This window comes from Schistocerca nitens, chromosome 1, assembly GCF_023898315.1.
Source record: "Schistocerca nitens isolate TAMUIC-IGC-003100 chromosome 1, iqSchNite1.1, whole genome shotgun sequence".
Taxonomy (NCBI): Eukaryota; Metazoa; Arthropoda; class Insecta; order Orthoptera; family Acrididae; genus Schistocerca; species Schistocerca nitens.
In genome coordinates, this window is record NC_064614.1 from 1040582696 (window position 1) to 1040871053 (window position 288358).

Consider the following 288358-nt stretch of genomic DNA (forward strand, 5'->3'; position numbering starts at 1 on the left):
TGAACTGAATTGATTGACGTCATTCGGTGCCGTTCAACAAATTTCGATGCGTCAGTGGGCTATGCCATTAGTGATTGTAAAAAGGCCGCTGGGTCAGTTTCTACTTTGCGGCAGCTTTAAAGTTACCATAAATGCACACTCTGTTACTGACACGTACCCTTGCCTCATCCTGATGATTTACTTGTGAAATAGCCTTAGTTGAGGCCTACCTGCAGGTTCCATGGATGACATCTCGAAACAGTTTGTTTTTGTAACACACCTTTGATGTTTAATATTTGGGATGACTAGTTCCCTGGCTGTACTTAAACACTTTTTGGAACAACTTAAGGCTAATATTCTTTGTTTAATCAACTATACTCATGATATTGTTGTCACTAGTACTATGATAGGAGAATGTTTACGTAACCTCTGTTCTCTCTTTCCTGTCTTGCGCACCACATGCCTTAAGTGTAATCTTAATTAACTCTCAATATTTTCAACCCCCTACTGAGTGTCTTGGTCATGAACTTCCTGGCAGGGTGTTCCACCCCTGGAACCGCATGTCACCAATACCATGGCTTTGCCTCAACTGTCCAATTTGTGGGAACTTCAGATATTTATGGGTAAGTTAGCCTGCTGTCACAGGTTTCTTCAGCTGCTGCTGCTCTGGCTGACTTCTGCACCAGCTGCTTAGTAAATTAGTAGTAATTAATTAGTAGTAGTTAGTAGAAAGCATTTGGGCAACTCTAAAACAAGTTACGTTCCGTGTCTTGCCTTGTGGTCTTTCAACTTATTAAACATTTAGTCTTGGCCATAGACGTAGCCCATAATAGGGTGGGGGTGGTTCAGGCCATCATCATGTGGATGGCTCTGAGCAACCTATCACTTTGGCATCCAAATTGATCAATGCACTCCAGCAGCACTATTTACAGGTTGAAAAAGTAGTCGCTGTGACTGTTTATGCTGTCACAAAATTTCACGTTTTCTTAAGTAGTACAAAATTTCACTTTACCACAGATCACAAACCCTTAGTTTTCGTGTTTTGCCCTTCACCTGCTTTACTTGACAAAACCACTCATCGCCTTCAGTGTTGGACGTTATTTTTGTTGAGGTATAATTACAAGACCCATTTCCAACTTACATCACAGGATGTATTGTCTCAGCCTGATACGTCATTTGATCAGGAATAACTGTTATGTTTCAATTTGACACAGAAGTATGACAGACTGTTGATGGTTTCTCCATTACCAGTTCCAGGCCAGCAGCTGCAAACCCAGTGCTTTATCATGAAGTGCACATGATACAACATGGGTGGCCTGACCCACCAGGCTGGTCATCTAACGTGTTACAGAACTTCTACAATTTCTATCATCAGTTTTCTCTGTTGGATGGTGACATGCTCTTGTCAATGGAAGGATGTCCTCCCCAGCTTGCAATTCCTGTGCCACTTTGCAGGGAAGTTCTCATGTTGTTATATCAAATTTAGAGATGGAGTGCCAAGTTGTGGCCTGCCGTCAATGTTTGAATCAATGGGCAGGACCACATGCTGTTTTTCTCCTTGGCCAGTGTCCTCGCTACCTTGGGAACAAATCCATATAGATTTTGCAGGACTTTTTTGGACACTTTTTGTCAGTTGGTTACTGATACCTTTTCCAAGTTTCCTTTTGTTGTTAGTTGTCCATCTGCCAAGACAGAAGCGATGGTCAAGGTGCTGTAAGTGATTTTTATTTATTTATTATTATTATTATTATTTTTTTTACTTGCCTTGTACAGTGGCTTCAGACAATGGACTGCAGTTTGAGGCTCAATCCTTTAAATATTTTTACTCCCTCAATGTCATCTTCCATATCATGGTGCCACATTTTCATCTGCAATCCAGTAGGCAGAACGCTCTTGCGGACCTTCAAAATGCAAATGCACAAGTATGTCATTGAATTCCCAGTGAAAGAAGCCCTTAAGTTCTTCTGCAGTTCTTACAGGATGACTCTCGTTGGGGACAAGAGCCTGGCTGAACTCTTACAAGTCAGGCAGCTGTAGACACTGCTTCATCTCCTACTTTCGAACAGTAATCCTGCAGTGGCACCAACATCATGGTGTGCATCTGGCCCTGTGGGACAATACCCTTGTGGTCTTCCAGGCATCATACATAGCCAGCAAGAGTGCCATGTATTCATGGTATGCATTGATGAGCGCCTTGTGGTACGCCGCTCCAACAGTGGCTTCCTCAGGTGGGCACTGATACCACATGGCAGCTACCAAGCTGACGCCTCAACCACCAGCATTGCTGTTCACTTTGGGCAGCAAATTTTGCAAGCACCTGCTGCCCCCCTATCAGCCCCTCCTGTGTTGTTTCTGGACCCCACAACTCCACAGGATGCCTGCCCACCCTACTGACATAGTCTCTCAGCACTGCTCCAGTGATCTGGACACACAAAGGCAACATGCCTTGGCCTCCCGCTGCCATTGCAGTGCCAGCTCTTGTGGGGCAGATGCTAGGGCTTTATCAGCACACTCATAGGTCCTCCTGCACTGCTGTGGGCGCCTCCTCCACTGTGGTTGGCACTGCCTTCCCTGCCACCAGCACCTGCTGTCCCCTGTCAGCCCTTCCTGTGTTGTTTCTGGACACCACAACTCCACATTACCCTTGATGCTGCTTCTGGCGTTGACATGTCTGGTGCTTACAAAGAGCTGGAGTCCTCTGCCTGCTCTCTGGGAGGGAGAGGAAGATGTCCATGTCTGCACTTGTGGCACTTCTGATCCTAAGTGCGCGTTCACATGGACCAGGACCAGTGTGAACCTAGGATGACTGCGTCCAACACCATGGACGTGTCAACCATCAGTGTGCCGTGTTGTAGAGCCAACATCTGGGTGCTCCTCCTCCCTCCCCCAAGGATGGGGGAATGTAGTAAAATACGTTACTGCACCTCTGCCCCCTGTGGACACAGAATACGTCTCATTCAAGTAGCATGCTGTTCAGCAGATCCAGGCAGTTACACCAGAGCCTGCCAAACACAGACTGCATCTGTCTCCTGCAGCAGGAATCTAGCAGCCACTGGCAGGTGAATACTCTTTATAATGTCTTGCACTGGGTCTGGCCGGTCTCTCTTGTACATGTTACTAAACAATTACATTTGTCGTCATGTCATTACTCAAATAAATGCTATTGATTTCTTATAACTGTATTGCTTAATTCTGTCTGGTGTTAGAAAACTAGACACTGTTCCACGTCATTTAGTCATGACTGGTATTGTGGGCTAAGAATTATTTTATAGGGCTGCCAGATTCAGACACATTACTCATAGTCATTCAAATATACGCTAAGTTCAACAGCATGGGAATGTGTTAACACCAATGCGTCTGGAGCTGGTGACTTTAAATTTGCTTAGTATCAAGTCGAAAAACAACACATGTGACAAACTGTCTTGTGAGGTAATACTGAACACATTATGCCTCAAACATATATACTTCAACCTCCTGCTCATGAAATAAATGTCCTATCCTGAGTCTTTTCAGGAGTGTCATCATTGAGGCATAAAAAATACTGATGCTGTTATAGCAACAATGGTCACCAACAGTAGAAGGTTTATCAATAAAGCCATATTTATGTTTTACACAAGTGATAGCCAATAAAAACATTCTTAGAAGATGAATTGAAGACATTTACTTCAAATCTGACAATTGTAGAAAAACTGTGGTTAAAATTCAGAGACAATGTGGTCGTGTGTGTGTGTGTGTGTGTGTGTGTGTGTGTGTGTGTGTCAGTCATCCATTTTTGACAAAGGCCTTATTGGCTGAAAGCTTATTTTGTGACAAGTCTTTTGTTGTACATATCTGCAATTCAGCATCTCCACTACATGGTGAGTAGCAACTATCGTTTTCATAATATTGTTACATTCCATCCTGGTTTTTCCATTGTTTGTAATCTAGGTAAATACATATAAAGTACTAAAAGACAGCAAAGATCTTCCTTAACTTAACTGTAATATTTTGCAAATGTTACAAAAAAGAAGACTGTTGCAGAAGAGAAAGTAGGATAGTGATAGAAATAAAAACTTAATGATAAATTGCACATCCATTGAAACCATGTTTGTGTGGTGTACAACTACTTCCAAAGTCAGATTCCAGTGAAGCACCTGTCAGAAAATTCTTACAGATTCGAGGACCATGTTGAGCAAATGAGGTTCGAACTTTTTTGTCTGAACTACAGTGTGTTCCAAAATAATGTATACACTCTTTGAAACAGAATGTCTCTTTAATTAAACGAGACAGGAGTACAATTTGTATGGGTAATAATTTAGAAGGCAGTGAAAAACATAAAATGCTCTCTTTTGTTTCAGGATTGTCAGAAAACATGGCATTATTGTTACTGGAAAACAGAGAATGTGAGTGCGAATGCCGACATTGGAGAGTTGAATTTGGAACACCACCACCAACTAGAGTAACAATTGCAAGACTCAGAGATTAGTTTGAAGTCGAAGTAATGGTACACAACATGATGAAGGAACATATCGGATGAAAGACAAGCTCAACAGACAATGAGAGTGTTGGTGCAGTAATCCAGGCAAACACACAATCCCAGAAGAAATCTGTGAGGCAATACTCTCTTGAGACTGGGATCTGCAGAAGCAGTGTTCAGAACTTTAAGTCTTACATTCCAAGACTTCTCCATGCTCTTAATGAGGATGACCCTGATAGGTGAAGCGAATTTTGGGAGCGGTTTATTAACAGATGTGAAGAAGAGCAACATTTCCAAGATTGAATTCTTTGGTCAGATGAAACAACTTTTAAACTTGATGGAACAATTAACTGCCATAATTGTATGTACTGGGCCAGGGAGAATCCATATGTAACCAAGCAAAGGCATGTTAAACTGCTAGGAGTAACAGTCTGGTGTGGTCTGTCTTCTAGAGGGTTAATTGTGCTGTACTTCTTTTACAACACTGTCACTAGTGACTTGTAGTTGTAAATGATAATTTCTGGTCTTAGCGTTGTGTTTGGAAATGAAGATTATTACTTTCAACAGCATGGGGCACCACCTCACTTTCACCTGGATGTGAGTGCATTTCTTAATTGCACATTCCCTGTCACATGGATAGGATGAAGAGGGAGTGTGGAGTATCCCGCTCGATCTCCAGATTTAACTCCTCTAGACTTCTTTCTGTAGGGGACTCTCACAAACACAGTTTACACTGCGAGACCACAGACACAGGATGACCTTAGAGAGAAAATTGTAGAGAGCAAATCGAGCAAGCCTGTGGTGCTATTCCATTGGAAACAATGAAGTTGGCATGTTGCTCAGTCGCAAGTCACCGTCGACAGTGTATTACAATCGATGGACACCAGTTTGAACATTTACCACCTTAAGTCAGACCATGAGGCACCTAACACCACTAAAATTGTATTTCTAGCCCCGTTCATTAAAGAGATGTTCAGTTTCAAAGAGTGTATACATTATTTTGGGACACACTGTATTGTAAATCAGTGTCATGTTAAAACTGAGCACAACAGACAGTAAGCCAAAATGTTATATATCACATTTAAAATGCACTCACACATCAGGTTTCTTCTACGATGTCACTGTTTGACTTCTGTATGACCTCACTAATAGAGATAAGAAAACAATGAATTGAAAAACATTTAAAAACACTTAAAGCAAACAAGCCATCAGACCTTGATAGAATTCCTATTAGATGTCACATTTAACATTTATTGAGCTAGTTAGTTAGCTTCATGTACCATGGATCATTTTCAGGGCAAATTGTAATTTACATTCACATTGCACATCAATTTGCAAATGTGGCTACATGCTAACCATTTAAAAAAAAAAATACAGATGTGAATTAGTAATCCATACCAGCCATCTTTTACACATTACAATAATAGAAATTCTCCTACAGAATAGGAGGAGTTGTCAAGGAAAACTACGTTCAGTTTGTTTTCAAATTTTACTTGCAGCATTGTGCACTACTTTCTCAAGAAGAACTATTTTCTATTTGTTTTCAATTTTACTTTGCTGTCTCTCAGACTTTTACTTGCAGCATTGTGCAATCTTAATGTGGAGTTATGTATGTCATTTCTCCTTCTAATATTGTAATTATGTGCATCATTGTCCCTTTTGAACTGCAGTGGATTATTTACAATAGACTTCATGAGGGAATGAATATACTGTAAAGCAGTAGTTAGAATGCCCAACTCCTTGAACAAATGTCTACAAGATGACTAAAGAGGAACACAGCATATTATTCTGACAAGATGTTTTTGACCAGAGAAGACTTTCTTTCTTAAAGATGAGTTATCCCAGGCCATTATTCCATATGACATTATTGAATGAAAATATACTAAATAAGTGAACGTATTGATTTATCTCTCCAAAGATTTGCAATTACTCTAAAAGTGCTAATGTGGCTGAAATAAGTTGTTTTAGGAGTTCTAAAATGTGCTTTCTCCAGTGTAAATTCTCAGCAATATGGACATCTAAAAGTTTTGAAGTTTCCATCCTACTTATTACTTTGTCACCATGTGTCACATTTCCCACTGGTGCAGTACCCCAAGAGAATTGCTCATATAGTTAACAGTCTTTTGTGACTGGCAGAGTTCACATCATTTGTGTTTTCAAAAAGCATACAAGAATTGATGTACAAAATTACAGACCAAACTTACAAATGATCTGTTGGCAGTATCCTAAAAATATTCTAAGTTCAAACATTACTAACTCCTGGAAGAAATGAAGCTTCTTTAAAAAAAAAATCAGCATTGCTCGATGAAATATTAATGGTGAGAAATGAAGTTTGCTTTAAACACACAATATATTTTAGAAAATTAAAAACTGATGAACAGGTAGTTCCCTCTTCCTAGATTTTCGAGAGACTTTTGACATCATATCAATATATATATAATGAATATAGGATCTTACAGATTATTTTCAAAAGTACATGATTAACATAAACAGTTGAGAGGAAATGCAGATGCCAACAAACTGTGAGTAATTACTTATTTACATTAAAAAAACATGGTGTGAACTGTTTGATAATCTAAAAATAACAAAACAGTATCATTCTAGATCCCACTGAAGATGCCTTAGAGTAAGAAAAAGGAGAATTGCACCTGGGAAAAATAAGTTACGTTGCAGCAAGAAAAGACAGTTTTATTTACAAAACAAGTAAAACACACAGAATGATTTATGAGACAGGATCAGCACCACTGTCTGACAGTTTGCTAATGATGCTATTGTCTACAAGAAAGTATGATCAGAAGGAAATGCACAATAACTTGGACAAATTTTCCATTCTATGAAATAGATGTCACTGCAGTTTTAATTGTGGATAAATGCAAGATAATGCCCATAACAAGATAATGCCCATAACAAAGAAAAAGAATCTAGTACTACCTGGTTACAAGGCTGCTGGTAAATTTCCAGAGACAGTCATATAACTAAAATATTTAGGGACAAAGTGATATAAAAAGAGGTCAAATATGTGAAATTACTAGCATAGAATTTGGATTTAAGATAGATTTGTTGGGAGTCTTTTGGGAAAATGTGCTGCCTGTAACAAAATTCACATATATGATGTTAGTGCTCCAGCACTGTTAAAGACACCAAATGAATTCAAAGACATGCTGTTAGACAGGGCTGACAACAGGTGGGACCCTCTCATCCTTAGGTATAAGTAACAGGTCCTGGCTCTTTAACCTTTCCCAATCTATTACTCACCTCCTCAAGCAAAGAACTATTCGTTCAACAAGCTGGGATAGTGTATATATTTTTATATATGTCTACTGGCAGTACCGACATTTTTCGTGAACTTAAGCACAGACAAGCAATTCTGTCTTCTAATTTTATAGTTTTCTGGAAGTTAATGTATGTGAAAAATTTTCAGCAATAGAATATCTGAATTAATTATAACTAGCGAATTTTTCGTACTGCATGTAACTCGAATTTTACCTCATTCTAGCCAGAATTCTTCATTTTTACACCCTAGAACTTAAAAGCGTCCTGCTGCATTGTCACCACATTCAGTTGTCTGGTAACATGCTCCCTACCACAATTTCAGTGGTCTATGCACTTCTGATTTCCTACAATCCTTCAATGATTTCATGTCGTGACATAGAATTATAGAAGATGGACAACTTTGCTTCCGCCGTTTTTTCCCCAGCATTTGAAGCTTTAATGAAACAAATTGGTTACACATGTATCATTCAAAGTTCTTTCCATCGCTGGCCACTACTTTCTCCCATCTTTCGGGCAGTGCACGAATCCTGCATCGAAAAAACTGTTCGTCTTTTCAAGTGATCCACGAATCGATTCAATTTGTGACTTCTTCATGAGATCGGAAGTATTGGTCAGCCAGGCCATGCACCATTGATCTAAACAGGTGATAGTCAGAGGGAGCAATGTCTGGAGAATACGGCAGGTGGGGTAGGACTTCCCATTTTAACGTTTCCAAGTATGTTTTGACCTCTTTTTGCAACTTGGTTTCGAGCATTGTCGTGCTGCAAAATCACTTTATCATGCCTCTCGCTGTATTGCGGCCATTTGTCTTCTAATGCTCTACTCAAACGCATTAATTGCATTCGTTAATGAGCACCTGTGATTGTTTCACTTGGTTTTAACACCTCACAGTACATGACACCGAGCTGATCCCACCAAATGAAGAGCATGATCTTGGAGCCATGAATATTCGGTTTGGCCATCGTTGACATGGAAGCATGGCTGGGATATCCCCATGAGTTTTTGTATTTAGGGTTATTGTAATGACAGGGTGTATACAGGGACAAGGAAAAAAAATCCCGGATTTCCCAATTAAAAGTACACTTTCTCCCGGGTGAAAATACACATTTTCCCCATTTAAGTGACAGTAAACTTTCCCTCGGAACTATAAAACTTATCAATCTTTGAATGGTTTAGGTTTTACAGACTGGTGTAGAACTTCCGGGTACTTTAGAAAATGAACACACACCAAAAAATAAAAAACCACACCAGCATGTTTTAGATTAGATTAGATTAGTACTTGTTCCACAGATCATGAATACGACACTTCGTAATGATGTGGAACGTGTCAGGTTAATAAAAGGTGTCTATACAAGATATTACATTCCACAAAATATTACATGACACTTAATACCTTTTTTTGTGGTGGTTGGAGAAATTACTCACTTATTATATCCAAAATTTCATCTAATGAGTAGAAGGAGTTGCCATTAAGAAATTCTCTTAATTTCCTTTTAAATGCTATATGGCTATCTGTCAGACTTTTGATGCTAGTAGGTAAGTCACCAAAGACTTCTGTGGCAGCCTAATTTACCCCCTTCTGAGCCAAAGTTAGATTTAACCTTCAGTAGTGAAGATCATCCTTTCTCCTAGTGTTGTAGCCATGTACACTGCTAGTACTTTTGAATTCGTTCAGATTGTTAATAACAAATTTCATAAGTGAATATATATAGTGTGAGGCTACAATGAAGATCTCTAGCTCTTTAAATAAGTGTCAGCAGGATGATCTTGGATGAGCTCCAGCAATTACTCTGATTACATGCTTTTGTGCAATGAACACTCTTTTACTCATTGATGAGTTACCCCAGAATATGATGCCATATGAAAGCAGAGAATGAAAATAGGCGTGGTAAGCTAATTTACTGAGATGTATATCGCCAAAATTTGCAATGACCCTAATAGTATAAGTAGCTGAACTCAAACGTTTCAGCAGATCTTCAGTGTGTTTTTTCCAGTTCAACCCCTCATCAGTGCATACACCTAGAAATTTTGAATATTCTACCTTAGCTACCGATTTCGGATCCAGATATATATTTATTAATGGTGCCATTCCATTTACTGTGTGGAACTGTACGTATTGTGTTTTGTCAAAGTTAAATGAAAGCCCATTTGCAGAGAACCACTTAATGATTTTCTGAAAAACATAGTTTACAATTTCACCAGTTAATTCTTGTATGTTGGGTGTGATAGCTATACTTGTATCATCGGCAAAAATTACCAGCTTTGCATCTCCGTGAATATAGAATGGCAAGTCATAAATATATATTAAGAACAGCAGAGGACCCAAGACCGAACCTTGCGGCACCCCATTCTTGATTGTTCCCCAGTTTGAGAAATCACCTGTTTTTTGCATATTATGTGAACTGCTTATTTCAACTTTCTGCACTCTTCCAGTTAGGTATGATTTAAACAATTTGAGCACTATCCCATTCATACCACAGTACTTGAGCTTATCTAGAAGTATTCCATGATTTATACAATCAAAAGCCTTTGATAATCACAAAAAATCCGAACGGGTGACTTCCAGTTACTCAGAGCATTTAATATTTCATTATTGAAAGTATATATAGCATTTTCCATTGAAAAACCCTTCTGGAAACCAAACTGACATTTTGTTAAAGCTTTACTTTTACAAAGGTGTGAAGCTACTCTACAATACATTACTTTTTCAAGAATTTTGGATAAGGCAGTCAGAAGAGAGATTGGGCGGTAGTTGTTGACATCAGACGTATCCTCTTTTTTATGCAGTGGTTTAACAATGGCATACTTCAGTCTATCTGGGAAAATACCCTGCTTCAGAGAGCTATTACGTATGTGGCTAAGAATCCCACTTATTTCTTGGGAACAAGCTTTTATTATCCCCATGGAAATGCTATCAATTCTATGTGAGCTTTTATTCTTGAGAGAGTTTATTATCTTCCTAATTTCAGAAGGAGAGGTGGGTGGAATTTCAATTGTATCAAATGGTGTGGGTAAGGCCTCTTCCATTAACTGCCTTGCTTCTTCTAATGAACATTTGGATCCTATTTTCTCTACAACATTTAAAAAATGATTATTCAAAATGTTTTCAACTTCCGGCTTGTTGTTTATCAAGTTCCCATTCACTTTGATGGTGATGCTGTCATCCTGTACTCTTGGTTGCCCTGTCTCCCTTGTAATAATATTCCAAATTGTTTTGATTTTGTTATCAGAGGTATTAATCTCAGACATGATGCACATGCTTCTGGACTTTTTAATAACCTTTCTTAATGTAGCACAGTAGTTTTTATAATATTTGGCTGTTTCTGGGTCATTACTCTTTCTTGTTGTTGGATACAGTTCCCTTTTGTGGTTACAAGATATTTTTATTCCTTTAGCAAGCCAAGGTTTTCTGCATGGTTTCTTATAATTAGATTTAACCTATTTCTTGGGGGAAACAGTTTTCAAATTCTCTTGCAAGTGTATCATGAAATAAGTTATATTTTAAATTAGCATCGGGTTCATTGTACACCTCATCCCAGTGTAACTGCTGAAGATTTTCTCTGGAATTTCTAATTGTTGAGTCATTAATTGAACACACAACTTGGGAGGGTAGTTTTGAATTACTGAATGGAGTTATGCCATATACTAGCTGAGCATCATGATCAGAAAGGCCATTCTCAATGGGACAAGAATTTACGTTTTTAAACCTATCTTGGTCTATAAAAGTGTTATCTATCAATGTGCTGCTGTCCTTTACTACACGAGTAGGAAAATTAATGACAGATGTCAAATTGAAAGAACCGAGCAAGACTTCCAGGTCATTCTTCCTATTACACTCTTAGAGTGAATCAACATTGAAGTCCCCACAAATAATAATTTGCTTTCCCCTATCTGACAGATAGCACAACAAGGCATCCAAGTTTTCCAGGAATAAATGAAAGTTTCCTGAAGGGGACCTATATACTGTTATAATTATAAAAGAGCCCTCCTTCAGTTTAAATTGACAGGCACATGCTTCTATATGTTGCTCTAGACAAAACTTTTTTGTATCTAAGCTTTCTACACAGTGATAACTTTTGACATATATGGCAACTCCTCCTTTCACCTTATTCTCTCTACTCATATGTGCTGCTAGTTTATAACCACTGATATTTTGCCTTTTCCATATCAGACACAATGTGATGCTCAGACAGGCATTGTATATCTATTACATTAAAAGATTCAATGTCATCTAAACAAACCAAGAGCTCATCTACTTTATTCTTCAATCCAGGGATATTTTGGTGCAAATAATTACATTATTTTAACTTTACTTCTGTGAGAATCTGCTTTTTTCTTTAATCCACCAATATTTTGGTTAAATATGGTTACATTATTATTTAATTTCCTGTTGTGACAGTTTTTTGAGTTTTGGACCTCTTTAGCACCTGCCTGCCTGCCTGAACTTCTCATTGGACACTGACATTAGTCTAAAAAAGAGGTACATCCATGAGTACTAGTGTCCCCCCCTTATGGATTTCGCTAACAACCCTGCCAGTTTACCCTTCCCTTTCCTATTGAGATGTAGGTCATGCCTTGTGAAATCCCCCCTATCAATAGCCTCGACAGGAACCAATCCAATGTCTGACAGAGTGGCCGCCCTACGCAACTGATCCAACTCCATATTTACCCCCCTGACAGAGCGGTTCAACTGGGGCTGATCATGCCACACGAAAGCAGGCACCAGCCCAACACTGGTATGGGTCGTTGCCGAGGCTGATTTCACCAGGTCACACTCAATACTGCAGCCCCGATCCCTATCAATACTGTTTTGGGACAAGTTCTATGTGCAGCAACATGTACGCTGCCTATTTTCGTATTACGAAAGTACATATTCGAGTTCAACCAATCACAGCACTTTAGTGAAATCGAGATAGCGATGCTTTTGTACGCCAGTCACAGCCCATAACACGTCATCTCGCTGCCGGTAACAGCAGATCTTCAGAGGAGAGGGCACGTGTTGTAGTCAGCCAATAGCAACATCACTATTATGAAGCGTTAACACACAAATAGGAAACATTAATGCAGGCTGTTCCAGCTCGTCGGCTCCGTTGTGAGCCGCGGAGCTCTCCCTGCTCCAGGGAGCCGCGTCGCTCGCTGTGACCAGTCAAGTGGGCCGGCACGCCGGCACGTGGCACGGCTGGCTGAGGCAGGCGGCAGGCAAGCGTTTTGAGGTGCCGGCTGCGTCTTACAATATCGACTACCTCATACTCTTAGCTGCTAAGATGTGGTGACATGCTACACCAGGAAATACCATGTTCAGGAAACAAATAAGAAGCAACTGTTTTACAAGAAATTGCTTACTAAACTTATTGGGCCTCTGTAGCTTGACACTTTCTTTTCATTACAAGATCGGAAATATCAGGCGTCAAAGTGTTCCCAGCGGAGATGGCATTCATTGTTGCATCCTGAAGAAACGATCGTTCCTTACAACGCATTTCTTCCCCTTTCATTTCGAGAAAAAGGGATATTTCCTCACGAATGGCAAAGAAAACATCAAGAACTTTTCGCCGACTCAGCCAACGAACTGTACTGTGGTAAGGTATATCCCCATACTCCGTTTCCATATCTTTCAGGAATCCTTTGAATTGGCGATGATTCATACCGTGACGCCGCACAAAATTCACTCACTTCACGACATCTTTCATTACGCCACCTAGCTCTACTGTTTCAGCACACAGTGCCTCTTGGTGAATAAAACAATGAAGAGTCAAAATGTCTTTCCCGAATTCGTCCCTGAGTTTATTTTTCAAACGAGAAGCAAAACCTTGGTGACGCCCGATCGTTTGTGGTGCACCGTCTGTCGCTACAGAATGGAGCTTATCCACTGATTCACAAACAGCTTCAAAAATGTCACGTCCTGTTGCGGACGTCTCCTGGTATGTCGTTCTTAAGCCTGGCTACCAGATCTCTGCGTGCAACGCCTTCTACCTGATAGTGCGCTGCGTGAAGACATGTATAATGTCGTTGTATATTGTACCTCTCCGCAGAATTAAATACTTTATGACATACAAGACACTGCGGACGACCATCCCTCTCAACGAATAGAAAGGTATCCTCCAGTAGAGGTACAGGGCTCCGGCGGCTAGTCATAGCTGTCATTGAATACGGATTATTGCGTCAGTTGCGGCTGCATGCGGCCAGGGGGCAGTGAGTTCGTTTCCCCCCTCCACGCTGGCTCCGAGCTGCCACACTGAGCGCTCCGGCTCCCTGGGGCTCGGTTGGAACAGCCTGCATTAATGGTTTAAATTAATGTACATAGTGTAGCTACAAGAAAAGCTAAGCTTTCACATCTAGTATTTGTCTACTTTGCGTTTTACACTTTAAGATACATCAGTCAAATGTGCCAGTAAGATTTTAAATAATGACGTAAATGTTAAATTCAAAGTGTTAAGCTTTAAACGAGAGTCAAACGCTCTGCGATTTAAGAAATTAAAGACATTCTCGTACCGTACGTAACATAATTCACCTTGCATAAAATTAAATTTACTTAGAAAGTAATACTTTTCAAACCACCATTCACAATATCTTCCCACGACCTGTTAGGATTCGTTTCACCAATTATCAGACAACATCAGAGAACAGGTGTTACTGCTCAAGCGCAACTACGATGACGTAGGAAGACCGTATGTTCATATGTATAAAGCATTTACAGATCTTGCATAGCACTAAGAGATCTTTCATTACGTCATAAACGAAACAGGACATCATATAATACTCCGAAAACATCGGGATTTCGTAAATAATACTATCTATCTATCTATATCCAGGTCCCGCTCCAGCTACTGCCGGGTCTAGGTGCTGACGAGTCCCCGTTTGGCTCGGTCCTCCCGTAAATAATACTAAAATACATAATTCTGCTTCAAGTGTGTCCTGATTCACAAAGATGTAGGCCCCAACCTGATTTAAAGTTTTCGCGATGCAAATTTTCTTGGAGTACCGGGACTGTCTTATCTCATGTTTGGTTCTTTATTATGGCGCTATGCTATACGTGCCGGAAGATGAGTACGTGCATTTGGAATTTAGCAAATAGTTTAAACTAGCCAGCGGTGTGGAATGAAACACGTTACAAATAAATTTACTGCCTCTGCGAAAAAGACTACTATAAGGTAAATTTCTTTAGCAGATCGACAAAAATATATTCATTGTTCTGCAAGGCGATTAATGCTTGACTGCCAAAAACGTGGAAATAAAATAAAATCAGAAAACTGAAACTAATAACATATTTTAGCCTTCCGTAATTATGTGAATTATTTTAATTCACTTGATAGCTCCCGGCCACAGAATCGTATTTTGTTTTCATTTAACATGAGAGCCGTAAATAAAGAGTAAAATAGCAAAATCACTAAAAGTGGAGACTACTCCTCCTCCCCACTACAACTCAGACTGCTCTGCGCACGTGCTCCGTGCACAGCTTGGGTTCGCCATAAAAAATTTTTCCGGGTAGCATCTGGCTGCTTGTTGGTACTGCTGATACAGCGAACACTCCTAACAGTCCTTCAAGCAGGCAGAAGCGGTAGAAGGTACTGCTCATACGCGACTTAACAGCGCACGCGCAAGAGCCCGCTAGCAACTCTTCAAACGAACCTAATGTGGACAGTTGTGACGTCACGGTCATCGGAAGCAGTTTTTTGTTATGAAGAATTGTGTAGTCTTCGTCCTATAGCCTTTGACACGTTTCGCTGTTGGCCATGGAGGTTATACCTCCATGCTGTTGGCGGACGCTTGTGTGTGGCCTGTGTTTCATTTTTGTAAATGGCGCATTTCCTTCGCAACTTAAGTTTTATTTTAATTTTTTTGTCTCGTTTATGTTTTATGGCAGCAGTATTGTTCTTCACTGGCGGGATACAATAAAATTCTTTGTCAGCGTGTCAGTTCTTACCTGTTAAACCCTGACGGGGGTGTATATGCGGACAAGGAAAAAAATTCCCGGATTTCCCGGTTAAAAATACACTTTCTCCAGGGTGAAAACACACTTTTTCCGTGTTAAGTGACAGTATATTTTCTCGCTGAACCGCAAAACTTATCAATCCTTTTAATTGTTATGGTTTTAAACACGGGCGTAGAATTACCCGGCACTTTAGAAAACGAAACTCGGGGAAAAAAGACAAGTTTTGGAAATATCTTTGATGTGCAGCAACATGTACGCTGCGTATTTTCGTATCACTAAAGTATACATTGGAATTCCACCGAACACAGCATGTTACTCTCCGAATCATTGAAATCGAGATTCCGGTGCGCTTTAGTAAGCCAGTCATAGCTCATGTCAAGTGATCTCGCCAGCCGATGACAGCGGATATTCAGAGCATAGGACACGTGATGTAGTCAGCCAACAGCAACACCACTCTTAAGTGGCACGAACACACAAACACGGAAAGTTAATAGTTAAAATTAATATACATAGTGTTGCTACAAGAAAAGCAAAACTTTCACATATAATATTGGTCTCTAAGGTTAATAAGCTGCAAGAGATGCTAAGCTTTCGCATATAATGTTGATCTTTTTTGCGCGTGTTACACTTTAAGATATATCACACAAATGTGCCAGTAAAATTTTTAATCATGACATAAATGTCGGATCTTCAGGGTTCGAAATTCTTCTAAATGGCTCGTCATCAAAGAGTTGATTTTTAAATGAGAGTCAAACCCTCTGTGATTTAAGGAATTCATGGTACATTCTCGCATATAGTTCAACTTACGTAAAAGGATATTTACTTTGAAAGTAACGCTTTTCAAACTACCATTCGCAATATTTTCCCGTGGCCTGTTAGAAATAGCTTTGTTTCAGCAGTCGCCAGAAAGCGCAGACAAAACCGGCGACACCGCGCTTCCGCAGCTATCATGACGTAGGAAGTCCGTATGCACGTACGTGTGAAACACTGGAAGATCATACATTGTGTCATAAAATAAACAAGACATCAGAGGATACTCCAAGAGCGTCGGAATTTCGTGAACCATACTACAATGTTCACATTTAAAGTGCATACTTAAAGTTCACATTCGTATGTCCAGATTCCCAATGAAGTAGACCTCGACCTGATGTTAAGGCTTTCAGTGTGGTTTTTGGGATGTAAATTTTCTTGGAGCACCAGTACTGTATTATATCATGTTTGGTTCTTTATTGTGGCATAACGCCATACGTCCTAGAAGATGAAAACGTGCACTTGAAGTGCAGTGAACAGTTGAAACTAGCCAATAGTGTGGAATTAAACAGTTCGTTTGAAACAAACTGGCTGGCTCACCGGAAAAGATAAATAAAAGTCAAATTTCTTTAGCAAACAGACAAAAATAACTTCATTGTTCTGCAAGGCGATTAATGTTTGACTGTCAGAAAGATGGAAGTAAAATAAAATCTGAAACTAGTAACATATTTTAGCCTTCCGTAATTATGTGAATGTATTTTAATTTACTTGATAGCTCCCGGCCACAGATATCCGTTTTGTTTTCATTTGACGTGAGAGTAAACGAAAGGGAAACAGCAAAATCACTAAATGTAAACAAGGATCACGTGGAGACTACACACTTCCCCACTATAACTCAGACTGCTCTGCGCATCAGCCCCGGATCTACGATATTTGCTTATCAGGTCGAATTTTCAAAAATATGTTCATGTTGTAGCGCACATCTTTCTGAAAAGCCTGAAACAGAAACATATGTGTTCGAAGAAATATAAGACATGTTATTTGGTCGTTAGTGTGACAAAGTGCAGTGCCACCCCTCTTCATACAGCATTCCTCCATTGCAAGACACTGTACTTCGCTCTGTGGAATTGAAACATGTATATTTTGTAATGGATGCTATCAAACTATATTCAGTGGAAACTGAAATGACCTGTGGTGACTCTCCTGCTCCCAGTCGGTCGATTTGACAGCTTGCCTCTCTTTTTAAAAAAATCTCGCAATTAATAGCGAATGGGATTATTTGTAATCGGGAGAACAAGAACTCTTCAGAAAATTTGCACTCTTTATTGCCTGTTAGCTAATAACTTGCTGTTTTTGTGACATAAAATTACATATAGGATACATTAAACCAATAAATACAAGAGACAAGGAAAAAAGTACACATTTCATCAATCCTTAGCTCATAGCTTTTTTTTCTCTCTAATCTTACTACAGCTTTACATGGTGTGCTTTCTTTTCTGTGAAAGAATCTATTACCGCATCAAAGTTCATCAAACGTTTTGCTACATGAAAAATCGAAATGTCGTTATCTAATACTGAAAAAGCTGTTAATAAAAATAATACCCAAGACTGGTGTGGTTTCTCGGTCTGATTACGTCTTTTTTGTCACTGCTAGATAAAACAAAATAGGCCTTTCTAATACTGTACCAATTTTGTAACACACACCAAATAAACGAGACTGTTTTGGCACAAATGGTCATTTTTATAACACGACAGAATATAATTCACGAAATACCCATAGCAAATGCCTATAAGGCCTACTACAAGCAAAAAGCTTTTTTAGTAAATAGTTTCACATTTCATTCATACACACCAGTTTCTCAAGCATGAGATCGAAAAGTAGTCTTATGAAATTTTTATATAAATTTGGAATCGTCTTACTCTTCCATAATTTGTGTGATGTCCCGTTTTTTCTCCTTCTCGTTCTAACAAACAATCTTGTCATGACCAATTCTCTAGCTATTCCTGCCATTGTCAAAATTTGTTCACTAACCCTGCCAGAATCACAGGTTTAGTTATCCCGCGATTATTTTCCGGTTAGGCGTTGTTACATGCAAGACGTTTTCCGCGTTACTTCCAGAATAGAACTTAAGCGGCTGCTAGCCGAGGACTGTACAACTGGTCCTTTCATTTTCGTGGATTTACCGGTACTGAGAAGATAATACGTAATATTTATCACCTGTTATTCCTGTTAGTCGTTTATTTCCATTCAGGTAGTCTGAATCTATGGATTTCGCTAGTAATTATAACAACGCTGATCATTCGCTAACCCAATCAACCACTTAATCAGACAGCGATTGGCATTCATCCGTCCGGCTTTACTCCGCTCAGCTCGTATAGCCCCGACCCCTTTTTTTCTGCGGAAAGTTTATTTCTAGATGCGACGAGGTTTCACCCGATAGAGACATCACAACAAAAAATCAACTTTTGATTCATTCGGAAATCAGCTTAAAATGAGTTCAAAAATCAACAGGGATGCGTTTCAAAATAATGTGAACAATCGATAGACCACGTGCGTTGGATGCTAGGCGCTTTGCAAAACAAGGTTTTTTTTTTCCCCCTCAAGAATATGAATTTGGCGCCCCCCCTTTTCCCGGTAGCATCTTGCTGCTTGCTGCGACTGCTTGCACAGCCAACAGCCACATTCCTGTAGACAGAAACGGGAGAATCTACTACTCAAACGCGACTCAACAGCGCATGCGCATCAGCCCGCTCGTAACTGCTAAAACGAATCTAATGTTAACAGTTGTGACTTCACGCAAATCGGAGGCAATTTGTTATTAAGCATTGCGTAGTCTTCCTAAAGCCTTTGACACATTTTGCTGTAGGCAGATGCTTGCATGAGCACTGTTTGTCGTCGTCGTATACGGCGCATTTCCTTTGCAATGTAGGTTATTGTCATTTTTTTTTCTCTCGTTTATGTTTTATTGTTGAAGTATTATTCTGCAATAGCGGGATACAAAAATATCCTTTGTTAGAGCATCGGTTCGTAGCAGTCAAAATTACAAAATTTAACAGAAAACTAAAACAATGAAAAATACCCGGGTTTTTTCCGGATGAAAGAACTCCCGATCTCCCGGTTCGTATACACCCTGATATATTTATATAAAAAATGAGATTTGTAATATGTCTTAAGTTAATATTAAACTTCGTATGTCTACTTATTTTTATAAGTAAAAAGAGTCTTAAGAGATTCCTTTACCTAGCAGCATACTCAGAAGTAGTGAAAGAGTGTTTGCAGCAGCAGGCTAGTCAGCAAGGAAGGTCGGCCGAGCTTCTCAAGTAAGTCATCTCGTAAAAGAAGTGGAAGTTTGGGTATCTACTTTACATTTAAGTCGTCGTCCAAAGCCGTTAGAGTACTGTGTATCTTTATTGCATCACCACAGTTGGTGCCTGGATCTCTTATAATGATGACAAATATTATGTGCTAATGTTTGTTCTCAGAGCTCCCACAAATGACTACATCCACCAGGATGATGTATGATATACCAGGTCTCATCTGAAAAAAACACCACCATCGGCACTGGACTCACCACTGTCAGTGACCCCACCTCTGCTGCCACATCAAGAGATTCCACAACAATGGTTGCCTTGCTGTGATTATGTGGTGCTCCACACAGCACACTTTCTGTGAGGATTCTTTCATTGCTGTAAACAAGCACATTTCCTGATTCGAAACTTGATATTTCTGTACAATGCTACATGGCTGAGAAAGATGGGCCCTCATTGTGTGGAGTCATTGAGATTCTGATTATGGCCCTGCTGAATCCATTTGTTACATATTCCCATGACAATGTGGGAACTCAACTGACAAGAACAGTGAATTCAGTGGACAATAAACCACATTCTTAATAGGCCATGATTCTGCTGTGGTAATTTTCTCCTACTTACTTGAAGTGTAACAAGATCTCTTCATGGACAAGCAACATTCAAATACAATTTCTACACAAGAAACCTGCTCATAAGCTTTCATTATATACACTGGGGTGCAAAACTTTCACATGATGTGTCATGGCTAAATATCACAGGTTCATGGAACTTGGACCTTACACAGAAAGAACTGCTAGAGTTTAGTACAGAAGGTAACTGATACAGATAGGAAGAGAAACGACACTTTTATTCACAGACACTGAAGTCGCTGCAACTTATGATAGTCCCCTGGATATGAAAAAAGACGGAACTGGGTTCTTAACAGGGTGTGTGAGCCTCACAGATGATAATGCAACATGCTCCCCTGTTGGCCATAAGGTTGGGAAGGAGTGATTGTGGTATGGTGTTTCACTCCACCAGTGTGGTTGACGACTGCTAGATGGCCATGGGAGCATGTGGACATGCTTACTACACATCTTCCTAATGCTTCCCACACATACTCGATGGGACTTGCAGGAGTAGGGGGGGGGGGGGGCAGTTAGGCCAGTCCATTCATCAAATATCCTCTCATTCCAAAAGCTCCTTGATCTGCACAGTTCGATGTGGTCATGCAAGTTAAGGTACCACTATCATGTGCAACCTACATAGAAATTAAGTTGGGGCCAAATGTACTCCTGAAGAGACACAAATGGGAAAGGAGTACAGAGTCACAATAATGTTGACAAGTGAGTGTACCGTGTTCAGAAATATGGAGGTCAGTATGTCCATGCAACATTATGCCTCACCGCATTGTAATACCTGCACCACCAAAACGATCTTGTTCAACAGCCTGGATGCATTACATGTTCCAATCTCTCATCTTATGAGGGTACAAAATGCAGCAGGAACATTGTCGAACATGATCCTTTTGGTGGTCCTAATGTTAATGGTGTGGGGAGGCATAATGTTGAGTGGGTGAACTGCCCTCAAGTATTTGAACACTTTACACTGACTGGTCAACATTATTGTTACACCGTATTCCTTCCAAATGTGTTCCTTTTCAGGGGTGCATTCAACCCTGACTCCATTTTTACAGATGACAATACAATACCACATCGAGCTGTGCAGCAGGAGGAGCTCTTGAAATGAGAGATAGTCATTAAAATTTACTGGCCTGCCCATTTCTCCTGACTTAAATCCCACCCAGTAGGTGTGGGATAAATTAGGGAGACTTATCCCAACATGTCCAGATGCACCAACGACTGTCCATCTGTTGTCAAAGGTGGTGGAGGAATCAAACGTTCTGCCACAAGAAGTGCTCACCAATCTTGTGGCCTGCAAAGGAGCACACTGCAGAACACACACTGCCATCCACAGTGACATACACTCTGTTAAGAACCATGTCCCATCTTTTTGTAATGTCTAGGGGACCATCACAAATCACAGTGGCTTCACCGTAATTACTATCTTTGACAAAAGTGTCATTTGTGTTCGTCTCACTGCATATTTCTTTAAGTTACCTTCATACTTAAGTTTTGCACACCAGTGCATACATTGTTGGTGATCTTACTGCTAACTTCTTTGTGCAACTCCACTGAAATAAAAATCATTTGTACATCCAAATATGCAGTAAATTTCTTACCAGTTGCATACCGTCTTCATACTGTTGCGAATTAATGACCAGAGTTGTATTTGTATGGAGACCATCTGAATTCCTTATTTGTATAATTTTCTTAATGATTTGAGGATAAAATATTGTGGGTTATGAAAACTTTCACACCACAGATTGAGCACTTTGTAACGAGAGAGATACTGTCAGAAGGGGTTATTTGCAAGAGATTTCAAGTATGTTTTTACATGAGATTGTCAGGTTGGGAGACCGAGAGGGGAGGGGAACAGAAAGAGTGGGAGGGGGAAAGGGAAGGAGGGAGGGGGGGGGGAGAGATGGTACAGAGCTGTTGCAAAATGATTGATGCAGCCTTCCTCAACCTAATGGCATCCTCATCTCCATACTTACTGTGCAAACCACCAAATGGTGCATGACTGAGTGTGCCTTGTACCAGTGCTAGTCTTTTCGTTTCCTGTTCCATTCACAAATACAGCAAGAGAAAACAACTGTCTATATGCCTCTGTAAATGCCCTAAATTCCCTATCTTCATGGTCCTTATGCAAACCATACATTGGCGAGAGTATAACTGTTCTGCAGTCAGCTTCAAGTGCCAGTTCTCTACATTTTGTCAACAGCATTTCATAAAAAGACATCTTCTCTCCAGAGATTCCCATTTGGTTTCAGAAGCATCACCATAATACTTGTCTGTTGATTGAACCTACCAGTAACAGATCTACCAACATACTCTGAATTACTTTGATGAAATATGTACTGTACAAACCAAACTCTTTAACAATTGCAGAAAAATTTAGAAAAAAAAAAAAAAAAAAAATGTCACATTGTTGTCCTTCCAGGTGTGATTTACTTTGTGAGAACTGTGCTTGAGCAAAAACTATTTTCACAAAGTTAACAGGAAGGAAATAATACATAGAAGCTTTGAATTCTGTTATTTTCAATACAGGATCCTTTTCTCCCATTTCTATCACAATTCAGTGGCACCTTAAACTAAGTATGACTTCAGTATATCATTGTTTGCCCTGTTCTGAGAGTTAACAACACACGAAACTTCATCTGCTGAGTATACAGAATGCTCTTCAACACTCATCATGTAGCCCTCATTTTTGACAGTGGTCACCTTTCTGGGTAATAGCTTTCAAAGTAGCCTCCCATGACGTATCCCCTTCTTAAAGTCTGTGGCTGCCTAATCTGACCATGTTACTGGTATTTGGGAGCATATTCTACTCCTGATAAAACCAAGCCCTCTTTGAAGCATTTCATGCAATCTTTGCATTCATAATGAGATACTGCTGTTGCTAACTTGTTCATCTGTCACTTCCATGAACAAATACTTCTTCCACAAGGATGTTGAGATTTTGTTTTACTAGGCAATTTTTTTCCCTCATCAGGAGCTTTTGTCTTTTCTGCAAAATAACTCTGTTAATCATCAATATTCTGCTTAATTTTTTGTGTCATGGCATGGGTTATATTTCTCTATGGGACAACTGATGTACTAACAATGCAAAATAGTTACACCTGTATGCTGGATCTTTTGAGGTGGAAGGTTGCAGCAGACGAAGGATCCAGAAATTAACGTAACAGTTCAAGACAACATTTTAACACACCACTAGCCAACAATTACAAATGGGGTGCAGTAAGTTTGCGAGGCAGCTGCTAGAAGAAAACACAGGGCAACAATTCAGGCAAGCTGTGGGTGCCCCTTTTTGCCTATACAGCTTCATGGATGTAAAAAAGAGGCGAAGGAAGGTAGGTAGGTTAAGTGTCACTTAGTAACCTCATGTAAAGGTATGGCTGTATTACGTAACCTTTTAATGCTGGAGTGGAGAGAACTGTTGAGAAAATTATTTTCATCTGAAATATATGTGCCACCATTTCAACCAGCAAATTTTATAAATGGGTGAATACACAAAAGTTATGGAAAGAAAAAGAACAAGTATTAATCTTTAATTTCTTCCTTTTATTAAAAAATGTTTTCAAAAGCTTGAGTACACAGATTTTAGTAAAAAAAAATTAAAAAAGTTCATTGCCTCCTCTTATAATTACTTGAGCAACAACAATACACTGTGCAACAACAGTAACAACAAATCTTTTCACAGAATGATAACAGTGAAAAACACACTTCACTTCAAACTGCTGGCAAAATCTTTAGCAAAAGGTTTTTATCCATATGGTTTATTGGTAACATTTGGGAATGAAAACTAGACGTGCAAAGAAGAACACTCATGAGATATATTCAGATTTGGAGATAAAGGGATATCATGTAAACTGCTGCTAATGTCGGTCAGTTTGAGCAACAACTGTGTTCTTTATCCAGTCATTTGATTTTAAGGATAGTTTGTTTGTTATTTTTTTTTTTTTGACATAAGGTCAGTACAGTAAACATCAACTGAGATTCCTTTTGTTGCAGAAATGAATCATTATTTACAGCCTTGTGCATAGCATTAAAAAGAAAATGGACTCCAAATAAGCACCGAGGGATCACAAATCATGTTTTCCCTAAGTGAAATAAAACTTGTTATCATCTTCAGTTTCCACTTACTGGTATACACACTTCAAATGACAGTGCTGCGGTTGTGGCCTCTGTGGAAGTACCTCTCTATAGCTAGCAGTACTGAACTGATAGTATCAAACACTCCACCACGCATTGCTAAACGTTCCAGAAAGGGTCGACAGAATAATCTGTTCGCCTCCTTCTTTTCGTGAATCGTCACGTATCGATCATCCAGGTGAATCAGGTGAGGAAACCAGGATATTACAAACAATCTGTCAAGAGAGTAACAAACAATTCATTAAGACTCAACATTTCAACTTTCTCCACAAACTATGCAAGAAAATGTCTAGCACTTTGGAGGCCGATAATCACAGATGATGTTCCAGACATTTATAACAAATGCTGCAATAGGTATTAAAGCAAGCATGCAAACATATCCTACATAAAATGACACAGCATCATGCAGCAATAAACAAATGTAAATAACGAATATGCACTGTGCTGTTGCATTACTAATAAAAGCGAAAGATTAATTATGAAAAGTACTTCTGCCATTAAAAATTTAGTGCATGTATAAATGCTGCATTAACAACTTTACACACTATTAGGTTTTATCTCTGAAAGAGGAAAGAACATATGCTCCACTTTTGGAAAAAGCTGACTTACAGCCATCTGCAAAGAAGTCTGCAGTAACGGAGTCTGTTTTGTCTCTAGTTAAAATCAAATGTCACATCACTGAAACAGGCTCCTTTTATTCAGAGAAGTGACCTATGAAAGGGCTATCATATTCTGCAATGGTAAGCCTCATCCAGTCTTAACTACAACTGTCATGATTAACTGCAACTGTGAACAATATGAAGATGACAGCTGCTACCGTCCACAGCAAACAGGACACAGTGCAGGGTTATCATTTGTCATTTCAACAATGGATCACAATGGCAAACTACATACAATAATGAATTATTTCCAAATTATAAGATACACAACCCACTGTCCCATATGGATACTTCTGTGGACTGTGAGGTGGGGTTAATAAAGATGGGCATGGACATTTGTGTGTGTGTACGTGCGCATGCCATGGGTGTTTCAAAAAGCACAATACGCAGGTGCCATGTTCACCTCCATCTCGCTTGAGAGCTGTGCATCATACCAAGTCTGCCAGATTGTGTTGAGAGCGGTTTAACATTCCACAGACCTGAGAGTAAAGATGTAGATTTTACCACTAATAGGGATGGAGTAGGAACTGCCCAAATTTTTCTTTGCCAGTTGGCTCCCTAGTCCTTCACTGAAAAGACTCTAGATCCGAAGAAGAGTACATGCATTTGCAACTGCCAATACCAAAACACTGTTTTTAATTATACAATGTCTGGGGTAATTGAGCATCATGCGTTTGGTGTGGAGGAGGTACACTCGTAACAGTGGTTCTGTGATTAGTACTGAGGGAGCATTTCATATTCAGTTCAAACTTTGCTCACATGATTTCTGTTCCTTATATAAAAACTACTGGAGTTTGGGTATCAAACTTCAGAGCATAAGGTTCTGCGATGAAAAGAAAATCTACTGGCCAATCCTGGAGTGTAACAATGCTAGAAAATGTGTCACATGCGAGAGGGACTGTTCAGCTATCTCCAAAGCATTCAGCATTTAAACATGTAGCTGCCCTATGACTCGCTGACAGGATTGTACGAAAAATACTGCACAGAGATCTTCACACACATCCATACAAAATTATGGTTAACCAAGAGTTACATGAGAGAGATTCTGAAACTTGTAGAGCTGTGTGCGAGGCAAATCTTCAGAATATTCCCCCTGCTGTTGTTTTGGTTTCTTCTGGCGATGCCCAGTTCCACTAGCCAGGTATTGTAAATAAACAAACTTCCCACTTCTTGGCATCAGAAAACCTTGAGGAAGTTCACCAATGACCATCTCACAGCCATCGTGTGACAGTTTCACGCACTGAAACTTCCTGGCAGATTAAAACTGTGTGCCCGACCGAGACTCGAACTCGGGACCTTTGCCTTTTGCGGGCAAGTGCTCTACCAACTGAGCTACCGAAGCACGACTCACGCCCGATACTCACAGCTTTACTTCTGCCAGTATCTCGTCTCCTACCTTCCAAACTTTACAGAAGCTCTGGAAGGTAGGAGACGAGATACTGGCAGAAGTAAAGCTGTGAGTACCGGGCGTGAGTCGTGCTTCGGTAGCTCAGTTGGTAGAGCACTTGCCTGCGAAAGGCAAAGGTCCCGAGTTCGAGTCTCGGTCGGGCACACAGTTTTAATCTGCCAGGAAGTTTCATATCAGCGTACACTCCGCTGCAGAGTGAAAATCTCATTCTAGTTTCACGCACTGTTGCTGAATCTGATGTGTGAGGTCCATATTTTTTCGAAGAAGATGGTGTAAAGGCACAGCTGCCAACCTCGAGAAGAGGACGTCAGTAATCATGTGGAGAAGGGTCCAGTTACAGCCCCCTCCCCTCCCTCCAACAACTTTAAAAATTAGAAGCCTGATTCATGCCTTTAAACACTACATATCACACATTTTCTGACCCTAAATAAATAAGATACATTTAATTGATCATAGCTTTATTTTCGTATTAAAATTAATCCCAATTATCATTTTTTGATGCTGTTGCAGCAGTATTGAGGTAATGAGAGACTTATTTTTTTATCTACATCAGTACTGCTGGTGCAAAGTAACACAACATTTTTTTTTGTAAGGAGTCTTACAATTGTTTAGTATTTTTATAACTATGACTTCGAACATTCCAGAGGCACTCCTCTGCCTCATAGAATGTGACAAGTTAGTACATTTTGCTTCTTGTCAACTCCATTTTGTAAAGGAACATGTGTAAAGTCTACAAGCAACACCACAGACAGGGCAAAAAGAAACACAAGCACAACATAGCAGCATTTAGTGATAGCAGGACAGGAACAATGTTCCTCTGATCTGCACCAACACATCCAAGGAACACTGGTTTTGTGTTCTTTACACAGTCCAATCTAGCCATGGTCATTAATGCCCCTCTCCTGTGCTTGCCATTAAAACCCATTCCAGAAACCTGTCTCTCCAATTCAACAGTGAGTAATACATGAAAGACCCCGTATGTTGGAACTATAGTTGGAGTCATGAATGGCGGTGGTCAAGTTTAGGCTTGTTCTGCACACCTACGTCACACATTCTCCGAAAGCCACTGAGCATTCAGTAACATTGTGAATGTTCTGCAGTTAATGCCGTACCAATGCAATCACTGAATGTGATCGTAGCAAGTTGTTTGGAGAATTTCTATTCCATTTTTTGCAACTTGACACCGCTGATGGTGGTGCTATGTGATATATTCTGCAGAAGCAAGTGAGAGAGACAATTTTCAGGATACGTGCTTTCTCCAAGTGGAAATCACGTGCATGTGCATACTGCAACTCTCATTTGGAATCGTCAACAATACAGTTCTCAACTGTGCCTCGACATGCGCGAACTGCCATCATTCTTGGCTCAGACTATAGCAGTTTGATGCGCAGAAGAATACTGTTCGTTGTTGTTGTTGTTGTTGTGGTCTTCAGTCCTGAGACTGGTTTGATGCAGCTCTCCATGCTACTCTATCCTGTGCAAGCTTCTTCATCTCCCAGTACCTACTGCAACCTACATCCTTCTCAATCTGCTTAGTGTATTCATCTCTTGGTCTCCCTCTACGATTTTTACCCTCCACGCTGCCCTCCAATGCTAAATTTGTGATCCCTTGATGCCACAGAACATGTCCTACCAACTGATCCCTTCTTCTGGTCAAGTTGTGCCGCAAACTTCTCTTCTCCCCAATCCTATTCAATACTTCCTCATTAGTTATGTGATCTACCCATCTAATCTTCAACATTCTTCTGTAGCACCACATTTCGAAAGCTTCTATTCTCTTCTTGTCCAAACTATTTATCGTCCATGTTTCACTTCCATACACTCCATACAAATACTTTCAGAAATGACTTCCTGACACTTAAATCTATACTCGATGTAAACAAATTTCTCTTCTTCAGAACACTTTCCTTGGCATTGCCAGTCTACATTTTATATCCTCTCTACTTCGACCATCATCAGTTATTTTGCTCCCCAAATAGCAAAACTCCTTTACTACTTTAAGTGTCTCATTTCCTAATCTAATTCCCTCAGCATCACCCGACTAAATTAGACTACATTCCATTATTCTCGTTTTGCTTTTATTGATGTTCATACTATGGTATATCCTCCTTTCAAGGCACTGTCCATTCCATTCCATTCAACTGCTCTTCCAGGTCCTTTGCTGTCTCTGACAGAATTACAATGTCGTCAGCGAACCTCAAAGTTTTTATTTCTTCTCCATGGATTTTAATACCTACTTCGAATTTTTCTTTTGTTTTCTTTACTGCTTGCTCAATATACAGATTGAATAACATCGGGGAGAGGCTACAACCCTGTCTCACTCCCTTCCCAACCACTGCTTCCCTTTCGTGCCCCTCAACTCTTATAACTGACATCAGGTTTCTGTACAAATTGTAAATAGCCTTTCGCTCCCTGTATTTTACCCCTGCCACCTTTAGAATTTGAAAGAGAGTATTCCAATCAACATTGTCAAAAGCTTTCTCCAAGTCTACAAATGCTAGAAATGTAGGTTTGCCTTTCCTTAATCTTTCTTCTAAGATAAGTCGTAAGGTCAGTATTGCCTCACGTGTTCCAGTATTTCTACGGAATCCAAACTGATCTTCCCCGAGGTTGGCTTCTACTAGTTTTTCCTTTCGTCTGTAAAGAATTCGTGTTAGTATTTTGCAGCTGTGGCTTATTAAACTGATTGTTCGGTAATTTTCACATCTGTCAACACCTGCTTTACTGTTTAAGTTGATAAAATACTAGTTCTATTTGATGTTACAATGTAACATACATTTCACACATATGTTTAAGTTGAGTGTAAAAGCTTATGCTCTAATTTTGAGTCTATCAATGTACTGAAAGCACAATACAAAACTAAAAAACACATTACTCACCTGTATTGAATATGTTCATACACTGTTCCACCATTCAAGTAACTTGGAGCAGCAGGATTTCCCATCATACTAAGAAATCTCAGATTAGGGCAGCTTCTCTGTAGATTTCGTATGAATGGGAATAATTCATCTACCTAAAAAGTACCAACTAGTCCTTATTGCTTGTACATATTATGTCAGATAGACCCTATTTTATTAAATTCAACAACACTAGCTTCACAGGATTTAAGTTTTTAAAATAAATATTTTTCCTCTTCATGATATGATGGCTGTACTAAGGTCCATCTTAAATGGAATGTGCCATACATTATAGAACTGTGCCAGGCATATTCAGTTATTATTATTACACAAGCAACAAAAGTTCGGGATAAAAAGGAATGAATGCAACAGAGCTATAAAGAAGATCACAGACATAAAGAAATGGCCTTTGAGGCACACCCTGGACTACAGTAGCTATTTCCTAGAAAGGAAGGAGTCAAAGCAAACAACCACATGCACTTGTCTTGGAACAGCTCGATTCACAGCATCATGGCAAATATGGGAAAAAGACAACAGCATATTCACACTATTGATCATCAATGTTTAGTGAAAACGCACATTTCAAACTTAAGATGGCATACTGAGAAAACAAATGTTGAACATACAGCATTTGCAAAGTATTCTTTCATGTGAGAACACGAAAAGGGTCACTGGGGTAATAATTTCTCCTTGTTATTGGAAACTATAACGTTGCACAATGCTGCTCGAAGTATCACCCAAGAAACCAATGCAACATCTTGCACAAAAGCAGTTATGTTAAAGCAGGCCTGACCAAATAGCACTCCGTGAGTGAGACTGCTCTGTCGATGCTCCAGCCTAGTGCTCAGAGCACAGCAGCGAGTGAAAAAGGGTGGGGGAAATGAAGGCTGCAGCCAGACACCGCTTGAGCAAATCAGTTTGCTGACAATACTACTTCTGTTATATCAGATTTACGTTCTGCATTAGGAATACTCTGGTGTATATGCACTTGTCCCAAAAAAGAAAACGTCGGAAAGCCAAATCGTTCAATGTAATGCCAAACGAGAATTGCATTGCTTTTCGTATTGTTTAAAGACCACGCAAAGCACTTAATATGCCATCGCACTATTATGAGCTGGAAAAACACTTATTGGAACATCATTTCACCACCAGCCAAAAAGACAATATCAATAGAACAAAAAACCAGACTAAGTTGCAAAATATTTTATTTTTCATTCGATGACTTTTCAAATCAACCTATAGGACAGAAAACCAAATTTACACTCATACATAATACAGTTACTACCAAATTATTAAGCACATGTCAAAGATACACAAGATATCGTTTTAAACTTATGTAACAAAGCTGAAAATGGCAATTCCAAAGACGTCAAAAAATGTGTAATGTACATTTACAGTGCACACAGATAACTGGCAGTTTACTCCTCCTTCTGTCGTAAGGAAACCTCAGGAAAGGCGGTGCCCTATCAAAATGTAGGAAATCTTTTTATTTATTAAAATGTTCTCCAATCATCAACAATAGAACAATTCTTACAATAACCGTACAAGCAATAATCGTACAACATCGCAATAAAATTAATACTTTCAAAAATCTTTACCAAAAAGAGTCAAATACTTAAAACCACTGACCAGTAATACACAGCAGCACTATATACGACGCATATTACAAAATTGTATGCCATATCGACATATAAAAATCGTAAGTGTGAACAGCAATTAATTATTAAAGAAGTATTAAAAGAAACCAAAACAATAGGACGACTTTTTAAAATCTTTGTCAAAAAGAGTCTCACACGTAAAATTAGTGACCAGTAATACACAGCAGTGCCGCATACGGCACATGTTATGAAGATGTATGCCATGTTGGCACATAAAAATCATTTAAGTGTGAAACTGTGCAAGTCAACAACAAAATTATTACTTTTTAAATCAATTACCAAAAACTGTAAAAAAACTTTACTTAAAACCACTGAATAATAAAACAAAACAGCACCATTTATGGCATCTATTACAAAGTTGTATGCCAAATAGGAACATAAAAATCCCTAAAACTGAACAGTAATGTTAGTATTAAAAGGAAACAATAGGAGATTAAAATCCTCATCGCTTTCTACCATTTACAAGCATAACAATTTTTATCACACCAAACTTTACAAATTTAATTTTATGCACATTTTGCAGCTTGACAAATTCCATGCAGATAAAACAACCTTTTCATAATATGTCCCACATAAAAAAATGAACATTAAACCACAAGCAGTCTTTTCAAGGCACCAAAAATGCACTTGCCATCCAGAGGAAGACATAACATAACCATACTCGAGGGCATGTAAGGTGGGAGTGCAGTTGTAGGGGGAGGATGGGGAGGGGGGAGACGACAGGGGGAAGATGGACGGCTGGGGAACAGGGAAGAGCAAGAAGATGAAGCAGCCAAAAAACGAGGTGGTTAAATGGACAGCACGACATGAACGTAAATATATTATCAGGAGAAATAATGCCTACTTGGCACACAACTTTGTAATACATGCCGTAGATGGTGCTATTTTGTTTCACTGTTCAGTGGTTTTAAATAGTTGATAGTTGTTGGTAATAAAGGAATAATTTTATTACTGACTTGTACAGTTGCACACTTAATGATTTTTACATGCCAACATGACATACAATTTTGTAATATGTACCATATGTGGTGCTGCTGTGTACTACCGGTCAGTGATTTGAAGTATTTGATTATTTTTGGTAAAGATTTTAAAAAAATTATTAATTTGATTGTGAACTTGTACAGTTATTCAAACAATGGAAAATCCAGGAATGTACTGCAGGTGTGTGTGTGTGTGTGTGTGTGTGTGTGTGTGTGTGTGTGTGTGTGTGTGTGTGTGTACTGCTGATGAAGGCCTTAATGGTTGAAAGCTTTAATCGTAAGTCTTTTTGTTGCTGCTATCTGCGACTCAGCATCTTCGCTACACGATGTGTAGCAACTTTGCTTCTTGTAGAATTATTGTATTGTTGATGACTGGAGAATGTTTTAATAAATAAAAAGGTTTCTTATAGTCCGACAGAGTGCCCTATCCCATTCCCGAGGTTTCCTTACGACAGAGAAAGGAGTAAACTGCCAGTTATCTGTATGCACTGTAAATGTACATTACACACGGTTTGACATCTTTGGAAATGCCATTTTCGACTTTGTTATGTAAGTTTGAAATGACATGTTCTGTACCTTTGGCATATGCTCAGGAATTTGGTAATAACTGTATTATGCATGAGTGTAAATTTGGTTTTCAGACCTGTAGGCGGATTTGAAAATGGATCTTGGTCTGAAACTTGTCATCAAATGAAAAATAAGATATTTGGAACTTGAACTGGTTTTTCGTTCTATTGATTAACAGAAGTTGCTGACCCAGGCTACTCCAGCAAGCTGGAAGTTCACAAAGACAATGTGATAAACTCACTTTATGACGAACGACAGTGAATGCTGGCTGCGCTGAAGGTGGCCATTAGCAAAAAAGTTTATGGCACATCACCAATTATTTGAATTAATTAAGTAGCTTATGGTATGGGGATAATCATTTGGTGACAGCTATGGCAGATAAGACTGATGCTATCAAACACAAAGTAAACCTACAGAAAATCACCCGAAAAATACTCTTACAGAAAATCTCCTTCCAGTTCATGATGTGGAACATTTCCCATAACTCCAAGCAGTCATTTGTGGCCCAGACACGACTGACTGACTACGTTTTAGTAATTGAAACATTTCATTACAAGTTCTCAAAGAGATTCCAAGACATTGCATGACTGATGACAGATGTCGATTTACTTGTCAAACCATTCTCCCTTTTGGCTGATAATGTATCTCATTACTTCCTACATGAGCTGACAAACTTACAGTGAAAATCCCAGCTCAATGACCAATTTGTCCAATCCAGAAATTTACAAGACTTTTATAAAATATTACTCTAAGAGCAATACCCCCAACTGCACAGAGAAGCCACAAAAGTTATTTCAGTGTTTGTTTCAACATTTGTACAAACATTTCATTTTGTTACAAAATTGATGAAGTCACGCAAATGTTCAGGTTTAACTCATTTTAATCGCATAACTCTATGTGTGTGACTGTATCACGATGTTCCAGATGTATTACATATTCCAAAATCAAAATGTATATAAATTTACAAACATCACAACTTAATGTTAAATGCCCATATGTAAAGCTTTTGTAATTTTGCTCACTGGATTAGCACTATCTAATGTATTTATTTAAAAAAGTAATAAAATTATTGTGTTGGTAAAAAATAAGGAGCTGAAATTAAACACATGAGATAAACTGCACCTTTTAAAAGTACACCGTAACATTTGTCCCTTAGAAGTAGTTGCACTGTGTTGCTAACACTTCTTCCCAGGCTTATTTCGTGTGCAGCTTTCAGCATATAGCCATCTCATTCATACACTTGCTCGTAATAGCGTGGTTGTAGGGGAAGCAAGAGTGCTGAGCAGACTTGGCTGGTTTTGAAGTATTTATTATTGGCTGACTGGACCACAAGCTGCAGACTAGTTAGGAATGAGCTGTGGTAGATGTGCAGTGTTTCACAAGATATGAGCTTGAATGTAACAGCAGTTGCAAATGAACAAAGAAGCAAACATATTTCCTTACTTGTACTAAGTCCTCCCTCCCCCCTCTTGGCATCAGCAGTGGGAATCTGGCATCAGACAGTAGATTCAAACAAAGAATACTTACACACAAAAGAATACAAGGTAATAGAGGGATTATCTACTGTATACAGAGAAAGAGGTACTGTGATAATATAATAAATTCATGTTCAGAATAAACAGAACACCTTGAATGAACAGAGATAGGAAGTTCATATCTACAGGACATGTATATTAGAATGTTCTGCAGAACTGATTAGCATTCCAGTCACCTCAGTTCAGCATTTGTACTGCTGCCCAGTACGCACAGGATCCACCATGGGCCCTGATAAGTTGTTCCTTTGATGCGTATAAGGCTTGAATGGCATCCTTGTGGTATGGCCATCCAGGCTGCAGTCACCTGGTTCCAAAGTTCATCTGTGGTGGTTGGCATTGGGTCACAGTGCTGTGCCCGTCGTTTCAACACATCCCACACATTTTCAACTGGCGATAAGTCTGGTAATTTGGCGAGCCAGAGCAAAAGACTTGACATCTTGTGACACCAAGAAGGCAAGTGTTTGTGCTGCAACATGTGGCCATACATTGTCTTGCTGAAAAGTGCCGTCTGGGGTGTTGTGCAGAAAGGGTATGGCTATGGGTTGAAGGATATCATTCACAAAGGTCACAGCATCCTGGACACACACTAAGTGTGATTTGTGGTTGTATCAAAGAGCACCCCACAGCCTTGAGCTGGCACTGTACGTCTTGCATGAATCCAATCAGTGTGATGCTGCTCCCCCCTGTCTGCAGTGAACCAAACAGAATCTGATTCATCCGAAAAACACTATATCTGATGCAACTCCTGTCCCCAGTGATGTCTTTCCATACACCATTGTCATCTAGTATGTTTCTGCACATTTGTCAAAGGTAGACAGGGAAGTGTATGATGCGCAAGTAACCCATGTCGTAATAAATGGCAACAGACTGTCACCCCTGATAGTGTAAGATGTGTTCCACTGTTGAGCCAGAACTGAAGGGGACGCAAATCTGTCCCACAATGCCATTCGCATGAGGTGACGAGCTTCTTGTGGTGGGTGGTCTGGGTGGTGCAACCTGACCCATCGTCTTGTGTTCTATGACCTTCCATGAACCACTCTGCACGTGCCCGTTGCACTACCGAAATACTTTGTCCCACACGAGCAACAATTTCCCAGATTGATGCATCACATTCTCTCACGCAAATAATGCACCCTCTTTCACACTCACAAATTTCACGGTATGGGTCTTGCATACATCTGCGAGGCAACTGTACATCAGCTCAAGTCGCACTGATCCATTATCTTCAGTTTACAGTGACAATGGGAGCCACAGATACATTTTACCAGCAGTAGTGTTGTGCCACAATATTGATGTTGAACTTGGACCCACAGGGCCAACATGGCGCAAATGCTAATCATTTCTGCAGAACATGCTAATGTACATGTCCTGTGATTATGAACGTCCTATCTCTAGTCATTCAAGATGTTCTGGTTTTTTCCCCCCTGAATATGAGTTTATCAGTAACAGCAAAACCACTCTTATATATGAGGTTAATTGAACATTATCAACTGAATCTGGATAGCTGTAATCAAATTTTCAAAATTACCTTATTATAATTCAGCCAAAGAAGCTGGAGATTTGGCAGATGTGGAAGTATAGTTTCTGAATCCAGCTCATTACGGTCCAAGATCAAAGAGGTAAGGTTAGGGAATTCTGACAAGAAGTCCAGATTCCTGTTGATAACACAGATCCATTTCATTAAATGCACTAATTTATTTAAAGTAAGATAAAGTAGGTAGCAAATTCACATTTAAAATGACACACAAATCAGTTTTCACACAACTAATGAGGGATGTACTGAAGAACACAATACAGCCCATCGGCTTTGACAATTGGTGGGAAGGAATGCATTTTCAATTAAAAGTATGAGGCTTTTCTTTGGGACACAAATATACCTATGGCATGTGTAATGCATACACAAAAAGACTTATGATATGTGTGTTGGCTTCACCAATACTCAACTGAAATATGATCTTGTAACCTAAAGTAGACCTCAGGATACATTACAAATCAGTCTTGTCACCACAACCTTTTATATATGCTGACAGTGATGTAACTGTTCAAAAACACAGAAGTAGTATTGTGATTTTCAATAGTCTCACTAATTTGTATGCACAAATTCTGTCATTCTATTTTGAGTATATTTTGTATGCACTCTGATACATAATGTACCGTACTTACACAACTATACATTGTTTGGTGGCCTGTGGACTAAAGATGTACACAATGAACACATTTCATCCGTCATTAGGTCAAATTATGGTTGTACGTGGACTTTTCAGTCATCTGGTCCTCTGACAACCTGCAGAAGCAATTTAGTGTTGGTGTGTCAGAAAACCTGCAGAAGAAAAATGCTACAAATATTTATTCTTACTTTCCTTTGCAAACAATATGCTGCTGAATAATTGGCCATGTCTTGAAATAAATAAAGGAGAAACAAAGAATGCACAAATGTGCAGGATGCACATACTGAGCAATAATGTTGGCTCTGTTCACTGTTTAACTGACTGCAAAACAACACTGGCACAAAAGTTGATAAAAAAAATCTTTTGATGTAGCAACACACTGATCCCCAGTGTAGCCCAGTGTATGGGTTGGACTGAAAGGTGACAGTCCGGTGGTGAATTGGCAAAGTGTTACTGAACGCTTCAGTTAATCCCAAAAGTCAGTGAGTAACCCCAACACGGAGCACAACCAACATTCTTGCTAACCATCCAGATTTAAGGTAACCTAGCAGTTTGTCATAATAACGTGCAAACTGAAACCCACATGACTGGCAGCCTCAAAAAGTGTGCATTTTGTATCATAATAGGAAAACTTGGAAAAATAATATAGGTTTTCCTTTTAATAAATTGAATGGCATCTGACTATTTTCTTGGGAAAATGTTAACTTTACCCAGGCATACAGTTTCACTATTCTTAATTTTCAATATGATTCATGACAAAGTATATTCTCATATTAAAATTACAGGCACAATTTGATAAAATGTATATTTTTGAGTTGGGTTTACCTGTAATAACATGTGACAAAATAAAGATTTTGGATGAAGTTTTCTGCACTGGCTGCAGAATACTTTTTATTAAAAGTCGCAACAGGCTTTCCTTCAACTGAAGATGCATCTTCAAGTGATAAAGAATCTTTTTAAAATGTCATTGCCGAAAGGTATCTGCAGTCGGTACTACCTTGCCTGCTGCCACTCAACTACCTTCCTGCTTGTGGCATGATTTTGCTATATCCTTCCTTTTAAATATGGACTACTGTTTTTAGTGCAGTATTTCTTTACAACTTTTTGTGGAAGATAATGAGTGGCTCTAAGACAGTTACGTTTCAGTGATACTTTTCAAAAGATTCTTTATCGCCTGAGGACACGTCTTCAATTGATGCAAAATCAACAATGACTGAGTAAAAAGCATGTGGATCATTTCATTCAAAATTGGAAATTTAGCTAGGGTTGCCAGCAATTTAAAATAATCTGCTCAAAATTAAGATTATTCATTTGTTTTGCTTTACTCAGTCTGAAATAGGAAGATGTATTTTGTAATCCACACTTAGATCAGCAAAATGCACACCTACACCCATCCACCTGCCCCCCCCCCCCCCCCCCCCACACACACACACACACACAGAGAGAGAGAGAGAGAGAGAGAGAGAGAGAGAGAGAGAGAGAGAGAGAGAGGCAGGCATTCTCAGAATTCATATTCTTAGAAGTCTCCTACCACAGTATACCTGTTTGATTTCCTCTGAGAGCAAGATTAATGGTTCAGTAATAACCTTCGCTCAAGAAATAAACAATTAAGCTACTATCTCGATTTTGAGGTGCAGAAGGGAGAGCAATTGACCATTTACTCCCAGGTATTTCCTACACTCAGCTACATAGGAATACACATTACCTACAGAGGCACATAAGGTGTTTTCCTGTTGTCGTGGTTAAAACAGCACCTCTCCATGGGTCAGGAAGTAGCCCTGTCACACAGACAGCAAAAATCTGAGGGATATTCTTGGCATTGCCTGTCAGATCATCAACATTCTGTAATGGACCCTGTCATGAGCTACAGGAAGACACTGCTAGGGGCATGCTACACATAACAGGATAAGAAGAGTGATAATCTAAAGCAAGGACCTCTCACTCACACCTTTGCCTAGGTTTTCCAGGAAAATACTTGTTCCGTGTAATAATTAACCTTTCTCTGGATCAAAAGTTTGCATCCAATCACTTATTCAGTCTGATTCCAAGATGCCACAACAAAAGTAAGGCAGAAATATCACATTCTGTGCATCTACACGGGATGATTGATCTGTGTGAAGTAGTCCAAGATGGTACCACACACATAAATGGAAAATATGCATATACGCACACCTTGCATTTAAATGCAGTGTAAGTTACTGAAACTAAATTAGGTGCCAATCATTGAAGTTGCATTTCATACTACATACACTACAGAATCAGTATTTTTAATACATTACATTTATCGTGAGGCACACGTGCAACAAATAGTCCTAAAATTAGGGGAGAGTATAAGGCATTCCTTTGTAAGTACACAGGAATAAAGTTCTGAAATGTATTCCAAGTTTGAATGACACGTCCATGAAAAGAAAATCTTCTTTAAACAGTCATCTTGCATTTAGAAAGGATCACAGGTGTAAAACATCTTCCTCTTTTCATACATGGTGGCCTGTGAAGCAGGAGCATATGTGGACTGTGAGCAGATGGATTCTGTCTTCTTGGCTTTTTAAAACTATTTAAGATTCTCATACAAATTAAGTTTAAGAACACAGAAGACAAACATTCAATGGCATAACAACCTTAATCATTATAACCTCACATTCATTTTATCTACTATTTCCTCCGAGTCTTTACTTTAACACAAAATTAATTTGATTAATGCTAGAAAACTGTAACAGGTGCAAGCTGAAAACATTAACTTTAGTCCTTTAAAAATGGAGTTCAGTTGCAAAATATGAATAACTTAGTAGAAAAAACACTATAAAGTGACTGAAGCTGATTTATCACCCACATCAAAGACTCTTTCCTAAGAGTTAAGAGTCATATAGGCCCATGAACAAAAGTTTTGGTAAGAGTGGAAGACTGGAATCTAACCACACATGTTAAACCCATCGATAACAGATGTCAGCTTTGATCCATGACTTTTTTTTGCTTCCAATTATTTTCTGGAAAGTAGGTTGCAGTGACATATCAATCTATAGTGTAGCGTATGGTCAAGTTAAGGATAAAAGTGAGACAGAGTTGGCAAACCCAGAGAATATGAAATCTTAGTTGTTGTGAACGTAGATTTTGATGAGTGGTCTATGTTTTGCACTTTGAGACTCTCATGGGTCAAAGCAGGTAATGGTATAAACAGATTTAAATACTTTCCTATTAACTTTACTCATTTTATAACAAAAAGAACAAAAATATTTTTCAATGAAGTTCATTAACTATTTTATTACCTTGTATCTGGTACAAATATTACACTTAGGCTTCAATACTCACTTGAATTTATTTCGAGTAAGATCAAGAATCTTCAAAAGTATTCCATAACTGTCAACCACATTATAGGGCATATGTGACAGGTTTTCATCAACAAGTGACAACCGTTCATTCTCATATGGTGTTATATCAGCATTATCTCGCTGATCCACATAAACATGGCTTGTTAACGATGTCATATCTTACTGAAACAGAAAACTAAGGTTAGACAATATGGTAAATAATATGCCAAAGTTATTCAAATCATACAAGTTGTAAAATTAACAATGTCTCAAGGGTCACCCATTAATTTCTGCCTATAATTGTTGTAGAGAGAATCTGGACTGAGGTAAGAAATGAATTATTGATTCTATGTGACAAGGAAGCTTTGTGCCAGACTGGTATTCAAACATGGATCCTTGCTTTTTGCAGGCAGTGGGATACCAATTAATGTCATCTCAGCATAACTTATTAACTTTCACAGAACTTTAACTTGCTACTTGTTTCTCCTCTTTCCATTCAAACTCTGCACATAGTCTCCTATGGTGCTGAGACTAGTGACTCTGACAGAAAGGATGGAGAGAGCTTAGTTTATCTACAGCAGCAGGGAAGAGTCAGTGACAAGCATTGCATCAATCTGTGAGGTTTGATCCAATGGCATAGTTAATGTCCCACAGCTGGGTAAAGGCAGGACTACAGGTTTGAAATCCAGTCCATCACATTGTTTTGTGACTACCACCTCATTTCTTTTGGCATTTGCACTGTTTAGTCAATTTAGCTCCCTCAGAGTTATTGCATTTACTAAAAAAGACAATGAACTACACAGTGATTTATTGTTGTGGTAGCAGTGCTTTCTCAACGTTGCCCTCTCAGAGTCAGTGGCATTTGCAAAGAAATCATTAGCCTGTGCAGAGCCCACTGGATTTCTTGCCGGATGGTGTAATGTGCGCCAAAAAAATTGTTACATAAAATAATCAAAGCAAATACTTTTCTTAAGAGTATTTGTCAGCAACTTGCTGAAATCTGTTTAAATATTTTGCACCTGGACAAATCACAAGTATTAAAATTTTATATGCTGACTGTAATTGTACAGTAGCATGCCTCTGATATAATGAATATTTCTCAGTTCATCATAAAAGAGGCTTCACACATTCTTTTAACATAAGACAGTAGTCTTCAGTGATGGGCAAAAATCAATGGAGAGTGCATGGAATTTGAAGCTACATATTAAATTACAGGAGAGGCTTCACTAGTTCAGCCGTCAGAGTACAGTATAAATGAGAAAGAGAGCACGAAACACTCAACTACAGAAAGACGACGAACACAACAACTGAATTTTACACTATACATGTGCATAACAACACTTACAAATAGTCAGGGAATTCTGAGTAAGCAAGGCAGCAGCACTATTTAATAACACATATGCCAATGACACAGATAAAGAAACTCATTTATTACTTTTGCAGCGGATTATTCTGGAACAAATCTGTCGAATTCAATTACAAATGTGAAGTCACATTATGTCAATATTCGCAAAAATTGCTGTACAAATGTGCGCTGATGATCAGAGCTAAACTTGGGGAACTACAAACTAACTGTATCATAGCCACGATACATTTTTATTGTAGCTCATTCGGCTTAGACCGAATAAGAACAACTCAAACACAGAAATATGTAACACTGGTGTCATACTTTACAATCCACTGTCAACACATACCTGGTAGCAGGTGTACTAACATTCAAACAAATTTCAGGCTTGCAGCCGATCATGGTCTAATTCATAGCACAATATTTCAACTGGGCACCTGCCAGTCATCTTCAGGTGAGACATCAGAAGCTGATGAAGACTTGCTCTGTTCCACAATATATAGCACACTGTGAGTATTCCTCGCAGGCATCAAAGTCAGGTTGACAGATGGACCACAGTTCATGGTGGTAGCGCCCTTGCTGGTGGAACAGCGGAATTCAGCTGTACTCTGCATTACTGTTTGCCATGACTGTGGGTGCACTCTGTTGTCTTTGATCACAACACACTGCAGAGACTATGAGGTCCCACGTACCGTCCAGCTGGTAGCCAACTTTTCCACCAGGGATGGATTCTTTAATAATGGAGTTTCAGAAAATGTTGCTGTTGTCACGATCATAGTTCTATCATACGCCACTGAACATGCCATGGAAATAGAGCTTTCAGCAGTAGTGGACTTACCTGGTTGCAAAGGCGAGTGCAACATTTACGTTCAGTGCGATGTTCTTTCACAGTGCGTGTGGTGTGTCCTACGTAAACCATTCGACTTTAACAACCATATTAACAGCAAATTCCAGCCATCTGCAATAACAAATTGTCCTTCACCGATTCCAGAAGGTCTACGATCTTAGATGGTGGACAGAAAATCACTTTCACCGGAAATTTACAGAGGGTTCTTGCTATTTTAAACAAAATGTTGCCCACAAAGGGAAGAAAAGCTAACGATTTTGCTGGCTTGTTCTCTTTTTTTATCCGCTTCCTGATACTCGATTTTAACTGACAGTGCCCTGTTAATCTGCCGGATAGAATATCCTTTTTTTTTTTCTGAACACTATCTTTAAGTGAGCTCTTTAGGCAGGCTCTGTAGCTGAGACAGTGTGAGCTCTATGTGTGAGTGTTTTAAGCATGCTCGTAGTTTGCTAGGACTCGAACCTCCGGCGGGAGGGGCCACGCAATCCGTCACATGGTGCCTCAAATCTCACAGCCACTCCGCGCAGCGTCAAAGAATCTGTGTGAGGGGCCTCTGTTAAAAGGGATGACATCAGAGCTAACCAAATGGTCAGAACTGTAGAATCTTGGGCACTAATTGAAAAAAGTTTCAGGTGGACTTCATTGCTTTGTTTTGGCATGCTCCATGCTCAACCCACTTTGTGTCCAACCTTTTTATGGAGGAATTCACAGAGCGGGCGGTTGAATCAGCTGCCCTTAAACCAACTATATTTTGGAGGTATGTGGATGATCTTTCATAGTGTGGCCACATGGAGGAGATAAATTGACAGAGTTTTTTCACCACCTCAACTCCGTTCACATCATCATTCAGTTCACTATGGAAATAGGGAAAGCTGTCTTGGTTTGATGAGAGAATGAAATAGCTCTCTGGGGCATTCAGTTTATCATAGGCCCCCTCACACAGATCACTATTTGCAAGTGTAAAGTTATCATCACTCGTTGCAAACTATGTATGTGCTTAAAATGCTCATACACTCTCATATCTGGATAGTCTGCCTGAAGAGTTCACCAACCTAAAGACAGTGTCTGGAAACGAAGAATCAGGAAGTGGATAAAGAGGTGAAGATGCTATCAAAATCGTTAGCTTTTCTTCCTTTTGTGGGCAATATTTCATTTAAAATAGCAAGAATCCTCCGTAAATTTCAGGGAAGGAAAGGAAGATTGGGTTTAATGTCCCACTGACATCGAGGTCAATAGAGATGGAGCACAAGCTTGATTGTGTCAGGTACGGGGAAGGAAATCGGCCATCCCCTTTTAATGGAACCATGTCGGCATTTGCCTGGAGCGATTTTGGGAAATCACAAAAACCCACTACACCACCTTACTCAGTAAATTTCAGGTGAAAGTGACTTTCCACCCATCCTCTACAATTGTAGACTTTTTGGGATCAGTGAAGGACAACTTGTTATTACAGAAGGCTGGAATTTACAAAATACCTTGTCAGTGTGGTATGGCATATACAGGACACACCACACATTGTTAAAGAATGCTGCACTGAACACCAATATTACACTTGCGTTTAGCAACCAAGCAAGACTACTACTGCCGAAAACTGTATTTCCACTAAACATTCAGTGGAGCACGATAGAATTATGATTCTGACCACAGCAACATCTTTTTGGGATCCCATTATTAAAGAATCCATGGAGGTACACCTGGTGGAAAAGCTGGTGAACTGAGATAGAGGCTACAAGTTTGACAGTGCATGGAACCCTGTCATCTCCACAGTTTGTTCTAATCGAAGATGACAGAATGCGCCAACAGTTGTGGCAAGCAGTAATGCAGAGGACAGCTGACATCCACATTTCCACCAGTGACAGTGTGGTCCATTTGCAAACTTGATTTTGACACATGCACAGAGTACTTGCATTGCACTTTATATAGCAAAATGGAGCAAGTCTTCCTCAGTCTTTGATGGCTCACCTGGAGATGATTGGCAGGTACCTAGTCAAAATACTGTGTATGAATTAGATGACGACCGGAAGCGCAAGATTTTTTTTTGGTTGAATATAAATTCACTGAAAAAATTTTAAAATTCACACCAGGTGTACTATCTTTAGTATGTGTGTTTTTGCACCAGAATGTTTCCGCTGTTTATCTGATTTTGCTGTTTCTGATGCAATTCCAAAGCACCACCACACAAAGGCACTCAATCCAAGAATAGTTAAGCAGGAAATAGTTTTTGCTGGTGCTCGTGTATTAATATTTCTCAAATGTGTAATGCAACTAAGCTTTGTGTTTCAGTAACATTACTGTCTGTGGTTCTTGTACATGCTCTAGGTCCATGTGGTTTGATTGCTAGTTTCCTTTTCACATGAATTCCACTTGAGGTGGCACGATATTAAGGAAATTAAGTAAGAGTGCATTTGAACCCCCATCCAGCCATCCTGATTTGAATTTTGTACGGTTTCTTCAAGTTGCTGAGATGAACGCTGGAATGGTTTCATTGAAAAGACCATGGCCAATTTCCTGCACCATACTCCTCAAAATCCAATCCAAGCTTGTGTACATTTTATATACGTCAATTATATCTGTAATGCATCTTAAATGTTCTGTTGTGCTGAATTCTTAAATGACAAACAAATGGAAATTGAAATGAAGTCCCATGCTGCTTGACAGAGCCTAGGGGAATGATGCGGGAGACCCGCAATGCCGTACTAGGCAATGTCCTAATGGAGGTGGTTTGCCGTTACCTTCCTATGACCGTACTGGGGAGTGATGATGATGATGATGATGAAGGCGACACAACAACAAAAAAAATGGTTCAAATGGCTCTGAGCACTATGGGACTCAACTGCTGTGGTCATCAGTCCCCTACAACTTAGAACTACTTAGACCTAACTAACCTAAGAACATCACACACACCCATGCCCGAGGCAGGATTCGAACCTGCGACCGTAGCAGCAGCGCGGCTCCGGACTGGAGCGCCTAGAACCGCACGGCCACCACGGCCGGCTACACAACAACACCCAGTCAACTAAGGGCAGGTGAAAATCCTTGACCCCACTGGGAATTGAACCTGGGACCCATTGCTTGGGAAGCAAGAATGCTACCATGAGATCATGAGCGGCGGATGCCAAACAAATAAATATAGAAACTATTTATACAATTACACAGCTTTATGAAAGCTTTGGCTTTGTTTTGGATAAATTTTTCTGATTAGGCACACAGTCTCGCAGTTGATATAAATTCAAAATTTTAACAAAATTTGGATAAAAATTTCAGATTACTAGACAGTAGTGGAACAGCATAAATGCTGGATTTTTGAACGATACAAGTTATCACTTGGAATTATAGCTAGTGGTAGGGAGAACATCTCTCTCTATGAACTACTTTGCTACTTGATGCCTGAATGACAAAAACCAGCGAAGCTCTAAAATAATTTTTATATGACCTTTTTGGCAATAATTAGGTAGTGGCCACACATGCATTTTCCACAGATGGTGTACGATTTCAATGCGACTGTATCACAAGAAACAAAATTAGCAATGTTTTACATGCTGTTGCACACAGCCTTCACTGGCCATCTGAAACGTCGGTAGAGTATTGTACATGACAATGACACACACAAGAGAATTGTATTGAGATGGACTCCAATCATGGACATCTACACTCTTCTGCTAATGTATGATGAATGCACATAAAATGAGCAAAAACACTTTTTTAAAATTTTTTATGATGATGGTGTTATATGAACACACAAATTTGGATATACTACAGTACAACCTACTAAAATATTTATCTCGAATTCATATCCTTAAGCTTTGCCACTTTGTAACCAAATTATAATGTTCCAATTTAACCTAGACCTCAGGCTATCAGGCCATGTTATGGGTGGGATTTAAGTCTACCAGTAGCTATCAGACCATGTTATGGGGAGCATTTAAGTCTATCAGTACCACCAAGGGTGGTTTTCTTTTTATTTATTTATTTATTTTTTTTTTTGGGGGGGGGGGGGAGGGGGGGTGTTACAACGCTCTAGTCAAACTTCTGACAGGCCTTTGATTCAGACAGTCTGTTGAGTAATGTCTGCCGGATAACTAGATAACTAAAGTGCTGTACTGTATGATACCCTTAGATTATTATGGACTGTTAATAAGTAGCTTATCTATCAGTTTATTTAGCTTGTGAATTTCTTATTAAGTGTTGTTGTAAACCCAATTATAAACTGCAACAGTGTCTACTTCCCCATTTTTTAATTTGTCATATAAATCTCTTTTTCAGTACATATAGGCTACTGTACACGAGATTTTGGATATAAAACCTTTTTAGCTGTTGGTTTTTCAATCATCAAACACGCTTCATTAAAATTTTTTACAACAAATTGGATGAATATGGTGAGTAATTACAAAGCTGACTGAAATAGTATATACTTACAATTTTTTTACAATTGAAAGTGTCGATTACCCTTTTTTATGCATAAGATATTGTGGGATTCAATTGTAGCAGCTTTGCAGTAGGTAGGCAGTCACAGACTTTTTAAAGTTTTGTAGTTCAGAAAGAGATTTTACATCTTGGTAATCTGTTGTACAGTTTCATTCATACATGATATACACTGTTTTTGCATAGTGTGATGTTGCAGTGACTCACATGTACATTACTGTTTCAAGTTCCGGTACAGTAAACATGGCCAATTTAGTTTTCAGGAAATAGGTTTCAAATCTCAGTATACGTTTTTTCTGGCATAGGCTAACTACTTCCAACAGATAAATGCAGGGATGGGGTAACATATTTCATACCTTCAAGGATCGGTTTACCTGATTTTCTGCCGCTTGTTTGTTTCATTATTTCTTATAACTGCCTTCTGTTTTCTGGAAACTGTTTTGGTCTGGTGTACATTTCCCCAGCAGACAGAATTAAGGCTAGAATCAACTGACAAGTTTCACACCTGGATAACTAAATTACAAATAATTACTAGTTCACACACCAATCATAATTTAAAGTCGTGTTATGAATATAGAGTTATTTTCTCTTTACATATTTTCTGTGTGTTTTTCGTTCTGAATTTTCCTCCTGAAAATGTCTTTGAATTTTTGTATTAATTCTTGTCCATAATGAGCATACATTGCTAATACAGTTGTTTCAACTAATTACACACATAGGCTCTCTTTTGTCTGGATCACAATCCACGAAACAGTGTTACATGCAAAACATAAGAGCACTTAAAAGGGGACCTGTTACGGGTAACAATAATAAACAACTTAAAAGCTTCTTCTAGTCAGTCATAATTTGTTTTCTTACAAGTTTACGTTATACGAGTCATTTAGGGGACGACAGACTTTTACCAAATGCGGATATTCCATGTTTTTATCGTATTAACGAAATTTCTGTACATACTTTTTAACTCCGAGCCACACCATTCTATGAAAAAAAACGTCATTTATTTTCGACGGTAAGTCAAACTGGTAACTACGAAAATGTGGTGAGCCTGTTTAAAAAATTGTTGTCCAATGCAGTTGACGTAGTTGATGCATTCGTTTTCATTGGCACTCAGTGCTCACCCCGTCTGTCACATTCCTATAAATTAGTTCATTAGTACAGTATCGAATGTTCCCCTCTAGCGCAAAAGCTTTTCCATAATATTAATTTACAGTATGATACTTTGTTACTATTTAATCACTCAGATACAAAATTTTTGAGAACAATGGAAAGCAGACGTTCATGTGTAATTCGCTCAGACGTTTTCAGCAAATGTCAAATATTTGCGATTATGGCGGGATCTGTTATCTAATTATATTTCATTTGTGAACTGTAACAATATTAGTTACCTCTTATCGTTTCACCTACTGTCTTTGTTTCAGAACAATGTCACGTCGAAATGTAGTTGCTGCAAAGTTGTGCAAATTACCTAAAAACTATTTATCTGGCTAGGTACATACAACTCCTACGAAACCTTCAATCCTTCATGTGACATTTTGCCATCTACATAACAGGCAGCAAAGTTTCTCCCTCCCAGACGGTGGAATGGGTGGAGGGGAAACAGGCACTTGAATCGCTGCAGACAGGAGGGGGTACTAACCTACACAGTACACACACAACAATAGCAGACTGTTCCGTGAGCAATTTCTGCCCTAGTCCATCCACGCCAGCTGCGACGTCACGTCGTCTACCTCGTTGCTCCACACGCACTTGTAGCCGTGCGCCACCGGTTCCGCGGGACCACTTCCGCCGCGCACGGTAAGAACACAGCTCTAATACGATTTCCTACACATGCTACTAAATCCAGTACTCCAAATAGCCTGTAGTGTACGGTATTACGACGTAAGCGTAGATGCCTGCGTCAGTGTTTTGTTTTTGTTGTGACGCTAGCTAGAGGTGACAAATAACGTAACTGTTAGAAATAACCGGTTATTGAGAAGTAGCAGTTACTGTGATAACCTCTCATTTGATACTAACTGTTATTTCAATAACAGGCGACAGTCCCTCGCGGCATCTGTTTACCGAAGATTATACTACGCTTTCGCGTCAACTCATCTGAGATCTCAGATCTGGCTACGATGGAGAGGGATAGACCACCAGGAATGTTGATAGAACTGTCTCGTGCGCTCTCTCTACTTTCAGCACTAACAAATAAAGTTAATGTCAGAGCGGTGGCTGATAGAGGCGACCGTAAAGACTAAAGACATTGCATTAACGGGCTACCACTACGGGTAATCTGGAAGCTGGTATCTGTGTTCCCGACTCCAGTTAAAGGTCGTGGAACCTAGTGATATTTCCAGAGAGAATGGTTACTGGAGTGAACAAAATATTTTCGTACCGCTACGGAAATAACCGCTGGCCATCGGGGGTTCCAGAGTGTTGACAAGTAACGGGACTATGCTCTCTCCATTTCTTGTGGTTCCGGAACAGGTGTCACACTCTTTCTGTCTTTGTTTGCGTTAGGCCGATATTACACTATCATATTTCTTCGTCAAAGAAATTTGATGGTGTAATAGAGAAATTTGTCAAACATCACCTATCAGCTACTCAATATGATCAAATTTGATGACAGTGTAAAGGCCCGTCCACACGCAACGATCTGTCTGTGCAAATGTCTGCGCACATAACTTCTGCGCAGACAGATCGTTACGTGTGGACAGAAGATTTGCACCAACCTGAGGTGTGTGCAAACCTGGAAGTTGGAGTTGGAGGTTTGAGCGAAACCTCTCAAATCTGTGGGTTCAAACCACATCTGCGCAGACAAGTTGGAGCGTGTGGACAGGAGATCGCCGTAAATCTGGCGCGAAACAGATGTTTGCTCAGTCTGTGTTTGTATTTGTGCGCACAGGGCATTAAAATGGCTGTTACTCGTCAGTGTTCTCGAGAGTTTGTTAGTGAATTCATCGAAATATATAGAAACCACCCATGTATATGGAAGATTAAAAGTAAAGATTATAGTGACCGAGATAAAAAGACAGCACTATACAATGCTCTAATTGAAAAATTGCGGGCAGTTGACGCCTCGGCAAACAGTGAAACAGTAATAAAAAAATAATAACATTCGCTGCGAACTGTTTACCGAAAAGTTTCGCCCTGCAAATCTCGCAGTAAATTTACGTGATAAAACTGCTTTCGCTTTAGCAGCCACTGTCTACACCATTTTGACTGCTTTCTGTTTCCTGTGGTTGGTCTGAACGTTTTTTGCAACACACGTTGTGAACACAGACCACAACAGAACTTCCTCCATTTCTATATTTCAAAATAACTGAATTAAATTTTTGACGTTTACGGCGAGCGTAGTCGCTTGCCACTGACATTTCTTTTCTACACCGACAGATGGCGGGCGAGTAGTAGATTGGGGTTTGTGTCGTGTGAACACACCACATTTGCAGCGATCTTTTGCATGTACAGACATCTGCGCCAATGTCTGCGCAGACAGATCGTTGCGTGTGGACCGGTCTTAATACCCCTTCTAGCGCTACGTCAAAGATCTTTGTCAAAAATACTTGACGGAATATTTGATCACATCTTTGATCAAATCTTTGACAAAGAAATTTGATAGTGTAATACCGGCCTAACCACATGGAGCGCTGGCGTCGATACAGCTATTTGACGTCTCTGTAAGTCTGTAGTATGTTTGGAAACATGGCTTCAAATTTCTCGTGTTCCTTCGACTTTTTTAAATTTGCTTCGACTGGGGTGGAGAGATTGGGCGTGGAGCATGCTATTAATTGTGTGATAATAGGCAGGTGAAATATGCTGCAGGCAGAATCACAGCTATAGCCATCCACCTCTACATCTGGAAACATCCAGTCAGCTTTTCAGCAAGCCAGAATAGAAGATGTGGCCACACTCTAAATTAAAAATTCTTTCCTAGCTTTCCATTCTACTTTGCCTGTTTTTGAACTCTGGCTGCCACAAGTTAAAAAACACTTCATCTGTTTCGTACTTTTTATTAATTTTGTAGCTGTTGGAACATTGCATTATTTAAATTATTGAAAAGTAAAAATAGTTGTTATTGTCCACATAGTGTACTAAACATTTATGTACTTTCATATATTCCTCCTTTAGAACCTTAAAAATCGCTTCACACGTTTCTGGAATTATTTTGGTTAATATGCAATGTGATATCCGAATGCTGTGTTGTAAACTAGAATAGGTCTGTCCTGTTTTACTAAGAGAAAAATGAGTTTTCTCTATTTGTACACAACCATTGCAAATGGACTTTTTTATTTAATTAGTTTCTGGCTTTCAAATATTTTCTGCATAGCATTGAGCACATCAATTTTATACAGGAAAATTGTATAATGGAATATTTACACTTCAGCCACATGTGTGGTAAATTAACCATTTGATGGAGGCATATTTGAAATGAATACAGGTATGCTTACAACAACAATCATGTTGGATAGTTTGTCAGAGGCATTTAAATAAAAGTATGGATTTTCTTATATCAGGGCCTGCTAGTATGTATGCATACTACATGATTGTTTTTAAATAACATATGCATTTTTTATTTTTCAAAGAGCTCAAGTCAGTTCATTTTCTATTACATTAAGCAACACTAAAAAACTGTCAGATGCACTGATTGCTATGTTAAGTTTCTGTTACATGCAAAACTTAACCCTTCATTTTGAGTACTCATCTGTCTCGTTTATGAATTAATCTGTTAGATAGTCAGACAGTTAACTGCCATGATATTAAATTGTAAGAAGAAAAAAACCCGTCAAAATAGGCAGGTGGCATTGATAGATGAAGTGTTTATTATTGCCTAATATGTGTGACAGAAAGGGGGGGGGGCGGCAAAACATGGGATGGATACTTAAAATATTCCTCAGGACAGGAAATTTTGTTATTGAGAAATTTCTGAAAACTTACGCAAATTTGTATGCCCAACATCAATACTATTATTTCAGACATACATAATCTGGATATTCAAAGAAGAATTAGATCAACAGAATAAACAAGGTACTGTAATGACTTGTGAGGCATTTAAATCTGTAATTCCAATCCCAAAGAAAGCAGGTGTTGGCAGATGTGAAAATTACCGAACTATCTGTTTAATAAGTCACAGCTGCAAAATACAAACACGAATTCTTTACAGACGATTGGAAAAACTGGTAGAAGCCAACCTCGGGGAAGATCAGTTTGGATTCCATAAAAATACTGGAACACGTATGGCAATACTGACCCTACATCTTATCTTAGAAAATAGATTAAGGCAAGGCAAACCTACATTTCTAGCATTTGTAGACTTAGAGAAAGCTTTTGGCAATGTTGAATGGAATACTCTCTTTCAAATTGTGAAGATGGCAGGGGTAAAATACAGGGAGTGAAAGACTATTTACAATTTGTACAGAAACCAGAGGGCAGTCATGAGAGTCGAGGGACATGAAAGGGAAGTAGTGGTTCGGAAGGGAGTGAGACATGGTTGTAGCCTCTCCCCGATGTTATTCAATCTGTATATTGGGCAAGCAGTGAAGGAAAACAAAGAAAAATTCGGAGTAGGTATTAAAATCCAAGGAGAAGAAATAAAAACTTTGAGGTTCGCCGATGACATTGTAATTTTGTCAGAGACAGCAAAGGACATGGAAGTGCAGTTGAACGGATTGGACAGTGTCTTGCAAGGAGGATATAAGATGAACACCAACAAAAGCAAAACGAGGATAATGGAATGTAGTCGAATTAAGTCGGGTGATGCTGAGGGAATTAGATTAGGAAATGAGACACTTACAGTGGTAAAGGAGTTTTGCTATTTGGGGACTGATGATGTTCAAAGTAGAGAGGATATAAAATGTAGACTGGCAATGGCAAGGAAGCGTTTCTGAAGAAGAGAAATTTGTTAGGACCGAGTATAGATTTAAGTGTCAGGAAGTCGTTTCTGAAAGTATTTGTATGGAGTGTAGCCATGTATGGAAGTGAAACATGGACGATAAATAGTTTGGACAAGAAGAGTATATAAGCTTTTGAAATGCGGTGCTACAGAAGAATGCTGAAGTTTAGTTGGGTAGATCACATAACTAATGAGGAGCTATTGGGGAGGAGAGGAGTTTGTGGCACAACTTGACTAGAAGAAGGGATCGGTTGGTAGGACATGTTGGTCTGAGGCATCACGGGATCACCAATTTAGTATTGGAGGGCAGTGTGGAGGGTAAAAATCATAGAGGGAGACCAAGAGATTAATACACTAAGCAGATTCAGAAGGATGTAGGTTGCGGTAGGTATTGGGAATGAAGAAGCTTGCACAGGATAGAGTAGCATGGAGAGCTGTATCAAACAAGTCTCAGGACTGAAGACAACAACAAAGTGAAGGCTAGGAGAAATGTAATTATTCATTCTCCCATCCAAAAAGTTAAGACCCTCATAGTAGCTGAAGAAACCGAGCATTTTTCCAAATATCACATAAAACTTGACTTAGTGTACTCACACTTTCCTCAAATGCACTCTCTCGTACATGTGAAAAAGAATCTTGCGTGATACGTATACTTCTGTCTTGTATTACAACTTACTCTATTAAGCAAACAGCTCAAGAAATTAAGCTTCGAATTTTACCTATAATATTCAGCTTACGTATTAGTTCATACTTTAAAAAGCACGTTTTTAACATTACATTTACACAGTGCTGTGGCGAAGTTCTGCATACTTTCTGTTGCAGCTGCATGGATAATATTTCTAATAGCGACCGATAATCTACATACATATAATATGAAACACCAATAACTGTCCAAACATAAACTGAAATGTATGGGACATTTAATTAGCTAAGGTTATGACATGATTCATAAGATGTTCCTGCCACTTTGCTCTACTCACAGTTATACCACAGTATTATGTTAGATTGTGGTTATGCTGATAACTAAACTGATGGATTGAACCTACTTTGTTATTTAACTGTAAACCAATCTGGAGTATTTGGTCGTGAAAAATGACTGACATTTATTTATAACCATTAAAAATAACTGTAACTGTGACAACGGTTACTCCAAAATAACCGACTGGCCCACCTCTATCGCTAGCACCGTCTATCACAAACTGTCCGAACAGGTGCTACTTAAGAAAAATATGAACGAAGAGGGTGATGTATCCAGTGTAGTTCCTGTAGCAATATAAAATTTCCAGATATGTCTAGAGTTCCTAACAGTTTTGTGCCCTGGAATATTTAATTTAAACACTTCTTAATACTGGTAGGCATCAGCAAAAGGAAATAACAGAAATCCAAGCAACTATCGGCTTTAAGTCAAGTTGATCAAAATATATAAATCTATCAATAATATTTCGTATATTAAATAAACTTTGGAAGGAAAAAAGAAATAAACTTAATTGTACGGAAAATGCAATAACCTCTAAACTGTAATAATACACCATTATGGTTAATCTGCCAGAAGTGCCTCAGTAGAGGTTTTGGAAGTCAAAGATGAAGTAAAATTATTGACATCTCTACTGAAAAAGTCTGAAATTATGAAAATGTAATATAAAAACAGTAAGACACAAAAGTGAATAATAAAGAATGTATAAAGCATTAGGAAAACCATAAAAATTAAACAGAAATAATAAAGGAAAGATGGAAACCAAAATTTATAATGTTAACTTTGTTATAGATGAAGGCTACATAATTTAGAAAACTTAATAGATGTATTGTATACAGGTTCCCATAAATAATGGCAATAATTTCATAAATAATGTCATTCTCTTGAACAGTTACATGTCTACTTCAATTAAATGTAGCTAAATAAGCGACACACAAGATAGTGTGAAATCTACAGGGACAACACTAGTCTTAACGATTGTGCTTGGACTTAAGACATGCTACAGATAAATATGTAAAATGCCTGTATTAGTTTGATATACCAGCTATACGAACTATAGTTAAATCAAGCAACAATACAGTGTTACATTCAGTGATGTGTAATGTGCTTATTGAGGATGTCTGTGAGCTCCACACTAAATTAATGACATTTATTTTCATTTTTTCTTTCATCTCTACAGGATTTATTGTGGGAGCCCTATCTGGCTACTCGTTAAGAATAACATATTATAGGACGAGCCCTGTGAGATCGAGTATTCTCATAGCATGTTTCAACGACTTGAGGACATTCATGAAATGTCATTCCTACAGACCTGTGCCTTTAAGCCGTGTACAGATGAGGACACATCTTGTGCCACTAATGGTGCAATAAGATGGTACAACTTCCTGTTCCAAGCGCTTGCATGCCATCTGGTAGCTGTGTTTGTTCATATAATGACTGCAGATGGCGTAACATTATTTTATAAAATAGATGATGATGAACTGAGAGTGGCAGCTGCTGCTTTTGCAGTCGTTATTGCAGTTATATCTTGGGGACATTGACGAAGAAATTTACGTTGGCGTGATAGAAGGTGTTGGTTGGTTGGTTGTTTTTTTTTTTTTTTTTTTTTTTGGGAAGGAGACCAGACAGCGAGGTCGTCGGTCTCATCGGGTTAGGGAAGGACGGGTAAGAAAGTCGGCCGTACCCTTTCAAAGGAACCATCCTGGCATTTGCCTGGAGCAATTTAGGGAAATCACGGAAAACCTAAATCAGGATGGCCGGACGCAGGATTGAGCTGTCGTCCTGCCGAATGTGAGTCTAGTGTCTAACCACTGCACCACCTCGTTCATAGAAGCTGTTGCAGTCATTAATGCAGTAATTTCGCAATGACGACAAAGAAAGATAGAAGATGGTGGAGTAGGCCTCGGATTTTAAGATGTGACAGTGGCGTTCGGGAATTGCTCTGCCTATTACATAATCAACTGAGCTTGGAGGGCAGGGAATCATATAAAAATTTTCTGAGAATGCATGAGACAGAATTCTTCGAACTGCTTCGTTCATTAAGTCCAAGAATAACGAAGCAAAACACAGTTATGCGAGAATGTATCTCAGCTTCAAAGATGTCAGTAGGTACCTTTATATAAGTCTAGTATTACTAGGCTGCTCTACATACTGTGCATACTTGCAAGCTGTAACTAATTCCTTGATTTTCATTAGGTTAATTCTAACACTGAGATTTCTAGCTACTGGATAAAGCTACAGAAGCCTTACGTTTTCATTCAGAATACTAGTAAGAATTATATCCCCATTATTCCTGAATCTTGAGACACAATTTACCAGTGCTTGAAGGGTTTATATATGGAGGTACGTTGATTTTGTTAAATTTCATAAGAACATGTGCAAAGTAAGCTAATGTAATAACACACTTAAATGATCTAAGAAGTATAATTAGGGAACAATTTTTGTTCAGTTGTCTTCTCTCAACAAGAATCATATTTCAGGGTTGGTGTATATTCTGAGTGCCTCTGCCACAACTTTTTGATGCAGTTTTATTTCTTATGTTTAGTTAGTTGGCAAACCCCTAGCATTTTCTTTATTCTTTAAAGTGGAATTCTTAACAATTTCAAATTTTGGGGGAAGGATGTATCTCTGATCCAAGCTTTACCTGTGCCTGTGTCCAGGCATTATCACATACCTTTATAGTTTGGCAATTACATTCAAAATATAGCCTTCATTGTAAAAGTTTATGTCTAGAATTGAACCTTACAGTCTCTAGGCCAAAACTACCTGAGGAATTTTTCAGACAAAATCAGTTCACTTCGTAATTCATCATTTTCATTTGCTAGGGGAAAATGTGCTTCCAGACTTATTTCTCAGTTCATGTGTAAGAAAATCACACTGACATATTCACATCCCATTTTCTGTCTTTCAGATGCCATTGTCTTAGTGCTTTAGACAGGAAGCGTGTGGAATTCCGACCACCAAGATGAATGGGATCATACTACCACAATTACAAAGGAGGTAACAGCATTGTGTTACTGGCACTTGTTGATGCACAGTATAAATTTACATGTAGATTGTAGTGGGAAGATTAGTGATGGAGGAATGTTCCAGAACAGTCCACTCTGTGAAACTCTTACTGGTGCTGAAAATTTAATTAACATTCCTACACCAGAGATATTATCAGGAACTCAAACTGCAGTGCCTTCAATAGTTGTAGCTGACGATGCTTTTCCTTTACCAGAGCATATAATGAAACCATCTCGCACAGCAACAGAAAATATTTAATTACTCTTTGAGCAGGCATGAAGAACTAATGAAAATGTGTTTGGAATATGGAGCAATAGGTTCAGAATCTTCCTTAAGAAAATGGAGCTACCTGTTGAAGCTGTAGAGAAAATCACACTGTCTACTTGTGTGCTACATAATTTTTCACTGGGCACTTGTGGGAAGAGTTATGTTGGACAACTGGAAAAGAAAGAGGACGCAAATCACTGTGTTATCATTCTGGAAGAATGGCAGCAAAATAATCTGAGGAGCATAGGAAGATTAGGTCAACACAAGTCAGTTAAAGAAGCTAGGACAGTGAGGGACACTCTTCAGGAATATTTCAACACTACCAGTACTGGGTATGTACAGTGGCAGTGGGAACCTGCAAAAATATTTCAGTACTGCCACAATGCCAAATCTTGAAAATAAGTAATGTAAATTATGACTAAAAAGTGAATATGGTAAACAGGAGAGTGTATGATATTCATAAATTAATTTAGTTGGTATTATCAATACATTTTGTAATTTGAATTTGCTATAATTACAATCCGCATTCAAGGTAAAGCACTGCATTCAACCTTTTTTTATATTTATTTTATAGGTATTAAGCAATTAAATTGTAATGAAAATAAATAAATAAATAAACTTGTTACTCAAAGAAATAAACAGTCGTGTTACTTCAAATAAACAAATAAGAAGTCTTGTTATACAAAATAAACAAGTAAACGGTCTTGTCACTCAAAATAAACAGTCATGTTGCTCAAAATAAACACATAAACAGTCTTGTTACTCATTATTGCCCAAGTCTTCCTCTTATACAGTACAAAGTATGTAAAATATCTCTCTCTTAGCTTCCATCACCAGAGCTTTACTTTTAATTTGCTGTAGAGAAGCAGTTACATATGAAACAAATGCCTCAACATTAGTCGGAGCAGTTCTTGGTTTATTTAAGCTGGTCACTATATTGTCAGTTCTTTTCAGAATAGCTCTTTCTTCTTTGCTGTAAGCCTTCTCCCTATTTCACTTGGACTGCTGTAAGATGATGACGATGATAATGTTTGAAATGGCTGGCCATGTGCAGCTTCACATTTCTCTAAAACTATGGAATACTCATTAACATCAATGAGAGAGACTGGAATTTCACTGACAAGGCAGCCATCCTGGAAAATAATGATAACAATTGTACACTGCTTGCACTTTGTTCTTTATACTTTCTGTGATTGGATATTTATGGCCAGCACGAGACACTGTGCATGATCATGGGCCATGAACTCAGCTTCACAATGTATTTAAGTTACAAAGGAAAAAAGAATAAGGGCACTAGTGTGACTTGAAACCACAATCTTCGAATAGTAAACTAAATGCATCAGTCAACTGAGCTATTCATTCACAACACAAATTCATTAGTATAATGTGTCTTGTGATGTTGCCAAGACAAACCAGTTATCAGCTTAGTTTTTTCACTTACTGTACAAACTGCAGAGGAAACTGAAGGGTAAAAAAAGTACTTACTGTGATGTTACTGTATCTAGCGTAGTCCATGCTTTCTTGTGCAAATTCTGTGCTGCAAGTTCCTTTCCTTTGCCTGAACGTGGTCTCGCAAAACTAAAGTTTCTTAAAATACCACACTGCGGGATCATAAACGTCAGCAGATCCCCTACCACTCTTTGTTGAAGCTTTTATTTTATAAGTTCTGACACAAACATTGTGCGTTAACTTTTCAACTTCACTATAATTTCAGCGTGAGATGAACACCTAACCTCCTTCAATGAATCAACTGTTTTGTCGAGTGAATATTTCCTGGTGTGTTTGTTATGATATGTGAGGGATTTTGTGACTTAAAGAAATGTTTCGTGTCTGTATGCCTCAATAAGAATTTCTATAGCTTCCTTATACCACTCAATTATCACACAGTGCACTATTGATTGTAAAAGCAAACAGATGTATGTACTCAAATGGCAGCCATAGGGCACAGAATATAGCTTTCTTTGGCTGCATGCCATTTATTAGCAATGCGACATCAGGCCACTAATTGGCACGCTAGGTAGCTGTTCACATGAAACAATTTATTCGTTATGCAAGTCATGGCGCAAGAGATATCTCCATCTGTACTGGGGCTTTAGAGTTCCACGTAGTTCTGTTCACCTACAGTGCCCGTATTGCTTTCATGGATGTCTGATATATGATAATGGTTTTGGCTTCTGCCAGATCTGCTCTCATTTTGCTAACTAAACCAGGGCACATACATGAAAATCACTGACTCCAACAATTATGCAAACAGAATTCAAAGCACTGCCCTACAGAAGAGAAAAATAGCTGGAATTTTCGGTCTCCTACAGCTGCTGGACTGGAGATGTGCTAATGCCACAATGGCGGATGATGGACATGCCACAATGGCGGATGATGGACAGCATCCTGCCAGAGAGGGATTGTCTGCCTCAACTTGTCTTTGAACCTTTGAACAAAGAAAACATCTTGTTACTCTCAGAACTTTCCGTTGATACCTTGCCCCTATCTTGTTCGAACCAGTCTGTACAGGTTCCTATGCCTCATCACAAAGGATATCTTGTGAATGAATGGAGCGTTTTGATAGGCTCTTACTGAATTTACCCATCAAACTGCTGCTGCTGCTGCCAGAGTGGAAGCCCTGTCTGCCATTTTTTTTTTTTTGTGCAGGCGAGACTTTCAGTGGCAAAATTATTTTGTGCAGACCGCCTTATTGCAGTAACAGTTAAACCCTGCAAAAGTGATCTACACATCATGAAATATGGGAAGACACTTCCTCAATTACACTGTTCTGCAATTTATGAGCAAAGCTTGAATTTTTCCATATGAAACCTGCCAAACTATTGCTGCTGATTTGGAAGCACTGTGCATCATTTTCTGCAGATGAGTTTTCAGTGACAAAACTGTTTTGCTCAGATCAGCATATTGCACTGAAAGTTAAACCCAGAAAAAGTCATCTACAGATCATGAAATACAAAAAGGCACTTTCTCAATTACATTGCTCTACAACTGTCAAGATAAGTTTGAATTTATCAGTGTGTAGCTGGTCTCCAATCCGGCTGTATCACCACATTACATATCAATGTGGTAAACACACAGTTCGTATCCAGCACCATACAAAATCACCACTCCTGCATTCTGCATGTAGCTGTCAACCACCAGACACTTGTACATGTACCACAAAGACAGACAGCATAAGCACATTCACCTCATGAACTCCTTGCAGCATAGATATTTTCCATGATGTCGTGCAGTCATCCACTACAGCCAACAGCCACAAGTCATCTGCCCCTGTACTGGCGCGATGTGTGACCAGAGAACCCTCAGTGGACCGAGGTGTCACTCTCCAGACTATTGTACAAAGGCGTTACTGTTTTTAACCTCGACCTGCTTGCTTGCTAGCTTTCTACACCCACCTCCGGACTCTTGGGATTACAACAACATATCTCTTTCAACATGATTTACCAGAATATCGTACCATTTACGTGATACTTGTCGATATCAAGCTCATAGTAATATCGACTGCATAGCAGTATTGCTTGCACAGTATATTTCCGAAGATATAGACTGGAAATTATTTCTCCAGCAACCCAAAACTCTGGGGGTGGAACATGCTGTAAACCATGGAAAACCAGAAACTTATCGTGTCTGCAAAGACTTTCACATGGAAACTCGAAAAAGTAGAGGAAACTGATAATTCCACTCGCTAATACCGATGTCAGTGATGTAACAGATTCCAAATCATCCTTATGATTTACATAGTCGACTAAGGTGTTTCTCATGTCTAGAGAAACAGAAAACGTGTCTTCCACCCGTCTTTCACCAGCTAGATGCACACAACACAATCGATGTTCTCCCAAACAAATAACGACTGGAAATCCACAGAAGCACTCAACTTTACAATTTACATGGGAGGGAATAACGCTCCAGTCAAACATACGTCCATAATGATACTCTAAAATTTCCATGGAGGACACAAGCGTTCATGAAGGCTTCATGACACATACTGAGTATTAATTCGCTATTCATTCGTCTAGAGGGAGACATGGATAGGTCAGCTACATTCCTGTCCTGTTTGGATGGCTGCTGCTGTAAGCCAGAAACATTTATCGTCCCTGTCACAGGCCAACACCTCTGCGCGCCATGCACCCACAGACAGAATCGTCCTACGAAACCGGCAGTCTCAATCGCACGACATTCGACGATGATCGAAGTATCGGAAGTACACCCTCCTGATGACTGTGGTTCTGGAAATATAAATATCTGTACCATTCTTACGTCTTGACATAATTTTCTAAGTAAAAAAAAAAAAAATTTCTCATTCGCTCTGCGGCTATCGCAATATTCCATGTCAAATCCATACCTTCTGTTATAATGGGAGATATCCACATTTTTTTGCACGTGTCAGAACACACACACACACTCATACCTTATAAGCCTGATGCTCAAGGCTAATCCATCATGCATCCCCTACTACTAAGTATAATACTTCGCCCATAACTGGATCCTGGCGATACGAAACAATACTGAGCCAAAATCAGCAATGGGTGGACATGTCTCGTTAAGTTTCTCTTGCACGTGACACGACTGTCATAGAAAGAGAGGAATAATCGTCTTACAAGCGGTCATATGTTAAAAACACGATGCTACTCACAAGTATCGCTAACGATATCCATGTTAACAACCATAAAAGCCTTATAAATCGAAGTTTGACATTACCTCCGAATGAAGTTGGTTTTCCACACAAATACGGCAACACTGAATATTGACAGTGATCGCCAGAGTGTATATTAACATACCACCAGTGCAGTTACACGTTGACAATGGTGTAAGCTCGTAGTAAAATCACCGAATTCAGAAAATGCTGTGGCTAAGGAACTTGGTATGAAGCTGGTATTTGCAACTCCATGATGCCGCCTCTAGATATTTCTCCAGTGTTTGTTACACAGTCTGTCTCGATGCCAGGTCAGAAGTTCTGTAATATATCCACTGGGTTATAGGCAATGGCTGATTGAGAATGATCAGATACAGTAGATGGTGTGCTGATTGAGGTCATAAGAAACGTACACTGGCTTTTCAGATCTCTAGAGTTACACATCCCAGTAGAAATGCTGTCTGTGATTTGAAATCAAGTCTTCCCTTTCAACCACATACCTGCATTGGATCCTATGGAGAAGTCTTTTAATGATTACAGCCACTAGTGAAACATATTTGTGGCACTCTCATATCATGAAACGAGTCACCTTTTTCGAACCTGTCTGTTACAGTAAAATTCCAACGTGTTTTTAAATAGTCCTTGTGCATCTTGTAACTGTTCCTCAGACTCTGCCCTGCCATCCCTGTGCATCTTTGTGCATGTGATCATTCCAATTTAAGTCAGAACTGAGCGGAAGTCGGAGAGAGCTATATCTACCACATTCTGCTACCCGTGTAGAATAAGGCTAGGCTGGGTTACTGACACAAGACCGTGTTTTGACCATTCGGTGGAAATGGGAACATGTTTTAGTGATTCTGCCAACTGTGTATGATGTGTAAGGACAGTGCCAAACGAGCCAACTTCTACAACATGAAGTAGTATATAAGACAGTAAGGGAACAGGGAAAAGGATGAGGATTTTGCTACTACGTTGCGGTGCGTCTCGAAACTACATACAGGTACTGCAGTCCGAAACAGATCCGTGTCCCTCAGGGTCCATTCACGTCTATCACTCCAACGTTATATTATCGTTATTTTGTACCATGCAACAGAGAAAAATTACGAACTATAAAAGCTCCGCTAACGTCATCTGACAGAGAACTCGATAAGATTTTTGCTGCATCTCTCTCTTCCGATATATCAAAAACAAATACCGAAAACAAATAACATATATAACCAGACAGTGATCTACATATTTCTAGCACTTCAAGCGTAGTGCGTAATTTATGATCATTCTCTATGTGGATGGAATTCACGGGGGATTCTTGTATTCTTAGGATAAAAATCTCCTTGCATTGTCTTTGACCAACCCGCCCTGCAGCACTATCACCCATTTCATCTGCAACTGACCAAAAGTAGACCATCACGTCGCACATCTCGTAAAGGAATGGAGCATGATAAAGCCATAGCTTTGCAACAACCGTTCGAAATTAACGTACTCCTAAAATAGCGTCAACACCTCGAACTAATTTATGAGCATAACATGATGTCATAGGAGCATAATCTGTTACCAAAAAATCATCATCCATAAAATACTTGAAAATGACCTAAGACCGAAATTGTACAATCGTACAGAAAATGGCAGCTGAAGCCTTCAAGAAATCATTCAAAAAATTCATCACAGCTGCGGACCCTAACGCATTGAAAATCAACTATGCTATCAATTCTGAAGTACTGTTCTACTCTCGGTGATCAGTACCAAGAAGGTATTGGTAAGAGAGAACATAAACATATCCCCTCCTAAGGCTACACAATTCTGCGCTTAAAACAGGCTATAATGTTAGAGAGTTGCAGTTTCTGACCTATTAGTCATATGGAATGCAATACTGTTTATATTCCTATGTAAGAAATATATTTCCGGCGCATGACATACATCGTTTTTGCAGATTTCTGTGCGATAAACTATGGTGACAAACTATAAAATGAAAAAAAACTGCTTCCTTAAAACATCGATTCTGTGTGATACATGATCAATATAGCTTTCCAGAGGTTCACTGTTCACATCCGCACATGGTACGGAAATTATACTATGCTTGCCTCAGTCTTATAGAAAATGATCGTTAGTAACGGAGAATACCTCTTATACAAGGAAACAGATAAACACATAGCAGTAGCGTTTGACATGTGAAATTACATGTCATGCCACCACTAAGTCTGCAAACAGGACATCTGTCAAGCAGACGTATAAACGGGGATTGCAGTGCCTCACAAACACATGTCACAAACTTAGAATCACCTTATTTATGAGACTGAAGTCTCGTTTTTATGTTCAAGATGCGACAGGGGAATCGACTACGTCGCATAAATCTTCGATTGTTGAGAGGAATGTGTCGAAACATGATGGTCACGTTTCATCACACATGAGGTGGAAGTCGTCTGATGACCGAGTGGTTTGCTGTTAACGATCACAAGTAGACTGTGCACTAAGTCACACACAGAACACTCGGCTGTGTATGAGTCGAATGCAAGCTACGTCACACAACTGATGCATACTCACAGAACAATGAAAAAATAAGGTGAAATAAGCTACAGCAGCATCTCCCTCTCTCTCTGGAATGCATCATCAGTCTACCATTAAATGGTACCTCATTAAACTCCATCACAACGGATCACTCCATCCAGTCTCTGCCATCCTTTAACGCAGATGCAATAAGTTTAGAGTCAAATGGTTCTTTGTTTTTCCAAGAAAGCATCGAAGACAGTAGTCAGCTTTTCTGTATCACTAATACCTCAATAGACATACAGTAGAATGCTGCCTCGACGAACAAAAATGACTGTTTCCCTGGTTCCTGGTGCTTCCATGTCAACATTTTTTCGTTTTCCTCTTGCTGTCGCATACTCGTTCCCATGTACAAGAATTGTTCTACGTCAAGCAGAAGACACACAAGTACTTCCTCGATTTCACCGCATTTCGATGTATTTTCCCTCAATTTATACGTATTTTTCGTCATTTTTTGCAATTTTATCGATTTTATGTCGAGATCTCTTGCAACAAGTCACAGAAAAAATCAGCAAAACTCTAGCCTGTGTTTATAGTCCGCCACAGGGTTTAGGTCTTGGACAGGGTGGAAACTAAATACATGCTGGCCGTCATCCCTCAGAACCTCCCAGACTAACCGATGAGTGACCCCCATGTCATGTCCACCCGCTCAAGAACTTGTCATAGGTGTTCCTCGAACAGTCTCTTCAAATGCAGCTTCCCGTCATGTTCGAGGTCTTTGAGCGTCACCATGATATCCCGCTAACAAGCCTGTTTCGCCAAGTCACCAGCGAATTGCTGTAATCCTTTGCGGGTGTGGGTGGCACCTTGCTGGGTGCCGTTCCTCACACAACCGTCGAGCTTCATGCACATTACCGTCAGCTGGTCCATGAAAAAAAGTTGTACTGTACTGTATGACTAAATTGCAGGTGATGTGTGTCTGCTCTGAAGCAAAGCTTACGTGTGACTGCTTCTGACATGAGGTAGTGACAAAAAGCAAGACCTATTCGACATGTGTGCATATCACATTGGGATAGCGATGGGGCGAGGGACGTTTCTTTGTGTGAACCAACAACCATAGCACTGCCCGTCAACAGGGCAATCCCATGGCCAATCTAAGTGTGTGGCGCCAAGTTTCCATAGTTTAGGCTTTGTAGATTGTCCACCTACATAACATTAGTAATTTTGGTTCCTACTGGCATCAGCTATCCAGGGTTAAAATTTCGTGACACAATTTTTCTCGATCATGTGTATATAGCTGGTTTCCTAGGACGATTCTGTCTGGGGGTGTGTGGCGGGAATGATTCACATTCCCAGTTAATGGCAGGAGCCGTCCAAATGGAGAGACTGGTTGGGGCACAGGAATATAGCTGATTTAACTGTCGACCTCTAGACAGCTGAGTAGAGAACTAATACTCAGTATGTGTAGGGCAGCCTATGTGATCACGTGTGTTCTCCGTGGAAATTTGAGAAGATTCAATTGGACGTTTGTTTACGCTGGAACATTTACTCCCATGTAAACTGTCTGGTTGAGCGCTTCTGTGCATTGGGAAATGGTTGACAGAATATCGGTTATGGTGTGTGTTGTGTGCGTCTAGCAGGTGAAAGATGGGTGGAAGAAATGTTTACTGTTTCTGTAGACATGAGAAACACCTTAGTTGACTTTGTAAATTATGAGGATGATTTGGAATCGGTTATATCACCCATATCGGTATTGGCGAGTGAAATTATCAGTTTCCTCTACTTTTTCGAGTTTTCTCATAAAAGTCCTTGCCGACAAGATAAGTTTCTTTGCCGGCCGTAGTGGCCGAGCGGTTCTAGGCGCTACAGTCTGGAACCGCGCGACCGCTACGGTCGCAGGTTCGAATCCTGCCTCGGGCATGGATATGTGTGATGTCTTATGTTAGTTAGCTTTAAGTAGTTCTAAGTTCTATGGGACTGATGACCTCAGAAGTTAAGTCCCATAGTGCTCAGAGCCATTTGAACCATTTTTTTAAGTTCTTGTTCTCCATGGTTTACAGCATGTTCCACCTCGTTGCACCCCCCGAAAGATTCGGGATGTAGAGAAATAATTTCCAGTCTATATCTTCGGAATTATACTGTGCAAGCGATACTGCTATGCAGTCGATATTGTTATGTGCTTGACATTGACAAGTATTGCGTAAATGGTATGATATTCTGGTAAATCATGTGAAAATACATATGTTGTTGTAATATCAGAGTTTGGAGGTAGGTGTAGAAAACTAGCAAACAAGCAGGTTGGGGCCAGAAACAGTAACGGCTTTGTGCCAAGGGCAATCGACCGAGCCTTTGTACAATAGTTTGCAGAGTGACCTCGGTCCACTAAGCCTGCTCTGGTCATGCATGGGGTCAGGGTGTGCCATCGGGCAGATGACGTGTGACTGTCGGCTGCGGTGGATGACTGCCTGACCTTGAGAAAAATGTCTACTGCTCTGAGGAGTATATACGGTCCATGTGCTTATGCTGCCTGTCTTCACAGTATATGTACGAGTGTCTGATGGTCGATAGGTATATGCAGGATGCAGAAGTGATGGTTTTGTATGGTGCAGGATACAAATTGTGTGTTCATTACATCGATACAGTATGTGGTGATATAGCCAGGTTGGAGAGTGGTTTCATCCTGAAATATTCAAGCTTTCGTTGACAGTAGCAGAGCAATATAATTGAGGACGTGTCTTCCTGTATTTCACGATCTTAAGATCACGTGTTCAGGGTCTAACTGTCAGTGTGATATGGCGATCTGTAGAAAATACTTTTGTTGCTGAAAGTCTTGTCTGCAGAGAAAAATCGTAGACAGTGCTCCCACACTGGCAGCATCACTAATTTGGCAGGTGAATTCAGTAAGAGCCTATCAAATCACTCCATTCACTCACAAGACATTATTTATGATGGGGCATAGGAACCTATACAGACTGGTTCAAACAATATGGGGACGAGGTATCTATGAAAAGTTCTGAGAGTAACAGGATGTCTTCTTTGTTCAAGTGTTCAAAGACAAGTTGAGGCAGACTATCCATCTCTGGCAGGATGCTGTGCATCATCTGCCATTGTGGCATTAGCACATCTCCAGACCAACAGCTGTAGGAGACTGAAAATTTCAGCTATTTTTCTCTTCTGTAGGGCAGTGCTTTGAATTCTGTTTGCATAATTGTTCTGATTTTCTTGTCTGTACTTAGACAGTCCTCTCTTTCGAGACAACAAGAATGCCTTTATGATTAATGGTATTTTCGCAAGCATGCACATACATGAAGAAGGCTGTTAGCAGTGAGAACGTTTACCATTTCTGAGACGTGTGTTGAAAGCAGGACTTTACGATTTCTGGGAAGGATAACACATCATGGGTGGGGTGCATCGTTAGGACCAACAGGGAGAATGCTATCGCTGTTATTCTGAGTTATTTTCGTAAACAGGTCCTGTTAGGACAAGAATTTCCATGCAGACAAGCTGAGACGTCACGAAAACTCCTACAACAACAAAAGCGACCATTAACTATTTCTGTGATACTTTACGATTTCTGGGAAGGGTCAATATGTAATGGACCGGCCGTTCCGTTAGGATTGATAGGTAGAATGGATCATGTGTTATTCGGGGATATAGTTGTATACAGTTTCTGAAAGCATTTCAATAGATTTCTATAGTGCGTCGAGAGGGAGACTTCGCTGTTATTTACATAGACATGTGACATTGGTATAACACAGACAACCTTTTAGCTGCGCTTGCACAGTGGAGCCGCTATGCAAACATCTCACTACACCTGCAGGTACAAAGGCTATGCTTAAGCCACTGTGGGTAGGTAAACACGTGTTTCGACAGGAATTTCTCAGGTGTCAAGTATGAAAGCGATGCCAATACCTCATGTTTGCATGATCCAAATAGACACCTGCACATGGCATGGGAGCTGACGACCACGTCGTCGCTTTGCGGGGCAGGCCGCACCGGCATGTGCATGCATTGGACCTCTGGAGGGAGCAATCTGCTAATATGTTGCGGTCAAATTTCTTAACGATTGTTTGAAAGCTTTTTATGTGCATTGAGTGTTTGTGTATTACATTATTTTCCTCTGTTTAAGCGTCGTGAGCGGGTTTTGCAATTGACAATTTACGAGTTGCTTGCGTGTCTCTACATTAGTGTACTGCATTAATTCAGTAGTTTGCGAATAGTTTGCAGGTCTGTCGGCTATGTATTGTGATCCCAAGCACATCAGGATGAGTGTTTTATATCAGCATAATAAATAAACTACGTGAATTCCATCCCTAAATAAGTTGTTCCAACTTCCAACTGAAAATAAAGTAGACTTCTTCCTCTCCAGCAGCCCAGCACAGACTGAGTCCTTTTCCCGCAAATTCCAGCGAAGAGGTGGTGGTTGGATGACTTAGATTAGTAGAGGTAGCCCAAGTGACCTAGTTTCCTGCCAAAATTTTCCCATCATTTTCTTAGATTAATGGAGGAAGTCCAATTGACCTTTCTTCCCGCCATTTTCTGGTGGAGGGTGAGAGGGGGGAGGGTTTTAGGTTAGTGGGGGAAGTCCAGTTGACCTGTTTTCCCACCAAAATTTCAACTCCGCGCCATGATGACAGTGAAATGCTGCTACATCTATCGCCGACATATTGGATCCGCCATCTCGAATAAATTTGACAACAATGCAATGTGGAGCTGTGCTCTCTTTGTTCTATTACTCCAGTCATCATTCCACCTTGGACCTCCGTAGGGAACAGATCACTGATACATCACTGTCAAATTTCTTGACAATGGTTCGAAAGTGTTTTATATGCAGTGAGTGTTCGTGCACTGCATTATTTCGGCTGTTTAAGCGTCGTGAGCGAGTTTTCAGAGCGTTTCACATGCATTATTTTGACAATTTTACGCATAGTGAAAGTGTCTGTACATCAGTGTACTGCGTTATTTTGTGAACATGTCTGTAGGCTGTGAAATGCATTATTTAGACAGTTTACAATTAGTGAGCGTGTTTGCAGAGCGTTTTACTTGCATTATTTAGACAATTTAAGAGTTGTTTGCATGTCTGTACATCAGTGTACTGCATTATTTCGGTAATTTACGAGAAGTTTGCAGGTCTGTAGGCTATTTATTGTGACCCCAAACATGTCAGGGCGTGTGTTTTGTATCAACGTAATAAATAAACTACATAAAATCCATCCCTAAATAAATTGTTCCAACTTCCCACTGAAAATAAATAAAGTACACTCCTTCCTCTCCAGCAGCTGGACACAGACTCAGTCCTTTTCCCACCATTTTTCCCCAAATCGCCATTCTGGGTTACATCACGGGAGGGATGACGGTGCCCTCTGGTAGCAGTACTGTGTACTAGGTCAGTTGGACTTCAGACCTTATGGTGAACGCACTGGATGGAGCTACTGCGTATGACAACTCAAATTGTTTAAATAAACAATGCATGCAAAATAAGAAGTTACATCCATCCTATCCAGCAACCTAGCACAGACTGAGTCCTTTTCCCGCCAATTCCAAGGAAGAGGTGGTGGCTAGATGACTTAGGTTAGTGGAGGTAGCCTGATTGATCCATTTTCTCGCCATGACGTCATTGTGACATTTCCACATCTGTGGTCATCATCTTGGATCCGCCATCTTGAATAAACCTGGCAACACTGCAGAGTTGGGTGACACTCTCTTCGTCCCACTCCTCCTGGTAGCGGCGTATAAATACGATATTACAGTGCCTGTGTTATTCTGAATTACGATGCAAAGGTCCTTTGCACATGCATCCATATCTGTAGGAACTGGCAAGGCAGCGACTACAGATGTTGTGAAATACATTAAATGCATTTACAGTTGCAAATATGGCCTACCATCAGGTGTACAATGGAATGAAGACAATGAACATTTGTGCTGGACCAGGACTCGAACTCGGATTTCCCGCTTATCACGAGCGGTCGCCTTACAATTATGCTATACGAGCATGATTCACGGCCAGAGCCAAATTTCCATATGTTGTCCTCCATATGTGTACAACCTGTACTTGTACATCCATTATGTATATTCCCGTACAGGGGAGATATTTTACTTGAACGTCACTTGCGACTTTGCATCGTAATTCTGAATACTACAGGCACTACATTATCACAAATGTATTTTAATCTGAAATCAAGACATAAACATTAACCTGGGAAGCTGACATTAAAATATATAGAAATCTTTCAAAAAAAAAAAAAAATGGCTCTGAGCACTATGGGACTTAACATCTGAGGGCATCAGTCCCCTAGAACTACTTAAACCTAGCTAACCTAAGGACATCACACACATCCATGCCCGAGGCAGGATTCGAACCTGCGACCGTAGTGGTCGCGCGGTTCCAGACTGAAGCGCCTAGAACCGCTCGGCCACACCGGCCGGCTAGAAATCTTTCTGTCCAGACATTATTCGAAAAAGTCATCATTAGAGACCGGATTATATGCATCATAAAAACCATAAAATATACACGAAAAATGCTTAAGATGCTTGAAAAGTGTCGAAATACGCAAGATCAAATATTAAAAAGCGTGGTAGTTACTGCGTGGCTATGCATATCAATTACGAGGATGAGTGCCAGCCACATGAAAAATCTGTACATTTAGAACGCTGATATTTTCTGAATACTTTCTGGTAAAGGTTAGAAAGGGGGCCTTTCTGGGATTGTTTTCTAATAATTTGCAAAATTTTTACGCATACAGTGTTTCAAGAATTGTTCCTTCTTTGCTAGTGTTCTCAGTTACAAACGGATGCGAAGCGAGTGAGTCACAGCAATACATCGATTGTAAATGATGCTTTGGTCCAATATTATTTTTTGCGCGTGCCCGTTTCCGTGAGATCTATCTCGAAGTTGGTGCTGTATATATCGATTATATACAGCACCAACTTCGAGATAAATCTCACGGAAAGGGGCACGCGCAAAAAACAATATTGGACCAAAGCATCATTTACAATTTACTTTACATTTTTCTACTATTGTAAACATAAAAGACAAAATGTTCGATAGTAAGATTATGTCTTCGATCACTCAAAACATTTTTATAAGCAGGAAAGGACCGTTCTACATCAACTGAGGTAACTAGGCAATATTTGAATTTCTGTACTTTGTTGACACTTATTATTTCCGGTAAAAGTTCCCCCGTCCCATAAATAAAACTATCAATTTGGCACAGGGGTTGTTTTCAAACATTTCTTTAAGTTTTCTTGGGTATATCTCCGGCAATGAGGAATTCACTAGAATAATTGTGTTCAATAACTTAATAGACACATTCAAGGCCTGAGTTTCAAGCTTTTTAGTATTTGCAGGTATATGGGAAAAATGAGTACTAATCACAGCGGCGTCTTTTTTAATAAGGAATCATTAAAAGCTGCCTTGCACTGGCAAACTGCCAAACCCTCTGCACTATCGAAGTCGTTTACCTCGCTTCTAATGGCCTCGAAATGTTCATTGTAAAACAATATAGCTTCGACTGCTGTACCTCAATGAGTTACCTTTGGTTCGAGAGGTAAAGCCACATTCCAAAGTTTTTCTTTGTAGGTCTTGATGCGAGCAGAAGCCTTTAGAAACACTGTCTTTGTGGGTGAAATCAGTTTATTTACATTCACAAACATGGAATGCACTTCTTCAGAAAATCACGTCACATGAATCAAATTGGGATAAAATACTCGGAGGGCTTTTCCTGTTTTTTTTTCTTTTATTTATTTATTTATTAACATTACAGCATAACATCTTTACAACGATACATGAACAGAAATGTAATTGTGAGTAGCAGGTCAATATTATACGGACTCGAAATCCTTTAAAGAAAACAGAATGAAGACAAAAACAACTGAAACGTGTGAAAAGTTATCACAGAGTGCTTTCGGTAACAATCCTAAAATACATGTGTATGAATTGTGAAATTTAAACAAATTGAAATAAGCGTATCACGTAATAACGTAAAAAAAATGGAAAACTAATGAAAAATGGGGAACAAATGGATACTTCTAGCAAAGATATCACTGTAACTGAAACATCCTCTGATAACCATACAATAACGCAACTGATAAACTGTTGGCAAAATGTTCGCTGTACTTCGGTGAACGGTGCAGTCGTTGATGACCTTCCCACAGGCAGCCCATGTACTGCACGGCGTCACTCTGTTGTAACTCAAAGATAGCGTAGGCAGTGTGTCCCAGTAGCCAGGCCACGGCGTTGCTCTTTGTTCTTGCAGTTTAAAGTCAGGAAAGAGAATCCACGTTGGTGTCACACTGGAAGGTGCAGTTTGGTTGATAAACCTCACCATCAATCGGCATAACTCCCATACTTTCCACACGTAACGGCACTCTATACGGTGGTCTCTGGTGTCGGCATCTCCACACTGGCTGCATTCGTTCGTCTGACCAAGGTGAATGTCTGCTAGGTGCAGCTTAGTCGGAAAGGTGTCATTGACTACTCTGTACCACAGCGAACTGATGTCGGATTGGCCCGCATCTCGTGGTCGTGCGGTAGCGTTCTCGCTTCCCACGCCCGGGTTCCCGGGTTCGATTCCCGGCGGGGTCAGGGATTTTCTCTGCCTCGTGATGGCTGGGTGTTGTGTGCTGTCCTTAGGTTAGTTAGGTTTAAGTAGTTCTAAGTTCTAGGGGACTTATGACCACAGCAGTTGAGTTCCATAGTGCTCAGAGCCATTTTTGATGTCCGATGGCAGGAATGGGTTGTTAATATTAGCCCATACCTGCTTCCAGACGGCCGTTGGCATCCCTATTTCCAGTCTGTGCGCTGGTGGACAGCCTAGGAGAGCTTCATAGATCCGTCGAGCCGACGTATTCCGATCTGTGGCCGCCTCCGAGACGTAACTGCGTGCCCACTATTGAAATTGGAGCGCATTGTGATTGAGGCCGGTATCGATCCAATGTGGCTGCTGTCGTCCCATTCGGATGGTCGGTTTGTAGCTTCGTTGTTCGGTGGATGAGGAGTGCTGTGCACTTCCGTCGAAAGTCGATCAATCCCGTCTTCCAAGTGATCAATCGAGGACGCAGGTGGTGGTTCGCACTTTGAAGATGGAGTGTCTCCACAGCATCCAGTACACTGCTTTCATGATCGAATTACCCAGAAGTTTCGGGGCAGTCAGCAGCTGGGCGACATACCACGCCTTGGCGAGTATCGTCGTGTTAATGACCGACACCGCCTGGTGAAGGTTCAGACGTCTGTTGGTATGACAACAGCACAATCTTCTGACGGTGTTGAGGAGTCGTCTCCACGTGAGTGTTTTGCATTTTCTGAGGGCAGGCACACACCTGCAGTCCCAAAATTTTGTGCTCCTGGCGTCCGTCATCAGTAAGGTGGAGACCGAGTGGAAGCAGGGCAGTTTTACAATGGTTAATTGCAGCTCCAGATGCAAGTTCACAGATGTTTAACACTTGGCGTGTGGATTCTATGTCTCTCGTGTCGGTCAGAAAGACGCCGACGTCGTCCGCGTAGGCGACGCAGCGATGAGTGATGTTGTGAAGAGGTACTCCACTGACTGCATTTCCTAAGGCCGTCAGTAGCGGGTCAATAGCCAGAACAAAGAAGAACATCGATAACGGGCATCCCTGACGTGCAGAGCGACGTATCGGCATAGAAGGGGTACAGCATCCATTTATTGCCACCGCGGAATTGGCACCTGTGAGTATATTCCTGACTACACTGATAAAATGTAGTCCAAATCCCATTCTTTCCATGACACGAAACAGGTATTCGTGACTAAGCGGTCAAAGGCACTAGCGAAGTCAACCGAGAGTATTCCAATCTGTAGTCTGTGCACTGCCGCCGAAGTAACGATGTCTCTGTACGCCGATGCTGCGTTGAAGATGGTCCTTCGAGCAACTCCGCACGACTGGTATGGGCTGATCACTTTGTTCATGATTGCTCTTAGTTTGAAGGCCACACACTTCGCCACGAGCTTGTAGTCGGCGTTTAACAATAGGGAGCAGCATCTGAAATAAACATAAACACCCTTTCATCTGTAGAAGAATCCGGAAATATTTTTCTAATACTCTCATTCACAGATCTGGCGGTCGTAGGATTATTTACTTTTTCAAGTTCTTTCAGGCCGCTAAATAGGAAGAAGAAGGTTCTTCTTTTATAGCACCAACAATTACATTTGCAATGTAACGGCCGCAAGTGTCTGTAGTTTCGTCAGATGAAATCCAGATAATGCCATTGCGTAGTTCTTCCAGAACATTTACGTAAATTTTCGGTATGTAATTTTTACGCAATGTTGATTCATCTGGTATATTTTGATTTCATCAATATTTGCGCAGGAAGCCTTTCAGGACAGGGTTTGTAAGTTTGTGAAGAGGAATATTGCTTCTTTTTTTGGTTACCGTTGGACAAAACCCTGCTACTGCAACTTGCTGTTGTCAGAAGTTGTTGGGACTGATGACCCCAACCAACTAAGCAGAAGTTGTCGTCGTGGTACTTTCTTCTGCATTCCTGCGATATGACATGCTGGGCTATTGGATGCTTTTTTTTTTTTTTTGCACGAAACGTTTTCCTCGCAAGCTCGGCAATATAAAGCGATTCCGTCATATGTAAATGTTCCATGATGGTCAGCTATCCACGAAACGACATCTCGTTTTTCGGGCGGCATGATGCACAACACGTTATACACTACATGTTGTAAACACGTTCAACTGTGTACAAGTAAATAGAAAGCTAAACTGAAACAATGGACGTGCGACCTGCGTAGCTTAATTTAATTGTTGCCGACGCGTACACTATGACAGCAGAGGGGATACCCTGGGGCGCGGCCGCAGGAGCATTGCTGTCTCTGTTCCTGTTCCTCTTCTGTAATGGTTTCGCTAGGCTGTGGCCTCTCGGTTAGTGAGTGCAAGCAGTTCTAGGTCGCGATCAATCTGTGAGACATCAAAACTAGATCGAGCTAGAGATCGCCAGTGTAAATTTTTAAATTATTGTAAACACGGAGCGAAAATATGCATTGTCACTAGTTTTTAGTTAAAATATGCAATAACCGGTGAAAAGGAGCCAGATATGCAAATGCATTTGCAACATGCAAAGGCGTATAACTCGGTTCTAGTTATGAGATATGTATTAGTTATGAGATCTTTCTTCCAAGCATAGCAAACTAGTATTTCATAGACAGACACTAAACAACAGACAGCTCTTATGCACAGCCGTCTAAAGCCTGAGTTCCCGGTTTTTCAGACAGGCCTACTCGTGACCAAGTTGTCAAGCTAGTAGCTCTAGTGTATGAATAAGAAACGATTCTCAGGAACTCTTAATATTGGCTGCATCGTCCTATAATGATGAGCTTCGACACCAAATATCGCACATGCCCTGCGTTGTCTGTCGACTAGATGTTGAATTTCATCTTTCTTCCTTTTCTGTGCTAATGGCTACGGTAAAGCTCGTGGTTACATCGCATGAATTATTCTGCAGCTGAATATTAAACACATTCATAAAGTTTATGAAGCATTATTAATGAACAGATAAATTACTGGATATATTTTACGAGTAGAGAGCCTATCACAAGTATCGGCGACAATGAAAAACTAAGTAAGGTTCATGGCTGAAACTAAGAAAGCATGTCCAAAGTAAGAAACTGACGACACTTATGGGAAATATGCTAACCAACCGCATTCCACTTAAACAGCAGAATTGCAAACCAATAGCTCAACGTGAGCGTCTGTGAACAGATGATTAAACACAATTTCGAGTCTAAATATCTTGGTGTCACACTCGATTGGTCTCTAACATATAAAAGACTCCTGGCAAATACTAACAAGAGCTGAAAACCAGAAATGTTATAAAGAAACTGAATGGCACAACCTGTGGGTCTGAAGCACTCACTCTAGGGACTACAGCTTACGGAATACGTAGTTGCCGAATACTATGATCTAGATTGGCAACACAGCGCTCATACAAGGAAACTGAATGAATCAATGATAGTTATTGCGTTTACACTAAAACCCACATCGATCCCTTGGCTTCACACTATTAGTAATATTCCATCATCTGAATTGCGACGCCAAGATGCAACCAATCGACAACGGAGGAAGCTGCATCACTCCGACTACCCCAGGACTTTCCAATTCATACGATCTTAAATGACGCTCCTTCAGACCGCCTGATATCAAGCGCTCCACTGTGGCATAATGGAAGAAATAATAAGAGGTTCTACATTAACTAAGAGTGGTGGAAGAGATGAAATGCTATAACAATAAAAGTCAAGGTGTTCAAGATCCACCTGCCAGAATACCAAGATTTGATCTGAAGAGAGTCGACAGGCCAACACCGAGCAGGGTAAGGTCCACTCACGCTAGGTGCAAATGATGCATAAATGGGGGCTTCAAAACTCTCCAGACTGTCACTGTGGAATCCAAGAACCAAACTTTCAGCATATTGTCAGAAACTGTCGTCTGAGAAATTATGCATGAGCATTCAGTGACTTTAATTAATACTCCCTCTGCTATCAAATGGCCTCTTTCATTAGATGTTGAACTGATTAAAGGTATCTTCCTGAATTAACAGTTCTAATTTTCCTCTTAGTATTATTGAACTATTAATTTTCCGAATTTAAACATATTAGCTTTGTACCAAAACCCTTAAATGTATAATTGTAAACTACATGTATTTCTTAATATATGCTGTTGTCGCACGCGATAAACAAGTAAGTAAGTAACGAACAGTCGCTAATAACTGCCTCGAAAGTGTTCCACAAACTGCCCAGCTGTAGAACAACGTGCTATTGTTAACAGAGTTTTACGGCTGCTGGACTATCTTACAGCTTCCGTTATCTGTCTTCGTTCTATGATTAAGATCCCCTGTGTGCTTTGATGGGCTGACGTACTGTCTAGCCCATGACGTATCTCCTGCAGCACATGTACTACGGAAAGTCATGCAGAAAAAAACTACCTAAATGCTCATTTTTTTAACACACCTAAATCCACAGCTCACTGTTCAACTACCTATATCTACTTGAACTTGTTTACTGGTTTGAGTCTTGGTCTCCCTCTGCAGTTTTTATCTCCAACATTTCTTTCCATTATCAATTTCACAATACTCCTTGACGCCAAAGGATGTATACAGTCAATCGATGGCTTTTTCATGTCAGATAGTGTTATCAATTCATCTCCTCATTAGCTATCTAATCTACCAATCTGACCCTCAGCATTCTTCTATAGCACCACATTTCAAAGCTATTCTCCTTGCCTGAACTGTTTATTGCCCATGTTTCACCCCATACAAATATATTTCTAAGCAAACATCCTAAAACTTAGATTTATATTCGAAATTAGTAAATTTCTCTTTTTCAGAAACGCTTTTCTCGCTATTTTATATCTTCTCTACTACGGCATTCTTCAATTATTTTGCTGCCCAAGTAGCAAAACTAATTTACTTTTTTCTTATTTCCTACTCTAATTCCCCCAGAATAACCTGATATAATTCCACAACGTTCCATTCCCTTGATTTACTTTTCCTGATGCCCATTTTATAACCTCTTTTCAGGACACAATCCATTCCTTTCAACTGCTCTCCCTATTTCTTTTCTGCCTGAATCACAAAGTCATCATCAAATCTCAGAGCTTTTATTTCTTCTTCCTGAACTTTTATTCCCTTTCCAAATTTCTGCTTGGTTTCTTTTACTGTTTAATCAGAGTACAGATTTAACAGATTCATGGATAACTTACCGCTCTGCCTAACCCCGTTCTCAATCACTAGTTTCCCTTCAGGTCCTCGCAGTCTAATTGTTGCAGTCTGCTTTCTGTGAAAGTTGCAGATAACCTTCCGCTCCCTGTGTTTTAGTCGTTGGTATCTTCAGAGTTTCAAACTGTATTCCACTCAAAATTGCCAAGAGCTTCCTCTAGATCTACAAATGCTATAAATATAGATTTTGTCTTTCTTGAACATATCTACTATGAAAGACTTATGGTCAGTATTGCCTCCCACGTTTCTGCGGAATCCACACATACCTTCCCCGAGGTCGCCTACTACCTGTTTTCCCATTCTTCTGAAAGAAATTCCTGTCAGTATTTTGTAACGACAACTTATTAAACTGACTAGCTGGTAAACCAGGCATTGCACGGGTATTCATTTTGCCAATTTTCTATTACGAACGAATGCAAAACTATCGACAAAATTTCCTTTCCATGTGTTCCTGAGAGCAGCTTTGAAATTATGAAACAGTTTCTTTACAACGGGCGCAGTTGCTTCACGTGTATACAATGCGATTTTGTAGACGTCTCTATGGCACCGCCTCTACATAGCTCTCTACAGATGGCTCCTGTTTGCGCCTGCAGCCGTTTTCGCTTCGCAGCTGAAAGGTGCCAAAAGCGCTGTCCGGGTTTTCCTTAAGTTGACTCGATTGAAAGAGTGTCTTTGTAGTAAAGGATAAATGTATTCAAACTTCATGTATGATGCGGCATTTTTGGCGCATCTCTATGTTTATCACATCATATCTTTGAACTATGCGTCGTACAAAGATACGAGGTGTGGCTAGAAAAAAACCGGACTAGTACTGGTGAAACAATAAAACGAATGCAATAAGGCTGAAAGTCGCGTGGCCTGTCACGTGACTCTCGCTCCGCCTACTGCTCGAGTTTCATCTGCCTCCTGCACTCAGTCTGCCCGTGGCGTCTGTTTTAAGTAGTTGACGTTTTGTCTGTGCGTCGGAAAATGTTGAGTGTACAGAAAGAACAGCGTGTTAACATCAAATTTTCTTTCAAACTAGGAAAATCTGCAAGTGAAACGTTTGTAATGTTACAACAAGTGTACGGCGATGATTGTTTATCGCGAACACAAGTGTTTGAGTGGTTTAAACGATTTAAAGATGGCCGCGAAGACACCAGTGATGACACTCGCACTGGCAGACCATTGTCAGCAAAAACTGATGCAAACATTGAAAAAATCGGTAAACTTGTTCGACAAGATCGCCGTTTAACAATCAGAGCAGTGTCTGAGTTAACAGGAGTTTCCAGGATGTCAGAACAAATCATTCTTCGGCGTTCCTTCTGTTCAATTGTGAGACACTTTGGAACCATTTTTGAACACACTTTGTTCATGTTGAAACTTTCATGAAGAATCTGCCTAACACTTTCCTTGTCAACTCCTGTTAACTCAGACACTGCTCTGATTGTTAAACGGCGATCTTGTCGAACAAGTTTACCGATTTTTTCAATGTTTGCATCAGTTTTTGCTGACAATGGTCTGCCAGTGCGAGTGTCATCACTGGTGTCTTCGCGGCCATCTTTAAATCGTTTAAACCACTCAAACACTTGTGTTCGCGATAAACAATCATCGCCGTACACTTGTTGCAACATTACAAACGTTTCACTTGCAGATTTTCCTAGTTTGAAAGAAAATTTGATGTTAACACGCTGTTCTTTCTGTACACTCAACATTTTCCGACGCACAGACAAAACGTCAACTACTTAAAACAGACGCCACGGGCAGACTGAGTGCAGGAGGCAGATGAAACTCGAGCAGTAGGCGGAGCGAGAGTCACGTGACAGGCCACGCGACTTTCAGCCTTATTGCATTCGTTTTATTGTTTCACCAGTACTAGTCCGATTTTTTTCTAGCCACACCTCGTATATTTGTGTAGGTACAATCAGCGGCACATCTGGATCTTGTCTGCGAAATATGCTGGGAGTAGTCAGTTCAAAACCATCGTACAATATGCATTAGATGAGTATGTGCCAAGCAAGATCGTAAGAGATGGTAAAGAGCCACCGTGGTACAACAACCGAGTTAGAAAACTGCTACGGAAGCAAAGGGAACTTCACAGCAAACATAAACATAGCCAAAGCCTTGCTGACAAACAAAAATTACACGAAGCGAAATGTAGTGCGAGGAGGGGTATGCGAGAGGCGTTCAACGAATTCGAAAGTAAAGTTCTATGTACTGACTTGGCAGAAAATTCTAAGAAATTTTGGTCTTATGTCAAAGCGGTATGTGGATCAAAACAAAATGTTCAGACACTCTGTGACCAAAATGGTACTGAAACAGAGGATGACAGACTAAAGGCCGAAATACTAAATGTCTTTTCCAAAGCTGTTTCACAGAGGAAGAGTGCACTGTAGTTCCTTCTCTAGATTGTCGCACAGATGACAAAATGGTAGATATCGAAATAGACAGAGGGATAGAGAAACAATTAAAATAGCTCAAAAGAGGAAAGGCCGCTGGACATGATGCGATACCAGTTCGATTTTACACAGAGTACGCGAAGGAACTTGCCCCCCTTCTTGCAGCGGTGTACCGTAGGTCTCTAGAAGAGCGTAGCGTTCCAAAGGATTGGAAAAGGGCACAGGTCATCCCCGTTTTCAACAGATGTGCAGACTATAGACCTATATCTCTAACGTCGATCAGTTGTAGAATTTTGGAACACGTATTATGTTCGAGTATAATGACTTTTCTGAAGACTGGAAATCTACTCTGTAGGGATCAGCATGGGTTTCGAAAAAGACGATCGTGTGAAACCCAGCTCGCGCTATTCGGCCACGAGACTCAGAGGGCCATAGACACGGGTTCCCAGGTAGATGCCGTGTTTCTTGACTTCCGCAAGGCGTTCGATACAGTTCCCCACAATCGTTTAATGAACAAATTAAGAACATATGGACTATCAGACCAATTGTGTGACTGGATTGAAGAGTTCCTAGATAACAGAACGCAGCATGTCATTCTCAATGGAGAGAAGTCTTCCGAAATAATAGTTATTTCGGGTGTGCCGCAGGGGAGTGTCGTAGGACCGTTGCTGTTCACAATATATATAAATGACCTTGTGGATAACACCGAAAGTTCACTGAGCCTTTTTGCGGATGATGCTGTAGTATATCGAGAGGTTGTAACAATGGAAAATTGTACTGAAATGCAGGAGGATCTGCAACGAGTTGACGCATGGTGCAGGAAAGGGCCATTGAATCTCAATGTAGACAAGTGTAATGTGCTGCGAATACATAGAAATAAAGATCCTTTATCATTTAGCTACAATATAGCAGGTCAGCAACTGGAAGCAGTTAATTCCATAAATTATTTGGGAGCAGGCATTAGGAGTGATTTAAAATTGAATGACCATATAAAATTAATCGTCGGTAAAGCAGATGCCGGACTGAGACTCATTGGAAGAATCCTAAGGAAATGCAATCCGAAAACAAAGGAAGTAGGTTATAGTACATTTGTTCGCCCACTGCTTGAATACTGCTCACCGGTGTGGGATCCGTTCCAGATAGGGTTGATAGAAGAGATAGAGAAGATCCAACGGAGAGCAGCGCGCTAGTTAACAGGATCATTTAGTAATCGCGAAAGCGTTACGGAGATGACAGATAAACTCCAGTGGAAGACTCTGCAGGGGAGACGCTCAGTAGCTCGGCACGGGCTTTTGTTGAAGTTTCGAGAACATACCTTCACCGAGGAGTCAAGCAGTATATTGCTCCCTCCTACGTATATCTCGCGAAGGGACCATGAGGATAAAATCAGAGAGATTAGAGCCCACACAGAGGCATACCGACAATCTTTCTTTCCACGAACAATACGAGACTGGAATAGAAGGGAGAACCGATAGAGGTACTCAAGGTACCCTCCGCCACACACCATCAGGTGGCCTGCGGAATATGGATGTAGATGTAGATGTAGCACGGAAGTAATAAATTTAAAAGTAATGCATGATGCAGTGTTTTTCATGCATCTCATTGTTTATGACGTCGTATCTCCCGAACTACACTACTGGCCAATAAAATTGCTATACCACGAAGATGACGTGCTAGAGACGCGAAATTTAACCGACAGGAAGAAGATGCTGTGATATGCACATCATTAGCTTTCCAGAACATTCACACAAGGTTGGCACCGGTAGCGACACCTACAACGTGCTGACATGAGGAAAGTTTCCAACCAATTTCTCATACACAAACAGCAGTTGACCGGTGAAACGTTGTTGTGATGCCTCGTGTAAGGAGGAGAAATGCGTACCATCACAATTCCGACTTTGATAAAGGTCGGATTGTGGCCTATCGCGATTGCAGTTTATCGTATCGCGACATTGCTGCTCGCGTTGGTCGAAATCCAATGACTGTTAGCAGATTATGGAATCGGTGGGTTCAGGAGGGTAATACGGAATGCCGTGCTGGATCTCAACGGCCTCGTATCACTAGCAGTCGAGATGACAGGCATCTTATCCGCATGGCTGTAACGGATCGTGCAGCCACGTCTCGATCCCTGAGTCAACAGATGGGGACGTTTGCAAGACAACAACCATCTGCACGAACAGTTTGACGACATTTGCAGCAGCATGGACTATCAACTCGGAGACCATGGCTGTGGTTACCCTTGACGCTGCATCACAGATAGGAGTGCCTGCGATGGTGTACTCAATGACGAACCTGGGTGCAAGAATGGCAAAACGTCATGTTTTTGGATGAATCCATGTTCTGTTTACAGCATCATGATAGCCGCATCTGTGTTTGGCGACATCGCGGTGAACGCACATTGGAAGCGTGTATTCGTCATCGCCGTACTGGCGTATCACCCGGAGTGATGGTATGGGGTGCCATTGGTTATACATCTCAGTCACCTATTGTTCGCATTGACAGCACTTTGAACAGTGGACGTTACATTTCAGATGTGTTATGACCCGTGGCTCTGCCCTTCATTCGATCCCTGCGAAACCCTACATTTCAGCAGGATAATGCACTACCGCATGTTGCATGTACTGTACGGGCCTTTCTGGATACAGAAAATGTTCGACTGCGCCCTGGCCAGCACATTCTCCAGATCTCTCACCAATTGAAAACGTCTGGTCAATGGTGGACGAGCAACTGGCTCGTCACAATACGCCAGTCACTATTCTAGATGAACTGTGGTATCGTGTTGAAGCTGCATTGGCAGCTGTACCTGTGCACACCATCCAAGCTCTGTTTGAGCCAATGCACAGGCGTATCAAGGCCGTTATTAGGGCCAGAGGTGGTTGTTTTGGGTACTGATTTCTCAGGATCTATGCACCCAAACTGCGTGAAAATGTAATCACATGTCAATTCTAGTATAATACAGGGTGATTCAAAAAGAATACCACAACTTTAAAAATGTGTATTTAATGAAAGAAGCATAATATAACCTTCTGTTATACATCATTACAAAGAGTATTTAAAAAGGTTTTTTTTTCACTCAAAAGCAAGTTCAGAGATGTTCAATATGGCCCCCTCCAGACACACGAGCAATATCAACCCGATACTCCAACTCGTTCCACACTCTCTGTAGCATATCAGGCGTAACAGTTTGGATAGCTGCTGTTATTTCTCGTTTCAAATCATCAATGGTGGCTGGGAGAGGTGGCCGAAACACCATATCCTTAACATACCCCCATAATAAAAAATCGCAGGGGGTAAGATCAGGGCTTCTTGGAGGCCAGTGATGAAGTGCTCTGTCACGGGCTGCCTGGCGGCCGATCCATCGCCTCGGGTAGTTGACGTTCAGGTTTCATAACTGACCTTTTTCCTAGGACTCTCCATACAGTTGATTGTGGAATTTGCAGCTCTCTGCTAGCTCTGCGAGTCGATTTTCCTGGGCTGCGAACAAATGCTTGCTGGATGCGTGCTACATTTTCATCACTCGTTCTCGGCCGTCCAGAACTTTTCCCTTTGCACAAACACCCATTCTCTGTAAACTGTTTATACCAACGTTTAATACACCACCTATCAGGAGGTTTAACACCATACTTCGTTCGAAATGCACGCTGAACAACTGTCGTCGATTCACTTCTGCCGTACTCAATAACACAAAAAGCTTTCTGTTGAGAGGTCGCCATCTTAGCATCAACTGACTCTGACGCCTAGTCAACAGCGCCTCAAGCGAACAAATGTACAACTGAATTAAACTTTATTGCTCCCTTAATTCGCCGACAGATAGTGCTTAGCTCTGCCTTTTGTCGTTGCAGAGTTTTAAATTCCTAAAGTTGTGGTATTCTTTTTGAATCACCCTGTATATTTGTCCAATGAATACCCGTATATCATCTGCATTTCTTCTTGGTGTAGCAATTTTAATGGCCAGTACTGTATGTTAGGTAAGTTGTTGTTACCCCCAAAGTGATTGTTGCCTGATGCTAAGGGATACGTGCACGAAATTTGGTTGACATAAGTAGAGTGGTTTAGGAGGAGATGTGGACACACACACACACACAAGTACAACAGACCAAATCTAAAACGCAGAGGATTGGTTGTTAACGTTGTGGTATCACCCATAGATCGCGGTGCTGTAACAAAGTCAGTGCCTCGCGTCGACGCCACAGAAGATACCGATGGCTCGCTGCACACTGCGATGACGAATGCAAGGCGCTGGCGGTGACACGCCCTCTCTCAGCCTCGCGCTAGTCACCGCACCGAGAAGCCGCTATACAGCCGAGCAGAGGAACATCCTGATCGACGATTAAGACGACAGATAGGGCATGTATATATACTACGAGTTCTGCTGAACTTTAACAGCGAACGTCAAGTCTACGCACTTCACGTGAAGAGTCTTGTAAATTTGTCTGTATCTAGTGATCCTTTAGTTACATTTTGAACATTTCTGTGGAAATGGATCATAAAAAGTTAAGTAAATCTTCATATGTATCTTCTAAAAAAGTGAACCAATATTTTTCACCCTCTAGTTTCCACTCGTTCTCCTCTCGCAGCAAGTAAAGAACCCACCGTCGTAATGACGATTGTATAAGGGACGTTCAAAAAGAAACGAGCCGGAGTACCTGCATGTTAGAAGAATTGACCCAGGCTGTTGAGACACCTGTCCCACTGTGAAACAAGGTGGTGAATGGCTGTCTCATAAAATTCCCGGCCGTGCGGAGTGCCTGCGTGGTTCGAGGCTCCGTGTCACGGATTGCGCGTCCCCTCCCGCCGGAGGTTCGAGTCCTCCCTCGCGCATGGGTGTGTGTGTTGTTCTTGGCATAAGTTAGTTTAGGTAGTGTGTAAGTCTAGGGACCGATGACCTCAGCAGTTTGGTCCCTTAGGAATTCACACACATCTGAAATTTTTTTAATGTTTGATGTTAACCAGTTCCACATGTACAGCTGGACGTCATCGTCCGAGGTCAATCGTTTGCCCCTCAGAGCCTTTTTTAAGGGGACCAAAAACGGCGTAATCACAGGGAGAGATGTCTGGACTGTACGGAGGTTGGCCGAGAACCTCCTATTTGAATTTCTTCAGGAGTGCCGCGACTGTGTTGGCCGTTTGCCGTGGAGCAGAATGACCCCACGGGTGAGATTACCTGGTCGTTTTGATTTGATCGATTGGTGAAGAGTGGTCAAGGTTTGCGAGTAACGCTGGGCATTCACTATTGTCCTGTGCTGCAGGAAGTGAATCAGGAGGGGGCCATCTTGGTCAAAGAAGAACGTAAGCATTACCTTTCCTGCTCTTACGAATGGCAGCGTTGGACCATTGATGCATGCTGCTGCTAGCTCTGTATAGTCACGTGACGGGCACGCGTGCCATCTAGCGACAGGCTGTGAACTTCCACGCTCTGGTCGGAACCACACCTCGTTACACACGCCATGATATTGCCCTCCTGTCACCGGTTTGCGCATTCGAGACTCCGCCTGGTTTCTCTTTGAACGCTCCTTATATTTTCGTCAGGGACGACAAGCGTGATTTAAGATTACGGTTCGTAAAAGATAGACCGTCGAAGATTTTGCAGATCGATTTGCACGCGATCCTCGTAGCAGCGAAACAAATTATCGCGCATAAGAAAAGTTCCTTCTCCAGATTAATTTGGCAACGGATAACCAGACCTACCAAGGAGGCGCACACAACCAGTAACAGATGGGAGTGACGCAAATAGTGTTGCGGAGTCTTGTTGAATCTGTCGAGGTCGAATAGGAGGTGCAGTTTCCAAGCAGTCATTTCAGAAACAGCGGGGCCAATAATGACGGATGGCCTCGTCAGCTAGACGACCGCGTGAATTGACTGCAGGGCAGACATGCGCAAACCGAACTTTGACAAATCCAAACACAATGGAGGAATATCCAACCGGGCACTGTAATATGATAAAGCGATGTGTGGTGTGCATACTGTAAGACCTTCGGTACACACAAAATCAGATTATTTGATTTGTCACTCTAACGAAGTAGGCAAGTGTCAGCAATATGTCTCGTGGTCTTATCGTGGTGTGTTTACCTTCTGCCGTTAGGTCAGACGATAGAAATGCCCCTAGCACGCTTAGAGTAGCAGATTGACGGTGACCAACTTTAAACAGAACTTGTTTAATATTGACATACATTTGTTAAAATAATAAAAAGCATGGACATTACGTAACTTGACTCTGGATGCTATTTACAATTGACAATCTGAAGTTCCTTTGGTCTTGGTACGTTAATCTTATTCTCACATATCTCTCATACTTGACAAAGTATCTATTCATTTATCTTCATGGCTACGTACAGGAATATGGTAATCTTATTAGGTGCAGGCTGGTGCAGACAAATGCAGACTCGTACAGACTAATTAAGACTGACTAATCGGAGGTCTGTACACTCGTTTAATACCTCGCACGTTCATGTATCACTGCGCGAGTGTGATCCGCGAGGAGAAAAGGTTCTACGTTAGCAGCAATCTCATTGGCTGCGTTACATATTAATACGTGGATCGGCGGAAGCAGAATTTGGTCCGTCTCTAAGGCAATGCCGTCTCGTAGTGCGGAGATGGACGAGCTCTGCGCCTGCGCTGTTGTGCTTAGCGGGGCGCGCTCTAGTGGGAAAGTTGTGTACGCACTGACTACGCGGAACTATGTACACAACACTATGTTTCACAGATAGTAACACGTAAACCACGAAGTAACCTTGTGGGGTGCCCCTAAGCCGCACAACCTGTAGAGGATGAACGTCAATGGCGGCAGTTTAATATTTTCTGCGATGACTGTGGTTGGCATATCTGCAACTTAATTTTTCGATACTGCACAGTGGATAGAGTCGTATGCCTACAGCCATTCCAGCAGGATATATTCCGATGAATTTATAACGCAGACAAACTGATGGAGGTATTTGCAGCAAAGCACCTACTTCCAGGTTATTCTCATACTGTCGGTGATTGCCAAGCCGCGCATTTGAACGTCGTTGGACGCTTTGCGCCGCACCACTATGCTGTCCTCCACAGTTTTCAAAATTAAGTGGTTCCGTCATCTTCAAAAAAATGGCTCTGAGCACTATGGGACTCAACTGCTGAGGTCATTAGTCCCCTAGAACTTAGAACTAGTTAAACCTAACTAACCTAAGGACATCACAAACATCCATGCCCGAGGCAGGATTCGAACCTGCGACCGTAGCGGTCGTGCGGTTCCAGACTGCAGCGCCTTTAACCGCACGGCCACTTCGGCCGGCCGTCATCTTCGGAATCAAATCAGAGTCACAAGGACTTAAGTCCGGGGAGTATGGTGGATGGTACAGTACTTCCCAGTCCCATCGACCGAACAGAGCAGCCACAGCTGGCGCTGTATGCGCCCGCACATTGTCGTGCAAAATGATGGGTGTGTTGCGCAGAAAGTGTCGCCGCTTCTTTCGCAAAGCTGGTCGCAGGTGATGCTCCAAAACCGAACAGTAATATTGTGCATTTGATTCCGAAGATGAAGGAACCACTTCGCGGCATTCGCTTCAGAACTGTTCCAGAGATTCGACAGGCAGTAGACCGCTCCACTCACACCATCAACACAAAAGGCTCTGCTAACGGTATACTATGCTTTCCACATTGCTGGCAACGGGTTCTACACAACGCTGGTGACTACTTTGAAGGGCAGTAAGAGGTGAAAACGTGTAACTCTTTTGTATCGGTTGTGAATAAATAGTTGCCACTGTTTAAGTTCCAAACCTCGTAGTTGCATACTGCGTATATATGCCGGCCGGAGTGGCCGAGCGCTTCTAGGCGCTACAGTCTGGAACCGCGCGACCGCTACGGTCACAGGTTCGAAACCTGCCTCGGGCATGGATGTGTGTGATGTCCTTAGGTTAGTTAGGTTTAAGTAGGTCTAAGTTCTAGGGGACTGATGACCTCAGATGTTGAGTCCCATAGTGTTCAAAGCCATTTAACCATTTGCGTATATATCTTGAGGCAGTGTTAACTCATGGCGCGCAAATCACACAGAATACATTCATCTAATAGTTGAGAATGTGAGCAGTTTGCGACTTACTAGATAGTTTACACACAGTTTCAGACCTTTTCAAAACTTTTTTTCCGCTGACCCAGCAACTAAATGATGAAAGAAACAATGTTTAACGCTTACTTCACTATATTTTCGCTGTTCATGCAGTAAAACTTCATTAGGGATGCCAATTTAATTTCATTACTACTATCTCCATTCTCAACACATTTTGGTGACAGTATGCACACATACCGCCAACGGCTTTGCCGCAGTGGTGGTAGCACCGGTTCCCGTCAGATCACTGAAGTTAAGCGCTGTCGGGCTGGGCTAGCACTTGGATGGGTGTCCATCAGGGCTGCCGAGCGCTGTTGGCAAGCGGGGTGCATTCAGCCCTAGTGAGTCAAACTGAGGAGCTACTTGATTGAGGAGTAGCGGCTCCGGTCTCGTGAACTGACCTACGGTCGGGAGAGCGGTGTGCTGACAACATGCCCTTCCGTATCCGTATCCAGTGACGCCTGAGGGCTGAGGATGACACGGCGGCCGGCCGGTACTGCTGGGCCTTCCAAGGCGGATAGTATGCACGCATACCAATAAATTTACACACAAAATTTTATCACTGTACGACGTACAGTTCAGGAGATACAACGTCATAATCACGGAGGTGTGTGAAAGACTAGCTTTTGCTTGGAATGGAAGGCAAATTACGCAGCCGTTACGCATCACTTACATGAACGTATAAAGGAGTATCATTTTCTTGGTTTACCAGTTTTGGTCTTCAATTTGTCATTAGTCTAGGGGTGAATAATCAAGAAGTAATAAAAGTAACATAATTACGTTTTAAAATGGATTACAAACAGCCTTGACTGCAATAAAATATTTATTTACAGTGGACACCCGTATCGGTCAGATAATTTATACTGTAATATGAATAATGAGTGCATGCTCGTACGTATTTAACATCCAGCGCTGTCGCTGCTCTGAAATTATCTTCCGTTGGACGAAGCATATTGATGCGTCAGCGCCGTCTCCATGGGAACTACATGAGTCGCTTTGCTGGAATACGACCTACACCGCCGTCGCCTACCATCATGGGTATAATTTCTTCTTTTCATTTTTGTCATACATCAGGTATTTCATATGTTACCACTATTGTCAGACTTCCATCTAAATCCATTCGGTATTCATATTACAGTATGAATGGTTTGAATGCGGTCACCTTCTGACCGAAACCGATAACCGCTGTCAATAATATTTTACTGCGGGCAAGACTGTTTATAATATATTCTTAAAGTATTTTAGTCACACCGCTGTTTTCTTTCCACGAGAATCTATCTCCATAATTATGGTTTGGTGTCTTCAGCCTTAAAGTTTTTACGTGTATAATGTTAAACATTTAAAACGTAAACTAATCTGTAAAGCATTAAGACGTTGAAGATGCTTTATACCGGGTGATCAAAAAGTCAGTATAAATTTGAAAACTTAATAAACCACGGAATAATGTAGATAGAGAGGTAAAAATTGACACACATGCTTGGAATAACATGGGGTTTTATTAGAACAACAACAAAAAAAAGTTCACAAAATGTCCGCGTGAAAGATCTCTTGCGCGCGTCGTTTGGTGATGATCGTGTGCTCAGCCGTCACGTTCGTCATGCGTGGCCTCCCAGATCCCCAGATATCAGTCCGTGCGATTATTGGCTTTGGGGTTACCTGAAGTCGCAAGTGTATCGTGATCGACCGACGTCTCTAGGGATGCTGAAAGACAACATCCGACGCCAATGCGTCACCATAACTCCGGAAATGCTTTACAGTGCTGTTCACAACATTATTCGTCGACTACAGCTATTGTTCAGGAATGATGGTAGATATCTTGATCATTTCCTGTAAAGAACATCATCTTTGCTTTGTCTTAATTTGTTATGCTAATTATTGCTATTCTGATCAGATGAAGCGCCATCTGTCGGACATTTTTTGAAATTTTGTATTTTTTTGGTTCTAATAAAACCCCATGTCATTCCAAGCATGTGTGTCAATTTGTACCTCTCTATCTACATTATTCCGTGATTTATTCAGTTTTCAAATTTATACTGACTTTTGGATCACCCGGTATATGGGAGTTAGATTCTTTACACATTAGGACGTAGTGGTTTTAGTACTTCATATCCTAACCGAAAACTTTCGTTCTAAATATAACAATACTTCTTGTTTCGTTCTTTTAATTTTATTTTAAATCGCCGGACTACTTAGGGATGACCCGCACGCCGGAAAACCCGCGCCCAGATAATTCGGAGCTTGCTGGGGTTTTCTCGTTTCATTACGGACGTCTTATGAGCGACTGTAGTCGTCTGCGGGAGAAAAACTCGTACCGGAACACAGACCCCTAAACTGTTTACTGGGAGGAGCAGGAGCGATACGCGGAGGCACCAGGTGCGGAAAGGGAAAGCAGCCGCAGCTGCCTGTGTCGCAACGAGCGTGCAAGCACTTCGGTACCTCCCCCCTACCTCACACCTGTACACGTGCACGCGCCCATGCCGAGCAGGCGGCGTGCGATGCTCTCAGGCACGCCGCTAGGCCGTAGCCTGTAGTACTGTGGCCTTCATGGCACACTGCGGGCCGTAATACACATTAATGTGACTACCGCCCAGTGTACAGAAAGCAGATGGCAGTTATAAGAGTCGAGGGACATGAAAGGGAACCAGTGGTTGGGAAGGGAGTGAGACAGGGTTGTAGCCTTTCCCCGATGCTATTCAATGTGTATTCTGAGCAAGCAGCAAAGGAAACAAAAGAAAAATTCGGAGTAGGCATTAAAATCCATGGAGAAGAAATAAAAACTTCGAGGTTCGCCGATGACACTGTAATTCTGTCAGAGACAGCAAAGGACTTGGAAGAGCAGTTGAACGGAATGGACAGTATCTTGAAAGGAGGGTATAAGATGAACATCAACAAAAGCAAAACGAGGATAATGGAATGTAGTCGAATTATGTCGGTTGATGCTGAGGGAATTGGATTAGGAAATGAGACACTTAAAGTAGTAAAGGAGTTTTGCTATTTGGGGAGCAAAATAACTGATGATGGTCGAAGTAGAGAGGATATAAAATGTAGACTGGCAGTGGCAAGGAGAGCGTTTCTGAAGAAGAGAAATTTGTTAACATCGAGTATTGATTTAAGTGTCAGGAAGTCGTTTCTGAAAGTATTTGTATGGAGTGTAGCCACGTATGGAAGTGAAACATGGACGATAAATAGTTTAGACAAGAAGAGAATAGAAGCTTTCGAAATGTGGTGCTACAGAAGAATGCTGAAGATTAGATGGGTGGTTCACATGACTAATGAGGAGGTACTGAATAGAATTGGGGAGAAGAGGAGTTTGTGGCACAACTTGACTAGAAGAAGGGACCGGTTGATAGGACATGTTCTGAGGCATCAAGGGATCACATATTTATCATTGGAGGGCAGCGTGGAGGGTAAAAATCGTAGAGGGAGACCAAGAGATAAATACACTAAGCAGATTCAGAAGGATGTAGGTTGCAGTAGGTACTGGGAGATGAAGAAGCTTGCACAGGATAGAGTAGCATGGAGACCTGCATCAAACCAGTCTCAGGACTGAAGACCACAACAACAACCGCCCATGTGCGTGGTCAACGTCCAATAGCCACTCACAGACGGGAGATGACGGCACTACCAGTGGAGCGCATACGAAGCGTGTCGCAGGGCAACAGTGCAGTCGTCGTAATGTGTTAATGGGTGGTTTATCTGACTTCCAAAAGGGAATCATCATTGGCTATCGGGCCACTCGTGGAACCATTTCCGAAAGGGGTAAGTTTAGAAACGGTTGGCGTGTTTAAATATACCGTGCTTGGCAAATTGGTGCCATCGAAAGCAGGTGCCGAGGCATCTGTGGTGCACCATGACACGGGTGAACGATGGCTGTCAAGATTTCTACGAGCAGACAGACTTGCAATTGAGCAACTGAACCAAGGGATTACTAACAGCGTCTTCTCAAAGACCGTTCAGCGAACGTTGTTGCGTATAGGCCTCCACATCAGGCAGCTGGTCCGTGCACCCATGTTGACTGCTGCTCATCGACGACGTAGGCTGATTTTGCACGCCAATACCGTAACTCGACGTCCATTAAGTGGCGACAGGTGGCCTTTTCAGGTGAAGTGGCCCCCCTTAATGAGAGTGATAAAAGCCCCCTGTCAAAAAGAAACTTAAAACGTAGTCTCTGAGGCGTTGTCTCCTAACATCAGGGGTAACGAAACATTCAGATTAAGAGTCTGTCGCAGGGTGGCTAGGTTGGGACAGTGCAGTGAGATGTGGGCCACCATCAAACAGAAACCACGACGACAGTGAGATGGGTCCTCACGATGGAGGAGATGACCGTGAGTCAGCTAAGAATGGCCAGTGCGGAGCCAGTGAAGGACAGTAGAGTCCTTGTGAGAGGACTGCATGGAGCACTACATAGATTTGTAGTCTCCTTCATCACCCACAGTTTTTTTTGGTGAAGTCAGAGTAAGCTATTCCATATTCCAGACCCCTGAACCTAGACAGCATAATATTGTACAGAGGTCTATTTCTGGAATACCTATCTCAAGAGTCAGCTTATTGATAGCCAGTTTGGCTAATCTATTAGCAAGTTCATTCCCTGGGATCCCAACATAGTCCAGTGTCTAGATGAAAGTCACTGGGAGTCCACTTTGTTAGGGGCTCACAGGGAATTCTGAATAATTATGACCAATGAATGGTGAGGGTAACACTGGTCATGATCTTGCAAGCTCCTCAACGAGTCACTGCAGATGAGAAAGGACTCATCCTTGCAGGAATGGATATGCTCAAGAGCACGAGAGATGGCTACCAACTCTGCAATGAAAACACTACAGCCATTCAGCAAGGAGTACAGTTCAAGATGTCCCACATGAGTATAAGCAAAGCTTACATGACCAGTAACCTTCAAGCCATCAGTACAGATAACTTCTGAATCCCGAGATGTGCTGAGAAAAGTGGCTGTGGACCTCAGGATGAACCGAATTTTTCGGACCTTGTGATATGTCAACACGAAATTGTGGCCAAGGGATGCACCACTGTGGTATATGGGAGTGGACCCAAAGGAGAGGTGGTGGAGGTAACAACTGGAGTTCAGGGAGGAGGGACTGGATATAGATTGCAATCATAATCACTTATCTGGCTGCTACACCAGGAGATGGATTTTCGTGTCTGGAAAGAGGAGACAGTAGTTTGGTTACTCAGGGAGCTGTGAGTGTGGGTAGCTTAATTGGCAAGCTGTTGTTGGTACCTGATCCACCATGGTGGGACCCCAGTCTCCTCCACGAGTAAGGTGTTCACACAGGTAGTTCCAAAGACTCCTGTCCCAAGTTGAACCCCACAGTGGTGTATTGGATCCTGTATCCTATATGCTGAGGGTGATGCTGAACCATATGCCAGACTCCCATAATCGAGGCAGGATTGTACAAGTATTAACACTTTGTAAAGCTGCAGAAGGATAGTGCAATCTGTATTCCAGATGGTGTTACTCAGGTAGTGAAATGTAATAAGGTGCATCCAGAACTATCACTTCTACTGGCAAAGATTTGGAAACCACATCACAACAACAATTGAAGACCAGTCCCAAAAAGCAACAAGTCTCCACCACATTGAGTAGTTGGTCGTCAAAGTAACGTTCTGGTTGTGGGTGAATACTATGATGTCGACAGAAGTGCATGACATGAGTCTTGGCAGCTGAAAATGGAAAGCCATAAGTGAGGGGCCATGACTGCACCTTTCATACGGTGCCTTGTATTCGATATTCAGCAGTACCCACATTCGAGGAGGAATAGTAGAGGCAAAAGTCATCAGCATACAAGGAGAGGATGATACTGAGGGCCCCACAGCTGCTGCTATACCACTGATGGCTACTAGAAAGAGATGGACCCTCAGGACAGAGCTCTGCAGAACCCCATTCTCTTGGATACCGGGGTTCCTGTGGGAATCGCCAATTCGAACCTGGAATATATAGTGTGACAGCAAATTGTGGATAAAAATTGGGAGTGGAGCCTACAGACCTCACTTGTGTAAGTTGTTGGTCATGTGGTATCACCATGTGGTGTCATAAGCCTTTTGCAGATTGAAGAAGACAGCTATAATATGTTGACTTTGGGCAAAAGCTGTTTGGAAGGCAAACTTCAGGTAAACTATAATAGATTATCAGTAGCTGTGGGGTGGCGAAAACCACCCTAGGACAGAGTCAGAAGACACCGAGACTCTAGGAGCCAACACAGCCACTGGATCACCATGCGTTCAAGCAACTTACAGAGAACTTTAGTGAGACTAACTGGGTGACAAGTATCCATCTCCAGAAGGTGCTTACCTGGTTTCAGTACTCGGACAACGATGCTTTCTCGCCATTGCCATGAGAACCTGCCCTTACTCCAGATGTGGTTAAAGATGGCAAGGACATGACACTAACAATCCACTGGTAAATACTTGATCATTTGGTTTTAGATTTCAGTCTAGCCCTGGGGCTGTATCTGGGCAATTGGTCACTGACGAATTCCCATTCGCTGACTGAAGTGGAGGCTTATGTGGCTGCAGGTGGCATGTTTTCACTTCGCCGGCTGTTTTAGAAAACAAAAGGCAGGTTGATAATTGTCAGATGCTGACGCTCAAGCGTAACGTAGAGGAAAATTTTTGACAGCAGTGTCTGGGTCAGTGTAGAAAATGGCATCCACGGTAACACCAGATACATCTGAAGCTGTCTGGTATCTGTAGAGATACATGATATTTGCCGAAGCCTGAGAAGGAAAGGTAAATGGTATGGTAGTTGAAATGTACAAGTCCCAGCATTATCACTTCCATCATTTTATTAACTGGTGGATACAGTCACAGAATCACTTGAAGGTAATGAGGTGCTCCATCGATGGGTAGCATCTATGGTGTTGGAGAGCCCACCTACAATCTCTAACGGCCTTTGCGATTTAGATGGCCACCAAGGTACTGTCTTCCATCGGGGTGGTCCAGAGGAACGGGAGATCGCTGAATCAGCATCCAAAAGAATGGCTGTTGTTGTATTCTGGGTGGCCTCATCTATATCTCCATGCAGCGAGGAGCCAAAGGCGACAAGCAGAGGCGAAAGCACCCCAGTCAACACTAATGAGAGCCCATCTGGGCAGGCATCCAGGGGAGTTATGCTGCAAGAGGGACAGAAAGATCAGGAAGTGGTCACTATCACACAGTTCACTGTAGACTCTCCACTGGGTGGATTGTAGAAGATAAAGACTGCCAGTGTAAAGATCAATGGCTGAGAAAGTAGCATGCGCCATACTTAAATGTGTGACCAATATCTGAGAGGTAAAGGTCAAGATTTGTCAGTAAGTTTTCGAGGACTCGGTTGCAACTAGTGAGCTTGGTTCCAGCCCACAAAGGGTTATGGGCATTGAAATCACCCAAGATTAGGAAATGTGGAGGGAGCTGAGAAACCACTGCAAGCAGTATGTTCTGAGACACTTCAGCATTGGGAGAGAGGTTACAATTTCAGATGGCAGTATCCTGAAATGCCCTTACCCAAACGGCCACAGCCTCCAAAGGCGTATTTAGAGGCACAAGTTCGCCATACAGAGTGTCCAGAACATATGTGCAAACTCAACCTGTAATCCTGTCATAGGTAGCACAATTCTTATAACATCCCTGGTATCCACAAAGTGATGGGGCCCATGTTACTGGAAGCCAAGTTTCCTGAAGGGCAGTACAGAAGGCAGGTGAAGTGCTTAAAAGACGTCGTAGCTCACCCAGGTAGTGGAAAAAATTGCTACAATTCCACTGGAGAATAATATTGTCAATGCACAGTGAGGCCATGAAGGCACCTACTAGGTGGGGTTATGCCCTTGGATCACCTGCTGATATTGGTTAAGGAATTGATGCATCAACACGCACAAGTTCTGAATTCAATTATGTGCTGCAACCGAGGGCCTCAGAAACTGCCAGGATCTCTGCCTCCACAGGAGTGGAAAAGATGGCTCTGGTGGTGTGAGGGGGGGGGGGGGGCGGCATCAGAACCACCTCCTTGTTTGAGGACTTCTTCTTGTCTTTCCTCTCCTTAGAGAGGTAATGATGATGATTATGAAGCCCCACAATCAACAGGCTGTGGCTCCTTCAGCTGATGGCTGGTATCTGGTTGTAGACCAGCAGAATCCTTGGAAGGAAGTGTCCCGAGGGACCCCTTCCAAGCGAGAGAAGCCAGAGGAAGGCAATTTGTCTCTAGCTGGGAGGTGGGAGCCAATGTCCCCAGTCGGTGGGAAGTCAACAATTCCAAAGTAGATGAGAGAGAAGGAGCAAGATGGGAGCCCCAACCACGAGGGGGTCAGGCTTGGTTGAGAAGGGCCCATAGTAGGAGGAGTAATAAGTGGGAGCACTGTCACCGAAGTGGATGATGTCATCACAGCTGCAGCATAGGACACTGTTATATACGCTGGGTGAAACTGCTGATACTTTTTCTTGGCCTCTTGGTAAGTAAGTTTGTCCAGTTCTGTACTTTTGTATCCTCTTCTCTTTCTGGAAAACAGTTCAATTTGATGAATTGTGCTTTCGACAGGTGGGGGGAGGGGCACAGGGAGTCTTCTCATGCAGCAGCCATCCACAATCTCTACAGATGGGGCTAGCATTGCAGTGCAAAGACATGTTCCAGAATTTCAAACACACGAAGCACCACATGAGGAAGGGGGGGGGGGCGATATATGGTCTCACATTGCATCGGTATACTATCACCTTGACCGTTTCAGGCAATGAATTGCCCCCAAAGGCCAAGATGAAGGCACCGGTAGGAACCCCATTGTCCTTTGTCCCCCTATGGACATGACAGACTAACTGTACACTCCACCATTCGAAGATGGCATGTAGCTTGTCATCAGACTACAAGAGCAGATCTCAGTGAAAAATGATGCCCTGAACCATATTTAGACTACCATGGGGAGTGAGTCACCGGGATGTCACCCAACTTAATACAAGTGATCAGAGCCCATGACTGGTAGGGGATGCTGTTTCGATCAAAATTGATCCACTTTTCATTTTTGAGATGGCTGCCACTTCCCTATTCTTGTCTTCTATGTTCTCCACAGCGAATAAGGGCTTTGTGGCCAAGATGGAATCCCCATCAGTCCTTGTGCAAACTAAGTATTGGGGGGAGTATTTCTCTGCATGCCACTTTGCCCTTCATTTCTTCCATGGCATAGCCAGTGAAGAGAACATTTTAGGGTTGTATCTCTCTGCATTAAACGAGGACCTTCCTTCCATGTAGATTGCTGGGCCATATGATAACCAGCAGAAGATAACTTAATTCGCTTCACTCGTGGCTCATCTGCCCTGGTGCCACCTATTCCGAATGGGGGCTCTCCCCATGGGCGCCAACCAGCCTCAGCAATGGCTACCTGGCAGTAATCCATTGTTCGTGTCCAATACCCCAGTCACGATGGTCACATACTCCTAGGCATACCTGGGGAGTTTTCAGCTTCCAACAATGCGAACCCTGCATGGTCAGGGGGCTATCACCCTCCACGTACTTGAGGACCCTCTCCCACAATGGGATGGCTACTGTGCGGGGTTTTGGCTGTATTACGTTATTAAGGGGAAGTGTGCAAAGACGGAAAGGCACAAAGCTGGAGCATACACCGCATTGGGCGACCTTTCCTGCACAATCCGCACTTCTGGAGAGTTTTGAAAATTGGTGGCAGGTCAAACCCAACAATGGGAACCATGTGTTTAATGAAAAGTTGTAGAAAATACAGGAAGTGGAACGCCGAGTCCCAAATCATAAACCAGGTTCAAGCTTGATAGACAAGCACATACTCACAAAAGACTTATGTGCCCCTGGGGGGGGGGGGGGGGGGAGTCTTCGATGGACAGATATCGTAGTCTTCCTTACTTTGACTAAAGTGTTTTTTTGTTACAGGCGAACGTGGTATAAACTTCCTTTATGCATTAAACTTGCAGAGAGGAGCCCTTAGACTTCGACGTGACACTCTCATGCTGAGATTGTGCGTAGCAACACGCTATGTTCCAGACAGGCATATGCGCTACAACGTTAAGAGCGTAACAGACTACGCAGCTTACATAATAACCGTGGCTGAATGGCGCAAACCGCCTCACCATTTGTCGTCAGCACGTCGGCTTCCCCGCAGTTTCTTACACTCTCCGTCGTTAAATTCGACGCGGCCTACATGCATAGCTATCGCTGAGCGGCCGCAGATGATATTTCGAAATACGCTGAGTCAAAGAGTATCGGTTGTAGGAACGAAGCTGCAGTATTGATATAAATGTATCACACAGCTCTGCTTTGCAATTATAAACGAGTAACTCCTGCGTCGGGTACGTTTCAAGGAAATTTTTGATAAGTACTTGAGAGGGACTAACATTATAAAAACACACACAGTTACGGAAAGTTCGTAACATGTTCTGCAGATAATTTGCACATTTTTTCTTCGAAATAGTATGTAACGAGTAAGATTACTGGCTACATATGTACAATTTGTTTGTCGCTACATGCTGAACTGCACAGTACTAAGAGAGTGCTTTCCGGTCAAACAAGTTCGAAAGCTAATATTTGGGCGCTACCTACCACCTATTTCTAGCTAAATTATTTAACGCATAAAGCACAGATATACAAATATGACCCGCTCGAAATACCTTTTGCATCTATACAGGGTGGTCAATTGATCGTGCCCGGGCCAAATATCTCACGAAAGAAGCGTCAAACGCAAAAACTACAAAGAACGAAACTTGTCTAGCTTGAAGGGGGAAACCAGATGGCGCTATGATTGGCCCGCTACATGGCGCTGCCATAGGTCAAACGGATAACAACTGCGTTTTTTTAAATAGGAACCCCCATTTTTGTTACATAATCGTGTAGTACATAAAGAAATATGAATGTTTTAGTTGGACCACTTTTTTCGCTTTGTGATAGATGGCACTTAATGGTCACAAACATATGGCTCACAATTTTAGACGAACAGTTGGTGGCAGGTAGGTTTTTAAATTAAAATACAGAGCGTAGGTACGTTTGAACATTTTATTTCGGTTGTTCCAATGTGATGCATTTACCTTTGTGAACTTATCATTTCTGAGAACGCATGCTGTTACAGCGTGATTACCTGTAAATACCACATTAATGCAATAAATGCTCAAAATGATGTCCGCCAACCTCAATGCATTTGGCAATACGTGTAACGACATTCCTCTCAACAGCGAGTAGTTCGCCTTCCGTTATGTTCGCACATGCATTTGCAATGCTCTGACGCATGTTGTCAGGCGTCGTCGGTGGATCTCGATATCAAATATCCTTCAACTTTCCTCACATAAAGAAATCCGGGGACGTCAGATGCGGTGAACGTGCTTCGACGACCAATCCACCTGTCATGAAATATGCTATTCAATACCGCACGCGAGCTATGTGCCGGACATCCATCATGATGGAAGTACATCGCCATTCTGTCATGCAGTGAGACATCTTGTAGTAACATCGGTAGAACATTACGTAGGAAATCAGCATACATTGCACCATTTAGATTGCCATCGATAAAATGGGGGCCAATTATCCTTCCTCCCATAATGCCGCACCATACATTAACCCGCCAAGGTCGCAGCCATCGTGGATTTTCCGTTGACCAATAGTGCATATTATGCCGGTTTACGTTACCGCTGTTGGTCATTGACGCTTCGTCGCTAAATAGAACGCGTGCAAAAAGTCTGTCATCGTCCCGTAATTTCTCCTGTGCCCAGTGGCAGAACTTTACACGACGTTCAAAGCCGTCGCCATGCAATTCCTGGTACATAGAAATATGGTACGGGTGCAATCGATATTGAAGTACCATTCTCAACACTGACGTTTTGAGATTCCCGATTCTCGCGCAATTTGTCTGCTACTGATGTGCGGATTAGCCGCGACAGCAGCTAAAATACCTATTTGGGCGTCATCATTTGTTGCAGGTCGTGGCTGACGTTTCACATGTGGCTGAATACTTCATGTTTCCTTAAATAACGTAACTATCCGGCGAACGGCCCGGACACTTGGATGATGTCGTCCAGGATACCGAACAGCATACATTGCACACGCCCATTGGGCATTTTGATCACAATAGCCATACATCAACACGATATCGACCTTTTCCGCAATTGGTAAACGGTCCATTTTAACACGGGTAATGTATCACGAAGCAAATACCGTCCGCACTGGCGGAATGTTACGTGATACCACGTACTTATACGTTTGTGACTATTACAGCGCCATCTATCTCAATGCGAAAAAAAGTGGACCAAGTAATACATTCATATTTATTTACGTACTACACGAATATGTAATAAAAATGGGGGTTCCTATTTTAAAAAAACCGCAGTTGATATCCGTTTGACCTATGGCAGCGCCATCTAGCGGGCCAACCATAGCGCCATATGATTTCCCTCTTCAAGCTAGACGAGTTTCGTTCTTTGTAGTTTTTTCGTTTGACGCTTATTTCGTGAGATATTTGGCCCGGTCAAGATCAATGGACTACCCTATATAAGTCACAGTACAGCGCGAGGCAGAAGATAGTTCGCAGCAACATCGTCGGTTTTCTATCAACTTCCAACCGCGTACTGAGGAACGGAAAAAGTCTATCTATATGCCTTTTTAAGCGCCCTCAACACTAACTTTAAACGTGCAGTGGTGGTAACGTAATGGTCACACAGTCTACCATGAACGTCGGTTCTCTAAATTTAACCAACAGGATTTCGATAGAAGGTAGCCCTTCTTCCTAAGATCGCCATTTGTGTTATTCGTTCTTCTCTCTTACAGCTTTGCTCGGCTAACAAGAGTTGTCACTATTCTAGAACTACGTCCTCTTTTTTTCCTCCAAATACTGTACCGAGTAAGTGGGGGCGGTTGGCTTTAATCAGACGAGTCTGCGGGATAACTGGTGCTTTGTTCTGTTTCATGTCGACACTACTGTTTTAGACGGTTTTTAAAGAGCGAGATATTAGACTGATTGTACATTTTTTGAATAATTCAGAGTTTTCGCCGCTGTATTTCAACTACACTACAACTTTTTGCACTGAATATCCAGGATGAAAATAAAAATCCATCTACCGTCCCACGTGTTACCTGTGATTACTGACTTGAAACATTGCGCTATAACTGACATAGCACTCCAGTAGTACAAGTACAGCAGGCGCCAGTGTATTTTCTCTAACTAAAGTCTATATCCAGGCTATTTTGGCGTGGCATGCAGAGAATAAGCTACCGCAAAACCAACATTGTGCTGTCACTCAGAGATAAAAATTCAACTATCAAAGAACGGAGTTTATCGCCACGGCGAAGAAGTGTTTTTAACATTTATTGAGGCCTTCGATTTACATGACCTATTCGCTAGTTGTCTCCAATATGCTGTAGAAATATCTCATGTAAGAAGACTATCTTACCGTATTTAAAAATTATGATTTTCAGCTTGATGCAAAAATAATGAACAAATCAAGCGAAAAAATAAAGATTATCAGAAAAATAATGGGTTAAATACGAACTGCAGATCGCTGGGAAATGAGAAGTAATGGGACGATCTTCGAAAATAAAGAGAAAATATCGGAAGTGATGACAAAGCGAAAATTAATCTTCTATGGACATCTCTACCGAATGAAGTGATGTCCTTTGTGATACATGAATTGCATCACTACCACAGGGAATTTTCCCAGATAGATATTAAATAACAGACTTAAACGATGACAGACTTAAACGATTAGCGTCCAGTTTTTACTGACATGTTTTTCAAAATGTTCTAAAAAGGAATGTACTAAACATTAGTTGCACACTTAAGTTGAAATAATTTATTTAGCGTATCAAAATTTGGATTCCAGAAAGGTTGCTTGACTGAGAAAGCTATTTATACATTCACTCATCAAATAGTACAAACCTTAAATAATAATACATCGCTATCTGGTATTTGTTTGATCCCTCCAACGAGTGTAGTTGTGGGGATCATGATAGTCTCTTAGAAAACCTCAAGTTTTATGGAACTGATGACTTTTCACACATCTAATTTGAACTGCACTTGGCCAATAGGACGCAAAAGGTTGTGCCTGTGCGTCTCCGATACGGTAAATATGGTTCGGCGCACGTTTTCCAAATACACAGACATGCTTCTCGTGTGCACAGGCATTGAATAGAACTCGCAGCAAGGTAGACGTAAAGTGGCATGAGGTGACCATCTCATGTAGTACAAGTCATCCTGACCACCTTATTGTATACCAGGACAAGAAACTCTGAGGCTTTTTCTGTCTCTCAGTAGACGTGGACGCGTTACACATGTAAACTGAAACCGTCGTAGAACGGATACGGCCCGTTTGTAACGGAAATTCCAGAACACTCCGTATAAGTCTTCCATTCGCGTTCCGCACGGTCTTGAGATTATCAACACACACAACGAAGAGAATGAACGGTAGCATTAGTCACAGTTTCCCTTGCGCGTCTAAAGACGCGTTGAAAGAAGAGCCTTTTTTCTTCCTTGAATCATCTTTGGTGTAGGCCGTTGGCAGGAACGCAGCGAGCAGTCAAAATTTCTGTCCATATGTGACGTGGCGCCTGTTCCCAACCGGCCACCATTACCGACTGACTCCATAGCAGTAATGCAGCGAACTGCGAAGGACGCCTGTACTATGTCCTGATCCCTTACTTACTGCGTGTGAACCTTGGTAGAGACGTGATCCATTTCATGACGATACTTCTCTCTTAAGCTGACGAAAGACACAGACTGACGTGAATATGGATGTGTAATTAAGCAAATAAAGTATCACAGACTGGAAATGCAGAGAAACGCGTTTTTGAAGACGAGAATATAAATCTTAATGTTCAAAACGCTTCTGTGATGGCATTTGCCTGGAGTGTAACCCTGTATGGAAGTGAAACATGGGCGATAAACGGCGTAGAGCCTTTCGAAATATGGTGCTGCAGAAGAATGCTAGGTTTAGATGGGTGGATCGCCTAACTAATGAGGTGGTAGAATTGGAGAGAAAAGAAATTTGTGGCACAACTTGACTAGGAGGGGTCGGTTGGTGGGACACATTTTGAGACATCAAGGGATCACAAATTTTGTATTGGAGCGAAATGTGTGTGTGTGTGGGGGGGGGGGGGGGGGGGGGGGCGTAAAAATTCTAGAGAGATGCCTGGCTGGAATAGCATGGAGAGCTCCATCAAACTAGTCTTCAGACTGAAGACCACAACAAAAATACTGACGTTAGGGGGCAATAACGCTCTAAATGAGTACCTTCGTTGTGCATCAATAAATCTTTATTGCTGGGGAACTGTTGATAACATGCGAAACAAATATTCCCAGGGAATTTATATGATTCAAGGCACAAAGGAAATGCATATAGCCGAATCGTCAAGCACTTGACAGATCATCTAAACCAGATTTCCAGTTATTATTAAATACATTTTTTATGAAATATGTTAAACTCATGTATTAAATAGTTTTTCTCATTTTCCATTTCTACCTTCTATAATCTTTTGTAATTGTGTTGTATAAAATGTATTAAATGGTTGTTTCCATTTTCCTTTTATACATTATATTATCTTCTATAATTGAATTTTATTATTCAGTTGGTACACAACAAGTTGGATATACTTCATAATTGTTGTTCGTACTGAGTATCATAAAACTAAACAAATAGCAACCCACATAAGACACCGCAAGTCATGTTGCACTGAGTCCCAGAACAACATGAACTTCGTTTAGACAAATAAAAAAAAAATCGATTAGTACAGAGGGTACTATGATTATAGAGTTTTACCAAGACAAGTTTCTGCAGTGAATTCTAAACTCTACTGACCAAATTGTTGAGAAGTATTAATCAAGTTTTAATTGTCAGCTTAAAAATAAAACAGCTGCGGCCATGACTCTGCTTGGTGTTAGACTCTTGCTACATATCCACCCTTCAAGGTGACACACATTTTTCTCATCGATGGATGAGTTTGGTTGGGTTGTTTGGGGAAGGAGACCAGACAGCGAGGTGATGGGTCTCATCGGACTAGGGAAGGACGGGGAAGGAAGTCGGCCATGCCCTTTCAAAGGAACCATCCCGGCAGTTGCCTGGAGCGATTTAGGGAAATCACGGAAAACATAAATCAGGATAGCCGGACGCGGGATTGAACCGTCGTCCTCCCAAATGGGACTCCGGTGTCTAACCCATTGATGGATGACTAGGCTGAAACCTTGGTTGTAGTAGTACACTACTGCCATTAAAATTGCTACACCACGAAGATGACATGCTACAGACGCGAAATTTAACCGACAGGAAGAAGATGCTGTGATAGGCTAATGATTAGCTTTTCAAGAGCATTCACACAAGGTTGGCGCCGGTGGCGACACCTACAACGTTCTGACATGAGGAAAGTTTCCAACCGATTTCTCATACACAAACAGCAGTTGACCGGCGTTGCCTGGTGAAACGTTGTTGTGATGCCTCGTGTAAGGAGGAGAAATGCGCACCATCACGTTTCCGACTTCGATAAAGGTCGGATTGTAGCCTACCGCGATTGCGGTTTATCGTATAGCGACATTGTTGCTCGCGTTGGTCGAGATCCAATGACTGTTAGCAGAAAATGGAATCGATGGGTTCAGGAGGGTAATACGGAGCGCCGTGCTGGATCCCAACGGCCTCATATCACTAGCAGTCGAGATGACAGGCATCTTATCCGCATGGCTATAACGGATCGTGCAGCCACGTCTCGATCCCTGAGTCAACAGATGGGGGACGTTTGCAAGACAACAACCATCTGCACGAACAGTTCGACGACGTTTGCAGCACCATGGACTATCAGCTCGGAGACCATAGCTGCGGTTACCCTTGGGCCGGCCGTCGTGGCTGTGCGGTTCTAGGCGCTACAGTCTGGAACCGCGAGACCGCTACGGTCGCAGGTTCAAATCCTGCCTCGGGCATGGATGTGTGTGGTGTCCTTAGGTTAGTTAGGTTTAAGTAGTTCTGAGTTCTAGGGGACTGATGACCTCAGTAGTTAAGTTCTGACATGAGTCCCATAGTGCTCAGAGCCATTTGAACCTTTTTTGGTTACCCTTGACGCTGCACCACAGACAGGAGCGCCTGCGATGGTGCACTCAACGACGAACATGGGTGCACGAATGGCAAAACGTCATTTTTTCGGATAAATCCAGGTTCTGTTTACAGCATCGTGATGGTCGCAACCGTGTTTGGCGACAAAAAATGGCTCTGAGCACTGTGGGACTTAACATCTGTGGTCATCAGTCTCCTAGAACTTAGAACTACTTAAACCTAAGTAACCTAAGGACATCACACACACCCATGCCCGGGAACAGGGTTCGAACCTGCGACCGTAGCGGTCACGCGGTTCCAGACTGAAGCGCCTAGAACCGCCCGGCCACACCGGCCGGCGTTTGGCGACATCGCGGTAAACGCACATTGGGAAGCGTGTATTCGTCATCGCCATACTGGCGTATCACCCGGCGTGATGGTATGGGGTGCCATTGGTTACACGTCTCGGTCGCCTCTTGTTCGCATTGACGGCACTTTGAATAGCGGACGTTACATTTCAGATGTGATACGACCCGTGGCTCTACCCTTCATTCGGTCCCTGCGAAACCCTACATTTCAGCAGAATAATGCACTACCGCATGTTGCAGGTCCTGTACGGGCTTTCCTGGATACAGAAAATGTTCGACTGCTGCCCTGGCTAGCACATTCTCCAGATCTCTCACCAATTGAAAACGTCTGCTCAATGGTGGCCGAGCAACTGGCTCCTCACAGTACGCCAGTCACTACTCTTGATGAACTGTGGTATCGTGTTGAAGCTGCATAGGCAGCTGTACCTGTACACGCCATCCAAGCCCTGTTTGACTCAATACCCAGGCGTATCAAGGCCGTTATTAAGGCCAGAGGTGGTTGTTCTGGGTACTGATTTCTCAGGATCTATGCTCCCAAATTGCGTGAAAATGTAATCACATGTCAGTTCTAGTATACCGGGGTAATATATTTATTCAATGAATACTCGTTTATCATCTGCATTTCTTCTTGGTGTAGCAATTTTAATGGCCAGTAGTGTATGCATGTTGGCAGTCCGCATCGAGAATCCCCCCCTTGACATGTTGGAACCCTCTTTGACATGTTGGAAATGCGAGATACAGATTAAGATAAACCGAAGAAAGAAGGAAGTAATGAGGAGAGCAGAAATGAGAATAGCGAGAAACTTAACATGAAAATTGGTAATCACGAAGTAGTCGTATGTAATTAATACTGCTATCTTGAACCGAATAACTCATGATAGACGCTACAAGGAGGACATAAAAAGCACATGACTGCATGCAAAGAGGGCATTCCTGGCGAAGAGAAGTCTAGTGATGTAGAACATAGGCCTTAACTTGAGGAAGAAATTTCTAAGAATGTACGTTTGGAGCACAGAATAGTATGGTAGTGAATCATGGACAGTGGGTAAATCAGAAAGGAAGACAATTGAAGAACTTGAGTTGTGCGGCTACAGAAGAATGTTGAAAATTAGGTGGACTGATAAGGCAAACATTGTGGAGGTTATCCGCAGAATCAGCAACAAAAGGAACTTAGGGAGAAAAATGACAAGAAGAAGGGACAGGATGATATGTAAAGTACACCAGCTGCAAGATGCAATCGATACCTTCACTGCGCGGTAACAGTGACGATGTTAACGATGACAGTGCCACTAAAGCAGAGTTAGTAAACACGGTTTTCGGAAATTCCTTTACCAAAGAGTAGAGGTGGGCCAAACGGTTATTCTGGAGTAACCGTTATCACAGTTCCAGTTATTCTTTGATAACCGTTATCGTTAACCATTATTAATAACTGCCAAGTTATTTTTCGCTAGCGAATACCGAATACTCAGACAGTTAAATAACGACACAGTTGGAATCCATTAGTTTAGTTATCAGTATAACTGCGAGTAGTGTGAAATAGCAGGAATGTAGTATGAATCGTGTCATAACCTTAGCTTATTAACTCCGGGTACATTTTAGTTGATGTTAGAACGATTATTAGTGTTTCATATTATATGTTTGTAGGTTATCGGTCGCTATTAGAAATATTATCTTCGCAGCTGCGACAGAAAGTACGCGGAACTTCGCCAAAGCACTGTTTAAGTAAAATGTTAACAACGTGCGTTTTTAAGTATGAAGTAATATGTAAACTGAGTACTGTAGGTTAAATTCGAAGCTTAATTTCTTGTGCTGCTCACATAATAGAATAAAGTGTACAGCCTTGTAATACAACAAAAAATATACATAATGTGACAGATTCGTTTACTCCTGTGCTGTAAAAGCTAGTCCTATTGGGGAAAGTGTGAGTACGCTAATCCAAGTTTTATGTCAGATTTGCAAACTGCTCGATTTCTCCAGCGACAGCATGTTTATAACATATGAAGACATGCAGATCGAAAAGGTTGACAGTGTAACATTTCTGGGACTACAACTCGTTAATAAATTCATTTGGGAAGGGCATACTACATTTTTTCATTCTATTATTTCATAAGGGAGCATATTCTGTGGTAACTTATCAAACGTAGCAAAATTTTTTCGCATGTAAAAGCGTGTAATAAAAATCGTTTGTGGTATCAATTCAAGAACATCATGTAGGAACCTGTTCAAGGAACTTTGTATACTAACCACTGCTTCCTAGTATATTTATTCCTTAATGAAATTTGTTACAAGTATTTCCAACCAATAGCTTAATACATAATATCAGTACTAGAAATGGGAACAGCAATCTACATAAAGACCTAAAATTACTTACCTTGGTCCAAAAGGGGTCCAATATTCAGGAACATGCATTTTCAATAAACTGCCAGCAAGTCAGCAACCATTAAAAACTTGGTTTCAGATAAGGCACGGTTTACAGTGTGTTTGAAAGACTATTTGATACAGAAGTGTCTGATTCCACCCATCATCAATATGCCGGAAATGGCTATTTTAAGTGTGTCTATGACGTCACTACATACACATGGCAACAAACACGAAGATACATATAAATAATACAATAACATTTCCCACCAAAAATACAATCAAACCAATGGGATAACTGCGGGAAGTTGGGGGTTTTAGGGTGAGGACAAGCTAGTAAAAAAAAAGACACCATGATCCCAAAACACAGAATGAAGAACAAAAAGAAAAAAAAATACAGCATTCTGCTACACCAACAAAAATCTGCAGGAATCGGACACTTCACTTGAACAATATAGGTCAACTATAGGTGACCATACCAAAACACCAATACCCACAACTAAAAGTACGAAAATTGGAATCAGACATTTCCCTTGACCTACATAGGTCAACCTCATATGACGATACTAAAACATCAACACACAACTATGAAAATGGGAATCGGTCATTTCCGGTGACCTATATAGGTCCACCACAGCTACTGATGCCAAAAAACAACACCTACAACTGCGAAAAATAAAACCACAATCCCAAAAGTCCACAAATCAATCATCCCTACATAAATTAAATCACATTCAATACTTCATAAATACACAAAACATCACAGTTAGAAAAAAAAAAATTAATTACCACCAGCAAATTCCGGCACTGCAACATAGATCGACAGCCCCCCCCACACACACACACACACACAAAAACCAACTCATAACACCGTGTCGTAATGACATTTACACACCACAACACCTTTACGTCAAAGCAGACGGGTGGAATCAGACGCTTCCATTGACCCCTCCTTCTACTCTGTAGATGAATATCGTAACAGAGACTGGTAGACCAGCTTAGGTAAAAATTCTGCTATATTTCAGTTTTGACAGCACTTGGTTGCAACAGTCAAGATCGGGTATTCTGTGTACGATAAATTTATTAAAAGTACGTAACTGTCTTTTATTCTGTCAGTGTACCAATTCTGTAAATATTAGCAGTTACTGTGATATATTCACATATTTTGACAATCTCCTGACAAATGATGAGGATGATAATTATTATATTCCACTGTATTATGTTATACTTTCTGACATGTTATTTGTCATTCGCGATGGCCAGCGGCTATTTCCGTAGCAGTACGAAAATATTTGTTCGCTCCAGTTACTATCCTCTCTGGAAATATCACCTGGAACTACGACCTTTAACTGGAGTCACCGAGTCAGGAACGTCTAGACACACAGTTATTCCGTTACCAGCTTCCAGGTTATCTGTGGTGGTAGCCCGATAACTACCAGAGAACTAGAACTACGAGCCAATAACGATAACTGCCAGAGGAGAATACAGGTCTCTGACAGTTATTTCCATAGTCGCTCGAATTCCTTAGTAACTTTCCTTGTACTACCCGTCCAAGCTAAATTAACACGTAAGGCGGTGGCTTAAGGGAACGACCGTACTTGTTAATGCCTGTACTGCAGCTCCCATCAGCCACGGCTCGGACATTAACTTTATTTAATTGTTTATGCTAAAAGTAACGAAGGCCAACGAAATATTACACAGTTCTTATCAACAGATGGCGCGCAGTCTCACAGTTATTCCCATGGTCTATAGAACGCCTTCCAAATGCGCAGTACGATCTTGGGTCAACAGATGGCGCGAGGCACTGTTGACACTAAACAGTTATTGAAATAACTGCCAGAATCAGAGGAACGGTTATCGCAGTAACCGTTACTTCTCAGTAACCGGTTATTTCTATCAGTTACGTTATTTTTTGCCACCTCTACCAAAGAGGATGAAGTAAATACTCCAGAATTACAGTCGAGAACAGCTTCCAACATGAACTTAAAAGTAGATATCCTCGGTCTAGCGAAGCAGCTTAAATCACTTAATAAAGGCGAGGCGTCCGGTCCAGATTGTATACTAGTCAGGTCCCTTTCAGAGTGTGATGATAAAATAGCTCCATGCTTAACCATCATAGCCAACCCCTCGCTTGTCGAAATATCCGTACCTAAAGACTGGAAAGTTGCACAAGTCACAACAATACCCAAGAAAGGAAATACGAGTAATCTGCTGAATTACAGACCCTACTTTCGTCGATTTTCAGCAGGATTTTGGAACAGGTGCTGTGTTCGAACATTATGAATTACCTCGGAGGAAACGATTTATTGAGAGAAAGCCAACAGGGATTCAGAAAATATGAATCTCATATAACATTGCTAGCTCTTTACTTTCACGAAGCATTGAGTGCTAATAACAGGAATGTCAAATTGATTCCATGTTTTTATATTTTCAGAAGAGTTTTGATATCGTAGCTCACAAGCGACTTCAAATGAAATTGTGTGCCTATGGACAGTCATCTCAGTTTAGCGATTGGATTCGTGATTTCCTGTCACAACGTTCACGGTTATATTAATTTACGGAAAGTAATAGAGTAACACAGAATTAATAGCGGGCGTTCCCCAAGGAAGTGTAATACGCCATCTACGTCCCTGCTCTACACGAGTTACATAGGTGACAATATGCGCAGCCCTCTTAGATTGTTCCAGATGATGCTGTAATTGCCATTCTTCAGACCATTAAAACCAATTGCAAAATGGTTTAGACAAAATATCTGTATGCTCTGTGTTACGACAAGAAAAAACTACTTTCGTCTGGCCATAACTGTGGGTTTTTTGATTGCTCTATGAGAAGGCCAATCAAACCAGAAGACATGAAATATTAATTCTCATTATTACATAAATAAATAAAAGATTCATTTAACTTTGACACACTTCTTTGCCACAGGAAACTAGATAATTTGCAACTGTCGTTGGCTAGCAAAGCATCAGTTGATTTACTTATAAACAATCTGGACTCTTGATGTAAAATGTTCAAAATTTACTGAAGTAAAAGTTCATCGGAAAGCATAACTCATTGGTCCTACACCATGATGCTGATAGGCGAATTGGTGTGGCTGTCATTAAAACAAAAGCGTTCTTTGTTGCGTCAGGATCTTCTCATTAAGTTTCAATAACCAACTTCCTCCCCAGTGTGAAAATATTTTGTTGGCGCCAACCTGTATAGTGAGCAATGATGATCATAATAAAATAAGAGAAATCAGAGACCGCACGGAAAGGTTTAAGTGTTCGTCTTTCCTGCGCACTGTTTGAGTGTGGAACGGTAGGGAAATAGCTTGAAGGTGATTCGATGAACCCTCCGCCAGGCACTTATATGTGAGCTGTAGAATAATCACGTGGATGCAGACATGTATTGACCCATCAGAAAGTAACTTCCATGGTAATAAAGTAAGTTGTAGGAAACGTGAGAGATTGGAATACATACAAGAAATAAATAATGACGTAGGGTGTAATTGCTACTCTGAGATGTAAGACATAAGCGCAGGAGAGCAATTCGTGGCGGCCCACGTCAAACCAGTCGGAAGACTGATGGCTCGAACTTGATCCGTATGCCCCGCCATTCTGTTTTGACTCCAGTAGCGGCATCTTGCAGTATTGTGCCACAGTAATTTTAGTGCGTAACAGATCCGCAGACATGTACCTTCAAAAAATCAAAAATGAAATGACTTTTTTTTTTGGAGATTCGACTATCCCAGCGTATTTATTAAATTTGTGAATAATCTTGGGATTTTATTGTAATATCTTCTTGTCTTCGTATTTACCAACTAGGACCACGTAACAGATTCATTATTCTTTTCCGTTGTTGTTGTTCTCCCCATGCGGCCCTTTCCTTTCTTCCACCTTCAAAGTCCTCAGAATTATTTTATTCTTAAAAGCATTCTGTTTTTTCCGATTTATTGATGTTTCTTCGTCGTTCTTCTCTCATCTGTGCAATTCATGCAGTGCTTTGCTAACTGCCAGACATTTAATGTTATTGGGCAAACGACCAAAAAAATTTTATTGCAGCATATTGAACTCCTCTCAGAACCAGTGACAGCTTTAACAATGAATAATAAAGGTAACTTTTTCCTCTAATGTTGAAAGTATGGGTATCTCTGTCCTTCTCAAGTTGTGATGGATTTTTTATGAGGAATTTCATTAGCGAATTTCATTTTGTGATAGTGCAGTTAAAATACCCAGCTCCTCATAGAGGTATCTACCTGATGTCGGTGGGTGAACACACACTGTTCTTACTGCTCATTTTCTTAAAGGATCAGAAGTACAGCCTGGAGGCTTGTCCCGACAGCTGTGTTGTAAAAGATACAACTTTACTTAAAACATAATCTGTGGCTGAGACCCATATAGAAAAACATGAATATTTTTTAGAACATCAACAATTGATAAAGTTTCTTTCTCTATCTGAGAATAATACTGTTGCACTGACTTTAAGGTTTTAGAGGCATAAACAATAGAATGTACTGATCTGTCTGTGTTATTTGTGGACAAGGACGGTGCCTAGGCCAAACTGAGATGCATTTGTGGCTAATACAAGGTGTTTGCCTGGCTGAAAATGGACCAAACCAGGGGCCAACTGCAGCGTAGATTCCAACAACTTAAATGCCTGATCACAAACTGGGGACCATTGGAAAGGAACATCTTTACGTAATAATGCATGGCGGGTTCTGCCACAGTAGCAGTGTCTGGTATGAATTTGTGGTAGCATGCAATTTTGCATAATTCTGCTTTTACTTGAGCTCACAAAGTTACTGGTATTGGGCAGGCCCAGAAAAAATGGCATTATTGCATCATAATATGAGCCTGAAATTCTATTGCACAACTCAGTCCCTGAAGAAATAAAGAGGAAACTTCAGCACAGTGAGCACCTAATTGTTGATGTAACTTGATCAGAAACCAAATGCAGTTTGTCATTGAAAGTTAATGCAGAAAGTTTAAAAGTGTCCAAACCAAACAGATTTTCAGTGTAAGCATTGCCCACAACTGGGAATGTTAATGAACCAACCGCAGCCTTATAAGTCACAGGAATCTGTTGTTTGTTATAACTAACCAGCCTTTGTGACACTGGAAACAGAGGGGGAGAACTCACATCCACGTAAGTTTTAGAATTCCTTGGTGGGCCTGGGATGTAGCAACACATTAGCATCAGTATGCTGGCACAATAATGCCAGCACACAACATTTCAAAACTGTAATAAATAATATATTGTTGAAAAAACTGTGTCTTTTCCAAATTGGTTTTTAATCTTGCAGATTGTAAAACAGAAAACAGAGCACAAAGCTTCTGCAAACATTCCTCTGTAGAGGCATCAAACACTACTATGTCACCTAAATAGTTGATGCAGCCTGGAACTGATGCAATAAGCTGCTCTAAAAAGCCTTTAAAAATAGCTGGTGCACGTGCCACATCAAAGCCAAATGGTGGTATTGATAAAGCCAGACGGAGTATTGATAACTAGAAGGTGTTTAGATTCCTCGTCTAGCGGCAGCTGTAAATGGACATTTGCAAAATCAGTCACTCAAAAATAATGGCCCCCAATAATTTTGCTAACAGCTCATCAGAGTGCGCTAAAAGAGAGGTATCAGTGATTGTTCATTAACTGATTTTTAAAAATCACCACAGAGGTGTAATTTACCTATGGGTTTTTTTCCTAATTCCAGTGGTAATGATTATTCACTGAAAGAATTCGGTTGAATAACATCAAAGGATTGAAGATGATCTAATTCTGCTTTACTCAATACCGAAAGTTTACCAGTAGTGAGTGGGCCGAGAAAAATCGGGGGCTGGCAGACCGTTTCACCATAATATGACCCTGAAATTCTGCTGCATGGCCCAGTTCTTGAGAAAATGAAGAGGAAAATGCGGCACCGTGAGCATTTAACTGTTGGTGGAACTTGATCAGAAACCAAACGCACTTTGTCATTGATGGAGAATCCAGAAAGTTTAAAAGTGTCTAAACTAAACGGATTTTCAATGTAAGCATTGTCCACAATTAGGAATGTTACTGAACCAACCACCTCCTTGTAAGTCACAGGAATCTGTTGTTTGTTATAACTCACCAGCCTTTGTAACACTAGAGCCAGAGGGGGAGAACCCAAATCCACATAAATTGGAGAATTCACCAATGTATCTGCTGCATCCATGTCCACTTGCATTATCAGTAGTTTTTTAAACACACACACTTCAATGTATAACTTCCAAGGAGACAGCATCACTGCTGACACACTGCTCAAATCCTTGTTCATGTCATGCTCACTGAGTCTTGGAAGAGAGTTACAGACAGAAGGAATGTGTCCCTTTCTGTAGCACCTATTATGTGTTGCTGAGAATTTCCATTCATGTTGCATGGAATAGTATGGGCATGAAGGCAGTGAAGTAATATGCTGTTGCTGTTGTGATGCACTCTCTTGTTGTCGTGAATGATGATTACGCATATGACATAGACATGTCTGATGGACAGTTCCCTTGTGAACTGACTGAAGGCTGGGAGGGGTAAGAGTAACTGATTTTTGAAACTTCTTCTAACTGACTATCTGCAGTCCGCGTAACGTTAAATGACTGAGCTATGTTTAATACTTCTGTAAGCATAGGATTTTCACACTGTAGAGCTCACTCTCAAATTTTGCTATCGGGAGCAAGATGTATGATTGCATTTTGAACCATTTGATCTGCATAGGATTCCTTATGAATATTTGCCACAAAATTACAGTGATAACTAAGTCCATGTAGTTCTATTGCCTGTGCCCTGTATGATTGTTTTGCCAACAGCAAAACTCCAGGTGAGCAGCAGTAATATGAGTACATTTACAGTGGTAGGTAGAAAGAAACTTGCACACCTGATCGAAAGAAAGACTTGAAGATTTTTATAAGGCTGTGGCTGACACAACCACTGAGACACACAAGGTGCGGTCCACGACAAAAAAAGAGCCTTGCACAAGTTTCATCCCAGTTTCCTGCTGTATTGTCATACGCAGGGAACTGCAGTGGATATGTTGTTGGCGGGGCTGCATGTTGTAACAATTTAGCCATTAAACTGGAAATAGCAACTGTCGGCACCTGCTGTTGCTGAAGAAGAGAGTTAAGCACTGCCTCCATAGAAATTAAACTCAAAGGACCAATGATTGAAGAGGAACATGCGGAATCAAATATGGTACTCTTGACAACCCAAGAACACTATATTATATGAAAAAGCATAAACACATGAAAGACAAAATACATACGACAGGTAACATACAAGTGGCAGGTGGAGCCTTGCACTCCAGCCTGTATAGTCGTTAGTTTTAACTGGGGGCACAGCTGGAACGCTGCTTACACAACTGCTGTCATGCTAGCAGGCCAGGTGGTCTCTAGTGAGAAAGTCCAGCACAAACTTCACAACTGTCACATGTGAACTATGAAGTGGCACACACAAAAGTTTGGTAGTTACAGTAGTAACCCTGGACACCTTCACTGTGTGTTACTGCAAGACAGTCAGAACTAAATTTTGTGTTATATTATTATTAGTGACATGTTTATGTGATCAGTACAAAGTGATATGTTCTTAAACGGACCTTGAGGAGACAAAGTGGGTTCTAAGTAAAAAATATAGGGTGATATTTAAAAAAGATGTAACAAACAAAGCTATAAGAAAGGCAATCATGGTGGTTGATGTCCATCTGATAGATAAACAATATTTACTTCATACTTCTCTTATTTTGCTTTAAGACAACAAATTAATTAGGATGGTCAAAGTAAATGAGACACTGTGCATAAAGAAGTATTAGTGTTCATGTATGTCAATTCAAATGTTGCATATAACAAACAACAATCTGGAGTGTCCTGGAATCACAGTGATATGACTGAATATCAAATGAGTTATAATTATTTACACTTTTTTATTTCAGAATTAATGTACTGAAAAAATGGCTTATGATGATATTTTGAAGTACTTGGGAGAGTCTGGACGTTACCAAAAGCGTATTTATATCTTCCTCAGTTTGCCTGTGATATTTTGTGCTACACATGAAGTGGCAAATGTTTTCCTACAAGCTAAAACAAAACATAGGTGAGTGCTCTCATACTTACCTATCATTGTGTACAAATGTTAACTCCTTGAAGTCTTTTTTTCCCGCCTTCACTATTTTTTGAGAGAAGAGAAATATTGGTAATGATGAAGTACACTACTGGCCATTAAAATTGCTACACCAACAAGAAATGCAGATGATAAACAGGTATTCATTGGACAAATATATTATACTAGAACTGACATGTGATTACATTTTCACGCAATTTGGGTGCATAGATCCTGAGAAATCAGTACCCAGAACAACCACCTCTGGCCATAATAACGGCCTTGGTATGCCTGGGCATTGAGTCAAACAGAGCTTGGATGACGTGTACAGGTACAGCTGCCCATGCAGCTTCAACATAATACCACAGTTCATCATGAGTAGTGACTGTCATATTGTGACAGGCCAGTTGCTCAGCCACCATTGACCAGACATTTTCAATTGGTGAGAGATCTGGAGAATGTGCTGGCCAGGGCGCAGTCGAACATTTTCTGTATCCAGAAAGGCCCGTACAGTACATGCAACATGCGGTAGTGCATTATCCTGCTGAAATGTAGGGTTTCGCAGGGATCGAATGAAGGGCAGAGCCACGGGTCGTAACACATCTGAAATGTAACGTCCACTGTTCAAAGTGCTGTCAATGCGAACAACAGGTGACTGAGATGTATAACCAATGGCACCCCATACCATCACTCCGGGTGATACGCCAGTACGGCGATGACGAATACACGCTTCCAATGTGCGTTCACCGTGATGTCGCCAAACACAGATGCGACTATCATGATGCTGTAAACAGAACATGGATTCATCCAAAAACATGACGTTTTGCCATTCTTGCACCCAGGTTCGTCGTTGAGTACACCATCGCAGGCACTCCTATCTGTGATGCAGCGTCAAGGGTAACCACAGCCATGGTCTCCGAGTTGATAGTCCATGCTGCTGCAAATGTCATCAAACTGTTCGTGCAGAGGGTTATTGTCTTGCAAATGTCCCCATCTGTTGACTCAGGGATCGGGATGTGGCTGCACGTTCCATCACAGCCATGCAGATAAGATGCCTGTCATCTCAACTGCTAGTGATATGAGGCCGTTGGGATCTATTACCCTCCTGAACCCACCGATTCCATATTCTGCTAACAGTCATTGTATCTCGACCAACATGAGCAGCAATGTTGCGATTCGATAAACCGCAATCACGATAGGCTACAATCTGACCTTTATCAAAGTCGGAAATATGATGGTACGCATTTCTCCTCCTTACACAAGGCATCACAACAATGTTTCACCAGGCAATGCCGGCCAGCTGCTGTTTGTGTATGAGAAATCAGTTGGAAACTTTCCTCATGTCAGAACGTTGTAGGTGTCGCCACCGGCGCCAACCTTGTGTGAATACTCTGAAAAGCTAATCATTTGCATATCACAGCATCTTCTTCCTGTTGGTTAAATTTCGCATCTGTAGCATGTCATCTTCATGGTGTAGCAATTTTAATGGCCAGTAGTGTATATACTGTGAAGCTGCTGGTGAAACACCAAGTTTTGTGAAGAGATGTAAGCAGAACATTCTAGGGCTAACACCATACATCACACTTCACACTTCTGTGTTCGGAAAATACTTTCCCTATGCATTGTTTTTTCCTACAAGTGATTCATAACTCATTGGTGAATGGCAATGTGCAGAATAAACCTTTTTCTTCCATGCTGAATCACCTACTGCAGTCATCTTGTATGCTGCAAACATAGCTAAACTAAGGTGCTTCCTTAATTCCAGGCAGTGGCCTTTCCAATTAAAGTTGTGATCTATCCATGATCCCAAAATCTTAACACTTTCTACTTCTTGTATTTCATTGTTTGAGAAGTCAGTTTTGTCAGAATTCTATAATAATCCATTTTCTGTGATTTAGCTGTCATTTTTTCCAAGTACTGTATTTAAATATCTGTATTTTCACTAAGGAGACTTTCTGTACTTTTTATTCCTGTACTTGTATCATAAAGAAGGTCAAAATGTATGTGTTATGATACTATGAGCAGAGAGCTGTTAGCAGCATTCCACACCTTATCTTTCTATATAATGTCTCTCTTTATATAGGTTGCAAAATTAAGAGTTATTTTCAAGTTTCCTGCATTTCTTCATGGCTTATGTTACTCACTGTGACAAAAAACTACAAATATTCTGCAATAATATTTCATTGCAATACAGTTCTGCATATATTATGTTGAAATATGATTTACGATGTAATGTAATTAAATAAAGTTTTTGCTGGTCACATTTTTTTTAGTATACTGTGCCATTTACTGTCTTATTGGAGTGTTGATGCATTTGCTGCTGATAAGGTGTTAAAATTACCATATCTGATATGGTTGTTCCATAAAGACCATAAAATATATGTAACTTGGACCCACCAAGTTTGTTAATGTGTAAGAGTTATGAGTTTGATTTTTAGACAATGTTTCAAATGTCTGATTTCCTAAGAATTTAACCCTTACTTCTGCTGAGTTCATTACTTTTATTCAGGCAGAGAAAAATAAACATTTCAATGTAATTTTAAAATTTCATTCCTATATTTGCAACTTCTTTCTTTAAAAATGTTTGTATTAAATGCGAGGTGGTACATGTTGTGTCTAGACCATACAGCCCAGACACAATGCTGTAGCCGATAGGGCACGCAAGGCTAACGCAGACGGGCGTGAAGTCTGGAACATGAGACTTATAAATGCACTAAAGAAAAATACGTAGCTTTTTTAATACTTAACTTTATTCTCTTGTTGGAATACATCTCTCCTGCATACTCGTAAGCTATTGGCACTGATACAAATGGCGCCTTGCTAGGTGGTCGCCATTTAACTTAGCAGAGGGCTATTCTACTGTCTATCTCTCGGCAAATGAGAGCAAGGCTTAGCACGTCCAATCGCTAGCTATGTTGTCCGTACAACTGGGGACGAGGTCTCCTCAGTCTCTCGAGACCTGCCTTGTGGTGGCGCTAGGTTTGCGATCCCACAGTGGCGACACGCGGGTCCGACATGTACTACAGGACCGCGGCCGATTTAAGTTACCACCTAGCAAGTGTGGTGTCTAGCGGTGACACCACATTCCTCCCCCGCAAATCGGCGAACGGTCGTGAGATAAGGCTTCCGCCCGCCGTGGGGAGGACTGCATGTTGACGTATGCGATGAGGTGGGGAGCCGAACAACAGGCGAGGCTGTGCCACCCGCACCCGGCCATTCGGTCCGAGGGGAGCTAGGAAACGCCTGAAAACCTAGTCCAGGGTGCACGTCAACATGCGGTGTATGCGCACGTAATGAGACAGGAGGGGCCGAAGGGTCGACCTCCATTGCGTCGGGGAATCCGACGCGCGATGACGACATCTGGTCCGGAGCGGGCAAGAGGTCCATGGCGGAGGACGGCTGGTCACGGGAAGCGAGCGGCGGCGCGTGACCCTGGGAGGCGCCGGGCGGTTGCAGCGAAGCGTCCACTGCGGGCGGCGCCGGCGGCGGCTGCGGCGGCTGCGGCGGCTGCGGCGGCGGCGCGACGCCATGAGGCAAAAGGGAAGGCAGCGTCGGTAACACCTGGGGATGAGACAAGCCAGTAGATGGGTCCCCAAGGCGCTGACCGGACCACTCCGTCGCTGAAAGCAGACGGGGAGCGGCAGAACCCAGGCGACGACAGAGGCGCAGCTGATTGAGATGCCGACGCACCTCACCAGAGGCCCCCAAAACCAAATACATCGCGCGGCCGAGGCACTCGAAGAATGCGCCCTGCGAGCCAACGCCGTGAACCGCGATAGGTGCGATAATAGACAACGTCGCCAGGAGCAAAAGCAGGAGCCTGCCGCTGCACAGGAACCTGATGTGGCGGATGCAGCAAAGACATCAAGGTGCGATGAGAACGACCATGGAGCAATTCAGCCGGCGAGCGACCATCGCGGGGCTGAGAGCGATACGAAGACAAAAAGAGCAACAAAGCGTCCTCCCGAGAATGCGACTCTTTCAATTTCAACATCTGTGACTTGAAAGTCCGGACCAATCGTTCAGCGGCACCGTTTGACTGAGGCGAAAACGGCGCGGATGTCAGATGTTGAATACCATTGGCCTCGCAGAAGGACTGAAATTCTGTGGACATGAATTGTGGGCCATTGTCGGAAACAATAGTCTGCGGAAGACCTTCAATGCAAAAGATAGCAGACAAGGCTTGGATTGTGGCAGAAGACGTCGTGGAAGACATCCGGACAACAAAAGGAAAATTACTGAAAGCATCTACCACAACCAACCATCGAGCATTCCAGAATGGACCAGCAAAATCGATATGTAAGCGTTGCCAGGGGGAAGTGGCTTTCGGCCATGCAAAGAATTTCCGCGGCGGTACGGATTGTTGTTCGGCACACGCCACGCAAGAAGAGCACATATTCGTAATCGCAGCATCGATTCCGAACCAAGTACAGTGCTGACGAGCAAGTTGTTTCGTTCGCACTATACCCCAATGTCCTTGGTGAAGAAGCCGTAAGACAGGGGACTGTAACGAACGTGGGACCACGACTCTGGATTGATCATTATCCGAACGCAACAACAAAACACCAAGTCGTACAAAAAGTCTCTCCTTGTGAGCAAAAAATCGGCGAACCAACGGATCCTCGATCGGTGACTTTGACAAGGGCCATTGCGTAGCAAGAAAACGCAAAACAGTAGCAAGGACAGGGTCAGCAGCTGTGGCTGTAGCGACACGACGAAAATCAATCGGAAACGATTCGACCACGTCATCGGATTCCGAATCAATGAACATGCAAGCAAGTTCGGAAGAATCGAATGCGTTATCCTCAGCAACAGGCAAACGGGACAACGCATCAGCGTTTCCGTGTTTAGCAGTGGACCGATACAAGATATCGTAGCGGTACTGCGAGAGTAAAATAGACCAGCGAATGAATTTCTGCGCTGTACGTGGAGGTACAGGCTTGTTCGGATGAAAAAGCGATGTCAAAGGTTTGTGGTCTGTGATGATGGTAAAGTGACGACCATACAAGAAATCATGAAACTTTGTAACACCAAACACGAGAGCTAAAGCTTCTTTCTCTATCTGGGAATAATTTCTTTGCGCAGATGAGAGCAATTTGGACGCAAAGGCAATAGGGCGATCATGCGAACCATCTTTGTGCGCAAGCACAGCACCGATCCCGAAATCCGAGGCATCTACCATCAACAAAAGAAGTTTTCGGGGATCGAATGGCGTAAGGCACGTATTTGAAAGTAACGCCGATTTCAACTGGCGAAAGGCGCGGTCGCATTCCGTCGTCCAGACGAACGGAACACCTTTACGGCGTAAGCGATGAAGCGGAGCTGAAATGGAAGAAGCGCGCGGCACAAACTTTGCATAATAATTAATTTTACCCAACACACTCCGTAGCTGTTTCAAGTTCCGCGGTGCAGGTAAATCCTGTATGGCACGGAGGTGCTCTGGACTCGGATGTATACCTTGGGCATTTATGACATGCCCCAGGTAGGGTAAGTCACGAGCAAAAAACACACATTTGTCCTTCCTCAAGCGAAGACCATTCTGACGCAAGACCTGAAATAATGTTCGGAGATTTTGCAAATGTTCGGCTTCTGTCTTTCCTGAGATCACAATATCGTCCAGATAGTTCGCAGCAGTAGGGACCGACGCACACACAGTTTGTAAATATTGCTGAAACAAAGCAGGGGCGGATGCACACCCGAACGGTAGTCTTTTGAAGCGATACAAGCCAAGATGCGTGTTAACCACTAAGACGCGCTGGGATTCTTTGTCCACAGGTATTTGCAAGTACGCATCTGCTAGGTCCAATTTGGAAAAATATTTTCCCGGGCACAGTTTGTCAAAAAGATCTTCCGGGCGGGGCAAAGGAAAAGTGGCAGTCACAAGTTGTGGATTCACTGTTGCCTTGAAGTCCACACAAAGTCTCAGTTTACCGGAAGGTTTTGGCAAAATTACTAAGGGTGAGGCCCAGAGAGAAGCCTGCACACGTTCAATTACACCTTGAGATTCTAAATCGGCTAATGTTCTGGCGACCTCATCACGCAATGCGTGGGGAACATTGCGCGCTCTGAAAAATTTCGGTTGCGCGTTTTCTTGCAGTTCCAAATGCGCTTCATAGTTCTTAGCGCAACCAAGGCCCGGTGCAAAAATGTCTGCAAATTCTTCACAAAGACTAGAAACACTGGCGGAAGGCACAGTCTGATTCACTGATAGGACCTGATTTACTATAGACATATTAAACAATTGAAATAAATCTAAACCAAACAAGTTCACTGCAGAAGTAGAACGAAGAACGTAAAATGATACAAGTTTTGTCTGTCCCATGTATGTGGCAAGAAGGCTGCACTGTCCTAACACAGGTATATGCTGTCCAGAGTAACTATGTAACTTAACATTTGCGGCACGCAATGGCGGTTTGCCCAGTTGTTTGTACGTGTCTTTATTGAGCAATGAAACTGCAGCTCCGGTATCGAGCTGGAATGGTATCACTTTGCCTCCAAAGTCTAAGTCTACAAAAAGTTTATTGTCCTGCGGACGACAAGAGCGACTTTCACGTGCAATTTGAACTGATACAGGTACAGAAGCACTTGCGACTTTACGGGATTTCCGGCGACGTCGACGCACACTTTTTGTGGGACGAACACAGTCACTGTTAGATAAAGTGGCACTGGACGGGGTGGAATTAACGACATGAATGTCCATGGGCGAAGGTCCACGAGCCTGAGTGTCCCTGGTTCGATTCCGGCGCGAAGCAAAGGGCCTGGAATGGTTTTGATTATCTGATCTTAGCTTTTTCTGGCAAACACTTTGAACATGTCCTTTCTTTTGACAGTAAAAGCAAATAGCTTGGCGTGACGGGCAATTTTCACGCGAATGTCTAGCTGCACACCGCGGGCATGATTTCACTACAGTTGCTTGCTTACGCGGCGCACGTGTTTGCAAGGTAGGCTGCCGCTGCTGTGACGGGCGCGAGGGCCGCGTAGCGTCCCGTGCAGCGGGCCCGGCGGGCCGGTTAATGTGACACACTGCTGGCGAAGTTTCAAATGAGTCCTGAGCAGAGTCAAGTGTGTCTTGCCTATCCAATATGTCTATCACTTGTTGAAGGGAGGGATTTACTAGTTTCAAAATCTGTTCCCGTATGCGAACATCAGAAACGTTCTGTGCAATTGCATCACGCACCATAGTATCTGAATAAGGGAGGCCACATTCACATTCAAACGCACACTCCCTAGTAAGTCCTTGCAATGTCGCAACCCACTCCCTATTAGTCTGACCGGCCGTACGTTTTGTACGAAAGAACGTATACCGTTTTGCAACAACATTTACTGTTTCTTTGAAATAGGCATCTAACGCCGACAAAATTTCTTTGTAGGACAGAGTTGCTACGTCGCGCCAGGGAAACAACTTCACTATCACACGGTAGGTGCACACACCGACACAAGAAAGCAAAAACGGCTGCCGCTCATTACCTTGAATTCTGTATGCGGCTAGATGAAAGCTGAACTGGCGGGACCATTCCGGCCAGGACTCCAAGGATGAGTCAAAATGACGGAAGGGCGGTGCAATGGCGTGTTGTGGCTGCGGTAGCGATGAAGCGGCGGCTGCCGCATCGTGTTGCAGCACACGTTGACCCTGGACGAGCTGTCCCAGGGCATCCAATAACGCCTGCGACTGCTGATTCTGCAAGCGTAAAAATTCGGACAGTACATCCGGAGATTGTGGCGAAGCCATGACACAAACGAATTAATACAAACTCTTTTTCTCGTCGCCAATAATGTTGTGTCTAGACCATACAGCCCAGACACAATGCTGTAGCCGATAGGGCACGCAAGGCTAACGCAGACGGGCGTGAAGTCTGGAACATGAGACTTATAAATGCACTAAAGAAAAATACGTAGCTTTTTTAATACTTAACTTTATTCTCTTGTTGGAATACATCTCTCCTGCATACTCGTAAGCTATTGGCACTGATACAAATGGCGCCTTGCTAGGTGGTCGCCATTTAACTTAGCAGAGGGCTATTCTACTGTCTATCTCTCGGCAAATGAGAGCAAGGCTTAGCACGTCCAATCGCTAGCTATGTTGTCCGTACAACTGGGGACGAGGTCTCCTCAGTCTCTCGAGACCTGCCTTGTGGTGGCGCTAGGTTTGCGATCCCACAGTGGCGACACGCGGGTCCGACATGTACTACAGGACCGCGGCCGATTTAAGTTACCACCTAGCAAGTGTGGTGTCTAGCGGTGACACCACAGTACACATTAAACATACACAAATCCAAGGCATAATAAACAATGGAACTCATACTTGAATAAAAAGTATTCTCTCTCTTTCTTGATATTATGAAGAACTTGTACATTCTCCTATATGAGCTGTTGTTTTATATTTACCTCCCAAAAAAGGAACCTGTGCTCAAAAACTGTGAAAACATTTATTTCTGACTTATTTACTTTCCACTTAAAAATTGTGATTTTTACCAAGTGAATGTGTGTTATTAATGTGTTGTTAACAATATTAGGTGTGAGAGGTGTCTTTTATATCACAAAGCTGTTATCATAAGCGAAAAAGAATAAAAGAAAATGAGGGAAAATACTTCACACTTAATAAAAAATCAAATGATTTAGCATGCCCACAAGCAAAAGAACATACACTGACTCTGTATGTACAGTAATTTTTACTTCAGACAAATATACAGCACAAAAACAGCTTGAAATATGTCGTGCTTTTTTAAAAATAATATTTAATGTTATGAGACAGTTGTCAACAATTTTTCACTTTCGCCCAGGTGCCGTCTTCCTTATGAAATGGAAAATAGTACATATGTTTTGGCACCTGAGGTAATTAATATGACAATTCCATGGGATACTGCAGCAAAGAGATGGTCATCTTGTCAGCGGTTAGATGCAAATTTCACCCAAGAATATTTTGATGCAAGATTACCAACAAATAACACTGTGGATTGTGACAGTTGGATATACGACACGGCGACTTACAAGAGCAGTGCCGTAATGGAGGTTGGTCAGTATAATTTATGTCCTCGTAAGAGATCGTACAGCTTTCATGACTATTTATTCTGCAGTGAGGGAAAGCAATATGGTCCACAGTTTTTAGAGGCAGAAGAGGTGCTGCACCAACTTTTTTGGCATTTGTATAAGAGTGATGTAATGTGAACACGTTGTCCACTGATTAGTGACTTGGAAAATGTTGGTGCAGTCAGCACAGCTGCCTGTGGTAAGTGATGGCTTTCTCCCTCACTGTAATCTGTATACAACTACTATTGATTAATAAGCTTTGACTTTTCTTTCAGTTTAACCTCGTCTGTGAATATGCATGGTTAAGTGCAACTGCTGATTCAATGTTCGTGGTTGGAGTTCTTCTTGGCTCTATAATATTTGGTGACTTGTCAGACAGGTAAATTGATGAAGCTGTGGGAATATAATAATTAAGTGCACTACATTAGTATTATTTGACAATAAAATGTAATTGGATGGATAAAAAAATCTACTCCCCAAGTGGCAGAAGAACATGCATATAAAGAAAGATTTTACTTATGCAAGCTTTCGAAGCAGTGGCTCCTTCTTTCTGCAGAAGGATTGTCTGGTAAGTCTCCCCTGACCTGGGGATCTGGGTGACTTTTCTGAACTCTACCCCTTTTCCTATACATCTCCAGTTCCTTTCCCTTCTCCCCTCTTCCTTCCTCTTCAATCCTTCTGCCAGAAGAAGGAGCCCTGTCTCTGTAACCTTGCGTAAGTATAACCTTTTTTACACATGTGTTTCTGCTGCCACTTGGTGAGGATTTATTTATCTACCAAATTACTTTACATTGTCAAAAATTGATTATTTTCATTGCTACATTAGTATTAGTTGGTGTGATGTAGAGGAAAAATTCTTCCATGGTACTAACATGGCTGAAATAATATACTATATTGCCTTTATCACCACTCTTGTTGTTAATGTGAGTGATAATTGTGCAAAAAATGTAAAACATAACAAATATGAAGGAAGCTGAAGTGTATGTTATATCTGTTCAATCAATATCAGTTATAATCTGCCACCCATAGTGCACACTATTTGAATGTGCTGAGTGAGGTTATGAAGTTGTCAAAGTGGAAGTCCGGAAGTTTTCTTTCATAATACTGGAGACTGTTATCTTCTTTTTGCTTATTGAAACTGACAGTGTACCACTACTGATAAACATTGTGTCAACAGGCAGTCGGAGTTAACTAAAAAAATAGTTTGTGCTTGGTTTAAAAAAATTGTGGGAAGTTGCATATATTACTTTCACTCATTCGTTCATCTTGAGCTATATATTTTATCATCATAGAGAACCTTCAGGGATGTGGAACAAGTCAAAGAACATGTTCCTATGACATGCAGAGTGGACAACTAGCATGATGTGAATTTTAAACATTGAATTTGTAATTGGGAGAACTGGTTCATGAATCTGAGTTCTTTATTGTTACATAAGGTAGCTCCAGGTATGTACCAGAATAGTACCTAATGAAGTGCTATGTTGTATTCCTTTCCCCAGTGTTGTCAGAACTATACATGTTCCTCAAATACACACACATACTCTCTCTCTCTCTCTCTCTCTCGCTCTCTATAGAACATGCCCAGCACAGAAGTTGCAGTTTTGATAATTTTTTACTTGTGTCACAAAATGACCACTTGTCACAAAATAACCACTTAAAATGGATTTTTTTAATGAACTTTTCAGATTTGGGCGGAAACCAATTTTCTTCCTCTCCCTTGTCCTCCAGATAATTGGTGGAATAGGAGCTGCAGTTCTGCCAAATTATTCTTCATATGTTGCAGCTAGAATGTTGATTGGTGCTACTACTTCTGGAATGTTTTTGGTAGCCTATGTTATAGGTAAGCATAAGTGTTAGTTAAATTACAAGAATATTTCACATATCAAATGGCAGCACACACTCGGATACACACAAAAAAAATGGTTTAAAAGAACCAAGAATCCTTCATTTGAAACAAGAGATGAAAAGGTTGAGTATATTTGTGCCTTTGCAACTAGCTGGAAAGTAGTGGCCTTTTCTATTTTTCTGTAACTGAAGTTAACTTTTAAGATAATTTTTCTTACTTTATGTATTTCCGATATGCCATATAGTTTTAATATTTTTGTATCACACAAAATAAAGGGAGCTATTATAGTACTTAACTTATGGAAGATTTTGAATAACATTTTTTCTTTTAAATTCATATTGCAGAAATCAGTGCAGTTACCTCATTTTTCAGCAATGGAAATGGTTGGTCCAAGCAAAAGAATAGTTGCTGGTTTGTTGTGCCAAGTATTTGGTACAACTGGATACTTGCTGACTGGATTCTTTGCTTACTTTATAAAGGAATGGAGAATTCTGCAAACAGCATTTTCTGTTCCTGAAGTGCTTTTCATATCATACTGGTGGTGAGGAAATAAGTACAGTGTTATGTTTTATACTCCTCAGTGATTTTGACCATATAGAGCCCTTTGACAAACCACTCTGAAGGTGGTGCAACCAGAGCTAAAATAATACATGACTGATAAAACTGGAGCTTTCATACCATAATATTACACACAGTGTTATTATCACATTACAATTAAAGTGAGTGGAAGTCCATATGATCACATTAGTTGTTTGTGGTAGTCCATTGAAAGACCTGTGACCTGTTTAACACCTTAAAGGTGAATCCTCACATGCATTTCTGTATAAAAGAATTACAATCTTAGTATAACAAAAATCATAAATGTTCTCTTTTAAAAAACTGTAAAAAACTTTCATGAGAAATGCTGTTCTGTATAGGTATTGTCAAATGCTGTTGTGTTAAATAAACTTACAAAACTTTTGTTAAGGTGCAAAACTGGTCTTGTATCTTTGAATGAGCTATGAGCTACAAGAAACAGCTAATGTGATCATATGGACTTCCACTCATTTTAATTCTAATTTGACAATAACACCTTGTGTAATATGGTATGAAAGTTCCAATTCCATCAACAATATTTTGATGTATTGTTTCTACAGACAAGCTTTCTGTGATCATTGGTGTCATAGATGGGGAAGTTCAGAAAGTTCTTCCATTAATTAAAAAAACACTTTAATCCCTAGTTTATATATAATCCAGACTTGAAATATCTGTCTCAATAAACTGAGGAGAGTCCCACTTAAAATATTTTCTTTGGTGAATAATGTTATATGCTATTTGTTAAATTTGTTTGTCACTTTTGATTTGCACATGACTGTGTACTTAAATTGATGAATAATCGTTTCAGGCTAGAGGAAAATTTCCTTTGGGTTTAATGTTGTGAGTCCACTGGTGTGAAACAGATAGCGGAAGTGTAACACAAAAATGTTTTTCACATTATAAGGGCACTTTGAAAAATAAGGCACACATGTTGTCCCACACTAACACCGGGAAACAAGAGTGGTAGGGTGTCAGAAGAAAATACATGTTCTAGGTTTGCTGCAGACAGTTCTCTCACAGTATGGATGACAAGTGCATCACAGTGTGCAGTGCAGTGGCACGGCAGGAGTTGAAAAATAGTATCATGTATCTGTGCCTCTTTGAAATGTAATGCAGCATTCAATAAAAATTACTTGGCCTGTATAATAATGTGTAACTTACGTTTTGAAGTTCCCTCATGGTAATTAATTGTATAAAAATGGAGAAAGTATCTAGAGGAGGAAGTGGAGATCCCAATTATTAAAGCCAGCACCACAACAACTGTCTCATGTCAACAGAAAATTCTCAAGGAGATCACAGATTGTGTGTAGAACTAATATAACAAGATCAGAAAGGATCAATTATTTATTAAGTTGTCTTTGAAGACTAATTAACAACTACTTCAGCATCAGATATTTCTCATGTGGTAACAACTGTGCTTGTACTGCATGTAAAATGCTCTCTCTCTTATGATTTGTATTTTGATTTTGTCTACTATTGATAGGTATTTGGCACATTTTGTTCACTTTTACCATTGTCAGCATATGTTGTAGTGTCTGTTATGTGCAAGTACTACTTACCCAATATTTAGAGTCTTCTTGAAACTTATGATATTACTATTTTTTTTTTAAAAAAAGAAATTTCCAACATTTGACTATTAATTGTGTACTTATTTTTCATGACCAAGATTTCAGTTTTGTAGCCATTTCCAAGTGCATGTTGATTAAATGGTAAAAATGTCTGACCTGGCTGTGAAATGTTGTCATCGTCAAAACAAATTTCTGGTCTTATAGACTAGTTGTATTATTACAGGATATGAGTACACATCGAAGATATATAATGTGACTGACAGTGTGCACAATGAATATCAACAGCGAAGGAAAAGACAGATTGATACTTACCGTAAAGAAGACAAAGTAAAGTTGCAGACAGGCACAATTAGAAGACACTTCCCTAAAGATTTCGTCCACAGCCATTACCATAAAAGACAGACACACACACACACACACACACACACACACACACACACGCGCAAGCAAGCACACCTTATGCACACATGACCACCAACTCCAGCATCTCGGGCATTCCGGCTTTCTCGTGTGTATGTGTGAATGATTTGGTCTGTCTTTTACTGATAAAGGCTGTGGGCAAAAGCTTTATGTACATGTCTTTTAATTGTACCTCTCTGCAACTTGACATGTCTTCTTTATGGTAAATAGGAATCTGTCTTTTCCTACATTGTTGATATTCCTACGTGGAGTTTTGATTGGTTGATTGTACACAATGAGAAACATTAACATACAGTGTGATGTATTTAACAGCTAATGTATTTCTGTAACCTACATTCATCTCTTCTGTTCGTGGACCCCAAAGTGATGAATGCTTGTCACAAGAATATATTAGCTATTAATACACCATACTGGGTGTTCATGTTTCTCATTGTACACAATGTAAGCCATAATATTATGTATCTTCGATTTGTACTCCTATCCTGTAATACAACAGCTGGTCTATAAGACCAGAAATCTGTTTTTTGGTGGTGATATGTCTCAGATAGGTTAGACATTTTCAACATGCACTTGACATGGATACAAAGCCAAAATCATGCTTGTGAGAAATAAATGAACAATTAACAGTCAAATGGCAGAAATTTTTTTCAAGAAATTCTATAGTGAATGAAAATTGGAATTGCAGCCAATAATATTTCCATAAGTAGAAATGACTATATCCAAAAGCTATATAAGGGTTATGCACACATTCCTCATCAAACTTCTCTGATAACTGAGAATAATCTTACCTTTATTGATTTTAAATGACATTAGCCCCTTTAATAGTACAAAATTTCAAAGTTTGTTTGACAAGCAAAAAAAATGTATCATCTCTGAATCTTTCAGAGAAGAACATTATTTTGAGAGGAGGTAAGATGAAAACACAATAAAGATAAAAATATGAGCGTCATTTCATAAGTCATGGCAACTATGGTATATTAGGCGAACATGAGACATCGCCATAATCACAGTAAATACATTCAAAAGATCATGGCAGACTTTACCAAAATCAACTGACAGTTTGCAACCACATGTGAGTATGGCTTGGTACCACTACCTGAAACATTCACTGTGAGGTTGGCCATGTTACAAGATGGATCCTCCCACACCCACCCTGCTTACCACACCTCAGTTGGGTGTGATTATGACCACATCCCACAAATGAGAAAACCACTGCATGAGAGGCATTTTGCAAACAGGGTGAATGGCCTCAGATCATCTCGGCGACAGGTGGCATACATTAGTGGCAATGCAAGTGGCATTCAGTGCCTTCCCCATCTTTGGAAATGCTGTTTGTATGCACTGGCGGACTATTTTGAAGCACAGTAATTGATGTTGCTTCATTTATGATCCTTTTGAACTCATACATAATAAATTCACACAGAGTTACAAAGTGTGTGCTTCATTTCAACCTTTACCACAACCTATTGTACAGGAATCCTGTTTTATGTCGCCTGTTTTATGTTGGCGTTCAGATACACACTGCCATAGTGGTTCCAGCGCAAATCTTGGAATTCTCATGTTGTGTTATCGCAGGATATACCTTAGTTGCCATGACTTATAGAATGACCCCTGTAGAAAAGTCAATGCTCTTGAATTGTTTTTGAATTAAAGGAGACCACTCCCTGAGAAGCATAAATGTTGAGTCATCAGTAGGCACAACCAAAGAGAAGAAAACTTGTTAACTTTCAGAGTAATCTTTCTTGAGCTTAAAAACACACACACACACACACACACACACACACACACACACACACACACGCATGCACAAGCATATGCATACTGGTGTGTGTTAGCATGTGTTGCAAGGGTAACTACCATCTGTGTAGTTCAGAGAAGCTGGTGATGGAGGAAAGAATCCAAATGGCCCAGGTTGTGAAGCAGATTGAAATTGAGCATGTTGTGCTCAGCTGCATGTTGTGCCACTGGGTGGCATGATGTGCTCAGAAGTACTTTGTGCCACTGGGTGGCACAACATGCAGCTGAGCATAACATGCTTAATTTCAATGGCTGCTTCACAACCTGGGCGTGTGGATCCTTTCCTTCACCATCAGCTTCTCTGAACTCCACAGATGGGAACTACCCTTTGCTTCTGTTACTATCCTGGCCTCAGTCTCTGGAAACCCATGGTTCCCACATCCTCTCTCCTTCCTCCAACCTGACACTCCCTCCCAATTCATGTCCCCACCGTCTCTGACAACTGAGCATCACAAGCCTAGCCCATGTACCTGCCACCACTCCCATCTGCATTCTTAGCCAGCAAACTCAGTACCTTCCTCCAAGCCAGCAGCCACCCACCTCCAATCCCTCTCCCTGCCTCTGACTTCTCTCCCCTTCTATCTCCACCCCACTTGACACCACACCCACCACAATCTAGTCCACCTGCCAAAATGCAGCACTGGCATTGTTCGTCCAGCTGGCACAATATAGGGGCATAGGTGTGTGTGTGTGTGTGTGTGTGTGTGGCTCTAGCTCAAAAAAGGATTACTGTGAAAGCTAGCAAGTACATTTTTTTCTTTCTTTTTTTGTGCCTATCAGCAGCTCAATGCTTTTGATTTTCAGTGAGTGGTCTCCTATAATTCAAAAGTATAAGAGTATTTACACTCTACCAGACTTTCCTACAACCAATATAAAAGACAAATATGCAAAAAAGAGAATAAAACTCACTCTGAATTGGACACTAAAATAAAACCACAGAAGAGACAGAAACAGTGGAAGAGCATATTCAAAAATTTATTTTTTTGTTCATTTAACATGTTATTTCCTATAGACTCCATCATGAGAAGGAACTCTTGAAGATGTTGAATGAGTGAAAACACACTGCAGCTATAAAACTGCTTCTGTAATATACACTGGCAACTCAACTGTGATTAATGGCAGGCCACTTTTGTTCTGTGTGTAGACCATTCATTGTCTTAGATTCATCCAAACTAGTAACTTAATAATTAGTGGAAGAGTGACTATTAAAAATAAACATAAATTTCTGGTTACACTATCCTGCTACCATTCTTCTATTACTCAATATTTAAAAATCATGTGAAAATCTTGATAAATTTTTGGAGAATAGCAATTAAAAATTTCCATTATTATAACTTTGCAGAAATTAGTAAATTTATATTAATAAATTAATTTTTAAGGTTCATACCAGAATCAGTCCGATGGTTACTCACAAAAGGCAAAACTGATGAAGCCAAGCACTTGATTCTCAAGGTAGCCAAGCAGAATAAAGCAGATGTTCCAGATGATGTCCTGGACAAATTACTACAAGAAGAGAAAATTCAGGCACGGACTGGAGCTGCTGTTCAAAAGCCATCTCTGCTGGATCTAATGAGAAACAGCAATTTAAGGAAGAAATCATTAAATATATTTTTCCAGTGGTAAGTTTTACATAACCATGGCAAATCATTTTCAAGTAAGACAATGAATGTAATACTTATCAGTGGTGTCTTGTACTATATGAGGACTGCAAGAAGAGGTCACTGACGGATTAGCTGTATCAGTACCAATCAAATGCTATCACTGATTATTGACTGCTTTCTGGTCACTCCCAACATATTGTATCATCTGCGTTAGTAAAAAAATAAATAAACACAATAATAATTCATTAAAAGGCTTGGTTACTGATATAATTATTTAAAGAGACATCAATTGAATGAATTCTTTAAATATGCTTGAAGTTAAGAGACATAGCAGATCCCCGTCTCAGCAAAGTTTGCTAAAATGGCTCTCCCAACAATAAGACTGATATCATGAAGATGAATAATTGACAGTGTTACCCATTTAGATGCCTGTCTCCACATTAGTATTTATATGTGGACAGCCACATAACTGCAAATAAGTAGGATTTGCCCTTAAACGTTTAAAAGATAGGAATGGTGAGTGCACTCAGATACAAAGTGACTGTAAGTGAATTACTCAGAAAATAAAATTTACTAGGTTTGATTCTATATGGAATGGGTCTGCTTGGCGACTGTGCTTATTAAAATTGAGAAACATACAGCAGTCAATTTCTAATAATCTGTTTGTTATGTTTATGCAGTAAACAGATTATCAGTGATTGATTGCTGTACATTTCTCAATTTTAACACAATTAATCTTCCTTTTATTAGCTTTTCAGGTATAGTGCACTATACAATGTGTTTGCGTCAGTGCCTGTGCTCCTGACCTGACACTATAGCCTTAATCTAAAATTATCTATAATAAAACCACTGTACAGAGCAGTGGTGGATATTGTGCAGTTTGTTCTGATGCCTATGCCAGAAGAAGAAGTAAGCAGACAGTAAAAGCTGAAGATTGACCAAAAAAATTGAAGAATGTAATTCCATCAGTGATTGCATAAAAACTGGTTGTGTCCTCTATCTCTGAAAATGTGTCTCTGGACACAGATACAAGTTTATTTAATTTTTTCATGTTGATGTTGCAATGCTTCTAAGGACTACGTGAATCACATTTGTTATTTGCATAGAACTTCAACATAAACACAACACATTGAGTTCCTTGTACAATGCTGGTAGCTCTTGTTTAATGAATGGAAACAGCAACAATTACTTCACAATGAATTGTCATATTCATATAAATTTGTTTGTCCTACATACAAAATGAATGCATTATGCATTGTAACTAGGAATGTAGAAATTGTTGTACTTTGTAATGTATGAGTATATAACTAACAAAATAGTCACACATGGTCAACACTTATCATCATGACTGTTGAATTACACAAATCTGCTCTACAGACAAAATAAAAGATGTCACACAAAGGTTGCAGTACTGTAACAGTTGGTGTAATTACTTAGTGTACCAAGCTGAATTGTTAAAAACACACACACACAATGATTGTGTGTATCTACTTCTGAATGTTTTGGTTTGATCTTTTGAAATGGCACGATTTTCAATCTGAAAGTGAAGATAAAAGCTGGTGAAGCCTCCTTAAATTTTCTTTCCCCAGAACTTGCTATATCAGAAAATATCTACGTATTTTGTACATCTATAAATTCAGTTTTTACTAGCCATACCATTATTATTGTTATCGTCATCATCATTATTATTACTGGCAGCTGTAGTAAAGTACTTCCAGTATTAATTTTATTGGTTCATAGTCAGTATTATTTACTTGCATTGTCACTATAGACACTCAGATTGAAATTGTTGTTTCTCAGGTAACTATGATAAAATAAATGTACTGTATATATGAAACTCTGGTCCAGCGTAAGAGAGGGCCTGATGGCCTAAGCAGATCAGGCAAAATAAATAAATAAATAAAAATGTATATTGCTCATTCCCTTACAATATTTCAAGAGGTACAGTTAAAAAATATTATGTAAACTATATCTAAGAAGAGGTGAATTGTGGGCTACAAAATATTCCACTAAATGACCAAATGGATATCATGAGGTGAGTGGATTTCTTTTCAGGTGTCATCACCCTATTCTTTTCAAGCATCATCACCCTAAACTGCCCATGAGGAACCGTATTGGCCTCTAACTTTGTGCTGCCAATGAAAAGGGTAGTGCCTAATCTGTACTGGGTATAGTAGCAACATTAGACTGTAGCTCTGTACCTGGTCCAACCTGCTTCATAGAAGTACCAGTGGGCCAGACGAATTGTTTACTGAAACAATACATGAGCTGGCACTCTCTATCAACTAATTAATTTTGTTTATGTCTTTTTCTATTGTGGTAACTTCTTTTACCACATATTCTCACCATTCTTTGATGTCCGCCCCGGTAGCTGAGTGGTCAGTGTGACAGACTGTCAATCCTAGGGGCCCGGGTTCGATTCCCGGCTGGGTCAGAAATTTTCTCCGCTCAGGGACTGGGTGTTATGTTGTCCCAATCATCATCATTTCATCCCCATCGACGCGCAGGTCGCCGAAGTGGCGTCAACTCGAAAGACCTGCACCAGGCGAACGGTCTACCCGACGGGAGGCCCTAGCCACACGACATTTCCATTTTTACCATTCTTTGATCTCTTAGATGACAGAATCTTTTACATTACTAACTTCTATTGTTAAGGTTTGTATTCTTAATTTGTGCATTCTTTCTGTGTGTTTAAGTTTTGTGGAAATAATTTTGTTGCTACATTTGTCAATTTCCTTCACGCATGCACAGAGTGCAAACCTGCCTCATACTTGGTTGGGGGAATTTATTTTCTATTGTCTAGTCAAGTTTTTCTTCTTTTTCTGGCAACCAGCTGATAATTTCTTCTTTCATTGACTGCTGGTAATGACTAATCTGTTCAGTTGTTTCCCCCACATGCAATTTCATTAACTTGCATAGCTAAGTTCCCTTGTACTATGGACAATTTGTTTTAAGCATGTACAATTTTTTAAATTTGCATTATTAATCCTAATTTAGTATGTCCTTGCATTTGTAGGACAGTACTCTTCACTTCTGTCAGGTTTTTAAGAGTTTTCTGAACATCTCGCCAGTCTGATAGTGGGATTCATAACTGATTGCTGAACATCAGAATTAGACTCCATTATGAATATTAATTAGATAAAAATTAAAATGCACTAATAAATAAATAAATTAATTATCTAGCTACACTAGCACATAAATATATCTTATCTTTTTAAGAAATATTCTCACTGTTGCCAGATACCATGTAATGGCATCCAACTATAAAATGTAACAGATTAGAGGCACTTTGTCTATTCAAAGCCTGACACAAAGGACTACTATTATTAGTTGTGCTATGATTAAACAACAATGTTGAGCAGTGGAAGCTACTGTGTAAGAGCACAAGAGCATGTGAACACCCTAAATTTTGACACTTTGTGGATTTATTGGTTTCTTTTTCTTTGAATGCTTTCAAACATAGATGCTGTAATTTGAAAGATATGGCACTTAAATCTACCGCGTTACTGCTGCTCTAGACTCCATGACACTTGGTATCAGGGTTGAGAGAACACCTTTAGTTGTGCACATTTTAAGGAGGTTTTGCACATGCGCAGCTTGCCTTACAGGCTAAATATGTAAGGATTTGATAAACAATGTGCACAGTTGACAATGTGCACAGCTAGCCCTTGCCACTCAACTAGAAGTTTATGTTGGTGCCACCAGGCCGTAGCACACTGAGGCAGACTTCTATTCCCATTCACTTGGCATAATTCCTGCTAGATGATAGCACATTCCTCAGGTACACTAATTCACTCAGTATGTAGTGAAATTAGATCAGACATCAGTATATGTTAAAGTTGTACTGACAGTAAACCTATTTTGTGGATTTCTGAATGGATTATGGAATATTAAGCTATGAGTTTTATCATACAGTAATCCATTTGAGGCAGTCACAATCATTAGGGCCTAAAGCACATCACTGTTGATTGTGAGATTATAGTATTTATTCATGCTTCTGAAATCTGTCGATCTTATGATGAGTCAGGTTTGCCTGTGCTGTAGGCCCACATTGTGTATCTGAAAATTCATGAAAAGCTGTATCACTGGTTTCTCTGGTATTCACTTAAATATGGGATCGACGGCCATGTGCTTTAAGTCCTTATGGACCTGAGTGCCTCATTTGCATTCTAGTCAAGCGACCATGTTGGTAGACATTACTATTTGAGTTTAATCATTTCCACAAATGACAGTCTGTGTTTGTGCTGCACAAATTAGCTCTTGTGCACAACGAAAATATAAACTATGTTGAATCTATTTTAAATGCTAACAGAAAAGTATAGCTGTGAGGATGGGCCATAAGTCATGCTTGAGTAACGCAGTCGGTAGAGCACTTGCCCACAAAAAGGAAAGATCCTGAGTTCAAGTCTCGATCCGGCACACAGCTTTAATCTGCTAGGAAGTTTCATATCAGCACACACTGTGCTGCAGAGTGAAAATCTCATTCTGGGAACATAAAAGTAAATTATCAGGAAAAATTAGTCACCAAGGAACTGCAGCCTTCAAAAACAGATCCTTTGATTCAGGGAGTGATGAAATCAAATGAACAAGTGAACATTTAACAAGGGAAATGTACAGTTAGCACAAGTCGTTATGTGGGTGCAGCGTAAGAATATCTGATTTTTCAGCCCAGAAATAAGTTCGTGAACATACATCTGTGAGGGATCTTGTACATTTGGCAAAAAAAAAAAAAAAAAAAAAAAAAAAGTGTCCACAAAAACAATTATTTCTATTGTTAGATAAGTTGTGCATCTTCTTCTTCTTCTTATTATTATTATTACTGTTATTATTATTATTGGCAGTGGCTGTAGTGGCTGTAGCATAACTGTTATACAGTAGATGCTATTAATTTCACAGACCCAAATTTAACTGAATCTGAAAATTTGAGAACACTCAGAATGTATACTTAGATGCTGCTACTGATGCCGAGATTGTCTTTCTGAAAGAAGTTCTGCACATAGAAAATTTTGAAAAAAATTAGTACTTCTGCTCTATTCAGAAAAGTAGCCAGTAATAAAAAGAAAGTTTTAACTTTTTTTTAAATCAACAGAAGCTGCCATGTGGCACATCTGGAATTGTCCCTTTTCCTTCCGTACTGCATCTCTCCATCCACTTGGTATTGTTGGAATCAAAATTTTATGCATTAAATGATAATAATACATGGATTAGTACACAACAATCAAGTTCTGTCATGGTCACCAATGTGGCATCCATACAAATAAAAAAATTAAAGCAATAAATACAGTAATAATAATAATAATTGCTTGGAAGATATGATTGCTGAAATAATTATTTAAAGAGATGTCTCTCTTTAAATATTCTTGGAACTATATGAACATAACAATTTTGAGTTTCACCAAAGATCGCTAAAATGGCTCTCTCGATAATAAGATGTGACTTTGTGGAAATGAATAATTAACATTGTTGCCTGCTTAGATGTCTGCCTCCCACATCAATATTTATAGGCAGAAGCCACATAATAAGAAATATGTAGAATTTTTTCCTAGAATTAAAAAAGAAACAGGGATGGTGCGGGCATTCAGATGTGGAGTTAACTATAAGCAAATTACATATAAAATATAATGTACCTTATCTTTTAATAGTTTCTCTGGTAGGGTGCACTGTACAATGTGTTTATGTCAATACCTGTGCTTCTGATCTAACTGTGTAGCCTTAATCCAAAATTCACGTACAATAAAATAGCCGTACAGAGCAATGGCAGAACTGTACAGTTCACTCTGATACCTATGCAAAAGGAAGCAGACAGAGAAAGCTGAACATCAGTTAAAAAGTGAAGAACAGAATTCCATCAGTGATTACATAAAAACTGTTTAACTGTCCTCTATTTCTGAAAATGTGTCTATGGATGTAGATAAAAGTTTAATTAATTTTTGGTGTTGATATTACAGTATGCAGCAGGCAACACTGTTTTTAACTTACCTGCATTTACGAAACCCAAACTGACACAGGGCATTAATAATTTCTAAAATCTTATATGTAATCATATTTGAAATCAACATATGTATTGATATGTTAGATGCATTAAACACAATGTTGTTTGCTGGATTAAGTTGGTGCACCAAAAAGCAGTCAGTACTGGTCCATATTATTCATTTTATATCAGTTCAGACACTCCCTTCAGCCACCATGCTGGGAGGCTTCTTAGAGTGCAAGTATAAACTGTGTATAAGAGAATAACTTTAATCAACAAGTATTTCCGTTACTTGTGTCAAATCCTAAAGTTAATGTACTGGCCAGAAAATCATTTTTGTTACAAGTTATAAAAAAGTAATCGATAAAATTAAAAATGTATGCATATCATAGATAAATCTGATGGATCCAGACAACTACAGTACCAAAATAAAGCACCAAATGCTGAGCTCTCACAATTAACCAGTTTTAGTCGGTGTTTTTAAATAATACATGTGATGGAGTTTTTAGATGTTGGTTTGTCCTTCAGCTGTGTCAAAAAACGTGAATGAGAAGGTTGCTGAAGCATGTTTGTGTCATATTATAAGGATGAATCAAATATAAATTATCTTTGAATTGAGTGTCTACTGGACACGGTAGAATTTCATGGCTTTTGGGTGTGTGAGGGGAGGGGTTTTTGGTTGGAAGTCTGCTCCCAAGGTGCCTCACTCTCTCCATGTTCAATTAACATCACAACAAACAAAAAAGAGGTGCATCATGTAGCTGCAAAATGTGTCACAATAAAATTTATCATGAAGGTGAATGTTAACGTTAACAATATAAGGAAAAGATAGATTGCTACTTACCGTAAAGATGACACATTAAGTTGAAGACAGGCACAACAGAAAGGTAGTTACACATTATATACATGTGGTGTCTGTTCTTTTGGACCTGCCTGAAAGAACAGACTCCACATGTATAAAATTAAAGTGAGGGTGGCCAATGGTCTCTTCAGTGAAGATGTACACCAGGCTTGAACTATTATGGGAATTGGCTAAATGCCATGAATAATGAGGATAATGGGCAAGGGCCTCTACATTAGCAGCATGTGGATAAGTTGAGAATTTGGGTCTGACGGGAGGCCTGCTAAGGTAGTCTGTGCAACTGCAACGACCACTGTGTCTGGATGATGCAGTGGTCAGCGCATCTGCCTATTAAGTAGGAGACCCGGGTTTGAATCTTGGTCCAGCACAGCCAATGTCTGCAATTTCTTTGTGACTTACACATTAGCTTTCAGCCAAAGCCGTCTTCACAATAGGAAACACACACACACACACACACACACACACACACACACACACACACACACACACACACACACACACACTCATTCACACAAGCGAGTACACTTCACGCACACATCTGGTCCGAGCTGCCAGAGATGGTGGTCATGTGTGTGTGAGGGTGCTTGCTTTATGTATGACTGTGTGTGCATATCCTTTTATGATGAAGTCTTTGGCTGAAAGCTAATGAGCAAGTCTTTTTGTTGCACCTGTCTACAACTTAACATGTCATCTTCATGGTAAGAAGCAATCTACCTTTCCCTTGCATTGTTGATATTCCAACTTGAAGTTTCCATTGTTTAAATGTTAAATTTGATGTTTATTTGTCAATTTACTCCCTCATTTTGGGGAAAGAAACTTTCCATAACCCCTAGTGAGATACTGATATAATGAAGAAAGAACAAGAGCATGTCAGTTACATGACCCACTGGCACTACAGCACAGAACCTTAGGACTGCCTATGAACTTGATGAAGGCAGTCAACACTTAACTGTGCTCATAATCTCTGTCACATTTTAGGTGTGTTGGTGAGCAGTCAAGTCTTTTGGAAGGGGTTGGCAATGTGCGGAGACATAGGTTATTGTGTTATGATTTTTTAAAATTTTATTTACACGTCAAGTTCCATAGGACCAAATTGAGGAGCAAATCTCCAAGATCATGGAACGTGTCAGTACATGAAATTACAACATAAAAGTAATAATAGAAAAGTAAAATGTTTATGAACCCAAAAATAGTCAATCCATAAGTTTCAGTAAATGCAGTCAACAATACAACAAGAATCAGCTTAATTTTTCAAGGAACTTGTCAGAATAGAAGGAGTGAATCATGAGGAAACTCTTCAGTTTTGATTTGAAAGCACGTGGATTACTCCTAAGTTTTTTGAATTGGAGTGGTAGCTTATTGAAAATGGATGCAGCAGTATACTGCACACCTTTCTACACAAGTGTTAAGGAAGACTGATCCAAATGCAAGTTTGATTTCTGCCGAGTATTAACTGGGTGAAAACTGCTTATTCTTGGGAATAAGCTAATATTGGTAACAAGAAATGACAGTAAGGAATATATATATATATTGAGAGACCAATGTCAAAATACCCAGACCAGTGAACCGGGGGCGACAAGAGGTTCGTGAACTTACACCACTTATTGCCCTAACTGCCCATTTCCGAGCAAAAAATATCATTTTAGAATGGGAAGAGTTACCCCAAAATATAATACCATGTGGTACAAGCAAATGAAAATAAGCTAAGTAGACTAATTTTCATGTCAAATGATCATTCACTTCAGATACCATTCAAATAGTAAAAGTGGCTGCATTAAGTCTTTGAACAAGATCCTGAACATGGGCTTTCCATGACAGTTTACTATCTATCTGAACACCTAGAAATTTGAACTGTTCAGTTTCACTAATCATATACCCATTCTGTGAAATTAAAACATATGGTTTTGTTGAATTGCGTGTTGGAAACTGTAAAAACTGTCTAATGTCTGATTTTGAGTGAAGATCAAAAAGATGCTGTAATTGAAATTTCTTACACCTCTGATACAAAGGACAAATAATAAGATGAAACACTTTTGGTAAAAATCATGATGTTTAATGAAACTTAGACACAGCATAACAGCACTGAAAAAAAAATTGATCTGTGTAGAATAATGAAGGATCAGGTACAGGTTATGGGTAGAGGTTACGGGCAGAGGGTACTGATGAAAATGAAGCTATGGCTGTCTAGTAGTTGATTTCCTTCAGAAATGTTTGACCATTAATGCTGCAATCTTCTTTATCAACTTCAGGATTCCTGCTGGTCTAAAACATGGAGTGACCTGATCAGAAATGTGCTGCTCTTTCATGACATTGCCAAGCCCAACACTGCAGCAATAACACAACAGTTGTTGGTTTCTGTGCACTGGACCACCTTTCAACAACAACTTTGCTTGAAAAGCTGGAGGAAGCATTGCTCATGTGACTTGACAAAATCCCAGATATAAACAACTTGATCACATGTACCACAAGCTCTAGGTCTACCCTTTGTTGCAAATATCCTTCCATGGATTCTTGCTGTATTTCTCAAAGAGGCTTTCCAATCAGTAATATTTCCTAGCCCACTCTTATTTGACTCCTGTTTCCATTCTAATAGTTCACGTGTAACAACACTACTTACAGAAGTGAAGCAGGACTGTTTGACAATAATTTAACTACCCATAATTTGATCTGATTGAGATTCTAATTTCAAGTTTGAATATATGAATTAAAAATTGTGAATTGTATACTTTTTTGGCAGTCATAAGTTTTTCTCTCAGATTTATTAAAATGTAATTTTAACAGATCAGTTAAAGCTATTATAATTATTATGTTGAACAAAACAGGCTAAAACTCTGCTTACATCAAACAAATTCAGATAAAGCATCTACTTACTTGTGCATTTTCAACTTTTCACAGTGTAATAAATAGTCCATTAAATTTTGGGCATGCAGCTGCACAAATAAAATTTCTTCCACTGATATTTCAGCTGCTTACTGTCCAGCTATCCTCAGAGTAAGTTGCAAGACTTACTTTCTTGAAACTGACAGCAGAAACAGGTAAACTGATAGACATTTAGAATTAATGAGTCTTGTAGTCCTGAAAAGTGGAAAAAGTATCCTTTTTGAGTTGATTAGCACATTACACATTCATAGTGGCACTGTGTTGCACCCCCAGCATGAGATGTAGTTATTTTCTGATTAGTAGTATCTTCAGTATACTAGTAGATACTGATAAAAATATTTGCCTCCTCACCTTGAACAACACAAGATCTTGTCAATGGGAGAGGAGAGATTAATTATCTAACTGATGCATAATAGTCCACAAAGAACTGCACACTGCAGTCATTATTTCTCACTAGAATTAAAGGTGAACATGATTCAATAATGCCGATGGCTATAATTTTCAACATTTGTTTCTGAAGTGTTTGGTTTTCCATTAGTGGCACCCAGCACTCTTTCCGGCTAAGTGCTGAATGATACCCAGTGTTCTTGTGATGTTGAATGTTGGGCTGACTTATCTGGATGTCTTCTGATTCAAGGCATTTCCAATGACAAGCAGCCTTTGTTGTCATTTATCTGTTACCTGAGGAAAGTTCTGATGAGCATTCTTACCTCACTGGTAGGTTTATCATCAAATAATGCTGTATGATTTAGACTCTTTTGTTTTGCTGCATCAATCACTAGGCTGTATGTGTTTTCTATCAGCAAGGACATTAAATCAGATATTTGTAATGTCAGCAAACTTTATTTTCTGTAAATAATGAGTTTTATTTGCATGTTGAATGTGCTTTTCCGACTGTTAGTTTGGGTCCTGGCAAACATGTCTAAAGAACACTGGGAACCCAATGTGCTGCTAGAATTTTTATTACACTCATGTTAGTAATAGTTTGGCAAGTTTGTGTCTAGGGTTGTCACTAGATGAAAAAAGGTTTTGCACTGTCTAGAAGAATATGTAGCATCTCCACCAAATTTAACAGAGCCTTAATTGTAACAAAATACAAATTGTAAGATATAATGTAGTTTAACTATTTTTTGAGGTGCCCCATCAGGTAGAGGTAGATGATTCTCTGTCCACACTGATTCAATATTTACATATTGATTGTATCTGTGTTTGTGTTCTCAGCTGCCTTAACTGAAGTCATTAAAATTGAATGTGAAGTGTGTGGGTTACGCACACAGATTGTGATTTGAAATGTTAAATATTGGCAACATTTACAAATCTCACAAGAAGAAAGGCTTCTCTCTGCTGTAGATGTATAACTACATTTAGCTGCGCAGGCAGAAGTTCATTTTACCAACGTGTGGATTAATAAAGAGAGCATATCCACATAATTACAGTATGTTATTGTTCAGATTCAACTTGTGACTAGTATATATGTCCATGCATACTTTACCTTTTTTTTTTTTACAGGTTTGTCATAAGTGGCACATATTGGGGTTTGTCATGGAACACATCAAATCTTGGAGGAAATGATTATCTAAATTTTTTCATATCGGGAGCAGTAGAGTTTCCATCAAATATAATTTTACTGTTTACTCTAAATAGATGGGGTCGTAAAACATTGATGTGTGGAACAATGCTTCTAGCTGGTGCTGCGCTCCTTTTAACACTTTTTGTGCCTCATAGTATGTATTTTTCTGTATTTTTTTAACAGAATAATGTAGAAAAAAGAAAGCTGTTGTATGTGTGGATTCTTGCACATTTTGTTCTTATTTTCATCACTTGAGTGTGTGTGTTTAGGGCCTGGAAAGAGGGGTTATGATGCCAGTTTCTTGCATAATTTGTATCATACTGATATGGCTGAGAGTAGCATACATTAACTGAATCAATTTCGTCATCTGATGATAAAGACTGTTCTCCTAAATGTGCTGAAAGGATAAAACAGAAATATCTAATTTTATCATGTTTTAAATTTTTCTTGTTACTTCTGTCATGACGGATGAATAAATAAATATGGCTACTTGGACACATAAATAAAAAGCGAATATAAAGTACTTATTTTCTGCAATGAAAATCACTTTAAAGTGTCACAAATGCAGTGGCCCCAAATTTTTGCACACAAGCACACATAACTGGAAATAAATTGAGAATATTTTTAATATACGTTTACTGACAGAGTACATATCAGATTATTATAGCTCCCATGAAGACAAGGTTACACACACTTTTTCTTAATTGCTAGACCTGACCTGATGTGCACAAATGTACAGTAAAGCCCGGTTAGCCAAACTCGGGTCAACTGAAATATGGGTTATCTGGGGGGGGGGGGGGGGGGGGGAATATATATATATATATATAACAAAGATGATGTGACTTCCCAAATGAAAGTGCTGGCAGGTCGACAGACACACAAACAAACACAAACATACACACAGAATTCAAGCTTTCGCAACTAACTGTTGCCTCATCAGGAAAGAGGGAAGGAGAGGGAAAGACGAAAGGATGTGGGTTTTAAGGGAGAGGGTAAGGAGTCATTCCAATCCCGGGAGTGGAAAGACTTACCTTAGGGGGAAAAAAGGACGGGTATACACTCGCACACACACACATATCCATCCACACATATACAGACACAAGCATGTCTGCTTGTGTCTGTATATGTGTGGATGGATATGTGTGTGTGTGCGAGTGTAATAGAAAGAAACATTCCACACCCACCGACTCACCAGTCTGAACAAACCTACACTACCAATAGTCGTGCATTTGAGTTGTTGTTCATTTCTGTTATATGTTTATTTTTGTGCTGTGCTGCAAACTATGAAGAACAGTATTAGTATACTGTAATCGTAAAACTGTAATTTTAAATGTAATGAAGAATACAAGCATTGCCTACAAAGAGATTTTTGAACTCATTCGACCTTCAAAGCTTTCATAAATATGTACAATACAAAATACTGTAGTACATACAAGTTCATGGCTTAAATGAAAAAGTAATCTGAAATGGCTTACTCCCCTTTAGTTCAGCTAACTGGGGCTGTACTGCAGTCATAAGATAAATACTTCCAGAAAAATGACATTAAAAATGTTTTGATAAAAAAGTTTGAGACTATTTAATAAATGATGGCTGGAATGCATTGATTGGAAAACTTGAAATCAGTAATAATAATGTGATTAAGATGCTCAGAAAGAAGATTAAGAAGTTTGGAACATGGGAGTTAGTTTTAGAATGGATGAGACAAACAGTTTCATATGAAATCTTAATCATGGTGTACCTATTTTCTCACTGTCATCTGTATGACCCTTCTCTGATGCAGCGTCATAGCAACTCTCACATCCAAATAAAATGAACACATTTTTATGGATTTGGTTGTTAATGCTTTCTAAGCTTATATAAATGTAATAACATAAGCTTAAAGTATGAATTTTGATGTCTAGTCATAAAAATTAAAATGGAGAACAGCAGATAAATCATGTGTACTGTGATCAAACAGACCATGGGTGTTACGTTCAATCAACAAATATCCTGGGAGAAACTGGAGAACTACATCCATATTGTGTGTGTGTGTGTGTGTGGACACACACGTTGAAAAGCCAAAGAAACTGGTACATCTGCCTGATATGGTGTAGGGCCTCGCTGAGCATGCAGAAGTGCCGAACATGAGATGCCCATATAGATGATGTTTCGTTGAATGGTTCGCACGCTGACACTTGTTGATGGCCCAGCATTGAAATCTGCAGCAATTTGCAGAAGGGTTGCACTACTGTCACCTTGAACAATTCTCTTCAGTCATTGTTGGTCCTGTTCTAGCAGGATCTTTTTCTGGCTGCAGCGATGTTAGAGATTTGATGCTTTACTGCATTTCCGATATTCATGGTACACATCACCAGCTCAGAGATGCTGTGTCCCATTGCTCTTGTGCCAACTACAACACCACATTCAAATTCACTTAAATCTTGGTAACCTGCGATTGTAGCAGCAGTAATGGATCTAAGAACTGTGCAAGACACTTGTTGTTTTATATAGGCATTGCTGATCGCAGTGGTGTACTCTGTCTATGTACATACCTCAGTATTTGAATACACATGCCTATACCAGTTTCTTTGTTGCTTCAGAGAGAGAGAGAGAGAGAGAGAGAGAGAGAGAGAGAGAGAGAGAGAGTCTGTCTATATATTGATTAACTGCATCTTTTCACTTTTAGATATGACATGGCTGATAATTACATTTGCCATGATTGGAAAGCTTGGGATAACTGCAGCATATGGTACATTGTACATATTCTCATCAGAGCAGTTTCCAACTGTTATTCGTAATGTTGCTCTCGGTGCTAGCTCAACATGTGCTAGAGTGGGAGGCATACTTGCACCATATATTAATCTTTTGGTAAGTAAACTGATGAATTTCTCTGCAATAACCAGTAAGAAAGAACTAAAGAAGTCTGTTGTTATAGCTGTAAAGTCAATTTTCAGTATGTCAGTGCAATTATTTTGTCTACAGCACTGTTTTTGACTGAAATAATTAAACCTTTCAAACTTAAGTACAGCCAGTTCCACAAGAAAGTGCACACCATTATCTGTATGAAATAAAACACACGATTATAAAAATATGTTTTCATGAAAATACATGTTATTACTAACTGCACAATTACCAAATAGTTAATCCGACTGCTGCCATTATCAATTATAGCTTGGCACATTAGCCCTCTCTCTGGTAAATCATCCAATTTCCAACCTCTAAATATCATTTGACCTATTTTGCAATGAATTTCTTTGACACTCTAAGAATTTTAGCAGCAGCTCCATGCGACATCTTTGGTCCCTTTGGATGATTCACAAGGAGTACTGCCTTGTGACGCTTCAGGTATTTTGCACTCACTTTAAATTTCAACTGACAAGACAAAACATTCAACTCTCAAACTGTTTATCTGTACTCTGTGCAAAAGTGCATTGATTACAGATTTGAGACCACTACCAGAGATGTTACTGTGGATATTACATTTAAAATTATGATGTATACTTTCTTGTGGAACTGACATGTATATTTTTACACTTGTCCAGCATACAGCAAGTATAGTTATGATGGTATAGTTTTAATTCTGTGAATATAATAGAGGGAAACATTCCATGTCGGAAAAATATATCTAAAAACAAAGATGATGTGACTTACCAAACAAAAGTGCTGGCAGGTCGATAGACACACAAACAAACACAAACATACACACAAAATTCAAGCTTTCACAACCAACGGTTGCTTCATCAGGAAAGAGGGAAGGAGAGGGAAAGACGAAAGGATGTGGGTTTTAAGGGAGAGGGTAAGGAGTCATTCCAATCCCGAGAGCAGAAAGACTTACATTAGGGGGAAAAAAAGGACAGGTATACACTCGCACACACACACACACACATATCCATCCGCACATACACAGACACAAGCAGACCAAATTGTGCGTGTCTGTGTATGTGCGGATGGATATGTGTGTGTGTGCGAGTGTATACCTGTCCTTTTTTTCCCCCTAAGGTAAGTCTTTCCGCTCTCGGGATTGGAATGACTCCTTACCCTCTCCCTTAAAACCCACATCCTTTCGTCTTTCCCTCTCCTTCCCTCTTTCCTGATGAAGCAACCGTTGGTTGCGAAAGCTTGAATTTTGTGTGTATGTTTGTGTGTCTATCGACCTGCCAGTGCTTTTGTTTGGTAAGTCACATCATCTTTGTTTTTAGATATATAGTTTTAATTCTGTAGATATAAACCCAGCCTGCCTTGGATTAATTTTTACTTCTTGTTGTTGTATATTTTACAGTCAGTAAAAAAGGCCAGTAACGAAAATACTCTGTGCACTGTGATACACATTGAAAAATGTTTATATGTTGTTGCTACCTGCATGTGCTGGTTACGCAGCAACATTTCTTGCATTGCTTTTCTGATATACATAGTTAAGCATTTATATCAGTTTTGTTATCCATTTCTGACCATTATTTTTGATGGTTGTGGCCGTTTCGTCCCCCTTTAGTGGATATTGGTTTCAGTCTCATTTAGTTACTGTGTAGTAGTGCCTGTCTTAGATTATGCGAAGTTCAGAGCCCTGCTAGCCTATATAGAACCACAGCAATTGCTTGATGTTTCATAGAAATGCAACCTTTTCATTTATTTTGTCGGAAGATGGAAGACTCACAGTATAACTATGTATTTTTTTGTTTGTCCAATAAGCCATGGTGCAGGATACTACACCAAAAGTGTTAAACCATTTATATGGATATAGATTTTAGGGAAATGTACTTGTTTAGACTGTTATCGAAGTAAATCCTCTCAGAGTCTGGAATACACTGAGAACTTATGTACTTAACTTCCCAAGAAATTCTTGCTTCTGCTAAAGATGAAGAGTAAGTGCCAGATAAAAGTTTTATTATTTTCACATCCTAAAAAATATTCACCAGTACCATACTACAAAAATATTCAAGTCACTAAGAAAATGTATCCACACTCCATTAATAAAAAGTAAAGTAATCATCAACACAAAGGTTAGTTTTAATAGATATTCTTTCTCTACATCTTATTGTAGGTGAAATACTCTTGCCTTCTTCTTGATGTATTCGGATTGTTCAGTCAGCCATGTATGGTGCAAAACTTCTGATTGACATGGTATTTGGTTGGTTTGTGGGATTAAAGGGACCAGACTGCTACGGTCATCGGTCCCTCATGGTATTTAGGCTGTGGTACAAATTAGCATTTTTAGACATGCAGAGCTTAGCAAAGATGAAACTGATATTAGGTGGCAAAAAAGAACCATTCTTACTTGTTTTTGTATTAATTTTTACTGTGCAAAGGAAAAGGAGACATTGCTACTCACCACATAGAGGAGACACTGAATGGCAGACAGGCACAGTGAGAAAATATGCTAGTATTATTAGCTATCACACTATTGGTTATAGCTGTCATGGACCATCTAGACGAATTCTTCCTAACCCCCCCAGAATCCCAAACTCCTCATCTGGTTCAAATTCACTGATGACATCTTTATGACCTGGACAGACGGGGAGGATGTGCTTTCCACATTTTACCAGAACCTCAACACCTTCTCCCCCATTTGCTGTCAGTTTAACTAAATATGTAGGAATTACGGTAATGAATGAGTTAAACTGGAATGATCATTTAGGTAATGTACGAAAGTTGAACCAAAGATGGTGTTTTATTGGCAGAACACTAAGAAGACACAAGTCCACTAAAGAGACTGTCTGCAGTACGCTTGTCCATCTTCTGCTGGAGTATTGCTGTGCGGTATAGGATCCTTACAAAACAGGATTAACAGAAGACATTAAAAAAGTTCAAAGAAGGGAAATTCATTTGGTACTGTCATGAAATAGGAGAGAGATAGTCACAGATATGCTACATGAATTGATGTGGCAATCATTAAAACAAAGATGTTTTTCACTGCGGTAAGATTTTTCCCAAAATCTCAATCACTAACTTTTTCCTCTGAGTGTGAAAATATTCTGTTGAGACCAACCTACATAGGGAGAAATGATCATTGTATTAAAATCAGAACTTGCATGTCATCAGGTTTAAGTGTTAGCTTTTCCCATTTGCTGTTGGAGAGTGGAACAGTAGAGTAGCTGTGTGGCTATGGTTTTATGAACCCCTGCTAAGTACTTCAGTATGAACTGCAGAATAGTCATTTAGAAGTAGCTGCTCCAACTGGTCCTCCTTAGCCCAACTTCGTTGATGTTGACTTCCATCTCAAGGACGGCTACAACGGTATCTTCATCCACATCAAAGCTACCAACCATCAACAATACCTCCATTTTGACAGCTCCTACTCATTTCACACCAAGAAATCTCTTCCATAAGCTTAGCCACCATTGCTCATTGCATCTAGTAATGAGTAGTCACTCTCCAAATATGACAAGGGTCTCACTGAGGCCTTCACATATTGAAATTACCCTCCCTGCCTTGTCCAGAGAAAAGTCTCTTATGATTTGTCTTTCTAGTCATTTGCCATCCCCAACATACTGTCCAGCCACAGAGGAGCAACCTCTCATGACTCAGAACCACCTCGGACTGGATCAACTGAATCATGTTCTCTGTCAGGATTTCAGCCACCTTTTGTCATGCTCTGAAATGAGAAATATCCTATTTTCTATCCTATCCACCCCTCCCACAGTGGTATTCCACTGCCTATCCAACCTACACAATATCCTTGTCCATCCATATTCCACACCTGCTCCCAACCTCTTGTCCCATGGCTCATATCCCCATGACAGACCTAGATGCAAGGCCTGTCACTGCCATCTCCTACCCCATCAAAGGCAGAGCCACCTGTGAAAGCAGCCATGTGAATTATCAACTAAGTTGCAACCACTGACCGAGCGGTCTAAGGCGCTGCAGTCATGGACTGTGCGGCTGGTCCTGGCGGAGGTTCGAGTCCTCCCACGGGCATGGGTGTGTGTGTTTGTCCTTGGGATAATTTAGGTTAAGTAGTGTGTAAGCTTAGGGACTGATGACCTTAGCAGTTAAGTCCCATAAGATTTCACACACATTTTAACATTTTTGCAACCACTGAGCCTCATTCTAAGTGGGCACGACCTGTAACAAGCTGTGTGTCGACATTAATGGCCACTGCCAGACTGTGGTCAAGAGATAGCTGGAACATTCTGCTGCTGAGCATACCACCCAACTCAGTGTGCTTAACTTCAACAACTGCTTCACAGTCTGTGCCATATTGAATCTACCCATCAACACCAGTTCTCCTGAATTACATAGATGGTAACTCTCTCTGCAACATATCCTTCATTCTGTAAGCCACCTGGTTTTGACTATCACGTGCTCCACCTCCCTAACCCCTTCTGTGCTTGCATTCCACCCCTACACACATGTCTTCTGTCCTGCCAGTGCACCTGCATAATCATTTTTCCTTCTCGATTTCTCTCCTCTTCCTTTAGCCCACATCCCACCAGCACAGCCTCCCAATGCTGTGCCTAGCAAGCAGCTCTCTTGTCCTCGCTACATACTTGCATGCTCACACAGGCAGCACTAGTGTTCCATCACCCCTACCCTGCTATCTCACATCCTCTCCACTCCATGCCTCCTCTGTTCTGTATCCCTACTACCAACACCAACAAAGGTCACTGCTCACCTCGGATGCAGTCGCAGTTGAGCCTTACCGCAGATGGTAGTGACTGTGTGTGTGAGTTATGCATGTGTGTGTTTTGTTTTGTCAGTTTCTGATAAAAGACTTCATCTCGTAGCTAATAATATCTAGTAGCCTTTTTGCACTGTGCCTATCTGCCACTCAGTGCGTCCTCTTTGTGGTGAGTAGCAGTATGTCTTTTTCATAATATTGTTATTCCAGTCCAGATTTCCCATTGTTTGATTTTTCACTGTACAAAACTACACATGGTAAATTCCATTCTTTTTTCCAGGCTGAATACTGGCGGCCACTACCTTTGGTGATATTTGGTGCTCTATCTTTGGCAGCAGGAGCTACTGCACTTTTACTTCCAGAAACAATGAATCAGAACTTACCAGACACTATAGCAGAAGGAGAAAATTTTGGAAAGTAAGAATAATTGATCCAGTTTTACTGTGCCCTTAAGTGACTGATGTGCAAAATTTGTGAATTCTTTTGAATATTACAGTCCTTTGTTATTTGCTTGAACGTTATCTCTGTTAACCATTTCTGTCAGAAAATGAGGCACTCTACAAATCACATGCTGAGGTACACTTTCAACAGCTCTTCCCAGCCACTGTGGTCTTGGGCTACCATGTAACTATTCAGATGTTCCTCTAAGAGTCTAAGAACATTTTGTACACCACATAACCCCTTTGTATTTTTCTATTGATGGCTTCATTGAACTAGGGTCAAAACATGTGTTTCCAAATACTTATTAGAAATTGAAAGGAAGCCCCCTCCCCAGAAATGATTGATTGATTTCTTTATTAATCCATGTAACAATTTACATTGTGTGGATTTCGTCAGCAAAATCATACACAATACAATATACCTACAATTTATACACATAAAATTAATATTTACACATATTTTTAAAGTATCTTACATTAGTTTTGTATCCTTATGTAATTTTCTTATAGTACTGTACAATTCTGGATTTCATATTTTAATTATTTCCTCATGTATTACAATGCAAGCTACTTTAATTACGCTATATGTTTTAATTAAGATAGTCCGTTACTGCGTAATAACTTTTATTTAATAAAAATTTTTTTAGTTTTATTTTGAACTGTCCAATTGTGTCAGTATCTTTTATATTTTGGGGTAATTTATTATATAATTTAACGGCATTGTACAACAAGCCCTGCTGAGTTTTGTCTTTATTTTTCCTCTCCAGATGCAGATTGTATTGGTTTCTAGTTTCATAGCTGTGTACTAAAAAATTTTTAACATAGCAGTCAATATTTTTTTTTACATACATAATACTTTGAAAAATGTATCCACAGGGGACAGTTAGGATTTCCAGCTTTTGGAAATGTTCAAGGCAACAAGCCCTACTGCCACTCCTGGTTGTTATATGAATTGCTCTTTTCTGTAATTTGAAAACTATTTGAATATTTTTACTGTTGACTCTCCAAAATGTTATTCCATAGGTAATAACAGAGTGGATATAAGAAAAATATACAGATCTGACACATGTAGTATCACACACTGCAATCAGAATTCTAAGAGCATAGCATGCTGTAGCGATTCTGTTAGTAAGTATTTTAATATGTTCTTCCCACTTTAACTGACTGTCAACATGCATACCAAGTCTACACATTCTATAGTTTCATTGTTTAACTTAAAGTTGTTATAGTGTGGTTTTTGCAGACATAGAAGTTAACAGCATTAGTTTTTTTAAAATTTAGTGTTAGTTTATTATTGGATGCCCACTCACGTACACTGTTTAGTGTTTGTTCGGCTTTTTCTATCAGTGCATCTGGTGATTTGTCACTGATTATAACATTTGAGTCATCTGCAAACAATATTGTTTGTCCATGCTTGATGCTCTGTGGGAAGTCCTTTATGTAAATGAGGAATAGTATTGGGCCAAGGACATATATTTTTCTTGAAGCAGTATTTTTCTTCAGTGAACGTTGCTGTGGTAACAAAATGGCTGCACTCCCCCAGTCATGCAAACAATGCTCTCCAAACTAACAGATAATGGCATCCAGGGGTGTCCTTCTGCTAACTACAAGTGCCAAGCAAGGAAATACACTTCATGATATTTTTAGGTAATTTAAAGTTCATGTTGGCAGCTGAAATTTGTGGATTTTAACTGAGGGTAACTATGAGTTACAAAAAAGTTAGAGCAGGTTTTTACATGATGAATCTGACCATTCCGTTGTCAGTAACAGATCATATGTCATTTTCCCATTTTTTCTTTTATTTTTTTTAGAAAAGCCTTGTTTTTTAACTATTGATAGGTCTACTTTGGTGAATTCATTTTTTGCTAGGTCTCAGAGCTGTAGGTCAGCATATATAAACTGTTATATACAGATTTATATACTACTTTGATCCGGAGGTTATTGAATTTCTCCCAAAAACTTGTCATCCAAGTTTGATATGACAGAAAATTTCATTTCTTACATTACCCTTTATACTTATGAGCTAGTAAAGATAGATATGCTGATTAGCATTTTCTAGAATCATACTGTCAATGCAAATTTTTCTTGCTCTTTCCCATGTTCTGGATATAATTTTAGTTTCAGATAGTTCCACTTAGAACAATATGATAATGTGGATGACTAGAACATCATAAACAACAATAAATATAAAGCTTTTAGATTGTCTTTCCTGTTCCAACCTTTTTCTGGCAAAGGAGAAAACCTAATGCTTGAGATTTTTCATTACTTTAATTTTACATAATTTATACTTCCAAGTTGTATCAAATTATAGCCATTTAGAAGGCTTTCACTGATTCACCACAAGCTTTATCTGGCTTAAACACAATTAAAAAAACATGCAGGGGCTGATATTGTGTGTGGTTTCCTGTAAGAAACTTTTGACAGCCATTTAAATCGTTTTGTATGTATAAATTCGTATTTTAGGTCTATGCTAAATTTTAGAAGCGGTGTTTTAGTCATTTTGTAAAGATCATTTTTGTGATAATCATTTATTTCAATCCTAAAAGTTAGCTTACGGTAATTGTTTGTTTCCTTTTTCCTTATTTGACTGATTTCCATTTGTGGTGTTCAAGAGAATGATATGTTTTGTACTTTTTACCATATTCTATGTATTCTGAATTAGTCCATGTTGTAGCTTTTGCAAAGAGGTTTTTAATTTTGAAACCAGGATCTTTGGTAGTAGTATGAGAACAGTGACAGAGTTTCTTTTTATGTAAAAGATTATGCAGCCTTAAATAACAAATTTGTAAAATACCGGTACATTTTAAAATTTGTCGTGAAGAATTAGGTGCATAAAACGAATACTTGTTCTATAAAATACTTCTGTCAATAAGTCATTTATTGCAGATGTTCAAAAAAGTTATGAATTTACTCATATATAGTTTGGCATTTTGAAACACTACTGTGTTCTGTATCAATAGTAAAAGCACACTTTCATTGTTTTATAAACCAGATTAAGTGATTAGTAACAATAAAGTAGTAATGTATCAGTGTTATAGAGACAGGCACTTATATGAGTGAAATGTGGAGAATAGTGACCTATGTCTGGCTTAAAATATGTGATATATCCTAAAAAAATTTTAGTATTTACAAAAATACTTCTTCCTTTCATTAGTTTGCATATCAGCCATTCCCTCATTTGTTAACATCATCTACAGGGATTTAGCAGTTCTACTGTGTTATGACTTTTTCCTGTAACTTCGATACATTTTTATTTTGTTTTATTGTTATCATTCTTTCTTTCTGTTTTTCTGTGAATGAATTTATGGATACATCATCTTCTTCTTCTCCTGCAGGCTAACCAATGATAAACAAAATATTAATGGTGATGTCCTTTTGGAGACCAAGGAGCCTGAGAAATGAAAGACATGAAAATTTGTGAATTATATGCACTGATGGACATTGTACACAAAGCACTCATTGTGTTATACAAATGTATAACACAAATGGGTAAAATGGCAAAATTAGTTAATTTAGTGGTATTTCAATTGCTGATATTTGCACACTGTATTTACATTGTTCAGATATATCATGCCACAATTTTTTACAATCAGCTTTGAATTATATGTCAGCCACAACTTTTAGTACAAGATTTTTACATAATGCATATAATGATCTCTGGCACAATTTTGTGGAATGAGAATATTATAAGAAGCACAAACTGTCAGTAAATTAACTTTTTTTATCATTTGGCATTGCATTATTAATATTTCACAACCATATGGATTTTATTAAAGCTTTTGAGGTATTTCAACCTCTTCATTTTCAGCATGATAGTAACAGCTTTTTCTCACACTGCAGTGTCCTGCGGTCAGCAGGAAAGAACAAACAGTCAATTTGAATATACTTTACTGTAATTAAAGTAAAATGCCTTCTTGGCATACACTAAGCTTTAAATGCAAGGACAACAAGAAAACCCCACAAGTCTTGGGGTGGTAAACCAGATAAGGAAATATGACAATGGAAGAAAATGCTGACCAAAATCTACTCTACTAATTACACAATACAACACGCTACTAACAATACTATGGTGAGTGTATACAATGCTAGGGCCGGCATAAGTACTTGCCAGAGCTGTTCCTAGTGGTAGGTAAACACTACCATTCTGACTGTCCAGGCATGCCTATGAAGCCGGATCACCAAAGTGCTATGTGAGTCATATGGCTCAAATGGCTCTGAGCACTATGGGACTTAACATCTGTGGTCATCAGTCCCCTAGAACTTAGAACTACTTAAACCTAACTAACCTAAGGACAGCACACAACACCCAGCCATCACGAGGCAGAGAAAATCCCTGACCCCGCCGGGAATCGAACCCGGGAACCCGGGCGTGGGAAGCGAGAACGCTACCGCACGACCACGAGATGCGGGCATGTGAGTCATATGAGTTCTGATTGGTGGAACACTGTCACATGTTGTCTGGCAAAGTCATTTAGTGTTTATTTGGAAAGTCTGTTTGTTTATATCAGCTGGCAATGTTTCTCTCCACGCTCCTGCAAGGAGGTTGGCAACCCATCTTGCATGTTGGTTGTGTGGGCCCTCTAAATAAGGGGCCACTACGACATTTCTCCCCCTGGGAAAAAAAAATGGTCGACTACCATGGGCTTGTGCCCGGCAGGGGCAGGAGGTGGCGATGCAGCACGGGCAGCTGGCGGTGGAGACAGCAGCTGAGGCAGAGGCAGAAGCAGTGGTCCGCCACAGGGTGCTCCCCCACGTATGGTCCATCAGACTGAGGTGGAGCTGGTTGACATGCCGGCAGGCTGCACAGTATGTAGACAAAAAAAGAAGTGGATAATGGCTCAGCAGCTTATTGAGCTGGGTCTTGAACATCTGCACAAAACGTTCTGCCGGCTGTTTGACACAGGTTGAAAAGGAGAAGTCTGGATGAGGGAAATTCCATTGGCAGTACAGTATTGCTTAAACTTGGGTGAAGTAAACTGTGGACCATTGTCCGTAACAATCGTTTTGGGGAGTCCCTCGACAGCAAAAAGGAGAATTTTGATAGTGTCAGCAAAAGTGGTGTTCATCGTGTGTGATACGTAAGGGTATACCAACATGGAGTCGATCAGTATGAGGCACTGGGAACCATGAAACGGCAATGTGAAATCCAAATGGAGACGTTCCCATGAAGCAGCTGGATCCGGCCACAAAAAATACTAGCATGGGGTGCTACCTGACATCTTTGGCATGTGGTGCAAGCTAACATGGGGGAGGCAATGTCTTTATCCAAACTGCGCCAATAAAGGTGTCAACATCCCAGCTGTTTGTTGAGGACAATGCCCCAATGGCCAGCGTGGAGGAGGTCGAGGACATGGTGGCGCAACGCATGCAGTATGACCACCCAGCGAACATTGGAATCACTATGCAAAAGGATGATGCCACTGCGAAAAAAGTGAATGTGCTTATTATCCCAAAAATGATGGACCTCGGCACTGCAGACACTACAATGACTGATCGGCCAACCTGCATAGATTTGGCGGTGGAGAGCTTGCACTGTCTGATCCTGTGTGGTGGCCCGCCAGACTGCATTGGCATCCAACAGAATCGCATCCAGAGCTGCATCCACATCCAGTTCCACATGGAAACAAACCAAGGGGTAGGCGTCATACTCGTGGTCTGCCCCGGCAGGCAGTCAGGACGGAAATCAGCATTCGCATGCTGTTCAGAGGTGTGATAGACAATATCAAAGTCGAACATCACCAGAAAGAGTGCCGAATGCTGGAGGTGGGGCGCCATCTGGGTGGGTACTGCAGCACCCGGGTGAAACAAAGAAACCAAAGGTTTGTGATTGGTCTGCAGAATGAAATGATGACCACACGTGAAATTGTAGAATTTTGTCAGGGCGAAAACCAGCGCCAAAGCTTCTTTTTAAATTTTACTATATTTGGTTTGAGAGTCGGTCAATTTTTTGAATGTGAAAACCACTGGCCTCTCAAAGCTGTCGACCATGTGTGAGAGGACCACACCCAGGCCATAGCCCGAGGCATCAGCAGCGATGATGAGGGGCAGGATCGTAAGTGGTGTACCGAACCAGACAAGGAGGGAGGGAGAGAATCGACACGAGATGTGCGAAAGCTTGCTCACATGCCGTGTCCCAAACCCAATTCGCACCTCGAAATCTCATCGGCATGGGCTATAAAATGCTGATAATAGTTGATTTGACCGAGGACAGATTGCAGTTGCTTCAGATTGGTGGGAGGAGGCAGGTTTTGAATCAATTTGACATACTCCTTAGAGGTGTGGAGGCTGAGGGCATCAATTGTGAACCTGAGATAGTTGACCTCTCGCGCAAAAAAGTAACACTTTTCCTTGTAGCAATGCAGGTTATCCTCGGAAAGAAACCTGAAACCGCCAATCCAGCTTGTTCACAAGGCCCACTGCGGATGAACCACCAATGATGACATCATCAGTAGTAGTATAGTGAGGTTACGAGGAAACTTCTGATATCAAATTGATATGCAAATTAATTAAATTGATCAATTAATCATCCCCACTCCCGCCCATCCCCACCCCTGACCACACCCACTCCGCCCCCACCCCCGGATGACATCACATATTTTTCTCAGCTGCACTTGTGCCCCAGCCTTCTCCCCCCCCCCCCCACTTCCCCACCCCCTTCCCCCAACCCACCCTATTGTTGGGAATTTCGAATTTTGCCAGGAAATTAAAATTGGCGGTATCCTTTCTGGGACTTGAACCCTGGTCCTACTGGGCAGAAAGCCCAAGTGTACCCCTTAACGCAATTAAATCGCCAGAGGCCCTTGGAATTGATGGGAAATTAAAATTGGCAGTACCCTTTCCGGACTCAAACCCTGATGCACCTGGATGGAAAGCCCAAGTGCACCCCCCTAACACAAATAAACCACCAGAGGTGCTTGGAATTGACGGGAAATTAAAAATGGCTGTGCCCTTTCCAGGACTCGAACCATGATTCTACTGGATGGAAAGCCCAAGTGCACCCCCAACACAAATAACTGTCCAGAAGCGGGAGAGGAAGGTTAGATTAGTGTACTTTATTTGTTTTGGTCAGGAAACAGGTGCAATAATCGATCCTAATTACGTAATTAATTGATTGGACCTAAGTACACAACTATATGCGTAGCGCTACAGAAGGACGGCATAAAAGCGCTATAGAGCGCAAAAACTGATGACACCATACAACTGGTGTTATCCTGCTGTGAAAAAATTTCGCAATACCACTCGAATGTAGCGACATACACGCACAGTCAAACTCTAAACAAATAATTCAAATGGCTCTGAGCACTGTGGGACTTAACATATGAGGTCATCAGTCCTCTAGAACAAAGAACTACTTAAACCTAGCTAACCTAAGGACATCACACACATCCATGCCCAAGGCAGGATTCGAACCAGCTACCGAGCAGTCGCTCGGTTCCAGATTGAATCCCCTAGAACCGCTCGGCCACAACGGCCGGCACACTCAAACTCTACCCTACACCTAAAAGCTGACGGGAAAAAGGTGGGATGTAAGATACTAACTTTATTCTTTTTGGTGGGAAATACATTCAACTAATGAGATGATGGTATTGGATAGAGATTAGTTTAAAAAGTGTATTACCTGTAAGCGTACAGTAGCTGTCACTGTTTGATGTCAGAGTTCACTACAGATGCATGTCAAAAACCATCCTGCAGCCCAGGTAATCGAAGCCAATACACGCTACCACAACTGATGGAAAAAAAAAATGCGTCACAGTTTTAATTCGAAATTGTTGTGAAAAAACCAGCACTCCTAATGAACCGGTCATAATGCAGCACATCTACCAGGGAAAATCCTCATCCTAAAAGACTACAGAGGAGGCGGTAGTTGAATGTGCGTTCTCCTCGACCGTCATCCACAAACTGCCGACAATCGAGGACTCTTCCTTCCTCCCTCCACCCCTCCCCCCTACAGGGGGGACACAGGCTCCTTCAAACGGCCAGCTGCTCTGCTGACCTTGCAGTGCGGGCAGGCCGCTATCCGCCCTTTGCTGGCGGCACTCAGCTTTCAAAACAAAAGGGAAACTGAGTGGCATAACCCCGCCCATCCGGAGGACGCTCCAGATGGCTATTTCAAAAGTCGCTCCCGTTCTGCCGACTCGTGTACAACTGTAGACCCCAACAGACCCTCGCGATATGCGGCATGCCTTTGATGTGGCGTGCCTTAGCACAAAAGGGAAATTTACAGACATAACCCCGACCATCCGGAGAATGGTCCAGATCAGCACTTGGCTTTCCACCATCTGGCCACCGCCTTAAGGTGGCGCTCCTTATGCCAACACAGTAGCGTGTATAGTCAACTAAACAATAGGAGATAAGAGGATGACCGCCTCAAGTGCAACTTCTTCGTCTAAAATATAGCGACAGAGCCCCCACTCGCTGCCCCCCCCCCCTTGACAGAGAGCGGCTGTGTCCAGCGACCAACACAGCAGACACGCCCCCCCCCCCCCCCACCCCTCGCCCGAGGGCAGCCTGCCGTTCGGCGATAGAGAACAATTGTGTTTGACGTCAACGCATCTATAATCAAGCATCTATTAAAAAAAGCAAGAAACATTTGCGACCATAATAAATGTCCTCTTTCCACGAAAGTAGGTGAAGTCCATTTTCTTTTAGTTTTATGAGCAAAATCGGCATAGTTTTTACGTTCGACTGCAGTCGCATCTCATTATTTTGTGATGTCCTGCGAAGTGTACCGCCACCGATCACAAATGATCAGCAGAGATATGCCCACCCTGCGTAAAATCAGAAAAAAGTCGACTATTTTAATGCGAGAACTACCGATCACCGCAGAATGTCCTCATTTTTTCGAAACTGTCATCAGAGTAAAGAAAAAGCGAGGATTTAAACTCCAAAGAAAAATAAATCTATATTACGCAAATTCTTCCAGCTTGTTGAACAAATGACACGACCTGAGAGCGTCTCTCGCGTTCAGTGTCTGTAAATAAACTGTCATGCACGTGTGTATTACAAACGTTTCAGACAATCTTTCACACATGTCGGAAAAAACACATTCATTTTACGTTTGACAACAAGAAGCAATAATTCAAGAGAAAGTAGCTATTTTGTACACTATGACAGGGCCCCTTTTACCAGTGCTATGCTATATTATACTAGCATTTACGAAACAAATCGTGAGAGCCTGCCTCGCTCCGTGTAAGTGGAAGAGTGAAATTTCGTTAAAAGGTATCGTCAAAACGAAAAAAAAACAAAAAAAAAAAAACGAAACGCTCGTCAGGAATCATTTCGCAGTGCCCTAGCCATCTCTTCCACCCCCCAGCCAGCACGTCATTGATATCAATTTGATAGGCTAATTAATTAAATTGATAATGAGAGTCACTTTTTATGGCGAGTAACGTTTTTTTTCAGCAGTCGGATTACACTCGCCAAGTAGGACAACTGGGAATCCATGGAGGGAACAATGTTCTTTTTGAGGAACACTACTGAGAAATGACATCTGAAGCTGGCCACAACATACATTTCGCGTAAGGAGCGCGCTATTAGAAAACACGATCATAACGCCGATGCTACCATCACCCTGCATAAAAAGCGGTCTTGAGTCTACAGGCACACCTAGTCGCTGATAGTGTTACGCTTTCAGGCAGAAATGCTGTCCGCAATTTGGAATCAAGTGTATCCATTCTGTGGTGTCACCGCCAGACACCACACTTGCTAGGCGGTAGCCTTTAAATCGGCCGCGGCCCGTTAGTATACGTCGGACCCGCGTGTCGCCACTATCAGTGATTGCAGACCGAGCGCCGCCACAAGGCAGGTCTAGAGAGACTTCCTAGCACTCGCCCCAGTTGTACAACCGACTTTGCTAGCTATGGTTCACTGACAAAATACGCTCTCATTTGCCGAGACGATAGTTAGCATAGCCTTCAGCTACGTCATTTGCTACGACCTAGCAAGGCGCCATTATCAGTTACTATTGATATTTGTGAATCATGTACCGTCCAGACCGACGTTCACCATTAATGGATTAAAGTTAAGTATTCCACCAGCCACGTCCTTTTTTCTAAATTCTAATTTCCTTGTCCTGTTCCAGACCTCACGCCAGCCTGCGTGAGCTAAAACGCGTGCCTTTCGGCCTCCTCTAGTAACACGGTGTTGGCTCTCCTGCCAACCAAAACACATTCAACCACATATTTGCATTGGATCCTGTAGAGATGTCTTTTTAATGACTCCACTCACTGGTGAATCACATCCGTGCCACTCTCATGTCTCGTAACGAGTCGTCACTTTGTTTTTTCGAACCTATCTGCTGGAAATGGAAATGTCGTGTGGCTAGGGCCTCCCGTCGGGTAGACCGTTCGCCTGGTGCAGGTCTTTCAATTTGACGCCACTTCGGCGACCTGCGCGTCGATGGGGATGAAATGATGATGATTAGGAGAACACAACACCCAGTCCCTGAGCGGAGAAAATCTCCGACCCAGCCGGGAATCGAACCCGGGCCCTTAGGATTGACAGTCTGTCACGCTGACCACTCAGCTACCAGGGCGGGCAACCTATCTGCTAAGGATCCCATACACCAAGAACTCCAGCGCTGTTTTCAGACTTTCCCTCTGCATCTTGTAACTGTTCCTACGTCTCTGCCCCGCCCTCTCTGCAGCTTAGTCCATGTGATCATCCCAATTTAAATCTGACGTGTACAGAAGTCGGTGAGCGTTATATCTAAGACATTCTGCATCCTGAGGGGAAATAGGACGAGCTCAGTTAATGCGATAGGAGCGCGTATTGACTACTCGGTGGAAAAGGGAACATGGTGTCTTAGCTCAGCCAACCGTGTACAGTGTGTAAGACCAGCGCCAAACGGATCTTTCCCCTGCCACATGAGGTAGTAGAAGAGATAGTACGAGCAGTTATTATGGTGTTTCTTGTTGGGAAAATTAGGAAGACTGCACATCATACATGGCATGGAGGAAGGATGAAGATTTTGCTACACACCTCCAAACTGCATACAGGTAGTCCTAAGGAGATCTGTGTCTCTCAGGGTGTATTCATGTCTATCACCCAAACAAATGTGGCGATCCTATTAAGTATACAGGTATTGGTTCATTGGAGCAGGTGGTTCGTGATCGAAGTCGCTTCCACAGACCGGTGTAAAGTTTCATCTCCTGTGCTGTAGGATGACCATATCCAACAGACTAAAAATCACACTAGAGGGCTCCTGTATTGCTCCTTCCTAAGCCGTTTAATACATTGCTTTTTTTCGGTTGCAACACACCCAATAAGTGGACACCGCCATGCACTTTGTTTTTTCTACCACTACTTACAGACCTGTGTCAGCTGATGCTAAACCGACATTAACACATTTCGATTCTCTGGCTCCCACAGAAAACTGAACATCGCATGGTATAAACTGTACAGCTACCCCACCACAGGCTGGTAGAAATAAAACAGACGCGATGTTTCTCATTGTCAAAAATGTGGAAGTCATCGCAACATATGGAAACTGAAAGAGTTTGCGGTATTGTAGAGCACTTCCGACAACTATTCGAAAGTTTTTACCTGTACAGTTAACCTCATCTTCCCATCGAAAGAGTAGCAGATGTCTCGGTGATCCGTTTCGAAAAGCATTGTTCCTTCATTTTGCAGTCATGTACATGATTACCGCTCTGGTTCAAATGGCTCTGAGCACTATGGGACTTAACTTCTCAGGTCATCAGTCCCCTAGAACTTAGAACTACTTAAACCTAACTAACCTAAGGACATCACACACATCCATGCCCGAGGCAGGATTCGAACCTGCGAGCGTAGCGGTCACGCGGTTCCAGACTGTAGCGCCTAGAACCGCACGGCCACCCCGGCCGGCACTGCTCTGGTGTTGATCATTGCCGGAAGGTGCTGCTCACAACACGCATGAGGTAGCATAAATCAAAAGATGTACTATTATCTTATTGGAGAAAAAAAATAAGAAAAAAAGAACATGTGTAGGGTATCACAGCATATGGAAATAGGACGAGTCTGTAGGAATGCTTCCAAACAGCTGTATTAAGGTGATGACCTCTACATTTAATTCCATGTTCGATTGCGACAAGTAGCAGATATCCAGCATTCCGTCAGGGTTCCTTCCATCTCAACAGAGTGGTGTCAGTCAATCATTATGTGGTAATCAACAGTGTATCCAGTGGACGGTCGGGATTGGAAAGACGCCATTGATATGGAGCGATGTACTGTAATAAACGCCGCAGTTGACAGTGAGATCAATTTTAGCAATTTTACCCAGAAGCCGGAGAGAGCAGTATCCACCACATTCTGCAACCTGTTTAGAAACAGAGTGAGCGGAGTTAATGCTATAGGAGCGTGTTTTGACCGCTCGGTGGAAGTGGGAACATGTTGTAGCTCCACCATCCGTGTACGATGTGTAAGGTGAGCGCCAAATGAAGCCTGCTCCTACCACACAATGACAGTACGAACAGTTATGGCAGTGTTTCTGCTGGGAAAATTAGGAAGACTCAACACTGAAGCAGACTTACGTCCCTCGGGATCTGTTCACATCTATCACCCAAACATTCTATCGTTATTATTCTGTACCATCCAGCAGAGAAAAATTACGAACTATAAAAGCTCCGTTAATTTCATCCAATAGATTTTTACCGCATCTGTCTCTTCCGATATATCGAAAACGAATACGTCTATGTGCCGGCATCGAGTATAGTGGCGATCCTATTAAATATACAGGTATTTATCCATTGGAGCAGGTGGCCAGTGATCGACGTCGCTTGCAGAGACCGGTGTAAAGTTTCGTCACCTGTACTGTATGAGAACCTTCTCCCACATGTTATCAGTCGCAGGAGAGGGACCCTGTTTTCGTTGTTTGATACACAGCTTTTTTTGCTGTAACACACTTTATGCACTGCCATACATTTTTTTTCCCGTCACGACTTCGACGTCTGTGTCAGATTCAAAAACTGACATTAACACGTTTGGTCCATTGACTCCCCCAGGAAACTAGACATCGCTCAATGTAAATGACATTGTGTAGCAATCAACAGTGTACCTGGACAATTGGGTTGGAAAAGACACCATCGATGTACTGTAAAAATAAGCAGCATAGTTGATAGTGCGATCAATTTTAGCAATTTTATCGTAATTTCAACACTGACCAATTATGCGGCAACATGCTTACCAATTTCTGTATCGTCGCTAAACAACCCCTCCACTACTTTGCGAACAGTGCGAACCGTGGCTGTAACTGCTATCCCGCACCCACCCAAGAGCACAATATTTCTCCAGATGTGGGAATGTCGAGGAGGTTAGCACCCCTTATCGGTGTACAGTAATATGAAACTGTTGTGATGATATAAAAGATGGTTAAGAACAAGAAACGGGTGGCTTTTATGCATGATGAAGCTCCAGACGGACGGAGTTTGCGACATTTTACGTAAATCAACTGCGCTACCAATTCTAAAGTATTGTTCTAGTGTCTGGGATCATTACCAAGAAGGTTTTGGTAAGCGAGAAACACATGCACTCCTAAGGCTACAATGTTCTGCACTTTAAACATGCTGGTTTCCGACCTATTAGTCGTATAGAATGCAACGCTGTTACTATCCCAATGTAAGAAATATATTTTCAGCGCAAGACATACATTCTCCTTGCAGGTTTCTCTACGATAACCTATGGTGATAAACTGTAAAATGAAAAACTACTTCCTTAAAACATCGATTCCTTGTGATACACGCACAATATAGCTTTCCAGAGATGTATAGCCCCACTATTCACATCCGATGACGGTCCAGAAATTATACTATGCTCGCATCAGTCCTATATAAAATTATCTTTAGTAACGGAGAATGCCTCTTACAAGGAAAGAGACAAACGCATAGCAGATGGTCCGATATGTGAAATTACACGTCATGCCGCCACTATCTCTGTAAACAGGACATCTGTCAAGCAGATGTATACGTGGAAATTGTAGTACCTTACGAACACCTGTCGCTAACTTAGAATCGCCGTAGTTAAGAATCTCAAGACTCAATTTTATGCCCAAGATGCGGCAGGGGAATGGAATACGTCACATTAATCTTCGTTCGTCTAGAGGAATGTGTCGAAACAGGATGGAAGTCATCTGATGACCAAGAGGTTTGCTGTTAACGATCGCAAGTAGACAGTGCTCTACGTCACACACAAAACACGCAGTTGTATGCGAGTCGAACGCAGTTACAAGTAAGCATCGTGCAAATCAATTTTGGCGAAAACTGTCGAGCCCGCAAGACGTGTGAGTATGTCATCCACTGATAGGATAGGATATACATCGATGACAGACTGAGAATTGACCGTGACCTTAAAATCGCCACAGATGCATAAAGCACCATTCGGCTTCTCGTCTACCACGATAGGCTTCGCCCAGCAACTATGCGCGACAGGGGAAAGGATGCCTTTTTCTTGTAAGCAGCAAAGATCGGCCTAGAGCCTGCCTCGGAGACCAAAAGGGACTGGGCGGGCCTTAAAAAAACGAGGAAAAGCAGAGGGAAGAAGGTGAACATGCGCCGTGAAACCCTTCACCCCTGGTGCTGAACGACGGGACAAGGAGGGTATCTGATGACCGAATCGACACCGCCTGTACTGTGTCCTGCACTGATAAACCCAGACGACCGAAAATGTCCACACAAAAAGGTTATCAGCATCCAGGGGCTCTGACCTTCAAAAACTGAGTGGTGAAGGAACATCTGTTGTAAGAGATTTGTGTGGAATAAACGCCATCGACTAACATAGAGTGATTACTGAAACTGCGCAAGGCGCAAGTGTATGGGGTAAAGCCGGCGAGCCCAAGCGTTGGTATGTGGCTCCTTCCACAACAGAAACGGATGATGCCATGTCAATTTGGAAGACCACCAGAATATGCGCAGCCTCCAAGGTAAGAAGAAAACAGGCACCCGACAGGGGAATGATGGAGAATACTTGGCCGTCAATGGAATACGAGGCTTTCAGGTCCTTAGGTTCCGATTCGTGACGACTCTGTACGTCTGCAGGAAGTGTGGCATGTACGCGAAGTTTCTCCTGAACCTGACCCAACACAGCGATATGGCCTGCTCCGCTGCAAGCCATGCATGTTGCTCTCCAATGGGAGCACTCCGACCGTTGGTGAGTCCGGAAAGAGTCCGGACAGGATGGATGCCGGGTGAAAGACTTCCTGTCACGGATAGACAAACGGATCGACGAGACTCCTGCTCAGCGCTAGGCAACTGCCGAGCCGTCAAAACAGCGGGATCAAGACGCGGTTGTTGTAGCTGATGAGACTGCTGATAGGCAGACGAATGATCGGCAGACAGGTGTCGAGGGACGGGTCTTGTAACTTCAAAACATCAGCCTGAAAACCCTCGTCTGGTGTGTGAAACACCACCATACCGCGAGTCAACGAAGAGGCAAAAGACTACTTGCAGGTAACGTTGGTGCACCGGAAGTTACAATTGCGGGAGAGACCCTGGAGCGTCATAATCCATTCCCGATAAGTCTGACCTAGTGTAGGAAAAGAATGTCTGACCTGTATTTGTGCGTCAAAGTACTCAAAAAGGCAGCCCTTAATTTGAGTAAATGAGAGATCGCGCGAGGGGACTGCTCAGGGCTCAGGGTTCAGTTGTTGAATTAAACGATACACCTTTGGACAGACTGTTGCTAAAAAAAAAAAAAAAAAAAAAAAAAAAAAAAAAAAAAAAAAAAAAAGCCCGACTTCGATTTTCTTCATAGATCCCATATGCCAGTAAATGTTATTCCAACTGTTCGACATAATTCGACCGTGATTCGGCAAACCTATCGAGAGCCGGAAACGTCGGTGGAGCCACGTGCGAAGTGTTCAATTTACCTGAGATGGAATCAACTCTATGGTGAGCAAGAGTGAAGTTCCGAACGCTTGAGCGCTACCTGAATCTGCTATAGGGTTTCAACCAAGGACTGAAGAAGTTCCTTGGAGGAGGCCATTCCGTTCTAAAACGAAAATCCCATCCTCTTCGCCACACTCACTGTAGAACACTGCACGAAAGTGGCGGCACAAAGATGACACTCCCGAGCCAAAGGCAGATGGGGGGGGGGGGGAGGGACCTGGAGGAGGGGGGAAGAACAAGGAGGGAGGAAGGAAAAAACGAAAAAGGGGGGGGGAACCAAGGAGGGAGAGGACTAATAAAGGGGGAGAAGGGCAGACGCGAGAGGGAATGAGAGGAGGCAGAGGAGGGAAATGTAAAAGGACTCGGGGGAGAGAAGGGGGCAAAGAGAAGGGAGGTGGGGAAGAAAGAGGATGGAAGGGGGGAGAGGGAGCCCAGGAAAAGGACAGAGGAAAGGAGGGGGAGTGAGGATCAGAGTTGATAGGAGGGATAAATGGAGGGAGAGAGGGCATCATCCGGGAGGGGGAGTTGATGGAAGCCACCTTGGGAAAGGAGATGTAGGGTGTAGAGATGGAAGGCAGGGGGGACACAACAGTGAAGACGTGGCAGGGGGCGGGGATGGGAGAGGAGAGGAGCAACCAGGGGGTTAGGGGGTGCAAGGCGGCGGGAGGTGTAACTGTTCTGACTGTCTGGGAGTGCTTATAAAGCCGGGTCGGCGAAGTGCTACACGAGTCATATGAGTTCTGATTGGTGGAATACTGTCACATGTTGTCTAGCGAAGTAGTTCCGTGTTTATTTGGAAAGTCTGTTTGTTTATATCCGCTGGCAATGTTTCTCTCTGCGCTCCTGCAAGGAGGTTGGCAGCCCATCTTGTCTGTCGGTTGTGCGGGTCCTCTAAGTAAGGGGCTGCTACGACGCTCATGCTTGCAATTACGTTAAACATCTGTGTGCAAAAATACGAGGGTTGTTTGGAAAGTTCTCTGAACGAAATAGAAAAAAAGTACTTATACACTGGAACTTTTTTTACTTTTCAATGTAGTCTGCTTGTTGATTCATGCAACGATGCTCCAGTGCCTTGGTCCCATCTCGAAAATGAGCTTCCTCCAGGCCTGTAAAATAGTTGTCAACTCTGGCTATCAATTCTTCGTTTGAAGTGAATCTTCGTCCACAAGAAAAATTTTCAGTTTTGGAAAGAGATGGAAGTCTGACGGAGCCAAATTAGCTGAATAAAGTGGGTGTGGCAACAATTTATACCTTAGTTCGTATAACTTTGCCATGGTGACTGCACATGTGTGCATGTGCGCATTGACTTGATGGAAGATGACTTTCTTCCTTGCTAAACCTGGCCTTTTTAGCGTATCTTTTGTTGCAATTTGTCCAGGAGGTTAGCATAGTAATTGTTTGCTCAGTGGGGAGATAATCTACTAACAGAATCCCCTTCGCATCCCAGCAAACTGATGCCATGACCTTTCCCACCGAAGGAATTGTCTTTGCTTTCTCTAGTGGCGGAGAATCAGTATGTTTCCACTGGGATATAGTAGTGCACCCAAGTTTCATCTGTGGTCACAAACCAGTGCAAAAAATCTTGCTCGTTTCTCCTAAAATGGGCCAAACACTGTTCCGATCTGGACAGATCCATTCTCATGCGTTTTTGATCCAGCATCAAGAGTCACGGCATGCATCTTGCATATATTTTTTTCATTTCTAATTCTTCAGTTAAAATGTGATTTACCCTTACAGATGACATCAGGCAAGTGTGAGCAATTTCACCCACTTTCAATTGGTGATCCTCCATGACCATTTTGTGCATTAAAGTTAGATTGCCAGAGTTTGTACTCTGCATGGTATTAAATTTTCTGGACATCACAGAAGAACTGAAATTTAAACATAAATTAACAGAAGGCAAACAATAGCAAATTCTCTATTGTTAATTTCTTAAGAAAATTAATGAAATGTGTGTTAAATGAGAATGATGCTGTAGTTTAGTCAGCCTGGGAGTGGTGTTTCAGTGTTTTGAGTTACTATTCCACTGTGTCAGTTTTAGGTGGGATGAACACAGTGACACATCGAAGTTGTCCCAAGGAACCACTGAGAATGTTGAAGGGAGAACAGAATCACTGTTGGGCATTGAAGAACAAAATATAAAGCACCAAGAACAGAAAAATAATTGTTGAAGTGAGAGGATACTTGTACAGAACCAGAAATCACAAAATGTGCATTAAAAACAATGGAATGAGTAAAGATATATATATATATATATATATATATATATATATATATATATATATATATATATATATATATATATATATTCATGTGTGAGTTGTTGGATGGAATATGCATGTGAAGTTTTATTATTTAATTTAATTTACATTTTATTTCTATTTTTATTTTTATTTTGGTTCACTGCCAAGATATGCGAATGCACGGATCGTTCTTAGATTTTACTGATACAAAAATGTAGCGTGGGATCCAGTATAATTATTGAAATCCATGCCCAAAAACAGTTAATCATTATAGGCTATATACACACACACAGAAAAGTATTTCACCATTTTCAATATGTAAGGACCTACGTGTGATTTAATTACATCTTAGTGTCCTATTGCATGTAACATAAATCATTTGAATATATCGTTAAGTACTTTGAAAATGTCAGTTTCCTATAGATCATGAGTGAAAGAAATGATATCGCCGATTTCCAGTGTCGACTGTGGAAAGAACAGGATAATAATTACGATAATTTGAAATTGCTGCTTAATGGCGGCTAGTTGTCACCGTCCAGCAATGTTCAGCTTGTTGCCGGCACGGCATCTGAAATTCTTTTAAAAATGATGGGACAAGCAACCGGGATATGTGGTGCAGATTACAGTTAAAATTAACAACAGCAATACTTTAGACATTTATTGGAGCTCACTGCTCAAATAATAAAACATGTATCCACCTTATTATGTAGATTGCGTACAATGGCGTCCTATCCGAACAAGACCACGCAAGAGAGAGTCTGGTGCTTTTTGTTTCACGCCGATACAAAAAAAAAGATAATAATACTTATGTTACAGATAATAGTTTTTCTCTATAACCAGGTTATTCCTTGACATTCAGTAGAGTTTCTTTTATGTATGGCAAATATAATTGCTTAATATCGTGGAAAAATATATATTAACTTATAGTTCTCCTAATCTGGGACATGGGACGTCATAGATGACCACTTTCTTTACAATTGAGGCACTGAACAGTGGATGCTGGACATTGCAGCACACAGTAGACTCGAGTCATCAGAGTTTCAGCTGTCACATCATCTGAAATACATTCCAAGTTCAGCACGTCGGGGCACTTTTCACTAATTGGTAATTATCTGCAAATAATGGGTACCTTACAAGGTCCCATTCTCCCAGTGGAGAGGCACAGTGGTGTCACGGCATGGGGAGCCATCGTCTATGGCTTCAAGTCATGGGTGATAATGACTGAGGATCTTTGACGGGACACCGGTAGGCCAAGGACATCCTGCATGCCCGTGTGTTGCATCAAGCGACGGTATCGTGGTGCAACTTGTCAACAGGAAAACGCTCGTCCACAGCTGGCAGGCGTCTCTGTGAGCTATCTGCATCCAGTAGCCAATAAGATTCTCACATCTGCCATGTAGTGAACATGTATGGCACCAACTCGGATGCCAATTTTCTCTCTGTGTCAATATCCCGGATATTAAGGACCAGTAACTACAGTTGTGGGTCTCATTCCCGAAACAGTGCATGCATCCAGGACAGAGTGAGTGCAGCGTTACACTGATAAGTAGGCTCTTACGGACAAGTCCTATGAAATTTAGGTACAACAGATACTGCCTTTGCTTCTCGCTTCTCACAGTGCCTATTCACTGAGAACACTCAGAGGCATGTTAATAAAATTCTGTAGTATTCGTAATTTCGCGTCAATGGTGTGTTGGAGGGAAAGGCGGTTGGCATCCATGCACAATCTGTGTTTAGTGTGACTGCCGGAAATTTCATTGTTGTTTGTTTGTTTGTTTGTTTGTTAGTTATTGTTCAGTTCTGTATTCGGTAGTACGTTGTGTCGCAGTTTGTGAATTGCGAGATGGCAGACTTAGAGGAGCAACGCATCTGCATTAAAATTTTGCATGAAACTCACGAAACCCTTTACACAGACACACCAAATGATGCAGGAAACCTACGGTGATGAGTGCTTAAGCCGTACTCGGTATTAGGAATGGTGCACACGGTTTAAAAATGGCCGGATGGAAGTTAAGGATGGCGGCCGTTCAGGACGCCCTTCGACGTCTACCGACGACGCTCATATCCGGAACGTGAACGGAATTGTGCGTGCCAATCGAAGACTGACTGTCCGAGAGTTTGCAGAAGAATCTAACATTTCAGTTGGATCACGTCATGAAAGCCTAACACAGCATCTTGAAATGCATCGTGTTTCCACCAAGTTTGTCGCTCGGCTCATGAGTTAAGACCAGAAAGATCTTCGCCTCGTAATCTGTGAAGAGCTTTTGGATCCCTCAAATGAGAATTAGATGTTCCTTAAAAAAAATCATAACTGGCGATGAGACGTGGGTGTACGCCTATTATGTTGAGACCAAGATTCAGTTTTTCAGTTTTCACAGCGGATCAGGAAAGGTCCCCCCCCCCCCCCAAAAAAAAAAAAAATATTCATCAGGTCAGATCAAATATCAAAGCCATGACTTTGAAGGACTAGTTCATCACGAATTCGTGCCACAAGAGCAAACTGTTAATCGATGGTACTATCGGGACGTGTTACGACGCCTAAGAGAATATGTGAGAACGAAACAGCCTGAAATGTGGAGAGATAATTCATGGTTCCTGCATCAGGATAACGCACCTGTACATTCATCCCTGTTGGTGCGTAACTATTGCACAAAAATCGAAATAGCTGTGCTGCCCCATCCTCCGTACTCTCCAGACCTGGTCCCTGCGAACTGTTTTTTATTTCAAAGTCGCGCATCTGTCCACCAGAGATGCACTATCTACCGCCTACTGCATTTCTTGAACGGTCGGAGCCGACAGTGTTTCTCGCTTGTGGGAACCTTGTTAATTATTACAGGGGAGGTGTACGGTCTCCAGAAAATTTCCTCAAGCGCGAGTACGAAATATGTTACACGATTCTGCAGAATACTGACGTTACTGATTGTGAGAAAGATCTATAGTTCTGTTCTGAGAGCTTTCTTACTTATCGGAATAGCGCCTTTTCCTGTCACTTTATGACAATAAAGAGAACCACGAAGCGGCCTTCTAGGATATTTGCGTAATCATAGGAAGAAATTGATGGTCAATAATTTAGTGTCAAAGAAGGGCAACACGTTTTGTATTATCGCAAAATATGGGTGAGTGTAACAGAAATGATACAGGATTTGGGCTGGAAAACATTAAAAGAAAGGCGTTTTTCGTTGCAACAGAATCTTCTCACGAAATTCCAACCACCAACTTTCTCCTCCGAATGCGAAAATATTTTGTTGACACCGAACTACATAGGGAGGAACGATCACCACGATATAATATGGGAAATCACAGCTCGTACGGAAAGATATAGGTGTTCATTCTTTCCGCGCGCTATACGAGAGTGGAATAATAGAGAATTGTGAAGGTGGTTCCAGAAAACCCTCTGTCAGGCACTCATATGTGATTTGCAGAGTACCGATGTAGATGTAGAAACTATAGGTCGGATTGCCTGCTGCTAGGAGACACAGGGACACGTCGTCTGTACTGGGCGACCAACGAAACCGACATTTCCAGCTGTCGATCTCTACGACTCGTTTAATGGAGGTAAAGGGTTGAGTCAGCTTAAAGGGTACAGTCGCAAAGGGCGCACGCTAGCTGAATACTGGTTGCCGGCTGGAGTTTCATTCTTGACTACAGTTTGTCTTTCGAACTAGGCACAGTTCTCCCTTTCTCGAGCAAGTAAAGCACCTCTTGTCGCTATTTCTGTTTAATTTTACCTTCGTTTGTTTTAGGGGAAAAGGAGTTCCGCATGAATATACAAGGTGGTTCGTTGATCGTGACCGGGCCAAATATCTCACAAAATAAACGTCAAACGAAAAAACTACATAGAACGAAACTTGTCTAGCTTGAAGGGGGAAACCAGATGGCACTATGGTTGCCACGCTAGATGGCACTGCCATAGGTCAAACGGATATCAACTGCGTTTTTTTAAAATAGGAACCCCCATGTTTATTACATATTCGTGTAGTACGTAAAGAAATAGGAATGTTTTAGTTGGACCACTTTTTTCGCTTTATGATAGATGGCGCTGTAATAGTCACAAACGTATTAGAACGTGGTATCACGTAACATTCCGCCAGTGCGGACCGTATTTGCTTCGTGATACATTACACTGCGGAAAAGGTCGATATCGTGTTGATGTATGGCTATTGTGATCAAAATGCCCAACGGGTGTGTGCTATGTATGCTGCTCGGTATCCTGGACGACATCATCCAAGTGTCCGGACCGTTCGCCGGATAGGTAAGTTATTTAAGGAAACAGGAAGTGTTCAGCCACATGTTAAACGTCAACCACGACCTGCAACAAATGATGATGCCCAAGTAGGTGTTTTAGCGCTGTCGCGACTAATCTGCACATCAGTAGCAGACAAATTGCGCGAGAACCGGGAATCTCAAAAACGTCGGTGTTGATAATGCTACATAAACATCGATTGCACCCGTACCATATTTCTGTGCACCACGAATTGCATGGCGACGACTTTGAACGTCGTGTAAAGTTCTGCCACTGGGCACAAGAGAAATTACGGGACGATGACAGATTTTGTGCACGCGTTCTATTTAGCGACGAAGCGCCAATGACCAACAGCGGTAACGTAGACCGGCATAATTTGCACTATTGGGCAACGGAAAATCCACGATGGCTGCGACAAGTGGAACATCAGCGACCTTGGCGGGTTAATGTATGGTGCGACATTATGGGAGGAAGGATAATTGGCCCCAATTTTATCGACGGCAATCTAAATGGTGCAATTTATGCTGATTTCCTACGCAATGTTCTACCGATGTTACTACAAGATGTTTCACTGCATGACAGAATGGCGATGTACTTCCAACATGATGGATGTCCGGCACATAGCTCGCGTGCGGTTGAAGAGGTATTGAATAGCATATTTCATGACAGGTGGATTGGTCGTCGAAGCACTGCCCGCACGTTCACCGGATCTGACTTCCCCGGATTTATTTCTGTGGGGAAAGTTGAAGGATTTTTGCTATCGTGGTCCACCGACAACGCCTGACAATATGCGTCAGCGCATTGTCAATGCATATGCGAACATTTCGGAAGACGAACTACTCGCTGTTGAGAGGAATGTCGTTACACGTATTTCCAAATGCATTGAGGTTGATGGACATCATTGTGAGCATTTATTGCATTAATGTGAAATTTACAGGTAATCACGCTGTAACAGCATGCGTTCTCAGAAATGACAAGTTCACAAAGATACACGTATCACATTGAAACAGCCGAAATAAAATGTTCCAACATACCTACTTTCTGTATTTTAATTTAAAAAACCTACCTGTTACCAACTGTTCGTCTAAAATTGTGAGCCATATCTTTGCGACTATTACAGCGCCATCTACCACAAAGCGAAAAAAGTGGTCCAACTAAAACATTCATATTTCTTTACGTACTACACGAATATGTAATTAAAAAATGGGGGTTCGTATTTAAAAAAAGCAGTTGATATCCGTTTGACCTACGGCAGCGCCATCTAGCGGGCCAACCATAGCGCCACCTGGTTTCCCTCTTCAAGCTCAACAAGTTTCGTTCTTTGTAATTTTTTCGTTTGACGCTTATTTCGTGAGATATTTGGCCCGGTCACAATCAATGGACCACCCTGTACACCGATGGAAAGAAATCGCAGCAGCAAGAAGGAGTTGCGCGACTTACATAAAAGTTGGTAGGCATGTATCTACATCTCAAAGATTATGTCTATTCAACTTTCGCGCCATCATTTGAACGAGGACGTGTAACAGGGGTACGAGAAGATAGATGTTCCTTCTGCGATACTACAGAGAGAGGGCAGGAATGTAGCCAATGAACATGACTGCTGGCAGCGGTGGATACGAGAAGTACGGTCGCAAGAAGACCCTACTTCGGACGGCCACATGGCACTACCGAGAGGGAGGATCATCGTGTTCGGCGTGTAGCCAACTGCTGCTCAAATTGCTGCTACAGATGCAGTACGATCTGGCGTATGTACTGCACCCGCAGCAGTAACTTGAGCAGGACTTGGCACCACAGTGACATAATGAAATGTAACTAATCGGCTACTTTCAGGACAGGTCCGAGCCAGATGTCCTGTAGCGTGCATTCCGGTGATCGCAAACCGTCACCTTTTGCGACTTCAGTGAGCGAGAGCTCATTGGACGACAGGGTAGAGGTCTGTTGTGCTTTCTGATGAAAGCTGGTTCTGCCCCCATGCCAGTGATGGCCGTGTGTTCGTTAGAAGGAGCTCAGTTGAGGGCCTGCAACTAACTTTTCTGCGTGGTGGACACGCTGAACCTACACCTGGAGTTATGGTCTGGGATGCGATTTCGTATGACAGTAGGAGCACTGTCGTGTTTATCTCACGCACGCTGACTGCAAATTCGTATGTCAGTGTGGTGATTCGACCTGTTGTGCTGCAAAGCATGAACAGCATTCCAGGCGGTGTTTTCTAACTGGATAACGCTCACGTACATACTGCGTTGTAACCAAACATGCTCTATAAAGTGTCGATATGTTGCAGTGGCCTGTTCGATCTCCAGATCTGTCTCCTGAGACAACATTGGACGACAACTCCAGCACCATCTACAACCAGCATTAACCGCCTCGTATTCACCGAGCAAGTGCAACAGGCATCCCAGAAAGTGACAGCCGGCACCTGTACAACACGATGTATGCACATTTGTATGCTTGCATTCAACGTCCTGGCGGTTAAGGTGGTTATTAATGTACCAGCATTTCACATTTGCATTAGCTTACTCGCACTTACGTTAACCTGTGATGTTGCAATGTTAATCACTTAACTTTATTACATGGACACACGTATTCCTAAAATTTCATTACTCTACATTTACTTTTTGGTGTTGGGAACTTGCGATGGTTATTAATTTTAATGATAATGAAGTGAAAGTAATTGTCCCGTAAAAAATGCCACGTCTCGGCCGCAGTCACGCGTGTGTATGTCGCGGTTTCAAACCCTGTCACGCCGCACTTTTCTGCACGCAGCCAGCGCAAGAACAGTAACGCGTGCTTTGCAGCACGGCACAAGAAAAGTATCACACTATACTTCGACTGGTAGTGCGGTCAGGGCACTTCCGTCGACATATATTGGGATTCTAGCCCATTCCTCTGCAATCATGCGCCTTTCGGTCCTGCGTCAGAATAAACTGAAGTTAAGCAAAAAGAAATTAGATGATTTTTCTGCAAAACAAATTTTCGACATAATCGCAGTTGAGCTCGGTGGATTTATTCCACGTGTATGCCATTTTTTCACTCATATTCCTTCGTAAAACAATTTGTTTTTAGCAGAGATAGACTCTTCGTTCGAAGATGTCTTTTCTCAAAGCTGATTTTGGCGCTGGGTAAGCTATGTCGTAGCCCGAGTCACATAATTTTGTCATTTCTTTAGCATGTAGTGCTCGCTCTTCGTCGATTTAATATGCAAATGGACCGAGCGAGATGGTGCAGTGAGAATGCACTGAAGTCACATTCCGGAAGACACCACTTCAAATCCTTGCCTGACCATCCACTTCTAGGCTAAATAGTATTAGTAAAATGCAGGATAGTTTCTTTGAAAAGGATACGCCCTTTTCATTTCTTGCCCTTATTCAGTCCGACCTTGTGTTCCGACGGTAATAACCAAGTATTTGATGGGACGTTAAAATCTAATCTTCTTTCCTTACTACTTTCTTTGTTTCCCAGTTCTTGGATGAAAATTTTCTATCGAGATGGATCTGTAGAGAAGTTCCAATATTATAGTAACCACGTTCACTTGACATAATCTCTCTGGTCCGTTATTTCTTTTTTTTTGGGGGGGGGGGGGGGGTTGGGGGTACTTTAAGAATGAAATGTTCAATAAGTAATTTCTTACTGGCCTATGTTTAATCGTTTTTCAGAAATTGCCCTCTTGCAACCAGGCAGCTTGAGAGCGACTCGAGGCACGATCTAGAAGCATCTGGAATGGGACAAGTACTAACCTAGCAAAGGATCTGTTTGTGATTTTAAATCGATGTTTTGTGAATTTTAAAATGAATACCTAAGCTATATGCAATATTCATAGATGAGTCCAAGTAGCGGGACTCACTTTGCCATTCTGCAGATTTTCGTGAGCATTTTCTCGCGATTCACTAACCAAACCAATTTACCGCTTTTAATGCAGTAACACACGCGATCTGTTGATGAAACTCCTATCGAGGTGCTGCAGACTCGCACTGGAGAGAAAGCGGTTCAAATCCCTGGTCGTTGATCCAAATTTAGGTTTTCCCTTAGTTTTCCTAAATCGCTGAAGACAAATGCCACAGCTTTTCTCTTGAAAAAAAAATCATAATAATTTCCACCTACATCGTTGTCGAATCCGAGCTTGAGTTCCGTCCCTAATAACCTCTATGTCGGTGAGAAGTTGAGCCCCACTCTCTTTTGTTCTTTTTAGAGATGAAACACGTTCAAGCTGTGAAATTCCTCCTCCATTTTGATACACTTTTAATGTATACAATGCATACCCAGCTGTTCAACAAGTTCAAAGCGTCGATGCTTGTTTCCAACAGCAAAGGCCGAGGGAGGCGGTGCCCTTTCGCAACGTAGCAGGGCGTCTGGAAATTCACGGAAGCGAATAAGTAGGTGTGAGAGGATTTTTCGTTAGTGTAGGCAAACATTAAACGTCGTATAGCGTTGTTGGCTATGATAGCTCACGGGGTGGGTTCAGCAAAGCAGGAAGGATGTTCTTGCTACGCGCACATTGGTGCCTTTCCTTGCGGATAAGTGAGAATTGTACCGTATGTGTTTTTGTGGATTGTAGGTGAGCATAATGGATACGTGTTAGGTTTGTGTCATATGATGACGTTGAGAGAGTGTGAAATCCGGTGATGGGACATAGCCTACTTCTCTTGAAAAACACGAAGACGGTCGCCGAGCTGAACGTCCCCATCCGACGGACGGATTGCTACGAGATCAACAGTGTCACATGACCTGACTTCATGAGACACTGCGGAGAGATTTGAGATTTAATCCAGGACATTGACACAAAGACTCGTAACCAGGAACTTTACAGCACCACTGGCAGTGAAAATTTCATCCACCACCATGATTTGAACCCACTTCCCTCGGAGTTGAGCGCCACTGCACAGGCGTATGTTAGCGATCTTTATTTTTTTTCTTTTATTGATCTAATTTTGATCGTTATTGTTCGTTCCATATGTTCGGGGCGGGCTTCCCATGACACCCGCTCAAGTTCATCGTTGATTCATTCACTCAGTTTTTTTAAATAAATATATTATTACAGAGGGCAGCTAACCCTCTGACCGAACACACTGAGCTACCGTGCCGGTGTGACCTCGGCTACAGAGGCTAGTGTCAATGAACGAGTAAGAGTGTTTGACAACGTGATATGCGGTGTTGGGAGCATACGTGACGGTGTAGCGTGTTTCGTGGATGTCGAGCAGAGATTTCCCTTGCTGGTGGAGAAGAAGTAAGATTTAACTGGTATGCCTAGAAACCGCTCTGATGTGTCAACCGCATGTCTCAACAAGATATCAGACCTGTGGAGCAATCGGGGCCGGGTTTGGTACAAAGCTCAGTACACTCACTACCACGTAATTATAACACAAAATCTCCGTAGGGAATGAAAGGACAGCGTTCAAATTGACATATCAGTGTAATAGTATCAGATTGAATGTTTGTATTGGATAACTCGGTATGGAGCTACTGACACTTATGTTTAGGAATATCAAACAGTAACAGTGATAATCAATTTAGAGCTGACAGTGACTGCTGGTGGACTCACACACATTTCGTTGTACAGACCAAGGAGTGGTAGTTGGTTACTAGCGTTGCTCATCCCTCTTTTTTGGGGTGTGCTCGGATATACGGCAGAGTTAGTACCATGGGCTAATGATGAGTGGGAATGTCAAATCCTCTAACTGCCATTTTTTTCGAAAACGCGTTTTCAGTGCTATTGCGTTCTCGGTACTCTCTTGCATGTCCCTAGACTTGTTCCAAGCGTCAGATCACGGAGGAAATATTTAAGACATTCATTACTAAATGAGCCAACGGCCTTACCGCAGTCGTAACACCGGTTCCCATCAGATCAGCGAAGTTAAACGCTGACGGGCTGGGCTTGCACCTGGAGGGGTGACCATCCGGTCTGCTGAGCGCTGTTGGCGAGAGGGGTGCACTCAGCCCTTGTGAGGCAATCTGAGGAGCTACTTGATTGAGAAGTAGCGGCTCCGGTCTCGTTTGCAGTAGGGTTTTGGAGCACATACTGTATTCAAACATTATCAATCACCTCGAAGGGAACGATCTATTGATACGTAATCAGCATGGTTTCAGAAAACATCGTTCTTGTGTAACGCAGCTAGTTCTTTATTCGCACAAAGTAATGGCCGCTATCGACAGGGGATCTCAGGTTGATTCCGTATTTCTGGATTTCCGGAAAGCTTTTGACACCGTTCCTCACAAGCGACTTCTAATCAAGCTGCGGGCCTATGGGGTATCGTCTCAGTTGTGCGATTGGATTCGTGATTTCCTGTCAGGAAGGTCGCAGTTCGTAGTAATAGACGGCAAATCATCGACTAAAACTGAAGTGATATCAGGTGTTCCCCAGGGAAGCGTCCTGGGACCACTGCTGTTCCTCATCTATATAAATGACGTGGGTGACAATCTGAGCAGTTCTCTTAGGTTGTTCGCAGATGATGCCGTAATTTACCGTCTAGTGAGGTCATCCGAAGACCAGTATCAGTTGCAAAGCGATTTAGAAAAGATTGCTGTATGGTGTGACAGGTGGCAGTTGACGCTAAATAACGAAAAGTGTGAGGTGATCCACATGAGTTCCAAAAGAAATCAGTTGGAATTCGATTACTCGATAAATAGTACAATTCTCAAGGCTGTCAATTCAACTAAGTACCTGGGTGTCAAAATCACGAACAACTTCAGTTGGAAAGACCACATAGATTGTATTGTGGGGAAGGCGAGCCAAAGTTTGCGTTTCATTGGCAGGACACTTAGACGATGCAACAAGTCCACTAAAGAGACAGCTTACACTACACTCGTTCGTCCTCTGTTAGAATATTGCTGCGCGGTGTGGGATCCTTACCAGGTGGGATTGACGGAGGACATCGAAAAGGTGCAAAAAAGGGCAGCTCGTTTTGTATTATCACGTAATAGGGGAGAGAGTGTGGCAGATATGATACGCGAGTTGGGATGGAAGTCATTAAAGCAAAGACGTTTTTCGTCGCGGCGAGATCTATTTACGAAATTTCAGTCACCAACTTTCTCTTCCGAATGCGAAAGTATTTTGTTGAGCCCAACCTACATAGGTAGGAATGATCATCAATATAAAATAAGAGAAATCAGACCTCGAACAGAAAGGTTTAGGTGTTCGTTTTTCCCGCGCGCTGTTCGGGAGTGGAATGGTAGAGAGATAGTATGATTGTGGTTCGATGAACCCTCTGCCAAGCACTTAAATGTGAATTGCAGAGTAGTCATGTAGATGTAGATGTAGATGTAAACTGACATACGGCCGCAAGAGCGGTGTGCTGACCTTATGCCCCACCATATCCGCATCCAGTGATGCATATGGGCTGAGGATGAGACGGCGGCCGGTCGGTACCGTTGTGCCTTCATGGCATGTTCGCGAGGTGTTTACTTTTTTAGTTTTATTACTAAATGGCGCTCGGTCTTTGCGCCAAGCAGTGCTTTCCCCTGGATGTCCAAGGGCCGTGCGTCAAGGCCTCCAACATGGGATGGTTTGCAAAGAGAAAAGTTTTTTGTGAGTGAGTTCAGCTTTTTGAGCTGTGACAGAGATTTTGCAGTTATAGAAAAACTAAGAATGGCCTGTGTTGCACAATTGTTGAGTCAGTAAAGCTATGAACCCTTTCTATGTAATTACATAAGACTGGCTTTTCGGGTTTTAAAGCTGCTGCTGTAACACTGTTGTCATGCAGGGGTGTAAGATCGCTAATTGCAATATGACCAAAGTATCTCATACTCATCCATCTCAAATAACTATTAAAAATTCTTGCTCTGAAAAAATTGGAAAAGTATAAATTTATTTAGAATAGGGAAGACCATGCATGGCTGATGTATGCCATGTAGTACTTCATCAGAAAGACCAACCATGTTTATCAGCTGCAAAAAAGGAGTATCTGCTGAGGATGTTGTCATTTCTTCCTCAATAGTAGAGGAAGTTCTACAGTAAGCTTTGCAGCATCTGACCGCCAGGAAGGGGTTGTTTAAGAAACAGAAGTCAGTACTGAGACTTTCTCTTGAATTTAATTTTGTTGTCTTCAGGTAAAAAATTTACAAATTTTTGTTGTCTACAGTTCTGCTAGTTAAATATTACTGCCGTATTTCTGTAGTTCTAAAAACTAAATTCCGTCCCAACAGGTCTTGGAAGGCCCAACGGTTCCGACCGGCCGCCGTGTCATCCTCTGCCCACAGGCGTCACTGGATGCGGATATGGAGGCGCATGTAGTCAGCAAGGCCGTTGGCATTTCTTTAGTTCTGGTATCACATATAAAACGTAGAGACCTGATGATAATGGCAATTGAAACAAAAACTGTCTTATTGGCAATTATAGCCAGTCAGTTCCCTGGTATGGCACTTAGGAAGTTCTTAATAAAATCTTCATTCTTAATTTTTCTCATTTCTTTTTTTCACTGATGAGGTGAGCAGCTTAGTTCTATGCTGTTAGAATATCTTCACAATTTTTTTGGATACGAGTAAGTTATGCACAGAAAGAGATACATTGCTTTTTGTATTGCCTTGACAAATGAGCGATTTAGTACTTAGAACGTTTGACATATCCACCCTTCAAAACTATCTAATTAAATGTTATCCAAGGAAAAGGATCATACGGTATACCAGTATATTTTGTTCCTTATGTTTCCTGTGATTAATGTACTATCAAGAGTTATACAAAATGAGTTCTAACATGGAAAGTGGTTCAAATGGCTCTGAGCACTATGGGACTTAATTGCTGTGGTCATCAGTGCCCTAGAACTTAGAACTACTGAAACCTAACTAACTTAAGGACATCACACACATCCATGCCCACGGCAGGATTCGAACCTGCGACCGTAGTGGTCACGCGGCTCCGGACTGTAGTGCCTAGAACCGCACGGCCACTCCGGACGGCTCTAACATGGAAACAAAGCGTTTTCAGATCCATGTCCACGCAAAATATTGTCTTTTTCTACGAGTGCCAAATGTGCTCTGAATGTTAGGTTGTGTTTCAAAACTAATATCGGGGTGTTAAGGCTTTGTACCGTTTATTACATTCAACTCAAAACTACTAATAATGCATCAAGTGAAAGAGCGACTCAAACAGTTTATTTTACAAGTGTTCGATGTGAGCACCGTTCGTATCACATGACACACATTCTGTCGATGTGCGCGTTGTTCCCAACCCTTGATCTGTGTGTCTGAAATAATTATTGTTGTAACAATTACTTCGATCCTGTTTCTTAAGCCGGATAGGTAAACTAGTAGCGAAGGAACATACGCATGATCCTTTATGATCCCCCAAAGGTAAAAACCTCGTGACGTTAGTTCGGGTGAACGTGGAGTCCACGCGAAACTAGCCCCTTGCGGCCAATTCAGCGGTCGGGTACAATGCCATTTAACCAATCGCGTACTGAGTTACGTCAATGAGGCGGCATGCCGCCTTGCTGCCAAATAAAGCTCTGTGATTCAGCTCCTTCCAATTGAGGTTGGTTAGTTGATTTAGGGGAGAGGGCCAAACAGCGAGGTCCACGCTCTCCAACTGAGGAAAACGGCATAGTTCTTGCGCGTCAAGATAACAAAAACACCAGTTACAGCTTCTTCACCAAAAAAGAAAGGCCCATAATCTTTCCTCCGGAATATGACACAAAAATCATCCAGTTTATGGGAGTCTCCTTGCAACTGTACATCTCTGGGGATTTTCTGACCTCCAGATGCACACATTATGTGTGCTCAAATTCCCATTTAGGAGAATGTCAATTCATCACTAAAGACAACAAGATCCGGAAAATCTTAATCGTAATGCAACAACATTTCGTTTGTAATGTTGGCGCATAAGCCTAGACTGTAGGCTTTAGACCTTGTAACAGCTATAGACGACAAGGATGCAGTTGTAAACATCTCCTTAAAAGTCCTCAAACAGACGTCACTGCAACTGTTAATTTACGACTAGCCTTCCGAACTGATGTCTTGGGGCTACAGGTGAAAGACTGACTCTTTCAACACGTTCTTCATTCTTGGTAGTCCCGTACTCTTCGCTTTCCCAAGACTGCCGGTGTCTTCAAACTCGTGGTACCACCTACGGATGTTGTTATTACTTGGAGGATTGCGATGGAACTTAATACGGAAGTAACGTTCTACTGTAACAATAGATTCAGAGCTGGCAAATTGTAAAAGACTAAAAGACTTGTCAGTAGTAACCTTCCTTGATGGTTGTACTTTCTAACGGAAGACACAGGGGACAGGACAATGTGCATCTATTGATATACTACGTATAATTGTAAGTTGAATTTAATAAATGCTACAAAGCATTAAAACCCCGTTATTAATTTTGAAACATTCGGTATCTTTCTCTGCCAACTACTGTGAAGTACCAAGTAGGCTATTAGTGTTTCTTCCCCTTCCATTCGCGGAAAGAATGAGCGTTAAAATGCCGATGTGCGAACTGTAACTAGACACATCCTACCAACCGCCTTTACCAACACATTCCACCGCCCGTATACCTACATTACTCTCTATACACTCTTCCAAAGAACGTTCACCCATCTCGTTCTCACAGATCATGAACTCCGACCCATTTACCCATCCTACCAGTTACAAGTCCACCCCATTCATTCCACCGCATCAGGGCTTCCTCTCCCTCCTTCCCCTCCCCTCTTCACATTTCCTTACCCCGCCTATTTTTTCATCTGCCTTTCTCTCCCCAGTCCTTTTCCCAATAACAATTTACGTCACCATTCCCGCTACTCCACCCCACCTTCTGTCCCTACAGCAACTTCTACTCCATCACTGTTTGCACCAGTCCTCCAACCTTATACCGCCGGATTCCTTCCTTCCTCATCGGCCAACTTCCCCCCCCCCCCTTCCTCCCCCTTCAACAACAGACTCCCTATCCCAGCTCAGGTCCTTCCGCTTCTTAGTGACAGGAAAATGCTTCTTTCAGATATCAATGCTTCGGCGTCAAGTTTTAAACGTTTTTAAATATATGGTTATTGTATTTTTACTGTTTTTAACTACCAGTGAAAGGGATCATATCTCTCATATACCTAAAAACTTCCATTTTATTTTTCACTTCTAAAAAGTTTTAAATTCACTGTAAACATCTCCCCTATTTTCTTTTTTCTTTTCATTTAATTTTTTCTGTCAGGTGGCTGAAGAATGGATTGCCTGTACCGCCGACAGTTCACCCTCCACCCACATGGGGGCAATAAAGAAAAATATTCCACCAACCTTACACCTACACACCCTCCACATACTCTCCCAAAGGAACTTCTATCATCTCCCCCCCTCTCCACCTCCCCCCCCCCCCAGATTATGAACTCCATCCTGACATTTATCCCTCCTATGAACTTTAAACCCACCCCACTAGTCACACATCACCAGGGCTCCCTCTCCCTCCATTCCCCATATTTTCCCCACCTAACTTTTTTCCGTTCGGCCCTTGTTTCCCTAGCTCACCTCTCATCAAATTTTATCCTCCTTAAAAACGTTCTACTCCAACCCCTCTTGCATCCCAACAGCTACTCCTACCTCATCAATACATCTGCACCAGTCCTCCGTCTACATACCACCTACCTTCTTCTACCTTCTCAACGACCATCCCTTCCCCTTCAGCAACAGACTACCTACCCAAGAGCAGGTACTTACAATTTTAGTGTTAGTGAACTGCTTCTTTTTAACATCAGTGTTTTGTGTCAAGACTTTTTAAAATGTTTTTAAATGTAATCTTTTTGTGTTTTCTGATTTTTACCTTTCATTACAACTGTTTTTAACGAAAACCGAAGCAAATCATGTCTCTTATGTATATTTTATTTTCCCCTTTAACTAGTTTTGAATTCATCTTAAATATATGGCCTTTGTGTTCATTATTTTATCATCTCATTTAGATTTTATTGCCAAGTGGCTGAAGAGCGGATTGACTGTACCACTGACAGTGCGATATGGGGCGAGGCGGCTGAAATAACAACAAAGGGAATAAACAGTAACTAGTCTAGTCTTGACTTCATGGTTGTAGCATGTTGCTAGATTCCTCACCTAGTTGTGGTTTTTGAAACTTTGAGAGTTTTTGCGGGGTTATTGTGTATCTAAAAGCGTCTGCCAGTTCAGGTTTTCATCAATTTTTGTGACATGCTCCCGTGGAGCAACCGGACTTGCGCACTTTCGTGTTAGCCTTCTTTATATAAGTTCAGTACACCCTACTTATTTGGTGTGGCGCCCCACAAACTTGAACAATTTTCTAGGATGGGTCGCGCGAGTACTTTGTGAACTATCTCCTACTTTGTCTATCGATAAACTACAGTCTACCATCTGCTGTATCTACGATTGAGGCTGTGTCATCATTTCTTTACATATACCTACAAACTGTTACACCCCAGTACTTGTATGTTATGTTACACCCTGAAGCTTAACGGCATAGAAGACGCGTTCACTAGTAGTGACACAGATAAATATGTTACAACTTCTCGTTTACAGACCTTTACTATAGAATGATTTTCATAGCACGCTCGATAATAAATCAAAACGGGATGGACAATGTTGATGGACTTATGCCGTAACATCAGAGGCACATGGTACTGGACAGCTCAGCAACAGATTCCAAGCCATTCTTTGTTTCTTAATTCTGACCTCACGAGAAGACAAATTATTAATATACTAAGAGCATGTCAATGAGTACTAACAAAACGAAACGTTTGTTAAAATTTATGCCATCTTCAAACTGTAATTCCAGCCTTGTTGAAGAGGACACTGTACATACTTTAATAAAATGAGTTAAAATACAATTATCGAATAACTACTATACTGTACAATATTTTAGAAATTAACCGTTACTTATCTCTTGTAGTAGCTCTTAATTCTATTAAAAGTACCCGTTGCCAAAATTATTTTCCATTTCATTCGCTTTTGTAATAGGGAACTTTCGTACTTTCATGACAAACTTTCAGAGGTGTGGACAAAAATAAGAAATAAATGTCTAGTGAAAATGGGCCGTAGAATGCATGCCTTAAAAGCTAAGAGCACTTTTTTATCTGTGGCACTACAGGCTCTTCGCTTTCCATATTTTGAGAGATGGCAGTACGGACCAAAACAAGAAAAAATTGTCTAGTGAACGTGGGCTTTGAAGAGTTATGAGCATTTCTTCATTTTATATACTGAGAAAAAAGTCTCTTTTACTGCAAGATCTTTGCCTTTCGTATTTTGGGAGGAGACAATATGAACGAAAACAAGAAAAATTTGTCTAGTTTCAATGGGCTCTACAACGCATACCTTGTTTGGCAGTCCGGCCGTGGTGGCCGAGCGGTTCTAGGCGCTTCAAATGGTTCAAATGGCTCTGAGCACTACGGGACTTAACATCTGAGGTCATCAGTCCCCTAGAACTACGAATTACTTAAACCAAACTAACCTAAGGACATCACACACATCCACGCCCTAGGCAGGATTCGAGCCAGCGAGCGTAGCGGTCGCGCGGTTCCAGACTGAAGCGCCTAGAACCGCTCGGCCACACAGGCCGGCTAGGCGCTTCAGTCCGGAACCGCGCGACTGCTACGGTCGCAGGTTCGAACCCTGCCTCGGGCATGGACGTGTGTGATGTCCTTAGGTTAGTTAGGTTTAAGTAGTTCTAAGTTGTAGTGGGCTGATGACCTCAGATTTTAAAGTCCCATAGTGCCCAGAGCCATTTTTGAACCTTGTTCGGCAGAAATGTGTCTCACAGTAAATAAGATAAACAGGTGCTCATAGCTCTTAAGGTATGCATTTTAGAGCCCATTTTCCTAGACTTTCTTGCTTCGAATGATCGTTCCTTTCATATCTCTGGACCATTTCACCTGGGAGACCCTGTATATGCCGAATGTCTCTTCTGTGAATAGCCAGCCGCATTTTCGCTGATGTTTCTTCGGATACATGCAATTTCTTTTATGCAATGTGCAGCTGGAGACAGCCAAAAACATCTTTCACGCGACACCCAGTGACTACAAAAGGCATTGGTTGATTTCCGTTAAAAAAAATCATAACGGATTTTTACGCGCTCATTCGACAGAGCGGTCGCAAATTAGTCTATTACCATATTTTTTTGATCAATACGTACGAAAATGGGCAGTAAAACACGAAGAATAAAGAACAGTACTCCAGCAGTGACTGAGCAGCGCTGCTGCATAGCGGTAGCACTCAGCACGGGCCAGCGTAGTGCTGGACCACTAGTTCTTCTTCTTTTACTATCCCTGTTAATACATGTCGATAAAACGATATCGAGTTAGATTAATTTAGAATCACTCTATCGAAAGGACAGGTAAATTTCCAATTTAAGAATAATTTGTTTGTAATGGAAAACCACAGGGCGTCGCGTAGAAGATATGATTAGCATTAGTTTGCGGTTACTCCAGCTACACATTGAAAAAACGAAATTGCAAAATTTGCCGAAAGAGCTGAGAAAAGGCGCCTGACGACTGTTAAATGGCTCTGAGCACTATGGGACTCAACTGCTGAGGTCATTAGTCCCCTAGAACTTAGAACTAGTTAAACCTAACTAACCTAAGGACATCACAAACATCCATGCCCGAGGCAGGATTCGAACCTGCGACCGTAGCGGTCTTGCGGTTCCAGACTGCAGCGCCTTTAACCGCACGGCCACTTCGGCCGGCTGACGACTGTTAGTACAGCGTGTTTCCAGAGGTATGGTACAACTTTAATGTGTTATAGCATCCAAACTAAATAAAATTTTCACACCATGATGGCTTATGTGACACACTAGCTCTGAAAGTTTTTGTACAATTCAATCAATTTCAACATGTGCGCATGTTCTGGTATGCACAACATCCAGTCTGCATTCACATTCTATCCACAGACAAACCTACATCAACTGTGACAAAGGCAAGAACGATTCGGTTCTCTAAATCATTGGTGTAGTTGAAAGGCGTTTGGTGGACTCTTTACTTGACATATCCGCATAGAAAGAAGTCCATCGGTGTGATGTCAGGCGATCTAGGAGGCCAGGAAACTCGACCACCCCTGCCAATCCAGTTATCTGGAAACACCTGCCGGCCGCTGTGGCCGAGCGGTTTTAGGCTAAGTGTAGATAGGTGTGGTTTTCGGCGTAACGTTCTCAAACACCTAAAAATGTTAGAAGACATTTAACAGAGATGATGTGTGCGCCATGCGTAGCACCCAGGATATCTAAGCGATATTCCAGTTCCTCCCATGTCCGATCTAACATGTCCTCATTAACATTGTGCCACATCCTGTGCACCATCGTTACTCGTTCTCGGATACCCAGAACTCGCCCTCTTCATGACACTTCCGTATTCCTTGAACCTCGTGTACCACAGTCTGATAGTCGGACGTGATGATGGTCTGCTTCTCTAATGTGTCCAGATGTTCCACTGGACCTGATTGTCAGATATGGTCTGTCTCAACCATTCCACACACTATGCCATCAGCGGGGGTTGGTCATTTTCTTCACCTTACCTAAAAAAATGTTCTAGGTGTGTGTGAACATTATGCAACAAACCGCAACTTTCTACCTATCATCATTTCTGAAATGTACGCGATCAATGTTGTAAAGATCATTTTACAACAACCTGCACTGACCTTTCAAGCCGGAACTATTCGGAACACTTCCCTACTGACCATGGTCTGGCAAATAAGCGATGTAATAGTTGAGTGGTGAAGTGTTGGTTTTACGATGTGTGCGAACGACTTCAATAACAGTATTTGTCTTTTATTTAAATGGACTGTTGAATACGAGAAAGCGCAAAAAAATGTGTAAAGCGATTTAAATGCCAATTTCCTTCTACTCACTGCGTTGTATTAAAACAGCCTTAATTAATTCAATGTTTTTGCTGCAAGAAAGTACCGCATTTGAAGACGACCGTATCTGCAATGAGCATTCACGAATGCATGGTACTTCAGTGTCAAAATTTATGTACTTGTAGTCTAAAGCTTTGAGTCACGCACACCCGTTGATTTGTCATCACCAGAAAAGAAGTGATAAAACATTCCCCTTCTCACGTCTTCTAACGCCGCAGTGGCCGGCCTTTTAGACATCTGCCCCTGAAGTAAGCGGCCATCTTTACTTATCTCACGGCCGAATTTACCAACACCAATTAAAACTGTCTCTCTAAGTATTTTGTTTGTTAGTTAGTAGGAAAACTACAATCTGAAGAAACGTCGGCGGTTCTGGATTCCCGTCGCAGTTGCTAGGTGCATATTGTTATAAAATGCGGCTGAGAACCGCTGACTTTATTTGGGTCGCATGCGGCACGCGGGTCACAGTTTGACGACCCCTGTGCTAGGTTGTTTGGAAAATTTCTGCCCTGCCCTAAACGGTGAAGAACGTCCACAGCGAATTGCATGCATTGTGACTTGTTGTCTGATTTCAATACTCCCAACAATAGCAATCGGTATGAATACATATGTAAACCTTTCCGAAGGACCCACTGCACGTTTACCCTAGGAATTTGCAGCTCCTGCAACGCCCTCCGAGCAGATTCCTGCAGTGAATGATGAAGAGCCAGCCGTACCCATTCTGCGTCGGCTTCACCTGTTCGAAATCATGCAGTATGATGCTTCATATGAACGCTTTCTGTCTGCTCACAATTACTGTATTATCAGCGTATCGACGTCCGCGAGGATGGGTGTTTACTATACCGTGGTTGGAAGTTCTTTTGAAGCTGCGTGTCCGATTTATTCTGAGTGAATGATTCCAAACACTGAGCCTTTTCTTGAACTGTTGTCATTGCGCTTCACTCATGACAGCATGGAATACACGCAAACGAAACTTTGTGATGAAAATGAAAGCTCCAAAACTAGTTGCAGTAAGGTAATATGTTTTTTAATATTTATGCGACAGGCCTATTTTGGTTTATTGCTGTTATCTGATGACTTCTAGTTGGAAGTGACGCCCATGCTGCACATGTAGCAAATTTTTTCTGTCATGTCATGGTAAGTATAATATTTGCGGGCACGAAACGTTAAAAATACGTTTTTGACAGATATTTTGACATGTTAACGTTTTGACGGGTCTTTACATATAGCATCGTAGCAGAGACCTGTCAAAATACCTGTTAAAAATGGTTCAAATGGCTCTAAGCGCCATGGATCTTAACATCTGAGGTCATCAGTCCCCTAGATTTAGAACTACTTAAACCTAACTAACCTAAGGACATCACACACATCCATGCCCGAGGCAGGATTCGAACCTGCGACCGTAGCAGCAGCGCGGTTCCGTACTGAAGCGCCTAGAACCGCTCGGTCACAAAGACCGGATAACCGTCAAAAACGTATTTTTTATGTTTCGTGACTACAAAAAATATTATACTTACTACGACTTGACAGAAAAAATTTGCTATAGGTGCAGTATGGGTGTTACTTCCAACTAGACGCCGCTTGATAATGGCCATAATCCGAAATAGGCCTGTTGCGTAAATATTAAAAAAACATATGACCTTACTGCAGCTAGGTTTGGAGTTTTCATTTTCATTATGTCTTATAGTGACATATGCCAAGCCGCGAGCCAAACAGAACGTAAAAAAAATTGTTTTATGTAGGTCTGCAGGCTTTCGTGGTCGCTGTCGGCAAAGTTAAAATCTTCTGCGCTGTTAGTCCGTATCATATTTCCTCTAAAATAATCGACGTTTCGACCCCTGTGCTGGGATTTTCTTCAGGATCTTCCGGTATGCACTGCAAATAGTGGACACCGGAAGATCCTGAAGATGATCCCAGCAGAGGGGTCAAAACGTCGATTATTTTAGAGGAAATATGATGCGGCCTAACACCTCAGAAGATTTTAACTTTAGTGTGTTAGTTCTCCTGTTACATAAGCCAAGTACAGTGTGAATATCTTAATTAGTTTGAGTGACCATACTACAATTCGAAAGGTGGCAGTGGTAAAATACAGGGAGCGAAAGGCTATTTACAGTTTGTACAGAAACCAGATGGCAGTTATAGGAGTCGAGGGGCATGAAAGGGAAGCAGTGGTTGGGAAGGGAGTGAGACAGGGTTGTAGCCTCTCCCCGATGTTATTCAATCTGTATATTGAGCAAGCAGTAAAGGAAACAAAAGAAAAATTCGGAGTAGGTATTAAAATCCATGGAGAAGAAATAAAAACTTTGAGGTTCGCCGATGACATTGTAATTCTGTCAGACAGCAAAGGACTTGGAAGAGCAGTTGAACGGAATGGAAAGTGTCTTGAAAGGAGGGTATAAGATGAACATCAGCAAAAGCAAAACGAAGGATAAAGGAATGTAGTCGCGTTAACTCGGGTGATGCTGAGGGAGTTAGATTAGGAAATGAGACGTTTAAAGTAGTAAAGGAGTTTTGCTATTTGGGGAGCAAACTAACTGATGATGGTCGAAGTAGAGAGGATATAAAACGTAGACTGGCAATGGCAAGGAAAGCATTTCTGAAGAGTATTGATTTAAGTGTCAGGAAGTCGTTTCTGAAAGTATTTGTATGGAGTGTAGCCATGTACGGAAGTGAAACATGGACGATAAATAGTTTGGACAAGAAGAGAATAGAAGATTTCGAAATGTGGTGCTACAGAAGAATGGATTGGATTGTTTGGGGAAGAGACCAGACAGCGAGGTCACCGGTCTCATCGGATTAGGGAATGACGGGGAAGGAAGTCGGCCGTGCCCTTTCAAAGGAACCATCCCGGCATTTGCCTGGAGCGATTTAGGGAAATCACGGAAAACCTAAATCAAGATGGCCGGACGCGGGATTGAACCGTCGTCCTCCCGAATGCGAGTCCAGTGTACTAGCCACTGCGCCACCTCGCTCGGTACAGAAGAATGCTAAAGATTAGATGGGTAAATCACATAATTAATGAGGAGGTATTGAATAGAATTGGGGAGAAAAGGAGTTTGTGGCACAACTTGACTAGAAGAAGGGAGCGGTTGGTAGGACATGTTCTGAGGCATCGAGGGATCACCAATTTAGTACTGGAGGGCAGCGTGGAGGGTAAAAATCGTAGAGGGAGACCAAGAGAGGAATACACTAAGCAGATTCAGAAGGATGTAGGTTGCAGTAAGTACTGGGAGATGAAGAAGCTTGCACGGGGTAGGGTAGCATGAAGAGCTGCATCAAACCAGCAGCTGGACTGAAGACCACAACAACAAACAAACAACTGTAATTGTAGCGTACGTTTTGAGACAGCCTGTATTTTTCAGCCGCAGCACGCAGTGCCCTTTATTTGGTACTTTGTCATTTCTTTTTATCACGTGCGAAACATACACAGAGGACGTACGCCGACGGTCCGGCGGCTGGCCGCGCGAGGGCGTGACTCAACGCGGACGACATCGAGCGGCGGACATGTGGCTTGCAGGCAGTGCCTACCAGGCGTCGGCCGCGACTGCACACGCGCTGCGTCTCCCGCCGCCACATAACACTCCGCGTGTGCGCGACCCCTACACGCCTCGCCGCCATGGGCTGTGTACACTCCAAAGCCGCCGACGCCGGCGACACGCCGTACCAGCAGACACCTGTTGCCGAACAGTCGCCGCTGCCAGATGACGACGACGACGCACAAAGGTAGACAGTGCACCGCCCCCCCCCCCCCTGTTGCGTCACGGTATAGAGCGGGCTGTGCTACGCCGCTACTCAGCGCAAACTCAAAAAGGACCAGTAACAATAAAGCTTTATAATAATTAGAACTGCTGGAATTCGCTGAGTACGAATACAATAACAGAAGGCGGAAAGATAAATTCGCAATACAGAAGAATGTGCATATATAATGGACGTTCCGAATACGTCGTAAAAGATTCTACGAATCGAAACTCTGTTTCCGGCAAATAATAATATGCAAATTAAACTGCTATATAGTTAATTGTTGGACTGAGATATGCTACGATATATTTAAACAGAACCATAGACTTAGTAGATCGGCATTTCTAATCTCATGGAATGTGGCGTTCAGTCAGTATAGTTTAAGGTGCAGTTCTCACAACAACTGCAAGGCTTGTTTGCATGGCAGTCTTCCACAGCAACTGATATTGTTTTTTGTTTTTTTTTTTTTGTTTTTTTTTTTTCGTCTTAAGGGGATACGGAATCGGATTTTGGGTTAAAAAATCGAATTTTTTTTTATTGGCGTATTATATTCTGCCATGTTTCCTCTTTAAAATGACGTATCATACATAGCTCTACTACAATTATAACTATTTTATTTTTATATATTTGTGAGATCGGGTATTGCGCTCTTCACAGTGGTATAATGTTCGCTATGTCAAATATCTGGGAGATGGTGACTCTAAAGCATTCAAAGAAGTTTTGGAAAGCAAACCATATGGGAACAGTGTAAATATAAGCAAACTTGAATGTATAGGACATGTGCAGAAGAGAATGGGTGCCAGGCTGAGAAGGTTAAAATCAGTTATGAAAGGGAAAAAACTAGATGATGGGAAAACCTTGGATGGCAGAGGAAGATTGACTGATTCCATAATAGACCACATTCAGAACTGCTATGGCCTTGCAATCAGGCAAAAACAGGCAATCTTGAAGAAATGAGGAGAGCTATATGGGCTTTATATTTCCACACCGCATCCACGGATGAGCATCCACAACATGGTTTGTGCCCCAAAGGTGAAAACAGCTGGTGTAAATACAATAGGGGACTAACAACAGGAGAGAAATACATTCACCACCACAGTCTACCATCAGCCATCATGGCAGAAATAAAGCCCATTTTCAGAGATCTGTCTGACAGAAGTCTTCTGATGAAATGTCTTCACGGAAAAACGCAGAACCCCAACGAGTGCTTGAATAGTGTGATATGGCATCGTCTCCCAAAAACAGTGTTTGTCGGAATTAATACACTACATTTTGGTGTGTATGATGCTGTGGCAACCTTCAATCTTGGAAATATAACTAAATGCCAGGTCCTTCAAAAGTTGGGTATGTGTGTTGGTTCCCGTACGGTACGTGCTATGTTCTTTTTAGATCAGCACAGACTAAGGCATGCTGATAATATAATCAAGACATTAGTGAAAAAAGCAAGACAGGTGCAGAGGGGTGCCAAAAGAAGACTTGAAGATAATTATGAAGACTGTGAAGGGGGTATTAGCTACGGATCAGGAATGTTTTAATCTTCTTTCTCCGTTTCCCGTAAGTTTACTTTTTACTTCATCTAGGAACATTATCTCAGGTACTGGTCAACCTAGAAGTCTGAAATTTTTATGACGTAGTGACATAGGTCCCTATTACATACTGAAACAACGATTTTTTAATTACTTGATTTACAAAAGACTTAGGGGTGATAGTCTAGTAAAAAGCGATGGAAAAAATTTACTTAAAAATAAATGTACAATATCTCTGTAAGAAAATACTTTGACAATAAACTGTTGTTTCAGTATTGTTGTAACATATGAATGCACATACAGTAAAAGTTTTACCTCTCTGTCTCCAGTAGTTTGTGAGAAAATGTTCCCTATAGTAGGCATATATTAACATTGCGGGGATAGGTGATTCCGTATCCCCTTAAGCATACTGCATGTAATTAAAGGGAATTTTACACAAGAGGAGTTTCGCTTTTATTTACAAAGCATCTACTGCGGTCGTTCTGGAAATATGGATACATGATGTTTATACATTTTGGTTATAGATTAGGAGAGTTATTTCGTTATGAAGAAGGCGTGCATTTTACTTGCGGTGTTTCTGCCAGTTGTTGAGATGTTCTGGAAACCACTGCTTTTTCCTTCGTTAATGCCTGAAGTTGAAAGAATCTTGATCGTACATTCACACTTGGCAATTTTTTACCTTTTCGAAAGCAGTTTTTCCGTTACAGCAATGCACTTCACCTCGCTTTAGAAATAGAAACTGCAGTTACATGCGTCCCGCACTCATCACAGCAGTGTTACAGCTTTATGTTTGTTCATTTGTTTTTCTAGCAGGTTGCCAAGCTGTGAATTCATTTTTTTCGTTTGTATGTATGTTTGTGTGCGTGTGTGTGCGCGCGGGGGGGGGGGGGGCGGGGGGTTGTCGGGGACGGAGAGAGAGAGAGAGAGAGAGAAAGTAGACATTTGGAAACAGGGATTTAAATTTTTTTGGCTATGTTTAAAGACTTACAAAGGAGATAACGGCATACAGTGGAATATTAATGGATATATCATGCATCAAACAAGTTAAGAAAGAGCTCGAGAGAACCCAGACAAGAATTTGTTCAGCCAAAAGATAAACTTTTGGCTACAATCAGATTTCAAAGCAACCAGGACTCAAATGAGCTGGAGGGTGTTGTCTACACAAAGAGAAAGAGGTTGGGAAAATGAATCTAAAAGCACTGCGTGGTCCAACTGGGTCCACATACAAATAATAATGATAATAAACATTTTATTTGTTCTTTATAATTCCCAAATGGTGTATACTCTTTCGTCACTGGCTAGAAATAGAACGAAAGGGGCTTAATTAAGAGTTGAGAAAATATTTTGGAAGAATTATCGTTATATTATAATTGTATTTTGCATTTCTTTGTTTTAAGTGCAGAAAATTCGTTGATTGAGTCACTGAAGTGAAGTTTTACAGCTGTGTCGTATGCTGTGGACAGGATGTTATAATTAGTGGCCTCCTTTCACCCAGGATATTGAAGTCTCTGGAAAAGCCATTTTGACGTTTGGATCATCATATCTTAACACATACCCTGAAAAATGTGCAAAATATCCAAATGGGATTCGATTTCATTGCTCTTAATCTGCTATTTTACCCAGAATTTGAAAGCAGCTATTACTTTAACTTTTTGTGCTGTATTAACATCTGTGACGAAAGCGTGCATTTGTAATCAAATGGTTCAAATGGCTCTGAGTACTATGGGACTTAACTTCTGAGGTCATAAGTCCCCTAGAACTTAGAACTACTTAAACCTAACATCACTCACATCCATGCCCGAGGCAAGATTCGTACCTGCGACCGTAGTGGTCGCGCGGTTCCAGATTGTAGCGCCTAGAACCGCTCGGTCACCCCGGCTGGCCATTTGCAACCACCGGCGGCGGAAAGGCAGAAGATAGAAAAAAAATTTAAACCGCATTTGTTTTTAACTTGTCAGATTTTGCGTCATCACTATGCCTGCGCCCTTCACAGGAGCCTGTCTCGCCATGCCCTCCGTACAGCTCTGCTCGTTATGCGCCGTGCGAAGCGAGGATGCGGCAATCGACTCGGTTGGTAGGACTGAGCTTATCATATCAACGATGGCGGCTTCCCGCGAGGTCTGTTGCGCAAGAAATTTGCAACGCGTGCGAGTTTTCCTTCTCACCGGGCGCAGCTGGACCTGTGGTGGCGGGAAGTTCCCGCGCTGCTCGGCCGGCCGGTGGCGTGACGTCTGCCGGTGTAATAGCCGCAGGGACAGCCGGCCAGCCTTATCAGCCCAGGGTCGCCGGCACTGTGCAGCCGACGTGTTTACTACTCACCGCGCACTTCCTGCCTGACGGCGTCCGACATATCGATCTATTTCTGCTCATACGTTTTAGCAGAGAAAAAATGTTTCTGTTGTGTATCATGTGGTTATAACTGTACGTCACTTTGTTACATCTACCGGGTGACTATAATTAAAATGCGGCGACTCACTGAGGTCCAGTGTGGCCTGTTCTGTGAGTCTGTAGGTTTTATTTTGTCAGGTCGCGCAATGGATTGATCCAACAAGTACCCGTTGGCCCCTGCAAGAAACAATTTCCACCTCACACTACTACAGAAGTCAGACAGACGCTCCTAATGTACCAACAAGAACTGTTTGGAAAAATGGCTCTGAGCACTATGCGACTTAACTTATGAGGCCATCAGTCGCCTAGAACTTAGAACTAATTAAACCTAACTAACCTAAGGACATCACACACATCCATGCCCGAGGCAGGATTCGAACCTGCGACCGTAGCGGTCGCTCGGTTTCAGACTGAAGCGCCTAGAACATCACGGCGACTCCGGCCGGCGAACTGCTTGGAAAACATTCAGCAACAAATATCTTCTGGAGTCGTCCGCTGTAAGGAAAAGACACAAAAATATTCCATATTCTTACATAACTAGTGGAATGCTTGGGTACGGGAGTACCGCTAGTTAGCGTAAGAAAAACATTAAACGAACGAACAATATTATTTATTACAAAAAATTCTGAGAAATCAAGTGAAACTTTTTCTTATAAAATAATAATACATTTCCGGGTTCTTTTTCGAGCAGTAGATTGCCTCGTATGGATAGCAATGCTATTATTTTACAAAGTATGAAAAGGTTCATTTCTCCCTTTTCTTTAACAATGTTATTTACTCGGCAGAATGGCTGAGAGACGCTCCTACACAACTTGCATAACTTTTCTATGTTCAGTCAAGGCTGTCACATGAGAAATGTAATGGAGTGTATTGTGAGGGAGGACAGATGGGGCCCGCATACGCTGTAGCGCACAATACCTTGAGCTGCGACGACTGCTGCCTGCGTCGCTCGCTGCTTGCAAATAACACAACTATCTCTTTCTATCTGGATTGACCTTCGCCAAGCCGGCCGCGGTGGCCGAGCGGTTCTAGGCGCATCAGTCCAGAACCGCGCTACTGCTATGGTCGTAGGTTCGAATCCTGCCTTGGGCATGGACGTGTGTGATGTCCTTAGGTTTAAGTAGTTCTAAGTTCTAGGGGACTGTTGACCTCAGATGTTAAGTCCCATAGTGCTCAGAGCCATTTGAACCATTTGGACCTTCGCCAATCAAACTCTCCCTACGCCTTGATGAAGTCAAGGACTCCTATCCGCCCCTAGTCTAGCTATTGGCGTGGTTCACCGGTCAGATAACCAGTCCACAGCGATGCCACTCGATACTCGCTCGCAGGCGTTTAACTAGTACTCTCTCCGTGTTCACACCGCACAATAAATGTGGCGGTCAACACAGTGAACAACGCTCAATCGCGAGCGACTCAGTGTAGAGTGTCACTCCGATTCGCTAACGACAGAGGTGCTCTCCCAGTGAAGTACTGAGGAGAGACTTTGTTCCTCGCTCTTTGCGTACACGTGTTCCCACTCCAAGAGCGACAATGGAATGGCCCCTTTTTCTGGAAAAGTTGCAAGGGTATATCATTCTCTGTCTTCCCTCACTCCTCTGGCTGTTTGCGTCAGAAATATTCCGCCAATCTGCGTTTCTCTTTTAAACCGGAGAATGACGTTTCGTTTGAGTCGACCAATGCGGAAATCTGTAGCATCTCTGTTAGGCATATAGGCCTACTGCCCTCCTGTGAGATCTCCGTAACTATGCAGTCGGTCCGTGAAAAATGCGTCTTCTGGGCGCTCCCACACAACGTAGCGGAATTTGCTTTTAAGTCGAACACGGGGGTCATCACCCCTTCGCTCTGGCAAAGGCTGTCTTCTCTCTGGGCGGTCGCTTTGGCTGAAGTAGGTATATTGTTGACCCAGACCTCTGAAGGGACGGTCTTCCCAGCGAGCTGGTTTCCTCTTTAGAACGAAAATTCCTGTGGCCATCATGTTGTGTACGCCAACCTCGACTTTTTTCAACCTCGGTGCCCACTTGCGATTTACTTATTAGATTTGCATATGGCTTACATGAATTCATACAAAATTGACTCTACCTTATCGAGTTTGGGTTCGAATAAAACATCTTGATGTGCAGAATACGATTGTGAGGAACATGTAAGAAATGAAGGTCAGGAGACCATGCCACCTTACACTGTTATTATCGTAGGGCTGCGAAACTTCTCAGATACCGTAATGCGTTAATGAGGCACAGATTTACGCTGGAAAAAAGTTAGTTTCAATTTTGGCCACCGGATGCAAATCTGGCGCTACGAATTCAAGCGAGTCATGTTGTCAATTTTATTATAAGCCGTCACTTACACGATTTGTTCAATGCGAGCACCGGAGACGTCGACGAGATGCAGCATCCGTAAAACTCCATAATCAGGAGTTGCTCGCGGAAGTTCCACTGGAATCTGAACAACGTGTTGCTGTGTACTGGACTTCAAATCAGGAAGAGACAGATCGTGTCCCTGTTAAACGCGTTCTTTTACGTACTCACAGAGCCGAAAGGTACATGGATTCCGATCGGGTGACCTTGCAGGCCATGCATCTGGAAAACCTATCAAGATAACACGTTCGTGGGAGGTTTGCACTAAGCACTGGACGCGGGACATGAGATGCCGCCACATCTTGCATGAAAACAGTGGTTTGGGATTACGCGCTGTACAGGTAGGTCTCCATAACGTGCACACGTCACGGTACATGTGACAGGTCACATTGTCTTCAAAGAAGAGCGTGCGGAAAATTAAAGGTGCTTGTGAATCCACACCACACAGTCACGTATGGCGAGTGAAATGAATGGCTCTTCGTGCACAACACGCGATTTAACAGTACCCCAAATTCGGAATTTCTTTGTATTATCTGCAGCCTGTAGTGTCAAATGTCCCTCGTCACTCGTGACCGATCAGTGCCAGAAACTGAAGGGCAAATTCAGAACGTTGCTGCGTATCAAGAGGTTTCAGGTAGAATTTGAAAATTTAAAACGATTTAAGAGAGATAATCTTATGTTAAAGCTTTAACTCAATAAGACAAATATTCTAGTGCGAAACTGTGTGTTTGTCTTGAAGACCGTGACTGACGCCGCGCAAATGTTCGGATTTTCTTCATCCATTATTCGAAAATGAGACCACTTCGTGACTTCCGCCAACAAACTTCGCACATAATTTCAAACCCTTACGAAACTTTTCTTCCCTGACACGCTGACTACGTTTTCGCTGTTCATGCAAACTTCAGCATCAGGCATAACGTTTCATTTATTGGTTGTTTACTACTGACTGTACTCGCAACGCAGTTTGCGGACAGAATCCAAATACGCCAGTGAACGAACTTGCAAAATTATATCATTGTACAACTCATAGTTCACGAAATATGACATCGTCATCGAACAACACATACACTCATGCTCATAAATTAAGGATAATGCTGATACATGGTGAAACAACGCTGTGATGGGTGGTTTGCAGGTTTAAATCACCTCCGGCATTTGACCTGCGGTCGTCGCACGGTGGCGCTGGCAGCAGTCCACATACGCAGAGGTGTGTTGGTGCATGTGAGAGTACGGTGCAGCGAGTAAGTGTGCAGACATTTTCAGACGTGATAATGGTGACTATGTGTTGAAAATGGCTCAAAGAACACATACTAATTAAGTTATGAGGGGTAGAATACTAGGGCGACTGGAGGCTGGTCAAACACAGCAGGTCGTAGCACGGTCCTTCCGTGTGCCACAAAGTGTGATCTCAACGTTATGGCAACGATTCCAGCAGACAGGAAACGTGTCCAGGCGCCACAGTACGGGACGACTACAGTGTACAACACCACAAGAAGACCGGTATCTCACCATCGGTGCCCGCAGACGCCCACGGAGTACTGCAGGTATCCTTGCTTGGGACCTTAGCGCAGCCACTGGAATAATTGTTTCCAGACACACAGACTACAGACGACTGAACAGACATGGTTTATTCGCCCGGAGACCTGCAAGGTGCATTCCACTGGCCTCTGGTCACAGGAGAGCCCGTAAAACCTGTTGTCAAGAACACAGTACATGGTCATTGGAACAGTGGTCCCAGGTTATGTTCACGGACGATTCTCACCGCGTTTTCATCTGCCGTGCACCAAGAACCAGATACCAACCCTTTAATGTCCTTGAAAGGGACCTGTATGGAGGTCGTGGTTTGATGGTGTGGGGTAGGATTATGATTGGTGCACGTACCTCCCTGCATGTCTTTGACAGAGGAACTGTAACAGTTCAGGTGTATCAGGACGTCATTTTGTACCAGTATGTCCGCTTTTCAGGGGTGTAGTGGGTCCCACCTTCCTCCTGAGGGATATAACGCACGGTCCCACCGAGCTGCCATCATGGAGGAGTACCTTGAAACACAAGATATCAGGCGAATAGGGTGGCCTGCCTCTTCTCCAGACCTAAGCCCCATCGAGCAAGTCTGAGATGCTCTCAGTCGACATATCGCTGCACGTCTTCAAACCCCTACGACACTTCAGAAGCTCCGACAGGCACTGGTGCAAGAATGGGAGGCTATACTCCAGCAGCTGCTCGACCACCTGATCCAGAGTTTGCCAATCCGTTGTGCGGCCTGTGTACGTGTGCATGGTGATCATATCCCACACTGATGTCGGGGTACATGCGCAGGAAATAGGAGCGTTTTGTAGCACATGTGTTTCGGGACGGTTTCCTCAACTTATCACCAGTACTATGGACTTACAGATCTGTGTTGTGTGTGTGTTCCCTATGTGCCTATGCTATTAGCGCCAGTTTTGTGTAGTGCCACGTTGTGTGGCACCACATTCTGCAAGTATCCTTTATTTATGAGCATGAGTGTAGTTCACAAAATATGACGTCATACTCGAAATACTGAAAACCGAATTTTTGTTGCCCCTACGCTGCAACTGATAACGGGTTCGGGGATAGCGTTTAAGTAATACACTCCTGGAAATTGAAATAAGAACACCGTGAATTCATTGTCCCAGGAAGGGGAAACTTTATTGACACATTCCTGGGGTCAGATACATCACATGATCACACTGACAGAACCACAGGCACATAGACACAGGCAACAGAGCATGCACAATGTCGGCACTAGTACAGTGTATATCCACCTTTCGCAGCAATGCAGGCTGCTATTCTCCCATGGAGACGATCGTAGAGATGCTGGATGTAGTCCTGTGGAACGGCTTGCCATGCCATTTCCACCTGGCGCCTCAGTTGGACCAGCGTTCGTGCTGGACGTGCAGACCGCGTGAGACGACGCTTCATCCAGTCCCAAACATGCTCAATGGGGAACAGATCCGGAGATCTTGCTGGCCAGGGTAGTTGACTTACACCTTCTAGAGCACGTTGGGTGGCACGGGATACATGCGGACGTGCATTGTCCTGTTGGAACAGCAAGTTCCCTTGCCGGTCTAGGAATGGTAGAATGATGGGTTCGATGACGGTTTGGATGTACCGTGCACTATTCAGTGTCCCCTCGACGATCACCAGTGGTGTACGGCCAGTGTAGGAGATCGCTCCCCACACCATGATGCTGGGTGTTGGCCCTGTGTGCCTCGGTCGTATGCAGTCCTGATTGTGGCGCTCACCTGCACGGCGCCAAACACGCATACGACCATCATTGGCACCAAGGCAGAAGCGGCTCTCATCGCTGAAGACGACACGTCTCCATTCGTCCCTCCATTCACGCCTGTCGCGACACCACTGGAGGCGGGCTGCACGATGTTGGGGCGTGAGCGGAAGACGGCCTAACGGTGTGCGGGACCGTAGCCCAGCTTCATGGAGACGGTTGCGAATGGTCCTCGCCGATACCCCAGGAGCAACAGTGTCCCTAATTTGCTGGGAAGTGGCGGTGCGGTCCCCTACGGCACTGCGTAGGATCCTACGGTCTTGGCGTGCATCCGTGCGTCGCTGCGGTCCGGTCCCAGGTCGACGGGCACGTGCACCTTCCGCCGACCACTGGCGACAACATCGATGTACTGTGGAGACCTCACGCCCCACGTGTTGAGCAATTCGGCGGTACGTCCACCCGGCCTCCCGCATGCCCACTATACGCCCTCGCTCAAAGTCCGTCAACTGCACATACGGTTCACGTCCACGCTGTCGCGGCGTGCTACCAGTGTTAAAGACTGCGATGGAGCTCCGTATGCCACGGCAAACTGGCTGACACTGACGGCGGCGGTGCACAAATGCTGCGCAGCTAGCGCCATTCGACGGCCAACACCGCGGTTCCTGGTGTGTCCGCTGTGCCGTGCGTGTGATCATTGCTTGTACAGCCCTCTCGCAGTGTCCGGAGCAAGTATGGTGGGTCTGACACACCGGTGTCAATGTGTTCTTTTTTCCATTTCCAGGAGTGTATATACAACATTTGGAGAAAAAATACGTCTACTTATTTCTCATACTTTATCACGATGGTTATTTCCCCCTAACAAGGGAAACTCCCCATTGCACCTCCCCCCACCCCCTCATATTTAGTGGTAAAATGCCTCAGTGGATGACCCTTCAAAAACTGAACGCAGATCAAGCGTGAAAACAAGAAGAAGGTGCACTGAACTTTGAAAAAAGAAGCAAAATAGAAACAGTGAAGCGTCCAAGATGAAGATGGGCACTATCGAGCGACTCGCAACAACTACGGTGTCGTGGTTGTGTGGTCGCGGTGTTGGATTGCAAAGGAGAAGATCCGTGCCCAAACCTCCCTCGTGGCCCATTTTTTTCACAAATTTATGAAGTGTCCGTCCGCTCATCGACGTGTCTGTTCACCTTCTGTAGTCTTGGCGGTTGTCATACTATATGTCATAGAATATGAGTCATATGGTAAGAATTAAATGGTTCAAATGGCTCTGAGCACTATGGGACTTAACTGCTGAGGTCATTAGTCCCCTAGAACTTAGAACTACTTAAACCTAACTAACCTAAGGACATCACACACATCCATGCCCGAGGCAGGACTCGAACCTGCGACCGTAGCGGTCGCGCGGTTCCAGACTGTAGCGCCTAGGACCGCTCGGTCACTGTCATACGTAAATGTTATGAATAGTGAGAGCAGGCGAGCTGCCTCATAGATCTCTCACAGAGCCGAAAACAACAAATAAATGAGCGTGAAATATGTTACAACGAAGGTATTCAAGAGTTGAAACTTCCTAAATGGAACGCAAGAGGCCTAACATGTAGCACTTGTGTAGAACAAGTAGGAGGTACGTACGTCTGGAGGTCCATTCGTTACAAGTCTATGTTTCAAACGGATGCTACACCACGAATACAGCGAACAGACAAGTCAATGGCCGGACGGACAGTTCACAATTTTATCAAAAAAAAAAAAAAAAAGTGATGCGCGAGAGAGACCTGAACCCAGATCTTCGCCTTCGCGGTCCACGACACCATGGTCAGCGAATGTTGCTCAATACTGCACATGTTGGTTTTGGAGCGTTCACTGTTTCTATTTTGCTTCTTTTTACCACAGTTCTTCACCTTCTTCCTGTTTTCATACTTGATCTTCGTTCTGTTTTTGACGGGCTGTCCAATGGGCCATCTTACTACTACATCAGAGGGTGTGCTACGGGGAGTTTTCCTTGTAAGGAGGTGGGAGTCAGGACAAAGAATTGTCGTTCAGAGAGGAAAGCTGGTGATTGTAATTTAGTGAAAACATCTCGCCGCAACGATAAAGGCCCAACTCGCTTAAGCTCTTCGTGCCACTCTCTCTCTCCTCTTTTCGCGTTAATACAAAACGAACCACCCTTCTGTGAACTTTTCTAATATTGTTCGTATGTCCTATCGATTAACGATACACCGCAGGAATACTTTAGAAAAGAACGGACAATCCTAGTATAAGCAGTCTTTGTAGTGGTAGTAGTAGTAGTAGAAGCAGAAGAATGAATGTGTCTTGGCCGTGCGGTTCTAGGCGCTACAGTCTGGAGCCGAGCGACCGCTACGGTCGCAGGTTCGAATCCTGCCTCGGGCATGGATGTGTGTGATGTTCTTAGGTTTAGTTAGGTTTAATTAGTTCTAAGTTCTAGGCGACTGATGACCTCAGAAGTTAAGTCGCATAGTGCTCAGAGCCATTTGAACCATTTTTTTTGAATGTGTGTTACATATTCTGAGTTCAAACATAACGTCATTATCTCGAACCAACAGGCATGACATCGGTCATGTGAAAGCCCATCTCGCGCGTTTCAGACATGGCATTCTGAAAGTCATACGTCGAAGTGGGCAGGTAAATGCTGTATTTCTTGATTTCTGAAGAGCATTTGAGTTGAGCACCATACAACACTTATTAATGAATGTAGGATCATTTGGGGGTACGAATGATCACATGTTTGTATGACCCACGAGATAACATCACAAAATGTTGAAAAATCTAAACTGCGAGACTCTTATTAAAGGTAGACGTAAATTATCTCGCGAAAGCCTACTCATAAAGATTCAAGAACCAGTATTAACTGAAGAATATAGAGATAATCTTTAGTCTCGTACATTATAGCTGCGTATGGATCGGAAGGACAAAATTTAACTGTAGCACGCATGGAGGGATTTAAGCAGTCATAGTTCCTACGTTCCAGACGCTTTTGGAAACACAACATGCCAGTACCTTTCTAAGTACGCTCTGCCATGCTCTTTGTATTGGTTTGCGTACTAATTTAACCTCTTCCTATAGCTCTGGAGTCGCCCAACTACGGCCTGCGGGGCGGATCTACCCGCGACATTAGTTCATCCGACTCGCCAACGGTGCCTGAATTTGCTTGATAAACGCGTGGAGCACGAGACGTTTCTACGCTGCTGCTGAACTTACGGACTACGCGTAGCAGTTAAACCTGGCAATGGAGCTTCTGCAACAGAATTCGTGTATAGCGAACCTCTCTCACTCCCTTCGGAATTTTTCGAACAACGACATTGTCACCTGTCACGAGAACCTTCGTTCCTACGTCAGGAGGTCAAGAGTACCACCTCTTATGTTTCGACCGACGCCGGCATCTCGACTTACGGAGCCGGATATCTTGTGCACAAATGATCTACGCACGTTGTTCTCATATCATCTTGGGTACAGACTCTGTAAAATCACCATTACAAATACCGGAGACGGGGCCTTGTCCCTCATTCAAGTCATCCAGCGACTTTCACTCAGACACCGCCAGTTCCAGCATTTTCTTCAGGACATTTATTCTGAATTCTGTAATTTGGTTTTTCACAGAGCAGTGAAGTGGCTCAGTTTTGTTTCGTTTTTACCAGCTCCGAAACAAAACCTATGTCTTTCTTTCTGAAAAGGAGAGCTGATCCATAGCTGTCAAATCCTGCGTGGCTGCCAAAGTTGTTATTTATGGCCGACATCACATCCCACCTGAATGGACTGCACTTGAAACTTCAGGGAAACTTTAGCCTCGTCTGTGATCTCTACAAAGTCATCAAATTAATTCGGAGAAAGCTATCGTTGTTTGAAGCAAAACTGGAAGGAGAACGCTTTTCTCATTTTCATTTCAAAGAACTTAGTGCTATAATCCCCGAAGGTATCAACTTTGATTTTCCGAAAAAATAATTTGTGACTGGAATAAGAATTTTTTTCGAGAAATCTTCAGATCTTGACAGAACTGAGAGTCACGTTGTTCTGTTCCAGAATCCATATGATTCTAACCTTGATGATGTGCCAGTTGAATTACAGTCGGAGCTGATTTGCAAGCAAGCAAATGACTTGTTGAAAGAGAAGCACAGAGAAGAAAAAGTTGATGAATTTTATCGCTGCTTATCTGAAGTTGAATTTCCGTAACTGAAGAAATTTGCCTGTGTTATGGCATCGGTGTTTGGAACAACGTATGTCTATGAGGAAATATTTGCGGAAAAGGAGTCAGCACATCGAACGAAACTGACTGCTGAACATTTGAAAGCAATTCTCTTGACTGGATGCAGCAATACCAAACCAAACCTTGATGATCTTTTGAAAGCCAAACGTGAGAACAAAAAAAACTCAGTAACGTTTTTTGCTACTTATCGTGAGAGATTCGGACACGTGCTTACTAGAACCGATATAACTATCGTTTTGCTAACATCTCATTCTGTGACAACTTTTTTAGTGAATAAATACACTGCCCAGTCAGATTAATGTGACCACCTGTGAAAAGCCTGAAAAACCACCTACTGCAGCGTGGGCCGCTGCGAGACGAGCGGGAAGAGAGTCAGTGAGGTTCACGAAGGTATCGAAAGGTGTGTGGAGCCATGTCTACTCCAATACCGTGGCCAGTTGCGCTATATTTCTCGGCTGTGGATCCATGGTGCGAACAGCTCGATCTAGATGGTCCCACAGATTTTCTATTGGATTTAAATCAGTGGAGTTTGGTTGCCAACGGAGTACGGTACACTCATTCTGGTGCTGTTCGAACCACGCACGTACACTGCGAGCTGTGTGACACGTTGCATTGTCCTGCTGGTAGATGCCGTCTTGCCGATGAGAAACAAACTGCATTTATGGGTGTGCAGGTTCCGCAAGTGGTGGTGTGCATTCCGAAATGAGATCACCCACGGAATACCACGAAAACGTTCCCCATGCCATAACGCTCCCTCCTCCAGTGTGGACTCTTCCGACGATTGTTGTGGGGTTTCTGCTTTCAGACGTTTCACGCCGTATACGCCAACAGCTGTCAGTCATCTGGAAAGGCCACCTGTCGAAACTCAGTGGACATCCACTTGCGGTATCGACGTGAATTTCATCCCCAGTCACTGACGAACAGCTGTCACCGTGGGTTCATGACGCAGACACCTGCAGCGGAAGGTGATACGCACCAACTACCACTGAACAGTCGTTGAGGAGACACTATTAGTACCCCCTTCATCTATCTGGGCGGTCATTTGCTCAATAGTTGCACGTGTATTTGCAAGCACACATCTGTGCAGCCATCGTTCATGCCTGTCATTTATGACACACGGTGCACCACACTTGCCTTACCGCCATTGTTTGGGATGCATGCTATACTTTAACTACGGCGGGACGGAACAGTTGATAAACTTGGCCGTTTCGGAAATGCTTCCATCCTTGAGCCGAAAGCCAATGATCATGCCCTTTTGGACGTTCGATAAATTGTTTCGATGCCGTATTACTTCCACGACTGGGCTGTGTCTCACGTCTCCCCGACACGCTTTATTCACACTCTACTGCTTGTGCTGCTGCCTGCCGTCTGTGTAGTTACTGCACGTTGACTTCCAACATAGGTGGTGATCTCATCAGTGTGACTGGACTGTGTATGTTGGTTTTCCTTGTCTACTCATCCATGATTAATATGGAATGCTGATCTTAATTTCTCGTCTTGTTCCCTGTGGCTTTCGTTCTGGCTTGCAAGTATTGTACACAACGATGATGATGCGGCCCACACCCATCATTTTCTCAGTTATTTGGCCCTCTGTGAGAAACGTTTGGTGACCTTCTGTGTAGCTTAATGCTTGCCAGACCTGTACCGAATCCGTGTGGAAAATTAAGGACCGGTGGCCTGGTTCACCGACCAGCCTGAGTGTGGTTTTTAGGCAGTTTCCCACGGTAGTATAAGCAAATTATGGGCAGGTCCCGAACGCAAGCTCCGTCTCAGAAAATACGATACACAAATAGTAAAAAAACGATAACACACAGTACAAAGGTTACGCGAGTCAGTCAGATAGGGTACACGACTTCCTTCCTTTCAGTTAACTGACGACTCTGGCGACAGGAACGGTATCTGGCCACAAAGTTAATATGAAATAAATTTTAGAAAGTCTAAAACGCATGGGACTCCGTACGGCGACATAACTCTATTAAAGAAAGACGGAGGGAGACCTCGGCGAAGATCAGTTTGGATTCCGCAGAAATGTTGGAACACGTGAGGCAATACTGACCCTACGACTTATCTTAGAAAATAGATTAAGGAAAGGCAAACCTACATTTCTAGCATTTGTAGACTTAGAGAAAGCTTTTGACAATGTTGACTGGAAAACTCTCTTTCAAATTCTAAAGGTGTCAGGGGTAAAATACAGGGAGCGAAAGGCTATTTACAATTTGTACAGAAACCAGATGGCAGTTTTAGGAGTCTAGGGGTATGAAAGGGAAGCAGTGGTTGGGAAGGGAGTGAGACAGGTTTGTAGCCTCTCCCCGATGTTATTCAATCTGTATATTGAGCAAGTAGTAAAGGAAACGAAAGAAAAATTTGGAGTAGGTATTAAAGTCCATGGAGAAGAAATAAAAACGTTGAGGTTCGCCGATGACATTGTAATTCTGTCAGACAGCAAAGGACTTGGAAGAGCAGTTGAACGGAATGGACAGTGTCTTGAAAGGAGGATATAAGATGAGCATCAACAAAAGCAAAACGAGGATGATGGAATGTAGTCGAATTAAGTCGGGTGATGCTGAGGGAATTAGATTAGGAAATGAGACACTTAAAGTAGTAAAGGAATTTTGCTATTTGGGGAGCAAAATAACTGATGATGGTCGAAGTAGAGAGGATATAAAATTTAGACTGGCAATGGCAAGGAAAGAGTTTCTGAAAAAGAGAAATTTGTTAACATCGAGTATAGATTTCAGTGTCAGGAAGTCGTTTCTGAAAGTATTTGTATGGAGTGTAGCCATGTATGGAAGTGAAACATGGACAATAAATAGTTTGGACAAGAAGAGAATAGAAGCTTTCGAAATGTTGTGCTACAGAAGAATGCTGAAGATTAGATGGGTAGATCACATAATTAATGAGGAGGTATTGAATAGAATTGGGGAGAAGAGGAGTTTGTGGCACAACTTGACAAGAAGAAGGGACCGGTTGGTAGGGCATGTTCTGAGGCATCAAGGGATCACAAATTTAGCATTGGAGGACAGCGTGGAGGGTAAAAATCGTAGAGGGAGACCAAGAGATGAATACACTAAGCAGATTCAGAAGGATGTAGGTTGCAGTAGGTAGTGGGAGATGAAGAAGCTTGCACAGGATAGAGTAGCATGGAGAGTTGCATCAAACCAGTCTCAGGACTGAAGACAACAACAACGGAGGGAGAAACGTTTTCATATTTACCTTCTCGATCGGAACTATGGGTTTCGAGAGCACGATGTTATTATCATGCACCTGCAACCCAGTTTATTTGCGTGCTATGTGCCGCACCTTGTACGAGGAATAAACATTGGATAATGTAAAATATCGTTCTGGAAGGGGAGCGATAGTGTAATGTGAGTATATACCAACGCTGCTGACGTAATCCACTCGATCAAATGTAAGGGAGAATTATAAGAACTGCTGAAAGGAATGTAGAGTACACTTAACACAGAATATGACGTTAAGAATACACGTAGTAAAAGTCGAAGGTGATGACGAGTAGGAGAAAAGAGAACTTGCTTAGCTTCGAAACTGGGAACGAAAAGTAGTGAAACTGAAAGAATTGTCCTACTTCAGGGAGCTACATTATACACTTTTGCTGAAGTAAGTAAGACAACAAAAGAAATGAATGGTTTAGGCGGGGGAAGCTTTCTTCCTTCCATCTCATATTGGTGTGTACACAAAGAAGCTGTAAATAGTAAAGATGAAGAAAGTCTGTGCAAGACTCCTACCCGAAGAAAAGCCATATAGCAAGACATTTGTGCATGAGTCTTACCACTAAGAAAGACAGTTTAGCAAGTACCTATTACTGCTTCCAGGAATAGCTTATCTGGCGTTGCAAGAATCAGTAGGAAGGCAACAGGCGAAGCAGACGAAGGATGTTGGCTGTAATGGTTACTTGGAGCTCGTACAACACTCCTGAAGCCCAAGTTTGGTTTGAATACAGTAGTGGTTTACCAAGCATAGTCGTGTTGGAAGTAGTGTAGCGGTTTCTGCTCCTTCCTAACTAATTAAGATGAGATGTGGAATGTTCCTGCCGAGGCACATTACTGCATGAGACACACCAACGGCGCAAGATACGAATCTGTGTGAATTGCTGCATGTGGAGGGGTACGGAGTATTTCGCGAAAAAACGCTCCAGCAGTTTCCAAGGTTGTCTGCTAGCATGACTTGGAATAGGTATGCTTACCTTGTGTCTTCTATATCCGTCGTTAGCCCAGTTGGATTTCTTCTCCGTCGGTCGCTAATGACAACATGCGTGCATTAAACAGTAAATCTTTAGCGTACGTGTGGGAATATTTCGATAACTACGATAATCAAAATACTGGGATGCCACCAGAGTTTTTATTACTTCAATCTCAAAATCAGGAAACGACGTGTTATAACAAACATTTTCTAAGAGCTAGTCTAATATTACAGTTTGTATCAAAAATCGCAGAATGTAATTATCACTTGTCGAGCACCATAATAACATGGAACAGCTGTCATAACACGAGTTTGTTTACACGTAGAAACTACACGCAAATGTTTTTACCAACATTCTTCGCACACACGTATTGCCTCTCAGAAAAATAGTCGCAGACTGTGTTTACAGACGATTCCCGACGCTTGTTTGATCGTTAACTTAATTTGAATGAGACACAAAATCCTGCCGTATCGTGAACATGTTGTTGGTGTGAAAAATAGTTCCAGACTTCCTTATGATTATTTTGGATCTGTCCACTCATGATTGGTCATTTCAGTCCGCAATGGTAAACAAACAAATGAAAAATTTAACTGAAATCAGAGTTACTGAACTCATAATTAGAAAGCCAATAGTGTGGATAAGATGATCAGCATACTCGGAATCTGCGCAAACATGTAAACCATAAATATAAATAAAGTTATGCAATTGACACCACTGCTAACAGATGAATCACTGCCTTGTGTGCACGCTTCTACACGACTCAGCTTCACTCTCACACTCTCCTGCCATTTGTCTTTTATTTGGGGAGGGTGTTCTACTGCTCTTGCCTGCTGACTAACTTGCACAACGTAAGCCTTCATACACGGTAAGATGAAATATAAAACGTGGACTGAAATGGGACAAAAATGATACATGTTTTTCAAAATTTCCTGTTTTATGAAAAGTGGAAAATTTAAAAATATAGAAAACTCCAACCCTACTGGGGCTTTATCCACACTGTTACAATATGGTTTCCCTGCTATTTTGAGTTATCAACTTTTCAGAATTTCATTTTTATTTTCATTCCTAAGGTGCTCATACCTACTAGGCTCGATAAAATTTGATATCTAGCACATGTGATAAACTTAGTGTTCTAGCTCTTCTATTTCATTTCATAATTATAACCAAAATATGTTTCACAATCTTATTTACAAAAAATAAGTTACACGTCAGACTAGATTTATTCAAGACGCAGCCATATTATCTGTTGCTAACTGTGAAATCAGCTATCGATACATAGGCTAGTCATGGCGTTCAGGCGTTTATAGCATCCTGTTTCCATTAATCTCCAACACCACAATACGTGCAACTTACATTGAACAGTACACAAATTAGATATATGCAATAGCATAATCTTCCAGGAAACCAAATTCGCAATAAAGTTATTTGTATTAATGTTCAATAATATAAACAATATATATTTAATATAAACCACACGATTCATTTTCTTATTTAGAAAGTGAATAATATCTTAGTCTTGTTGACAAACGAAACATGGACTGTTAAGTTGCCCTGGCGCGTATCAGTAGGCAGTGCGTCACCTGCGCTTTACCGATCACTGTTATGCCCTTGACTGGCACAGCTGTCGGCTCACCGTTCACTAATCCCTGCGCCATACCACTAAGTGCCCAGCTGAACTGACAATCCTTGCACTGTGAATGCATTCTTTTCCGCCTTTTTTTCGTAATATACACATAGAAAATACAACATTTGTGGCCATTGGCAAACAATATTGGTGAAACATTAACGTAACTTTACAATACATTATAATAACATTTGTAGTCTAACTTGATAAACAATTACTGATTATTATTGCTTACGACTTGCCATATTAATATGGCATGATCAGAAACCATCGTTGAAAGGGATACTCTCTTGTATCTCAAACCAGTAAGCATAGCCCCCTGATAAAATATTTCAGAAAATAGTTTCTGATGCTCTCTCAGAAGTTTGAGCAACGCATCTTTTTCATCATAACCAGATATCAAACTAATTTTGCCAGTAATCATGCCATTTATATGAATGCGTAGGTGTGGTACATATTATGTAATTGGTGGTTCAATTGAAGTCCCGATGCAGCTGACATTAATATTTTTTTCCCTTTACTTCCCTATCTCCCCCCTCTACCTTCACTTACATACTAATCTGTCATTAATATACTTATTTCACCGATTAAAATTAGACTCTTTTCGTAACTTTATCATTCTGGATAAGAATGTCACAAAAAGTATTAGCTTTCCCACAAATCGCTTTATTCGCGTACTCCTCGTCTATACACTGATTAACTTTGCCCTTCATTGCTTCAGTGTTAACGTTAGTCTGTTTCCCTTTTTCAAAATATTTTTCCACATATTTCACTTCTAATTTGCTTATATTTTAATTTGTGACATCTGTGTCTGGCATCAGTTCTGAACATCGTCTTTCTTCATTTTATTGTCATATCCCTGTACTTTATTTTCATTACTTCTAACTTCTCTTAATATCTCCTTTTAAGTATCTATTTCGTCTTTTTCAGTATTGCATTCATTTTCAGTATTTGCATTCCTAGCAATTAACAGATTTTTCCAGTCTGTAAATTGAGAGTTCATTTCGACCATTTCAGTTTCAAATTCCTTACCTGTATCTTCAGAAGATTTGCCAACAGATCAAGTCGCTCAATAGCTGTGTTGTTATTAATTTGCTGACATTTCCTACCCAAATTCTCATTCTACCTATAACTTACTTTGTGACAACTATCTCAATACATATGTTACACTCCTAAGATCAGGTTTTTCAGGAGTCAAAACACTAATCTCATCATTAGTACTCGACAATCTTCTTGATTCAGCGTGATGCACTGTCGTTAATCTGTTGTTCCCCTTTTATCTTTACAATATCGTCAAATCCTACATTATGTGATTCACTTAAAGGCAGTAAAGTACCACTCTTATCCTTAACTAATTCATTTATATTATCCTCATTATTGGTAACACTTCGCTGGGTGAGAATCTCTTGACCTGTATTTTTACTAAATGAATTCATCTTGTCTGATTTGCAATAGCAATTATTTACCAGTCACAAGAATTATTAGCCCAAAAAATTGCAAGTTGAATTTCTTCTAAAGTTACGACAAAAATTATTTTATTTAGCAATATTGTAACTACAGCTTACATTAAGTACTGCGAAGTCAGGCGTCGCGTCCACGCCGTCACGAAGAGCTGCTTAACGAGCTGGACCCTGGCCAGTTGTAACGTCCTCAGCCGCTCGCCGTGCTCCAAGTCATTCCCACCGTCCAGCTGTGCGTTAGGGATGGCAAAAAATCAATCGCTTAAAACCAATACCGATTATTTTCTGTTTATTTTTGTACATAAAAACGTTTTTAAAAACGAGGTTCGTCGGAAGTTCTGTGCCTTCTGAAAGATTTATATCGTCCTTGAATGATATTGTTTCTGCTGAAAGGAGTGAACTTACAATCGACAAGTTACGGAGTGAATGGTTAACATGAGGTTGGACAATAAATATTCGCCAATGGTTATTATTGTCTTCTAATTCTTCCCGGTAAATGTTATATTCCGTTTACTATCTAAATTGTCCATTTGAATTTTTTGAAAGGACATATTTTTGGTTTTGTCAGTTAAAAGTAATCATATTCCTGTTGAAATGTGAAGCCATATATTTGACTAAAAATGGCTTTTTCAGGGCCTGCCGCGGTAGCCGAGCGTTTCTAGGCGATTCAGTCCGGAACCGCGCGACTGCTACGGTCGCAGGTTCGAATCCTGCCTCGGGCATGGATGTGTGTGATGTCCTTAGGTTAGTTAGGTTTAAGTAGTTCTAAGTTGTAGGGGACTGATGGCCTCCGCTGTTTAGTCTCATAGTGCTCAGAGCCATTTTTTTGGCTTTTTCAGTAGAGATAATGAAAGAAAAAGAACACTACAAATTTTACTCGGAAGCTTACTATTTGTCTCCCATTTCTTGCTAATGTTCACTGCACGTAATAAACATTGCCAAATGTGACATCTATTATTATGCAAGAGCGCAACAGTCATTGTCCATAATAACGTAATCCAGTACACTAGTTCATAGTTCTCTCCTAATGTTCAATATTTGACTTAATCTTTCTCATGCGTAATATTAATTATTGAAAATGTTTTGTACCATATCAGTTATTCAGTGTCTAATATCAGTTTCCGAGGTTCACTTGTAGCAATAATTGTTTAAAATATTATCTATTATACGAAACGCATTCTATTGCCTATTTTCAAAGTTCACACGCAGAGTGCAATTTTCAGAATATTTTCTACTACATCAAAGACACACTCTTTAACGGCTGTATGCTCAGTAAGGGACGCCAAAGTATAGCAGTTGCTGCCCCTTCCTAATTAATTAACTCACCAGGGTGAGGAAAGGCGTTTCCCGCCGGGACACTTTGCTGTGCCGGACACTCTAACAACACAACTTGTTCTTTGAGAGTTGTTGCATGTGGAGTGCTGCGTTGAGTATTTCGCGAGAAAACACTCCATCATTTTCCCTAGATCGTCTCTCAGTGTGACTCGGAGGAGGTATGCTTACTTCTTTGTCTTCTATAGCCGTATCTTTATCCCATTAGCCTTCTTTTCCCTCGGCTACGTGTCATAACAAGCATGCATCAAACAGTGAATTTTTGAGTAACGTGTGGGAATATTTCGATAAACAGTGCTCAAGATACTAGGATGCCTCCAGAGTTATTATTATTTCAGTCAGAAAACCATATGCTATAACGACTATTTTCTAGGAGCCAGTCTAGCCAGCTGGCATCGAAGATCGCCGTATCTAATCATCACTTATCGAGCACCATAATAATATATAAAACTGGCGTAACACGAGTTTGTTGGCAAATAGAAACCGCATATGAATGTTTCCAAAGCAGTTTTAATTAACAATACACTTTGATGCTAAATAACGTAACACGCTACACATACATGCTGGTTTAAATTTTAACGTGATTTGAATAAGACACGATATCCATTCATATTACGAACGTGTTGCTAGTGTAAAAGGTGGTAGTAGACATTGTAGTGAGATAGCCTGACTGTTTCGCACCTGCAAGACGCGCTCATGATTGGTATATTCAGTCCACCACTGATAAAAAGCAGTAAATGACCTCTTTAACGAACTTTGCATTGTGAAAGTTGAGTTATTGAAACCCTAATTAGAAAGCCATCAGTGTGGATAATACCATTAGTATAATCGGAACACTGCAAAATCATTTAAACAGTAAACAGAAATAATTAAAGTTCCACATTTGGCGCCAGTACTAACAGGTGATCACAGCTTCCTATGCACGCTGCAACACGACTCGGCTTCATTCTCATGTTCTCGGCCATCTGCATCTGTCGTTTATGGGGTGAAGAATGTGCCTACTCTCTACGTTGCAGCAGCGTGAGCCGTCATACACTGTAGGATGGAATATAAAAAGTGGGCTGCAATGGGACATATATGCCACCGTAGTATGCCCTTGCCTTCCTCCAAATTTTGAACTTACTTATCCAGACACTTCCAGGGGAATCTATAGTGTAATGTGGTCTCCGAAGCACAGTGTAAGTTGATGTTTCTCACATCCACTAATCGTTACTAGAGATGAAGAGAGTGTTAAGGAACGCAATCATATAACCGATGAGAATTGAGCTCCGAATTTCTTGTATTCTGACACCAACCCGTTGGGCTACCAACCACACTTAATTGAAATGCTGGAGAAGTATTCATATAAATATTGTTGTTCTATTTTGTTAACATAAATATGAAAGAAGCTAATGTAGGATGAAAGGCATCACGATTGAATTCAAAATTTTATTTTATTTAAGCCCAATTGGCTTTAAACAAATGTCCAACTTAAAACGGAGAGCACATGTACGAATGCAAATAATCTACATATGGTGTCTGTTCTTTCGGATATGTAGGTTCAAATGGCTCTGAGCACTATGGGACTTAACTTCTGAGGTCATCAGTCCCTTAGAACTTAGAACTACTTAAACCTAACTAACCTAAGGACATTACATACATCCATGCCCGAGGCAGGATTCGAACCTGCGACCGTAGCGGTCGCGCGGTTCCAGACTGAAGCGGCTAGAACCGCTAGGTCACCACGGCCGGCGGATATGTAGGACAGATATATATCATGAAGTCTTCAGTGCGGATGCACAACAGTTCGAATTCTTAACGGAATCGGCGAAATGCCATGTGTAATGAGCCTAATGGGCATGGTGTACTACATTAGTAATGTGTGAATTATCTGAGAATATTTGGGTCTGACGGGAAGCGTGCTGCGGTAGTCCTTGCAGTTTCGATGATCACTCTGTCCGTCTTGCTTAGTGGTCACAGCATCTGCCTATGGCCCGGGTTCGTATCCCGGTCTGGAACAAATTTTCAACTTTCCCCATTGTTTTAAATCAATGCTCACTCGCAGCCAACGTCTGTAACTCTATTGTGGCAAATAATATACGTATGTTCGTATGTGTGCACGCTACAAGAAAGTGAAAGTTTGTTCGAAACCGACCTTGGGTTAAAATAAAATACCTTTTAGAATTCAGCCAAAGTGGTCCTAATAGTGTGGGGTCTTTCGACGTCCTGACAGTTTTGAATCCCTCAATAATTCTCAGAAATTAGCAATATATCTGCAAAAATTAAAAAAAGCCTCTCCGGTAGAAAGGAAAGTAAATGAAGAGTGAAACAAATAACAGCAAAAAATCTGAAGCAGGCTATACATGTCGTTGTAGCTATTCGTACAGCTGTACAAAAACACAAAAAGTAGCGGCATCTGATATATTTTACGCAAGTCTGTGTGTCACGAATTGCCAAATATTCTTCCATTCTTGAAGAAGCATATCGTTCAATTACTTACGTGCTGCTTTTTCAAATGCCTGTCTACAAAGTCTCGATGGGACTGACATTTAAAGGCTAAAATTTGTGGTTTTTATAATAATGACAGAAGGATGATTTCTGTTGTGTGTTTCAGGTCATTTGTTCGTAAGTGTTCAAACGCTGTTTAGCTTCTTTTATTTCTGTATATGAAGTCGACTTCGCTACACAACGAGCTGTTCAATCATACCAACGGAACATTCACACTTCCACAGTAACGTTGTATTTTCTTCTTGTACCAATTTGACCTTCCCCACGACAGAAGTCTACCCCAGTTACCGAAAAAATTAAATTTACTCTCATTTGTAATTAGAACCTCGTGGGACAAATGTGTATTTTTTATCCACGGGATCCTTGGCACACTGATATCCTCTACCCTCGCTCATCTTCTTTCTCACTACCAAAGAATACTGTCCAGCATGTCTGAGTACCCTGCTGACTTTCCAAGACAAGACAGCTGAGTCGCAGTATTTCGTCAACTACATGGTGTTTTCAAAACTCGCTATATGTTATGTTTTTTAATAAGATCCATCACATGTACGTATCCGAGTCAGAGCTCTCGCTGTGGACTCCAACTTTTTAAAATTATTATGCCTGTCTTTCTTGCACAATGAGCTACCATTTACGCAATCTCAATAAGCCTTTCAGAGCTTGTCGCGGTCTCATTCCCTTTCTTTCAAATACCTTCGGAGGCGCTCTCACGCTGCTGTGTAATACGCATCGCTCAGAGAAAGGATATAGCGGGAAGTGCGGCTTACTCACTGAGAAAGAAATGGTTTTTCCAATGCAGATTATACGATCAATGATTATGAAGGATGAGTCCAAAGTCCGTGGGAAAAATGTTTGAGCTTCTTAGGCATATCTTCTGAGTATTTTGGTGCAGGGGAACCGTGGTCTCTGGTGCCACGTTGTAGAGTACAATGAGCGTGAATACACAGTTTTGTGTATGAAGTGCCACATTCCCATACTACTAGAGTATGACATCGGACAGACAGTGAACAAAGACCGTCTTGAATCACAGAGTGAGTAATATCTTACTGATTCGTGGCAATGTAGGCACGCTCGTGTTACAGGTACTTTACTTTTTATTAAAAGAGAGTTTCGTCATAAAGTTATCGCGGTAAGTTATATTTCATTTGTATTAGTGCAGTGCATATTTTAATAGCGTGTTCCATTCATTTATTGAACACCACAGTAAAAATCAGTGAGAATTTAATCATGACCAGTATATTCTTTCACCTTACGTCGAACTGTTTACAGTGCTCAGTTTACCAATTCCACGCCTTTATTATTCTACGGGTTCTGTGTTAAAGACGTCGCCAAACCAGGTTTGAAGTGCATTTTTGTTCGGCGGTTGTTCGGAAAGGAGCGGGAAGGTAAACATTTGAGTGCATCCGATCAGAGTAACAAGCGCATGAGGACTGACATTCCAACCAACGTTATGGATGGTTTTGTCTGTGAAATCAGGGGGTTGAGTTACTGCCTACAAGCAATACACGAAGCAGTTTTTTCGGTCTTTTTTCTTATTCTGAGACTGAAAGGTGTGTCAGTTGCTGGCAACAAAAATCCTGTGTTGGATACCATTGGGGTGGAGTTGATAGTGCACAACACCCTTTCTGAGGTACCAGATGCAAAGTATTATGCTCACAGTGACCTTTGCTTGATAACAAGTCCTTTTTTATGGCTCAGCCGTTCATTTCTTCTCAAGAAGTTAACATGAAGGTATCATAACTCGTCGCCAGTTATAGTACTCCATAGGAATGCTCGATGAGCAAACTGATGACGTTCAAGCAAGAATGCAGTAGTAGTCACACCTTTGATCTTTGTTGCTTTGAATAAGGACATGCAGTATTCCTGAATCTTGCCTATTCAATGCAGATGTCGCACGACATTTCAGTGGTCGCAGTTTATGACTTACGAAACGTAAGTTAACTAGATTTTTTGAATGTGGATAATCATTCATTCAGGAATGATCTATCTTCAGACAAGAAAATCCTATTCAGTCGTGTTATGCGCAAAAGGACCAACCCCCCCTCCCGTCCCCCCCACACACAATATAACGGCTTAGAGGTGCCTCCGCCGCCTTCACTCTTGTATTAAACCCAAAGCGAAGTCACAATTCTTAGACTTTTGTCCACTTGCGAATCTCTTTCCTCCTCTTCAACAACGTATGCGAAATTGAATACGCATCTGCATGATAAATACTTGAACCTGAAATAAGAAAATGACAGTTGATACAGGCACTTACAGCGCGACGGTTATCTGGTCGGACGACGTCTGACATGAGACTGCTGGTGCCATGTGGCCGGTAACCGGTAGCTGCTGGCTGCAGCAGGGCGACGAAATTCTCGAGGGTGAACTGTTCTGATCTTGAAGCAGACACGAGCTGTTTTGCGGCAATACTTCTGCAATATTTTGCTGTTACTGATGGGTTAGCAAGTTAAGCACATTATCTTTTACTTCCATCAGACTGATAATTTCAGCAGACAGCTAAAATGCGCTTTAAAACATTTCGCGACTGTTTATCAATTTCTTTCACTCATCCCTTTTTTTTTTTGGCAGTCTACTTTATTTAAGTGGAGCATGAGAGGGAAATATAAAATGAATACACCAAATCAATACACAACGCTAGAAAATGCAAATGGGGAAATCCGACCGTTCCTTGTATGCAAACGGAATTTAGGGATGATGAGAGATGAATTCATGTAGCTCGCCTCCAGCGTGATAGCAGATAAGGGGACAGATTGGGCAGCAATTGTTGTTATGAAATTTCACCGAGCGTCACAGTAGTGGTAGGTAGGGAAGAGGGTAAATAGAAAACAAGGACAGTGCGGCATGAGGGGCTTTAAGTAACATTAGGGGGTGTTAATAGTGCACCTGGACAACAGCCGAGCCAACCACACCAGGCACATTCCAGCTGCGTAGGGGATCATGCAGATTTCCACAGCGCGGTAACAAGGACGTCGCTCAATCACATGTTCATTCTGTTGTAAGATCCAAAGAGTGAGCCACAATTTGTCCCCGACAACATAAGGGTAGGTGACCATCCACTCTTTGACCTGGACTATCACGTGAATCTTGGCTGCACACTGGCTCAGGTCAGGCGATGGCCGACATCGTCTACTGAGTGACGGCTGGAGCATAAAGGAGTGTCCAACAAACCAACCGCATCAGATGTGAATGCTGTTGAGTGGCGAATTTTCCACATGGTACCATGTCGCTGGGATTGATGCCGGGAGGTACAGCTGATGAACGTTAGGCAACACTGCAGTCCACTTCGTTATTAGATACTTGATCTCAACTTTGCTGCAAGGTACGCCATGCAGTAATTAAATCGAGAAATTCTTTGGACATGGGGAGCACATACATGAGTAGCTAAGGCCCACAAAGAAGAAAGGCAGATGCGCAAAAATAGGTGCAACATGTCCTACCAACACTGGCGGTGAGATGGAGACTGGCATGTAATCGTCCAAGAGTTGTCGTGCGAATCCCTGTGCCAGACCATTGTTTGTTCATGATGTTCAGACATAAGGTCGCCACATGACACCGGATCTTGATGAATTAAAGTCCCCCATCCTTCTGGGGGCTGATGTGTGCATTATATTTGACCATAAAATTTTACCAGCCATCAGGAAGTAGCCCAGTGCAGGCTGTAGGCTGCTACCAAGTGGCAACAACACGTAATGTCCTGTATTATGAGCCAGTTTGGAAACTACATAGATGTTCAGATATTCCACATGTTGCAATGCATCAAGGCAATGAAGGCAGTGTTACTGAATGGTCATGTGGGTGACTTGGTGTTTGCTGCTGTGCGATGGGTGGTGACATATAGATGATGCCAAGGTATTGGAAGCTCTGGATGCAAGGTAGAGGCACCAGTTCTTCTCACATGAGTCCACGGCCAATTAGAATCACTGCAGATTTTGCAACACTCAAATCACTGCCAGTCACGTTTGACACGTGGGGTGGGATCAAGTATGCACATGGTATCTACCCATGACTAAACCAGCAGCAACAGGTCATCTGCATAGCGCGATAGTGGAACATGTGTTGCCATAGAATGAATACTGACAAGTGTGTCATGAGCCATCCAATAAGTGGTTCCAGGGCCAGAGCATACAGGACATAAGGAATAGCAAATCAGTACCAGTCTGATGATACAACCATTAGCCTGGACAATGAAAGAGGCAGGAAAGCCCATCCACTCGATGTCGGCAAAGAGGTAACCATGTTGCACCCGATCAAAAACGCTGTCAAAGTCGAAAGCCACCAATGCTGCACGGATATGTCACATACATGCTAGAGCAATCACATCTCGATATTCATCAATGGTCATCCAGGCTTTGTCAAGTCCACCAAGCTTCGTTTGTTTGGTGGATATTATACTCGGAAGAATCCAACGACGTCTTGTCGCCAAAATATTTGCAAATATCTTGTAGTTGGCACTATGTAAGCTTAGGGTGCTGTCTTGGGCAACCATAATCCTGCGCAATGGCTTGTGAACTGGCATGATAATGCCTTCGATAATTACCGCCGGAACCGTGGCGGCTGTCATCGACAGTTTTTGGATCATCGCGATCAGCCTTGGTGCTACCAAACCTCGAGAAGCCTGGTAGACTTTCATAGGGAGGCGATCGATACCAGGGGACTTGTTTGGAGCACTCTTCGCTATCGCATCCTTGACGTTGTCACAGGTTATGTCCATCAGGGTTTTTGCTTCGATGCCCGAGATGTGCAAGTGATGTGGGGCAAAATCAGTTCAAAATCATGAACTTCATGTTTCTCATACTGATAGATGTGGAAAAAGTGTTCCACAAAGCCAGCCTCGATATCTGGCTGGTTGGTGGCCCCTATGCCCCTCTACGATATCACTTATTACTGGCAGTGATTCCTAGCAATCACAATGTGATGCATTGAGGGGTCTTCCTGCCTTCTGCAATGAGTCAGTGGCCTATGTGACCCTTGATACTGATGTTGTCCATGTGGACGACCTGAGAAGTTGGTTTCATATCAGGATCAAGAAGCACAGTGAAGTAGAAGTCTGCTTTATAGCGGTTCCATGCAGACATCTCTCTACCATATTGCACCAAGACTCGTATCATAGGCTTGGCACACACCAGCCACAAGCTGTCATCGGTGTTCAACGCTGTCCAGACTTCCGCTATACGCCGTTGGGAATCAGGGTTGATAAGGTGTTTGGTGTTTAATTTCCATAGCACATGACTGCACCACTCCACCTGCTGTAAGTGGAGGATGGTGCTGACGTACGCACAGTGGTCTGAGAGCGCCAAGGGCCAGCGTTCTATATCTTGGATATCACCGTCGAGCCCCTGGAAGGATAAGTCCAATCCAGGTGACTCACAGAGTGGCCCGTCTGATGTGTATGGCCTTGCACATCGCCATGTCGAATCTCCCAAGTGTCACAGAGGGAACGGTCTCGGACATCGAAGCGTATTTCCTGGCAGGGGCTGAAGTGTGGTTGTTGGTGTTTCTCATGTAAAACGCAATTGAAGCGACCGGGAAAAATCGAGCTCTGTCCATTTTATGGCCAGAACCAGACGGAACATACATATTTACAATATGGTGCCCACCACTGTAAGCGCCATACCACTCGCGGAAGGCAGGTAATTGACAACCTCAACTGATATGCCCTCACGAACATACGCGACCTCTCCGCATCCAAGGTCGTTGCCAGGAGAGGCGGGCGGAAAAGTGCACCTCCAGCAGGGCGGAAAAATGCACCTCCCCAAGAAGCGCGAAAACAGTTTCGGAAACCCAAATCATTTCCTACAGAAGTTGGCGTTTCCCGCAGGTACTAATGTCGACGTTAATGGTAGCCACGCGGTACGTCTGAAGCAATGGCTCACCGCGTGGAGGGATGTCACCGGTAGGCAACAGAAGTGGGCAACCGGCAGTGCGGCTCGCAGGGTGCCCCTGGAATCCACCACTGCTGCCATGCGTTTACTGCTCCCTTGCGGGCGCCGCACGCCCCTGCGCGGGGTCTGGCGCGTCCTCCACGTCGTCGCTCCACGCCGATGTCGTCAGCTCCTCCGATGTGTCTATACGAGCCACCACAAATATCGCTAATGGCGGCGGCAGAACATCCGAGCAGCCAGTGGGACGGAGTTGTTCTAGGTCGTCGGTTAGCGCAGGCGTCGCGCGTGTCACTGCTGGTCCGATGGCCAATGTAGCATCCTGGTACTCTTCGTGTTGAGAAATCAGGGCTATAGGTCACGGAATCAGCGACTAGAGGCGAGGCATCCCGGTCAGAGGTCATACGGTACTGCATGGTTCGTTGGTTGATTTGGGGAAGGGAATCAAACGACGAGGTCATCGGTCCCATCAGATTAGGGAAGGATGGGGAAGAAAATCGGCCAAAGGAACCATTCCCGCATTTGCCTGAAGCGTTTTAGGGGAATCACGGAAATCGTAAATCAGGATGGCCAGCCGGACGGTGCTGCTGCTTGCGCTACTTGGGTGACCGCTGCTTGCTCACCCACCTTCATTATCGGAAGACGGGAGGGATTTCCATTGTAACGGTACAAAAGCCGTAGTAGCAACGCTGAGTGGTGGAAGTTGAATGGAAGCTTCCGGCACGTCACCGACAGATTTCTATGTGATAGGAGGAGGAAGGGATGCAGGCGCCTCCTTTCTGTCGGACACCACAAATAGACGTGTCACTTATGGCAATGGCTCTGTTGGTCGCCGACCGGGTTGCCAAAAAAAAAAAAAAAAATGGTTCAAATGGCTTTGAGCACTATGGGACTTAACTTCTGAGGTCATCAGTCCCCTAGAACTTAGAAATACTTAAACCTAACTAACATCACCCACATCCATGCCCGAGGCAGGATTCGAACCTGCGACCTTGCTGTCGCGCGGTTGCAGATTGTAGCGCCTAGAACCGCCCCGGGTCGCCAGGTAGGTGAAAGCCAATATAGTTGGTGGAGCCTCTCTCGAAATCTGAGCAGGCGGAAGTTGAAAATGCCCCGATGCAGGCATCATGAGCGGAGATAATCGTCCTTCCCACACCCAGAGCCCGGTTTAAAACAGGATGCTTATTGAATTGCACCCAGCGTTCTGCTGTGTGACCATGAATCACGCCTTAGGGCCAGAAGGCTGGTGTGAATTCTTCTGCCGGCAGGCCGGCCGGCCGTTGTAGCCGAGCGGTTCTAGGCGCTTCAGTCCGGAACCGCGCTGCTGCTACGGTCGCAGGTGCGAATCCTGCCTCGGGCATGGATGTGTGTCATGTCCTTAGGTTAGTTAGGTTTAGGTAGTTCTAAGTTCTAGGGACCTGATGACCTCAGATGTTAAGTCCCATAGTGCTTAGAGGCATTTGAACCGGCAGGCCGAAAGGCAGCTCAAAAACGAGTATGCTACCACCGTCACCGCGCCGACGTTGTCACCAACGTGAGAAAACCGGAGGCCATACTCAGCAGATTCCAAGAGCCTGTCACACGCTGCGTTATCAACGACCTTGACAGATACCATACCACTAAGACAGGAAAAATGTATCCCCAGTATGTCCGATGGTGGGACAAACTAGGCCGCTTCGGGTAGGAAGCGTTCTACTTCCAGCGCTTCTGGTCGTGTGTATTCATGGTTAAAGGTCACTTTCCTAAAGCGGTTGGTCATGTTCCTACTCACAATAAAGCGGAGTCCGCAAAGGAAACAAGACGTGCTTTGTGCCTCGCAGGCAGAAACACAGCGCACGTCCGCACTGCTCGGCTTCTAAAGCCAGACTGACACTCAGTGTTGCCAATACTTATCAATTAAATTAGCCACCTAGGATCGATAAATTACCAGTTTTTAATTCAAAATACCGTTTCAAAAATAGTTGCAGGAATACTTACATGCAAGAAAAATGACCGTAAATTACATGAAAAATTAACGGTTAAACATTTTTCTTACCTGATCTGAGTTTCCTGGCGCTGAGCGATGCCATACACTGCTTTTCGTATTTCTTTCATCGCTTCGAAACAAATACATCACTTCCACCCTCCGCTTTGTAGCAAATCAGTACTACTGTTGTTTCAGTTTTCAATCTGTTCCTACGAACCGTTTCCAAGTTTTTAAGGGCACTAAATACTCCTGCCATTGAGGGATTGGAAAAGGGAAGACAGTGGAGAAGGAAGATGACTTTTTGTAAATTTGGGAAATATGCAGTTTTGGCCATAGATTTCGTATCAAAAACTTTCCAGTATACAGTGTCAGGTTTAGACACATCCAATCAAAGTTTCTCACGCTCGAGCATAGCATGATTTTTCCATCCAGAATCTAGCTGCTGACAGTTGATGAATTTTTGAAGCACCGGAAATCTTTTTACCACAGGGAACAAGAATTTAAGTATACGATTGGGATACGTTAGGTTCCACTAAGAAAATTATTTAAAAAATGGGATCTGAGAACTCAAATCATCTTTTGATCTATCATACAAGCAGATCTATGATACAAGCAGAAATCCAAACAGATTTTTTAGCAACAATTTATTTGCTGTTACTGTATTTCAGTGTTGGCTTTGAGTCCGTCAAATGTTTCCTGTGCAGCGATACGCAAGTATATTTTATCTAATCCAAAGAAGTGTCTTGGATTTGTATGACCTAACAGCAAACTGGGAATTGTCTTAATAAGATCAAAATTAATAAATTTGGAACACAGATCATTTAGCATGATTTCTACTTCCGACTTAATGTTTGTGAAGAAGATGAAAAAGTTATTAAAATCTGTAAGTATGCCTAAAACATACGGCATGAATTCAAGATATACGAAAATAAATACGTTATCCGTAGTTGAAACCATATGTCCTGTAACTGAAACGGTTTTTCCATAACAACATCTCTCAGGCAGGCATTAAGTGCATTATACCGTTGCAGTACACTATCCACACATGTTTTGACAGACAAGCTTCGAGTTGCACAAGGACATAGAATATCGTGTGTGTTATTGTTGTTGTGGTCTTCAGTCCTGAGACTGGTTTGATGCAGCTCTCCATGCCACTCTATCCTGTGCAAGCTTCTTCATCTCCCAGTAACTACTGCAACCTACATCCTTCTGAATCTGCTTAGTGTATTCATCTCTTGGTCTCCCTCTACGATTTTTACCCTCCACGCTGTCCTCCAATGCTAAATTGGTGATTCCTTGATGCCTCAGAACATGTCCTACCAACCGATCCCTTCATCTAGTCCAGTTGTGTCACAAATTTCTCTTCTCCCCAATCCTATTCAATACCTCCTCATTAGTTATGTGGTCTACCCATCTAATCTTCAGCATTCTTCTGTAGCACCACATTTCAAAAGCTTCTATTCTCTTTTTATCCAAACTATTTATCGTCCATGTTTCACTTCCATACATGGTTACACTCCATACAAATACTTTCAGAAACGACTTCCTGACGCTTAAATCTATACTCGATGTTAACAAATTTCTCTTCTTCAGAAACGCTTTCCTTGCCATTGCCAGTTTACGTTTTATATCCTCCCTACTTCGACCATCATCAGTTATTTTGCTCCCCAAATAGCAAAACTCCTTTACTACTTTAAGCGTCTCATTTCCTAATCTAATTCCCGCAGAATCACTCGATTTAACTCGACTACAATCCATTATTCTCGTTTTGCTTTTGTTGATGTTCATCTTATATTCTGCTTTCAAGACCATGTCCATTCCCTTAAGCTGCTCTTCCAGGTCCTTTGCTGTCTCTGACAGAATTACAATGTCATCGGCGAACCTCAAAGTTTTTATTTCTTCTCCATGGATTTTAATACCTACTCCAAATTTTTATTTTGTTTCCTTCACTGCTTGCTCAATATACAGATTGAATAACATCGGGCAGAGGCTACAACCCCGTCTTACTCCCTTCCCAACCACTGCTTCCCTTTCATGCCCCTAGACTCCTATAACCCATGCCACCTTCAGAATTTGAAAGCGAGTATGCCAGTCAACGTAGTCAAAAGCTTTCTCTAAGTCTACAAATGCTAGAAACGTAGGTTTGCCTTTCCTTAATCTAATTTTCTAAGATAAGTCGTAGGGTCAGTATTGCCTCACGTGTTCCAACATTTCTACGGAATCCAAACTGATCATCCCCGAGGTCGGCTTCTACCAGTTTTTCCATTCGTCTGTAAAGAATTCGCTTTAGTATTTTGCAGCTGTGACTTATTAAACTGATAGTTTGGTTATTTCCACATCTGTCAACACGTGCTTTCATTGGGATTGGAATTATTATATTCTTCTTGAAGTCTGAGGGTATTTCGCCTGTGTCATACATTTTGCTCAACAGATGGTAGAGTTTTGTCAGGACTGGCTCTCCCAAGGCTGTCAGTAGTTCTAATGGAATGTTGTCTACTCCTGGGGCCTTGTTTCGACTCAGGTCTTTCAGTGCTCTGTCAAACTCTTCACGCAGTATCATATCTCCCATTTCATCTTCATCTACATCCTCTTCCATTTCCATAATAATGCCCTCAAGTACATCGCCCTTGTATAGATCCTCTATATACTCTTTCCACCTTTCTGCTTTCCCCTCTTTGCTTATAACTGGGTTTCCATCTGAGCTCTTGATATTCATACAAGTGGTTCTCTTTTCTCCAAAGGTCTCTTAAATTTTCTTGTAGGCAGTATCTATCTTACCCCTGCTGAGATAAGCATCTATATCCTTACATTTGTCCTCTAGCTACCCTGCTTAGCCATTTTGCACCGCCTGTCGATCTAATTTTTGAGACGTTTGTATTCCTTTTTGCCTGCTTCATTTACTGCATTTTTATATTTTCTCCTTTCATCAATTAAGTTCAATATTTCTTCTGTTACCCAAGGATTTCTACTAGCCCTCGTCTTTTTACCTACTTGATCCTCTGGTGCCTTCACTACTTAACCCCTCAAAGTTACCCATTCTTCTTCTACTGTATTTCTTTCCACCATTCCAGTCAATTGTTGCCTTATGCTCTCCCTGAAACTCTGTAAAACTTCGGGTTCTTTCAGTTTATCCAGGTCCAATCTCCTTAAATTCCCACCTTTTTGCAGTTTCTTCAGTTTTAATCTACAGTTCATAACCAATAGATTGTGGTCAGAGCCCACATCTGCCCCTGGAAATGTCTTACAATTGAAAACCTGGTTCCTAAATCTCTGTCTTACCATTATATAATCTATCTGAAACCTGTCAGTATCTCCAGGCTTCTTCCACGTATAGAACCTTCTTTTATGGTTCTTGAACCAAGTGTTAGCTATGATTAAGTTGTGCTCTGTGCAATATTCTACCAATCGGCTTCCTCTTTCATTTCTTCCCCCCAATCCATATTCACCTACTACGTTTCCTTCTCTCCCTTTTCCTACTACCGAAATCCAGTCACCCATGACTATTAAATTTTCGTCTCCCTTCACTATCTGTATAATTTCTTTTATTTCATCGTACAGTTCTTCAATTTCTTCATCATCTACAGAGCTAGTTGGCATATGAACTTGTACTACTGTAGTAGGCTTGGGCTTCGTGTCTATCCTGGCCACAATAATGCGTTCTCTATGCTGTTAGTAGTAGCTTACCCGCACTCCTGTCTTTTTATTCATTATTAAACCTACTCCTGCATTACCCCTATTTGATTTTGTATTTATAACCCTGTATTCGCCTGACCAAATCTCTTGTTCCTCCTGCCACCGAACTTCACTAATTCCCTCTATATCTAACTTTAACCTATCCATTTCCCTTTTTAAATTTTCTAACCTACCTGTCCTAACCTACCTGTCTGATTAAGGGATCTGACATTCCACGCTCCGATCCGTAGAATGCCAGTTTTCTTTCTCCTGATAACGACCTCCTCATGAGTAGTCTCCGCCCGGAGATCCGAATTGGGGACTATTTTACCTTCGGAATATTTTACCCAAGAGGACGCCATCATCATTTAATCATACAGTAAAGCTGCATGCCCTCAGGAAAAATTACGGCTGTAGTTTCCCCTTGCTTTCAGCCGTTCGCAGCACCACAACAGAAGGCCGTTTTGGTTAGTGTTACAGGGCCAGATCAGTCACTCATCCAGACTGTTGCCCCTGCAACTACTGAAAAGGCTGCTGCCCCTCTTCAGGAACCACACGTTTGTTTGGCCTGGCCTCTCAACAGATACCCCTCCGTTGTGGTTGCACCTGCGGTACGGCTATCTGTGTCGCTGAGGCACGGAAGCCTCCCCACCAACGGCAAGGTCCATGGTTCATGGGGGGATCGTGTACTTCAGTACAAAAAAAAAAAAAACACTTGAAATTCTTTAGAAGTCTCTCTCTCATGCCAAAGCTTCTACTGATATGAGAACCTAAGTTTCTCAGTATATCTTCGATGCTTCTTGGAAGTTTTAAGCACGCTTTGAAGTACAAATGAAGGGCTTATTTCAATAGTGGTACAAGTCCATTGCCTTCACTTCTCTGTCTATAATGCTACTGAAATTAATGGTCGAAACAAACAGAAAGAAAGGTCCATCTCTAGCAAGAAGCCATATACTTGAATATTTCTGGTATCTCAACTGCAGATTTTTCAGCGCTCATTTAACTTTAGGATCTGTATCTCAGAATGAACAAAATGGACTTGTACCACTATTGAAATAAGCCCTTCAAATATAAATCATGACATGAGCATTTAACACGTGTTTTATGTGGTAAGTCTCCTTTGAGATACGAAAAAAATGAATGATGCTTTCCAACCATATCATTTGCTGTGTTCGAGCTAAAAGCGACAAGATTATCAAGATTAATGCTGCTTGATTTGAAAGAATGTATCATTGCCTTGTATAAGGTGTTAGCAGAGCCTGATGAAACTTCAAACATATCAAAGAAACTACTTTTAATCTGGCCTGGATCCCTATCAAGATACACGACTGTTAATGCACATTGTTTAATAACAGTTAGATCAGTAGTTTACCCATAATCAGTGAAAACAACGTATCTTGATGTCTCAGTTTATCATACAATGGCTCTGAAAGTGTCTCCCCTAGCACATTCTTAATAACACTTCTGGGCGACTGTTGAATGAGAAAACACATTCTTACAAAGAGGAATCAATGTATGCATGGTGCTGATTTGTAAATTATTGGCAGTAAAATCGTTAAAATAATTTCTGCTCTTTTTACGTCGTCAGCATTGCTATTTAGCGCTGAAGATTTATTAGGAGTAGGTGCAATAGTTTTCATTTGATTAATATGCTTGGAAGACTTCGTGTGCCTCAAAATTTCAGGTTCATGCGCTGTTAAAACCCTATCACCTACCTTGCAGTAAGCCAAATCATGTCCGTCCCTCCGTTTGTCGAGAACCCGATGTTAGGGTCCTTTTCAAATGGCTCTGAGCACTATGGGACTTAACTTCTGATGTCATCAGTCCCCTAGAACTTAGAACTACTTAAACCTAACTAACCTAAGGACATCACACACATCCATGCCCGAGGCAGGATTCGAACCTGCGACCGTAGCGGTCGCGCGGTTCCAGACTGTAGCACCTAGAACCGCTCGGCCACCTCGGCCGACCGGTCCTTTTCAATAAGCTCACTTCGTAAATTGGGAGCTTCGGGTACATTAGGTGAGACAGGAAATCCAGGAGCAGCATGCATATTGCCTATAGATCTCGAATTAACACTTGCTTTACGCAACCACTTATAAATTTTAGTGAAATAAAAGCACTACATTTTATTAACTGTACTATTACTGACCACAAATATAACCCGCGTCAGATCATTCAATCTTGTAGTCTGGTAAAACTGTGAGATACTGCTATCAAAAGAACAACAAGCTGACTCGTAGGCTTTTACGACACATACCAGTTCAAACAAACAGCAAAAGCAAGAGCAGAGAAACCGGAGAATTCCCAGGCTCATTGCCTAATGAGACACGTCACAACTCTTATATTCTCACACATTAACTGTACTTACATTTTAAAAAATTAAAGAACCATTTGAATATTAAAAAAAATGTTTGGTGTCAAAACTAAGAAATTACCGGTAATATACCTGTAGTGTTGGCAGAAGAGCCAACACCGTGTTGCTAGAGGAGGCCGAAATGCACGCTTTTAAGCTCACGTAGATTGGCGTGAGGTCTGGAACAGGACAATGTCTTGAGAATTGCAAATAAAGTACGTAGATGATGTAATACTTAACTTTAATCCATAATTGGTGTACATCGCTCTTGACTGTACATGCTTCAATATAAATATCAATTGAATACGGCGCCTTGCTAGGTCGTAGCAAACGACGTAGCTGAAGGCTATGCTAACTATCGTCTCGGCAAATGAGAGCGTGATTGTCAGTGAACCATTCCTATGAACGTCGGCTGTACAACTAGTAAGTCTCTCTAGACCTGCCCTGTGGCGGCGCTCGGTCTGCGATCCTGACAGTGGCGACACGCGGGTCCGACATGTACTAATGGACCGCGGCCGATTTAAAGGCTACCACCTAGCAAGTGTGGTGTCTGGCGGTGACACCACAATACCCGCCCGCCATTGCACATTGCCCTCTAAAATACCTACCAAGGCTTTACCCGAGAATCGGGTAATTGCTTTCCAACTGGTAGCACTGCTGTGACACTAGACCACGAGCTGATACAGCTCTGTAACATCTCAAGAAGACAACACTCCTTCCAGTCACTTCTGCAATGTTGCCAGATCGTGCGTATCGCCGGACATATAATTCTGAGGAGGGGCCTGTTCCATTGGCCACCTTAAGTGAATAACTCAGACTTAATCTCTGCAGCGGCTCGCCGGCCACCAGGTTTTATGTGTAAGACTCAAGAAATGTCGCAGAGTAAGTTTTAGCAACGGCTGACCCCCTGCATAGCAGCCACCTTGAGTTTCCTCATCCTGTATGGCAGGGGTTCCCAAACTGCGTCGCGCCGTGCCCCCTTTTGAAACATAAATTATTTTAACCCCTCCCATACTTTGTTTTTCTTACTCAGCACTTCTCGTACTTCGAACAAAAGCGGACCACGAAGTATACACTGAAGAGCCAAAGAAACTGGTATAGGCATGCATATTCAAATACAGAGATATGTAAACTGCGGTCGGCAACGCCTATATAAGACAACAAGTATGGTGCAGTAGTTAGATCGGTTACTGCTGCTACGATATCAGTTTATCAAGATTTAAATGAGTTTTAATGTGGTATTATAGTCGGCGCACGAGCGATGGGACACGGCATCTCCGAGGTAGCGATGAAGTGAGGATTTTCCGTACGACTATTTCACGAGTGTATGATCAATATCAGGAAAAAACATTCAGCAAGAACGGGACCAACGACGATTGAAGAGAATCGTTCAACGTGATAGAAGTGCAACCCTTCCGCAAATTGCTGCAGATTTCAATGCCGGGCCATCAAAGAGTATCAGTACGCGAACCAATAAAGAAACATCATCGATATGGGCTTTCGGAGCCGAAGGTCCACTCGTGTACCCTTGATGACTGTGTGACAGAAAGCCTTCGCCTCGCCTCAGCCCGTCAACACCGACATTGGACTGTTGATGGCTGGAAACAAGTTGCCTCGTCGGTAAAGTATCATTTCAAATTGTATCGAGCGGAAGGACGTGTACGGGTATTGAGACAACCTCATGAGTCCATAGACCCTGCATGTCAGCAGAGGACGTTCAAGTTGGTGGATGCTCTGTAATGGTATGAGGCGTGTGCAGTTTGAGTTATATGGGACGCCTGATACGTCTAGATACGACTCTGACAGGTGACACGTCCGTAAGCATCCTGCCTGATCACCTGCATCCATTCATGTACATTCCTACTATTCCGATGGACTTGGCCAATTCCAGCAGGACAGTGCGACACCCCATACGTCCAGAATTGCTAGAGAGTGACTGCAGAAACAATCTTCTGAGTCCAAACACTTCCCCTGGCCACCGAACTCCCGAGACGTGAACTTTATTGAGCATACCTCGGATGCCTTGCAACGTGCTGTTCGGAAGAGATCTTCACCCCCTCGTACTCTTACGGGTTTATGGACAGCCCCGGTTCCCTCCAGCACTACTTCAGACATTAGTCGAGTCCATGCCACGTCGTGTTGCTGCACTTCTGCTCGCGGGGGCCCTACACGATATTAGGCAGATGCACCAGTTTCTTTGGCTCTTCGTGGTATTTACTTTTGTCTAATCACTGCAACTATCTGTTACAACAATAATAGTAATAATTAGAAAGTGCCATTCGAGCACAGGAGAGGTAAACTTTTTTAAAAATTATTATACATTTCTATTAGTCAAAGGTGATGCAGGATGACAAATACAACTAGTATATAAATAACCGCAGCTGTGAGTTCAGTTATTGTATTGAGAAAATATGTGTACTTCACTACATATTTTTTTACAAATTAGTTCGTAAATTCGTTACTCAGTTAAAATGTAACTGCTTCCGCCTGTAATGTTTTTAATTCATTTGGAAAGTTTTAATATCTGATATATCATTACGTACAAATAAAACAATATTCAACATTTAAATCACGGTTTAAGAACTGTCGTATTAAAACTGATCATCAAGAAAAATAAACTAGAGCAAAAGTTCAATTTTTTTTCTTTTTTTTACACTTGCTCATTTAGTATGCTGTGTGTGCTTCTTCATAAGAAGAATGCGGATGCAGTCTTCATTGGATCTCTGAAACAGCAACTCGCAGATCTCCTTCCAGCTGCAGTCGAGACCGATGTTTCGACTTCATTAATGCCAGTGAGTTGATGCAAAGGATAATAACGTATCCACTGTCCTTTTTGTTAAACTGGGATATTCATTCCGAGTATGCACGCAAAAATTTTCAAAAGACTGCGATTTAAATTCATTTTGAAGGGTTCCGTCACTTGAGATTTCTATTTGCACCTCCTGTTCCGCTGTTGACAAGTGGTTTGTTACGATCGTATTGAACGGATTGTGCATTCAGTCACCCTCAGATTAAGGTTGTGGAAATTTATTCTCGAACTGTTGAAGAAGAATTTGATGACGTACTGGGCCGATTCTATTACTTTTACGCACATCCACCTCATTTTCCTCCACGAAATCATTCAGTCAAGAAAACGACTCGCAGTTATCCTTCTCCTAAGCACTTTCTGGCTTAGAAAGATGGTATTACTACTTCGTGCTTGAAGTGCTATGTTAAGATCATTCACTTTCTCAAAAACATCGGTCAAGCAGCACAATATGAGAAGCCATTTTCAATCCAGAAACTGAGTCGATGGTGTGAGACTCCTGTTCAATTGGAAAATACGAATTTCAATTTTTAGCTCCACAACACAATGAAGAATTTCGCCACGAGACGACCATCGTACCTCCAAGGGTAATAGAAGCGAATCATGCGTGGATTCTATCCTCGAAAAGAATGGAAAATAGCCTACTGTTTAAACGTCGTGCTTTCACCAAATTTACAACACTGTTTCCAGTTGCACCGGGCGATTCTAATTAAAGTGCAGCAACTCACGGGGTCCGATATGGGATGTTAGCATCGTATGGCAGCGAAACTTGGAAGATGCGCTAATGCGGGACCGATTTACGTTGGGAAACAAACTAGTTCCAACTGTGACCGTCAGGTGCAAATCTGGCGCCGTAGACTGTTTGTATCACGGTATGACATCCACGCTATCATTTGACAAGCATTAACGTGAGTGCGAGAAGAGAGATAGAGCACTGTTGGTGAAACTGTTTCATGTGAACGACAGAAATTAAATACTGTATTGAGAGAGTATCGCCGACTGAAAGGTCTGAGAAGTGGCTCGATGTTATTAAATGGTTTAAGTGTTAAAAACCATCCAACAGCCAAAATCACATGAAGTATTTCTTTATTTAAGACAACCGGTTTCAACAGACTAAGCTGCCATCTTCAGGTCTTAGAATCTTTTGCTATAAAACATGTTCATTTTGCGCTGACCTCACGCACAAGGACTTTTGACCCTGTAGTTTGGTCCCTTTATACGCCAAACCAACCAACCTCAATCACAAGATGTCAAGTGGATAAAAACAGCGCATTATAAAAGGTTTATCGTCCTAAAACGTTTAAAACATAAAGCACTTTGTGTAGCAGACTATGTCCATATACATACTGCTCACAGTTGCTTGTTGCAACATACAAACACGTACGTAATAGCACAACTGTTTACATATATCTTGAATAGCTTTTAACTACTAAACAGCTCGCTCTTCAGCTCTCGCAAAATAAGAAAATTCAGTCAAAATGGTTTAAAGACGATGACAATGAAATTCGAAAACACGGGTGAGCTTGGTGTGGCACCTGGAAGAGGAAGGCGTCCTATTCCGGTGAAAGCTATTGACGAGGTTTCTGTTGCTGGAACTGACTATGCAGCACGGGATGTGTTAGTGCTCACGCAGTGTCACAGGAATTGTCCACCCCATGGTCAACAGTACGGAAAGTTTTGCGGTCTATTTTACATGGTTACCCCAAACAAGATTCAGACTGTGCAGCAACTGGAATCTCATGATCCGCAGCAACGTTCTGATTTTGCTCTTCGGTTTTTGACACAGATCGAAGTTGCTGCTATGTGACTCGTCAATATTGTATTTAGTGACCAGACGCATTTACACTACAGGGTGCAGTGAATATACAGAACTGCCGAATTTGGGTACTGTTAAACCGCGTGTTGTGCGCGAAGAGCCATTGCGCTGGCGATGTGTGACTGTATGGTGTGATTAACAAGCACCTATACTCTGTCCGTTCTCCTTTCACGAGAACACACCCAGAGAGCCTGTCAGGTACCCTGAGGTCTGCACGTTATCGAGATCTTCTTGTACAGCATACTGGAAACCATTGTTTTCATGCAAGTTGGGACAACACTTCAAGTTTCTCGCACAGTGAAAGATATGGTTAGCACAATGTTCCACGAACGTGTTATCTCCAGAGGTTAGATGCATATCTTGTAAGATTACGTGAGCTGAATCAATTTGAGTTTTAGCTGTGGGATATCTACAACGCGTTTACCACGACACGTTCGCTCTGTGCCTGATCTGAAGGGCAGTATACAGGAACTCGTTGCTCAGATTCCACCGAACTGTTGCGAGCAACTGTTGATCACGTCTTTTTACGATGTAGCAGCGTCTCGTCGATGTCACCGGTGGTCAAACTGAACAAACTGTGTAGGAGGCGATTAGTTGTAAAATAAACATAATGCATTTCTGCCCACGTTCCATTACATATGGAAATATTTCTATACGTCTTTCTTGCATACAGAGCGCCAGATTTGCATCTGTTGGCCAAAATTGGAACTTATTTTTTCCAGCGTAAATCGGGTGCCAAGTTTCGCTGGCATACGATTCTTAAACCCCACACTGGACCTGTGTGAGCAGTTGCGCTTTGATTATAACCACCCGGTACTACTTTAGAAACCAATGTCTCCCTGTGTGTCATGGACAGTATGAATTTTACGGAGGAGAAACAGCACACGCTCTTGTCATGAACTGCTGTTTAATTCCATTAAATACTGCCACCGCATGAGTATGTATACCAACACAATTGGTTTATGACAGATTATTGTAAACAAAAAAGGAATTTACAAGAAAGAAACATCTTCGCCTGTAGTCCTCCCGTCCAGAGATTTAAAAATAGAAAGTCCTTGCATTTCATTTTCATAACAGTAGCATACAAACTCAAGAAGCTGGAAAGATTTCCGATATTAATACTGTCATCAAGTTTCACAGCGAATTTTTGCTCTTGAAGAGGTTATTTTTCGTGTCAGTGACTACTGGATCAATACAATGAGTCACGGTATCAAGCGAGAGTGGTACAGACGTCAGATGCTCGCCAAACGCTTCTCCTTCACGATTTTGCAGTTTCGTCGGCTGCTGGAGGACGTAATTTTTCAACAATAATGTGTGGTGATTCAAATTCTGCAATTAAGTAGGATACCTGTACAGATGCTCTTAGGGCTTTCTTACGAACTGATAACAGGTTTTTGAGGAATCTCTCATTTCCTTTTAATTGTTGCCCATGGCACTTGAAAAATTCGATGGGTTTGGCTACATGGCCCGGACGTTTTATCTGTAGGTGTCTCATTAGTTTTATAGGTTTGAAGCTGTCGTTAGCTAAAATTTCCAAACAGCGGACACATTGTGATCGTTCCCCGTTATTCAAAAGAATGCCTAATGTAAGATAATCAAGTTGATATTTACGTACTTTAGTTTTGCGTTTAGAAATAACGTTGCTTATAGGAACAGAGGAAGAAGAATGTACTTTGATTAAATTGGAATCTTTTTCCTTACTATATCTGGATATTTTCGAAGGAGAAGAGACACTGTGAATCACTAAGATGGGATCCCTCGCGATTCGCAGATCAGCAACTTATCCATGAGAAGGATAGAACTTTTATCGCTTTATTTTAAATCCGGATAATTACTTCCTCTGAAAACACAATAGAAATGAACTATCTTTCTCATCACTTTTGAGCGGACTCCGAAAGCGTGCCTGAAATCTGGGGGACTGTCAAAATGACTGAAGAACAGTTTCTTCTTGCAGTCAGTGTTGCAAGGAAATGGCGGTCACATTGTAAAGAAGCTTATCGTCATTACTAGTTATTGAATGTTTTGTAAGCAGCTAACACAGCGGGTGACAGCTGACAGAGACTGTGTGATGAAATATGATTCGTCACATTTCTCACCATTCCTGCTGACAGGATCTACTGGACAGCTTCGTGAAATAAGACACCAAATTAACGATGGGCCAGCGTCCTAACTTGGTTCATGGAAATGAGAATCAGACGCCAGCAGTGTTTGTTTACCGGAAGTCTTTTTCTACATAACATGAAATGTAAATGTACTTCATTGAAAGCCGGCGTCCCCTCCTATTACTCTCTGTGCCGCCCCCCCCCCCCCCCACCCCTTCCACCACTTTGAGGTCGGCCGCGGCATCGTGCCGGAGCAGCCGGCTGGGGAAGCAGGCCGAGTTTCGTTATCAGAACGCTGTTTACTCTGTGAGAAACCTACAGACAGGCAGGACATTTTTTCACGCAGTGATTACAAGCGTGACTCACTACGCGGTCTGAGTTCGTGCCTTTGTCTTTTTATGACGCTGCAGCTTTAATTCCTTGTGTGGCAAGGAGTGTTATTATTAATGAGAGAGTAATATTCTTTCCAGAAGCAGAAAAATAACGGTGAACTAGATAAGTGACACAACTTACGCTGTACACCGGAGGTGTATTGAGGCCGCAGACTCCCTGGTCAGGGATTTAAGTTGTTACATTAATCTTCATGTGACGAAGGTGTTCATGCTGCATGTTACTCTTTTCGTGTTCTACTTCACACTGTAGTGTTTATAGTGCCTTAGATACAAAGACAGCAGTCAGAATTAGCCTACTCCTTACCTCCTGCACCGTTTACAACAGATTTTGCAGTGCTGGTCAACAGATATGCAACGCTATGAAGGTGGCAAACAGCAAACTCAAATTGGAGAAAAGTTAATTACATGACTGAGTATGTAAATTATTAAGATTTATGAGTGACCACACAAAAAAGACAGAAGTAATGGCTTCTTCAGGGTGAGCCAGAAGTCGCGATCAAAAAGTATTCACATGACTTAACATAATTTTAGTTTCGCGGTTACATGGATGTGGAAATATATTGTAGATTTCTAGATTTAAAATAATGTTCCCGGCCCGTATTACATCTGTCTTCTGACAGAGATCACTCAAATTACAGCAGTGCAGGCGATAATTGCTAAACGTCAAATTACAACAATACAGACCCCACTCCATGAAAATACGTTTTTTTTTTTTTGTTTGGGGTTTAAGGGCGCTCAACTACTGAGGTAATTAGCGCACAGTCACAATTTTTAGAGCACATAGAATCTAGTAAAACTCAAGGGGGGGGGGGGGAGACACCAGAAAGTTCTTACAAAGATGCAGATAAAATAAGTGAAGGAGTTAGATGTCTTTGGACAAGCCAGTCAAAGTAATGAAACGAAGAACACGAGCGTCATCAGCTAAAATATCCTTTAAAGTAGATGGCAGAGACAGGACAACACGAGATTGACTAAAATGGGGACACGACAGTAAAACATGGCGCACTGTTAATGCATGACCACAAGGGCACTGCGGGGCTGGGTCACCGGAGAGCTGGTAGCGGTGGCTAAACCGGCAATGCCCAATCCGCAACCTGGTCAGAAGGACCTCTTCTCGCCGAGATGGTCGGGAGGAGGTTGTCCAAGCAGTTGGGAACGGTTTTACTGCCCGGAGCTTGTTTCCTTGAAGTGATGACCAAGTATCCCACCACAAAGACACAAGCCTCTTACAAACAACCCCACTAATGTCAGATGACGGGACACAATGGGAGGCTGGCAGAGGCAGGAGGACTGCAGCCTTGGCTGCAGCATCAGTAGCCTCATTCCCAGGCACTCCTACATGGCCGCGAACCCACAGAAAGCTGACAGGAGAGCCATCGGCAACAGAAGAATGGAGGCACTGCTGGATCCGTTGCACCAAGGGATGGACCGGATATGGAGCTCCAAGGCTCTGAAGAGCACTGAGTGAGTCAGAGCAGAGTACATACGATGAATGGCGGTGGCGGCGGGCATACTGAACGGCCTGATGGAGAGCAAAAAGCTCGGCCGTAAAGCTGGAACACTGGTCGAGGAGCCGGTATTTAAAGGTGCCGGCCCCGACGGCAAAGGCACAGCCGACACCATCGTCAGTTTTGGAGCCATCAGTGTAAATAAAGGTGTGACTGGCAAGTCGCGCACGAAGTTCGACAAACCGTGAGCAATACACTACAGCCGGAGTACCCTCCTTCGGGAGCGAGCTGAGGTCGAGATAAATATGAACCGGAGCCTGGAGCCACGGTGGTGTCGGCCTCTCACCCTCTCTGAAGGTGGTAGGGAGGGCAAAATCCAATTGTCGAAGCAGGTGACGAAAGCGGACTCCAGGGAGCAGCAGGGCAGACACATACAACCCATACTGACGGTCGAGAGAATCGGCGAAGAAGGACTGATAAGAGGGGTGGTCGGGCATTGACAACAGCCGGCAGGCATACCGACAAAGCAGTACGTCGCGCCGGTAGGTCAATGGTAATTCGGCAGCTTCAGCATAAAGACTCTCGACGGGACTAGTGTAGAATGCTCCGGTCGCAAGACGTAACCCCCAATGGTGGATGGAGTTGAGACGTCGTAAGAGGGATGGCCGAGCAGACGAGTAGACGAGGCTCCCATAATCCAGCTTTGATCAGACTATGGACCGATACAAGCGAAGCAGGACAGTGCGATCCGCTCCCCAAGATGAACCACTAAGAACTCTGAGGACATTAAGGGAACGTGTACAACGGGCCGCCAAATAAGAGACGTGCGGAGACCAACAAAGTTTCCTGTTCAGTGTGAGCCCTAGAAACTTAGTTGTTTCCACGAATGGGAGAACAACGGGACCGAGATGTAAGGATGGCGGAAGGAACGCTTTATATCGCCAAAAGTTGATACAAACCGTCTTCTCTTCAGAGAACCAGAAGCCATTTGCCACGCTCCATGAGTATAGGCTGTCTAGACAATGCTGAAGGCAGCGCTCCAGGAGGCATGTTCTCTGGGCACTGCAGTAGATCGCGAAGTCATCGACAAAGAGAGAGCCTGAGACATTAGGTGGAATGCAATCCATAATTGGATTGATCGCTATGGCAAAAAGGGCTACGCTCAAGACGGAGCCCTGAAGCACTCCGTTCTCCTGGAGGAAGACGTCGGACAATACGGAACCCACACGTACCCTAAACTTTCGATCTGTTAAAAAGGAATCAATAAAAAGGGGCAGGCGACCGCGTAGACCCCACCTGTGCATAGTGCGGAGGATACCTCCTCTCCAACAGGTATCATAAGCCTTCTCCAAATCGAAGAACACGGCTACCATTTGGCGCTTTCGCAAAAAGTTGTTCATGATGAATGTCGACAAGGTCACAAGGTGGTCAACAGCGGAGCGGCGGCGACGAAAGCCACATTGAACATTGGTAAGTAGCCGTCGAGATTCAAGAATCCAAACTAACCGAGCGTTAACCATGCGCTCCATCACCTTACAGACACAGCTTGTAAGAGGAATGGGACGGTAACTAGAAGGAAGGTGTCTATCCTTCCCGGGTTTGGGTATAGGAACAACGACGGCGTCACGCCAACGCATGGGGACTTGACCTTCGGTCCAGAAGCGATTGTAGGTACGAAGAAGGAAGCTTTTGCCTGCCGGAGAAAGGTGGGCCAGCATCTGAACGTGAATGGCATCTGGCCCCGGAGCAGAGGACCGGGACAGTGCAAGTGCACGTTCGAGTTCCCGCATAGTACAGGGGGCATTATAATTTTCCAGATTCAGCGAGTGGAAGGAAGGTCGCCGAGCCTCTTCTGCCTCTTTCCTGGGAAGGAAGGCAGGGTGGTAATGGGCGGAGCTTGAAACCTCCGCGAAAAAGCGGCCGAAGGCGTTGGAGACATCCACAGGATCAACAAGGACCTCATTACCTGAAGTCAGGCCAGGTACCGAGGAGTGGGCCTTAATGCCCGACAGCCGGCGCAGGACACCCCAGACGACAGAAGAGGGAGTAAAACTTATAAAGGAGCTGGTGAAAGAGGCCCAACAAGCTTTTTTGCTGTCTTTGATGACTTTACGGCATTGCTCTCGGAGTCGTTTGTATCCAATACAATACGCCAACGTAGGATGGCGGCGAAAGGTGCGTAAAGCACGTCGTCGAGCACGGATAGCGTCTCTACAAGCCTCATTCCACCAGGGGACGGAAACGCGACGTGAAGAAGAGGCAGTACGAGGAATGGAACGTTCGGCAGCATTGATGATAACAGCCGTGAGGTATTCGACCTGACTGTCACAACTGAGAAAATCGTGGTCCGGAAAGGTCGCCAGGGAGGAGTAAAGTCCCCAGTCAGCTTTCGGTATGTTCCAGCTCGAAGGACGTGGGGATGGGGTGTGGTGCAGGAGACGAACGACACAGGGGAAGTGGTCGCTCGAATAGGTGTCAGAAAGGACATACCACTCGAACCGACGGGCAAGAGTGGTAGAACAGATCGAGAGGTCAAAGTGGGAGTAGGTATGAGTAGAGTCCGAGAGGAAAGCCGGGGCGCCAGTATTGAGGCAGACAAGATTGAGGTGGTTGAAGACATCCGCCAAGAGGAAGCCTCTCTGACTGGATGCAGGAGAGCCCCAAAGGGGATTTTTTTTGTTTGTTTTGGTTTTAGGGCGCAAAACTGCTATGGTTGTTAGCGCCCGGTCTGTGACTTAGGAAACACTAAAAAACCGAAATTGAAAACCAGCAGCAATGGGAACGAAAGTCATAAAATTGGAGAAACTAAAAGCAGAAGGAAGGCGTAAAAATCCACTACAGAAAGGGGTTGGTTGTCGCCAAAAAAAGCTTCAGATGACTGACGTCATTTCACTGGCACTAATAAACTTGAGAACGCGGTCGGCTGAGCGCGTGTCATCTGCTAAAATCGACGATATATCAGGCGATAGCTGTAGACGGGAGCGTAACGGATTAAAATAGGGGCACTCAATTAAAAGGTGTCTTACCGTCCACAGCTGAGAGCAGTGGGGACAGAGTGGGGGAGGATCGCCGCTTAAAAGATGTCGATGGCTAAAAAGACAGTGCCCTATCCGGAGTCTAGTTAAAATTACCTCCTCCCGACGACGCGTTCGGGAGGAAGAGGTCCAAGCACAAGGAAGAGCTTTCACGTCCCGCAATTTATTATGGGGAAGTGTCGACCAACGCGCGTGCCATAAATGAACAACACGCCGACATAAAACGCTCCGTAGATCGGCGAAGGGAATCGATTGAATAGCTGGCCGAAGAAGAGAGACTGCAGCCTTGGCTGCAGTATCGGCCGCCTCATTTCCACAGATACCAGCGTGTCCCGTGAGCCAGAGGAACGCCACCGAGACGCCCCCCAGGTGGAGCAAGCGCAGACCTGAATCCGGTGGACCAGAGGGTGCATAGGATAAAGAGCTTGGAGACTGAGGAGAGAGCTGAGAGAATCTGAGCAGATAACGTACTGTATCCGCTGATGGCGGCGGATGTAGTGGACAGCCTGGAGAACAGCGTAAAGCTCCGCAGTATAAACCGAACACTGGTCGGGAAGCCGAAAGTGATTTGGGGTGTCGCCAACAATATAGACACTCCCTGCACCTAACGATGTTTTCGAGCCGTCGGTGTAAATAAATGTGGCGTCCGTCATTTGTGCACATAGAGCAGCAAATGCCCGAGGATAAACAAGTGAAGGGGTACCATCCTTGGGAAATCGACAAAGGTCACGGAGCAGGCAGATCCGGGGACGGAGCCAAGGCGGTGCTATACCCCAAGTTGTCAAGAAGGTTTTAGGAAAGCGGAAGGAAAGAGAATGGATCAGTTGACGGAAGCGGACTCCCGGTGGTAGTAGGGAGGAGGGGCGGCCTGCATACCCTACATCAAAGGAGGCGTCGAAAAAAATGTCATGGGCTGGATTAGCAGGCATGGAAGACAGATGGCTAGCATAACGACTCAGAAGGACTGCTCGCCGATTGGACAGCGGAGGTTCAGCAGTCTCAGCATAAAGGCTTTCCACAGGGCTAGTGTAAAAAGCTCCAGACACTAAACGTAATCCACGGTGGTGGATAGAGTCGAGACGCCGAAGAATAGACGGCCGAGCAGAGGAGTAGACTATGCTTCCATAGTCCAATTACGAGCGCACTAAGGCGCGATAGAGGCGGAGAAGGACCACTCGGTCCGCTCCCCAGGAGGTACCATTCAGGACACGGAGGGCGTTGAGGGATCGCAGATAGCGAGCCGAAAAATAGGAAACGTGGGAGGACCAGCACAGTTTTCTGTCAAACATAAGACCCAAGAATTTAGCGACGTCTGAAAACGGAAGGTTGACAGGACCTAGATGTAAGGAGGATGGAAGAAACTCCTTACGTCACCAAAAATTAACACAAACGGTCTTACTGGGAGAAAAACGGAAGCCGGTTTCGATGCTCCAAGAGTGGAGGCGATCGAGACATCCTTGAAGACGTCGTTCAAGACGGCTGGTCCGTTGAGAGCTGTAGTAGATCGCAAAATCGTCCACAAAGAGGGAGCCCGAGACATCAGGAAGGAGACAATCCATAATTGGATTTATGGCAATGGCAAACAGTACAACACTCAGCACGGAGCCCTGAGGTACCCCGTTTTCTTGGGAGAAAGTACGGGAGAGAGTAGTGTTCACCCGCACCCTAAATGTGCGCTCTGCCATGAATTCGCGAAGAAAAAGGGGCAGCCGACCTCGAAAGCCCCAAGAGAACAGTGTGCGGAGGATGCCTGTCCTCCAACAGGTATCGTATGCTCTCTCCAGATCAAAAAATATTGCTACTGTGGCGTTCCGGAGAAAATTGTTCATGATAGAAGTGGAGAGAGCAACAAGATGGTCAACTGCAGAACGATGCTTTCGGAATCCGCGTTGGGCAGGTGTTAAAAGACTGCGGGATTCCAGCCACCACGCTAAGCGGTAATTCACCATACTCTCCAAAACCTTACAGACACTACTCGTGAGAGAAATGGGGCGATAGCTAGAGGGGAGATGTTTGTCCTTTCCAGGTTTCGGAACAGGAACGATGATAGCTTCCCGCCATCGTCTGGGAAAAGTACTGTCGGTCCAAATACGATTATAAAGGCGAAGGAGGTAACGCAGACTATGTGTTGATAAATGCAGCAACATTTGGACGTGGATACCATCCGGTCCTCGGGCGGAGGAGCGAGAAGAAGAGAGTGCATGTTGGAGTTCCCGCATGGAGAAAACAGTATTGTAGCTTTCGCGATTTTGAGAGGAGAAAGCAAGAGGTCGCACTTCCGCTGCACGTTTCTTCGGGAGAAACGCTGGCGGGTAATTTGAAGAGCTCGAAATCTCAGCAAAGTGCTGACCCAACGAGTTAGAAATTGCGACGGGGTCCACTAATGTATCATGCGCGACAGTGAACCCAAAGACCGGGGAGAAACTAGGCGCGCCTGAGAACCGTCGAAGCCGACTCCAAACTTCCGAGGAGGGAGTGAAGGTGTTAAATGAGCTAATAAAGAATTTCCAGCTTGCCTTCTTGCTATCGCGGATGACACGACGGCATCGCGCACGGAACTGCTTATAGCGGATACAGTTGGCCAAAGTAGGATGGTGGCGGAAAACGCGGAGAGCACGTCGCCGCTCACGTATTGTATCACGGCATGCCACGTTCCACCAAGGAACTGGGGGGCGCCGGGGCAATTCGGAGGTGCGTGGTATTGAACGTTCCGCAGCTGTAAGAATAACGTCGGTAATATGTGTGACCTTATCGTCGACGCTGGGAAAGTGACGGTCATCGAATATCGCTAGAGACGAAAAAAGTGTCCAATCGGCTTGGGCAAACTTCCAGCGTCGCGGGCGCATATATGGCAGTTGAGGCTGCAGTCTAAGGACACATGGAAAGTGGTCACTCGAGTGTGTATCATCAAGGGCGAACGGAAAGAAAGAACGTGTATCCGGAAAGGGAAAGACGGATGGCGACAGCTTGGAAGGAAGTGTTTAATTGGATTGGGTGATAATGGAGAGTATCATGGGGAAGAATCATGAGTCCTCCATGTGCTGGAGTGCCTTCAACAGAGGGGAGATCAAATCAGACGGACTGAAAATTTGGGAGAACAAAGCGGTCATGGGGACGCAGCTTTTTTTCCTGAAGACAGAAGATGACCGGCGAGTAGGATCGTAAGAGGATCGACAATTCATCCCGATTGGCTCGAATACCGCGGATATTCCAGTGGGTAATGGACATAGGGTGAACAGAAAATGGAGGAATGTGACCAAGGTTGCTGTCAACTCAACGACTGCTCAGAGCTTGCGACCGACAGCATGGAATGGCATTCAGCCGAAGGCAGAAGATCCTGATCCATAGGTTGTTCAGGAGCAGCTCCTGCCACCAGCGACCGGCCGGTTGATCGGCCGCCAGCAGTGCGCCTCGGCGACACAGAAGACGGCCGAGGGCGATTTCCGCCAGGTGGTGCTGTAGATGGGACACGCCTTGGCGGAGAAGGAGAGGAACTGGGTTTCTTTGTAGCCTTCTTGGAAGTATGATGTTTAGATGAAGGAGGAACCGATGGTTGGGAAGTTGCGGTACGTAAAAACTCTTCACGAGTATGCTCTTTTTGCGAAGTCTTGGTGTCTGACTTTTGGGCTCGAGATTTAGTAGAACCCGACGAAGGGTGAGCCAGAGAGTGGGCAGGCGAAAGTGGTGAAGTTGAACGGGCGACCTTTGCGCTGGCCGATCTGACGACCGTGGTACTAAAGGTGAGGTCGGAAGTCTGCATGGCCGCCTCCTTTGTTGGCTGAGGAGAAGCAAGGACAGTGCTGTATTTACCTGTCTGAGGCACGGTGGGCTGTCGACTGGCGAATAATTTTCGAGCAGCAAAGGTCGACACCTTTTCCTTCACTCTGATTTCCTGGATGAGCTTTTCGTCCTTAAAAACGGGGCAATCTCGAGAGGAAGCAGCGTGGTCACCCATACAGTTGATGCAGCGAGGGGATGGAGGTGGACAAGTACCCTCATGGGCATCCTTGCCACACGTAACACATTTGGCCGGATTGGAACAGGACTGGCTGGTGTGATTGAACCGCTGACACCGATAGCAACGCGTAGGGTTTGGGACGTAAGGGCGAACGGAAATTATCTCATAGCCTGCTTTGATTTTCGATGGGAGTTGAACTTTGTCAAACGTCAAAAAAACAGTGCGGGTTGGAATGATGTTCGTGTCAACCCTTTTCATAACTCTATGAACAGCCGTTACGCCCTGGTCAGACAGGTAGTGCTGAATTTCTTCGTCAGACAATCCATCGAGGGAGCATGTATAAACGACTCCACGCGAGGAATTTAAGGAACAGTGCGGTTCCACCCGGACAGGGAAGGTGTGTAGTAGTGACGTACGCAGCAATTTTTGTGCCTAGAGGGCACTGACTGTTTCTAACAACAGGGTGCCATTCCGTAATCTGGAACAAGACTTTACAGGACCTGCAATTGCGTCGACACCTTTCTGAATAATGAAAGGGTTGACCGTGGAGAAGTCGTGACCTTCGTCAGACCGAGAAACAACAAGGAACTGTGGCAACGATGGAAGAACTATCTGTGGCTGAGACTCAGTGAACTTACGCTTGTGAGCAGACATAGTGGAAGGTGAGGAAACCATTGCGGAAGAATCCCCGATGATTACCGGCGTCTCCGATGGCGCGCTCCTCCCTTGTGGGGGCCCTCTCTGAGGGCACTCCCGCCTTAGGTGATTGTTCACACCTCAGGTCACACCTCCCGACAAACGGACGGAGGGACCAATCGGCACATTCGGAAGGTATCAGCTCGGGTAATCACCCCTCCCTGGGCCTGGCCGTTACCAGGGGGTACGTACGTGTCCTACCTGTCTACCCGGGGCGGGGAATTACGCTTTACCCCGTCACCGGCTATGCACAAAAATGCGTGGGATGGCCTTCAGACACGCACAGGGAGGAAGAAAGAGAAAGGGAAAAACAAAGAAAGGGAAAGGATAGAGGAGAGGTCTCAAACGCCGCAGCAGAGAAAAGGGTAAAGAGAAGAGGTAAGGAAAAGAGAACGACAAAGGAAGGATGAAGACATACAACCAGAGAAGGCGAAGAATGCGGTACATTTACGAGCGTCCGTCTCCAGGCATAGGCACAAACCATACTCCCAGAGGGGGAGAAAGGGAAGGAAAGAGCCAGAGGTGAGGGGAGGTGGGCGAAGATGGGGGAGAGGGAAGGATGCGGAAAAGGAAGGTATGCAGCCCGGAAAGGAAGAAGGGCCACATTAGCTCGGGGTCCCGTGCTCGCTACGCACGTATCCACAAAAGAGTTGTGGACCCCCTGGGGGGCACAAGGGGGATGATGGGCATTGAAGTCGCCAAACAATAAAAACGGCGGAGGAAGCTGAACAATCAGGTGCATCATGTCAGCCCGACTAACTGCGGATGACGATGGAGTGTAGACGGTACAAACGGAAAAAGTAAAGGCAGAAAGAGTAATACGGACAGCTATTGCTTGGAGTGGGGTGGTCAATGGGATGGGATGGTAATAGACATTGTCCCGAACGAGCAACATGACCCCACCATGAGCTGGAATACCATCCACAGGGGTGAGGTCAGACAGCTCCGAGGTATAGTGGGTAAAAGCAATACGGTCAGTTGGGCGCAACTTGATTTCCTGGAGACCAAGGACGAGCGGACAGTGCAGGCGGAGGAGCAGTTGTAATTCCTCCTGATTAGATCGAATACCTCTTATGTTCCAATGTAACAAAGCCATCGCTAGTCAGAAAAAAGGGGGGACGAAACGGGTGAAGAGCTGGTCACCTCGACGGCCGCGGAGGGCCAGGTTTCGAGGGAACAACGCTACACCCGGCGGGAGGCGGATCCTGTTCCATCGAGTCGTCGCCAGCTGCGGCCGCTTTCCCGGGTTGCGTAGGAGGGGCAGCATCATTCGCCGACGAGAGGCCAGCTGAGCGCCTGGCAGCAGAGCGTCCCGGCGAATCTGAGGACGGCTGGGAGCAGCGACTCACGGATGGAGCGTCAGACGAAACGCGCCGGGGTGGAGAGGGGGATAAAGACTTCTGCTTGGAGGCCTTCTGGGAAGTCCGATGAGGCACAGGGATGGTGGGCTGGACCTGAAGAAGGTCCTCACGCGCGGGTCCGTTTTGGAACGCCGGACCTCGGAAGCTGGGGTCCGGAACGTTTCCCCAATGGACGCCTGAGAAGAGGATCGCTTCTCAGGCGGCGGAGGGGGAGGAGGAGGAAGGGTGGCCCCTGGGGCAGAGGGGGCAGGGGCCGCGATGGGGAGAGGAGGTGGAGGGGGGACAGGATAGGGGTGAGGATACTTTGGAAGGAGTGGACACGACTGAGGCAAACGAAGTTGTCAACGTCACGGGATGGAGGCGGTCATACTTCTTCCTAGCCTCAGAATAAGAGAGGCGAACCAAAGTTTTTAATTCTTGAATCTTCTTATCCATCTGATATGCGGGGCAGTCTAAAGATCTAGGCGAGTGGATGCCAGGACAACTAACGCACCGAGGTGGTGGGAAGCATGTATGTTCCTCACGAAGAGGACGTCCACAATCGCCACAAAGGGGCTCAGCCTCACACCGTGACGACTTATGCCCAAAGCGCAAACACCGAAAGCAGTGCATAGGAGGCGGGACGTAAGGTCGCACGTCGCACCGGTAGCACATCACCTTTACCTTCTCCGGGAGAACGTCCCCCTTGAAGGCGAGGATAAAGGCCCCGGTGTCGACGCGACGGTCTTTGGGGCCGCGCTGGACTCGCCGGACGAAATGCACGCCTCGGCGCTCCAGGTTGGCCCTGAGCTCCTCATCAGATTGCAGCAGGAGGTCCGGACACTGGGATGTCCCCTAGTCGGTCGCACGCCTGGAGCGCCGCCGACTGAGTGGCGGAGGTGGTCTTTATAAGATCGGACCCCGAACGCATTTTACTGAGAGCCTCGATTTCCCCGAAGATGTCCTCGATGTGCTGGACAAAGAACATGGGCTTGGAGGTGGCGAACGTCCCCCCATCGGTCCGAGAACAGACTAAATAGCGGGGGAAGTACTTCGCCCCAAGCCGGCGGGCCTGTCCTTCCGCCCAGGGAGTGGACAAGGGGGAAATGGCAGGAGAACCAGAACCAGAGACAGTACCTTTCTTTTTAAAAGACTCGGCTGCAGAGCGACCCGATACATGTTGACGTTTCATCTGCGAAACGTCCGCCCCGATACCACCCACTCCGACCAGGGGCTCTCCCCACGGGAGCCACCCAGCCTCAGCAAGCGCCACCTGGCAGGATGACCGTTGCCGGGAGTCCTGATGCCCCAAGGAGACGGGCATCTACTCCTTGGCCGACGTGGGGAATGTCCCCTAGTCGGTCGCACACCTGGAGCGCCGCCGACTGAGTGGCGGAGGTGGTCTTTATAAGAACGGACCCCGAACGCATTTTACTGAGAGCCTCGATTTCCCCGAAGATGTCCTCGATGTGCTGGACAAAGAACATGGGCTTGGAGGTGGCGAACGTCCCCCCATCGGTCCGAGAACAGACTAAATAGCGGGGGAAGTACTTCGCCCCAAGCCGGCGGGCCTGTCCTTCCTCCCAGGGAGTGGCCAAGGGGGAAATGGCAGGAGAACCAGAACCAGAGACAGTACCTTTCTTTTTAAAAGACTCGGCTGCAGAGCGACCCGATACATGTTGACGTTTCATCTGCGAAACGTCCGCCCCGATACCACCCACTCCGACCAGGGGCTCTCCCCACGGGAGCCACCCAGCCTCAGCAAGGGCCACCTGGCAGGATGACCGTTGCCGGGAGTCCTGATGCCCCAAGGAGACGGGCATCTACTCCTTGGCCGACGTGGGGAGGGTGCAGCTCAGGTATCGGCAGTACGATCCCTGTGTTGTCTGGGGGCTACAACCTAGAGGGTCAATGACGAGCCCACCACAACGGGCTGGCTACCGTGCTGGATTTCGGGTGCCATGGAAAGTCCATCATGATCGTAGATGCAGATGGGGACGCACTATGGGCGTAACTTGTGCAACCCATCAGGCGTTTAGGCCCAGTTTGAGGAATAGTGGGTGTGGTTACAACGCCGTTACAATGCTGAGTGCCAAGGTCTTAGTGCACTGAGGACCAGTGAGACACCACGTAAGGCGTCCTTCCCCAAAAGGCTCGTATTTCTGTAGAATTTTGAAAAATGGAGGTCAAACCCCAAGGGGGACCATCACATGGAAGGCCGAAACGGTTGAAACTCCTTTTAGTCGCCTCTTACGACAGGCAGGAATACCTCGGGCCTATTCTTACCCCGGACCCGCAGGGAGTATGAAAATACGGTATGCGAACGTGTTATTTTTCTTGAGGTTCTGACGGATGCTAAGGTATGTGATCGTATTCTGTTTGCCGGCCGGAGTGGCCGAGCGGTTCTAGGCGCTTCAGTCTGGAACCGCGTACCGCTACGGTCGCAGGTTCGAATCCTGCCTCGGGCATGGATGTGTGTGATGTCCTTAGGTTAGTTAGGTTTAAGTAGTTCTAAGTTCGAGGGGACAGATGATCTCAGATGTTAAGTCCCATAGTGCTCAGAGCCTTTTCGTATTCTGTTTTCTTACCAATATGATACTGTTTGCAAACATTTCTTATAATGGCGGATAAAAGAAGATTCTCTTAGCGTAGAGTGCATGAAAAGAAATGAGCGGGTGAGACATATGATGAAATTATGAAAACTTTTAGTCACTTGAAGAAAGAAGCCCCAACGGAGGCTAATCTTCGGGAACTGGGAAAAAAGCCCTTTGTAACTGGGTCTATGGCAGATGCATAACGCAGTGGAAGACCCTAGAAAAATGACAATGACGTCACTATATGCTTAAATGTATTGTTGCTTCATCCACCAAAAAAATTAACAAGATAGTCCGAGGAGATGAATATCCACAGAACTTTCATATGTCACAGAATGACTAAAGAAGGTTACCTTTCACTTCGATCCTGCAACATCAATCTCACTACTCTATAACTTCGTAGTCCTTCCACGAAATGTACACTGACGGCAGTGGAATCGCTATGCAGTCAGCCTCAAAAGCCGCTTCCCTAAATTTTCTCAGTAGTACTCCTCGAAAAGAACGTCGCCTTTCCTCCAGCGATTACCATTTGATTTCTCGAAGCGTCTCCTTAATACTTGCATGTTGTGCGAACCCACCGGTAACAGATCTAGTAGTCCGCCTATTAATTGCTTCGATGTCTTTCTTTAATCCTACCTGGTGCGGATCTCAAATACTCGAAGAGTACTCTACTATGGGTCGCACTAGCGTCCTGTATGCGGTCTCCTTTACAGTTGACTTACACTTTCCTAAAATTCTCCCAATAAACAGAAATCGGACATTCGCCTTCCCTACTACAGTGCTTACATGCTCATTCCAATTCATATTGGTTCAAAAAGGTTCAAATTGCTCTGAGCACTATGGGACTTAACTTCTGAGGTCATCAGTCCCCTAGAACTTAGAAACCCAATTAACCTAAGGACATCACACACATTCATGCCCGAGGCAGGATTCGAACCTGCGACCGTAGCGGTCGCGCGGTTCCAGACTGTAGCGCCTAGAACCGCTCGGCCACCCCGGCCGGCCATATTGCTTTGAAACGTTCTGTCTAGATATTTAATCGACGTGGCTGTGTCAAGCAGCAAACTGCTAATACTGTACTCCAACATTGTGGGTTTGTTTTTCCTACTCATCTGCAATAACTTAAATTCTTGTACATTTAGAGCCAGCTGCCCTTCACCACACCAGCTAGAAATTTTGTACATCTTAGATCCTCCTACAGTCACTGAATGATGACACGTTCCCATACAGCACAGCATCGTCAGTAAATAGCCGCAACTGATGCTCACCTTGTCCGTCAGATCAGCGGTCCTATCACACATCCTTGGGGCCCTCCTGACGATACCCTTGTCCCTGAAGAGCATAGCTGTCGTGTGTAACACGCTGGGTTCTGTTACTTAAGAAGTGTTTGAGCCAGTGACGTACCTGTGAATCTATTCCGTATGCTTGTACCTTCGTTAACAGTCGGCATCGTGGCACCGTGCCAAATGCTTTACGGAAATCAAGGAATACGGAATACGCCATGATTCGCAGGATCTCATGTGAGAAAACGACAAGCTGAGTTTCGTACAAGCGATGCTTTCTAAAACCATGTTGATTTGTGGGCAGAAGTTCTTCCACCCAAGGAAGCAGACTTGAAGCGACATGGAATGCGGTACCAGTATGTGTCATCGACAATCATTTCGACCCTGTGTCCAAATGAATTAGAACCGTTGGCTGAGAGGCGGCACCTCTGTGCAACAAATTTCTCATCTTGTATACTCCCAAATCACCTACAAATTTAATCATTCCTTCTGTCTACTCTACCATATAAGAACAGTAAGTATAATTTCGTTATTTTACTTCCTTCCTTTTGTTGTAACCTATTTTAGTAATAGGTTATTGAAATCGATAACAAGACCTACAAAACTGGCATTAAGGGTGCAGCCCTCTTTGAACGCAAAAAAGTCTGTAATTTTCGTGATTTTTTCCAAGTAAAATAAAGAGTAATTCCCAAGCTGATATTATAGTTTTATTCCTTACACTCTTGTTTTTAAGAAATCGTTTTGTAAACTGCATCAGGCGCTCCCTGCAACCACTGCACTGTGAGGAAGGACGCCTTGCAGACGGAACGTTCGTCATCGGCGGAAATTTCCGAAAACTTCCTATTTGACTGTAACAAAATAATTTTGTATAAGTCATTTTCGATATATTTCCTATCAGCTTACAGAGAATAATTCAAAAACATTACGTTCTAACAAATTGTGACGCGTTGAAAGAAATACATTTTTTTTCGCCCATAAAATCAAGAAAAAAAAGGTTCACCGGAAATAGACTTCTGAAGACATCGCAAAATGGCTACAGCACTGGTAGAGAATCAGTTTAAAATGCCGGCATCAAATTCAGATCAAAATAGTATGTATCGTTTCCAAGCTACATTTCTCACCAGTTTGACAAATACGGTTTCGAGTAAAGTTTTTGATAGTTAAGTTAAACATAACTCTTGTCATCGACACCTGGACAATATAGCAATCCTTCCAGATCCAAAAGGAGGTCCTCCTCCACCTACTTCGTGACCAAGGTGCGCCTGCAGGCCTGTTTGGCAGCTTCTGTCATCCTCTGCTCTGCTTGGTCGATACGCTTTTCGTCCGCTTTTGTGCAGAAGTTGAACAGGCTTGCCTGATCTCGAGGTCGAACACGTTCATACTTGACATAATGACTGTTATGTCGTCGTTGAAGTTACATGTCGACTGTTTTTGTCCCGCTGATGATGGTTTTCGGAGACATTTTTTCGCAAATCGCTTTGTAACTCAATAACAGAATTCCTGGGGAACTTGGGATGAACATCACAATGTAGTAGATGGCCCACAATGCCCTACAAGCACAAATTCATACATAAAATACACTTTCAAAAGACAGTTCCACAACACACACAATGACCTACAAGCACAAACTCATACATAAAATACACTTTCAGAAGACAGTTCCACAACACACACAATGACCTACAAGCACAAACTCACACATAAACTAACAAACTCAGAACTTAATATCAGCACCTATACCATCACAAAAAAAAGTTGAAAACAAAGCCTGAGAAAGAAGGCAAAATTTACAACAACAAAACATAGTGCACACAAAAATGGAAGTTAAATTGCTATACGTTGAAAATGATGACAAAAAGAAGAAACGTAAACTTTCAGTCAGTTTGCCACCAGGGAGAAACTTGTTTGGCATATAAATAATGATTTAGACGCTCATCCGTAAGTACTTTTCCATTTTATTGTAAAAATCTCAACGAGCTCTGTTAAATCTATAACGTCAGTATGTGAAAACGAAAAAATCGTGTGCTATTTCAGCACACTCAAAGAAGATGCTTTGTAATTAAGGCGAAGCGCGTCTGCTTGCACAGAGTAAATAGAAAACTTAATGCGCAGCATGGAAAAAAAGGCGTCTTTCTTTTGAAGTACTTTAATTTGTATACAGCTGCTGCGAAAACGACCAGAAGAGACTTGTAATATACTAGACATTCCAGATATCATTTTAAGCCAAAAAAAATCGCTGTTTCGAAATTTTCAAAGAGGGCTAGCCTCTCAATTGTGTACTGTCTTGTTGGTAGAAATGTAAAGGATTAAATTACACGCGTCTTGAGTAATAAGTGCTGTTTTATACCGAGTTAATGTTATTCGAATATGTAACAACAAATCTAACATTTTATCTCGAATGTAAGATTTTATCAACATAACGGGGAATTTAGGAAGTGGAAGAGACGCAATGCAAGGATGTTCCATATCACGAAAAATATTCTCAGTCGCCCTATAAAAATTTTTCAAATTCCTTCACTGGGAAACATGTGAATAAATACAATGCTACTCGAAATTGTCTGACTACTAACGTTTTTCTGATAGACCCCTACTATTGTTCTGCATTTCTTTAATGCAAATGTGAATAGGGCTAGTCTGAAAGTATGTCTTAAAATGTATCAGAGTGAGACTGAAATAATGTATAACCAACAAATCGCAAAGAAAGTAGTTCAGATTCACTAGGAAGTTACTCAACCGGTGGACTAATTTTTGTGTTAAAGGCGGCTGGAAACAATGACTTGATAGGCAACAACGGAATGAAAGAGAAAAGTAAACTAATGGAGAGGTGAAAACGAAGCTTTCAACAGACTGCAAACGAAAGTTTATGAATCAGTGTCTCTTACCAGTTTGAACTTATGGCAGTGGGACATCGACTTTCCATACGATAAGTGTTCGTAAATTAAAGGCTGCTCATTGAAGAACTGAGAGAAGCAGGCTGGGAATTATCAGAAGAGGAAAGACAAGGAAACAGACTAACAGATCAGGGAATCAAGTGGACTGGAAGATTTCATTATGTCTCTAATCGCAATGAAGTGAACTGGCGGTGGTGGGGTCTTGTAGGCATGCAGTTGGAAATTTTCTGCTGCATTTCAAGGAATAAGAAAGGATGTAAATGAGATCTAACGGAAAGTAGGTGGATGACATCAGAGAGCATGTAGAAGTCAGGTGCATATGTATAGCTGAATGACCTATTACATGGGAAGGTCTAGAGAAGATGTAAATCCAGTAGCTTACGACAAATGCCTGATGATACATAAAACTCCCATCGACAAATTACATTTTGGCTTCTGTCTCGGGTTCTTCGGCTGACATGATTTTTTGACGTTTCTCCAGCACTAGTTGCTGCATTGTCAAAGCAATTGCTGGTAGTGGACCCACCAACAGCGACGGAGCTACCACCAGCATGGGGGCAGTTGACAATGCCAGCCACTAGTGTTGGCGAAACAACAGAAAAATCATCAAAGAAACGTCGGTGTAAGAACTCGAGACGGAAGCCTACATGCAATTTGTCAAGGGGCCATGGAAGCCTTAACAGTTATGTAAAACTCTCATTGCGGCATCATTTAGTTATATTTGATAGAAACAAGTCAATCAGTGATAATGACACCATAAGAAGTGGGTGCATGTAAAATGGTGTCACAGGTTATCCTTTCTTTCCTTTCCAGAAGGAAGTATCTTCCAAAGTTTTCTCCTGATAAATACGTATGAGCATTAAAATTGTGGTCGGACATTTTCTTTGGAAGCGGCTGTCCAGTTTTTTTTCGGTTCCAGGCGCACGTCTTATCGTAACCTACTTAAAGCAGACGCGTGAGGGAAAACACACACACACTCCTGGTGTGTTTTTCGGCCAAGGCACACGTTCTACAATTAAAGCTATCAGCTGTCTGTGATAAGCCCTACTTGTCTTTCCGAACAAAAAGTTTCCAGCATTCTTTCGTTACCCTAATAAACCGACAGAAAAAAGTAAGAACCTCTTTTTGGGATATAGCGATATCTTTTAAATAATAATTTTGTAACTTAGCTATTTAAAGTACATTATGTTAAGATATGTGACAGAACTATGATATCATGACTGGACAAGTAATGTGAACAGGAAGGTGTACTTTTTGACATTAAAGATGTAGCTCTTGATGCGATTGGAACATTAGTAGTTTAAAACGGTTATGGTGAACGCTCGCTTGTCATTTGTACGAGTGACGTTATTTTTCGCCACAATGTAGTGAAACTGATACAAGATAAAAATTGAAGGATGCATCAACCCTTACAAAATAGCAACATATGTAAAAGAAATGTTGCACTAGAGGTATGTACAGCCTTTCTTAAGTGAAGGCGGGAGAAAGAGTAAGAGAAAAGGAGAGGGAGAATCTCAAATTTCAGCTCCAATTTAGGGACACGTGCAATCTCGAAGCAGAATGAGAGCACCTCAGTCCTCAAGACAGAAAGTAATTGCAGGGAAGTTTAAACTCTTTAGCAGAATTGTGCGGAAGGATAACGTTAGTGATGGATAAGACAAAACCATCTTGTGAAACAATTCTAAAATACTTCTCTGAAAACTAACTACAGCAGGTATTTTGTAACCCGTCTGTATTAAAAATATGATGCCTCTTGACACCGAAAAAAAAGCTGAAGCATTTTGAAGAATTTTAGACTCAATCTTGGATGAATAACCATCATTCACTTGTACAAACAAGGGAAGAAGAGAATGAGTAATTTTATAGTTTGATGTACAACAAGTGTGCTACGTGGTGTAACACTTTCCATCTTCGTCGGAGTGAATGCCGCCTGGTGATGCCTTGGACACAGCGCGGTGAGGGAAGTCAAGTATACAGGCGAAGAGACACGAATGCAGAATCACTGTAGCCACGATGCGAACAACACGTGACGGGATCTACAACCGTAAGCAGCTTTGAAAAAGATCAGGTCATTATGACCCGGAGTCGGTATGGGAACGAGCATCTCCGAAACGGCGAAGCTGCTCGGCTGCAAGCACGCTGCTGTCGTATCTATGGAAAGTAACTGAAGAACGGTGAAACCACGAATAGGCAACAAGGCGTTGTTCGTCCACACCTCATCACAGAATGTGTAGTTGGCAGGATTACCCATTCCATGAAGCAGAACAGGCGGCAATATGTGCCACGTCTGACGACAGATACAATTCTGGTACAAGGTATAAGTAGGCTGTCCAGTCACTTCAATGTGACCACCTGTCAGAAAGCTGAATAACAATCTTTTGCAGCATGAGACATGCAGGAAGCGTGTCAGTGGGGTTCTTGAAGGCAGCCGGCCGCTGTGGCCGAGCGGTTCAGGCGCTTCAGTCCGGAACCAAGCTGCTGCTACGGTCGCAGGTTCGAATCCTGCCTCGGGCATGGATGTGTGTGATGTCCTTAGGTTAGTTAGGTTTAAGTAGTTCTAAGTTCTAGGGGACTGATGACCTCAGATGTCAAGTCCCATAGCGCTCAGAGCCATTTGAACCATTTCTTGAAGGTACTGACAGGGATGTGGAGCCGACTCCAGTGCTGCGGCCATCTGCGCTAGGTTCTTCGGTTGAGGATCCATGTCGCAAACAGCCCAATCGAGGCGATCCCACAGATTCTCGATTCGGCTTAAATTTAGGGGGTTTGATGGCCAGGGGAGTACAGCTGTCGCACTTGTGCCCCTCGAACCACGCCATTACACTGCGAGCTGTGTGACACACTGCCCTACTGGTAGAACCCATCGCGGCGAAGAAAAACGAACAGCTGGTGGGAGTGAACATGGTCTTCAAGGATTGATGCATACTTGTGTTGACCCTTTCTGCCTTCCAGAATGATGACATCACCTAGGGAATGGTAAAAAACATTCCCCAGATCGTAACGCTCCCTTCCCCAGCCTGAACCCTTCCAACGATTGTTGTCGCGCCGTACACGCCAACGGTCATCTGTTCGATGCAGCAGAAACGTGATTCATCTGAAAAGGCCACATGTCGTCACTTACAGGACCTCCAGTTGCGTTACTGGTCTGCAAATTCCAGCCGTCGCCGCCGATGAACAGTAGTCAGCATGGATGCATCAACCAGGTGCTTGCTGTGGAGGCCCTAACACAACAGACACCACTGGCAACCTCTTGGTTCATCTGGGAGAACAGTTGCTCGACAGCCGCACGGCTATTCACTCTAGACCTATCCGTAGACATTGTTGACCACGGTCACCTACGACTCATTGCACACTATAGCGGTTTCGGATACAGCCATTTTGCCACGCACGGTACATTGTAAGCACCGTGGCATGCGCACAGGTTCACAAACTTAGCCGTTTCGGAAATACTTCCACCCTTGCCCCAAAAGTCAATGATCGTGCCCTTTTGGGTAAATCGCTCTGTTTCTGCACTACGACAACGGCTGCGCTGTTTTCCGTGTTCCTCCGACACGCTTTGTACGCATTCCACTGCTTCTGCTGCCACCTAGCATCCATGAGTAGTTACTGCACGGTGATGTCGAAGACAGGCCGGGACTCCGCAATGGAAGAACCCTACCTGTTTCCATGTTGATCCTACAACTTAGTTACGATCGCAGTGCACACGCGATCATGTAGACTAGACCGTCGATCTATGGAAACATGTTGCCTGGCTGGATGAAATAAGGTTCTTGTTGCACCAGAATGTGTCCGGGTACCCCGTCATCCAAGCGAACGGCCGCTCGTAACATGCACGGCAAAACGGAGGCAGACCGGTCGGTCAGTATTAAGCCATGCTGATATTCACCTGGCCCCCGCATGGAGCCTATAGTGGAAACTAATGGCGTCATCACACTTACGGAATACGTGAACACTGTTGCGGAGCACTTGCATCCCTTTACGCTTGATGTCTTCCAGCAGCGTAACTGTTAAAGCCACAAAACCAGATTTGTGCTACAGTAGTTTGAAGAGCGTGATACTGAACTCATGTTGATGGCTTGGACACCACATTTGTCTGGTCTGAACCTGATGGAACACATCTGGGCCGCCGACGGGCACCAGCTTCGCGCCCACAAACCACGGCCTGTAATTTAGTGGAACTGCGTGAGCTGTGCATAGACATCTAGTGCCTCATTTCAGCGGAAAGCTATCAAGAACTTGTCGTATCCATGCTACAGGGAATCTCTGCTGTATTGCGTTCCAGAGGTGGAAAAAGTGGTTCAAATGGCTCTAAGCACTATGGGACTTAACATCTGAGGTCATCAGTCCCCTAGGCTTAGAACTACTTAAACCTAACTAACCTACGGACATCACACACATCCATGCCCGAGGCAGGATTCGAACCTGCGAGCGTAGCAACAGCGTGGTTCCGGACTGAAGCGCCTAGAACCGTCCAGAGGTGGACTAGCACAGTGTTAACCAGGTGATCAAAGTGTTTTGGCTCATATATATGGTTATGAGTAGTATTAAGCACTTTTATTTGGTTTTCTTTATAGGAAACCCTAGTGAAACTGAATAAGAAATACGTGACTTCATCTGAACGTGGTTAGACTGAAGTTTGGTAAGAGCTGCGGCTACAGTTACAAGTAAGCCACTTAGGTCGTCAGTATACGTATGAATGATGTCTGCAAACTTAGTTTTAGATCATCATGTCCCGACCGACGAATAAGCTTTTCCTGAAAACGTGTTTCTACTTGATGTATGCAAATTGGAATGAATAGACGAATTACTTCCTGTTTTTGCAGCAGGACGTCGTTATACCGGTGACTGTACTCTCGTATGATGAGACTTCGCGTCCGCAGCTCGTGGTCGTATGGTAGCGTTCTCGCTTCCCACGCCCGGGTTCCCGGGTTCGATTCCCGGCGGGGTCAGGGATTTTCTCTCCCTCGTGATGACTGGGTTTTGTGTGCTTTCCTTAGGTTAGTTAGAATTAAGTAGTTCTAAGTTGTAGGGGACTGATGACCATAGATGTTAAGTCCCATAGTGCTCAGAGCCATTTGAGCCATTTGAGGCTTCGTAGCCTCGGCTTTAGATAAAATATAGTTAATAAGGTAAACTATGGTACAAATAATGTTCCGAGACGGAAATGACAAGGAGGTCTTTTTCCAGAACAGCGCTGCTCGGCGCACAAAGCTACAGGCAGGAATCTGTGAACTGATATCAGTGCAAGAGAAAAAATGCCTTAATTGACAATAACGACTGGTCAATAAATAGAGAATCGGCTTGTCGGTATCAGTGGTATTTGTATCTGTTTTGGAGTGAGTTCAAGCCGATCACCGGGCAGCGCATCTGTTTTGCTCTAGCTCCGCCGCTGCGTTGCCGCTCGGAAGCTGAAACAGCTTTCGCACATGTTAACCAGCCGGCCAGTGACGTCACGGCAGTTCGGCAAGTATCGGAGAGGTCATCGGTCCGCCACAGTGGCCCGCTGTCTCGTTACTCACGGGCGATTGACACGACGCGGCGTCTGGCGGTCTGCGACCGCATTTTGGGTTGCGTCCCGCGGACTGTCCTCATCACAAAGTTGATCTTTCCTCTGAGTTACGCAATTACTGTATGTTGAGGACCACGTGATCCATTTCAAAGTTACAGCTGTAGCTCTCACCGTTGGCTCTTAACTATTATTTAAAGAATGTGGTGTTATTGAAATAGCGACTTGAAGAAGAGCACGCGTGAATGTACAGGGTGGTTATAATTGAACTTCCACTACTTGAGAGGGTCCCGTGACAATCAAGTGATCGTAGGACAATCAAACTTCGTGGATACATTTATAAAGACATGCGGTAGAGGGAAAAAACGCGTAAACCTTTGAAAGAAACACATTTTAATTTTCGAGTTCGAGGGTAATATTTATCAATTGTCTACACTGGCTCAAGCAGCGAAGGTTTAATTATTCAGTAAGCGTTGGCGGTAATGTGTAGCGTGTAACAGCAGACAGTATTTTCTAGTATTTCTGGACTACTCTGAGTTAGCTTTTGTACAGTGTTTCCTTCAGAAATCCCATAAGAAATGAGCCGATAGCCATTACATTAGTCGACGCTCGTGATAAAATATTCTGTGAGATAAATTATGCCTTCGACATATAATTTTTCACATGCTGGCGTTTTAGGTGTAACGCTACACTGGCTTATTTGTAGAAAAGAGTGTCACGTAATCCATTCGAAGGGCACGCATGATTCACACGCGAGCAGGCTCTGCGGCGTTTAAACTGTCTTATTTCTATTATCTTATCACTTCTCGGAATATATTTTTGTGCTGTGTTTGGAAATCTAAGTGCAAAACTGGAGGTCTTTAAACAGCTTAAGTACAGAGTAACAACCAAGTTTTTCTCTGCCTCGTGATGACTGGGTGTTGTGTGCTGTCCTTAGGTTAGTTAGGTTTAAGTAGTTCTAAGTTCTAGGGGACTGATGACCATAGATGTTAAGTCCCATAGTGCTCAGAGCCATTTGATTTTTGAAAAACCAAGTTCAGCGAAAAAAAGGTCCTCGTAAGTTCCTTATTTCTAGTTTGGAAGTGAAGTTCTTTCTTTTTATAGATGTCGTCATACGACATTTAAACATCATTAAGTGCATCTCACCTAGTATCATTGCCAGCACTTAACTCATAAATGTACAGATCTCGATTACAAGCTCTCTTTAGCAAAATCTCACGCAGCTTTGAACAGTCGATAGCCATACCCATTTGACACATTCTTACGATTGCTAATTGAAACGTCAGTAGGTCAGTTACATAGGCCTCACTTCCAAAATGATACTTCGTCTCGACTCCCAAAATTACGTGACAAGGAGACTTTCAGACATGTTCTTTTAGTTCTTCCTTCCATTCAAATACTGCTTCTTTTGCTCAAGTGGTTCAAATGGCTCTAAACACTATCGGACTTAACATCTGAGGTCATCAGTCCCCTAGACTTAGAACTACTTAAACCTAACCAACTAAGGACATCCCACACATCCATGCCCGAGGCAGGATTCGAAACCGCGACCGTAGCAGCAGCGCGATTCCGGACTGAAGCGCCTACAACCGCTCGGCCACAGCGGCCGGCTCTTTAGCTCAAAACTGTGTATTGGACAAGTGACGTTTATTCAAACACTTGGCCTTGTAATATTAAGTTTCACTACAATCTGTGAAGTAACTACTACAGCCCGTCTTCATAGTCACGGTGCTTTGCCCAGAGGTAGTGGGTTCGAATCCTGGTGGCGCAAGAATTGATAAGCAGCAGTATTTGGACTTCAAAGGTAGAATATGAGATGAGTTGCAGTTCCTAATCACTAGAAATTATTCCGAAGCTCTGGTTTGGATCTCAAACAATTGGGCAATGTCCCGTCGAGTGAGAGCTTGGGACAGCTGGTGCTGATAAGACTGTCCAGTGAAGTCGTCTGGTTCGGCACTCGCCTTGATGTTATGTAAGGCTACTTGCTGCCAACGGGTCTGACGCCTTCCGTTCTCTCTTTAAATTTCACGAATAGCAGAAACACCACCTCCACACATTCATGTATTCACCACGGTCGCCTCCACCCAAGGATTACGTTTAAGACGGACATTTGCTTCAACAAAGAAACAGCAGCTACAGTTGTGGAAAAAACGGGACACATGAACACCTAAGCGAGACAGCGTATTATTGGAAATGTCTCAGCTGACGAAAAAACTAGTACAACACAGTAACGCATTGCCACGAATAAAAGCTGATCTTTTTCTCCGAAATTGGGCCGCAAAAATTTGGGGTGCAACTTACCAGAGCCATCCTAAGAAAACCGGAATATTTTTACATAAAAGAGAGTCTTATTCCTTAGTTCGGAATGGAGCAAACTGTACCGTCAATGTTTGGAAATTAATCGCTATATATGAGATAACAATGTAACTGACTTAGGTTGTTGACGTTCCATATAAGCAGCGAGTATTAATGTCCTCACAATTTGAAGCCATTTTGACTATTTTTCGATCGTGACTGTCTCAAGAAATATGCAAAGTGCTTTTTTTTTTTTAATTACCTCTCCAATCACAAACCAGTTTGTGACTGGTAGCGGTAATTTTTAAAAAAACCTTTACAAACTCATAATTTTATACGACAAAACCAGCACTGTATTTAATTAAAGAGTAAAATTTATTCTTAACTAATGAATGGTAACGTAGAAAGAAAATCAACAGCAGCCTTCGAGAATCGGCGCAGTTATGATCCAAATTTGAAATTCTCAGTAATACGAAGAGTGCGTTTAATAGAGAAGCTGGCGAAATACTATGGTTTGAGACAAATCTAATGTGCAGCGCTGGATCACATTGGACAATAAAGTGCAAACTGCCATTTCATCAAGAAAATACTACATAGCGCCAAGAAGCTGAATAATATCCTGAACTTGAAGCTAGGATTCTTTCCTTTGAATGAGATAAAAGGATTGATAGGCTATCTATCTTTCGACAAATAATCCAGCTACAAGGCTTGGCAGTTTCGAATATCTTTAAAATACCACATATAGAATTCCGTGGGAATATTTGTCAAGGGTGACTGCAATTCGATAGTAGGAAAAGGAAGAGAAGCAAACGCAGTAGGTGAGTATGGAATGGTGCTAAGAAATGAAAGAGGAAGCCACCTGTTAGAATTTTGCACAGAGCATAACTTAATCATAGCCAACACTTGGTTCAAGAATCATGAAAGGAGGTTGTATACCTGGAAGAGGCCTGGAGATACTGGAAGGTGTCAGGTAGATTATATAATGGTAAGACAGTGATTTAGGAACCAGGTTTTAAATTGTAAGACATTTCCAGGGGCAGATGTGGACTCTGACCACAATCTATTAGTTATGAACTGTAGATTAAAACTGAAGAAACTGCAAAAAGGTGGGAATTTAAGGAGATGGGACCTGGATAAACTGACAGAACCAGAGGTTGTAGAGAGTTACAGGAAGAGCATTAGGGAACGATTGACAAGAATGAAGGAAAGAAATACAGTAGAAGAGGAATGGGAAGCTTTGAGGGATGAAATAGTGAAGGCAGCAGAGGATCAAGTAGGTAACAAGACGAGGGCTGGTAGAAATCCTTTGGTAACAGAAGATATATTGAATTTCATTGATGAAAGGAGAAAATATAAATGTGGTAAATCAAGCAGGCAAAAAGGAATACAAACGTCTCAAAAATGAGATCAACAGGAAGTGCAAAATGGCTATGTAGGGATGGCAGGGATGGCTAGAGGACAAATGTAAGGATGTCGAGGCATATCTCACTAGGGATAAGATAGATATTGCCTACAGGAAAATTAAAGAGACCTTTGGAGAAAAGAGAATCGCTTGTATGAATATCAAGAGCTCAGATGGAAACCCAGTTCTAAGCAAAGAAGGGAAAACAGGAAGGTGGGAGTATACAGAGGGTCTATACAAGGGCGATGTACTTGAGGACAGTACTACGGAAATGGAAGAGAATGTAGATGAAGATGAAATGGGAGATACAATACTGCGTGAAGAGTTTGACAGAGCACTGAAAGACCTGAATCGAAACGAGGCCCCAGGAGTAGACAACATTCCATTAGAACTACCGACAGCCTTGGGAGAGCCAGCCCTGACAAAACTCTACCATCTGGTGAGCAAGATGTATGAGACAGGCGAAACACCCTCAGACTTCAAGAAGAATATAATAATTCCAATCCCAAAGAAAGCAGGTGTTGACAGATGTGAAAATTACCGAACTATCAGTTTAATAAGTCACGACTGCAAAATACTAATGCGAATTCCTTATAGGCGAATGGAAAAACTCGTAGAAGCCGACCTCGGGGAAGATCAGTTTGGAATCCGTAGAAATGTTGGAACACGTGAGGTAATACTGACCCTACGACTTATCTTAGAAGTTAGATTAAGGAAAGGCAAACCTACGTTTCTAGCATTTGTAGACTTAGAGAAACCTTGTGACAATGTTAACTGGAATACTCTCTTTCAAATTCTGTAGGTGGCGGGGGTAAAATACAGGGACCGAAAGGCTATTTACAATTTGTACAGATACCAGATGGCAGTTATAAGAGTCGAGGGGCATGAAACGGAAGCAATGGTTGGGAAGGGAGTGAGACAGGGTTGTATGCTATCCCCGTTGTTAGGAATTAAAATCCATGGAGAAGAAATAAAAACTTTGATGTTTGCCGATGACATTGTAATTCTATCAGAGACAGCAAAGGACATGAAAGAGCAGTTGAATGGAATGGACAGTGTCTTGAAAGGAGGATATAAGATGAACATCAACAAAAGCAAAACGAGGATAATGGAATGTAGTCGAATTAACCGGGTGATGCTGAGGGAATTAGATTAGGAAATGAGACACTTAAAGTAGTAAAGGAGTTTTGCTATTTGGGGAGCAAAATAACTGATGATGGTCAAAGTAGGGAGGATATAAAATGTAGACTGGCAATGGCAAGGAAAGCGTTTCTGAAGAAGAGAAATTTGTTAACATCGAGTATAGATTTAAGCGTCAGGAAATCGTTTCTGAAAGTATTTGTAAGGAGTGTAGCCATGTATGGAAGTGAAACATGGACGATAAATAGTTTGGACAAGAAGAGAATAGAAGCTTTCGAAATGTGGTGCTACGGAAGAATGCTGAAGATTAGATGGGTAGATCACATAACTAATGAGGAGGTATTGAATAGAATTGGGGAGAAGAGGAGTTTGTGGCACAACTTGACTAGAAGAAGAAATCGGTTGGTAGGACATATTCTGAGGCATCAAGGGATCACAAATTTAGTATTGGAGGGCAGCGTGGAGGGTAAAAATCGTAGAGGGAGACCAAGAGATGAATGCACTAAGCAGATTCAGAAGGATGTATGTTGCAGTACGTACTGGGAGATGAAGAAGCTTGCACAGGATAGAGTAGCATGGAGAGCTGCATCAAACCAGTCTCAGGAGTGAAGACCTCAACAACAACATTGGTGGGTACCGTAGATTTATGAGCACAAGTAGTCTCTATCTGACGAAGTACTTTACTAGCACAAAGATTTACTGTGAAATTCGTTAATTTCCACAGGCACGTAACCCGAATGCGGCAACAGCACATTTTATCTTCCACACCAGACTGGTAAAGCCGACGAGACGTCAGTCCTTGGGGATATGCCGAGCAATACGGTAGGGAACCATAAAAGGAATTCATTAAGATCATCTGGAAACGAATATCAGAGGATTGCCGTGATAATGGAATTTACTGCATAGGATGGAAAGATGAAGTCTACTTACGTTATTCTAGAGCATTAAACATTGGTCAGGAAAAATTTCCCTAACTGGTCAGTGATTAGTTGCCAAGAAAAATATTGGAGAACAACAGAATTAATGACGTATTGGGTGGGTATTGTTTTGATTCGCAGCCAGTAGGAGAGCTATATTATGCATTTCAAAGTCACGTCACACCTAAAATAAAGAATAAAGTTGCTTTATTGAAGACAAATTTAGTCTTTTCTACATGGAGGTTTGACTTCAAAACCGCTGATGCTTGATGCCGTCGTAAACAAGCCACGTGAAGACCGTGTTCGGAAACACTATTCCAGTTTTCTTTTAGCAAGAGATCTTACATTATCAAGCGCAAGTCAGAAATTCCTCTTTGGTGCCTTACGCCTACAGCCACACTAAACGTCATGCAACAGTTAATCTGTTTTCTATTTCATTCTTCTGAACATTATTCTTGTCAGTAAATTCATGAGATGATAAGCTGATTGTGCGATAGTTCTCGCTTTTATCTCCCCGTGCTATCTTCAGGATTGTGTAGATTATATTTTTACGAAAGTCTGACGGTATTTTCCAGTTTTATAGGTTCTACATACCGACTTGGATAATAGCATGGTTGTCGCTAATGATTTGAAAAATTCCGAAGAAAAGTTAACTATTTCTACCGCTGTATTTGATGGTAAGTCTTCCAAAGCTCTGTTAAACTCTGACTCTAAAACTGGATCTGCTATTTCTTCTATATTTGCTCCCAAGTCTTCTATCACGTCATCCGACAGATCCTCCTCGTACAGGCGTCCACCATAAGCTCTCCACCTGTCTGGCCTATCCCCTGCGCTTCAAATGGCTCTAAGCACTATGGGACTTTTGAGGTCATCAGTTCCCTAAACTAGACTTAGAACTACTAACTACTTAAACCTAACTAACCTAAGGACATCACACACATCCATCCCCGAGGCAGGATTCGATCCTGCGACCGTAGGAACCGCGTGGTTCCGTACTGAAGCGCCTAGAACCGCTCGGCCACCGCGGCCGGCCTATCCTCTGTGTTTAGCAATGAAATTTCCACTGAAAACTTAGTGTTGGCGCGCAGCTTTCAGTTCCACGGAAGGTTGTTTTGATCTTTGTATGCGCTGAATAAATCCTTCCGACGACCATTTCTTTTCTGATTTTTTCACAATTACTGCAGCCATTCTGCTTGTATTAATTACTGAATCGTTTGTTACTGAATATTTTGCTTTCTTTGGTAACTCAAAATATATTTTGCTGTGCAAATGCCAACACGAAATTAAATTCAAGTTCAAACACTTTCTCATGAAATGAACACTGATAAAACTTTATAATTCTGATCATAGTGCATAAATGCAACTATTAATCATTTTTTCACTTTAGATCATTATTATTGTGCTTTTAACCAACACCTTTAATATTTTCAGGCAGCTTTTCGAGTAAGGCAAATTATTTAAGGAAATGACTGTAGGTTGATTTGAAAATGCACTGGAAGTGGAGCATTTTTCAAACTATAAAACTGGACTTTAAACACTATAACTTCACACATCAGAAAGCAGTCACAACTATTTCTACAGCTGCCGAATAAGCCTTTCCGTAATAAAACACTCGGAATTAAGTTCACTGGGATAGGATTCCTGTCCAGGTTTGTAATTTGGGATAATCACGGGTGTAAGATAGACTTTTTAGCAACACCACGGTTACTATCAAAATCAACCAAATTTAACAAATACCTGGTCCATTTACAGAGAGCCAAATATAAACAATTTAGTGGAAGGCTGGTAGTATTGGTGGCTTAATTTACTGTGGCTGCTGTTGTGGCGGCGATGCAGTCATGGCAGTACTGTTGGCCTCGCCCTGTTACATATCTTCTTGGCGTTATATATTTACAGGGCCAAAAACCATGCCATGATAATAGTACCACCAAGTGCAGCATCCGAGGACCATAAATACTGCTGTTGAGCTCTTCTGGCCTCAAAACTCCAAGAATATGAGCCATAATGATCCGCTACTGCTAGCGAGATGTTAATTACAGCGCTGCTCAGCCGAGACTCCGTACTCGTCACAAAGGACGAGTTGCGACTTGCGATCCAGCCACACCTTTTCCACTCCGCCAGGCTTCTTCCGCAGCTGCGGGGCTTTTCCACATCTTCTAAATTCAACCCTTTGTTCCCCAACTATGGACCAAGTCATTTAGAGTACATTATATAACAATCATTCCAGTAGTTATTTAAATCCACAAGCATAGTTTAAGCAACATCGTTCAAAAAATTCACATAACTCAAATATGTTTATATAGTCACAGAATTTCCATGACAGATACAACATTCTGTAGGAGCAACACTACAAACTGACATTTAAATATCGATACAGATACACAATAGGTCGAAAATAGGTGTTACAATATGTTTCTATTTATGTAATGTAGCTGTGCGCCCAGTTATGACCATGCACAACGGGAAACACATGGTCCTAAAACCCACTGTATTTCATAAATGGTTCAAGATATTAAAACGAGTTTTTTAATGATAACACGCATAGAGGTGCGTACTTTGCCGTAAGAGTAAAACTTAAAACCTCTTTACCTGTCTAGATATAGTTATCTACCTTTTTTGATGGAGCAATCCAGCATATAATACCTCGCCAAAGAAGCATATTGTGGCACGCCGCACGTTAATATTTACGATTTTCTATGTTAGCTAATTAACTTTAGACGAAACTTATTTGTTGTTAGATCACGAGATAAATTCGCTAAGTAACTACGTGTTTTATTCATTTCAGTTTGCATTAAGACCCTTTGTTTTATTTACAACATTTAGAATTATTTAAAGCTATATGGAATGATATCATCTTGCCATCTGGTTTCTCCAGCAACGCAGCTGAAATGATATTTATACAGAGGAGTCTGAAGCTCTACTTCAGTTTCTTTTATCCTGTGATTTGAGGTACCATCTTCAGAATTCACCTGTACTACAAAACAATACAGCATACTATACGAGTGTTCCCTCTGATCAAAGACTGATTCGTAGTTACGTCGGGGCTTAATTAGCTCTAACGTGTCCACTGCAGCTGTAACGATATGATGATAGATTCGCCACTTGATTGCCAAAATGCTGAATGTGCTTTGATTAACCTGCATGTGTAAAATGGATAATAATCAAAAGTAGTTTCATACGAAGTTAGTGCCCCCTTTGACAGGTATGCATATTGTTGGATGATATTTAGTCAGCAGAAAAAGCACCCGTGCACAAAATACATGACTAGAAGGGGAAAAAGCCCTAATAACTGGCACAATGGGACATACACCTTGGCAAGCTTTTGACTGTGTTTTGAAGGGTATAAATGTACTTGCACACAAGTCTTCAACAGCAGTGATCAAAATTTTAGACAGTGTAAATTGAAACACAAGCCGCAAACCGAGTCCACTTGTAACGTTAACACCAACTACCTTCACGTCAATCAATACCAACGTTAAACCTCTGCGAGGAATTTTTGAGAAAGTTGTGACCATGGGATAATGTAATGGGAACAGAACAATCAGACTAGGATTCGTTTGCGAAACAGTCCAGCTGAGTAAAACCAACAGTAAATAGGTTGGTCAGGAACAGACATTCTCTCAGCACAAAAGCAAGTTGTAATATTACGTATTAATATCGGTCGCCATCCTAAGTCGATATTCTTGTGTCAAGCAATATAATAAAGCAGAAGGGTGTGCTAAGGCTAACCTAACCTCCCTTGATTTACACACAAAAAAAAAAAAAAAAAAAAAAAATTGTTCAAATGGCTCTGAGCACTATGCGACTTAACTTCCGAGGTCATCAGTCGCCTAGAACTTAGAACTAATTAAACCTAACTAACCTAAGGACATAACACACATCCATGCCCGAGGCAGGATTCGAACCTGCGACCGTAGCGGTCGCTCGGTTCCAGGCTGTAGCGCCTAGAACCGCACGGCCACTCCGGCCGGCTACACACTAAACTCTTTCTTTATATCTGTTCACATTACTACACAGTAACCTAACCTTGCAGATAGATGTACTGCTAACTTGGAAGTCAGACAAACAAATGGCCAATGAGACAGCAAACAGTAACATATGCCTCTCAGCAATATGTACCTTAAATGAACTAGGTGCAGTAGTTTATAGAACCGATCACCAACACACATGAAAGTAATAGAAATACTAAACAGGGAAGAGTATGAAATGATTCTGATTTAAATTAGGAGTCTGTTAATGATCATACTCTACAACATCATTGCTTAGTACAGGGTCTCTATGTCTGTCCATTAACCAATATGCAATAGAATAACTAACACAGTAAATATTTCTTTCTTAAGCTCAATTGGAAGCAATTAAACAGAATGCAAATCTAATTACACTGGGTCTGAAGGAGCCTTTGCTTTGCTAACTAGCCTAGGACATGTGGGCCCTTAAACTTTCATGGTTTGAAGAACAATGTTCATTAACAAAACTACATAAGTATGTATGATAAACGGTAAGTATTCTTATTAATAATTATCAATTAAGTAACGCACAACAAACTATAAGTCTTTAAATAACAAATGTGCTTTGATAAACACTCTTTTAACCTACTCAAAATGTAGTTGGCTGTGCAAATGCCAACACAACATTAAATTCGAGTTCAACCACTTTCTCATGAAATGAACTCTGAAAAAACTTTGTAATTCTGTTCAAAGTGCATAAATGCAACAATTAATAATCTTTTTCACCCCTGATCAATATTATTGGTCTTTTAACTAACAACTTTACTACTTTCAGGCAGCATTCAAAGTAAGGAATATTATTTAAGAAAATGACTGCAGACAGATTAAAAAGTGAACTATAAGTGGAGTATTTCTCAAACTATGAAACTGAACTTAAAACACTATAACTCTACAAATTAGGAAGCAATCTCAACTATTTTCACAGCTGCCGAATGAGCCTTTCCGTAATAAATTAGGACACTGCTCTTAAGCTCTTCTGGCCTGAAAACTCCGAGAATATGAGCCACAATGATGTGCTGCTGCTAGCGAGATGTTAACCACAGCACTGCTCAGCCCAGACTCCTTACCCATCACACAGGACGAGCTGCCACTTGCGCTCCAACCCACCGTTTCCACTCTGCCAGGCTACTTCCGTAGCTGCGAGGCTTCCCCACCTCTTTTACATGGAACCCTACATTCCCTAACTATGGACCAAGTCATTTACAGTACATTATATAACAATCATTCAGTAATTATTTAAATCCATAAACACAGTTTAAACAACATCGTTCCAAAAGTTCGCATAACTGAAATATGTTTGTATAGTCAAAGAATTTCAATGACAGATACAACACTTTACATAAGCAACTCTACAAACAGACATAGAAGCATCGATACAGATACGAAATATGTCTAAAATATGTATGAAATGATAATTAAATGGACACCCTAGCTGCAAACAGGCGTTGATGTACTTCATTGGGGACATGTTGAAAATGTGTACCCCGACCAGGACTCGAACCCGGGATCTCCTGCTTACATGGCAGACGCTCTATCCATCTGAGCCACCGCGGGCACAGAGGATAGTGCGTCTGCAGGGACTTATCCGTTGCACGCTCCCCGTGAGATCCACATTCCCAACATGTCCACACCACTACATTCGTAGTGCGCCTAATAGATGTTTGCCCATCATACTCATTACTCGTGGCAGATTAATCCACCAAGTCCCGTACGAGTTCGGGCATAGCGTGTGCGTTCGCACAAGAAGGTCAATGGCCGGGAAGCCATATTTTAACTATACATGACGGTAGTATCTGTTCCCGAAAGAACAGTTACCGTGGATGACCATGCAGCTTTGCTAGAAATGAAATGATAATTAAATGGACACCCTAGCTGCAAACAGGCGTTGATATACTTCATTGGGGACATGTTGAAAATGTGGCCCGCGGTGGCTCAGATGGATAGAGCGTCTGCCATGTAAGCAGGAGATCCCGGGTTCGAGTCCCGGTCGGGGCACACATTTTCAACATGTCCCCAATGAAGTACATCAACGCCTGTTTGCAGCTAGGGTGTCAATTTAATTATCATTTCATTTCTAGCAAAGCTACATGGCCATCCACGGTAACTGTTCTTTCGGGAACAGATACTACCGTCATGTATAGTCTAAAATATGTGTTACACACTTCGCGCGAAAATATGAAACTAGCTGATTGGGTCCGCTTCACCGCGTCGGCCGTCACACGCTTATCCACGCGTATCCGCACGCGTAGGACAGTTTGACGTTGGTGATTAATTTCACGCGGTCACCGCACCATACAGCATCCGCCATAGCGTTGTGCGACACGCGAGAAAATTGGGCGATGTATTGACGTATGGACTGCATTGCTCCACGGATTTACTCGGATATGTTGAGTGGTGAGCCCATAGTAATGCTCTACACACCTATATGACTATATCAAGCTAACTAAGGATCAGCTGCCTACCTCTGACTCAGGAGACGGGGTTAAATTAGTTTAAGGGCGACAAAAAGTCATACAGAAGGCCTGCGACATTTATGTGAATACTGATCACATCTTTCTCCCTGTTTCATTTGGTCGCCGATAAAAAATGCCCACTTGTTGTTAAAAATGTATTTGTTTATACGTTCCGAGCGCAGGCCATCGTCAGATCATGGAACAATACAACTTAGCCCCAATGTTAAGATTGAAATCGTGTGGCACGACCTATAATGGGTAGTCAAATAAAAACGAGACAGATGGAAAAAGAGTAAGTAAACTGTTTGCAATTCCTATAGTAATCGCCAAATTTGTTAATACATTTATTATACTGTAAAACAAAACGGTCAATGCATTCATGGAAGATTGATTGCGGTTGCTTACGGAACCATGATTGTGAGATGTGTACCTCTTCGACCGAGTCAAAGCGACGGCCAGGAGTATCTTCCTTCAGGTCTGCAAAAGTATGGAAATCACGTGGGGAGAGATTGGAAATGTGATGGAGGACGTTTAAGGGCTTCCCACCGAAACATCTGAGGCGTATTCGAAACAGCCTTGACAACATGTAGACCCGCCAAAATGCGGCCAGACAGGAAGAGACCACGGGCTACGAGCATTGAGAACGCTGAAGCGCTACGGATAAGGAGTTAGGGACCGTGATTCATTCAGATAAATCTAAAACGGCACTTCACGCCTGAAATAAAGAAGAAAGTTGCTGTATTGATTACAGACATAGTTGTTTTACTTGGAAGTATGACTTCAAAACGGCTGATGCTTGATGTCGTCGTGGACAAGACATTTAAAGAACGTGTTCGAGAACGCTATTCCTATTGTCTTTTAGAAGGGGATCATGCACTCACTTCTGCGTCTGTCTGTTCGGCTGTCAAGACCCCCTTTTCTCAGGATCGGTTACAGGTATCAAGTTCTATCAAATATTAAGGTCTATGGCCCGTTGGTGGTGTCAAAAATGAAGCTTCTAATTCAATGCAGTCAAAAGAATCGCCAATTTAAATCACATATTTTGATGCTCGCAAACTCATTCATCAAAGGGTGTAGAAAAATATCCGCTACCAGTCACAATAAAAGGTTATTTATTTTTCATACGGCCGGTTTCGGGCTTGCGCCCATCCACATGTGTTTATACATTCATGTACATTTTTATACTTTTGGAGATCACTATTTATACAGTCGGGTTATTTATATTACACGACCAGTTTCGGGCTTGCGCCGATCCTCAGGTGTTTGTACATTCATGTACATGTTTGTACTGTTGGAGATCACTGTATTTATGGAACCACGCGACCGCTACCGTCGCAGGTTCGAATCCTGCCTCGGGCATGGTTGTGTGTGATGTCCTTAGGTTAGTTAGGTTTAAGTGGTTCTAAGTTCTAGGGGACTGATGACCTCAGAAGTTAAGTCCCATAGTGCTCAGAGCCATTTGAACCATTTGGATCGCTCAGAATGAGAGTATGACGCGCATATTTTTTTTAGTTTTTATTCCTCAGTCTGGTGACATTTTTTATGCAGCCCACCACTATATCTTCTCCAGTACCAAAAGTAGCACACAATGTTTTCAATTACACTGCTCAGTTACATTAATATGACCACCGGTCAAAAGCCTGAATAATCACCTTTGGCAGCGCGAACTGTTGCGAGACGTGCAGGAAGGGGTCAGTGAGGTTCCGGAAGGTACAAACAGGGATGTGGAGCCATTGCGACTCCAGTGCCGTAGCCACCTGCGCTAGGTTTCTTGGTTGAGGATCCATGCGCGAACAGCCCGATCGAGGTGGTCCCACAGATTCTCAATCGGGTTTAAATACGGGGACTCTGTTGACCAGGGGAGTACGGAAAACTCATCCTGGTCATCTTTGAACCACGAGCTATGTGACATGTTGCATTATGCTTCTAGTAGATGCCATCGTACTGACGAAAAACAGACTGCATTTGGGGGTGGACATGATACCCAAGGGTGGATGCTTACTTGTGTTGATGTACTGTGCCTTCCAGAACGACGAGATCTACATCTACACTCCTGGAAATTGAAATAAGAACACCGTGAATTCATTGTCCCAGGAAGGGGAAACTTTATTGACACATTCCTGGGGTCAGATACACCACATGATCACACTGACAGAACCACAGGCACAGAGACACAGGCAACAGAGCATGCACAATGTCGGCACTAGTACAGTGTATATCCACCTTTCGCAGCAATGCAGGCTGCTATTCTCCCATGGAGACGATCGTAGAGATGCTGGATGTAGTCCTGTGGAACGGCTTGCCATGCCATTTCCACCTGGCGCCTCAGTTGGACCAGCGTTCGTGCTGGACGTGCAGACCGCGTGAGACGACGCTTCATCCAGTCCCAAACATGCTCAATGGGGGACAGATCCGGAGATCTTGCTGGCCAGGGTAGTTGACTTACACCTTCTAGAGCACGTTGGGTGGCACGGGATACATGCGGACGTGCATTGTCCTGTTGGAACAGCAAGTTCCTTTGCCGGTCTAGGAATGGTAGAACGACGGGTTCGATGACGGTTTGGATGTACCGTGCACTATTCAGTCTCCCCTCGACGATCACCAGTGGTGTACGGCCAGTGTAGGAGATCGCTCCCCACACCATGATGCCGGGTATTGGCCCTGTGTGCCTCGGTCGTATGCAGTCCTGATTGTGGCGCTCACCTGCACGGCGCCAAACACGCATACGACCATCATTGGCACCAAGGCAGAAGCGACTCTCATCGCTGAAGACAACACGTCTCCATTCGTCCCTCCATTCACGCCTGTCGCGACACCACTGGAGGCGGGCTGCACGATGTTGGGGCGTGAGCGGAAGACGGCCTAACGGTGTGCGGGACCGTAGCCCAGCTTCATGGAGACGGTTGCGAATGGTCCTCGCCGATACCCCAGGAGCAACAGTGTCCCTAATTTGCTGGGAAGTGGCGGTGCGGTCCCCTACGGCACTGCGTAGGATCCTACGGTCTTGGCGTGCATCCGTGCGTCGCTGCGGTCCGGTCCCAGGTCGACGGGCACGTGCACCTTCCGCCGACCACTGGCGACAACATCGATGTACTGTGGAGACCTCACGCCCCACGTGTTGAGCAATTCGACGGTACGTCCACCCGGCCTCCCGCATGCCCACTATACGCCCTCGCTCAAAGTCCGTCAACTGCACATACGGTTCACGTCCACGCTGTCGCGGCATGCTACCAGTGTTAAAGACTGCAATGGAGCTCCGTATGCCACGGCAAACTGGCTGACACTGACGGCGGCGGTGCACAAATGCTGCGCAGCTAGCGCCATTCGACGGCCAACACCGCGGTTCCTGGTGTGTCCGCTGTGCCGTGCGTGTGATCATTGCTTGTACAGCCCTCTCGCAGTGTCCGGAGCAAGTATGGTGGGTCTGACACACCGGTGTCAATGTGTCCTTTTTTCCATTTCCAGGAGTGTATATCTATATTCCGCAATCCACCATACGGTGCGTGGCGGAGGGTACCTCGTACCACAACTAGCATCTTCTCTCCCTGTTCCACTCCCAACAGAACGAGGGAAAAATGACTGCCTATATGCCTCTGTACGGGCCCTAATCTCTCTTATCTTATCTTTGTGGTCTTCCCGCGAAATATAAGTTAGCGGCAGTAAAATTGTACTGCAGTCAGCATCAAATGCTTGTTCTCTAAATTTCCTCAGTAGCGATTCACGAAAAGAACGCCCCCTTTCCTCCAGAGACTCCCACCCGAGTTCCTGAAGCATTTCCGTAACACTCGCGTGATGATCAAACCTACCAGTAACAAATCTAGTAGCCCGCCTCTGAATTGCTTCTATGCCCTCCCTCAATCCGACCTGATAGGGATCCCAAACGGTCGAGCAGTACTCAAGAATAGGTCGTATTAGTGTTTTATAAGCGGTCTCCTTTACAGATGAACCATATCTTCCCAAAATTCTACCAATGAACCGAAGACGACTATCCGCCTTCCACACAACTGCCATTACATATCTGTCCCACTTCATATCGCTCTGCAATGTTGCGCCCAAATATTTAATCGACGTGACTGTGTCAAGCGCTACACTACTAATGGAGTATTCAAACATTAGGGGATTCTTTTTCCTATTCGTCTGCATTAATTTACCTTTATCTATATTTAGAGTTAGCTGCCATTCTTTACACCAATCACAAATCCTGTCCAAGTCACCTTGTATCCTCCTACAGTCACTCAACGACGACACCTTCCCGTACACCACAGCATCATCAGCAAACAGCCACACATTGCTATCCACCCTATCCAAAAGATCACTTATGTAGATAGAAAACAACAGCGGACCTACCACACTTCCCTGGGGCACTCCAGATGATACCCTCACCTCCGATGAACACTCACCATCGAGGACAACGTACTGGGTTCTATTACTTAAGAAGTCTTCGAGCCACTCACATATGTGGGAACCAGTCCCATATGCTCGTACCTTAGTTAGGAGTCTTCCGTGGGGCACCGAGTCAAACGCTTTTCGGAAGTCAAGGAATATGGCATCCGTCTAATACCCTTCATCCATGGTTCGCCAGATATCATCGATCACCGATGGAATGCTCCCTCATCCGATTTGGGCGCTTCGGATGAGTATTGCAGAGTGTTTTCTTTGAGACGTTTCGTAATGTTCCCGCCAACAGCCACCTGTCGGCACTCAGCGAACGTTCAGTTGCATTACTGACATCCAAATTCCAGCTTCATCGCCGATGAACGACAGCCATCATGGGTGCATGAACAGGCGCCTGCTGTGGAAATCCATACGTAGTAATGTGCTCTGAACAGTCTTTGAGGTGACTGGGTTGGTATCCCCTTGGTTCAGCTGAGCGGTCGGTTGGTCAACAGTTGCACGTGTTTTCGCCCGCACACATCTCCGCAGCCGTCGTTCGTCCGTCATCTATTGTCCGAGGTGCACCGCAGTTGGCCCGACGTCGATTTTGGAAAGCGCCATTTTACCATGTACTGTATAATTAAACATCGGTGGCACGCAAGCAGTTTTCTAACTTACCCACTTCAGAAATGCTTCCACCTTTGGCCCGAAAACCAATGATCATGTAGTTTTGGACGTCAGATAAATCGCTCCGTTTCCGCAACGACTTCACTATTTCCGCGTCACTACGACATGCTTTATACAGTATACCCGACGTTGCTAGTGCTGATGCTTGCAGTCTGTGAATGATTAGTGTACACTGACGTCGAACAATACGGCTGTCACCTTAATGCGACTGGACCGTGTATTTGTTGGACGTTATCCAACCTCTGTTTTCCTCTACAGTTTTTACTCTCTATAACTCCCTCTGGTTCCCTTATGTCTTAACACATATTAAATTCGCCAATTCTGCGGGAAACCTCCTACATATTTCTTACTACCTCAGCCCACCTAATTTTGGAAATTCTTCTGGAGCACCACATCTCAAACGCTTCGGTTCTCTTCTGTCCCGGTTTTCCCATAGTCCATGATTCACTACCGTGCCATACTGTGTTCCAAACGTACAGTCTCAGAAATTTTTTCCTCAAATTAAGGCTAATTTTTGATGCTACGAGTACATTTCTTGTGGCCAGTAATGCCGTCTTTGCTTGTACTGGTTTGCTTTTAATGTCCTTCTTACTTCGTTCGTTATGTGTTGTTTTGCTTCCAAAGTAAAAGAATTCCTTCACTTCGTCTACTTCGTGGTAGCAATTTTGATGTTAACTTTATCACAAATTACATATCTCCTACATCCAACTGCCCTTGTCTTTTTCCGGTCTAATCTCAATGAAAATTCTCTACTCGTTAGGCTGTTCATTCCATCATAATTTTTGTCGTTTTAACTGATAATAAGAATGTCATCAACGAAGCTTATCATTGATATCCTTCCACTCCTGAATTTTTCCGGAAATCTGCTGTTGTCTCCAGTTTCTTAGCTTCTTATGAGCGTTTGTAAACAGCGTGAAACATTTTTATTCATTCATGTACAAAGTAAAATATAAATTTAGATAAATGATTAAAGTCGTTGGAAAACAGTAATGAAAAATCAGTAACAGACTAAGAACACCTTACCTCTGTGTATGAAACCGTTTAAAACAATATCCGTTTTTTTAAAAAAAGAAAATAAACATAAATTGGGTTTTCCCAACGAGTTTTGATCTGATGTTACATGAAGTTAACCTACTTACTACATCTCCGTGGAGAAGTCGGAGCATCAAAGACTGGAAAACCATCACAACCATACCTTCATTTGTCGCTATAACGAATAGGGGCAGGAGGATTTGCAGCACTTGGCTCTTTTAAGTGTCTCGGGCTCAGTTCCATCCTCAGGGTCGTCCAGCTCAAGTAATTTCTGCACGGGAGTTGATATTTCCAGTCTAATTTTCATCAACTCCTTAATATTTTTACGTGGAATTGTATTTTGTTTTGTGGCTATTCTGTATTGATCTAATTGTTCGCTGGGGTAGAGGACGTAGAGAATAATCTTGAAAATCCGTTTCTTTGCCCTAAACAAAGTGAGGTAAGTGGAACAGCACTGCACAAATACTGAACAGATCACTTAGTAAAACGACATCAGCTGTTGAATGAATGATTTTAATATTACGAATTTCTGGGTAACCCATCATCAGATATGAGATACACCGAGTTGTACAGATGAACTGTTACATTCGTAACAGTCAGGGGCAGTTTCGAACTTACTGAACGAACCACTGATGAAGGACGTTTTGGATCATTCCTGTTACTCCCGTCTATTTGGGGTTCCTGACTGGCGAGGAATATGAGTTGGTCGATCAAGGGTTGCCTTAGGAATCCTTGGGTGAATCTCAGGTATCTGCTTTTCGAGCGACAAGTTTTACTAATGCTTAAAACCTCTCCAGATCAACAACTGTAGGTATTTTGACTGTGGTAGTTTCCAGTGATCCATTTCATATCGTGTAAGCGAACAATAATAACTCTTTCCACCGATTTATGTTGCATTTATTTATGCTGGCGCTGGACACGGGGTACCATGCAGCTATGCCTGCAAATCTTTCGGTATTTCGCTACAGTTTTCTGGCGTTGCGTCTTCGCTGCCTACGACATCAGGCTATCGGAGTTTCCTACGCTCTCCAGCAAATAAATTATGTATAAGAGTACGTCGTGAACAGCAACGGCCCAATAACACTCCCCAGCGATAGGTGTTGAGGCCTATCTTGTAGGAAGAGCTCAATCCAATCAAAAAACTGGCCCGATATTCCGTAAGCTGGTATTTTATTCACTAGGCGGCAGTGCCGAACTGTATCTAACACCTCCCAGAATTCAGGCTACACCTCACGAACATAGTCTACTGCCTTGCTGATCTTAGATTAGGTTAGATTAAACTGGATGAACTCTTCGTTCCATTGAGTCCTCTTGAGAACACTCTCGATGATATGGAACGTGTCAGATTCTTATTACATTATCTGGTATTAATAAGGAGATTCGGTACTAGTAATAATAATAATAATAATAATAATAATAATAATAAATAGATACATACATACACATACGTGTAGCACATCAACTGACTTTTTCGGAAATTCGCCAGTGGAGTAGAAGGAATTGGCCACATTTATATCTTTCAGGTTCCACTTAAATTAAACTTTAGCTAGAAATAAACATCTTGTTGGTGCTGGTAAGTTATTGAAAATATCTGTTCCTGATTAGTGAACCCATCTTTAAACTAAAGTAAGCGTCTTTAGATAGTATGATGAGAAGTGGTAGCTGGTAATCCCAGTTCCTTGAACAGGTTTCTACAAAATGTTCGACAATTCACCTACAAATAATGCTTTTGGACACCGAAAACTTTCTTTGGCTTTCAGAGTTACCCAAAAATATAATACCATGGAACGTTATGGAATGTAAATAAGCAAATTGTGCCAGCTTTTTATTTTTATGTCACCTATGTTTGGTAACATTCACACTGCAATTAAGAATTTGTTTAGGTGTTTCAGCAGTTCCGTGATATGCTCCTCTGAACTGAATTTATTATCAAGTTGTAATGCCAGGAATTTAACACTGTTGGCCTCTTCTTGGGCGCTTCTTCATACTTTACACATATGCTGCGTGGAAAAACCTTATATTTTTTGAACTGCACATATTGAATCAAAGTTTAATGACAGTGAATTGGCTATAAACCATTTATAAATGTCCATGGAAAATGTCATTAGCAGCGCTTTCTAAAACTGTGCTCGGCTTGCTATTTGATACAGTACTTGCATCGTCTGCAAACAAAACAAATTTTGCATCTGTCAATGTAACTGGCGAGATGTCATTAAGTGGCCACTAGTGAAAGCAATGGATCTAAGATAGACTCTTCTTTGGATACCACACGAAATTACGTCCCAGAGGGACCTATGGCCTTTGGTCCATTCAACCCCCACAAACCAACCAACCTTACTTCTCAGTCTGATGACGATCGATAGCTCAAGTCACTGGATTTCGTACTTGCGCAGTTTCCTGTTTGCCAGATATGATTTGATTTATTTTGCAACAAAGTTAATGACACCATAGTATTCTAATTTACGTAAAAAGATGTGGTGCACGTAGAAAAATGCCACTGGTGCACGACAGTGCCAGCTTTTCAAAGGATCTCTGTTGTACAATACTTGTTCTACTAGGAGATTCTTGGTCCTCAAACGGGTCACAATATTTAAAGATTGTGTTAAATATAACTAGGAGTGTTTCTTTCACATGATTTTGTGGATTTATGTTACTAACCGTTCTGGACTCTTTCGTTACCTGTCTCACTATTGTTGTCCTGGAAAATGTCACATCCAGCTTTCACATGGGGATCCTGGTCTTCCATGGCACTAATCGAAGAAAAATACACCAGCTTTCGCTTCACTGTGTCTTCAAGACAGCACATATTAGCAGCCTGACCCTTTATCTAGAAATCTATATTTTTAGAGTGTAAAGATTCGCAGAGTTTAGAAAAACATACCATGAAATCTTATTCCTCTCTCTCTCTCTCTGATTGTCCTATTGCCATAGTCCTCGGCAGATGGTCGGTATCTCGAACATCGCAGAAAAAAATGGTTCAAATGGCTCTGAGCACTATGGGACTTAACATCTGTGGTCATAAGTCCCCTAGAACTTAGAACTACTTGAACCTAACTAACCTAAGGACATCACACACATCCATGCCCGAGGCAGGATTCGAACCTGCGACCGTAGCAGTCGCGCGGGTCCGGACTGAGCGCCTAGAACCGCGAGACCACCGCGGCAACATCGCAGAACTTCATCTATTTCCGTAATTGAGGAAGAGAATGACATTGGTGATACCATTGTCCAGGACGATACCTGTGATGCACGTCTGTGGCCTTAGGAGTACTGTGGTGTGTCACGCTTGTGATACGATTCTGGAGGCTGTTTCGGTATTTAAAATTTGGTAGCTGGCTGCATTGCCTCTAGCAGGTTCCTCTGCTGAACGTTGTTTGTGGCGGTTTTTGATTCGAGGCAGCTCAGTTTGAGAATTGCGTGACCTATGCGTAAACATTTGGTGCCACTTACCTCCGGAAATCTTCCATGGCTTTTCCAATCCATGCCACGTAGAATTGCTGCTGTATTGCTATCCATGGGTGGACCATCACGCTGTATGCCGGTAGTCGTAATGTATTGACTCACCAGTGTAGAAGGTAACTCATTGACGTAGAGCAGTAACAAAGAACTGCGGAGAATTGGCATATACAGGATGTCCCATTTATCTTGACCACCCTAAATATCTCTTTGTCCAGATGCAAATTACAAAATGTTACAAGCAAATGTTCTTTAGCCGTCAAGGGCATCGATCAGCATGATTGCCTTCGTTGTAGCTTTGTTTTTTACAAAGATATGAACAGCGGTATGACCTTTTTAAATGGCACCCTGTATTTTTTATTCGGTAATTCATTTCCTCTCCTAAAGACCTATTCAAAAATGTATCACAGTGTACCATTCGCTGAAACACAACGTTATTAATTACATAACTCAACATTGACTTTGAGCCCGGGATTACAAACTCGTCCACTTGCTAGAGTTGTCAGAAAACAAATGAAAACCAAGTAAAAACGTAACACAAAATTGGCTTTGACTCTCCTGTACCATTGTCCAGGACTAGAACACTCAAAGGTGCTCAAAGTGGTGACCCTGGACACCGATACACTGGTGCACTCGTTGAATGAAAGAATTTTTACTACTTCCAGCGTTGCCTGCTGAAGAGAATTACAAGCAAATACGATACGTTCCTGCATATCCTGTGGAGTTGTTGGAATATCGCTATAGACAACGTCTTTAATGCATCCCCAAAGCAAAAAGTCCAGAGGATTTAAAACTGGAGACCTAGCAGGCCAAGTAACTGTTCCTCCTCGACCAATCCATCTGGCAGGATACTTTCAGCTCAGAACACGACTTGCAAGCAAGGCGTTACGTGCTGGACATCCATAGTGTTGATAGTACATAAGCATTCTGGTTCTTAGCGTCACTTCATCCAGAAGAGGAGGAAGAATTCGTCTGAGGAAGTTGGCATACGCCGTGCCATTTAGACTACCACTGATGAAACAAGGGCCATTAATTGTAGTACCAAACACCCCACACCCGACGTCAATTTTCCATTGATGCTGATGTTCCACCAGTCTAAGCCATCGTGGGTTGTCGCTGGACCAATAATGCATGTTCCTTGTATTTATCTATCCTTTGTTTGGGAAGGAACATTCATCGGTAAGTAGAACATTGGAGAAGAAGTTCGTGTTGCCGAGGATTTGCTACTGTGCCCACTGACAGAACTGTACACGATTCTGGAAATCATTCCCATGCAATTCTTGATGTAGGTGTATATAGTAAGGATGGAACCGGTGACGTGTACGATGTACACTGGCTTTAGGAATGCCAATCTCGTGTTCAAGCAGTCGTGTGCTCACATGTGGATTCATAGCAACGGAAGCGAGAGCAGTAACTTGGGCAGCATCGTCTGTGCGAGTGCTACGACGATTGCGTGGTCGTGGGTTGAAACTTCCCGTTTCCTGATGCGTCGCAACAAGACGAGAAAACATGCTTTGGGAAGGTGGGTTCTTGCCAGGATATCGCTCTCTGTAAAGTTCCACTGCCTGCATATCATTTTACCTACCTTTAACAACGACAACAATAAAAGAAACGTTATGTCGATGCAGTCTGTAGGCAGGACAACTTTACTGTATGCCTACTCTTCACAACAGGATTTAAAAGGACAAAACTACTGTAATAAATGTGTCCGTACGTAAGAAAACAGTATTGCAATTACTGTTCTGCTAACTTACATTCCACATACATAAGTAGCATTTCTACCTTGTCTTCGCTGGTGTACATTCTACTCACACATCTCTTCAACTGATGATGGTTGACCGAATGACGGGTATGCATTCTACTTATGTTTACATTTGTCCTCTGTCTACGTCAGCTTGTGGATGTGTTCCATTACCCCGAGTACACAACAATGTTGTGTTATGTAATTAATAACGTTATATTTCAGTGCATGGTACACTGTGATACATTTTTGAATGGGTCTTTAGGAGAGGAAATGAATTACCGAATAAAAAATAGTCATACCGCTGTTCATATATTTGTAAAAAACAAAGCTACAACGAAGGCAATCATGCTGATTGATGTCCCCCTGACGGCTAAAGAACATTTACTTGAAACATTTCGTAATTTGCATCTGGACAAACAGTTATTCAGTGTGGTCAAGATAAATGGGACATCCTGTATATGTAAAAGATCGAGGTAAGTTTAAGGAGTACAAAGCTTTCCAAATAAAAATCGGAAAAAATATCAGCACCAAGCAACAATTAACGTGGAGTAATGAAATTTCGGGAAAACATGTTCAGGTAACATATCTAAGTGATTAACTTTGCAAAATCACAGTGTAATGTAAGCACGAGATAAACCACTGCAAATGTAAAATGTTGGTACATTAACAGCCGGTGTAACCGCCATAATATTTGAAATATTCCCTTTCGAAAATTATGAATTACTGTGATGGTAAACTTCTACGTTATTTGATACAGAGACAGCTGAGTAAAACTGAACGTACTCAGACAGTTCTCTCTTTAATTATTCTGATCATCACTAAACTGACACACAATATTTTTAGCACAACGCAATCTGACTTTCAATAATCCCTACATAAGAATGGTCCTGACTAACAATAACCTATACCTTTCATGAATCACTTACCTCACAAAAATCTTCGTTTCTCGAGCTACTGCAATACAGCGGGCGCCAATACTGCCAGCTAAATAAAGATTCTAACTACTGATAGGCATAGTTAGCAACGCAATCTGACTTTCAATAATCCCTACATAAGAATGGTCCTGACTAACAATAATCTATACCTTTCATGAATCACTTACCTCACAAAAATCTTCGTTTCTCGAACTACTGCAATACAGCGGGCGCCAATACTGCCAGCTAAATAAAGATTCTAACTACTGATAGGCATAGTTAGCAAATGAAAGCTTTTGATAGAGGATAAACAATGTATTTACCTTAATAATGTTCGAAAGTCATTATATATATATATATATATATATATATATATATATATATATATATATATATATATATATATATCTCAATTCATGACCATCTTTACAAATTTCCTTTTTCTGGCGGACACACGTCCAGATCGTCCGCTACAGTAACCTCTCAAAACTCTGGCATCTCTCTCTCCACTTCCACCACTGCTGGCGGCTCACCTCCAACTGCCCAACGCTAAGTGCTGTTGACATCCAACTGTCCAACACTACACAAGCTAATATTCCAACAATGAGTCCAACCAGCACACAGCACACAGCACAGTCAGTGATATTCATAGAGAGCGCTACGTGGCGTTTACCAACATACAAACCTAAACAGCCTACTTAATACCATTATCTCTACAAGAAATACTGTGGGTTTGCTCTGTTGTGGCCCATTACCTGTCTGCATGTCAAGAGTCAGCACTGTCTTTCCGTTGGAAGGACAACACTACTTCTTCAAGACTGCATGGAAATCCACTACTTCCGTGTGCATTTTCTTTTACTGCTCAGACTTTGAGAAAAAAAAAACTGCGTTTACTACTGTGATGAATGATCAGGACTGTCTTTATGAGAACAATTTTTGCTTTTGACCAACATTGTATCAAAAATTGTGTGCATTTGATATATTTGCTATCGTTAATATAAAAAAAATTTAGCAAATGTGTATTGACCGCTGCTCAAAACAATTTGTAACATTTTTTGTGGGGAGCATGGGGGCTATGCAAGTAGACGAGTGTAACCCCTATGTTTTCTTGGTAGAGTAATGATGGTGTACGCGTACGTGGAGAATTTGTTTGCGCAGCATTCGCCGCCATAGTGTAGCTGAGGCGGAATAAGGGGAACCAGCCGGCATTCACCGAGGCAGATGGAAAACCGCCTAAAAACTGGCCGGCTCACCGCACCTCGACACAAGTCCGCCGGGCGGATTTGTACCGGGGACCAGGCGCTCCTTCCCACTCCCGAAAGCTGTGCTCTTCTAACCGGGCGGGCTCTGATCGTATGTGATCACATTTCTTTCGACGTGTAGAGCAACAGCGACTCATTGATTGCGACGAGAGTAAGCGGAATCCACTCGTTTGTTTTTCCTGATCAAGCACAAAACAGTATCATGCGGCAGACGGGAAGATTATGAGTGTACAGTCATTCTCGTATTCGGCACATTTACATCCACACCGCTGAGATCTGACCGCTCATCGACATCTCATACAGAATCGTGTCCGTTGCAACTCCTAAGTGAAGTGAATACTTTAACGGCTTACATGCCAATAATATTAACAATGAAATGTCCCCGAAGTGAAAAAATGGTTCAAATGGCTCTGAGCACTATGGGACTTAACATCTCAGGTCATCAGTCCCCTAGAACTTAGAACTAGTTAAACCTAACTAACCTAAGGACATCACACACAACCATGCCCGAGGCAGGATTCGAACCTGCGACTGTAGCGGTCGCGCGGTTCTTGACTGAAGCGCCTAGAACCGCTCGGCTACAACGGCCGGCTCCCAGAAGTGAAGCCTGAATCATTTATCTAATTACA

General features: G+C 42.3%; 2 protein-coding genes, 2 non-coding genes and 1 pseudogene across 11 annotated transcripts; 3 read left to right on the plus strand and 2 right to left on the minus strand.

Moving 5' to 3' along the window:
- Positions 1 to 24235: 24235 nt before the first annotated feature.
- LOC126196996 (leucine-rich melanocyte differentiation-associated protein-like) lies at positions 24236 to 48169 on the minus strand. 8 transcript variants are annotated; one of them, XM_049934610.1, is made up of 5 exons: positions 47970 to 48169; positions 39630 to 39807; positions 35684 to 35810; positions 29398 to 29531; positions 24236 to 24666 (listed from the first exon to the last, which is right to left on the minus strand). In XM_049934610.1, exons 2-5 carry the CDS (start codon positions 39803 to 39805, stop codon positions 24456 to 24458), a joined length of 648 nt encoding a protein of 215 aa, XP_049790567.1. In that variant the 5' UTR covers positions 39806 to 39807; positions 47970 to 48169; the 3' UTR covers positions 24236 to 24455. The 8 variants fall into 8 exon arrangements, with proteins under 8 accessions (XP_049790567.1, XP_049790563.1, XP_049790562.1 ...); XM_049934606.1 differs by having other exon boundaries at positions 47879 to 48017; XM_049934605.1 differs by having other exon boundaries at positions 39630 to 39811; positions 47879 to 48017.
- Trnal-caa (transfer RNA leucine (anticodon CAA)) lies at positions 26379 to 26453 on the minus strand. Its single transcript has one exon. It is a non-coding gene; the product is annotated as a tRNA-Leu (tRNA).
- LOC126196980 (organic cation transporter protein-like) lies at positions 47918 to 155304 on the plus strand. The gene is made up of 11 exons (XM_049934603.1): positions 47918 to 48036; positions 115301 to 115461; positions 124248 to 124476; positions 124770 to 124873; positions 126180 to 126334; positions 126713 to 126881; positions 132081 to 132320; positions 143525 to 143739; positions 146251 to 146432; positions 151460 to 151596; positions 154955 to 155304. Exons 2-11 carry the CDS (start codon positions 115319 to 115321, stop codon positions 155019 to 155021), a joined length of 1641 nt encoding a protein of 546 aa, XP_049790560.1. The 5' UTR covers positions 47918 to 48036; positions 115301 to 115318; the 3' UTR covers positions 155022 to 155304.
- On the plus strand, positions 87861 to 87981 carry LOC126212603 (5S ribosomal RNA; annotated as a pseudogene).
- A 118423-nt stretch (positions 155305 to 273727) lies between the features above and the next one.
- On the plus strand, positions 273728 to 273802 carry Trnat-ugu (transfer RNA threonine (anticodon UGU)). The gene has a single exon. It is a non-coding gene; the product is annotated as a tRNA-Thr (tRNA).
- The last annotated feature ends 14556 nt before the right edge of the window (positions 273803 to 288358 follow it).

Coding starts and splice junctions, on each gene's coding strand:
- LOC126196996 (XM_049934610.1), bottom strand. CDS start 39,805: ATGACATCGTTAACAAGCCATGTTTATGTGGATCAGCGAGATAATGCT. Junction 35,811..39,629: donor CTTACTCGAAATAAATTCAA/GTGAGTATTGAA, acceptor TGTTATCAACAG/GAATCTGGACTTCTTGTCAG. Junction 24,667..29,397: donor TATGAACATATTCAATACAG/GTGAGTAATGTG, acceptor CTCTCTTGACAG/ATTGTTTGTAATATCCTGGT.
- LOC126196980 (XM_049934603.1), top strand. CDS start 115,319: ATGGCTTATGATGATATTTTGAAGTACTTGGGAGAGTCTGGACGTTAC. Junction 132,321..143,524: donor TTAAATATATTTTTCCAGTG/GTAAGTTTTACA, acceptor TTTTTTTTACAG/GTTTGTCATAAGTGGCACAT. Junction 143,740..146,250: donor AACACTTTTTGTGCCTCATA/GTATGTATTTTT, acceptor TTTCACTTTTAG/ATATGACATGGCTGATAATT.